Raw genomic sequence first — 225,193 nt, 5'->3', positions numbered from 1 at the left:
AGATCCCACCCACAGGGCAGTCCTAATATCCACAGAGAATATTTCCTGGGGCACTCAATCTCCAGTTGCATTGTGGCGCTGCCCATTTAAAGGGCCCTTACAGGTTTTGTTTTTTATTGCATTAAAAAAAATTTTGTTTTTTTCCCTATCCCTCATTTTCCCTTATCTATTGAGAAAGAAATAGAAACTCTTCCTCAGCCATATTGGGGACAGGATAGGGAAAAAATAGGAAAAGAAAGAAGAAAAAGCTATATTCCTTGGTCTTCATTTTGAAGCCATCAGTTCTGTCTGGAGATAGATAGTATTTTTTGTCATGAATCCTTTGTAACTGCAATGGATCATTGTATTCCTCAATTACTAAGTCTTTCACATTTGATAATCACTATTTCTTTTAGCATGTAAATTGTTCCTCCTGGTTCTGTTGACTACTTTGCATCTTATGTGTCTTCCCAGGTTTATATGAAGCCATTCCCTTCATCATTTCTTTTAACAGAGTAGTGCGCCATTATATTCATATGCTATATCTTGTTTAGCCATTTTTCAGTTGATGGGCATCTTCTCAGTTTGCCAGCACAGAAAGAGCTGCTATATATATTTTTTTGTCCATATGAAATATTTTCCTTTTTCTTTGATCTCTTTGTGGTGATTATACATTATGAACTGAAAGAGTCATTAGATGTGGTTGAACTCAATCTTCTTCTTTTATAGATGAGTAAACTTGAATCCCAGAAAATTTGAACCAACATCACGAAAGTTGTCAGGATTTGAACTCAAGCCCTCTCTTTATGGCTGTTTGTTCTATATCATACTTCTTCAGAGTTAAATATTTCTAGTAAAAGCTAGTCAGAAAAATTTTAAACCATACAAAATGATGGTTTTGAAATACTCCCGTAGGACATGGCTAATTGGCAATAGATTTTTTGTTTTACTAGTGTATAATTACCTTGTTTGTTTCTATGGTTATTGAGCAAAATTTGAGGATCTTAGTTTGAACAATATAACTTCCTGAAAAGTGATACATTTATATAATTCTTGTCAACCATATACATTTGCTTTATATTTGCAAGAATGCTCTATCCCTTTCATTCTTATTCATTAATCTAAAACTTTAGGTTGAAAAAGATACAATACCCTACAGGATACTTCAAATAACTTGTGAGCTGTAAATTGATAGAGTAGGATAGTTCCATATGAGAGAACCCTGGATAGATCTTTTTTGTAAAATTATAATTACTCTCATAATTTATTGGTTTTATAAATTCTTAAAGCACTATCCCTCTATAACAAAGAATAGTAGGATGAAAAGAAGTGCCCTTTTTAAAGGTGGTCAGTAGGTGATTAAAATTTACTCATAGATTCACTTTTTATTTCACTAAATATATCCTCACTGGGAGAGAGACCACATGTGCAAAAACATTTAAGGCAGCCCTTTTTGTAGTGGCAAGAAACTGGAAATTGAGTGGCTGCTTATCAGTTGGAGAATGGCTGAATAAGTTATGGCATATGAATGTTATGGAATATTATTGTTCTGTAAGAAATGATCACCAGGATGATTTCAGAGAGGCCTGGAGAGACTTATATGAACTGATGCTGAGTGAAATGAGCAAAAGTAGGAGATCATGGTACAAAGGCAAGGTTATACGATGATCAATTGTGATAGATGTGGTACTTTTCAACAATGAGACAATTCAGACCAATTCCAGTAGTTTTGTATTGTAAAGAGCCATTCACATACACTCAGAGAGAGAACTGTGGGAACTGAGTGTGGATCACAATAGAGCATTCTACTCATTTTGTTGTTTGCTTGCATTTTATTTTCTTTGTCATTTTTTTCCTTCTTTGATTTTATTTTTCTTGTGTAGCAAGATAATTGTATAAATATGTATGCATATATTGGACTTAACATATATTTTTACCATGTCCCTCCTATTTTTTCATAACTAGTCTTCTAAATCTTTTCATCTTTCTTCAAAACTCCCATGGCCCACTCTCTAAGCTGCAAACCTTGCATCATATTTTACAGAAAAAGAATTTAAACCATTCATTGTGAGCTCTCTTTTTCCCTCATCTTCATTTTACATCATTCAGATACCTTCAGTCCTTATCTTCTTTTTCACCCTGTCTCTCCTTCTACTTGAATAAATAATTCCATTCCATATTGTATCTACCATCAGATGGTCTCCTCTTTCATCATCACTCTCTCCCCCTATCTTCAGACTCTCCCTGCGTCATGGCTCCTTCCCTATTACCTCCAAAAATATCAGGATGTCTGGAAATGGCCTTGGATACAGTGGGGAAGATAAATTTGACCTTTTAAAATTAAAAATTCTTTAAGAGGTCTCAATTTGACTGAGGCCACACCCATTCAATGATTATATCTGACCACTGGACCCAGATGGCTCTGGAGGAGAAAGTGGCCTTGCAAAGTCTTTCCTTCCTTAAATCCAGTTCACTTGCATGTCATAGAATCACCTCCTTATAACATGGTACTTTTTAAAAACAAAGGACAAACAACTACTACCATTTACAAATATGCCTATGTCCCCTCAACTACAAAAAACTTTTACTTGAGAGTCTTCCTTCCCTAACAACAATCATCCTATATCTCTTCTGCTCTTTTGAGGCCAAACTCCTTGAAAGGATTTCTATAAGGGTAAAGATTGTATTTCACCTCTTTTTTTGTATCCCTCACAGTAGCATCTATAGCCCCTTAGAAAGAAGCCCTTTACATAGAGGCTTAACAAATGGTTATTTACTGACTTAAGTATTTGAGTAGCTGTGTAGTATAAGACTGTAAGAGGAGGAGAACATGGGTATATACTGCAAATATCAGACAGACTTTGTCAGATCTTGTTTAATTTTGCCAGCTTGTCCTCCCTTAGAGAGATACATTAGAAATATACAGAACAGGAAAACACACACACACACACACACACACACGTCTGTCTAAAATGTTCACAATAGTTGGCTGTATTAAAAAATAGACTCTGCTCTTATGTCATAGAGTGCCCAATCAAATAGATAGTATCCAGAGTGTATTAAGACTAATTTGCTTGGGGTAGGGGATTGTTGTTGTGAAATATTGCTTACATATTTTGATATATTGGTTGATTTTGTTAATCACTTCTTTTCCTCCTTTTTTGATCTTTGAAACTGAAGTTCATGATTATTAAGTTAATTTATTATCTCCAATTGGATAATAAGTTATCCATTGGAAATATGGCTAACAGTATTGTAAAAAGACCACCTCTGTTTTTTTGAAGATTTATGTCTTATTTTAATTTGGAAAGCCATTCATAAAACCTAAATGAAGATGTTTTAGATAATAACTATGAGAATATATGCTTTCTCAGTTATATTTTTTGAATCAATCTGAAAGGTGGTACTGCTGCCTGTCTCTAACATGTAATGAGCATCAGTCACACTGTGTTCTGTAGATGGAAATTTTTAGTCCCTCTTGAGCAGGACTTTAAGTTTAACTATTACTTTTTGGGAAATGTTATGAATTTCAATCAGAAGCATATTGAAATAAAAGAGTAAAACTTATTTATTATATATAAAAACATTTCAAAGCCAAATGTAAATGGTTTTGAATAAATGGATGTTAACCTATTTTTTCTTTTTACATCCCCTGAAGTTATCAATATTGAGGCCAACAGTTAGTTGGAACAAGTTTAAAAGTTGAGAATCTGTGTTGGTTTGGTATTATGCTAATGATTTGGAATAATTGAAGTCATTGTTTGAAATCTTCCCCCAAAATATGAGCATTAAGCTTTACTTAATAAAAAAAAATATATATATATATATATATATATATATATATATGGTATGGGGAGAGAAGTGATACTTAACTGCCCTTAGATTTTTTTTTTTAATTTTTGCTCACATATATTTGAACATTATGTTTTATAAATCAGTGAAGAGAATTGTTAGTTGTTTAGGTGTGGAGGAGGGGATGCAGTTAATTGAGAACAAAAAGACCATGGTAGCAGTTGTATTTTTTTTTAGTCAAGTTTATATAGAAAAATGTTCACTAAAATGTACTGGTACAATATGATGTACCACTTAGCATAGTTTTAAAATTATTTTCCTGTCTTCTTTTCTCTGAAATATTTATTTTTTTCATTTTTTAGGACCCTTCAAAACTTTACAAGAAAGCAAATGATGTTGCAGCTGTTGAATGCCGCTCTGAAGAAGGCATCCACCTTCATTCACAGGGAGAAAATAATCCTATGTCAAAGAAGCTTTCTCCACTACACTCTGAAATGACAGATTATGTTAAATCAGCACCATCTACTCTTGTTGGTAACCGTGATCCTGACTCGAAGGACAGAGCTCTACTTAATGGAGCAACAAGTGTAACAGAAAAATTGGCACAGCTCATTGCTACTTGTCCACCTTCCAAGTCTTCCAAGACAAAGCCAAAAAAGTTAGGGGCTGGTATTACAGCAGGATTGGTTAGCAAAGACTTGATCAGAAAGCCAGGCATTGGTCCTATGGCAGGAATTATCCACAAGGACTTGATTAAGAAACCAACAATTAGCACAGCAGTTGGGTTGGTAACTAAAGACCCTGGGAAAAAGCCAATCTTTAGTGCTGCAGTAGGATTGGTCAGTAAAGACTCTGGGAAAAAACTGGGAACTGGGACTACAACAGTATTCATAAACAAGGACTTAGGAAAGAAACCAGGGACTATCACTACAGTGGGACTGGTGAGCAGAGATTCAGGGAAGAAATTAGGAATTGGTATTGTCCCAGGTTTGGTGAGTAAAGAATCAGGAAAGAAGTTGGGACTTGGTACTGTAGTTGGACTTGTTAATAAAGATTCAGTAAAGAAGTTTAGCCCTGCCATTGGACTGGTTGCAAAAGACTGTGGGAAGAAGACTATAACAAATTCAGCAGTGGGATTGGTTAATAAGGACCCTGCAAAGAAATTGGTGGCTTGCCCTGTAGCAGGATTGGTCAACAAAGACATTGTGAATTTAAAAGCTGAAGCTTTGCTCCCTGCTCAAGAACCACTTAAGGTTTCTTGCAATACAAATACTAGTAGTCATGAAAGTCAGGAGCTTTCTGAATCCCTGAAAGATAGTGCCACCAGCAAAGCTTTTGAGAAGACTATTATTCGTCAGAATAAAGATAGCTTATTAGAAAAGTTCTCAATTCGAAAAGAAATCATTACTTTGGACAAAGACATTTTTAATGAAGGAACTTGCATACAGCAGGACAGTTTCTTATCCAGTGAAAGGGGGACCTATGTTGAAACTACAAAGCATGAGAAGCAGCCTCCAGTATATTGCACTTCACCAGACTTTCAAATGGGAGGCACTTCTGATGCATCTACAGCTAAGTCTCCCTTTAGTGCAATAGGGGAGAGTAATCTCCCTTCCCCCTCACCAGCCATGTCTGTTACGCCTTTAAACAGAAGTCCCCCTGGAACTTCTTCCCAGTTGGCTACTAATCCATTACATTTAGGTCCTTCCACAGAACTCATAGAAGGAATTGCTGAATCTATTGGAAAAACCCAATTCAGTTCTGAAAATTCCCATATGAACCTTGGTCACAGGTCTCTGGTTCACAGCATGAACACTGATTGCAAAGGAAGTGATAAAGAGTTAAATGATTCAAAAGCTTCTCATACAGATAACTCAAGAATGGGCTCCTCCATAGGAAAAAAGCCAAGTCTGGCTTCAGAATCCAGTATACATGCTACACTTACCCCCTCAGTTGTTAGTTTCACTAGTTTATTTAGCAGTAAACCCTTTCTGAAGATTGGTGCAGTAACTGCATCAGAGAAACACTGCCAAGTTGCTGAAAGCCTGAGCACTAGTTTGCAGTCCAAACCATTAAAAAAAAGAAAAGGAAGGAAACCACGATGGACTAAAGTGGTAGCAAGAAACACATGCCGGCCTTCAAAAGGGCTAGAATTAGAAAGGTCAGAGCTTTTTAAAAATGTTTCATGTAGCTCTCTGTCAAACAGCAATTCCGAGCCAGCCAAGTTTATGAAAAACATTGGGCCATCTTCATTTGTGGAGCATGACTTCCTTAAATGCCGATTGCCAAAGCTGAGTAAATCTAGCACAGCTCCATCTCTTGCTCTGTTAACTGAAACTGACAAGCAGTCTCATAAGTCCTTTGCCAGCCACAAACTTTCCTCTAGTATATGCATGTCTGGTGACCTTTTACCTGACATTTATAAACCTAAAAGAGGAAGACCTAAAAGTAAGGAGATGCCCCAACTAGAAGGTCCACCCAAAAGGACCCTAAAAATCCCAGCCTCTAAAGTTTTTTCATTACAGTCAAAAGAGGAGCAAGAGCCCCCTATTTTACAGCCAGAAATTGAAATCCCTTCCTTCAAGCAGAGCCTATCAGTATCACCCTTTCCCAAAAAAAGAGGAAGGCCAAAAAGACAAATCAGATCACCAGTCAAGATGAAACCACCTGTGCTATCAGTGGCACCCTTTGTGGCCACTGAAAGTCCAAGTAAACTAGAGTCTGAGAGTGATAAGCATAGAAGTAGTAGTGACTTCTTTGAAAGGAAAGATCAACTTCAGGGTCCAGATGACAGTCATAAACCAAGTGTGTGTGGTATGAGTGATCTTGAGATGGAACCTGATAAAAAAGTTAATAAGAGAAACAATGGCCAATTAATGAAAACTATCATTCGCAAAATAAATAAGATGAAGACTTTGAAGAGAAAGAAACTCCTGAATCAGATTCTTTCAAGTTCTGTTGAATCAAGTAACAAAGGGAAAGTACAATCCAAACTCCACAATACAGTATCAACACTTGCTGCCACATTTGGCTCCAAACTGGGCCAACAGATAAATGTCAGCAAGAAGGGAACCATTTATATAGGAAAGAGGCGAGGCCGGAAACCAAAAGCTGTGCTTAATGGCATCTTAACTAGTAGCCCAACTGGTTTGGCTGTCCTAGAGAAAACAGCTCATCAGGTAGCTGGGTCAGCATTAGGGCAGATTCTCCCTCCACTCTTGCCTTCAGCAGCAAGTAGTTCTGAGGTTCTTCCATCCCCCATCTGTTCTCAGTCTTCTGGGACCAGTGGGGGCCAGAGTCCTGTCAGCAGTGATGCAGGATTTGTTGAGCCCAGTTCAGTGCCATATTTACATATACACTCCAGACAGGGCAGTATGATTCAGACACTTGCTATGAAGAAGGCTTCAAAGGGAAGGAGGCGGTTATCTCCTCCTACTTTGTTGCCAAATTCTCCTTCTCACTTGAGTGAACTCACTTCTCTGAAGGAAGCTACTCCTTCCCCAATTAGTGAATCTCATAGTGATGAGACCATTCCTAGTGACAGTGGAATTGGAACAGATAATAATAGCACATCAGACAGGGCAGAAAAGTTTTGTGGGCAGAAAAAAAGGAGGCATTCTTTTGACCATGTTTCTCTCATTCCCCCTGAAACCTCCACAGTCCTAAGTAGTCTCAAAGAGAAACATAAACACAAATGTAAACGCAGGAGTCATGATTACCTCAGTTATGACAAAATGAAAAGACAGAAGCGAAAACGGAAAAAGAAGTATCCCCAGTTACGAAACAGACAGGATCCAGACTTCCTTGCTGAGCTGGAGGAATTAATAAGTCGTTTAAGTGAAATTCGGATCACTCATCGAAGTCATCACTTTATTCCCCGTGATCTCCTACCCACTATTTTTCGAATTAACTTTAACAGTTTCTATACGCACCCTACTTTTCCCTTAGACCCTTTGCACTACATTAGAAAACCTGACTTAAAGAAAAAAAGAGGGAGGCCTCCCAAGATGAGGGAAGCAATGGCTGAAATGCCTTTTATGCATAGCCTTAGTTTCCCTCTCTCTAGTACTGGGTTTTACCCCTCTTATGGCATGCCTTATTCTCCTTCTCCTCTTGCAGCTGCTCCCATAGGATTAGGATACTATGGAAGGTACCCTCCAACTCTTTATCCGCCACCTCCCTCTCCTTCTTTCACCACTCCTTTGCCACCTCCTTCTTACATGCATGCTGGTCATTTGCTTCTCAATCCTGCCAAGTACCACAAGAAGAAACATAAGCTGCTTCGTCAGGAAGCCTTTCTTACAACAAGTAGGACACCCCTTCTCTCCATGAGCACCTACCCCAGTGTCCCTCCTGAGATGGCTTATGGTTGGATGGTGGAGCATAAACACCGGCATCGGCACAAACACAGAGAACACCGTTCTTCTGAGCAACCCCAGGTTTCCATGGACACTTTAGCTACCAATAGCTCTTCCAGAACTGTTCTAGAATCTCTGAAGCGTTATCGATTTGGTAAAGATGCTGTTGGGGAGCGATATAAACACAAAGAGAAGCATCGTTGTCACATGTCCTGTCCTCATCTGTCCCCATCAAAAAGCTTATTAAGCCGAGAGGAGCAATGGGTCCACCGAGAACCTTCAGAATCCACTTCATTGGCCTTGGGATTGCAGACACCTTTACAGATTGACTGTTCTGAAACATCTCCAGGTTTGTCCCTGGGAGGTTTTACACCTAGCTCTGAGCCAGCCAGCAGTGATGAACACACAAACCTTTTCACAAGTGCAATAGGCAGCTGCAGAGTATCAAACTCTACTAATACAAGTGGCCGGAAGAAATTGACTGACAGTCCAGGACTCTTTACCGCACAGGATACTTCATTAAATCGGCCTCTTAGAAAGGAAACTTTGCCTTCCAATGAAAGGGCACTGCAAACTTTGACAGGTAAGAGGGTTCTTTTCACGTGCTATCAGAAGAAATGGGTTGTTCATACAAATTTATTCTTTGCATTTTTTGAATCTTATTTTTAATATTGTATTCATACTTGGAAATAAGAACTTGAATCTACATGGTCACGCTACAGTATTTTTGATAGCAGAGGCAGTAAATCACATGATATTCAAACTATAAAAGAAAGAGAAAGGGATTCTTACTCTTTGTATAGTAATACCAAATGACACTTTCTTTTTAGAGAGAATGTGTTACTATACAAGATGCTTAATAAACATCTTAAATTTGTAATCTGCACTTACTTTTATTAAAACCTCATTGTGGAGCTAACCTTCAATTCTCAAAGGCTATGTCAGCTAAACTTAAGCATTGGTGATAATATCCTACCAAAATATTTGAATACAAGCTCAATGGTGGATCTTATGTTTGAGAACCATCTGAGCTAAACCCACAGAGTTTAATATGGAAGTTTTTCTATCAATCACAATATTTTAATTTTTATACCAGTAAATTAGTTTTTAACAAGTTATTTCTTTTGTTTTTATACCAGTCATTTGCTAATACATTTTCTTGTTTCTCTCCCTAATTCTTCCCTTTAAACAACAACTTATAATTTAAATAAGACCATGTCTGACCACATATTCAATGTTCATTTTATTGTCTCCTAGAACCAAGATTGTGATCATTCAGAAATCTGATGTTTTGAGTACTGAGTTAAATATATCTTTTTTTTTTAAATACTTAAAATGAGCTATTATTGCTTTTCTTGTTTTTGAGAGTAAGCATTCGTTTACTTTGTAGTATTTTGTTTCACTAGAATAAGTTTTGTTCTTCATAAAACTAACAAATTTTTCTGAAGAATCTACTTGTAATGATTGGGAAATTATTACAAATCAAGTAAATGGATAGAAGTTAATTATTTGGGGCAAAAAAGGAAGAAAGCATCACCTGAACAAAAACAAGCTTCAGAACCAAGAAACAATGAGTGAATATCATTGGCATTTCTAGTTTTCATACTTTTTATATACCTGGAAAATAAGAGCTCTTCTAGTGAAAAAGAAAAAAATGATTTTGTGTTATATTTGGTAAATAATGTAACAAAAAAAACAACAACCACACATTCTAATTTATATATAGAATTATCTTTCCTTATTATTGTAAGGACCCATTATTATAACTATTGGAAGTAGTATTATTAGGCTAGGTTGTTTAGTGTGAGCTCACTACATTTAGCCCATTTAATATATCCAGCCACTCTTTCCACCATGCAACACACATGTACTCCTTTCCGTCCCACACTGCTTAACCTCTTGCTATGAGAACTATAAGTAAGTAAATATTGCCCTCGATTCTGCAAAAAGCACATAATTCACTTGTACTATAATTCTCCCTACTATGAATGTTTTCTCTATATCATAATGTAAACTTCTTGGGGGCAGGGAAAAAAACCAATCTTTTTATCTTTTAAGATCCAGCCAACTGACAGATATTTTACAGTGTTATTCTATTTAACTTTTTATGCATGACTTAAATGCATATAGATATAAATGTTATATTTGTTAGGATCCTTACAAGGTGCTAAGTCGGTACTTAACAGTTCTCTACTTCAGAGTTCACACCTTTAAAGGAATTCACTCATTGGTTCCGTAAGGAGTTCCCACAAGCCCATTCTCTGGGAGGAGATCTCTTGGGGAGCTTCTGGAGAGGCAGCCTTAGTTTTAGTTCCAGTATCAGTAATCCCCAAAATGCAGCCAGGAGTTAAAAAGTCCAGATCCTATATTGTGTCCTTCAAAGTCTTGAATCTTTTCCTGTAGAATGTCTCCAACCAGCTTCAGTCTCTAGCTCCCTTTGAATCCAAAGCCTTCAGCTAGCATAAAGGTAGATGTGGGAATGAATCAGACTCTGCCTCCAAGAGTGTGGGATTATGGATTTCCTAGAATTCAATCCTAGATATGAATCTCCCGGAAATCCATGAGCAGGCTTTTCCTTTAGACTTGTGAATTTCCTGGACTTGCAAATCCACTGAATCCTGGCTCTAAATCTCCTTCAGTTTCCCCTGAAGTTCTCCCCTTGACTCCCTTCAGACTGACCTCCCCGCTCAATGTTGGCTCCTTATATCCTTCCAGAGAATGGGCTTGTGGGAACTCCTTACAGAACCAATGAGCAAACTCCTTTAAAGGTGTGAACTCTGAACTAGAGAATTGTTAAGTACCGACTTAGTACCTTGTAAGGATGCTAACATATGTTTATCAAATTGCAGATGACAAAATTTGGAGGAATACCTAATACACTGGATAAACAGAATCAGGATTCAAAATTAGCCTTGATATGCCAGCATACTAGGACATATAAATAAGATTTCATTTTATAGTCATCACTCTACATTCTCAACCTTTATATCCATTATACGTGAGGCATTATGCTAGACAATAGATACAGAGATAAAAATGAAAAGCTGCTTCTCTCATGGAACTTACTTTCTGTTAGAGGAATCCATATATACAACATATACACAGAGATAAGTATATGAAAAATAAATACATAATAGTTTTGAGATGGAAAGACTAGCAGCTAGAAGTGGTAGATTATAATTTGGGGATGGAAAGCACTAGCAGCTAGCTCTGTCTCTGTGGGTGAGACATTGAAAAGAACAGGAAACAAAATCTTCCCATAGAACAGGTTTCTTAACCCATCTTATCTCATGGACCCCTTTGGTATAGTCTATTAAATAAAGCCTATGGACCCTTCTAAGAACATTACTTTTAAATCCATAAAGAACAATACATAGGATTACAAAGAAAATCAATATATTAAAATAGTTATCAAATTATTTTCTAAAGACCAAGTTTATAGATCCCAGGTTAAGAACTCTTGCTGTAAAAGATGGAGCTTAAGCTAAATATCAGAAATTCTGCAAGTTAGAGGGGAAGGACCATATTCCAGGCACTAGCAGTTATGGGTGCCATATGAGAAATAGCAAAAAAAGCCAGCTTGGTTGAGCCATAGGGTACAGGAAGGGGACTGATATATGTACATACATTTTAATATTCATATGTATATATTTGTATATGTATATATAACTAGAAAGATAAGTTGATGTCAAGTCATCAGTAGATAAAAACACCAGAGAAGTTTGCAGACACAAAAGGGAGATGCTGGAGTTTATTGCATGGGAGATTTAAATGGGCAGAACTGAACTTAAGGGAAATCACTTTGGCCACTGGATGGGGACAGAGATGAAGATGAAGAGGGATGAGAAGTAATGAAAAAAGATGCCTGAACTAAGGTGGTGGTTGGGTAAGTTGCAAACAGGATGGATGCAAGAATATGGAGATGAGGGGCTTTGGCAACTGATTGAATATGAGAAGAGGGAGTTAATACTTAAAGAGAAATATTAAGAGAGTACTTCCCTGCTTTTTATGAGTTCAAATATTTGGCCCAAATAGCTTATATTCTTGGCTCTGAAAGAACTGCTAGATAAGCTTTTATGCTACTATATTATCCATTATCATTGATAATTTAAAGATTATGGAAAACAGAGAGGTGTCACAAGAGAAAGGACAAATGTTATGCAGATTTCAAAAAAGAGAAGAGAATAGACTTCAATGTATAGTCTATTCCATTTGACTTAAATTTCTGGGAAATTTTAGATAATTACAGAGTTGGCTAGTAAACATCTAGATAGGTAAATGCAGTACAGTTTCATCAAATGCAGGCCATTCCACTTGTTGGTGGAGTTGTTAAATGATCCAACAATTCTTGGGAACAATCTGGAACTGTGCCCACAGGGCTATTAAACTGTGCATATACTTTTACCCAGCAGAGCCATTATTGGATCTGTATTCCAAAGAAATCGTAAAAGAGGAAAAAGCATCTACATGTGCAAACATGTTTGTAGCAGTTCTTTTTTGTGGTGGCATAGAATTGGAAAAGGATTGTATGCCTATCACTTGGGGAATGGCTGAACAAGCTATTGTATATGAAGGTAATAGGATGTTATTGATATATAAAAAATGATAAATAAGCTGATTATAGGAAGGCCTGAAAAAATTTACATGAAGTGATAGTTGAGTGAAACATGCAGAATCAGGAATACATTGTACAAAATAACAGCAAGAATGTGTGGTGATCAACTATGAAAAGCTTGGTTTTTCTTAGTAGTTCAGTGACCTGAAGTAATCCCAATAGACTTTTGACAGAAAATGCCATCTGCATCCAGAAAAAGAACCAAGGAGACTGAATGTAAATCAGCACATGCTATGTTCATTTCTTTTTTCTGTGTTTTTTTTTCCTATCTCTCCTATGATTTTCCCCTTTTGCTCTGATTTTTCTCTTCCAACATGATTCATAAGGCAAGGTGCATTAATAATAAATAAATGTACTACAAACAAAAAAACCCAGGACATTCTAGACTAACCTCATTTCCCTTTTTAACAAAATTATTAAGCTTTTAGATGACTGAAATGCAGTATAGTTTACCCATGTTTAACAAAACTGTTTTTTAAATAGCTTTTTATTTTCAAAATATATGCAAAGATAGTTTTCAACATTCACTCTTGCAAAATCTTTTTCCAAAATTTTTTTCTTCCCTTCCCCCATCTCTCCCCTAGACAGCAAACAATCCAATATACGTTAAACATGAACAATTCTTTTATACAAATTTCCACATTTATCATGCTGCACAAGTATAGTGTTCTGTTTTTCTAGATTGTAGTCTTTCTCTTGGGGGCAGATTTCTTGAGGAGCTTCAGGAGGTAGCCTTGACTTCATTCAGTTCAATAATCCCAAAATGCAGCCACGAGTTAAAGTCTTTTACTGTCTCTTTCCAAATCTTATCTCCAGATCCTTTATTTTCTCCTTTAAGCCTTGTCTCCTTCACGTGGGACTTGGCTAGCTTTCTTAGAGGCCTCTCTTTCTCTTTGGTTCCTGAGAGCTTTTGTCCGAGTGCCTCTGGCCAGCATGAAAGTTGAAGTTTGAATGAAATCTTGAGTCCTCCTCCCAGAGAGTGGGCTTTTATATGCTCTCTAAAGGTGTGAGTATAATGTGTGGACCAATGAGCGAACTCCTGTAAAGGTGTAAACTCCTTTAAAGGTGTTAACTAAGTGCATAAGTACCTTGTAAGAATCCTAACACACAAGGAAAATCAAATCAAAAAGAAAAAAAAAAATGAAAGTAAACAATGAAAAAGGTAAAAGTGCAATGTTGTGATCTACATTCAGTCCCCACAGTCCTCTGTCTGGATGCAGATGACTTTCTCCATCACAAGTCTATTGGAATTGGCCCGAGTCACCTCAATGTTGAAAAGAGCCATGTCCATCAGAATTGATCATCTCATAATCTTGTTGCCATGTATAATGTTTCCTTGGTTCTATTCTACTCGCTTCACTTAGCATCAGTTCATGTAAGTCTCTCCAGGTCTTTCTGAAATCATCCTGAATAATAATATTCCATAACATTCATATGCCATAGCTTACTGGGCATCCACTCAGTTTCCAATTTCTAGTGACTACAAAGAGGGCTGCCACATTTTTGCACATGTAGGTTCCTTTTCCTCTTTTAAGATCTCTTTGGTGCTGAGTGAAATGAGCAGAATCAGGAGATCATTATACACTTCAACAACAATACTGTATGAGGATGTATTCTGATGGAAGTGGATATCTTCAACATAAAGAAGAGCTAATTCAGTTCCATTTGATGGACAGACTCAGCTACAACCAGAGAAGGAACACAGAAATGAGTGTAAACTGTTTGCACTTTTGTTATTCTTCCCAGGTTATTTTTACCTTCTGAATCCAATTCTTCCTATGCAACAAGAAATTCGGTTCTACACACATATATAGTATATCTAGGATATACTATAACACATTTAACATGTATGAGATTGCCTGCCGTCTAGGAGAGGGGGTGGAGGGAAGGAGGGAAAATTCGGAATAGATGTGAGTGCAAGGGATAATATTGTAAAAAATTACCTATGCATATGTACTGTCAAAAAAAAAAAGTTATAATTATAAAATTAATTAAAAAAAATAAAACAAAAACAAGATCTCTTTGGGATATAATCCCAGTAGAAACACTGCAGGATCAAAGGGTATGCGTGGTTTCATAGTCCTATGAGCATAGTTATAAATTGTTCTCCAGAATGGTTGGATCAGTTCATAATTCTACCAACAAGGTATTAGTATCAAAGTTTTCCCACATTCTCTCCAACATTTATCATTAACTTTTCCTGTCATCTTAGCCAATGTAACAAAGCCCTTAACAAGGTATCTTATACTATTCTTGCAGAGAAATTGAAGGTAAATTGGTCTTAAAGAGTTATTAAGAAGTTAGTGTCAGTAGCAAGAGGACTACATTTAAGTATTCTGAGAATTTTTGTCAGACCCTTTTTTCTTTGATCCTTTTTTTATTGGTGAGTAGGATGAAAACACAGGTGTGGTCAGAAAATTTGCATATGACACAAAGTGGTAAGAATTATTTAATGGTGACTGAGAAAGCTATCATCCAAAAAGGTCTTGAAAAACTAGAACATTGGGATGAATTCCATACAAATAAAGTGTAAGATGGACAAGGCATGGATAAAATGGACAAGGCATGGATAAACAGTACCTTTGAAAATGTGGGGGTTTTAGAAGACTGCAAGCTAAATATAAGTCAGTATGATAGAGCAGCCAAAAAATCTAATGCAATCATGAACTGCATTAAAAGGCATGTAGTTTTTAGGACTAGGGAAGTGATAGTCTGTACCTTGCTTTTGTCAAATCTCATCATGTTCTATTATGAGCATTGTGGCTTGATAAAGGGTATTGATAAACTATACAATAGCCAAAGGAGGCCCACCAGAATGTTGAAGGTCCTTGAAACAATGACAGATGAAAATCAGTTACATTAACTGGAGTAACTACTCTGGAGAAGAGAAAACTAAGAAGGGGGCATGATAGCTATCTTCAAAGATGTGAGAAGAGGGAATTAGATTTATTCTGTTTGGCTCTAGAGAGTGGAACCTAGCATAATGGGAAGAGACTTCAAAGAAAACAGTTAAATATTAGGAAAAACTTTTGTCTACCTTAAAGGAGGTAGACAAAAGCAGAGACTAGAACAGTACTTGTTGAGTGTGTAATAGTAGGAATTATTTTTGAATAATGAGTTAAACTAGAAAACCACTAAGATCCCATTTACTCTGTGTGATTCTGTAATGGAACATGAGCAGTCAAGCAGAATTTATGATGCCTTCAGAAAAGGATTTGGGAGAAGGTGAGTTCTGTTTTGACAGATTGTTTGACATACATTATGAACATCTAGTTTGACATGTCTAGTGGGCAGTTATAGAACAAGATTCATTTGAGAATTTGAGCTAGATAGAAAATTTTAGGTATCATATGCATAGAGATCATTGAAACCATAGAAGTTACCAGCATATATAGAGAAAAGAGAATAATACCCAGGACTTATTACCATTTGGTACACCAGACATAAAGGTTATCTGAAAAGTTGTGGTCAAACAAGTAATAGGAAAACTAAGAGTGAAATCTTGAAAGTTCAAAGAGGTCAAAAAAAAATGGTCAAAAGTATCACATGCTGGAGAGATCAAGAAAGATAAAGGCTAGGTGGCAGAGGGGGACATTCAATTTAGCAATTTAAATGATTGTTCATTTTGGAGAAAACAGTTTCGGTTGAGTATGGAGGTTAGATGTCAGATTTTGAGTTGAGAAGTCATTGAGAAGAGAGAAAATAAAGACAAGGAGTATAGACAAAGTCTTGTAAGAATTTAGTTTGGAAAAAAACAGGAAAAGGATAACTTGAGGGGAGATGGGTGGTAGAATTAAGCTTTGTTGTTTTGTTAATTAAGAAAATTGAACATATTTGTATGAAGTAGGGAATAAGCTTGTAAATAGAAAAAAATTGATGATTCACCTTTGTATATGTAGATGGGCAGAGAATATATACTGATAGAAATGGAAGAAAAGGAGATCCAGAGTACAAGTGGAGGTATTGTCCTTGGAAAATAAAAGGGAACACTTCTTTGGAGATCAGAGTGGAAGAGAATGGAGAAAAGTATTAATGGTTTTTGAGAAAGTAGGAGATAATAGGGAGTCTTAATGTATGACTTTCCTCAGTGAAAGTGTGAAAGGAGGTAATTTGATTAGAGGGTAGGGAACCTTGAAAAGAAAAAAAGGTTTGGAAAAACAAATCTGGTCACTGTGATTAAGAATCAACTCAATAATTGTTCTGTTTCCTTCATGTTTGTTGCAACTGCTGATTCTTATTAGTTGTTCAGTTTCTTCTTATAATTTATTAGATAGATCAGATTCTAAGTTAAGCCTTCCTCGAAGTCTTAAAACTTCTCAACTCAAACATTTATATGCTTCTGGCTTGTTTTCCACTTTTAGTCAGTATATTACTCACCTTTATTTATAAAACCAAGTCCATGTTTTTTATAATGCTACAAAGCATGACTTGATTTTTTTGCACACTAGTTAATGATCCAGTTCCAGTTACTTCCACTTTACCCTGTGTATATCTTTTCTATAATTGTTTGCATGTTGTCTTCCCCCATTAGAATGTGAGTTCCATGAAGGCTCCTTGTTATCTTTCTTTATATTCTCAGTGTTAAGTACAGGGTATGGCACATGAGCACTTAATAAATTGTGGTTTATTAATTCACTCAATGCTCATTTGTGTATTACACATATGTTATATAAAAATATATGAATTGATGTGAATCGTGTTTTATCAATTAGTACAACTAAAGTTAAAGAAATTTAATTTGCAATTTTAATGGTAACAAATTGATTTATCCTAAGTAGAACATTGTAGTAAGGTTAGCATTTGGTAAATTTTGTGCACCAAATATATTCTGGTGATAACAAGAATGTGTGGGCACAAAATAAGCTCTTGCCAGTAGCCTACAGCAATTCTATTTAATTTGGATGTCTCCCTCTTCCCATTTTGCAAATTGGAAAGCAGAATGACACACATCTCTTGGGCATTTTTAAAATATGAAATATAGTAAGGCTCCAGAATCACTTTTAAGTGATTTAAGTAATCACTTTCAATTGAGAGGTAAAATAATCACTTGAATGTCAATATTATAGGGAGTGGTAGTTTTTTTTTTTTTTAATTTCATGCTGATATTAATAAAATCAAATCCTACAAATGAAATCATAACACAGAAGCTATATAAAATTGTTCTATTTTATACAAGGCTAATGAGTGATGTAGGAAAATTTAAACATTTGTTTCATAAATTTATAAAACACTTTGCAAACGTTAAGGTGCTATATAAATTCTAGCTATTGTCAGCGTTATCATTATTGTCATCATCATTATCATTACCACATATTAGATAGACATGGTGGTAATGAGTTTCTGAACAGCAGTGTCAGATGTTCATCTCTTCTTTATAACAATATCAACTTCTGGTAGCAAATAAAACCATGCAAGCCAGGTTTTTAAATTATCTGAAATAACAATAAAAATAATTGAGAAATAAAAACAATACCTATCATCCATTTCTACAAATAGGAGAATAAGCAAAGAATGTATTATTACTGCGGCTAATTTCTTTTATAAATAATGTTTTGTGCTAAACATTATTTGTCGCGAATGAAATTAGGATTGAATTTTCATCTTTATTTGAAAAAATTATGTTCAACAGAAAAGCGTAGTGATATTGCTGAAGAAAAATGTTTTTCTTTTCCTCTGTTTTTATGCCACAGACAAAATAATTGAATAATCTGAACTATTTTAGATTATGTTATTTTTTAGAGCTACATAAGACACAAGGAAACTGGTCATCATAATTGAGCAAGTGCCCTTAGTACCTAGAAGAGTTGTAGAAAATTGATTGTTGGTGGTGAGTGCAGTTCTGGGAATTTCCAAAGGAATTTCATCATAGGGAATGATCCTATTTGAGTTTTATGAGAAAGAACCTAATTAGAGAAAGAGCAAAGACATATAAAAACCACCAGCATAGGCTCTGAATCACTCTTTCTTGTAACTCATTTAATTGGTGAATCAGATGATATGTATTGCTTTCAAAAAGTGTCTTTCCTACAATTGGAAACAGCTGTTTTAATTATGGAATTTGCTTTTATCCCAGCATTCAGCTCATTCACAAGAAGCTTCCAGGTTCACATACCAGCTGTGAACTTAGCAAGGGTTCCAAAACTAAAACCTAGAAGCAAGAAGCATTATAAGAGCTTTCTTTAAAACCATCAACATTTTATTGCTGTCTTTTGCTTTATGTCATGCTCATTTCTGAAACAACTTCTTTCCTTATGCACTGAGACTTCCCTTAGTACCCAAAATTAAGAAAACAAAACAAAAACCAGTTCAGCAATACAGTGTTCTGTACCTAGCTCTTTAAGTGTGAAAGGAAAGAGGGTGTGTGTGTGTGTGTGTGTGTGTGTGTGTGTGTGTGTGTGTGTGTGTGTGTGTGTGTGTGTGTGTGTGTGTGTGTGTGTGTGTTTTCTCCATTTTTTTTCTCTGGAGCCAAACTTGATCATTATAGATACTTAGTGCTGAGTTTTTGTTAATTTTTTTCCTTTTACATTGTTGTCATTGTAGACTACATTATAATCATATTGCCTTCTTGGTTCTATTTATTTCATTTCATCATTACATTTAAGTCTTACATTTCTTTGAATTCTTTGTAATTGTTGTTTTGTATGGTACAGTAATTTGCATGTTGTCTTCCCCCATTTGAATGTGAGTTCCATGAAGGCTCCTTGTTATCTTTCTTAAGTTGTTTAACTATTCTCTTAGTTGACAGGCACATATTTTATTTTCAACTGTTTTATTTCAAAAAAATAGTTGTATTTTGAATATTTTGTTGTATGTTGGACCTTTTTTTTTTTTTTTTTTTCCTCTCACTATAGTATATGACTAGAAATAGAATCTTTAGGTCAAAGGCTATGGCTTTGAATCTTGCCTTGGACACTTAACTGTGTGATCCATGGCAAGTCACTTATTCTCATCTGTAAAACAGAGTACCTATTCCCTAATAAGATTAGTATGCAGCTAAAATGAAATACTGTGTGTAAAGAAAGTCCTTCACAAAGTGCTACATAAATGCTTTTTTTTTTTTTTTTTTCCGGGTAATTTTAAGTTGTTTCCCAAAGTTGAACCAATTCATAATTCCAGATTAGAGGTTTCTAAAGAGATTGGCATTTTACTTTTGTTCTTTTTAATTGTCATAATTATTTTGTACAGCATCATGTCGTAGTAGATAAAGAGCTGGATTCATAGCCAAGAATATAGCAGTTCAAATCCTCCCTCATAGGACTTAACATGTTGTTCTGTGATCCAGGGCAAACATCTTGACTTCTTACTGACAAAAAAAAAAAAAACCAAGTTGCAGAATAGATACTGATCTGCTCTGATACAGAGTTTTCTCACTAAGTAATGCAATCACAGGTGTGTCACTTCTCTGAAGATCTTCACAATATTAAGATGACAGATTAATTTTTTGTATAGCATTCTAAGATATCCTTTGAATTTACATGCATAAAAAATATAGAAACTAATAGAACTTTAATTAGACATCTTAAAAATGTAACCAGTTGAAGCTGAGTCCATTGAAAGAAGAAACTAAACTTTTCTTTCAGCAGACTTTTGTTTTTGGAGCAGCTAGGTGGTGCAGTGGATAAAGCACCAGCCTTGAATTCAGGAGGACCCGAGTTCAAATCTGGTCTCAGACACTTAACACTTCCTAGCTGTGGGACCCTGGGCAAGTCACTTAACTCCAGCCTCAGGGGGGAAAAAATAAACTTTTGTTTTTAAAGAATATATTTAAATATTCTGTATATTTTTAATTTTGTGGTATTCTTTCTAATGAACCACATGGACCTGTTTTTTCCACACATAATTAATAAAGAATATTTGCGAGACTTTAAGTAGAAGATTATGTATTTAAGCTGAAAATTATCTCTTTAGTTTAGTCTTTGATTCTGAACTCTTAATATATTTTAACTGAGCCATATTCCTAAAGTTATAAAAGCATGACAAAAAAACTACGTTAAAGATATGTTTTAAAAGACTTTTTATCCAACCAGCAGTTATTTTCTGCCTCAAGTATTTGGCCCAAGGAAAATTAAATCATTCCCTCCCTCCGCTAGGTTCCTCAGGATAGTGTTACAAGGTTGGGTTTTTATTGATAATTTTTTTTCATGATGCTCTCTATTATAATGTTGAACAGTTATCAGTTCCTTTACATTCTTGCTAGTAACCGTGTTATATCAGTTATATTATCTGGGACACAGGTTATAGTATATAGATGTTTGTAAGGATTTCTTGTACCAAATAATCCACATTTAAGTTAAATATTTTCTATAACTTCTCTGTTTTAGTTTTGTTTCATTTCATCAACTTCTCTTTTATGCATGATTTTCAGCTTATGATTTTAATTTAAAAAGACCCAATTTCTTTGTCTAACTTGAATCAAATCTGTTACTTAGGTTTCTTTTCCTTTCAATTATTTGTAGAATCTCTCATTAATATTGATATTTATTTTATCTATTATCAGCTCTTTTCCTCTTGCTGTTGACTTTCCTTTTATTAATAACCTTTCATTTTTTTTACTATATTAAATACAGTAAATAATCCTTCCAGTTTTTGACAAACCTCATTTTACTTACCTTATTGCAATCTACTTTTTGTTCTTCCTTTACTGAATAGAAATCAGTTCATTTCAGGAACTAATGTCTGTTCCCAGTATGTGTTTACATTTTTATTCATTGGAGAATCTCCACCTTTATCCTGAATTTATATCTGAAAACAGGCCGTAGCCCTATCCTCTATTACATGAAAATAAGTAGGTACTGAAGGATCACTTTGTGATTTTGAATTGTACATATTTCCTAGAAATGTTCTTGGAGGGAATGTTTACATTTTCTGTCTGTACTTCTTCTTCTTCTTTCTTCTTCTTCTTTTTTTTTTTTTTTTTTTTTTTGGATCAAGAAATAGACTTTGCCTTTTGAGCTGTGGACAATATTTACTCAGAAAAGCAGAATCTCCAGCTTATCTATACATTTATCCAGTTAAATATGGATTAATACTTATTAGCACATCCTTTTATTAGAGATCAAGATTACAAGCACCTACTTTCTTGAGGAAAGAAAACATCAGAAGAGTCTTTCAAAGAGCATAGCTTCTTTATCTTTTGACATAGAAATCTACATGACTCTTTGCTAGGGAGCTAAACAGAAAGAAGACCAAGAATTTTCTTGGCATTCCAGCTTCTGGAGATATTTGACTTTATTGCTCTAAGTCAGGATATTACCTACTCTCATTATGGAGAACGTGGGGCAAAGATGCAGTGCTGGAAAACTTCCTGGTCTTTAGAGCCTACCTATCTTGTAAAATACTTAGTATCTTATCATGTTACTCATTTTTGTATTAGGAACCAAAGTTGATATTGATGAAGGGACAACTTATTTTAAGTTGGCATATCAGTCCTTAGAGATAAATTGCCTAATCTGTTTTGTCAGTGAGTCTACCCTACCTTAAATTTTATCTCATTGACCCTAATTCATGTAAGTTGGTGACATGATAAACAGTTGTTGTATTGTGGTTTAAACAAATACATAAAGCCAATCTTCTTATGTTCTGACAAAATTCAAAGAGGTATAAATTTGATATTAATCATTTCCTACTAAATATGTATTATATAGATATCTCTCAGTCCCTATGGTACATCTTATATTTGCTTCTGAAATACAAAATAGAATGTGATTTTGACTTGTATTTGAATGAAAAAACCTTTCCTTGTCTAGAAATATCTCCCACATCTACCTGTCTTTGGTTACCTATTTCTAAATAAAAGTTGAAAAGCGATTACTATGTTTTTGGCAGTGTCGACAGGATTAGGTTTACAGAGTTGATCAAACTTGTCTGGTCTCCTAGATTTCATTATTTTTCATCATTTGCCAACTGGGATAAAAATGCATTCAAATACTTTGTCCTTGAACAACTTGCTTATTGTGTTTCCAGTTCTACATTAATCATAGTTTCACTTACTTGTTTTAAGCTTAGAAAAGTATCTCTTTGTTTTGTTTTCATCACTAAATAATATTTATGAAGCACCCTTACCTTCTTAGGACTGTTCTAAGCAGTATTTTTAAATATGGTAAGAGCTCAGAATTGATGTTTGTCAAGCCCTGAAGATTTGTAACTAAGAGGCACAGCTTTATTTTCCTTAAATACAGAATGTTGCGTTGTTCATCAATGCCCAGATTTGTGACAATTAGAACAAACTTTTTAAAAGGAGAAAAACAAACCCTTCCCAAATTAAAAAACAAAACCACACACCACAAAACTTTCCCCCCATCTCCTTTTAAGTGTCAAGAGTAGGCTGGGGGGCAGGGGAAGGTTAGTAAGGATGGGGAGCCAAAATGACTAAGAGTAGATGGGATTTTGCCTGAGTTGTTCCTGGTTTCCCTCAGAATCAACACTAGATCAAGCCTTTGAATGGATTTTGGAGTGACAGAAACCATACATATTTGGAGTATAATAAATTTCTGCAGTAATCATCTTGGAAGAACTTCAGGAAAGGTTTGTCTCAATAAGGTGAGGCGGGAAAGGAGGAGACAAGATGCAGTGCAGGCATAGCAATGGAAGACCAGGATGGAGAGACCCAGCACAGGGAATATAGCAGGAGACTCGGCCAAAATACAGCAGTGTTTACTAATCTGCCCTGGTTCATAAGCCAGTGCATCAGCAGAGAAACTCTGAGATCTCCAATGCAATTACTTAACAGAAGGCAAATACTTAGCCTTAAACTTCAGCAAAACATATAGAACTTGACCAGGCCCACACAGCATGGGGAGGAAGCCTATAGTACCACTGGTCCCAGGGCAATGTAAGAAGAAGCTTGGAACAATCTCCCTTGTGCCCTAGAAACAGACATCAACTTTTTTAAAAATGAGGAAAAAAGCAAAAAGTGCTCTGATTAGATAGGTATTTTGCAGACAGTGAAGAACAGAGCTCAAACCTCAAAGAAACTAAAGGTAAAATGCCTCTAGATGAAGCCTCAAAGTGGGGAATATGAGTCAAAAAAACTATTGGAAGAATTCAAAAAGGATCTTAAAAGAGAGAAGAAAAATGGGGAAAGGAAATGAAAGCTTTGCAGGAGATTTCAGGGTGAAAAATTGAAGAAAACTATGCCTCAAATATATTAGATGAAATGGGGAAAAAAGATACTGCAGAAAACCACTATTTAAAAAATAGATTTGGGGTTAAATGGAAAAGGAAAACAACTCCTTGAAAAATAGAATGGTGGGGCAGCTATGTGATAGAGCACCATTCCTGAAGTCAGGAGGATCCGAGTTCAAATCTGATCTCAGACACTTTAACACTTCCTAGTTGTGTGACCCTGGGCAAGTCACTTAACCCCAATTGCGGGGGTGGGGTTAAGAATTATTGGACTACCTAAAAGCCATGATGAAAAAAAGAGCCTGGACAATGTCTTTCAAGAAATCATCAAGGAAAAGTGCCTTGATATCCTAGAACCAAAGGGTAAAAATAGCCATTGAAAGACTCTTCTGATCACCTCCTGAAAGAGACCTCCAAAATGAAAACTTCAAGAAATAGTGTAGCTAAATTTCAGTATAATTGGGGAGAAAAGGCAAAAAGTAATCAGGAAGAAATAATTCAAATATCAAGGAGTCACAATCAGAATTATCCAGGACCTAGTGGCTTCCATTTTAAAGGATCGAAAGGCCTGAAATATATTACAGAGGGTAAAGGAGCTTGGACTGCAACCAAGATTTAACTACCCAGCAAAACTAAGTGGTATAGCATCCAAATTCCTAGAAGAAAAGTTAAAACTTACAAGAAGAAAAATAGCAAAACTGATTTTGCTTAATCTCCCTCTATGAGAACTAGATAAGTTGAACCACAGAATAAATAAGAAAGAAATTAAATTGAATTTTAGAAAAGTGAAGTATGATAGATCTTTAGAGAACATTGAATGGGGACAGAAAGGAATATGCTTAGAGTACATGGGCATAAATCCTTCAAAATCAAAGGCAGAAATAGTGAGTGCATCCTTTTCAGATCATGATGCAATAAAAATTGCATGTAATAAAGGACCAGGAGAAAATTGACCAAAAATTAATTGGAAACGAAATAATTCTAAAGAATGAATGGGTGAAACAACAAACCATAGATAACTTTATCGAAGAGAATGACAATAATGAGATAACATAGCAAAATTTATGGAATACAACTAAAGCAATGCTTAGAGGAAATTTTATATCTTTAGATGCTTGCTTGAATAAAATAGAGAAAAGATAAATGAATTGGACATGCAACTAAAATTGCTAGGGGAAAAAAACAAAACAAAAATTAAAACCCCAAATTAAATGCAACAAAACTAAGGGTTGGTTTTATGGGAAAATCAACAAAATAGATAAACATTTAGTTAATTTGATTAGAAAAAGGAAAGGAGAAAATCAAATTGTTATTATCAAAAGTGAAAAGGGTAAACTTACCACCAGTGAGAAAGAAATCAAAGCAGAAATTGGGAGCTATTTTGCCCAACTGTATGCCATACTTACAAAAAATTTAGATTGTCCAGATTAACAGAGAATAAAATAAATTACTTAAACATTCCCATTTTAGACAAAGAAATTGAACAATCCATTAATGAATTCCTTAAAAAAAAAAAAATCTCCAGCGCCAGATGGATTTACAAGGGAATTCTACCAAACATTTAAAGAACAATTAATTTGAATACTATACAGACCACACAGATTAAAAATAAAGGAAGGAGTCCTACCAAATTCCTTTTATGATAGATATGATACTGATAACTAAACCGGTAGAGACAAAACAGAGAAAATTACAGACCAGTTTTCCTAATGAATATTGGTATAAAAATCTTAAAATGTTAGTAAAGAGATTATAGCAATTTATCACTAAGGTAATACACTGTGATCAAATAGGATTTATACCAGGAATACAGGGTTAGTTTAATATTAGGAAAACTATTAGCATAATTGACTATATCAATAACCAGACTTATAGAAATCTGTACTTATATCAATAGATTCAGAAAAAGCATTTGACAAAACAACCATTCCATATATATATATATCTTTTTATTTACAAGATATATGCATAGGTACTTTTTCAGCATTGGCCCTTACAAAACCTTCTGTTCCAACTTTTTCCCTCCTTCCCCCCTCCCCTAGATGGCAGGTAGACCAATACATGTTAAATATGTTAAAGTATATGTTAAATACAATAAATGTATACATATCCATACAGTTATTTTGCTGCACAAGAAAAATTGGACTTATAAATAAGGTAAAAATAACCTGAGAAGGAAATAAAAAATGCAAGCAGACAAAAATAGAGGGAATGGAAACGCTATGTTGTGGTTCATACTCATTTCCCATAGTTCTTTCACTGGGTGTAGCTGGTTCTCTTCATTATTGAACAAATGGAACTGATTTGAACACCCATTCCTATTAACACTAGAGAGCATGGGAAAAAGGAGTTTTCCTTAAAATGCTAAGTACCATCTATCTGAAAACATTACTATTCAATATTGTATTAGAAATACTAACTTTAGCAATAAAAGAAGAAAAGGAAATTGAAGAAATTATAGTACATAATGAAAAAATATATATTATTCTGCAGATGATATGATGGTATAGAGAATCGGCTAAAAAACAATTAGAAACAATTTTAGCAAGGTTGCTGGATACCAAATAAATCCACATAAATCATTAGCATTTCTATGTTACCAACAAAGCTCAGCAGCAAGAGATAAATTCCATTTAAAATGATTGTAGATATGGCAACAACGAGATTATATGATGATCGATTCTGACAGACATGGCTCTCTTCAATAGTGAGATGATTCAAACCAGTTCCATTTGTTCAGTGATGAAGAGAGCCATCTATACCCAGAGAGAGGACTATAGGAACTGAGTATGGTTCACAACATAACATTTTCACTCTTTTTTGTTGTTTGCTTGCATTTTGTTTTGCTTCTCTTTTTTTCTTGTGTGGCATGATAATTGTATAAATATGTATACATATATTGGATTTAATGTATTTCTATCATTTAACATGTATTGGACTACTTGCCATCTAAGGGAGGGCATGGGCAAGGGGGAAAAATTGGAATACAGGGTTTTGCAAGGATAATGTTGAAGAATTGCCTGTGCATATATTTTGAAAAAATTGTAGATAATGTAAAATATCTGAGTTTCTACCTACGATCTGTATGAATGAAATTACAAAACACTTTTCACACAAAGATATAAACAATTGGAAGAATATCATATGTTCATGTATATGGGGTGTGTGAGGTGTAGGTCTTGGCCAGGTTGCTGATTTATTATTTTCCAGCTTTCCCAGCAATTTTGTCAAATAATTCTTATTCCAAACTGGAGTTTGGAAGTTTTCAAATACTAGATTAATATAGGTCTTGATTATTGTGTTTTGTGTATGTAATCTATTTCACTGATCCACCTCCCTATTTCTTAGCTAGTATCAAATGGTGCTGCTTTATAATATAGTTTTAGGTTTGGTACTGCTAACCCACTATCCTTTGTATTTCTTTTCATTAATTCCCTTAATATTCTGATCTTTTGTTCTTCGAGATAAATTTTATTATAAGTTTTTGGCAGTTTGATTGCTTAACATACAGTTCTAATGTCTCACAATTTGTATTATACCTTCTAGTATTTTCAGATTCTGTTTTTTTTCCTTAGTAGTTGACTTGTTTGGTTGTTTTTTTGAGTTGGGGGGAGGAGTCATTATAAAAAGTATAACATTTTATTGTGTTTATTAAAGCTAGACTAGTAAAATTTTTCTTAGTGTTGCTAGTTTGATTTAATAAAGTGTTTGATGATTGAAGAATGACGACCTTGATTTTCCAGCTGGGTTTTTTTTCCTGGTTGTTGTTGTTGTTTAGATTACAGGAAAACTATCAGAATTTTTTTTCCTTCAGGAAAATGAATATGCCTGAAAAATAAACTTTTCTCTTGATTACAAGATAGTTTGTATGTCACGGAGCAGTTAGATAAAAATGCAGAAGGATAATATTTAGGTTTGATGTCTTGAAAAACTTCCTAACAATTAGTGTTCAAAAGTATTGTGAACTGCATCATAGGTTTCCCCCACATTAGAGGCATTCAGGAAGAGACTCCCTAACCACATATTGGGTATGTTTTAGTGGAGGTTTTCTGGTTTGGGTTAGATTAGATTATTGCAGTGATTTGAGCATAACAGCTCTCAAATCCCTTTTGACTTTACCTTTTCAATCTTTTTTATACTTAAACCTATGACTAACAATAATTTTTTAAAATGATTATTATTAAAAATAATTTTTAAGGCTTTTACTGAGACACTATTGGCATGATGTAGAGGAAGCATGATGTAATGACTAGAGCAGTAGGCTATAAGGTAGAAATATCTGTACATAGATTCATCTCTGATACTTATTGACTATTCAGCTCCAGACAAGTCATTTTATCCCTGTGAGCCTCCAACAACTTAAATCCCTAGGATTTATCTGTTAAGACATAGACTATGCTATTGAAAATCACAAGTTCTAGGTAACTTACGGTATGTTAATTGCAAATTGCATTTAGTGTATGGTTTTTAAATGCCTGAAAAATGCTTAAGGTGAAAATGTTTATAGTTACAAGATTCTATCTGAAAAGATAAAAACTTGGTAATTCCTGCTATAGAATGTCAATGAAGTATTATTAAGTTTGAATCTCACATCCTTCCATCTCCATTTTAATTTTAAATTAAAATTTTTAATTCATGGGGTTTACTTGGACCAAACACTAATGTCTTTGAGATTACCACTGGCCATCTTATAAATTAAGCTATTTTATTTATTGTTTTTCCATTTTAGAATACTAATTCTAAGAAGCTGAACCACCATAATTCTACATATTCTGTTTCCCTGAAAATCTTCCCTCTGTTGACTTAAGGCAATTGCTTCTTCAATAAAGAATGCTATTCACAGTAATTGTGATATTCTACTAGTAAAATCCAGTGCCATTCTTCTTTTCTACCTGCTATATTTAAGGCTGCTTACAAGTTATGGTTTTTAAAATAAAGGGAAATAGCAACAACTAAAGATCATGTATTGCCATTCTCTTTTATATATTGAAGTAAATATAAACTGTCTTGTGATCTTTCTCTTCTGTTCTCTAGGCTCCCAGCCAGTCCTAGACAAGCCTTCCCAAAGGCCCTCAGAGAGCACAAACTGTAGCCCTACTCGAAAGAGATCTTCATCAGAGAGCACTTCTTCAACAGGCAAGTAATACTCATTTTTTCAGATGTTTATGGTAACTTCTTATCTCAGTAGTATTAATAACATTTATTTATTCCTGTTAATGCCTAACTTAATTGAATAACAGGCATAATTTGTGTGATAAAAAGATAACCATATTGCAAGAGTATTTAAATATACATATAAATCAGACAGTAATCCTTTCATTCTATCCTAGATTAAATATAATTAGAAATACTCTGACTTTAAAAGGGTGTGAAATTGAACTCAAAAGCAACTAAAGTAAATATATTGGAATGGAGATAAGTAGTAAAAATGGAGGTTTAAAAAATGTAGTCTGTGATCATAAAGAAAAAGGAGTCATTTGCAAAGAGGCTTAATATTTACTTTTATGCATAATGCAGTTTTTCAATAAAGGATGGTATGCCGCAATCTTCTCCCTCTATTGGGGATTAAAGACGAAAATTAATTTCAAATGGCAGCAAGAGGGATTTAGATGAAAGAAGAGCTCAATACTACAAATTACTAAACTCTATAAAGCTACTGCAAAAAGTGGTTGAATTCTATGAACAACTCAGATTGTTAAAGTTAATTGGGATTTCATTATGATCACAATCCCATAGCTACTGTAATCTCCCAAAATCTGTATTCATTATATAATACGAAGGAATCTTGCAAATGCAGGAATTTTTACAAGGGCATTCATAAAAATCATCAAAACTTTGTGAACAGCTATAATCTTTGAAAAGGAATATCTTCTATTGTATAAAGTATAGCAAGATTATTTGGATAGTGTAATTATGTAGCTACTTCCTATCTTTATGGCAAGTCCATCCAAGTCCATGTACCATAGTATGTCTGCTTCCCTTTTTATTTCTGCTTATGTCTCTCTTGGAACCTCTCAGTGTTATATACCTAGATCTCTTGATTTTATTTTTTTTTTCTTGTTTCTACTTTTCTGTGCATTTCTCAGTTTGTTCCTATAACTGTCTCATATGAGTTCTTGCTTATCTGCTTTTCTCATTTCCATATTTCCATCCCTGCTTTGTAATCAGTTTCTTAACTTCTGCATTGGTGCTATTTGCCTTTGGTAAATAGTACTTAATATATGCATCAGATCATTGATTTATATTCTTGCTACATCTGAAACTTCATCAGTACAACATGCCAGAGGCATAGGCAAGCTCAGCTGCTATGACAGTTTTATGTGTCCCAAAACACATTGCTTTTGCAGTACTTTGGGATATCTTTTAACCTCAGCAAGACGAAATGAATCCTTTGTTCAATACCTGGAAGGGTTATTCTTCAAAGCATCCCACAAGATAAAGGAGGTATTGTTAGGAATGATATCCATTAGGATAAAACATCTGTCACTATAGAACATCAAAAAAAAGTCCACAAAGCTCTTTTATAATAATTTTATAAGTAACTATTGGAAGTAAAACTGGCTATAATCTTAAGTTTCCATTACCTCATCCTCTATTATTTTTTTTTTTTACCAGTTGGAAATCTGAACATTCTTGTTTTCATTTGTCTGATTCTGGGTGTTGATGTATTTTGGTTGGAATTTGATGATAATCTTCAGGAAACATTGGCTTGATGATAAAGCTGCTTATTGTTCATAGAAAGACAATAAACTGCTCGAATTGGGGCATGGTTGTATATCATAGGAGTGAGCAGCCAAACATATGTCAGAAATGAAATGTAGTCATTGATATATCTGCTTTTTTGCTCAATGCTCTGAGATTTGTTTCTGCCTACACCTCAGTCTTTATAATCTTAGTCAATATGCTATACTAAATATTCCCATTTCTAATCTAAGCAATGGTACTAAAGTGAATAAGACAGCCTATTGAATATTGAAAAGAAAAAGAACATAATTCTGGAGAACATACTTCTGGAGAGGTAGACATTCTTTCTCCACCCTAATTATTACTGGAGCTGGATAATGATTCATCTTGATTTAAATGGTGTAGTGGATAGAGTGCTGGACTTGGAGTCAGAAAAACATGGGTTCAAATCATCTCTTAGAAATCTACTAATTGTGTGACCCAAGATAAATCACTTATCTCGTCTGCACCTTAGTTTCCTCATTTATAAAAATGGAAGTAATAATAGTACTTACTTGACAGGATTGTTAAGGGTTAAATGAGAATATGTTCAAGCTTTTTGCACATCTTAAGGCCATCATATGTATATTGACTGTTATTGGAGCTTGTATTTTAATACATCAGCTCATTTTATGCCAGAACTTCCCTTTGTGATGGGTAGTAAGGATTATTATTCACATGTAGAAAAATGTTTGATTTCTTATCTATAAAATGGGTCACAATAAATACAGTATAATTGAAAACCCATTCTTGATTGCTACAACATTCTCATATTCATTTAAAGATCTAGAGGAAAAAATTTTGATTATCTGTTACTAGGAATCCTGGAAATCTTATAAAAACAGAAAAATGGATTTGAGAAAACAGTTCAGATCTATAGATCCCAAGTTGGGAGTGTTTGGCAATTTGACCACTGTTGCCTTTGTTGAATGGATTGTGCTACCAAAATACTGTCATAAAAAAAATTGCTTTTGTTACTACAGGCTTTCAATATGCAAGACAATGACTGCAGCTGTCAATGCAATTGTATACTTTATTAGTATATTATCCTTCTGGATCTGTTTCAAAACTAGGACACAAGTTCAAGGGCAGTCTATCAAATATCTTGTCCAAAAAAATGTGTTACCAAAGCTTAATTACTATGGGGCAGCACAGCTGTTTACATATCTCAGTTTACTAAACAGATGGCAAACTCCAAACATGTTCCATTTCCTTTGGATTGAAGTATGGTTCTTAATCATTTATTCTTTAAATTACATTGGACATCAGAAAAGATTCTTCTGATTTTCTTATTGTTAAAAAGTAAATGAGTCAAATAACAATGCACTTATTTGTTAAGATATTCTTTACAAAGACATTTAAGGTATTATCAGATCTTTAAGATTTGATAATTGAAAGAGAGAAGAAATGGAAATTCTTAATTCTTCAGTATAGTTGATTACTGTCTTAGAAGTTTCTTGCTACTTCCATTTGGGGCTTTTAGGAATATCTCAGTATATGTTCTTTTTTTTTCTTTTTTTTTTTTTTTTTAAATCTCTGAAAGATTTAATTTGACCCATGAGATTCTAAAGTTGGCGCCTAAATTAATGTCAATTTGTCATTGCCAGAAGACTATACTTCCACAGTGGGATTTCATGGAATCTCTGCTCACATAGTTGGCAAATATAGTTACTGTAATTTAGAATAAGGTCCTAATGTTAGCTAATTAAAAAGCAATGAATGAGTGCCTACTGGACTCTGGGGCATTGAATCCCAGGCCTTATAAGAGATTACAAGTAGAATTCAGTCTGTACTATTAAAGATATTACAGTTTAGTTGAAATGATGCTAAAAATACTTTTCAACGGATAAAAATATCAAAATATGCATAATTTGCAAAAAAAAAATACAAATTGAATACTTAAATACTAAGTGAAATATGATTTAAAGGAATAATTTATCAAAAATGTTTCCCAGAGGATGTGAACTTTGAAGTTGTTTTGAAAGAAATGACGGACATCCTAAATGGAGGTAATTATTGGGTGCATAGGCTTAGAGGTACAAGTGACAACAAACAGGTTGATTGAAGTAGAAGTTATAGCAGGTAATAGACAACTAGGTAATTATGTAATTAAGTGGATAACATGTTGGATTCAGAGTTAGAAAGACTTGAGTTCAAATGTTCCCTCACACAAACCTGCTATGTAACAGTAGGTATATCTCTCAGTCTCAGTTTCCTCATCTGTAAAATGGTCATCATAATTGTATCTCTTTCCCAGGATGGTTGTGAAAATCAAATGAGATAAATTGTAAAACCCTATGCAAATGAGATACATAGTTTGTACTATGTACAAAGTACATATAAATGTACTTTAAAAAAAATAGATCTGTGCTAAGAAAGGCAGATTTGGGAAATGCCAGCTTATATGTTTTTTTCTTATTCTTTCATTTTCTCAGGGAAAGTCAGATAAGTGTTAGCAGTGAAAGAATGGCCAAATAGTTGAAAAGGTAAATGAAGAATAAAAACATATAATCTTAGCAACCAGGGAAGGAGGAGGATAATCATTGGTATTCTGTACAGTTGAGAATTCAAAAATATATAAAATTTTAAAAGACTATGGAATTTAATTAAGAGATTGGTGAGAACAAAAGGAATAATTTAAGAAGAATTTAGGATTGAAACCAGATCACATAGGGTTAAAGTGGAAGTATCTATAATCTGTATATTTTGATCTATACAGATCAGAAAGGTACAACAACAACCTTTTAACTGAAAATGAAGAAAGTTTAAATCTGTTCTCCAGCATCCTGCTGGACACTTTGAGAGGGAAAAACATTTTAAACATCTTTTGCAGAAGTTTTAGCATAGTAGTTGTAAAAAAAAAAAAAAAAAAAAAGCATGGTTGGATTATAAATAATAACTAGAAAAATAGTTAAATGATGCCTAAAACGAAAGAATTACTAGATAATTAATCACTGAGCTGACTGGGTCTTCTAGAGGTCACTGAGGTTTTCTTCTTTATTTAAATATGTATTACATCTAAATGAGACTATAGAAAGATGGTTATTTATCTTAATTATCTAGGGAAAGAAATTTCATACTTTTTTTTGCCCTCTAGTAATCCTTTCCTCACTCTTACTCTTACTTTACCTCTCACAAATTCCATTAGACAGAACTCTAGGTTGTCATTTAAGTGTCTTGAGCTCTAATTCATCTTCTGCATTATATTTCATGTGTGATAGTAGTAGAGTCATTTTCTCTGCACCTAAATATATGGTTCAGTAAACTGGAAATATCTGCTTCTTTTTTTTACTCTGCTGAATGAGAATTGAATTATTTTTTCATACTCCACATATCTTTGTGGTCTTCTCAGATGTCAGTATCAGAGAAATTCAAATTTTAGTAATTTTGATTATATTGTAAGCCCTAAACATTTATCTGATTCAGGTAAAGTCGACAGTTTGTGAAAGGCAAATGAGTAGGATTAATTCATTTAATTTCATTATTAAGGAATAAAATAATTACATTGCTTCTTTCATAACATACAATTTCTAAATAATTGGCTGAGTTCTGTTTTTGCGTGTATGTGATTCCTTGTCTCTTTCAGTGATTGGAATCCCTTCCCGAGGTACAAGATTAGGAACATCTGTGGATGACTCTGTGGATAGTCTGCTACAGCGTATGGCACAACATGAAAGCCAAGGGACCTTAGAGAAAAACATTGATGCTGTCATTGCCACAGTGTCCATCCCACCTTCCTCCAGCCCAGGCCATACTCACAATAGGGAACGAGGTCTGGGGAAATCAGACAGTCTGCTAGTACCCACAGCACCTAGTGACTCCTGCAGCAACACCACCACCACCATCTCACTCCTTTCTGAGAGGTTGCCAAGCAGCTGTTCCCCCCATCATCTCAAAAGGAGTGTGGTAGAAGCCATGCAACGCCAAGCCCGGAAAATGTGCAATTATAACAAAATCTTGGCCACCAAGAAAAACCTAGACCATGTCAATAAAATCTTAAAAGCCAAAAAGCTTCAAAGACAGGCAAGGACAGGTAACAATTTTGTGAAGCGCAGACCAGGCCGACCCCGGAAATATCCCCTCCAGGCTGTGGTGTCAATGCAGGCATTCCAGGCTGCCCAATTTGCCAGTCCAGAATTAGATGAAGGGGAGGAAGGCGGAGCACTACATCTTGGTCCTGATACAGTTACAGATGTCATTGAGGCTGTTGTTGAGAGTGTGAACCTGAACCCAGAACTTAGAAAAGGATGGAAAAGGAAAAGTTGGCTTCTGGAGGAAGAGGCAAGGAAAAGACAGAAGATACTTCCAGAGGAAGAACAGGAAAATAATAAAAGGTAATTCAATTGTTTTGAAGAGGAGAAACCTCAACTTTACTTTATCTGCACAGTGCAGTTATACAGATAATTTCTTGACCCTCTGCCTTATTTTGAGCTATGTAAGTTATTCTTCTATATTGTATATTTCATTATTGATATTTCCCTGTTAATTTTTTTTATAGCATCATAAAATTTTAAAGTTGTAGAGACTTTAAAGAATATTTGATCCAATTGTCTCTTTATGGTTTAGGCCACTGAAGACCAGAGAAAGGAAATGTCATATAACTAATTAATAGTAAATAGTAGTTAGTAATAGATTTGGGCTAGAATCCAAGTCTTCTAGCTCCCTATCCAACATTCTTTCCACTATATTACATTGTTGTTTTTTCCTTGCTATGCTCATAACTTGTTTTAAGTATAATTCTATTGCTGTTTAGCTTTTAAAAGCCCAGTGTGGTGTATTTATTTACATACTAAATTAATTCCCCTTGCCATGCTCTTGGGTTGCAGAATCTATAGACCAGGCGTTCTCAAACTGCGGCCCACAGGCCAGATGCGGCCTGCTGAGGACATTTATGTGGCCCGCCGGGTTATGGCAAATGATCTGAGAGGCGGAGACAGAGTTGTTTTTACTATAGTCCAGCCCTCCAACAGTCTGAGGGACAGTGAACAGGCCCCCTCTTTAAAAAGTTTGAGGACCACTGCTATAGACTATAGTCTATATATAGTCATGAAAATTATAAAATCTGCTCATTCTTTTTTTCCCTTCGTTCTTCCTCTATTCCCCTCTCCTTTCATGCTCCAAAATAAAAATATAAGACATTATTTAAAGAGATGCACCATCTTTGAGAGGTGAATCTTGATTGACAATACTTAAAAGAAGAGTAAAAAAAGGAAGTCTAGGAAAAAGCGAAGTAAACTCATTTGATTTCTACAATAAGGTTAAGCTCTATCCTCATTTAGGGGCCTATTTTGCTGTCCAAAAATGAGTATGTTTAGATTGAACCTCAGTCTTGTGTATTCTAAGCATGCCACAGACTCTAAAATTTTTATATTTTCTAGTTAGTTATAAATTTCCTCCAAAAGATAATGAATAAAAATAATTATTCAAACTTTTTTTCGAATGTACCAGCTAATTTTCATTAGAATGGTATACATTCAAATAAAGGACATTTTGTTAAAGATTATAGAAGAAAATGGTTCTAGAATCCAGTAAAGGAAGAGGTCTTCTTTCTGTCAACTATAATAATTCTGTTATTCTTTCACTGACTGCAGCTCTCTCCCTTCTCTGGAGATTAGAGGCAAGAAGATGTTAAAGATGATTTTTGCAGCACGTAAGGCAAGATATAAAAGGGGACTGAACTTAAGTGGTGATAGTGTGAATGCATACATGGCAGAAAAAATCATGTGGAAGGGAAATTAACAATATCAATTGACTTGATATGGAAGATGAGGTAGAAATAAGAGTAAAGTATAATAATATAATTTTGTAGTGTCTGAATCAAGGTAGTTAGAAAGATGTTAGTGCCTGTAAGAAAAATAAGCAAATTTGGAAGAGAAGGAATTTTTTTTTATGGAGGGAAGATGAAGTTCCTTTTGGACATACTGAATTTGAGAAGCAGATAGGACAGTGGCTTGATTAAAGGGATTTAATAAGAACATAGTAATAGTATCATGATCAAATATTTGAAAGCCTTTTTCATATGAAAGTTAGATTGGACTGGTTTGCTTGTCCCCATTGGACAAAACTTGAAGCAGTGTATGGACATTTTACTGTGCCAAATTTCATCTTCATTTAAAATTAACCTTAAAATAATCACTATGCCAAAATAGAATTATCTGCCTCCTTAATGAGTTCTCTCTCTCTAGTGATCTTCAAGATTTATGGAGAGAATTCTATTTCAGCTACAGGTGGTCTAATGATCTCTGAATTCCCTTCTAACCCCTAGATTTTATTCCAGGAAGAATTTTATGAGATAAGTCACAGAGGTGCCATTGTGTTTGCTAAATACAAACACAAAATCTTATACTGAAGAGGATAGCAGAAGCAGGTAACGGGAGTCTGGAGCTGGAAGAGACTTCAGAATTTATCTGGCTTACCCTTCATTTTACAGGTAGAGAAACTGAGGCTCAAGGAATTTATATGATTTGCCCAAGATCACAGAGGTACGATTCTTGTTGGTGATAAGCAGGAAATAAGTTAGTTATATAGCTCCAGAATAAAGTTATAGGCAGCCTTGAAAGCTAAGTGAAATTTAGACTTGATATGGTAGACAATAGGGAGTCATTGTAAGTTCTCTTGTAGAAAAATGATGTGATAAGAGCAGTATGTAAGGAAGATTAGTCTGGGAAAAATCCATAGCATAAATTAGAAAGGAAAGAGAGCCTTAGAATTTAAGAGGCACTAAATGATGAAGGCCTAAATTATGAGATGAGGAAAACATGACTAGGCACTATTAATTTGAAAAAGATCCAGTGATAGATTGCAGTTATTATAGGAATCACCATTGTAATAGCAGCCCAAAAAGTGGTCTTAAGGGTGCATTGAGAGGTTTTTGGTATTGTATTAGAACTAGAAAAGTAATGGATAACCTTGCTATACACTGCCCTGGCCAAATCTCATTTCCAAACCTGTTTGTTTTCGGCTTTAAGATCGTGTCTCACAGGAATCACTTTGAAGGAATCTAGAGATGTTTAGCCTAGAGAAAAATTAATTTGGCAGGGACTTGTGATAACTTTGTTGAAGTATTTCAAAAGTTGTCATTCAGAGAGGACTTGTGATAACTTTGTTGAAGTATTTCAAAAGTTGTCATTTAGAGAGGACTTGTGATAACTTTGTTGAAGTATTTCAAAAGTTGTCATTCAGAAGAGGAAATAAAACACATTCTGCTTGCCCTTAGAGAGCAGAAGTAGAAGTAGTGGGTAAAAGTTGTAAAGGTACTATGCTTGATCAAAAAAAAAAAAATCTTCATAACAGTTACAACTACATAGAAGTTCAATATGTTGGCACTGAAGGTTCCTCCTTACTGAAAATTTTTCGGACATAAGCACTTGGCAGTTATATTGTAAAGGGTGATTCTTCTCAAGCTGGAATAGAGTCTGAAGTTCTTTTTAGTCCTTAGGTTTTTCAGCCAGAACAGTGGCAATGGAAATAAAGAGAAATTATCAGACATAAGAATGTTATTTCAAAAAAAAAAAAATCTGTCAGACTTTGTAACCAGAAAGCAGAATGAGTTACAGATAATAAATTCAACAAATATTTATTTCCTGCTATTTGCAAAGTACTTTATCAGGTAATAAAAATTTGGACAATAGAATGTGTATCTTTAGGGTAGCTGTTAATCTCATTACTGGACATAAGGAAGTTGAGAGATAAAGTACAGTTTTGTAGGAAAGATGATTATTTTTATATTTAAAGTGTTCAGTTTGAAACAGAACAGGTCTAAAAGCCATTGAGTGCTAGTTTGCAGGTGAGATTTTTCCTTTTTTTTTTTCTTTATTGCATTGTCTCAAGTAAGGCATTGAATACCATTTTCCTTTTACATGTTGCTATCAGTCCTATCACTATTATAGCCTTCCCATTTTCTTTACCAATTTTCAGAAAATCTTTCTCTTTCTACAATCATGGATTTATTTTCCACATCATACTGAATTGCTAGTGAGATGTATTTTTGGATCATCTTCCATGCCATCACTGCATTTGGTTTTAATTCTTAGCTACCAGCTAAGTCCTTTCCGGGAGGACTAAGCCTGCTATGAGGTACTCTCTCAACCTACTTAGCATTTTCCTTTTAATGTATCTTTCTCCTTATTGTAGCTAACTTTCATTGGTCTGATAAAGTCCACTATGGATTTAACTTGACAGTCAATGATGTACTCAGGCATATTCCTATAATAAATTCTTCCAAACGCCTTTCCTTGCTAATCTTATTGTTTCCCCAAATCTCTTCATATCTGTCACTTCTGGTACATATTTTACTTCTTCGTTTTGTCTGTAAACTCTTCTGAAAAAAATGTCCCTTTTTGGAGAAGAAAAATTCTTAGCTATCTCTTCACTTATATCCATTATTTGTCTTTATATGATTATTAGCAAGTTGTGAAAGCTATTTCTAGTAATATCATTTATCAACTTCAACAAATAAGCTCTTTTCATGAATCGTTCATTTGTTAGTCCCTTTGCATAGAACATAAGCAAACCCCTTGGGGTTACAAAGGTAACTTTTTAATACAAAAATGTATTTCTTTTACAGCTGTCACATTGGCAGCAATCCCTACCTTAATTGCTGTTATCATTATCATAATCATTGAAATTGTTCTTTGTAACGGCATGCTACTTTATTTTCATTTATTAGTTATTATTCACAAAAGCCCGGAGTCCTAAGTTAAGATTAACATTCCTTTATAAACTAGGGACCAAAGAAAGAGAAATTAATAATTTTCCCAGTGTTTAAATTGGAATTTAGGTTGCTGCAAACAATGAGACAGTTCTCTATAACATGTTTTATTGATAACTCTCTGCCACCTGATAAATTGTTATTACCAAACCATGGGTCATTTTAGAAGAACAAGATCAGGTGGCAATTCATCCAGAAAACAGGCTGGGGAAATTGCTTTGATAACAGTTGTTTTACTGTTACTATTCTTTTCTTCCCTTATGTCTCTCCCCTTCTCCAGAAGTGTAGATTACTTCACAGGCCATTCAACAAATATACAGTTAAACACTCCATAATAGTTCATACCTAGAAAATTCTGTAAATAATTTTCAAACCAGCAGAAGTTTCAAGATGCACAAAAAACATAGCCCAGGAAATGTTGAGTAGGAATGGTGGTTAGTATGTCATTGTTCTTAGAAATCTATTTGTAACCAAAGAAGCATATCACCTTTTTTCTCCTCATCACTAATTAATATGTATGACCCATGAAAGTTGCATTAGTCATTCTAAACTAAAAAGAACTCACCAGAGAAAGGGCTCCTCCGCCAAAGATATGAGCTTTAAAGGGTTGTTAAAAATAAAAAAGATAGTTTGTTTTCTCATGTCTTGTTTCTTTTGTGTGTGTGTATGTGTCTTTTTTCTCTTTAGTCAAGGAAACATTTCTAAAAAGAAATTTAGGTTTAAGATAGCCTTAGATGAAGAGACAGATTCAGAAGAAATTTGCTGCAAGATTAGATATGAAAAAAGGCTTAGAGTTATTTTTATATATTCAAATGAACTCTTTGGCCCAAACTGCAACTACAGGGGAAAAAATAGCAATTTAATTTGAATGCAAATGGATGTGATTTTTAATAAATATGTGTGTGTGTGTGCATGCCACACATGCAAATTATTTTAATAGGGTATAGTTTCTCACTAAAAGATTATTTAAACTTTTATTCCCAGCTTTCCTGAGACAGCAGTTGAATCTCCAAGTCCTCCAGAAGCCCCACCAAAGCCACCTGAACCTGAGAATACCCTACAGCCTTTGCCTTCTCTTATCCCTCGAGAAAAGAAGGCCCCACGTCCCCCAAAGAAGAAATATCAGAAAGCAGGGCTCTATTCTGATGTATACAAAACTACAGAGTAAGTAATAGCACTTATCAATATGTTATTGTCTAATTGTCAACTTTCCTCATTGTCTAATTTCCTTGTGGAATCTTATTATTGCATGGTAAGATCTTAAGTCCTTGGTGATTGATTACTTTTGTCCACCTTGAGCTGCTATGTAGGTATTAAATGTCCATTGTACTTCCTTGGTAGTATATAAAGGTTTAAATATATTAACTTTGCCAAAATTCTTAGATTTCAATCTAATAACATTTATATAGTTGGGTAAAATTCCTTCTATATCAAAAATGATGTGACTGACAATTACTGTTTGGAGTAAAATGAAAAGAGAAATATTTCACCATTGTTCTTTCTCATATGATGTAATATAAAAAAAAAATTTAATTGCTATATGAGTCAGAAAGTGCTGGTTTGTTAAGCATAGAAAATGGGAATTTACTGTTAATTGGTGCAGGTCTGGGAAAGGGAAGAAAATTTAATAGGGTGTATTTTTCAAGTTGTCTTAATGTCAGATTTTTCCTACTTGGTAGTGTGGAGTTGAATATTGATAAAATAAAACCTTTAACTAGGACTAAAATGCCCTCTATTACCTTTATCCAAACCATAATTTTAAAGATGTAACTACATTCAGAAAGCAACTTCTTTGACTCCAAAACTGTGTTAAAACTTAATTTTGCCAATAGAATTCTTTCCACAAAACAGGAAGAGCAAGAACTTTTAGATTTTTTTATTAAAGACTTTATATCATTATCTTATTGTGTGATTGCTTATAGGCATACAAACTAGTACACCTTTTGTGGACTGATTAGTTTCTGGAGATTTTTTTGGTTTTATTTTCAGATTTTCTCTATGTTATAGTTGTAAAGTCTAATTCAGTTAATTTGATTGCTCTCATGGAGCCAAAACACTGTCACATTTAGAGAAAGAAGAGGTTTTATAATTTCTGAAAATCGACCCTTATAAAGGAATGAAATGTGATTATTGTGTGAGAATCTTGCAAAAGATTCTTTAAGATAATTAGAGCCATTTTTCAGGTACAAACAAATTGGGTAATAATCCAAGCATAACTATGATCAGATCATTCTCCCCTTTAATGAACTCTGATAGTTACTTATTACTTCTAAGATCAAATACAGATTCCTCTTTCGCATTTAAACCCCTTCACAAACTAGTTCTATCCTCTTGTTCTATGAATTCTGTGACTAGAATCTCATAATAAGTAATTGTAAAAGGTTTGCTTGTGATCTTATTTTTATTTATTTAAATTTTTTTTGCTGAGGCAATTGGGGTTGAGTGGCTTGCCCCAGGGTCACACAGATAGGAAGTGTCTGAGGCCACTCAGTCCCTCCTGACTTCAGGGCTGTTGCTCTATTCACTGCACCACCTAGCTGTCCAAATTGTGATTTTATTTTGAAAATAAAAGTAAAAATTATGAAAATGACTTTTTTCTTTAGCAAATTTCAATTTAGAATTGCAAGTATGCATATTCTTAGATCAAAAAATGAAATCATTGTGTGCATTGGATTTTTTGATCTATGTTTTCTGTCAAAATTCACCAAAGTATGCATCTTGGGACAAAGGGATTAACAGGTTGTTGCAGTAATTCAAGTGTGAGGTGATAATGACCTACATCAGAGTGGTAGCAGTATCAGAGGACAAAAGAGAGCTATGGGAAAGATGTTCTGAAGGTAGACTTGACAGGATTTGGCCAATAATCAGATACAATGAGAGAGAATAAGGAAGTAAGGGTGATGGCTAGCTTGGGACCCCTTAGGTAACTGGATGCATCGTGATATTGTCTACAATAAAAAGGAAGTTAGGAAAAGAGGAGTACTGGGGAAGGGAGGACAGGGACAAAAATGAGTTCAGTTTTGTATGAGTTTGTGGGAAATAAATCGAAGGCAGTTGGAAATGCAAGACTGTAGATTTGCATAGAGGTTCAGAATGGACAAATAGACCTGAAAATCAGTCTGCAAAGAGATAATAATTGAAACCAAAGGAGCTGAGTGTCTCTAGAGAAAAGATTATCAAGTGATAATTAAATCATTTATTTGAAGCCTAGGATACAAATAGAGTGAAATGATACCTACATTTAACTTATATTTACTCTTGTTGCACAGTGGGCAATGAGACAGTCTAGAATCCAAGCAAACTTGGGTTTAGGTCACATTTCTAGCATGTACTGACTGTGTGACCTTGAGGAAGTCACCTAACCACTCAGTTGCCCAGGTAATTTTTATTTTATTTATTTATTTATTTGTTTGTTTGTTTATTTATTTTTAATTTTATAATTATAACATTTTTTGACAGTACATATGCATAGGTAAGTTTTTACAATATTATCCCTTGTACTCCCTTCTGTTACGTATTTTCCCCTCCTTCCTTCCACCCCCTCCCCTATATGGCAGGCATTCCCATACATAGTAAATATGTTATAGTATATCCTAGGTACAATATATATGTGCAGAACCGAATTTTGTTGTTGTTGTTGCAAAGGAAGAATTGGATTCAGAAGGTAAAAATAACCTGGGGAGAAAAACAAAAAATGCTAACAGTTTACACTCATTTCCCAGTGTTTCTTCTCTGGGTGTAGCTGATTCTGTCCATCATTGATCAATTGGAATTGGATTAGCTCTTCTCTATGTTGAAGATATCCACTTCCGTCAGAATACATTCTCATATAGTATTATTGTTGAAGTGTATAATGATCTCCTAGTTCTGTTCATTTCACTCAGCATCAGTTGATGTAAGTCTCCCCAAGCCTCTCTATATTCCTCCTGTTGGTCATTTCTTACAGAACAATAATATTCCAAAACATTCATATAGCCCAGGTAATTTTTAAAGATTATAAATAGCATTAAAGATACATAGAAGATGCTTCCTCAACTATGATTTCCCTGTATCTCAACCAGTAAAGTCACAGTTTCAGTCCCAATCTTTATTGATGAAAATAAGTTTGATGAGATAAAAGTTGATGATGAAGCTAGAGCAGGTCACCCATCCTCTTGAAAAATAGCTCATAGTTTTAAAAGATTTTAAAATAATTATCATACTTATTCTTATGCCCTACTTCCATTCCTCTTGTAATTATTAGCACTTTTTTTTCCTTTTTCTTTTCTACCTACTGCTTCTTCACTCAGAATGCCTGCTCCTTTTTTTTTCTACCCAAGCATTTCTTCCTCCCCAGCCCCCCAGTAATCCCCGCTGAAAACAAATAGGGGTGCTTGTGTGTTGATCAGTAAATGGCATCTAACTGCCAGCAACTGTATCTACAACTTCCTTGTGTTTATGAAGAAGAGCAAATGAGTAAAAAAATAATTGAGGAAATCTTCCCTCTTGCATTCTACTACTAGCATGGAATGGAGTAAGGCATTGTCATTGTGTATATTTCCAGCAATTTGGATGGTAGTTCATAAAAGGCCTAGGCCTAAGAGGCCTCACAAGACACGGGGAAGGTTATGGGTAGAGCTCATCTTTCCATTTGGATTCTTTTTGTATTTTCTATAAGCTTAGCCATGTCCATTTTAAATGGCTAAGAAAAATGTCAGCAGCTGCTTTGGAAATATGATGAGCTATAGCCCCCTCTAGTGTTAGAAGAGTCAAGTAATTCAGTAGAAACCAGTTTCTGTTATTGAGTACTAATAACCTATTTTCTTTTCCTTAAATAATGAATATTATAGATTACAACACTAAATTTACAAGACTTTTTCTCTAGTCTCATGATGTCATAATTCCAACATATAATTCCCATCTCTTATTTATTAAAAGCCTATTTATGTTAGGTTACTTATTCTAGCACTTTGCTTGGTCCTGGGATACAAATAGAAAATGAAGTGATCCCTACTCTTTACCTATATTTTTTCAGGAGATTCTTAGTACACCAATAAGTATGAAGAGAATAAATACAAGATCATTTAAGGGAAGATATTATTAATTGGGGAACTGATTATGCAGAAGAAGGTGGTACTTGAGCTTCATCTTAAAAGGAGAAGGATGTTTTGAGATAGAAGAAGAAGGAATATATTCCAGATACAGAAGATGACTGGTGGAACAGTCCAGGTTAGAAAATGGAGTACTGTGTCTGAGGAATAGAGAGATGGGTTTGTTTAGACTAATATATAGGAAGAGAAGTCAGAAAATACATTATTAGGGCTAGGTGGTCAAGTTTAGCTTAAAAAAGCTGAACAGAGTTCTGAAAGCAACAAAGGAGGTACTGGAGTTCATTGAGCATGGAAGTGACGTCAGATTTTTGCTTAAGGAAAATTACTTTGGCAGCTGTTAGAAGTTGAACTGAAAGGGACTGTGGGATGACTTGAAGCTAAGAGGCCAGCTATTTATCTATTGCTGTAGTCTTGGTTAAAAGTAATGAGGGCCTGAACTGAGATGATGACTGTAAGTGGAAGGGGTCATATGTAAGATATGTTGTGGAGGGAGGAAGAAAGTGGAAGACTTTTGCAGCCAATTGAATATGTGAGATAAGGGAAAATGACAAATCAAGAATAAATTCCAGGGCTCTAATTCTTTTATTATTATTATTATTATTATTATTGTTACAGCTTTTTATTTACAAAACATGCATGGGTAATTTTTCGACATTGACCCTTGCAAAAACCTTCTGTTCCAACTTTTCCCCTCCTTTCCCCAATCCCCTTCTTTAGATGGCAGGTAGTCTCATACATGTTAAATAAGTTAAAGTATATGTTAAATCCAATATATGTATACATATTTATACAGTTATCTTGTTGCACAAGAAAAATTGGATCTAGAAACAAAAGAAAAAAACCTGAGAAGGTAAACAAAAATGCAAGCAAAAAAACAGAAAGAGTGGAAATGCTATGTTGTGATCCACACTCATTTCCCATAGTTCTCTCTCTGGGTGTAGCTGACTATCTTCATTCTTGAACAATTGGAACTGGTTTGAATCATCTCATTGTTGAGACAGGGCTCTAATTTTTGGAAATTGAGGAAGGGGATAGAGAACACAGCAGGGTTATGAACCATATGTTGGCCACATTGTTTGAGTAACATGTGGTTTTAAATGTGCAAGGGAACATTGGTAATATAATACCAGAGCTCAAGAGAGAGAAGAGGGTCTCGGTATATAGATCTAAGAGACATTTGCAACAAGCTGATAATAAAATCAATGAGAACTAATAAAATCATCAAGGCAGAAAGAATAGAGAAAGACAGGAAGAGAGAGGCTCAGAATATAGTGCTTGTAATACACTCATACTTAGTGGATAAAACATAGATGAAAATTGTCTTAAGAAGACTGAGCAAAGATAGAAGCCCCAGGAAGTAATGATTGACAAGAATCCAAAGAAGAAAGAATATTCTGAGTCAATAAGTATGATGTTTGAGTAGAGCCAAGATAGTGGAGAAAAGGCAAGGGACTCACTTGAGCTCTCCTATTCTGAACAACTTTAAATAATGCCCAAAACAAATTTTGTGAAGCAGCAGAACCCACAAAAAAGAGTGAAACAATTTTCCAGACAAAGATAACCTAGAAGGTCTACTGTATTGGATGAAAGTGGAACACAGTTCAGTGCAGGTTGAGCCAGTGTAGACTAGACCTCAGCAAACCAGGCCTTAGAAGCAATTGAATTAGCAGCAGCAATTTCCAGAGATCTCAGTCTACAAATAGTAATTCTCTGATCTGGAAAGAATGAAATTACAGAGGTCTCTTTGTTGGCACTAGGATGAGGACTCTGTTGTTTTTCACACAATTGGGTCTGAGTCATGGTCCTGCGTTCTCAGGCCTAGTATAAGGAGGAGCACTAGCAGAGCTCCCAGCCACCAGGGAACAGGGATCTTCTTCACAGTCTCAGGGCAGAAGAGAATGCTTATGGTTGCTCATAACCCAGTACAGTAGCAGACACATCTTTCCTTAGATCATATCACTTTGGAAAAAACTGTAAACTTAACAGATTTCTAGAAGAATCTCTGAAAACACTGTACCAAATCCGTGAAGCTCTCCACCCTGGAAGGAGAGCCCCATTTTAGCAATAGGCTGAAAAAAAGAAGCAAACAACAGAAAAAAAATTCTTATTACAAGGAAGATCTAAAAACACACTCTGAGGAGGCAACAAAGTCAAAACTCCTAGATCCAAAGGCCTCACATTGGTTTCAGGTCATGGAAAAGCTCAAAAAGGATTTTTAAAATTAACTGAGAGAAGTAGAGGAAAAATTGGGAAGAGAAATGGGAATGATACAGGGAAATCCTGGGGAGGAAAGTCAACAGATTGGTGAAAGGAAGCACCCAAAAAAAAAAAAAAAAAAAAAAGAACTGAAGAAAATAACATCTCAAAAAACAGAATAGGCCAAATGGCAAAAGAGAAAAATTCTTTGAAAAGCAGAATTACCCCAATGGGGAAAATAAGGCTGAATTTAACTAAAGAAAAAAACTCCTTAAAAAGTCAAACTGGCCAAATGGAAAAGGAGGTACAAAAGTTCATTGAAGAAGATAATTTCTTAAAAGAAGTATGAGGGTTGGGGAAAGTCCTTTAGATTTGATAATTAAAAGATCTTTGATAACTGTGGAGAAAGCAGTTTGAATTGAGTGGTGGTCAGAATCCATACTGCAAAAGTTTGAGCTGTAAAAGAAGAAGGGTATAAGTAAAAAATACAGATAACTTTTTCTAGGAGTTTGACTTAGAAATGGAAAGGGAGATATAAAACAATATGAAGGGACAGAATATGAAATAATGAAGGCAAGATAACGTCTAGTAAAGAATTTTTAGGGATAGGATAGACTTGGATACATTAGAAACTAATCAAAAAAGAACTAGTAGATAAGGAATGTGCAGTTTACTGAAGAAGGATACATAAAATGGTTCTCTTGGACAGGTTAGAAGCATCACATTATTGTTAAAGACTGTGTAAAAGGAAGAGAGAATGAGGGATAATGTCTAGGGATTTTGAAATAATGTGAAAACTTGAAAACAGCAAAAAATCAGGCATTTTTGAAATAGTTTGACATTTTAATGTGATAAAATCACTCCCCTGGCAGTGTCTCCTGTCATAACAAAGTTGTAATTGTTCCTTTTGCCTTCCCAAAGGTCATTTTTTTCCCATCTAACTCAGAGGCCAAGCTCTTAAGCTGATTTAGACAAACTCCCTGTGTATTATCTCAGAAACCTGTTCTTAAGAGCAAGATCTAGAAGGAAAAGGAATTAAGCCCTATGCTTTGCACCCAAGTTCAGCTTTAAGTTCAACATAAATTATTGCATTTATATCTATTGATTAGCTAATCCTGAACTCTTCAGTGGGGGGAAAAAAGTGGGGAGGTAAGAGGAGAGGATTCACCTAAAAAGAAATAATCAGTTATGGGACAGGAAGCAGAAAAATAAGTAATGCTTTGTGAACTCTGTCTCTTTCAAAAAGTGAAGCTTTGCTTTATAAACCTTTAATAATAAGATACAAAGAGCATTTATTGTTTAAAGAATGCTAGAAAGTAGACTCATGTTTATGTCATTGTATAAGGTGAACTCTTAGATTATATGATTCAGACGGTAGTTTAAGAATTTAGACAAGGAAAAATTCCCTGTTGGATTGGGTGGCTGGTGTTCTTTATTCTCAAAGAAGTCCAACGTGACATCACTATATTATGAGTCTAGTTAGTATGTCCAGCTATGGATAATCAGACCAATACAAGCTTGGAATGCTCTGCCACAGGTCGAACCAAGATAGTCCATAGGAACATTTGGGATGGATACTCTAACTTTGTGCATCTTGCTTTTCTTTTGGGCTAATTAATTATGGAAGGGTAACATTGGGATAGTGAGAGATTTAGATCAAGAAAGATCAAGAAGATAACATTAAAAGGAAGAAGAAGGCCATGAGCTAAAGCATACACATCAGACTAGATATAAAGTTCAGGCAGAAATTCAGTAGGGACACATGTCTTATGCTGGGATTTGTTTTTTTGTTTTTTTTTTATAATCAGTTTTGGAAGTATAAGGTGATGACATTGATAATATTTATGTGATCTTTAAGAATTACAGTCCTATTTTTTACAAGTAGCATAGCTTGAGGAATTATGGAGAAAAAATATCTTATGTAATCAGGTAGAAGTTTGTACAATTAAGAAAGGAAGGGATTGGGCAGTACGTCATATTTGAACTTCACTGTAATCTGAACAGGTTAAAGGAGAGAATAATATGAAAAGAGAAATACAATTCACTCAATAGGGAAGATAGACAGGAAAGAAAAGATAGGAGATGGGGAGAAATAAATAAGAATGCAGAGTAAGGGAGGGATTTGTTGTTGTTCAGTCATTATCATTTGCCACTCTATGATTCCACAGCAAAAATACCAGAGTAATATGCTGTTTCCTTCTCCAGTGGATGGCCTTTTGTCAGAACTTTTCACACTCTGTAAGTTTTGTGTAACCTGCTAGCATAGCTCATAGTTTCATTGAGTTCCACAAGCCCCTCTGCCAAAACAAGGCAGTGATCCAGGAAGAGATGGAAAAAGATTTTGCTTTTTTTTTTTTTTTTTTTTTCCTACTTTTTCTTAAGCAAAAACATCTAAGTAAAGATGTACCAAAAAAAGGTTTCTAGCAGCTTATCTTGTAGTACTAAAGAATTGAAAACTGAGGGAAGGCCCACCATTTGGGAAATGGCAGAGTAATTGTGGTATATAAATGTTCTTGGAATATTGTTGTGCTGTAAGAAATGAAGTGGATAGTTTCAGAGAAACAAGTTCACATAAAAAGACTCACATGAACTGATAAGGTGAGGTGAACAGTGACAGCTATAAATTCAAAACAATTTAGAAAGCATTAAAAACTTATTAGTTAGGCCGAATAAAGTGAACGAACCAGAAGAACATTGTACATAATAGCAACAAAATTATGTGATGAACAATTGTGATGTACTTGGCTCTTCTCAACAATGCAGTGATTCAAGGCAATTCTGATAGAATTGAGATGGAAAAATGCCATCTGCATCCAGAGAGAGAGAGAACTATGGAGCTTGAATGTGGATTGAAATATAGTATTTTCATCTTTTTTTTTTTCTTAAAGTTTTTTTTCCTTTTGGTTCAATTTTTTTTTTCATATGACAAGTATGGAAATAAATCTAAAAGAATTGCTATGTCAAATTGCTTACTGTCTTAGAAAGGAGGGAGAAAATTTGGAACCCAAAGTCTTACAAAAATGAATTTTGAAAATTGTCTTTACATATATTTGGGAAAATAAGACACAAGTGAGGGGGAAAATACTTATCAGTATAATGATCAACCACAGTTGTAGAGAATTCATGAGAAAATATGCTAATAAAGAGGTGGTAGACTTAAGAGTTAAGAATAAAATATTTGTTTTTAGACATAGCCTGTTTGGGGATTTTCCTTAATATCATATATGTTTGTAGCAGGAGTTTTCTGTCTCATTAATGAAAACTAAGGAAGTGGGAGAGAAAGAAGATAAATTGTTGTTGATTGAAAAAAAAGTAGATTTTTTTTCTTTAAATAACAGTGATAAGCTGGAAAATAACCAAAATTTTACTCCAACCCAGAGGGTGGGGGATATTTATTCTAAAGAAGGGAATAATCCTGATAGCAGAATGTTTTTTCTTTTTTAAAAAAAGTTTTATTATATTTTTATTTGTTAGGATTAAATATTTCCTTTTTTTCCATATTTTTCCATATATATGCATGTGCATATATATAAACACACACACAAAAGCAAGAAAAATAAAGTGGAAAAAATTATGTTTCAATCTATGCTTAAAGTTCATCAGTTCTCTTAGGAAGTAGATAGCATTTTTCATTATGAATCTTTTGGAATTGTACTGCTGTTAGTGTTCTTTTGGTTGTACTTGTTTCATTTTGCATTAGTGCACATGTCTTTCCAGGATTTTTTTTGATCCATCATTCCTGTCATTTCTTACAGCATAGTAATATTCCAATCATGTATTATAACTTGTTCAGGCATATCTTTGCTGATGGATATCCCTTCAATTTCAAATTATTTGCCACCTTAAAAAGAGCTGTTTTAGAAAATTTTGTATATATAAATCCTTTCTCTTTTTCTTTTACCTCTTTAGAATTCGGGAACTAGCAGCAAGTATTGTTCAAGCATAGGGTATGCAGTTTTGTTGCCCTTTGAACATAATTCTGAATTTTTCTCCAGAATTCTAGAACCACAAAGTAAATGTTTTCAATTATTTGAAGGGCTTTCTTAGGGAGGACAGATTAGAATTAGTACATTTGATCCCCGAGGGTGGAACAAGGAGCAATGACTAAAAACAGCAAAAAAGTAAATTTAGGATTCATGTCTGGAAAAAATTTCTAGCAAATGATATCTCTGAAACTGGAAAGACCTGACTTCAGAGTTTGTAGTTTTCCTTATTGTACATAGAAGCAAAGAATGGAAGGCTACTTGTTGAGTATATTATATAGCAGGGATTCCTTTTGTTTATGAATTGGATTAGGTAAGCCTTAAAATCCTTTCTAAATCTCAAATTTTTATATCTCCAATAGTCATTCATCCACCATTTTATTAGTAACCCTGTCAAAAGAGAAAAGTCTTCCCATGACTTGTTCTTCATGATGCCATGCTAACTCTTGTAATCACCTCTGATACTGAGCAATTTGCCTGTTTCCTTCTCTATAAAGTGAAGATAATAGTAATGATACCTATCTCATAAATTTTTATGAGAATTAAATGAATATGCATATAGCACTCTGCAAGCCTTAAAGACTATATAAATGCTAGTTATTTTTATTATTGTTATTACCCTTAGCTATCCCTTTAATGCTCCATTCTAGAATTGTACCAGAAGTTGAAGTCAGAAGGTCACTGAGCATTCATTTACATTCTCTTATCACTGAAACAATACATACTTTTCTCCAATATTTCCCATTTTCATTGATCTTTCAGATATCATTGACTGTGTCTCACCAGTCACATTTTCCCATTCTTGTCAGGCCCATGGGTCTGAGGATATAATTCACTTGAACCATGTGACTTGAATTCATTGAGGGCAACTTAATAACATCAATTCCTCTAGTAGAAAGATTGAATTTGTAGTGGAGAATTTTATCAGCCAGTTACTAAAATCCTCAAGAATGGAAGGAGAATTGGCACCAATAAATAACTGCTACTTGATTCTGGTATTGGATGATAAATCTTAATAGAATGAACTTTCAAAATGAAAAAGGTAATAAAAATGGCTTGTAATTAAAGTTTGCATAAATAGTTCATTCTCTGCTTCAATTTATATTGTTCTGAATGGATTATTTAGTAATATAAAATGAGAAATAAAGACTTTAGAAATACTTAGCAAAAATATAAACTGTTTTTCTTCCCTTTTCTTTAATCTGTCTTCAGCTAAAGAATTCAAATTATATACTGACATTTATTTCTGGCATTTAAAACCCTTTCTGAGAATGTTAGCCTTTTATAAATGGTCACCACTATGTTAATTCAGGTCAGCATGAAATAATTTTTTAGAACTATACACAATTTTCTGTTGTAAAATGAAGCAGCATATTGTTATGGAAAAAGCATGAACCTAAGAGTTAGAAGACCTAATTCCAATCCATGTTTTGCTAATAACCCATTGTGTGATGTTACACAATAGAATCCAGTGTCAAAGTATCAAAGTCAGTAAAGATTTACTAAGTGTCTTTAACATGCCAGGCAAGTGCTAAGCACTAAGGACACAAAGCTAGACAAAATAATCCTTACCATTAGTGAGTTCCTATAAAAAGAAAGTGAAAAACTGTGGAGGTGGAGAGGGAAGAAACAGGAAGGGAGGTTTACCCAGCTAAACTATAGCCAAAGGGGTAAATGATATGAAGAAGTGGAAAGTTTCAATTGTTTTCATTTTGTAGAATGTTGAATTCTATTGATTATGAAGTCAAGGAAATTATCTAGGTAGGAAATGAGAGGCATTCTCAGAGAGCCCTCCTTAAATGATGGATGACTTGGGAGGAATCTTTTAATTTCTATTCTCCATTTTTTCCAGGCAAAGGGAAGGAGGAGCCTCAAATACAGGGAGTATTGAGGAGGAATGAGTTACAAAATGAAATCTAGTAAAGTAGCTAGGTAGAAAGTAATGAAACCTATCCTCATTGGACCTTAATCTTTTGGTCTGCAAAATAAAGAAATTAAACTCAATAACATCAAAGGAATTTTCCTATTCTGAGGTTCCATGATTAATGGTGAGGCCTAAGTATGAAGAGCTTGGTTCTTTTATTTTTGTATTGCTTTGAACAAATCACTTAATTTCTCTGAGTCTTAATTTACTCATCTGTAAGTGGAAAATTAGTTACCAATTTGTCTCAAATAGAATTTTGTTATTTTGATTTGTTAATTAAAGAAGACATTTTGAGTTAGAAATTTAAGCTGCAAAATACATGTGATTAACCCTAATTATGGAGTTGCCTTTAAGCCATTTCTAGGCTAAAGTAAAATTGGAATGAACTAACAAATATCCTAATTTCCTTTTCATAGTACAATGGAAACAGTGATAAATCTGTAGTCCGTGGCTCTGTGTTAGAATTTCAGCACTGCTTGTTTTCTACATATTTGAATTTAGACAAGTTACTTTGGGGGGGGGGGGTGTCTTAATTTCCCTTTCTGTAAAATGAGGAGATTGGATTAAGTAATTCTTCAGTTTTCTGTGATCCTACAGTCTTCTATTCCCCTTTTCTCTTTCGCATTTCTGTCACAGTGAGGAGAGCTAAAAGTAGGAATAATTGTCAGAGCCTAATCATTTATCCAGCATTAAGAAATGAGAGACTAGTATAGACTTGAAATTAGGAATGTTCTAAGAATTTTAATTTCCAAGAATGTTGATTAAAGTTATTATTTTTCTAATTAAGAAGTAAAACACTCCTACCTAGATAGAAGGACAAATTTATAGTTATACTCTAAGATATTGATTTACATTCTTGCTTTCATTAACTAAACAGATAAGTGTTTATTCAAGAAAGGAAACTGCCTCTCTCTGATTTACCTTTTTTCTTATTTTCCTTCTTAGCCCAAAGAGCAGACTGATACAGTTAAAGAAAGAGAAACTGGAGTATACTCCTGGAGAACATGAATATGGATTATTCCCAGCCCCTATTCATGTTGGTAAGTAGTTGATTTTTTTTATTTTGCTGAAAACTACTTGGTATTTCTTGGATATAAGTAAAACTTCTTGCTTTTATCTTCTCCTTACTATTCTTTCTATGTGGTCAAGCTCTTTCTCTGCTGATAGATAACATTTCTCTTAAATGTGTCCAACCTATGCTAGATACTTCAAAGCTCATTTGATCAGATCAGCCACAGTGGGGCACACTACCTTGATCCCAAAACAGTGGTGTCAATTTGGTTCTCTTCAAAAAAGGACAGCAATCAACTCCCAACAACCCTTTATAGATGTTTTTTTTTCCTCTTGAATAGTTTTAAGATGTCAAAGACTATATGCAATGGATGTCAAAAAAATTTTTTTTAAATAAACAATCCATTGAAAGGTCCCCTAGCTTTTAAATCACCAGTTTTCTCATCGAAACTCATGTACATCTATTTAGCCTTTTAAAAAAAATTTTTTTTTTCCAATTCAAAAGGAATACGATAAATTAGATCAAACAAATATTTCTTCCATTGTATCATAGGGATGAGGTTGACATGCTTTGTTTTAATTGCTAAATTATCAAGGATCCTTGACACAGAATACATGTACAAATATAAGGCTAATTAAGTAAAGCTTCAAGGAGATATTACAATAACTGTCAAAAAGAATGAGAAAAATCACATTCAGTTTAGAAAATTGGGCTTCGAGCAGCTAGGTGGTGCAATGGATAGAGCACCAGCCTTGAATTCAGGAGGACCAGAGTTCAAATGTGGTCTCAGACACTTAATACTTCCTAGCTGTCTGACCCTGGGCAAGTCACTTAACCCCAGCCGGGGGGAGGGGAAGAAAATTGGGCTTCATGGAAGACATAGCATCCAAGTTGAGACCAAAATTCTCCATTTCAAAGAAATAGAATGTTATGTGCAAAGGTGAGAAAATGAAAAAGAGTATGGTGAGAATAGGAGATAATGAGTCAATTCAAGTAAAATGCAGAGTACTTGAAAGGAGAAAGAGATACTCAATAAAATGCTTCTGAATTCTTTATATCATTTGGAAGAAAAAGTATCATTTCTTGTCAGACCCTCCTGTATGTTCCATTCTCAATCTCCTTTGCCAGATGATGATCATACCTCTGCCTCTATGGCTTCTTCCATGGTTTTATACTCAACCCTCTTCTCTTATACATTTTCCTTCTCATCTTTTATGGTTTCATTTGTCACCTCTACTCTGATAACTTTCAAATCTATATATTCAACTGAAATCTCAATTCCAGTATTAGGTTTATTGATTACTTGATGGATGCCTCAATGATAACTCAAAACTTACCTTAACTAAGACAAACTTGATTTTCTTTGTCTTTTAACTTTCCTGTCTTTCAAACTTCCTTATCTCTGTTAAGTTTCCTCCTTAACAAACTCTACATAGTTACCCAAAATAAGAATAAAGCATAAGTCTAACCATATCACTCCCTGCTTAGGAACCCTCATTAATTCTCTATTGTCTCCAAGACAAAATGCAAAATTTTACCTTGGTACTTTTGGTGACCTGGCTAATTACTACATCACATAAGTGAACTTAGTATCTTGTTTAATGGAAAAAGCATTTCACTAGGAATCAAAACTCATAGATTGCAGTCACAGGCCTAACACTAAGTCACTTTGACCAAGTCATTTAACTTCTCTGAGTCTGTTTCTTCTTCCTTATAATGAAGAGTAAAAATAATTTATAATACCTACTTTACAAGGTTAGTATTTTAAAACTCTGTATAATACAAATGTGAACTCTATGAATTTATTATGGTAGAAGTACATTTAAACCCTGAATTATTGAACCATATTGAATCTTCACTCAGAAATCCCATGATTTTTCCTGAAAAGCTGTCTGTTTAAAGTCTTCAGGAAAAAGAAAAGGAAAAAACCTTCAGAAAACACTTGAAATATTTTGTGTATGATCACCATAGACATCAAGAGACATAAAAATGGAGAAATAGTAAAAATATCTAAGAGAATGCAAATGTTTGTATGTAGATATTCAAGTATAAGTAATCCATCCTTTCTTTAAAATCCATAATTTATCATTTGTGTGCCTTTAACATGTAGAAACTGAATTTCTGATTTTAAGTAGAAAAGATTTAGTCTAGATTCATTTGAAATTCATTCTGCTTTGGGGCTGCTACGTGGTGCAGTGGACAGAGCAGCCCTGAAGTTAGGAAGACCTGAATTCAAATCTGGTCTCAAGATACTTAACCCTTCCTAACTGTGTAACCCTGGACAAGTCACTTAATCCCAACTGCCTCAGCAAAAAACAAACAAATAGATAGATAGATAGATAGATAGATAGATAGATAGATAGATAGATAGATAGATAGATAGATAAATGAATAAATAAATAAAGATTTATTCTGCTTCTAAGAGAATCTGACTTGACTTTTGTCACTGATTTCCTTAAGCAAATACAATTGGCCCTTTGTTTTTCAGTACCAAAGTTTTCATATATTTCTAATCAAATACTATTTCTTAAGTATCTTCAACATCTCAAGAATTTCTGAAGTATTCTAATTTCTACCTGTATGAAATATTGGAGGAAGATTTCCTCTTCCCCCCAGGTTTACTCATATTTTAGTAAGATAATTCAAAGAATATTGGTATTAAAATAGATTGGATGTTACTGGATTGAGGATTTGTGGTTATTAATAAAAGTCTTAGGCTTAAATTTAAAACATCAACTACAAATGCAAAAAATGGAAAATACCTAACAAGAGTTTATTTGAGTAGGGTTTTTTAAAGTGAAAATTCATGTGCTAATAGTGGCTGACCAAAAAAAGTATTATAATATCAGGATTTATTAATAGGAGTATAATGTCTACAAGTATTGATTCACAAGATATCTTTTTTTTTTTTTTTTTTTCTCTCTGAGATAATTAGGGTTAAGTTACTTGCCTAGGGTCCCACAGCTAGGAAGTGTTAAGTGTCTAAGATCAAATTTGAACTGAGATCCTCCTGACTTCAAGGCTGGTGCTTTATCCACTACGTCACCTAACTGCCTCAGATTCACAAGATATCTTAAAGAGAAGAGGATATTGAATGCTTGCATAATGTCACCATCTTTATTATTACTCAAAGAGGGGAATTCAGAAAATTACAGCAATTCTTGACCAATATTTATTTACCCATCTCCACCCATATTTATACTTTATTAAAATAGTAGTTACATGTACTGAGGGCATTCTTGATGAAAGTTAGAGAAAAGAAAGACTTTCACAAATAATAATAGATACCAAACCATACACTTATAATTAACTGAAAAGCAAGATAACATATATTGTATTTATTGTTTATTTACCATAATAAAGCAATTGATTCAATAGACCAAAATTTGTATAGCATGGTATGAGAGAGTACTGTTAGATTTGTAGTTAGAGGGCCTAATTTTGAGATGTGACTGCTACTTATTCTGTGTGTGAGCAAATCATTTAACTTCTCTTCCCTGGGTCTCATGTTTCCTTTCTCAAAAAATGAGAGTTTTCATTAGATGGTATCCAATATTGACTTCTAGCTCTAGAAATCTTGATACTATGACCACCTTTGAAGACTTTCCTCCCATCATGCACTTCTAGTGCATATATTCAGTCATATACGATTCCTTGAAAATAACCACAAAGATGGCTGTTTCTAACAGAGCAACTTTCAGTATAGTCCAAATAAAAGAAGGATTCCCTATAGATGGTGAGGTTTTATAGATATTTTTTGCATGTATGACAAAGCACTGATGAAATATATCAAGTACCACAGTATTGTAAAACCTTCTAAATGAGATCCTTGATCACAATTAACTACAAAGGAAAAAACAAGTGGATGAGTAGTATCTGTGGTTCAGACTGTAATATGGTTCCTTAGTGTAAATATGTTTTGGACAAGCAGTATGACTAGTGTACTGGGTTCAGAATTGAATTGGAAGAAAGTGCATTTGATTGCATATTTTGAACTTGTACAATGGGACCTTTCTTTGATATAGTAAATTTATAATATCCATGTGAAACCAAGTGGGCCAACATTATATGTTATAGGATAAAAATAGAGGCATTTTCAATAAGATAAAAGATAAAGCACAAATATTATCACTACTGTTGTTTGATACAGTGCTAGAAATGTTAGCTATAATTTCCATGAACTGATGCTGAGTGAAGGGTTTGTGATTATGTGATAATCTACTATGATGGACTTGGCTTTTCTCAGTAAGGCCATGATTTAAGGTAGTTTCAATAGAATAGGGATACTGTTGTGATGGAAAATAATATCCCCTTCCAGAAAGAGAACTATGGAAACTTAAATGTGGATTAAACTTTTAGGGCAATTCCAATTGAATTTTATTGTGATAGAAAATGCCATCCACATCTAGAGAGAGAACTATGGACACTTAAATGCGGAATAAAATATAATATTTACCTTTTTATTGGTTGTCTAGGTTTTCTTTTTCTCTTTTTCATGATTTTTTTTCCCTTTTGGTCTGAGTTTTCTTACACATCATGATAAAAATAAAAATATGTTTAAAAGAAAAAAGGAAATGTTACCTAAAGCAGTGTGGCAAAAAGAAATAAAAAGCACTAGGTGCTCTTTGCAAATGATAATTTGGTTTACTTAGAAAACCCTAGAGAGTGTCAGCTAAAAAATTAATTGAAGGAATAACTTCAGCAAAATTGTAGTATATTAAAAAAAAATCCAGCATTTCTGTATATTTATGAACCAAATCCAATAAGAACAGATAAATTCATTTAAAATAACTACAAATTTTGTAAAATAATCACAGTTGTACTATTAGTATAACTCAAATGCTTTATAGAAATACAGATTTGTAATAAAGGATATAAAGACATTTAGCTTCTCTTTATGTAGGCTTTTCCCTACTCCTTTCTCCTTCTGAAACATGTCTTGTCATAGGTATGATGACTCTGTGGTCTTATGTGACCATCAATTCTGAGAAGCCCAGATTCCATGTGATTAGAACCTTTTATGCCCCTGGATGACTAGGAAGCAGCATCACCACAGTTGAAGCTATTTAAGTCACAGGGTATTTTTGTCTTATTTTAGGTGAACTTTCCCAGTGTTGTAGATTGGATGAAAGAAGTCATTGGAAATAAATGCTAGTTCTATCACAGAGTTAGGAGGGTAAAGGAGATATATATTTGGGAACAAGGGGTCAAGAAATATAAAATGTGGGGAGCAAAAGAAACTAATAGTTTGGTACTGGTTAAAAAATAAAAGTAGCCTAATGTTCAGTAATTCCAAAGACCACATCTTGAACCATATGTGATTAACTCTAAATAGGTACTTGAATTAGATATAAGCGATTACACCATTAAAAAAAAAATTAGAGATAAGGAATAAATTTCCTTTTGGATGCTACAATGAGAAAGAGTTCTTGGCCAAACAAGAGATAGAAAGACTAATTTTGAGATGTGACTGCTACTTATTCTATGTGTGATCCAAGGAAATCATTTAACTTCTCTTCTCAAAATTATCAAAGGGTAATTTTGATTTATAAAACATTAAAAATTTTGCACGTGTGCACACATGCACACATACCTACACATACAACTAATAGAGCCAAAATTAGGAGGAAAACATTTAACTGAGTTGGGGGAACAGGGGGTATTGAATTTTTGCAAAAAGTTTCTCTAGTACAGATATCATTTCTAAGATACATGAAAAAATTATTCCAGTTTATAAGAACAAAAGACATTTCCCAGAAGGTAGTCAGAGATACAAACAATAAAACAAATGGTAGAGATAAGGATAATCAATTTTCAGTTTAGGAAATCCAAGTTTAAAATGTCCCAAATCAGTAATAATTAGAGAAATGAAGATTAAAACCATATACACATTTTGATCCACTCATTGTGAAAAAAAACCTGAAAGAACCCTCCCTCCCTCCAAACCCATCCAGCATATTATATAGGATCTGTAAAAGAACATACTTAAGAAACCAGCTAAATGGTACAGTAGATAGAGCACTGGCCCTGAATCAGAATACCCGAGTTGAAATTCAATCTCAGACACTTATTAGCTATATGACCCTGTTACTTAACCCTAGCTGCCTTGCTAAAAGAGGAAAAACCATAGTCAGATTTTCCAACATAGGCATAGATGGGTTTACTTCTGGAAGAATTGCTCACATTGATGAAATTGTTGGTCTTTTGAAGTAATTTTAAATTCTTGGAATTATCCTGTTTTCAATACTGCTCAAACCACATCTAAAGGGTTATGTTGGGTTCCAGATGTCACATTTTAAGGTAGATATTGCTATATTGAATTATATCCAAAAAAAGACAATGTAGAAGGTTTAAAAAGTAAGCATTTTGTGTGTGCCTAGAAGAGGAGTTAGGAAAGAACATGGTAGCTGTATACAAATGTTTTAAAAGCTATTTCAAAATAAAATATAGCTGAACTTATTACCCATAAGTTTAGGGTTTCCTTGATAAAAAATTAAGTCACAGTAGGCAGGATTTTGCAGATAGTCTACAACAACTAAATGTTCATGATCAAACAGGTGGAAAAAGTAGAATAAGTATGAAATTTGATTTCATATTTGTTGCTTTTTTTTTTTTTTTAATTGATTCAATTAAAGACATGGTATGCTGTTGATTAAGCATTTGTGTGCTAATTGTTCTAAGTGCTGGAGATAACAAATACAATGGGGGGAAAAAGACAATCTTCAAAAGACCTCGATCTTGATATGGGACAATAATACATAAAAAAGGATAGGAGAGACAAGCAGGGAGAATATACCCTTGCAGGATCATGGTATCAAATTCAGGAAATGCAAAAGCAAAGTCAGGATGAATTTACCCTATTCAATTCATCAATACAATCAAAAAAGTAAGGCATTGAGAAGGGGAGTTAAAAAAAAAAAGATAACTAGTTGGCATAGTGGATTTACAGAGCACTGGGCTGGCAATTAGGAAGACTCATCTTCCTGAATTCAAATCTGGCCTCAGATATTTCTTAACTGTGTGACTTTAGGCAAGTCCTTTAACCCTATTTGTCTCAATTTCCACATTTGTAAAATGAGCTGCAGAAAGAAATGATAAGTCACTCTGATATCTTTGCCAAGAAAACCCCAAATGGGGTCTTGAAGATCTAGATACTTCTGAAAAGGCTGAAATAACAATTACCAGCTATGAATAGGATATCCTTTGTGGAATCAGGAAGATTTTGGTTTAAATGTTACCTCATACACATTTACCATAGACTTTTTTTTTATTTTTATTTTTGCCTTTTTAAGAAGGAATTGGGGAGGGAGGTAGGAAAAGGGATCAGCATGGCAGAAGGCTATAGAAGATCACAAACTGATGGATATTCCTGGGTGAGCAGACTCCTGTTACCAAAGCATGCTGGCAAAGTCCATAAAGTCAGGAGCAGTACTGGGAAGAGAATGAAAATTGAATCTGAAAGATTATCCAACTAGATGACTTTTCTATGTAAATTGAGATTATAAAAGATTTCTTACTTGGTAAAGTTATTAAGATGACTTATCTAATGATTTGTGATTATCAAATGAGGCTTAAAACAGAAAGCTTTACACATACCAAAAAATCTGTCAGTATTATTATAGATAAGAATCATACAATTTAGAATTAAAAGGGACTTCAATAACCAAAGTCCAAACCATACTTGAAAGGAATCTCAGCTATAATATGCAACTAGGGTGTAATTTAATGCAAATTTTAATAAGAAAATTGGATTTAGTACATATAAAATATCCCATGTAATAGTTAACGCACATAAACATGATCAAGGGATGTCATCTTTCTGCATTTGCCTCATGTGTGGATTTGTTATGCTGTGGTCTACCATATTACTACCAACAATTTTCATTGAATTTTTTTCAAAAAATAGTCTTCTTTTTTTCTTTTCAGATGGAAACACTGCCAACACACAAAAAAGAAGACACTTGTTATTACATTAAAACAGAACTTTGATATAATTAAATGTTATGGTTCTCGTAAAATTCTAAAATAGGACAAGATATTGGAATGCCTAAATCTATGGCATGTGTTGGAATGCCTGATCTATATTATAAAACATGCAGCCAAAATAAAAGAAAAATGCAGGGCTGTTGTCGTTTGCAAAAACCTACAAGAAAATATAAGTGCTATAGTTACATAAATGGAGCATCTTTTAGTTGTATGGATTGAAGATTGCACTCAAAAACACATTATTCTACACAGAGCTACTATTCAGACAAAAGCTTAATTTTAAGCAAATGAATGATAATGAAAATGGAATGGATAGTGAAGAAAAAAATGCAAACATTTGTTGGTTTGATTGTTGCTTTAAAAATCAAAGTATTGCATAATGTTAAAATTACTGGAAGGTAGCCAGAACAAATGAGGATGTACCAGCTAAGTACTTGAAGAACATAGTCAAAGAAGGTAGATACACAGATCAACACATTTTTGATATAGATGAAACAGGCTTATGGAAGTTGGGGGGGTGGGGAAGGAGAAGGTTGGGAACAATGTCTTCCAGAACTTATATTTCTAAGAAAAACTCATCCTAAACTTAAAGACTTAAGAATCACTAATACTTTTTGTTTATTTTTTTAAAGTAATCTAAAAAGGAATTTAAAATTGAAACCAGTGTTGGGTTTTGTTTTGTTTTTTATAGGAAATCTTAAAATACTTGTGCTATGAGAGCTTATAATAATTTCAAGTTCTTTAGTGGTGACATAACAAAGCATAGAATGGCTAAAGCTGATTTTGATGACTTGTTTTCAAGTTATTTTAGCACAGTGGTTGAGAAATATTGCAAGGATAGTAAAATTATATTTAAAGCATTATCAATTAGTTACTAATACTGCATGTAATCCAGGTTTCATTGTGTGAGAATGTACAAGTCATTTATTTTATGTCCAAATACAAAATCTTTTCCTCAGATTAATGAACCATTGCAATATTTAAGACCTGTTAATTTAAAAACAAAAACTTTTGAATGGTCATTTGCTAAAACTAGAGGAGATAATAAAATAATAAATAGTTTCCTACCTGACTTATCTGCCATCAAAAATATTCACCATGCTATACATCAAATAACATCAACAGCAGATGTTTGGAAAAGCAGAAAAAGGGTAATGTTATAAGTGAAATTCATTCTCAAAGAATTCATATTTACCTTTCAGGCTGTAAAAATAGTGAATCAAAAAATTAGGAATGCTGATGTTGAGCATGCAAATCATCAAGAAAAGGATAAAATTCTGCACCTAAAGAATATATGTAGATCTAAAGAGAAAACAATTCAGTTCACATTGGTAAAAACATTTTAAAACAGTGACAACATTTTGATCATCATCTACATTTTTTGTAGGCTTATCTTTAGGTATAATTTCAGGAATTTTTTAATTTTTAAAATTCTGCAATCTTATATATATATATATAGTTGTACTTGGTAATAAAAAGTTGTATAAGAAAAAGACTTTTCTTATCCTTTGCTGTTATAATGTATTACCTAGATATAAAATAGATATATCTCTATATATGTATTACATATATAATATATTACTGAGGTAAAAATATTTTTTAAAATTCTCATTATTTTCATTGGGCTCAAATCAGTTTTGACATCTTATATATTCAGCCTAAATATTGGACATTTCTATGTAGATATTTGAAGTTATGAATTTTGCTACTGAGTTTTTTTCTATTGGATTTTGTCTTTTTCAAACTTAAGGCAATCTCAGTCAGCATTTTTCTATAAATGAAAGAATTTCCTACAAATGACTAAATTCTGTATGTGTTCCTGTTAAATGATTATTGATTTTAATTGCTAATTGTGTGAAAAATTGTTCAGTACTTTCAGTTGTCACAAATGGCTCTTTGATAGAAAAGCCTGTCATTTCAAACCCAATATTCTCTCTCAGCCACAGAATGCTGTTATCTCAGGAAATCCAGAAAAGTCTACAGTGGGTTTAAGTAAGCTGTAGCATATTAGCAATGTTGACTTATGCACATATAGTTACATAGAAGACATCAATATGAATCAATTCAAGCATGAAACAAGATTGGCCAGTCTTGCAACAGCAAGACACATAACAGCTGAACAACTCAGACATTATGCTTGTATCAATGGAATATTAAAATATCTGGAAGAATGTTTCTTAATACATTGATTAGATATCCTTTAGCAAACTATGAACAAGACATGGACAGAATAAGAAGACTAGGCTAGGATGGCTTATTTTTTTGTACTATTGGAGGAAATAATAATGTTGAAAAGATAACGAAATCGTCAAAATATCTGTCAAATTATTTATTATTTGGAAAAGTGATTTGCGGGGCAGCTAGGTGGCGCAGTGGATAGAGCACCAGCCCTGAATTCAGGAGAGACCCGCGTTCAAATTTGGTCTCAGACACTTAACACTTCCTAGCTGTGTGACCCTGGGAAAGTCACTTAACCCCAGCCGGGGGGGGGGGGGGGGGGGGGAGAGAGGAAAAGTGATTTGCTTTATTCTATATAGCAGAAGGTGAAACTGAGGCCAGGAAATAAAAGTTAACAATGAAGCATACTGTAGCCTAACATAAAGAAAAACTTCCAGCAGAGCTGTTTAAAGTGATCTTTTTTTTTGTAATAGGAAATGATCATATAGAGATTTGATGACCACATGTTAATTGTGCATTAAAACACATTTTTGCAGAGAAGCCTTTATAAGGCCAGAAAGTAGGACAATATACTTACTGAACTCTATAAAAATTAGCAGCAGCAAAAAAACCCAAAAAACTATTTTTCCTGTGATCAGGAGACATGAAACCACACAGGGTTGGGTTTTTGAGGAATTTCGTGGGGAGGGTACTTTGTTAAAAGTTACGTGGAGAACTGGGTCAAATAAAAATAGGAGCCATTCATCAACTGATAAATGATCAAAAGATATGAACAGTTTTCAATAAAGTAACCATACTGTCTTTGGCCATATGAAAAATGCTTTAACTCATTGTAAATTGGAGAAATGCAAATTAAAACTATTCTAAAGTACTAGCACATACCTGTAGATTTGCTAATAGGATAGAGAGGGAGGAGGATATAGGGGAAGTTTATGGGAAAAATTGAGATTTTAATACAATATTAGTGGAGTTGTGAACTGATTCAACCATTCTTTGGAACAGTATGAAATTATGTCAAAGGGCCTGTGGAATCATGTATGTCATTTGACCTAGCGATGCCACTGCTGAGTCTATAGCCCAAAAGATATGGAAAATGGAAGAGAAAGGACCTATGTGTACAAAATATATTTATAGTAACTCTTTTCTGGGGAGAAGGAATTAGAAATTATGGAGATGCCAATTAATTAAGGAATGACTGAATAAATTGTGATATGTAATTGTGAGGGAATGCAATTATGCTATGGGAGGTGATGCATCTAAAGCCAGAGAAAGAACTGATAGTATTTGAGTACAGATGTGTGGGTTGTTTTTTTGTTGTTGTTGTTTTTAACTTTATTTTTCTTGAAGGTTTGGTTGGGTTTGTTTTGTTTTGTTTTTTGGTCTGTTTTCTTTAACAACATGACACTTTTTGAAAATGTTTTGCATGACTACACATCTATAACATTGTCGAATTGGTGTATTCTCAATGACACGACGGGGGGAAGGAAGGAAGAAGATCTGGAACTCAAATGTTAAAAATTTGTTTTTTACATATAGCTGGGGGGGAAATAAAATATAAATTTTTTTTAAGTTAATGTGACCAATTTAAACAAATTATAAATAACTTGAAATATGTTAGGATGGGAATAGGAACTGAACCTGTGATGTCATTAACATAGAAAACTCCTAGGAAAAGATACCTTTTTTGTAACTTAAAATTCTAAGTAGCTGGAGGGTGGGGATGTTAAATATCTTGCTCAGACAACCAGGTTGTGTCATTCAAGAAGTCAGTAAGAACTTAATTAAGAATATACTATGTGCCAAGTACAGTTCAATATTTAGAACTAAATATTGATGGTGCAAGGACAAAGAATGAAAAAGTCCCCAAGTGTGAGGCGCTTATATGCTTTCAGGAGAGAAAACAAATACTTATATAGATGTGAGTAACATTTAAAGTAAATAAATGCAAATATATAAGAATAGCTGAAAATAAAGTAGTTTGGGGGGAATCCAGAAAAGTATCATGTAGAGGGTGATGCTTTGAACTGTATCCTAAAGGAAGAGAAAGGTTGTAAAGGGTGGAGGAAAGGAAAAGAAAGAGATGAACAGATATTTGGAGCAGCTAGTGTGAAGACAGGAAGACAGGAAATGGAATGTAATGATTAAGAAGTAGAAATGGTTAGTTTAGCACTCTGTCTCGGTGTAGGAGAAGAGAGAGTTTTCCATGACACAGGTAAAGTAGATTGGGGTCAGGCTAAAACAAACTTTAAAAGCCAAACAGGAATTTATATTTTACTCTGGAAATATGAGAGCCACTGATGTTGAGTAGGAAAGTCACACAATTAAATCTGCATTTAAGGAAAATTATCTTGGCACATGTATGTGTGTGTGTGTGGGGGGGGATGGACTACAGTGGGGAGACTTGAGTCCAGAAAACATTTTAAGAGACTATAGCAATAATAGTGAGAGATGATAAGCACTTGAAGTAAGGTAGTTGTTATGTGGGTGTAGAGAAGGAGCTGAATGCTGGAAATATTGTAGAAGTAAAAAGAGCAATATTTTGGCAACTTGGTTAGATGTGTTGTATGAGGAAACCTAAAAAATCCAAGATAGTGCTGATATTTTGAACCAGGGAGATAGAAAGTCACCTTCTTATTCACCAAGTAGGGTTGAGAATAGGGACAAGGATTGCAGTAATGGTGGAAAAGTTTAGGTCATAGTGAATCTTAAATATTAGGCAAACAAATTTGAACTTTATTTGGTAGGCAGTTGGAAGCCACTGAAAATTTTGAAACAGAGTTTTGAATTTGAAGCAGAGATTTTTGTATGATAAAAATTAGCATGACAGAGATAGATATATATACACACATGTATATAAGTGTTTATATCATATTAGTAATAGGACAAAAGGAATTAATGAAGTGTGAATACAAGGTAAGTTTACCACTAGGAGACTATAAAATTCCCATGATAGCTGGGCATATTGTACTTCTTATGTGGAATATTTACTTGACTTCTTGTTTCCTCAAGGGTTAAAATACTGTGAAAAAGAACCCAGAAGGTTTGGAGAAAATTCATTGACCTTTGCAGCTGTCCCCATAGTAATAGCTGTGGAAAAAGAGAAAAGGCTCTCTGCCAACCACTGGCTTTCTCCACAGGATTCCTCTTTATCCTTTGGTAATAATGCCTAATAATAATAATGACCTAATGTCCCAGTTAAAGAAATCAAAGAAAGCATACTCAAAATTAAATCTAGGGATTAAAAAAGAAGAAAATAACTTGTTTCCCTACCCTTCCCCAACATTATATTCATTTTCGTGAGATTCTTTCTAGAAGGCATTTATTTAAATGTATTTAATGGGAGTATAAAGCTAGAATTAGAAGGGACCTCATGGGCTACGCTGTCATTTTATAGATGAGGAAACTGAGATAGATTGACTTGCTTTAAGTTATCACATATAAGATTTAAACTCTACATCCTCTGATTCCAGAGTCAGTTCTTTTTGCTATGGAAACAGGAACCAGTGTGGGAACATAGAGATATCTATCATTGATAAGGAATGATTTGGAAATAATAAATATGGTCAAAATAAACATTAATTTTTTAGACCAAGTAAGATTTAAGTAGCTTTATGATTTTTAAATGTTTATTTTCCATAATGGCCTTGTTTATAAATAGGCAGCACCTTCCTCGGAGCTTGTCTTTGCTTTATAAAAGTCTCTAGAACTCTTAATTTTCATCTGACTATATAGGGCTTCAATTTTATGTGCTTTTCAATTATACTGCCTTTTTTCAGTCTCCTGCAAATGCCACACCAGCAGCAGCTTTGAAACATCTGACATAAACAAGTTCTGCAATAAAGATTAGGCTTTTTAAATTGTTCTTTATTAGGTGGCTATAGAGTGGTTTAACTGCAGAATAGAATTACATGGTTTAATTTTCTGCTAGAAAACTTTACTAGTGTCTGCTTTATAAGGGTAAGAGAGTTCTATAATATCTGGGCTTAATGCCAAAGTTCTTCTAAAAGAGCCTTTTGTTTTAAGCTAGTGAGGTCATAGAAGTGAAAGCCGAATCCCAGAAGATTTAGCTATTTCCTGGAACCTACTACTAAGGATAGAGCTTTGAAAATAAGTACTACTTTAAAAGACCAGCTCTAAAGGAAAACATGACTATTTTGATTATTACCAGTTTGATCCAAGATGGCAGTTTGGTTAGCCTAAATCTTAGAATAAAGCCTAAGACTGTTCAAAAAGGATTTGGGGGAACTTACTTAAATCCAAAAAGTTTAGGAATAAGGCAGCAACTCTAACCAAACAGTGGGCAAGATACTCAGAATAAAGATTCTTGCCTTCCAGAATGCTTAAGTCTCATCAAGAATACTTTAAATTATTGAATTAATCCTTAGTTGGCCCATAGGAAAATTTGAGAAGACGTGTTTGTGATTATTGTTTTTGTTTTCTTTTGTCTATCATGCTTGTCTTAAGTTCAGGGAAAACTGTTGTGGGACAAGACTTTTCTGAGGGTTCAGTGGCTTTTGTGGAATGTAAGCTTCTTAAAGACCAAAAAAAGGGGGGCAGCTAGGTGGCTCAGTGTATAGAGCACCAGCTAAGACCAAAAAACAAAACAAAACAAAAAAAAAAACCCTATTGCTTTTTTGCCTCTGAATCCCCTTAATACACATTGTCTGAAAGTTGTAGGGACTTAAATGTTTGTTGAATTTAAATCAGTCTTTTGTAGTTAATGATATTTTTAAGAAATGACTTCTAGAATGTCTTCCATTTTGTGTCTGATCTTAAGCTTTAAAATTCGAGGAGCTTATTTTTTTTTTTTATTAATGTACCTCAGAAGGACTATCCTCTTGAGGAAGGGAGTCATGTTTATGAAAACAATTTGATTTGTAAGCCAGAATAATCTTAATATAGAACAGATAATATGTATTTTTTACCAAATATAATACTTTTCTCTACCATCCAAAGCATCCTTTTTCCCTGTATTATTGCACCTAGAAAACTAATTTCATTTCATTGGTGCTTGGTGACCCTAGTATCAGGTCATAGGAAATCTGTAATCTCATGAGATACTCATAGAAAGTCAGATAATCTCATATCCAAGTAATGATAGACTTTGGACTATTATCACTGCCTCAATATGAAATACCTAGCATCTAGGGGAGGAGATGGGGGAAACAAGGGCATAATTTGGAACAGAAGACTTTGCAAGAGTAAGTGTTGAAAAATTACTCATGTATATGTTTTGCAAATAAAATAAAATAAAAAGCTTTAATAAAAGAAAATTTTTAAAATAACTCAGTTCAAGTTCAGCCTTTTGCTGAACTTTGTCATTCCTTGAAGTTGCTAATATTTCTACTTCTGCAATTATCTTCTGTCTACTTTGAGTGTGCCTTGTATGTACTTAGTTACTTATAAATTGTGCCCCTCATTAGATTATGATCTCCTTAATGGCAGACATATGTTAGTCTTTCTTTGTATCCTCAGCACTTAGCACAGTATATGATAGATAAGGACATAATAAATGCTTATTTACTGATTGAATAAACACTTGACAAATTCTTTACTATCCATCTTTCCTTCTCCCTTTCCCCCAGTATTCTTCATTAGTTACCAGATGGCTTTTATCATGAATGAGTTCATATTGAACATGTTACAATAAAAACGTTTCAATGCAACAAAGATAACATACTCACTATGCTAGCCATTAAACTGTATGAGTAATACTGAATTTCATCAGCCATATTTATAAATCATCTAAGGTTTAGTAACTTTCTCAGAAATTTCCATATTACATATGTTAGCCACATTGTTAAATGATAGCATTCTGACTGTTTTTAAATTCTTCCAGTATACCTCCCCACCATACAATCAGCAAATATTTTATTTTTGCTGTGAATCAAAGACAATAGAGAGCTTGGTACTTGGGAATCATAAAGATTTGAGTTCAGATCCTACTTTAGATAGTAATCAATCAATAAATATTGAGAACTTATAGCTAAGAAGCACTATGCTGAGTGCTGGCTATACATAAAAGGACAGACAAAAATAGAAATGGAAAAATTATATTAAATGGATTGTAGATAGGCCAGACCAGTGTGGCTATATCAGTGTGAATTGACAAGGTAGGAAAATGCCAAGTTCTCTTTTACAGAAAAAAATTATACTTAATCCTGGAAACCACAGGAATTTCAATTCCTTGAGCAGGGAACTGACTTGTGCTTCAGGAAAATCATTTTGGTGTCTTGAGTAGAATGATTGAAGGTGGGAAGAGACTTGGGATGGGGGATACAAAATTAGGTTAGTTGAAGAAGGCCTGAACTAGAGTATTTAAATGAGCAGACAGGCACATGGGAAAGATGTTGTAATGATAGAAACAGGATTTGGTAACAAATTGGATTTGTAGAATAAAATGTCAAGAATGATAAGTTACAAGTCTGATAACTGGGAGGATGATGGTGCCCCTGACACTAATAGGGAAATTTAGATGTTGGGTAGGGATAGGGAAGCTTTTTTTTAAAGTTCTATTTTATTTTAAACATGTTGAGTTTTTCCTAGCTGTGTGACTCTGGGTAAGTCTCAACCCCAATTGCCTCAGCAAGAAGAAGAAAAAAACAAAAACATCATGTTTGATATGTCAAAAAGTGAATTACTGGTATCTTACTTGTAGCTTAGGAGATAAACTAGAGCTAGATAAAAGGAACTATCATTGAACACATGGGAGCTAATAAGATTGAGTTCGATAATATAAATGAAAAGAAAAAGGAACCTTGGAATAATCACATCTAGTGAACTTGATATGAAACACTTATAGTGGACATGATATGGATGAAGAACCAATGGAAACTAAGATGGGAGCAGTCAGCATAAACATTTAAAAGCCTACTGTATGCTAAATGTTGGAGAGAGAATGTCAATAAACTCTATAAAGAAAAATTGGGAAAAGATTGATTGCTGTAGAAAATCAAGAAGCATAAGGATTGAGAAAAGGCCACTAGATTTGGCAGGAGATTGTTGATAACCACAGAAAGGGGAGACTCAGTTAATGATGAGATCTGAAGCTAGATTTTAGTGGATGTGGAAGGAAATGAGAGAAATATAGTCAATACTGAGGGTAGATGATTTTCTCAAGGATTTAAGCCATTAAAAGAAGGACAATGTGAAGGTTGCTTAAGACTGGAAGAGAGTAGGAAATAGCTAAAGAATAAATCATGCAAACCTAAGTTTTATCTCACTTTATATTTCACTCTGAGCCCTCTATTTCCATTCTTCATTTCCTTTTTTTTCCTTTAGTACCTGATTAACAGCAAATGTCTTTTGTAGAGATTTCCCTGATTATTTTTTTCCCTGCCTAGATGGTCATTTTGTTTTCCTTCAGAGTTGTAAAAAGTAATAGAATTTCCTGTACTTCTTTTCTTTTTTTAAATATTAACTTTAAAAACACATTTTCTTAAACAAAGAAGTGAAAAAGAATTGTATACAAAGTTTTGAGTCTCAAATTACAGCTAAGTGGGTTTTTTTTAAACATACATTAAATTTAGCATGATAGTACCAACACTGAACATTTTGTCACTATGCTCTTCTGAATTTCCTTCTGTCCTTTTTATTTTTTAAAAATAATTTTTCATTGGTGCTCTTTTCTTTTTGGCATCACCATCACTCCTTACCCTTTTTTCCTTATAACTATCCTACTTTCCCCCAAAAATAAAAGTTCTCTCATAAGAGAGTCCCTGCACTTCTGCAGAGGAAAGAAAATTAGTTCCAGCTTAAAATGTCACCAAATTGTGTATTCAAAAAATTCAAACTTGCACACAAGCTAAGATTGCCTACATTCCCTTTAGTAGTTTATTTTAATGCTTTCAGTTGGGGTGGAGATAGGATGAGACAGAAAACGAAGGCGTTCTCTACTACTCGCTAAGTAACCACTTTAGTACATTATGTGTATCTCAAAACATATTCCTAATTCCTCTGAAAAATATCAAGACAAGTCATGTGATTTTTTTCATTTCATCCAGTTCTGGAACTGAAAATAAACTTTTATCCCTTTAGACAAGAGCTGTATAAATAAGAGTACTTTTCCTGGACTGTCCTAGAATCTTAAAACAAGACCTGAATGGGATTGTAGAAGCTGGGGGTTTTTTTTGTTTTTGTTTTTTTGTTTTTTTAACCCTCTCATTTTACAGATGAAGAACTAAGGCCCAGTTAGATGTAGTAAATTTGTTCAAGGATACAGAAATAGTGAGTGGAAGACATGAAATTCGAAAGCCCTCATTCTTTCTCCTATTGCAGGAAGGCAGGTGGAGCAAATATTTATTATTAAGTGTCTCCGGTGTGCTAAGTACTTTACAAAGATAATCTTAATTAATCGCCTTAACAATTCTGGGAGGTAGGCGAGGTTATCTCATGATTGAAGAAACTGAAGCAGACAGAGGTTAAGTGATTTGCCCAAAGCTACACAGCTAGTATGTGTGTGAGGCCCTATTTGAACTCAGTCTTTCTGGCTCCAGGTCCTGCACTCTATTCATTGCATTACTGAACCAGGATAATTCTCCAACTATAATCAAGTAGCACACCCCAAATACTTCCAATCTTTTTTAAACAAATCAGTTAACTTCATTTTCACAAACTAAGAGAAGAAGGTAAAGATGAACCCATCATCATCCCTTTCCTGCTCCAGATAGCATCTAGAAGAGGAATGCAAAAGACCATAGGAAATTCATTAACCTGCAGATACAACTATGGCACTTTCCCTCTAATTAAAATTCAGAATGTCAGACTGAGAACTCAGAATAATGGTCTAGTGCTGAACTGGGCATGGATGTTTTTCCCAGAAAAATAGTATTATTTTAAAATATCCAAAGGCTTATCCTCATTTGCTTAAGAGTAAAGTATTTTTTTTTTTTTTACAAATGGGTTATGCATTGGTAATATATGTATATGTATGTATAATTAAAAGCTTTCTCCTTTTCCATCCATTCTAAGTTGAACATTATGGTTATTGTATGACTGTTACCTAAATGTTAAACTTCATGATGCTTATGTTTCAGGAAAGTATCTGAGACAAAAGAGAATTGACTTTCAGCTTCCCTATGACATCCTCTGGCAATGGAAACATAATCAGGTACAAAAAACATGATTCTTTGGATTTTATTCTCATGTAGAAAGAGAAAAATTAAAACCTTTGTCCCTTACCTATTTGTTATGTTGGCATTTTAGCAAGTATTGAGAAAAGTCCCTGTGAAGGTTAGAGACTGAAGGAAATTACACTTTTTTTTTTTATTTGGCCTTGACTTTGACCTGTACTAAAAAATGATATTAAGTCCTAGATTCCCAAATTGACCCTTCTCTTGTACAACTTATAGACTTTTATTTTGGTAGCAAAATGTTCTGCAAAGATCCTCTGTGAGGCAAGTCTCTGGAGAATTCAGATGTACTGCCAACAGGATGAAGAAATTTTAGGTCTTATTTTTGTTGGCTTTCTACCAATAGTGTGGAATTTATTATTCACTTGTAAATTAAGATTATTCTACTAAGGAAAGCAAAGAAATTATTTAGCACTTAGACTGGGGGAGGAGGGGCTTTAAATGAAAACAGGAAGATCTTTTTTCTTTTCTTCCTTCTCTAATTGGAAAGTTTTTATCACTGATTTTGCATTAGGTTTCAGCCCTGGATCCTCTGCCTCACAATGAAAAATAACTATGAGGTAACAGGACTAACCATGCAAATAAGCTGGATATATTCCCAGCCTTTACCAAAATGCCATCAAAGTTTAATCTTAAAAGGGTAAAAGCTGTTGACTTTTCCCTCTGTTACTTAGCAACTTTATTTTTTTGATTCTGGGAAGATAATTACAATCAACTGAAAGGCCATTTAATACTGAAGGAAAATCAGTCCTTTAACATATCCACTGAGAAAAATTGGGCTTATTCTCAGCAAATTAATAAATATTCATTTCTAATTTGAGAGTTGGCATGTTATAGTGGATAGAGAGCTGGTCTCAAAGTCAGGAAGACCAGGATTCAAATTCTGCCTCTGGCATACACTAGTTGTGTGATGCTGGACAAATCGTTTAACTTCTCAGTGTTCTAGACAGCTCTCTTAAGAGTCTTACTTTCAGGAAGTTCCCCATGCAATTGAAATGACAGTTCTAGAAGCTGATCCTACCAGCTTGGGCTAAGAAACTGTTTTATATATATTATCCTCTACAAGCAGAGGTATTGGCAGCAAAACTCCTGAGTGTGTTTGAACCAGACTAAGATATAATTGGAAAATGTTTAAATAAATAAAAAATACTCATATAGATAATATTCATTTGTGGTTTTCTAAGTCAATGAGATGCCCACAGGGATCTGTTTCTATTTGAGTTTGACACCAACTGTTCCACAGCTTAATGTTACCAGACTGCCTCACTTTTAGTACATTCTTGTTTGCATTGATAAATATTTAAATGTGGGAGCTCCCTTTTCAGGCCTTTCATTCACTAATTCATTAATTTAATTGCCTTAATTAGAAAAGGAAAATTACCTTTCTCCCAATTCTGAGCCTGAATACCTATAGTCATCTACTACAATCCTATGCACCCAGACCACCCAACTAATCCAGTAGAAATCTTCTGCATGCCTCTTTCCTCACCCCACCCCACTTCACACCCTGATGGCAAAGAGAATATTGATATCTCTTTATTCTTGAGGTTCTGGTTAAGGCTATCAGACAAAATGCCACTCAGTTCTTTATATAATTCTGGCTTCTCCTAGTAATTCCAATTCTTTGTCCCCCTCTTCTAGAGAAGGTTCCCTCTATCCAAAGTTAAAACTTCAGCAAGAGTTGTCTTCAAGCATATTCTATACAGAAATTCTTTTAAAATATTTTTGTATGAGCAGAGTTTACTGATAATTTCCTGTCTTTGTAGTGATTGTTGCTACTGACTGACATTTGAAGTTAAATGCTGTATCAAGACATTTTTTTTCTTCTTCTTCTAGCTATATAAAAAGCCAGATGTCCCACTATACAAAAAAATCCGTTCAAGTGAGTAACTTGTAACTATCAAAGGACTCTGATGACTTTTGTCTGCATTTGTTCTTAACCTACTTCTGTCCCCTTTTATTTTCTGCTTCCATCTCATCCCACCCTCCTAATTTTTTACATAGCTTTACTGTTGAAAAATTATATTTTATCCTTACTCATAGTCTTTTCTTTCCTCCCTCCTCAAGATGTCTACGTTGATGTCAAACCTCTTTCTGGCTATGAGGCTACCACCTGCAACTGTAAAAAACCAGATGATGGTGATAGGAAGGGTTGTATGGATGACTGCCTCAACAGGTAATATTCATCTCATTTTTAAAATCTCATTTTAACTAGTATTTGTATAGTGCACAAACCTTTGAAAAGTACTTTACATCATCATCTCATTTGAGCCTTCTATCTACCCTAAAGGTAATTACTATCATTATCCCTCAAAACAGGGTTACCAAAGTAAATTACTTGCTTCAGATCTTCCTAACCCAGAAAATCCTCATCTATCATTAGCCATATTGCTACAATCAAATGAGATGCATAATATACTATACCATTAGATAAAGAAAATAAGTTAAATTGGCTTACAAATTTAGCTAGAATAACAAATAGTAAATATACATGATATGTTGAATACAAAATCTTATCAACATGAATACTTTAGGAAAAAAAAAAGATTTTGGAATTCCTATTATCCACAGCCTTTAAAAATTATATTAATTATTGTCTGTCTGAAATGGTTATTCCTGCTTGGAAGCAGTAGTCTTGATAAGTTAATCTTAAATTCTTAATAAGAAAAATCTCATTATACTCTGTGAGGAACTCTTTTCACTAGCCTAGTAATAGTCTTTAGTAACAGTATTTGGTTAATCAGCAAGATATTAAGAATCTTTATGTTCTCTGACTCTGAATTTTCTTCCGATCCTATAATAATGAGAACAGCATAAGGCATAACTAAGAGATATGGTTCAGAGTGAGTTCTATGGAAATAAATTAATCACATTTCTCAAATAGATAAGTAATTGAGCCTAATTTTAATAAAGTAAGAACCATTCTCCATTTGGTAAATAGTCAAAGATATGAACATGCCGTTTTTAGAAGAAGAAATCAAAATTATCAATACTTATATGAAAAAATTACTCCAAATCACTGTTGATTAGAGAAACGCAAATTAAATAACTCTGAGGTATCACTTCATGCCTATCATAAATGACAAATTCTGGAGGGAGTATGTGAAAATTGATAAAGCTAATACACCATTGATACATTTCAGAGAAAAATTTGGAATTATGTCAAAAAGGCCATAAAACTGAATATCCTTTGTCCTAACAATGCCACTACTAGATTTGTATCCCAAAAGGATCAAAGAAAAGAAGATAGGATCTATATATACAAAAATAATTCTGGCAACAATTTTTGTGGTAGCAAAGAATTGGAAATTAAGGAATGACTAAAGTTGTTGCATATGGTTTATGATGGAATACTGTTGTGCTATAAGAAATGATGAAGGGGCTGATTCCAGAAGAATACTTAAACAGTACTTATATGAACTACTGTCAAGTGAGTGGAACCAGGAGAACATTGTAATAGCAATGTTGTAATGATAATCTGCTCTGAAACACTTAACTGCTTTGATCACTTGATCCTGATGAAAAATGCTTTCCACATTCAGAGAGAACTGATGAACTCTGAATGTGGATTGAAGCATACTTTTTTTCACTTTCTTTAATAAATGTTTGTTAAATTAATTTTTTTTAAATGGAGTAACCAAAGGTTGCTTTATGAAATAGGTTGACCTTAAAGAAATAATTTTAGTAGGATTTGAATGAGAACACTTCAAGCAAGAAGAATAAAATGAGAGAAGACATGATGTCTATGGCAAGACTGTGAGCCATACCTAACTAATAGACCAACCTAACTATAGAATAGTAAAGAAGATATTAAAGAATATTGTACTCTGACCTCTAGTACTTTCCTGTCTGTCCATTCCCTAAGTCTGTTCTCTTTGTTCTGGTTTCATTTTCTTACTGTCATAGGAACTCAGAGACCACTATAATAACCTATACTTAAACAAGAATCCCCTTTTCAATATACTTGAGAAATAGTCATCCAAATTTTCAATGATAGGGATACCTAACATCTCCTAAGTGGTCTGTTCTATTTTAAGGTATCCCTATTTACTAGAAAATTTTTCTTTCTATTGAGCCTAAATTTACTTAGTTCTTTTCAACTTTCTTCTGTCCTCTGTGGCCAAAAAGAAATTAATTTTTCAAAATGACAACTCTTCAAATACTTGAAGGTAGTTTTCAAGTCTTCCCCAAATTTTCTCCATGCGAAATCTGCCAGTTCTTTCAACAGTTCTTATGGAGCTTGATCGTTTTTTTTTTTTTGTTTGTTTGTTTGTTTTTTGTTTTTTTGTTTTTTAAGCTTTTTATTTACAAAACATATGCTTTGGTAATTTTTCCAACATTGACTCTTGATGGAGCTTGAACTTAAAGTCCAACCCTTTTTGCCATCTTAGCCACCCTTCTCTGAGCGTCAGCATATGTTCTCTGAAGAAGCGCTTTGTCAGTGCTTTCATTAGAGTTCTTTATCTTTCAAGATTGCTTGCTTTTCTTTACAGTGATATTGTCCCATAAATTGCTCTCCTTTTGTTCATTTCCCTCTTATCAATCTGTAATTGCAAAGATTCTCTAAAATAGTCTCTTGTCATTTCTATCTATACAATAATATTTCATTATATTCATATCCCACAATTTGTTCAACCAGCCCTATGCTGTTCACCCCCTTAAATTTCTAGATCTTTTTTTTTTTTCTTAAAAGATCTTTATTCCACTGAAAGTACATTTTTTTCACCATAGGATTATACTTTTTGATGTTAATTTTGAATACAATTCGGTATCTTTTGCCTTTTGAAATATCTTGTTTAACATGATGGGGGACATTAAGTAATACAAAGCAAGTTAGGGAGCAGAATTTTAAGAATCAGTAAGGATAGGAGAGATGTGTGTGTGTGTGTGTGTGTGTATCTACACATGAATACATAAATATATCTTAACTGTAGCTTGCTTGTGGGTAGGGAGGGTGGTAGGGAGGATGAAAAAGAGAAAAAAGAATAAAGTAAATAAGGTATGCAGCAGAGAACCAAAGAACAGCTTATAAGGAAGTAAAGAAAAAATGGACATTTGTGAATATAATTTCTTCTACTAATATATACGCTTTCATGATCTGGTAATTTGTTGTTATATATTTTGAATTTTCCCTGATGTCCTGATACATTCATAACAATGATCTCTTTTGTATGCCTTTATTTTGTTTTGTATTTCTTTTCTGGTTTTTTTTTCCAAATAAAATAAATTTTAAAAACCAAAAAAAAAGAAAAGAAAAGAAATATCTTGTTTATTTCAAGATCTCCTTTTCTTTATATGAGAAGCTGCCAGATCTTTTGTATTTCTGGCTTTAAATCTTGGTACTTTAATTATTTGATTTTGGCTATTTGAAGTATTTTTTTCTTTGATGTGGAAGCTTTTAATTTTATGATCTATAGGGATTTTTTGTTTTATTTTCAATTGCCTTTTGATTCTAATGTATCTAGGAAATTTTCATTTGTGATTTCTTGAAATATAGAAATTTTTTTCTTTTAAAATATGATTTTTCTAGGCCTAAAGGGCATACATATCCTTTGACTTAACAATACCACTACTAGACATGAATCCCAAAAGAGATTTTTAAAAAAGGAAAAGGATCTATTTGTACAAAAATATTTACAACAGCTTTTTTCTCAGAGCAGTGAATTGAAAATTGAGGGGATGCTTATAGTATGTTATTTTTGATTGAATATTATTTTTCTATGGGAAATGAATAGCAGGATGCTTTCTGGAAAACCTGGAAACTCCTCCATGAAGTCAAGCAAAATGAAATGTACTGTATATAAAGTAATAGTAATGTGAAATAATCAGCTGTGAATAGCTGCTGTTCTCAGCAATAAGGATTTATGATGAAAAATGCTATCCGTACCCATATAAAGAATTGATTGGGATTGAATACAGATTGAAGCATACTTTTTATAGCTTTATTTTTCTTGAAGGTTTTTTTGGGGGGAGTGGAGAGGAATCTTTGTTTTCTTCTGCAACATGACTTTTATGGAAATATTTTGCATTACTTCACATGGGTTTTCTCATTGAGGAAGGATGGAGAGGAAGGAAGAAGAGGATCTGGAACTCAGAGTTTTAAAAACAAATGTAAAAAGTTTCTTTTATTTGTAAATGGGAAAAATAAAAATATTAAATGAATTTTAACATAATTTTCAATAATTGCAGTGATACCTATATTTTATCTCTTTGCCTCTTTTTCTAGTCCATTTATTTTTGATGGCATATAACCTAATATTTTATCCTATTTTTTGTATTTTAGTTTATTTTTTCCCTAATATTTATTGTTTCTTTTTGGTCTTAACTACTTTTCAGGAAATCTTAATTCAGAAAAGGTTTACCTTTTTTTGAGCTATTTATTCTTGCAATTCTTTCCTCTAGAACTTTTATTCCATTTTTTTATTCATTCATTTCTTATAGGTATTTACATAGTTCTTGTTCAAAATCCATTGCTTGCTGTAGTTGTGAGTTTATTATATTCTTTTTAGTTGAAATTTTGGGTTTATTTAAACTTGTCACGATTCCTCATTATATTCAGTCTTTTCTGTTTATTCATCTTTGTCTGTTCTGCTTCTTTTTGCCCTTTTTGTCCTTTTGGATGAAGCAATGATTCCTGTTTAATCTCAACCTAGGTTACGTGGCTTCCATATTGTTGTCTACTTATCTTGGTTAGTCCTCCCTAGGCTTTAAGTTTCCAAGCTCTAGATTTTCAGAGCCTTCTGTGACATCTCACAACTGAGCTAGGAACTTCAGACACTATAGGTCTGGGGTTTCCCTTATCTGAATGCTGCCTTGACTACAGCCACAACATACTGGTTGTTAAAACTCGGTCTTTCCAGCTTTCTTGGGACATCCTACTGAGGAATATAGAGCCTTATAAATTACATCTGTCTTTAGTCAGTCTCTGGTACACTGGGAAGTTACTGACTTGTTTGCCCATGTATAGGCAAAAGGCAAAACTTGTAAGCTTCTGACTAATTTTTCTTTCTTTTTTTGTACAGTTCTGGGGTGGAAAAAGTCACTCACTAAAGTTGCTTATGGCATTTCTTGATGATTTTTGACATGGTACCATTTTTAGATTTTTGCTGGATTTAGATGTATGCCTCTGGGCCTCTGTCCAGATACTCATCTTGGCTAAGAGCCTTATAACAGAATTTCCATACCTCAACAGATCTGGAATCTCATCAGTGTTGAAATTCTTCCCAAAATATAGAATCTGGCTTGTATTTCACCCTCTACGATTCTGGTTATTGCCTTACCATAAATAAATCCTTGATAGAGATTGATCCATTGAATGAGAGACCTTCCAGCAGTTCACAGATACTGATTACTTTTCAGGTTTTCTGTGTATTAAAGTTAATTCTCACTGAATGAACAATTTATCTCATTATTTATCCGTGTTGGATACCCAGTAGATCTTGTAAAAGTTGTGATTTGACCTCTAATTATTTTTCTCCTTAGAATGATCTTTGCTGAGTGTTCCCCCAATACCTGCCCCTGTGGAGAGCAATGCTGCAATCAGAGGATACAAAGACATGAGTGGGTACAATGTCTTGAGCGGTTCCGAGCTGAGGAAAAGGGCTGGGGGATCCGGACCAAAGAACCTTTGAAAGCTGGCCAGTTCATTATTGAATACTTGGGAGAAGTTGTCAGTGAGCAGGAGTTCAGGTACAGTAAATCCAGTCAGAAAAATGTTATATATTAAGACAAAACACTTTTTGCTACATATTGTTACAAATGTTACATATAAAGACAAAACAAAACACTTTTACTTTAACTCTTAGCTAACTTAGTCTTCATACATTCCTCCTCCTATGCAGAAACCGAATGATTGAACAGTATCATAATCACAGTGACCATTACTGCCTAAATCTGGACAGTGGAATGGTGATTGACAGCTACCGCATGGGCAATGAGGCTCGGTTCATCAACCACAGCTGTAACCCAAATTGTGAAATGCAGAAATGGTAAGAGAGGGAAAGTAGACCCAAAAGTACAGGGAATCGAATGGTATCTTTCATCACCAGGAAACTATCTGCGTATCATTAATACTTTAGGGACTCTTGATTTTCCTAGTGTGGAAACTCCATCCACCAACACAAACTGCAAATTGGCAATAATTATATTCTTCTAGATTTAGAAATTAAGGATGGGCAACTCTACACAAAGCAAATTAGGTAGGTTCCCTTGATCTCACTAGTTAAGTAGTCATTTTCCATAGCCTATTCCAAAAAAAGCATTTTCAATTGATGGTTACCTTCAGGGTCTTTGGGTTAAAGAATCTGTTTAGCATTTAATAATTTCATATGTCAAGTATTTATTAAATATATATTATTTGCCTAGTTCTGCATTTGGCACTAAAAAAGATTCAAGAAAAGCATGGAACTCATTCCATGCAGTCGCAAAAATTTATAACCATAGGAATTCAGAGCTATAAGTGGTATTCTTTCTACATTGTACCTGAAGTGGTCGTCTAACATTTTTTTGAATACTTCTAGTGAAAGAGGAGGGGCAGCTGAGTGGCACAGTGGATGTGTTGGGCTTGGAGTCAAAAAGATGTGAGTTCAAATTTGACTTTAAACAAACACTTACTATGTGACCCTGAACTCAGTTTCCTCATCTATAAAATGAGCTGGAGAAGGAAATGACAAACCACTCCAATATCTTTGCCAAGAAGACCTGTAATGAATCACAAAGAGTTGAACATGACTATAAAATGACTAAAATAAGTGAGGAAGGACTTAATTACGTTTCAGAGTTACACATAATACTTCAAGTAGCTCTAATTGTTATGAAATTTCTTCTTATATGAAGCCTAAATTTGATTCTTAAAGTGTTTTAGGAGTTTTCTTATTGTTTGAGGCAATTGGGATTAAGTGACTTACCCAGGGTCACTAAGCTAGTAAGTGTTAAGTGTCTAAGACCAGATCCTCCTGACTTTAGGGCCAGTAATCTAACCACTATGCCATCTAGCTGCCCCCTAAATTTGATTCTTGACATCTTTCCTACATGCCTACTAGTTCCATTCTCTGGCCCTAAACAGAATAAGTTTTACCTCTGCCCCACCTCTCCCACATGACAACCTTTAAAATATTTAGACACTTCTGCCATGTTAAAGTCCTTCCCTATCGTGTTACTACTCCTGTGGATGCTTTTCAGCTTATAAATATATTTACTAAAATTTGGTTCCAGAAACTGAACAAAATATTCCAGAAGTGACTAAAGCAAATGCAATTAGAACTATCATCTGCCTATGCCTGATCACTTTGCCTGTTGATGGCTTTCTGCTTTCTGATCACACTTTAAAAAAAAAAAAAAAAAAAAAAGCTTTTTTTTTTTTTTTTTTACAAAACATAAACATGGGTAATTTTTCAACACTGACCCTTGCAAAACCTTTTGTTCCAAATTTTCTCCTACTTTTCCCCACCCCCTTCCCTAGATGGCAGGTATTCTAATGTATGTTAAATACAATTGTGTGTGTGTGTGTGTGTGTGTGTGTGTGTGTGTGTGTGTGTATCCATACAGTTATCTTGCTGCACAAGAAAAATCAGATCTAGAAAAAAAAATAACTGAGAAGGAAAACAAAAAATGCAAGCAAGCAAGCAACGACAGAATGAGTGAAAATGCTATATTGTGGTCCACACTCAATTCCCAGTCTGCTCCCTGGGTGTAGATGGCTTTCTTCATTACTGAACAATTGGAACTGGTCTGAATCAATTCATTTTTGAAGAGAGCCACGTCCATCAGAATTGCTCATCACATTTTTGACACAGGGAGTTGTCAGGACACTAAAATCTTCAAATTTTTTCATGGTCCTACTTCCCCTATATTGTCCTTCTGATTTTGAATTGCTTTTAACTAAAATATGATTTTTGCCATAAAGATGTTCTGTTTCTGATTTTGGCCAATAATCTAGACTGTTTATATCTTTTCCAACCCTAAGTTTCATCTCATGATTATTCTTTCTAGTTTTATATAATTTACAAATTCATTAAGCATTCCCTCTACTCCTTTAAGTTATTAATTAAATTGTTAAACAATACCAATCCAAACAGACATCCCTGGAGGATTTCCCCAGAGACCTCAAGTGTTGACATTAATCCATCGGTAGCTATTAGTTAGGTCCCCTCCCATTCAATTAGTTCTAAATTTATTTTTCCTCTATTGTACATCTCTTCATCTTTTTCTACAAAATTAGTATAAAGGAAAGAATTCTGGGAAGATGGCAGAGAAGGTCAGAAAATTTCAAGCTTTCCAGATTTCCCCCTACAAATAAGTCAAAATTATGCCTCAGGGCAAGCATAGAGCAATTAAAAAAAAAAAATAGGAGTTGGGGCAAAGCAGTGGTGGTCCTGGAACTATCAGAAAATATCTGAATGAAGGTTTGGCCCCTGTGAAGGGCTATTTCCTCTGAAACAAGTGATGAGTCCTGATGTTATTAGCAGGGTTGAAGTAGCTTCAGCCCCAAGACAGTGTGGGGAGTTGGGTGTCTAAGTCTGGGAAGATTGATGGAACTTCTATTGGTAAGGAGCGCCAGGTCCAGCTGTGTGGTTGAGATGTGACAAGAAAATCAGCACACCCTGTGATTATAGAAGCAGTGAAGCAGGAATGCTGCCAGCTGGAGGCATTTGTAAAAGGCTGGAGTTCTTGGTTTTCCAATTGGTGGGGAATTGAAGGAGAATCTGAGGCTAAAGACACCATCCACTGTACCCCAGACTAGAGGTTATTACCCTAACAAGGGTAATTAGCCCTTATAAGAAAAAAAGAAAGAAAGAAGATTATGAAAGGAACTTCAGCCAGCTAGAAAAGGAGATCTGGAATCTTAAGGAAGAAAATGACTCTTTCAAAATTAGAATTGGGCATGGGGAAGCCACTGAAGAGTCCAAGAAATAACAAAACAAAATATAAGAAGTGAAAAAAATAGAAGAGAATAAGATGTTTCCTGTTTCCTATTCCTAAACAGCAAATTTGGAAACCAAATCAAAAAGAGAAAACAAGAATAATTGGACTATTTGAAAGCTATGACTGAAAAAAGAATCTTAATACAATAATACAAGAAATAATTAAAGAAAATTATCCCAAAGTTTATCAATCACCCCCTAAAGGAGATCCTATGAGGAAAACCTACAGGGAAAACATTGCTAAATTTCAAAACCTCCAGATGAAAGAGAAAATTTACAATCAACAACAACAACAACATATGCTGAAGTCATAATTAGAATTACATAAGACCTCTTAGCAAGTTCACTAAAAGACCATAGGTCTTGGAATACTCTATATCACAGATCAAAAGAATTAGAACTATAGCCAAAAAATACAGCATCCAACAAAATAAAGCTTTATTCTGAATGGGGGGGGGGAAATGGACATTTAATAAATTCCCAGATTTTCAGGATTTTGTTGCCCAAAAAACCTGAACTTAATAGAAAATTTTACATATAAGAGCCAAGAATAATATTAGGTAAAACATCAAAAATTAATTTCAAAGGACTCAATAAAGGCAAACTATTTGTTTTATTTATATATATATAAAACGATGTGTGTGTTTATATTTTTTTAAATTTAAACTATATGTCTGAGATTGTCTTAAGTAGGTAGTTCAAAAGAAAGATTGGAGTACACTTGATTATGATACAATTCTAAAGAGGAAAACTATATATACAGAAGAAATTAGATGAGGAAGAGGATGGGTAGTTCTGAAATCTTACTTAATTACTTACTTAAATCTGAAATCTTACTTAATTACTTACTTAATTACTTAATCTTAATTACTTACTTAATTACTTAATCTTACTTACTTACTTACATACACACACACACACACACACACACACACATCTAGAAGGATATAAAACTAAATTTGTAAAGAAATAAGAGGGAGGAAATAGGATAAATCGGGGTATAGAAAAGTGTGTAGATTAATGGGAATAGGATAAAAAATAGAGGGAGAGGATAAGTAAGAGATCCTTGTTGGGGGTGGTAATTAAGTAATAGCAAGGCAAACTACCTAAGAAGCATGATATCCATCTTCAGCGAAAGAGAGGACAAATAATAGAAGCATAATACAACTTCACATAAATGTATATGTGTATATACATATGTGATTATGAGTGTTTGTGTGTGTGTACATAAATATGTCTGTGTTTAACTCTGTATAACCTGTTAGGGAGAAGGGGAAGAGAGGAAATGGGGGGAAGAAAAAAGTAAAAAGTGCACAGCAGAAAGCAAAAGAACCTACAAGGAGACAAAGAAAAAGGACAATTCTGATTATATTGTGTTCTATTATATATGTTATTTTGAATGAAAAAGTATTGTAACATTTTGAATCCTTTCATGTTCTGTGCACAGGACGATTTTTTTCTTTTTCTATTCTGTATTTTAAATAAATACATTTTTAAAAATAAAGTAAAACAGAATTAAAAGGAAAATGCAAAATAAGCAACAAAAAAGAATATGAGATGAAAAACTTTTCAACTACTTTACTTAAAACATACATAAATTATATACAGTGTTTCTTTGATATAAATTGTCTAATAAGCCTGTCCAAAAGAAAAAGAAATGAGGCTATGGTTTCCTGATCTGCTCTTGATGAAGCCATATCATATTTGGTATCACCATTTGCTTTTTCTAAATATTTCCAAATGATGCTTTCATTTTTTAAATTAGTATAAATTTGTCTTTTTCCTCATGCTCACTTGATTCCTCCTTGAAAACTAAAGAAAAGGGGCAGCTAATTGGTGCAGTGGATAGAGCACCACCCTGAAATTAGGAGGACCTGAGTTCAAATTTGGCTTCAGACACTTAACACTTCCTAGCTGTGTGACCCTGGATAAGTCACTTAACTCCAATTGCCTCAGCCAAAAAAAAAAAGAAAGAAAGAAAAATAAAAAGAAATCTAATTTCAAATTTTTAAGGTCAGTCAAAACTTACCACATTGTTCATGTCTAAAAAAATTTTTGTTTCATTCTGTACTTTTACATTCATGACAGGTCTATGAGTAGATGGGGTAGTATGTTTCATTATTAGGAATTTGCAATTCCGGTTGGTTATTATACTGATTAAAGAGTTCTTAATTATTTCACAGTTGTTCAACATTATTTTGCTGTTATTAAATAATTCTCATTCTATTCAGTTTCCCCATGTTTCTCACATTTATATACCACAAGTTCTTTCATTCCTCAGTTGATGAGATTCTTTGTCACTTCAAAAGTACTATTAATATTTTTGTACATCCTTAATTTGTTTTGCCTAGCACCAATCCTCTTTGCCTACCTTCCCTATAATTCTATTCTCCTTCCGTTTCCCTATTTTCCTAATGAATGAAATGTATTTCTGTATCTAAATGTGTGTATAAATATTATTTAATCAGTTCATCTGAGAGTGTGAATCTGTTTTCATATCTCCTCCTTGTTTATATAGAAAACTACTTGTATGCCCTTGCATAAGTTGATTTTCCCTAACTTTACCCCCCCTTTCCCTACCTTTTTCTGTGCTTTTCTCAAGGTCATTAAGATAAAACAGAATCATTCTTAACTCTTGTCTAATTAGACTCCTTCTGTGACCCCTGAAAATAATTGAGTTAGTGATTTATCTTTGTCTAATCAATTATGCTTGTTCATATGTTTAGCTTTTTTTTTTTTTTTTTTTTTAATTCCTGAGTTTGAACTTCAACTCTGGTCTTTGCATCTGTGCATTATACTCATTTTTGTGAGTAAATTATTTTGTCTGTAAGCCCATATGCTTTGTCCTCTGAAATGTATTTCAAACACTCTACTCATTTATAGTGTTGGTTGCTAAATCATGTATGGTCCTGTCTGTGGCTCCTTGGTATATGAATTCTTTCCGACAGCTTGCATCATTTTTTCTTTGACCTGGTAGCTTTGGATTCTTTCTGGTGCACTCAGTAGTTTTCATTTGGGATTCTCAAAATGTTACCAGTGGATTACTTATTTTTTATATTTTTGTTTTGCCTTCTGGCTCTAAGAGATCTCTTTTATGATTTCTTGAATTATATCTAGTTCTTGGGCTTCCCCTCCCCTACCTTTTTTTTTTTAAGTCATGGTATTTAAGGGCAGCTAGGTGGCACAGTGCAGAGGAGAACCTAAGTTCAAATCTGGCCTCAGACACTTAATCCTAACTGTGTGACCCTGGGCAAGTCACTTAACACTAATTGCCTCAATAACAACAACAAAAAACACATAAAGTCATGGTATTTAGATAATTCATTGATTCTTAAACTTTTTCTCCTTTATTTTCCAAATCAGTTGGTTTTATTATGAGATAACTAAGATTTTCTTATTTTTTCAGTGTTCTGATTATATCATAATTTTTTTGTTATTTCATGCAAGTTATTGATTTTTGTTTAATCCATTCAAATTTTGAGGGAGTTTCTTGCTTGGGCAATATTATGTCTAACTGTTAATTATCTTTCCAGTTCTTTCTTTTATAACTCCTTTTCCAATTTTTCCTCAAATGTTTTCATTTAATTTATAAAAACATTTTTTAACTTTTACTTCATGCCTTCCTGAAATTCTAGCTGAGTTTGTTGAGCCTGTATTTGTCTCTGATTCATTGCTTGAAGATAATTTGGAATCATTTTCTTTGTGTCTTGATTGAATTTACCATTAAAATAGTTTGTTATAGTAGGATTCTTTGTTTGCTCATTCTTTCACCCTGTCTCTTGACCCAAGACTTGATCTTAACTTGTGTTCTTTTGGAAGGAAGATCTAGGTTTGTCTTATTTTTTTCTTGGCTTTGTGAGTAGTTTTATTCCAGTATCTCATCAATAGGCTGGGGACCTGCAAATTTTCAGTGATCCCAGAGTAATCTAATTCAGGGTAAAGTTCGATTTCTACCTCCTGGTCTGAACTCTGCAAGTTCCTAACCTGGATTTCAAGTCAGAACAACAAATTATTCCTTTGCAGGTTAGGCTAGGCGCTAGAATTGAAATCCTCTTTTGCTCTTGCAGTCTTGCTGGTTCTGAACACCCCCTTTTTGCAACAACACAGTCTAGGGCCTCCCTTCTCAGAATTCCAACCTTATGCAAAGGTTTCCCCCTCAATTCCCTCTGGAGCTTTGACTCCAGAATTGTCTTGTTGTTTAATTCTTTTCTGTTACATCTGAACCTTCATTACCTCTTTTAGGATTTTCTTGACAAAGATACTGAACTAGTTTGCCATTTCCTTCTCCAACTCATTTCACAGATGAGAAAGCTAAGGCAAAGCTAAGGTTAAATGCCTCTCCTAGTTAGGGTCACACAATTAGTGTCTAAGACCAGATTTAAACTCAGGTCTTCCTGACTCCAGGCCTGGCACTCTATCCACTGTGCCACCTAACTACCCCCCAGGATTGCATAGTGGGCAACAAAGTTGTCCCTTTGCAGTGACTCTGATAGAGGGCTGGGGATGCTCTGGTATGGATCTAGGGTCTCATCTTGCCTTGAGAACACCTTTCTTTTGGGTGATCCTTAGTCAGAATGCTCCCAACTCCATTTTCAGTGTCTACAAACCTCTTTGTTCTCCCTGTGTTATCTGGACCAGACAAAGGAATTGTGATTTTTTTTTTTTCTGGATTTCTCTGTCAGATTTCGATTTGGTGAATTTTCCAGATCTGTTTAGAGGAGTTTGGGGGTAGTCATTCAGATATATTGCTTCCTGCTATCCCTCCATCTTGGCTGTGCCTAACTATGCCTCAGTTTAAAATTTGGCCCTGAATTGGTCAAGATTCTTGGCCTGTATAGTTTGCAGACTCTACTTTCTTGGAAATTGGGATAAAATTACCTTTTCTAACCCCACAGTACCATTCCTATTTCAGATGTCACTGGCCATGGCTCAGCAGTCAAATGTGCCAGTTTTTTCAATACCCACAGATATAGTTCATCTGGCCCAGCTGTCTTGGATTTGTCAAGAGTGATCAGGTAACTCTTCTTTTAACACTTCCTTACTTGTCTCCAATGTCAGATATTCTTTTTATTTTGTTTTGTTTTGTTTTCCTAAGGCAATTGGGGTTAATTGACTTGTGCAGGGTCCCTCAGCTGAGAAGTCTTTAAGTTTCTGAGAACAGATTTGAACTTAGCTCCTCCTGACTAAAGGACCAACATTCTATCCACTGTGCCATTTAGCTGTAACTATCCTAACTTGTACCCGGTTCTGTGATCTTAGAATTACATAAGGGATCTGAAGAGTCATTTTACTTAACCTTCTCATTTGTAGATGAATAGCTGGGCCCAAGGTTCCTGAGGTGACAGAGGTGAGATTGTTCTTTTTTGGTATAAAGAAAACCATAAAAATAATAGTTGAGCTACTCTTTTGAGTTAAAACCCATAGTTGTCACTTTCTTCATTAATACCTTGATGGTCTCTTTAGCACTATTTTAACACTTGACTGCTAGGTGCAGTGGATAGAATGTCTTAGAATCAGGAAGATTCATTTTTCTGAGTTCTGATCCAACCTTAGTGTGACCTTGGGCAAGTCATTTAATTCTGTTTTCCTCATCTGTAAAAAGATGGAGAAGGATTTGGCAAATTACCCCGCTATCTTTGCCAAGAAACCCAAATAGAGTTATGAAGAGTTAAATATAACTAAATAAGAACGCCTTGACAAGAACATTCGACTTCTTTTTTATTCTCTCATTAAACCCTTTCCTTGTCTTACCAACTTTTCTCTTTGGATCCTTTTTCTCTTTTTTTTTTCCCCAGCACTTTCAACATAGGTCTTCCTTCTCAAGTCTTACACTTTATTTCCTTTATATCCTCCCCAAATCTCACTTTGATCCTTTTTCCTTCAGTTTTTTTCAGTTCTCTCAAATTTCTCCTCTCCAAACATAGCCCACTAAATCATCATCATCAATTTTTCTTCTTCCTTCTGTTATCTTCCATTTTCCCGGTTATTTTTCCACATTAATTTTTCTTTCTTCATCTCACAAAAGTACAGAATTTCCATTTAAAAGCTATCTCAGTGACCAAACCATGCCTGAACAAGAATTTTCAGTATAACTGGCTAGTAACTATCCTGCATCGGCTTGAAATCTCTGATGAGGGAAGATCTGCTACCTCCTAAAGTCATTTGGATAGCCTTTGTTTTTAGTAAGTCTTTACTTCACATTAAGCCTAATTTTGCCCCTTTTCAGCTCTCACCCATTGATTTTAGTCTTACCGTTCATTAAGTTCCAAATACATATAATTGTACTGTAATATGTCCAGATTTCTGTTTTTACCAAAAGAATAGTATAAAATATTTAATTAGTTTTGCTAAAATATAGGTAAATTCAACAGGCAGCATTTTCCTGATGTATATAGGTTTAGTAACAGTATCAAAATAGGAAATGAGTTTAACTTGGCATGCTTGGTTCTTGATGATTATATCCTTTTCTCTGCTAATAAACCTACACATAATCTTTTTAATAGTTCATTCCAGAATTTGTCAGAAATCAGAATCAATACTTTTTAAACATTAGTGTCTTTCCCTTTCTGTAAATCAGGACAGTATTAGCTATTTTTCAACTCTGTGGTAATCATATTTTTTACAGTCATTGATGTATCACTTTCTGTAGCTCAGTGGTCACATATGCCATTTCTTTCATTGCCTATGGATGTAATTCATCTAGGCCAACAATGGAATTTATCAGAAATGGCTATCTTCTTAATTATTTTGGGGATTGACTCTCTTTTAGCAATTTATGTTCTGTTGTTTCTAGTACAAGGGTTAATTATTCCCCTTTGCCTTGGAAAACAAAATTAAGATGAAAACTGAGTCACTCTGCTCTTTTGTTTCATTTATCATCATCCCTTCTACCCTGAGCTTTAGTTTTAACTTTTCTTTGACACTTCTTTTTTTAAAAACAACAAAAATCTACTTTTTCTCCTCCCCAATCTACAACCTCTTCTTTACCCACTGAGAAAGAAAGAAAGGAAAACAAAATCCATTGTAATTGGTCACTGCATTGATCAGATTCTAAGGCTTTCCATATGTTCGTCTTTAAGATGTTGTCACTGCTTACCTCATATTGTGTTAGTTCATTACTAGTTTTCTTCTATGAACTTGTTTTTCTGAAGCCATCCCCTTCATTTCTTGTAGCACAGTAGTATTCCAGCACATTTATATACCACACCTTATGAAGCCATTCCCAAATGATGGACATCCTCTCCATTTCTAGTTCTTTGCCACCACAAGAACAGCTGCTATAATATTTTTGTATATACTATTGTTTATGACCAATCCCTCCCTTAATCTATAATCCTTCTTATTCCCTTGTTCCTGCCTTCCGTTTCTCTCTGGTTGTCTCTGTATTGAGTAAAATGTATCTCCATACTCACCTCTGTGTGTTAGTTGTATATTTTTCCCTCCTTTGACCAGTTCACATGAGGGTGAGTTTTAGATGTCACCCACTGTCCTTACGCTGCTTCCTATTTGCATAGATTTCTAACTTGATGTGAAATAATTTTCCCAATTCTTCCTTTCTCATTACTCCTTGAAATGTCTTACCTTTCCTTTTCATTCTTCTTTTCAAGATACAAAGCTACTTCTAGGTCTCATGTCTAAACTCTCTTTGTGTATACTCTATGATGATGATAATGTTCAGAGTGAACATCCCCCTCTATGAAAATAAAGTTTTATCATCTTTTAGTCCATTATGATTGTTCATATTTGTTGTTGTTTCTTCGTTTTTTTCAGTTCTAACTTTTTATGAGCTCACTTGGGTTTTGTTTTGTTTTGTTTTGGCAAAGATTCTGGAATGGTTTGCCATTTTCCTTCTCCAGCTCATTTTACAAATGAGGAAACTGAGGCAAAGAGAATGAAATGACTTGCTCAGCATCATAAAGATAGTCACAGAATTCCAGATTTGACCTCAGAAAGATACTTCTTCCTGATTTCAGAAAAGTGTCCTATTCACTGCACCATCTAGCTGCTGCTTGCTCATGTTTACCTTCTTAAATTTCACTTATTCTTTGGCATTTGCATTTTAAAATGTCCATGCTGATAATGTTCTTTAAAATCAGGAATGCTTATTTCAATAAAGGGTTATTTTCTACATCTTTTGGACTATACTCATTTTTCCTTGCTGGTCTTTTGCAATTTTATTCCAGATTCTCCACTCCTTTATAGTGGTAGCTATTAAATTAGGTACCCAGATATAAATATCAGGTACAGCTTATTTCTGTGATAGTCTTATCTTATTCTTCCCACATCTTTTCTCCCCTCTACCTTTTTTGATGGAATTATTTTAATTCCCTACAAATTCCCTACAAAACCTCCATAAGAGTATGGTGTAGGAATCATGTTATTTTACTTCTTTCTTTCTTATCCTCTTCATTCCTTTAGAATAGACCACAGAGTAACTTGAACCTGCAGTAATCATCTTCCACAAGACCCAGACTAAGAGTATATGTTGGAGTAGGGGAAAGTGATTAACTTTTTTTTAATCATCTAGATTAGTTTTTTTTAAAAGTATTTATTATAAATTATGTATATACTATACTGTACTATTAATTGTGTTCAATATAAAATTTACATTAAAATGGTAATTAAAAGATGAAATGACATTTGACCCTAGAGTTGATAGCAATTTGAAACAGAGTAGTGACATAGTTAGACCTGCACTTTAGAAATATCAATTCAACTGTTCTGTAGAGGATGGATTGCCATTAGGTGATCTTTGAAGCAGAGATTTTTGTCCTTTGTGCTCAGAGAAGTCCAAAATAACATCACTTTGTGGGGGTCAAGGTACAGTGTGCCCTGATAGGACTGATCAAACTAGTATGAACTTGGAAGCGCCCATAGGTCATGTATTATCATATGAACATTTGGACTAAATATCTTTAAATTTGTTCATCTCATATTCTTTTGGGCTACTACATTTTTCTTTTATGAAGCACATAAAGCACAGTGCTTTCTTTGATATGGGCAAACCATGTTGGGCAGTCCTGTGCCAGTGTCTTCCATGTCTCACAATCAGTTCCAGAGTTCTTCTGAGAGATCTTATATTGCTTCTTCTGATCTCCATGTGAGCACTTGCTTTGTATGAGTTCTCTATAAAATAGTCTTGGGCAAAGGTACATTTGCATTCAAAAAGCAATGTCCAGAACATCAGAATTGCACTCTTTGTGGTAGAATTTGAATGCTTAGCAGTTTAGCTCCAGTTGTCCAGTACTTTATCCTTCCAGTTGTTGTTCAGAATCTTTCTAAGACAAATTCACATTGAAGCAATTGAGTTTCCTAGCATGGTGCTGTTGTGCTGTCCAATTTCACAGGCATAAAACAATGAGATCAGTACAATGGCTATGTAGACCTTGCAGTAATTTGAGCAATAATCCAATAAACATTTATTATGTGCCAGACACTGTGCTAAGCTCTGGGGATACAGTTAATTTAAAAAAAAAAAAAAAGAAAGAAAGAAAGACCCTGACCTAAAATGTCAAATTAATGGGGAGAAAACAACATACAAAAGAAAATTGAAAAGTTGGACTGTATCAGTGCATGGGAAGACACTGCCATGCTGAACAATTCAATAATTAAACCATAGAAGTCCAAAATGAGTGCAGTGGGTTGGAAATGAGATGTCTGTTGATATGTGTGTCCTTCCCTGCCTGCCTCCCTAAAATGGAGGCTAAAAGTTTGTAGCTATACCCTCCCAGGTTCAGAATATACTTATGGAGGTATGAATCCCTAAGGCAAAGATGAGTTTATTTGTATTAGTTTCCAAGGGGACACAGTGGTCAAGATGGAGGAGATGGTGGTTCAGCTTGCTTGGCACATGCTCCTCCTGCCTTTCCTTCAGGCGGCCCAAATACTTCAACTGGGCTGGTCTGCCTGCCTTGTGGGTGGCATTTGGTTTGCAGGAGATAAAAAAAGTTGATTCACCTCTCCACAGGATTTGTGCCAAGCTCTAATTTTTCCAAAGTTTGGGTTCTTTATTTCATTTATTCCTGTTAGAGTTGTCTGTCTAAAATTGGTACATTGAGCTCTCTCTCAGTTAGATACTTTACTTTTTTCCTATAATTTGATTACTTTTTCATTTATTTTATCTTGTTCATTGGGTATATGTATAAAATACTACACATTTATGCATATTATTAGATAATTTTTAAAATATGGCTATTAATTTTCTAAAGTGCCTTTAAAAATAATGTGGTTTCCCAGCTTGTCTCTCTTTGTCATGTCTATTTTTACTAGAGGCTTGTTCAAAATTCTGATCACTATTCTTGCTTTTTTTTTTTTTTTTTTTTTTTTTTAAACTTCATCTTGTTGAGGGCGGTAGCCCCTTTGGTATTCTTTGTTTGATCTCCAACTTCCTTTGGGACTTGGATCTTTGATACAAGATCTGGTCAAACTAGTTTGGGCTATCTGAGATGGCCAGGGTTTTACAGCCCCCATTCTAATCTGCTCAGATAGACCAAATGGCATCAGGAAATTCCTTTTGGGAAGAGACTTCTGTCTGTCCCCAAAAGATAACAAGAGAGTCCTTATCTTAATTTACATCACTCTCAGGAACCTCCTTACATCACTGCATAAAAGAGAGAATGGGAATCTTCTCTTTGCAAATGGCCTTGTACCATGCAGCCATTTTGCCCACTGGCTCTCCGGTGTTTCCATTCTAATCAATAAAGACTATGTTTCCATACAGCATTAAGTAGCAAATTCCTTTGCTGCCGAACCCGCCATTGGTTACTTTGGGGAAGGAAGGACAGAGAGAAAAAGAACAGAACCATCTCGGTTTAAACCACAATTTACTCATCATTTAATACTCATCAATCTAAATCATAATAGATTCTGCTCTGATGTCTAGTTTCCCACCCCTTTAAACAGACAATTAAAGGGAGGAACACCTCCTGTAAGCAGGCTTAGCACTTTTGCTTAGCACTTTTAATCCCTTTAATACCTCCTCCCACTACTGATCCTCATCCTCATTGGCTGAGAGTCTTACATTCTAAACAGGAGATCTACCCACAAAGTTTAACTTGACCAATAAGTACATAGTTGCCCATATTTGACTGAAGTAGGGAGGAAATGATGTCATAGGAGGATAGCAGGAAGGGGACTCAAGTATGCCCTTGACTCAATCCTCAAAAGTTCTTCAGGCCTACTCAAACTCTGAAGTAGATGAAGCCTTACTAGATTTTCACAACTGGCTTGAAAGATCTCACCTCATCTCATTCACCACTGATTATTTTCCTATGGAAGGAAGACATGATGGAGAATTCCAAAGAAGATAAAAGCAGTGCAACTGCTGGGTAATAGGGGCATAACTGAACTGAGCAGCCCCCTCTTTTAAAGTGGCCATGGCATCTATGAGCCAGACTGCAGTCAAAAAATTCAAAGTTACAGAGGACATGGTTGAGATATGAAGAAGATATGAATTTAAATCCTGCCTTAGACACTTGCTAGCTTTGTGAACCCTGGGCAAGATACTTAACTGCTTCCTACCATATATAAGAATAGCGCCTTTCTCGCAGGGTTGTTGTAAGCATAAAATAATATTTTAAAGCACTTCACAAACATTAAAATACTATGTAAATGTTAGCTATTATTATTATTCTCTGGAATCCTTAAAGATACTAGGGTTCTGAGAAGAAACTTATTACTTCTACTCTTAAAGCATGTAAACACTTCATCTTCATATAGTCCTTTGATTATGAACTTTTATTTTTTGTCTTTTACAATATTCCTATTCTAAGCTCTTCTCTCTCTATTGACAGATGCCAGATACTATGTTTTGTTAATGTGGCTTTATGGTACTTGAAACTTTTCTTTTTGGCTGTTGGCAATATTTTTTTCATCTAGAGGTTAAATGGTTATGACATTTTTGGAGACATTTTGTGACTATTAGATTCTTTCTATTTTTCAGTTAGTTCTCCAGTTCTAAGAAATCTTTTAATTCATGATTTCTTGATATGTATATCTGTAGAATTTAGTCCACTTGATTTTTAGGTAATACAGTTATATGCTTTATGTTATCTCTTCTTCCTTTATCTATTTTGTGAATCACTTGTTTGGACACTATTTTCTTGGGCTTTTTTATTTTATTCAATATTTCTTGTCTCAGAATTTTTATCTCATATTAGTTTTCTTTATCTTAATCTCTTTTTTGGAGAGGTTAATTCTTGAATTAGTTTTACCACTCTTTAAGATTCTCTTCATTCTCTTTGCCATGTTCTTTCCTCTAGTTATTGTATTTTATATTTTGTTTGCTTTCTTCTAGGTAGTCTTCTGGTCCTTGTCTTTTCTCTGAAATTCTGCTTGGATTTGTTTTTGATTTATACTTTTTCTGAGTTTATCCCTTGGGCTTCTCTTGGTCCAAGATATTTATTCCTTGTGTTAAACATTTTGTTTCTATTTACTCATATGTTCTGCCTCAGTTTCAGTATTGAGAGTTTGTGTTTGCATTAACTCCACTATTAATTTACTGGATTGTCCTTTTGATCCTGAATCCTATGGCTAAAACTACTTTTTCTTCAAGAATTGTTTAACCTTGCTGTGGCTCATATCTATGTACCTCAGTATGTTAGGTTGTACATTGAATTGGTGCATGGATAAAGTACAGACAGCTTGGAAACTAATCTGACTCCACCTCTTGATCCAGATGTTGATGAGACCTCTGGGTCAGTCCTTACCATGGTGGAAGCTGGTTCAGCCCCATCTCTTACTCTTAATATGGGTGAGACTACCAAGTTGCTCCCATTCCTCTTCTGTCTTAACAAGTTGCTTTATAGTATACCTCTCAACTACCCTATCTTGTCCCTACTGTGTATTTCTACGTGATTCTGAATGGTCCTTTTGTGCAGTCCTAGACATAATGTTCCTTTATCTTTGTTGATTCTGATTCATTTTTAAAGGTATTTTACTCAGGTATTTATGAGTAAACTCTTGGGTCTCACAATGTCTTCACAATCACTCCAAGTTGCTTTACATTCTAATATAAGAATATAAGAGTTAAAATAGAGGCTGGAAAGGTGATATGATGATTTACAGATGCCTAAGAATTGGTATGGTAGCTTGGTTTCTGATAAAATAAGAAAACTTATCTGTTAAAGAGTCTAGGGACCTAGGAGTCCTGGGGCAGGAAGAGGCAGGCCAGAATGTAGGTTTCATGGTCTGGAGATGAATAGAATTAAGTATAGTACTATCATTCTGGACAATATCAAATAAAGAGATAATATGAAAGATATAGTGGAGATAGAAACAAGATTTGGCAATTAATTAGGTCTATGAAGTGAGGGAAATTAAGATCTGAGGATGAAACTAAATTTATAAGCATTAGTGACTAGAAAGATTTTAGTGTCATGGAAATAGGAAAGTTCAGGAGAGAAAAATAGTGTAATGAGATCTGATATATAGTTTACAAGTCATCTGTATTTGAAAATCCTTTTTAACTTACTTTTTCCCCACTGAAAATAAAAGGGAGGAAAGGAAGGAGATTGTCAAAGATTTGTAGAATACAGGTAAACAATACAGCCAACTTTCTCTCACAGTTATTCCAGCAAAAATCTAGTGTGGATTTTTTCCATAATGGAATATTTTTCCTAAGTTAGTATAAGCCATAGTTGGAAGCCTGTGGGTACTTAAAAAATAATCCAGCCAAGTAAATCTGCACAGACTAACTGAAAGATCATGATCAAAAGGAGTCTGAATATCATATTTCAAAAAATCACAAATGGAGACTGCTTAGACCTATCAAGACCAAAATATAAAGTGAAATTATAAAGAATTCACCCTCTGAAAAGGAATGCTAAAATGAAAATTACAGAAACTTCAGAGCAAAAATTCAGAGCTTCTAGGTCAAAGAAAAATGATACAGCAACTGGCTTGGGAAAAAAGGTAGGGGGAAGAGTTCAAGAATCACACAAGATTTGAAATTACTATATTAAAGAAACAGAGCTTAGAAGAAGATATTCAAAAGATAGAAGGTATAAACTTACAACCAGTAGCAACTTTTAAAAATTGGGTGTAATCCTACAGCTGGAGAATGAACCTTCAATGAAATACAAGACTTCTAAGTATTACTGATTAAAAGACAGAAGTAAAAATCTTGAAATAAAAACACAAGAGTCAAGAAAAACATAGACATCAAATACATTTGAGCATTTGGAAGGAGTTATACAAGAATAGTGTATTTACGTTCTAATAGGCAGAAGAGAAATGTGTCAGAATCCTAATGCCATCAGGGACCACAGGAAATTAAATAAGGTCCCTATAAATAGTTTTGTTTTATTTGGATGATTTTAAAAGGAAAAAATAAAGGGAAAGTAGGAAGAGTCAAAAAAAATACTATATTAAATGATTACAGTGAAAAATCAATAAGGATTTTTAACCACCTACTACTGTATGCCAAAAGTTGTGATAAGTTTTAGGAATATAAAAAGAAAAGCTAAAGCAGACTGCATTAAGTGTAGAGATTTGGTTGTTGCTAAGCACATTCTCACGAAGGATTTGAAAGACAAAGAGAAAAGAGTACAAAAAATAAGTTGGAACAAAATAAAATAATTATCATAGCTGTGTGTATACATGCATAAGCATCTGCCTAGTTTTGGAGTGCTTGAGTTATACCTCCTCTACATATGCCTATCAGTACTTTCCCAAAACTGCCAGTACTCATAACTTGCTGTGACTAGAAGGACCTAATAAAAAATGTAGTTATATCAGAGGAGGTATAGCAGGACTGAGGAATATGCTATGCAAGCCCTAGAAAAATAATAACTGACAGAAGTACATAACCTATATTAAAAGAAATTTGAAAAGAAGTACAAATAATAATACCTGGCACTGTGTTATGGAAAAGAACTTTGGTGGCTGTATGATTTAAGAAACTTAAGTGCTTCATCAATTTCTACCTAAGCCAAATTGCTATTCTTCTATTCAGGTCTGATTAGGGCATGAATTATTCTAAATTCCTAGTATTGAACACTGAAAACTTCCAGCTTTGCCAAGGGAACACCTTAATCTTTAGGCCTTTATTATGTTTTTGTTCTACAGGGCATCTCTGCATTGGTTTTTTATGTTTATAAAACTGTTTGCAAAACAGCTTATAAATATATATTATTTTCTGTTCTGTATTCTATCCTTTTGATTGACAAAATCCAGCTTCTCTTTTAAAAATAAACTCTGTTGACGGGGGGAAAAAACCTGAATACTAATGAGAAGGGCTCAGCCTTATATTAGAAGAAGATAACAGAATGCACTAGGAAATAGAATCCAACATATTCTTGGTTGGTTTTCAGGAGGTCTTGGAGCAGCCTTCATTTCAGTTCAGGAATCACCACATGAGTAGCCAGGTGTTAAAGTCCAAATCCTTTATTATCTCCTTCTCAATTTAATTTCCTTGCTTAGGGCCTAGATAGCTTTCTTGAGAGCCTTTCAGACTGGCCTTGGTCTCAGTGCAGGATGCAGGAGGACTGGCCAGCCACCACGAGGCTGATAAAGATGGAATAAATCTGGCTGTTTGTCCAGAATCTTGTAGAATAGGTGTCAGTCTTGTGATGTCAGAATAGATGTCAATCTATATTAAGTACTAAGTACATGTACTGAACTAGAACTATTAATCACCATGCTAAACTAGATAATCATTGTCTTTATCAATTCCACTGAGTTAGCACCTTATAAGAATCCTTGTTTCAATACACCATACATAACACCATACAATATATTTATGCAGAACACTTTGAAATACAAAGTTTGGAATAGTAACTGAGTCAAAAACTATTCTGCTTTTGCTAAACTCAGAAATTCTATCAAGGAATAAAGCAACTCAGACAAGGCTATTGTAAAATTAACGTTCTTTTTATAATAGATTTTTATTTTTCAAAATATATGTAAAGATAGTTTTCAACATTCACCGTTGCAAAACCTTGTGTTCCATATTTTTCTTCCCCCCTTCCCCTCTCCTCTAGATAATAAGTAATTCAATATAAGTTAAGCATGTGCAATTTTTCTAAATATATTACCACATTATCATGCTGCATAAGAAAAATCAGACAAAAAAGTGGGGGAAGATGAGAGGGGAGAAAAGTAAGCAAACAACAACAAAAGAGATGAAAATACTATGTTGTGATCCACATTCAGTTCCCACAGTCTCTCTCTAGATGCAGATGGCTCTCTCCATCACATTGAAATTGGCCTGATCCACCTCATTGTTCAAAAGAGTTCAGTCTATCACAGTTGATCATCACATAATCTTCTTGTTGCTGTGTACAAGTAAATCTAAAGTCTTAAAAGGGATAATCTGGAAAGCTGATCATGTGCACTGCATTTTTACTAATATTGAATATATATATACATCAAATTGCATAATATCTAATTACTGGCAGAAAAGATAAATGAGTTACAGGGAGAAATAGATAGAGATAGATTGAGGTCCTTCCCCTAACTGTTATAATTTAGACCTTGAAAACATAAAGTAAATAACTTAAGGCACCAAATAGAATTTTAAAATGTTTGATATGAAAGATGTTTGGTTATTAATGGGAGTAGAAATAAGATGATAGATTTTTCATCCCATTTATAAAAATTTACATTAAAAAACACCCAAAAAAAAGTTTAAAAAAAAAATTAAACACTTCCTTTAGTGATAATAATGCAATAAAAATTATCTTAAAGATGGTGAAAGGATTAAAATTAATTGGTGAATTAGTAATAATCTTAAAGAACTAGTAGGACAAAGAATAAATTCTAGAAACTAAAATTTTGTTTAAAAAAAAAAATTACAGGGGAACAGCTAGGTGGCACAGTGGATAGAGCACCAGCCTTGAATTCAGGAGGACCTGAGTTCAAATCAGGTCTCAGACACTTAACACTTCCTAGATGTGTGACCTTGGACAAGTCACTTAACCTCAGCTTTGGGGGGTGGGGGGGAATACAAGAGTGTGACAACATAACAAACTTTTTAGGATTCATCCAAAGCAATCTTTAGAAAGAAATTTAAAGGGATGAAACAATGAATTGTGCATACTAGGTAGATAGAACATTTATTATATGTCATTAAATTATATATTATTGTGCTCACCAAGGGATATAAAAAAAGACGGGGCGGATTACGATCCTTACTCTCAGTGAAATCAGACCCTAATAAGGAGAGACAAAACATAAAGGAGAGCTTTATGACATTGAGATCCAAGATTATGTCCAATGAGACAGGCAGTCATTCTAGAGGTAGGTAGAAAGAGGTGGTAGAACAGACTAAAATATGAACTGGAAATGGAGAGTGAGCCACATGATATGGCTTTTTCATGATATGGCGATTCTAATCAGGGATTTAACAATCACTAAATTAGGCTTTCAAAGTAACAAAAAATGAAAAAAATTAAATAATTTTTTATTATAACTTTTTATTTACAAAACATGCGTGGGTAATTTTTCAGCATTGACCCTTGCAAAACCTTCTGTTAAATAATTTTTAAAAACCTGATTAAACATCAAAATAAAAATTCTGAAAATAAAGAAGAGGTTAACAAGTTAAAAGCAAAAAAAAAAAACCTAATAAAACTAAAAACTGCTTTTTAAAAAAAAAGTCTGTTAGCTAATTTGGTATTTCAAAAGAAAATCAAAGTACTAGTATCAAAAATGGAAAAAGAGAAATAAGATGATGGGAAAATGTTTTAGCACTATTTTGCTGAACTATTATGTCAACAGAATTGAAAAGTGAAATGAATGAAAACATAAAATATCCCAATTAACAGAAGAAATCAGATGTTTAACTCAATTTTGGGGTGAAAAAATATCTATATATAGCCATTATCTATCTATATATACATATCTATGTATATATATCCTCCACATCTTCCTCCTCTTCATAGATCCTTTGTCATTCATTTGAATATTTGTAATACTCAAATCAACTCAATAAACTTGTGGCTTGGCTCAATTCACACTATTATTTCATGTAAACCTTCCTATGATAATCTAAAACTCAATGAGCTAATAATTTCAAACATAACTTCCTTTTTTCCTGATCACATAGAATAGGCACATCAAAGTGCTGTTGGTGGAACTCAGAATTGGTCTAACCCTTCTAGAGAGCAATCTGAAACTCTGTCCCCAAAGTCACTAAACTGTGTGTTCTTTTTGACCCAGCAAAATCTTTATTAGACCATAGTTCAAAGAAAAAACAGGTATTTATTTAAGTACCTACTGTTGTGGAAATCTGTATGGAAGAATTACACATGTTTAACATATATTGGATTACTTGCTGTCTGGGAGACTGATGTGGGAGGAAAGAAGGGAGAAAAATTTGAAACACAAGATTTTGCAAGGGTAAATGTTGAAAACTATCTTTGCATGTATTTTGAAAATAAAAAACTCTTATTATTAAAGTACATGCTACCAAGAATTGTGCCAAGGACTGTAGATAAAAAGAAAGGCAAAAACACTGCTTGACGTCAAGAAACTCATACTGCAATGAAGGAGACAACATACAAATAATTATGGGCAAACAAAATATACGAAGGATTAATCAAATGGATCTAAATGTGTAGCAAAGAAATAGAAATTTGGGATTAACTATCAATTAGAAAATGGCTGAGCCTATTATGGTATGTAATTGAAAAGAAATGAGCTTTAGACATATCTGGGAAAACTGCTATCAACTGATGTAGAGTTTGATAAGTAAAACTCAAAAGAAAAATTTATATAAGTCTTTAGAATATTAAGAACTGGAATAAAGATGAAGCCATGCTATACTTCTTGACAAAGAGATAGTGGTCTTAAGATGCAAAATGAAATATTTCATTTTGCACGTGATCAGTGCTGTATAGTTTATTTTGCCTAACTGTGTGTGTATGTATATCCTTAAATATATTTATCAGAAGGATTTTGTTTTTGTGATTTTCTAGTGGGCTTTGGGAAGAATAGAGAGATACATTAGATCCCTATTAACTGAATAAAATATAAAGAATATATATATATATTTTTAAAGTTTTTGGGTTTTTTTTTTTTTAAGAACATAAAGATCAGGACATCTTATTCACTATCCATTGTCCAGAAGTGTGGAGTCCTATCTATTTTATATCCTCACAACCTGGGATTCCTGAAATTCTTAAAAATATATTTTGCTACTTTGGTTATTATTTGTTTGATTATATAATAAGATACCAGACTTCCAGATGTGACCAAAATACACAAAAGTTTTAAGAATTACTTTAAAATCATTCCCTAATCCCCACTTTAGAAAACATTTATATCTGGTTCTTTTTAAAAGATTCTTTATTCAAATTCCTAAAAATTTTTTTTATACAAATCTACCAAAAATAGATTAAATTATTCTAAACATCTTTCCTAACAAAAATTTAAAAGGAATAGCTTCATCCTGCCTTTAAAAATTTCTGCGATCAAAGTGCCCAAAACAAAAGGGAAAATTCCACAATAAGATAAAATATACTTAGAAGATTCAGGTGATTATTTGATTCTTTATTATTATTTTGATTCTTTGGATAGAACAAATCACATTTTTTGGCAGAGTCTGAAGAGTTTTTTTTTCCTAAAACTATTTTACGTTTTTTTAACCACTCTGAAGATTTTTCTTTCAATCTAATTAAAGGTCAACCCTAGAAAGATTTTTTTTAAATTAAAATTTTAATTTAAATTAAATTGTTGAAAAAGGCTCCTTCTCCTAGTCTGATAATTACCCTAATAAGTAAGTATCTAGGTGTCCTTTTTGAGCTGATCAGGCCTCTGCCACAAGAATTATGTAAAAATATTTAAGAGGGGAAATTGTTTAATTGTTAATATTAAAAGCTAGATAAGGGTTTTGATTCTAATTAGACTAAAATGTTGTCATTGTAATATGTAATCTGATTGTCATTCATCCTCAAAGAGGAAATGACATCACTATATTAGAGTCAAGTTAATATATTTCACTGTGATTGATCAGACCAATAAAAGTTTGGAATAATGCTCTCCTACAGTTCAGACACAAATAGTCCCTGTGAGCATTTGGGGTGGATTCTTTAGCTCTGCATCTTGCATTTATTCTGAGCTAATTCAATTCTGCACTTTTAATGAGGGCATTCCATGCTGGGCAATGTCTTTCTTATCAATGTCATACATTCAGTTCTAAAGTTCCTGAGACCTTGAGAGTGTCCTTGTATTCACTTTTTCTGACCACTTTGTAAGTGCTTGCCATATGCGAGTTTTTGTTAACTATACTTAACAAATGTACACATTTGGCATTCAAACAATATGGCCAGCCCAACTGAGTTGTGCTCTCTGCAATAAAGTTGAAATGCATAGCTGATTAGTTCAAGAAAGGATCTCAGTATATATCTTAACCTGCCAGGTGATCTTCAGAATTTTCCTAGGATCTCATTTTATACCTACTAATGTATCAAGTTTCTGGATACATTACTTTGGTTGATTGTAAATATGAATTCTCTGCATTACTGTGACATATCAAGTCCAATAATAGCAGTAATAATAATACCACTTTTATAGCACTTTTACGTTTTCAAAGCACTTTACAGACGTCTAATCTCCATAGTAACTGAGGGAGGTAGACACTATTATTATTCCCCTTTTACAGATGATAAAACTTGAGTTTGAGAAAAGTTAAGTGACTTGCCCAAGGTCAAAAGCAAATTTTTCAAACTGGATTGAAACTCAAGGCTTCTGGTCCAGGTCTAGGCTCTATCTACTGCCTCAGCAGCTAGATGACTTGTAAATAATAAAACAATCCTATATCAAGAACTATTCAAACCTTGGCATTTCAGCAAAATTCAAGGGCCCCTATAGCACAGACTTGAGAGGATAAGGGGCCCCTGGCCAAATAGGATAGCCTTTTTTTATTGTTGTTTAATTATTTGTTTACCCTTATCTTAGATATAATTTAACCTTAGTTGAGTACAATTTTCTTATTGAGTCACACTTATTTGTATTTTATTTTAAGAGTGCTGTTTGATTTGGTTGGCAAATATGCACATCAAAGTCCTTGACTAGTTAGCATGCCCCCCCAAAATTAAATATTCTTACTTCACTAAAGAATTCTTTGCAAATAAGAATATTCTCAGTTTTGCAAGATCATTTTCAGTGTCTTTTACTAGTTAACAAACATTAAGTTCTTACTATGTATGTGCCTAACATTGTTAAGCCCTGGGAATTTGAAGTAAAACAGTTCTTAACTATCTGGAAGTTGTATAGGAGAGACAATATGTAATTGACTAGGTTCCTACAACATATATCCAAAGTAGATAGAAGGTAATTTCTGAAGTGGAAGTACTAGTAGCTGAGGAAGGCCTTCTGCATAAGGTGGGGAATAAGCAGAATTTTGAAGGAAGCCAAGGAACCTGAGAGAGTTAAGAGGAAGAGCATTTTACTTGTTGCTACAGCCAGTGCAAAAGCATGGAGACAGGAGAAAGTATCATTTACAAGGAACAACAAGAAACTGAATTATACCGTCTATGAAGGAAACCAAAGTATAAGGATGGACAGGTAAGGAGGAATCAGGTTTTGAACAGGTTTAAACACCAGAGTACTTTATAATTGTCTCTGCAGGTAAAGCAAAATGAACCACTGCATTTTACTGAGTACCGTGGGGATATGATTACAGTTCCCCTTTAGGAAAATCAATTTTGTAGCTGAGTTGGGAGAGAATTGAGGCAGACCACAACTAAAAGGCTATTGTAATAGTCCACTTGAGAGAAGATGTGCACCTAAATTAATACCATAGGTATGTGAGTAGAGAGAAAGGGACAAGTATGGAAGATTTGAGATTAGAAATGTCAAGATTTAATAGCGCCATTCAATCTTAACTCCTTGCCTTTTTTCAAATTACTACTTTGCCTGGAATGGCCTCTCGTGTGACCTCACTTGCTGACTTCACTTTTTTAAATAACTAACATATAGTGCCTACTATATTCCAGGCACTATGATAAGCACTTTAGAAATACAAAATTCAACCCATCCTCCTTTGTGACTTAGTTTAAAAGCCTCATCTTTTATGAAACATCAGTCATTTCCTTCCCTGTAGTTCTGATAGCATTTTGTATGTATCTATTTGTACTTAGCATGATATATATATTTTTTTAATCATTTTCTCCCTATTCAGTTTTCCACTTAATATGTTTGTGGATTTTGTTGTCTTTATCTTTGACTCTTATTGGGATCATAAGTTTATAAGAAACCATATTAAAATACAAGACAATATTGAATTAAGTTCAAAATTGTGATACTTCAAAGTATACTTAATGTCAATAGTTCCTCCAATAGTGCAGATTATACTACAGGTCTCTTGTCCGTGTCCTTCCAAAAGTCCTTCAAAAAAGATTTCAGCTCACTAAATGGCCTTCATTTATTTAGATTTTTTTGGTTTTTTGGTTTTTTTAAACATTGCATAGTTTTCAAGAAACACTCATTTTTCTTCTTTTTTCCCTCTGACACATCTTTTTTTTAATTATATTTTTTCTAGATAATAATATTTTGTACTATTTCTTGCACACAATTAATATTCTGCATTTGACTCACACACTCAGTATTTCCTTCCTTCCTTTAGTACTTCCTTTAAATCACCATATAAAAGAAACAGATTTCATTGTGTTGTGTTTAAAATCTGTCAGAAACATTTTATTCCTATTCCAATCAATTGTTGAGAAAGGCATCAGTTGACCAGTTTTTCATTTCAACAAAGTGGACTTTACTTAAAGCAAATTTTAACTATGATTTATAAAATGGAAAATGTCTGCACAAAATTGAATAAATGAAAAAAATGCAAAATATAGGGATCTCTGTCATTGTTTTGTATCATTTCTACTGATTATGTGGACATAATCTTGGCAAATATGCTCATCAATTTTTCGCTTATCAGAAAGCCAAGGAGAAATGCCATAGTTCTTAAAATATCTAGAAGGCCTTAGAGTACTTAATTTCCCATAGTGCCCCTTTTTATGCTTTCCTGGCCTAATTGACAGTTAAAAATAACAACAAAAAGCAGAGAAAGGTTTTGTGACAAGAGATAGAGAGCTGACCTCAAATCAGGAGGATCAGGGTCAGGTCCCACCTTTGACACATAATAGCTATGTGCTTTGGGGCAAGTCACTTAATTTCTTTCCACTAAGTTCTGCATCCTAATTGATGCACTTATATAATGTTTCAAGTTACTATTCATTTAGACAGGACCGCATCTACAATTTAAGGGGAGAATGTAATAACCAAGTGAGCTTTCCTGGAGTACTTTGAACTAGTTAAATAATCCAAAATTAACCTTTTTTTTTTTTTTTTTTTTTTAAATGGGTTCTGTATCCTATTTGACTATCTTTGAGTATAATCATTTAAACTTTGATACATACAATAGTTAGAAAGTAATTGGTTTTTCCAGTTTCCACACTGTATCTCTATTGGATTCAGGATTCAATGAAAACATTGCATTTGGACGTCTCTTGGAATGGCCGGAGGAATGGACTATTAGGGCAATGAGGAAATTTTTTTAATAGCTTTAAATTGTATTGTAAAGTCTAGAACTGAAATTCGAAGACTATTTCAATGACATATTTTGATCCTGGTTAAAAGTGAATTTTTGTTTGGTTTAGTTTTAATAGCTAACTCATATCACAACCTAGCAGTTTTCAAGGGCCTGTGAAAAGGAAGGAAGCATTTTTAATGTATTTATTATTTGTTCCAATGTGCTTAGTTCTAGGAGTACAGATACTAACCAAAGTAAAGATGATTTTGCCTTCTTGGCACTTACACTCTAATAGGGGAAAACTACATACAAAAAGTAGCTGAAAAGTTACTGTGGGCTAGGATGGGAATGAAAGTTACCAGGTTTTGAAATCCAGAAAATCTAGAATGGTGCTGAGAGGGGAATAAAGACATGCAGAACAAAGAGCCTTCATTAAATAGAAGCTTCAAGAGGAGCCCACTAATGGGAAATGGAGGCAGGCCTTACAGAGAGATATTTTATAGTTAATAGGCTGGAAGGATTATAGAATATTCCAGGATAAGAAACATCTGGGCACCAAGGAAAGTTTCAGAATTAGGCAGAAGTAAAAATATGATTTTAAAATCTAAAAGATCAGAAATAAATTTAGGAGGGGAGAGGAAAAGATGAAAAAACCCCGTTCAAGAAAGGGGCAGCAAGCCAATGAGGATGTTTTCATAGATCCCATTATTATCGTCAGGATTGTCACCCTCATCTTCCAAATAATGTATAATCACCTTGGAACTGGTTAAAAATTGGAATGTGCTACTCAGCACTCTTAATTAGCAGCAGTTGGTTCCTGTCCCTACCCCATCCCCATGGTGGATTGAAGGTTTGTCTCATAAAACTTAATAGAATTACTATAAAATCACAGGCAATAAATAAGTCAAATATGTAATCTAAAGGACTCACACCTCATAGCAAGTTCTATTATTTCCAATTAAAATAGTACTTAGTTATTTTTAAAATCACATCAGTACTTAGAAAAAAAATTTAAGGTAATTCCAGGAGGCATTGGTATTAATTTACAGTATGACATAATACATGACAGGTATTTTTAAATAGTCATCTTTTGTATTCAACAAAATCATACATAGTCTTTTCTAAAAAGTTCCAGCTTTTCCCCCCACTCTTCTACATCTTTATGTCTGCCTTTAATTCATGTGACAAACTGTATCCCCGTTATTTTAAACCAAGTATCAATGGTACACATTTAAGACTTAGGAAAAGGAACAGTTAATGCTTACTATGTGATGACTTGTGCTTTTATATTTTCCACTTCTGCCTTGTATTTATTATGTTGTTTTCATGGTGCCTGAATTGAATCAACTTCTTCTTTAGCTCTACATGTCTTATACTCTATAAAACTTATGATATAATTTTGTTACTCCCTCTTTAGAGAGGAAACTTCCAGCTTTCCAAATTCACTTTGTTTCTTCATGAATCAGTTTTTAAAGGTTTTATTTTTACCCAAGTGTGAATCTAATTCTTCCTGCCTATTATTAGGTGATACATTCTACATTCCTTTTTTTTCTAATTCCCTTTTTACAAATTTAAATGATTCCAACTAAATCTATAAATACATTGTTTCAGTTTGTTAACCAGCTAGCTCACTTCAACCAAATTCAGAGTGGCCAATGTTGACAAATGTATGAATATTGATAGGAAAAAATACTCATCAGACATAAGATAAACAGCATCTTCTGGTATCTCGTAATGTGTTATATAGATGAATCTTGTGGCACTGAAAATACACTTCTTTTTATGTACTTAGTTATATATTAAGATATACATCTTACTTCTTAACAAATTATAGTCTCTTTGAGGACATTCCTCTACATCTTTTTATCCTTCTTTCTTTTTCTCACTCTCCCCAATAGAAACATAGCTTCTGTAAGAGTGCTTTACACTCTTATATTAAACTCTCAGTGAGTATTTGAAAATCATGGGCAAAGATATGGAAGGTATGGAATAAATAAAGCATTGTAGAGAGGGCAGTAAAAATGCCAGCATAACAAAATTGTTGTTGGAGAATATAAGGAATACACTTGCATTGACATAGGGCAGACCCAAATTATGGAGGGCCTTAAATACTAAATGGAGTTTTAAGTCTAGTGCAAATAAATGGTGTAATACATTAATCATATTTATGAATATTATTTTAGCAGTAATATGCAGAATATTTTAAAGAGACCGCCTGGAGTCAAGGAAATCAATTAGGTTGTATTGTAATTCAGACATGAGGTACTAAGGAAAAGGGATTAGGGTGTCTAAGATATATAGATTTAGGTATTTTAAAGGCTCTAAAGTACTTTGACTAATTGGAAGTCAAAGATTACCTCATTGTTTTATTGCTCCCAGGCACTGTCTTAAATTCTTGCTCTCTTCTCTATTCTTAGGTCTGTCAATGGTGTCTACCGGATTGGGCTCTATGCCCTGAAAGATATGCCAGCTGGTACTGAACTAACCTATGACTACAATTTTCATTCCTTTAATGTTGAGAAACAGGTAATAGATCCCAAACAAGAGCTTACTTTTGGTTTTGTTGTCTAGTGCTTATCCAATAAACTATTAACTAATATTGTCCATAGAACTCTAAAACATTTGGGCAGTATTTGCTTGCCATTTTACCTATTACCTGACATAATTAAGCAATTGGATCTCTCTTCTTCATAAAGAACCCTAAGAAAAAAAAAATGTTGTTTAATCTGCTTTAATTGCTCATTTGTCTTGACAGTCAGAAAGTTTTATACTAAAGTTCAATTTCCCTCATTTTTGCTTTGATCCTAATATTTTTCTTAGAGAGAGAGAGAGAGAGAGAGAGAGAGAGAGATGATTGCTTTCTCTCATTAAAAGTTTTTGTTAACATGAATTAACTGTGGGATGACCATCCCCCAGGAGTTTCTTTGGTAGACTTAAGATACAAGTTAAATATTCTCTGCTTTTCCCTCAAAGCAACTTTGTAAGTGTGGTTTTGACAAATGTCGGGGTATCATTGGAGGCAAGAGCCAACGCATGAATGGACTCACCAGCAAAAGCAGCCAACCTGTGACCACACACAGACGACCAGGAAGGTCAAAAGAGAAGAGAAAATCCAAGCACAAGTTGAAGAAAAGGGTGAATATTGAGCCTAATGGCTTCCCTAAATAGCTGCCTAAAGCCATTGTTGGAATGAGGGGAAGGCACCAATACGAAGCTTAAAAGAAGTTTCTAATTTATTAGAAAATATTTTCCTGTTTCTCATGTTTTCTCCCCAAGTCTTAACTCATGATTTTTTTTTTTAATCCAGAGAGGCCATCTTTCTGAGGAGCCTCATGAAAATGTCAGTACCCCAACCAGAATGACCCCCCAACTACAAATGAAGCCAATGTCCAACCGTGAAAGGTAGTTTGCCATATTTGTTTTTTTACTGAACTTTTTTGTGCTCAAGAGTTTGTTTTCTATAGTTTACATATATATCATTTAGCATTGTTAATAAGCATTATTAATAGGTGCTTATTTCTTTTTGTAGTGATACATGACAACAAAACAAGTATCAAAGTGGTTGGACAGCTGGAGAATTGCGTATTTAAACGTAATTTCCAAGATCATCTATTTTAATTCCTACTTAAAATATGAATTCCCTCCACAACACTCCTTAAAAACTGGATATCTAGGATTCTCTTAAAGGTTCCTTAGTGATAGAGAATACACTCCCTCCTAAGACACCCTATTTCATTTCTGAGCACCTATAATTCTTTCACTAAAATTTTATTAAGTGCTACTTTGTGCTAACCACTGGGAATACAAAAAGGCCAGTCCCAGCCCTCAAGCTCACCGTTTCATGAGAGAGACTCTAAGCAAACAAATATGTCCAGATCAGCTATACAATGGATAAATAGTCATTAATGAAGGGAAGATTCTACTAAGAAATTGGGAAAGGGTTGGGAGAGTCTTCCTGTAGCAGTTGGGATTTTTGTTGGGTCTTGAAAGACAAGAGAGCCAGCAAGCCGAAGTGAGGAGGGTAGCATTCAGGGAATGAAGATAGCCAGAGAAAATTTTGCCCAGGTTCAAGAGATGGACTCTCTTATTTGAAGAACAGCCAGGAGGCCCATCTTACTGTATCTCAGAGTTTGCAGCAAGGAAGTAAGGTATAAGAAGACCAACACTGATAGGAAGTGGAGAATGATAGGTTATAAAGGGCTTTGAAAGCCAGAAAGAGGATTATTTTATTTGTTGTGGAGGCATTGGGAGCCTAGAAGTGACATGTGGCCCTAAACTTTAGGAAAAACATAGTGGCACCTGAGTGAGAAGAGACTTGAGGCAAGTAGACACACTAACAGTGCATTGCAGTAGTCTTAAGCATGAAGTGAAGAGTGTTTAAGAATGGTGGCAGTGTCATAGGAGGGAAACAATCATATTTAAGAGATATTGCAAAAATGAAATCAACAGGCCAAAGCTATTTGGTTTGGGCATGGGAAATGAGAGATAGTGAGGAGTTCAACTTGGCTCCTGGGTTGTGAGCCTGAGAGACTGAAAGGATATACAAGATTGCCAAGATTTCTCTAAGCCAGAGCACAAAGTAGAAATAGAGGGTGTCTACCAATCTTTTGAAAAAAACCTCAAAATGAAAACTACCAAAACATAGCCAAAATTGAAAGCTTCCAGGTCAAAGAAAAAAATATATGAAGGAACATATATTCTGAATTCTGTATTCCGAAGGAACAGAATAAGCAAAGGAAGTCTTGTATATTAAAAAAATATACTTGTGAAGAAACTTGGGAAGCACAAGAGAATACTTGAATAAAGATTAACTAAAGCAGTAGATGTGATATTGTCACTGATGCATAGTGCAGTGGAAGGAATGCTACATTTGTAGGCAGAAGTTTTAAGTTCCCCTCTGCCATTTATCATCTATTCTGGCCAAAACTTCTCTGGGCCTCAGTTTCCTTATCTGAAAAATTAAGGGACAAGGCGGTTGAGAAATAAATAACTATGGTGTAGAGCTAGTGAGAAGGGACTTCATTTATCTTTACTTCCGCTAAAACTTTGCCAAAAGCAGAGCAAGCATTTAAAAAAAAAAAAAAAAAATTAGACTGCCTTAATAATTTCAACCTTCAAAGGTGAAAGAACCAACAAGGGAAATTTTGCGTCTGGTTCAAATTATTACCAACAAGGACTAGCTACTAGGGAGGAAATGATGGGTATCTTTGGAAAAAGTGACCTTTCTATCTTAGAAAGTATGAGATTAAATTGACATGGAGGAGACAGATTTCAAAGAAAGAATAATCAGAATCCTATTGCCAAAAATTCTGCAAAGAAACTGTTCCTAGAGACAAGAAACTTTCAAGATTGAATTAACTTTTGTTTTGTTTAAAACTAACTTTACATGTATTTTGAAAAATAAAATGCTATTATTTAAAAAAAAAAACAATTTCTTAAGATATGAAAAGAATACTACTAAAGAGAAAGGGATGTTCAGTATCCTCATGAGATTTTTTTTAAATTTACTTTTAACATTCATTTTTTTTAAAAATTTGAGTTCCAAATTCTCTAAGGCAGCAAGCAATATAATATTAATTAGACGTGTGCCGTCATGCAAAATATATTTCCACATTGGTCATATTACAAAAAATAAAAAACAAGAAATGTGAAAGAAAGTAAAAAAGTATATTTGAATTTATTCTTGCAATACATCAGTTTTCTTTCTGGAGGTGGATAGCATGTTTCATTATGAGTGAGTCTTTTGAATTATCTTGGCTCTATGAGATTGATGAGCGTTCACAGTTGATCATCTTTACAGTTTACAATGTTTCCTTGATTCTATTTACTTCACTGTATCACTTTATATCAGTTTTCCCAGAATTTTCTGAAACAATACTGCACAATATTTCTTAAAGCACATTAGTGTAATATTTCATCAGTTTTACAACACAACTTGTTCAGCCATTCCCCAGTTAATGGACATCCTTAAATTTCAATTCTTTCACACCACAAAAAAGAACTGTTATAAATATTTTTGTACATAAAGGTCATTTCCCCTTTTCTTGACCTCTTGGGGGTACAAATTGCTAACTCTTAGAAAATGCATAGTTTTATATCCCTTAGGGCATAAATTGTTTTCCACAATGGTTGGATTGATTTACAGCTCTTCCACCAGTTCAGTTTCCTACATTCCCTCCAGCATTTATTTATCTTTTTTCCTTTTTTATCATGTAGCCAATCTAATTGGTATAACCCACTAAAAATTTTTTTTAAAAAATACATACCCAGAAAATGGAAATGAGCAGTTCTTAACAAAGGAGAAATGCAAAAGAAAACAAACAAACAAAAAAAAAAACCCACCTTTTTCCTGCCTCAGATGTGGAGAGCTTCTGGTAGAAAGCAGAGCAATTTCCCTTTGATCTCAGACCTTCCATTTTCTGCTGCAAATATCCCTTAAGAGAAGAGAAAAAATGGTGGGGAATAGAACTTCTTATACTATGCTATCTCCTGCTTAATCTCTCAATGAGTCCCCTTCTCTCCTATGACATTGCTAATACTCTGGTATAGGTTCTCATCTTGGTCAGTTTGATGGCTTTAAAGTGATGCTAATTTTTATTTTGCACTGATTTTATCATAAGTAATATAGAAAAACATTTAATTTCTTATATTTGGTACCTGGATTATTACAGTAGTGTGCTAGTGTCTCTCCCTCCAATTTATCTCCTTCCACACACTAATTCCTAATATGTCCAGGTCACAGTTTCTCTAGGTCTCAGTTTCCTTATCAGAGCTATCACATAGTATGATTTTCCTAAAGCACAGGTCCAATGTCAGCATTCTTCTCAAACTCCAGTATTTCTTTGTCACCTTTAGGATCAAAAAAAAAAAAAAAATTCCTGTTGGGCTTTTAACACCCTTGATAACCTCTTGTACCCCTTCCCCCCATTGTTGTTCCAATCTTATATTTTACTTTCTGCCACCTCCTTTTACATCCAACAACACTGCCTCCTGGTATTCCACATATGAAACACTCCATCTCTTAACTCTCGACAAAATTTTCTCTAGCTGCCTTACATTTTAGAAATGCTCCTTTTTGTCATCTCAGCTTTCTTGACTTCAATTAAGTACTAATTAAAATCTCATCTTCCACAGGAAGCTTTTCTTAATCCATCTTAAAATTCTAATTATTTTTCTCCTTTAGTTATTTCCTATTTATTCTATATATATAGTTTATTTCTACATATTTGTTTAATTATTGGCTCTCCCATTAGATTTGTGAGCTCCAAAGGGCAAAGACTATCTTTTGCCTCTTTTTGTATCCCCAGTGTTAAACACAGAGCCAGGTACATAGTAGGTGCTTAATAGATGTTTATTGATTAACTGGAATGGTTATAGAAGAATAGTATCAGCATGTTTTTTATTATATAATATGAAAAGTTTTTTATGTATAGAATCTTTATATATAGAAGAAAATATTCTTAATATCAAACATCCCCTATAAAATTCTGATATATCAGTTCTGTAGGGAGTTTACATAACTTTATAAGCTCAAATATTTCTCCAGTATATCACTGGTCAGAAAATAAAAACAACTCTCAGAAGAGGGAATGTAAACTATCAACAAATACTAGAAATAAGTGTTTTCCATATTATTATAAAATAGTGTAAAGTAAAACAACATTGGCATCACTTCCAATCCATCAAATTGACCAAGATGATTAAAAAATTGAAATTATGTTGGAAGGGCTTATCAACAAGCTGACTAATAATAATTCACTATTGGTGGAACAGTCCTACCAAATTTATATCCCACGTAATCAGTTAGAGATGTCCCTTATATGTGCCAAATATTCACAGCAGCATTTTTTGCAGTAGCAACATGTAGAAACAAATTGGGAAACATAATAGTATATGGATGTAATGAAATATTATTGTGCCTCAAGATAGGAATACAATGAAACTTGGAGAAACTTGTGTGAACTGATGCAAAGTGAAGAAAGAACAAAAAGAATCATATACCGAAGAGCACAGATTGAGTTGGCTGTGCCCTACACTGACCACTTTGAAACATATGAATCAATACTAAAAGATGACAAAATTCAGCCCAATGACAATGGCCACTGTGGAAGATAATTTACTTTTTTCTTAAGGATATTACTCAGGATTGGGGAGATGGGGATTATTTCTTGAAAAGTTGTGTTTATCAACTGTTTGGACATGTATACATATATTGTATTTAATTTATACTTTAATATATTTAACATGTATTGGTCAACCTGCCATCTGGGGAGGGGGGAAGGAGGGGAAAAATTGGAACAAAAGGTTTGGCAATTGTCAATGTGGTAAAATTAATCATGTATATATCTGATAAATAAAAACTATTAATAAAAAATAAATAAATCATTATCCCCTATAAAAAAAGAAAAGAAAGAAAAGTTGTGTTTTTATGTCACAACAAAATGCATTGAGAATCTTGGGTGCTTTCTTTTCATATCACTGATATTTTTCAAACATAATGAAAAAATAGTTTAGACTGAATGAAACTCAAGTGGTTAAGCCAAAAATTGTAATGTTGTAAAAATAAAATAAAACCACTCAAAAATAGTCATGCCAGAATAACTTCTTTTCCATTATTGACAGGATTCTTAAAGTGCTAAGTCAGAATCATCTTGCAAATGATTTTTCTAGATTTAAAATTTGATATAATCCTTCATACTATGCTTTAGAAAAGATAAAGAGATATGAATTAGATGATAAAGATTAATTCAAAACTGATTGACTGGATCCAAATTATAATCATTAATGTCTTCATGTCAGCTTGGGAGAAAGTGTTCAACCGTATGCTTTGAGGTGCTCTTCTTGAATTTGTGCTGTTCACCATTTTTATCATTAACTTAGAAGAAGGCATAGATGACACACTTACTAGATTTGCACATGATGTAAACCTGGGAGGAGAGCTAACACACTGAATTGCAGAGAATCCAAAAAGATCTTGTAAAGCAGAACATTATACATTAGTAGTAATAACTATATCCTTATACCTGGGTTTAAAAAAAAAAACAACAGGAAAAACTCATGTACAAGAAAGAATAGAGTTTATCTTTAAAAGATTTGGCATTTTTAGTGGAATGCAAGTTCAGTGTAATTCAACAGCATGCCAACTCAAGTAACTGATATATTATCACATTGGATTATATATGGAATGTTATATTCCGTTCTGGAATTCCTGCTTTTAAAAACATATCAATTTCCTGGAATTGGTAATGGGAAAGCAACTAGCCAGTGAAGGACCTGGAGATAATGCCACAGGAATACCAGTTAAAGAAACTAGTAATATATAGCTCAGAGAAGAAAAAACTTATGAGGGGCAAGATAAGCGTCTTCAGTTATTTGAAGGATTGTTATATAGAAGTATCCTCCCTATAATAGAACAAGAAACAATGGATAGAAAACGTGTGAAAAATTAAATTAGTTCTGAGCAAAGATGGAATGTGCCCCTTCAGGAAATAGGAAGTTTCCCCTTCGTTGGAGAATCTCAGACAAAGAATTAATGACTCCTTGTTGAGGGTCAGTTGGCCTTTTTTTAAAGTGTTAGAATTCTGTTTCAAGTGCTGTTGAACTAGGTAGTTAGTACCTGAGATCTTTCTGTGAATAAATGATCTCCTATGTCCTTATCCTGGATTGTTAAAAGCTCAGAATGAAAACAGATTTACGAAATACTTTCTATAGATAATACTGTACAGTTAGGTATGATGAGAGAAGAGAGAAGTAGGTGTGAGAAGTGTATAAATGGTCTTCCAATACTTAACAGAAATGAATAGAATCTCAGAAAATTTCTTTAGAAAATTTGCAAGCAAATTGGATTCTTCTGTGTATTTTATTACAATATCTCCATATAGTTCATATATCCATGATTTTTGTCCATGTGTGTGTATTGTATGCCCTGATCAACCCAATCATCTTTGATGATATTATTCAGTTCTATATTGGTTTAACATCTTTTCATTTGTTTCAGGTTTTTTAAAATGCCTATTCTCTTTCTACTTTGAAAAGCCCCTTCTTGAAGGAGGCATATAATGTATCACATCTCTCCCAGTGATAGCCTAAACTGTCCTCAGTGGGGGTATTAGAGAATAATGTTTAATTGATTTCCTGATTTTAAATGGAGGTATCGAGAAGAAAGAAAGTATAATGTATGTTCTATACAGTATTTACTTATAACACTTAGGAAAAATCCTCACAATTAAAAAATAGATTTCCTATAACCCTATCTATATGCAGACCTCTTTGTAATACCTTTACAATGCACTGATTGCATGATGATGATCTGCTCCCTTTCCCTTCCCAAAGGAACTTTGTGTTAAAACATCATGTATTCCTGGTCCGGAACTGGGAGAAAATCAGACAGAAGCAAGAGGAGGTAAAACACACCAGTGACAATATCCATTCAGCTTCCTTATATACTCGCTGGAATGGTATCTGCCGAGATGATGGAAATATCAAATCTGGTGAGTCATGAGGGGACCCATTTACATCTCAAAGGGCTGACCACAACTTATTTTCTTCAAATAAAGCTTCAAGGGGATAATCAGTACCAGATTCTAGAAAATGGATTGAAAAGTTGATGCCAAGGTTCATTGATTAGTGTGAATAAATGTTTTCTGTCACAATCCTATAGCATACTGGTCTATACGTTATGAATCAGATGGGGCCCCTTCTTGTTATTTTTTCAACTATCACCCTTTAGTCTAAAATATTGCCTGAGGTAGGAGAGACTGAATTTTATAATAGGGATGGCCCTTGTGTAGCAAACGATAGGCAATTTTTTTCATTATAATCAACATACAACTTTTGAGTTTCTTTTTCTGTCTTTTCACATAGAAGATAGTTGGATTGTCATTCTTCAACAAGCTAATATGTTAGACAGCCGAGTTCAAAATTGTTCTTTAGATAAACTAAAAGTAGAATAATTGGCAAATCCAAATAACTATTTGGTTAAAAATGTTCAGGAACACTATTCTTTTCTATTTCCTCTTGGGTTTCCTGAGAATTCTAGTATTAGTTTTAAATTACTAATCAACATACTTAACAGTCATTGGGGGCTTCACTTTTGTTTTTCAGTTAGCTACTCTGCAATATTTCCAAAAAACTGAGGAAAGAGCTTACCTGTACATATTTGTTTTAAAGAGTTTTTTGTTTGTCTTTCTTTTCCAGTGGGGGAAATAGGGGTTAATAGAAGGGAAAGAAGGTGAATTTTCATTAATATGGGGAAAGAAAGGTTTTCTTCCTGATATATAAGAGAATATACTGAGCAAGTCCTAAATAAATTCAGAACTTTGCTCAGATATTTCAGTGGCTTCATTGATTTTTAAAGTGGCAGTGATTTTCTAAACTTTTACATAGTCTGTTTTTCTATTTTTAATAAGTCTCATATCAGTCCAGTGGCTAAAATCACTGTTAACTCTCATCTTTTGCTTTTCCAAGAAACTCTAATATTTCTTGCATTCTGTAAGGAAAGAAAGGGGCCTCCTGAAACTACTGAATTTTTCCAATTGAACCAAGGGAAATATGGAGAGAATTCGGGCTCACACTGAATGAAACTTGTCATCTTTTTGCCTTTCCAGATGTCTTCATGACTCAGTTCTCCGCCTTGCAGACAGCCCGCTCAGTTCGTACAAGGAGATTGGCAGCTGCAGAGGAGAACATTGAAGTGGCCCGGGCAGCACGCCTGGCCCAGATATTCAAAGAGATATGTGACAGTATCATCTCCTACAAAGGTGACTAGATTCCCAAGCAAACTTCCTTTCCCTCTTACCTTCTCATCATATTCCCTTTTCCCCCTCATCTGCCTCAAAACTGAAGTTAATACTCTGCATTTCTGTTGCAGGTTAAAATTTGCAAAGTGCTTTCCCACATATTCTCACTTGATCTTCACAATAGCCCTTTGAGGTTTATAAAACAGATCATTTAATTGAACATGCACATAAAAGACATTATTGTAAAATGATACACTATTTTCAGATACATAATTACCTGATAGCAATAAAATAAGTTAACATAGACTTAATATATATACATATATATGTATGCATATGAATAACAGCTGTTCTAAAAAAAAAAAAAAAGCAAAATATATCATTCCCTATTGAGTATAAACTGCTATCAATTCTCTATTTAAATCATAACAAGTTCTTTTTTCAGCCCTAATGGATTAGAAAGAAATATTCTTCTCTAAATTTCATGTATCCTCTTGCACCAATAAATATGTTGGCTATATTTGTCTCTGCTTTACCTAATAGTGACCCAGACCATCTGTTTTCTCATTAGATTTGATTTTTAAGTCTAACCATTAGACCCTGCTTCAGTAGCTGGATCTCAAACTGGTGACTATATCCTCTGTGTTCTTCCTGAGCCCAGTGCTGGCAAACTATTTCATATTTTTCAACTTCCCCCACTCTGACCATTTGGCAGTCAGAATCGCTTTTCTTGTTGGATATAGTAATGTCAGTGATAGTGTTGATATCGTTATTTTACAGTTGAGACATTTGAAGCTCATGAGAGGTTCAGTGATTTGCTCAATGTCACACATGTAGTAAGTGTGGCAAAGCTGGAAGCTGAATCTAACTCTCCTGACTTAAGGTCTATCCATTGCTTTTCCCACATTCTTCCATTGTAAGAATATGAATTTGGGGTTCATTAAAATTCTTTTTTTGCATATTAGAACCTAGAAGTATCGAGCTGGCAAAGACTGAGCAAAGACTCACTATCTTTGATGTATCTATAATCTATTTACTTCCTAACCTCCAAAAGGATCTCATTATAATAAGTAATCCATCTGCTAGAAATTACATTCTCAGAATGAGAGCCTAGACCAAGTTGATAATGGTCTCATCTTTGTTTTCTGTGGTTTTCCACAGTGGGGCAGCAAATCAATAAATGAAAAGATAGGTTGTAAACCCATTAAAAGAAAACCCCAACGTAAATTGTCATTTTCCTTTTAAGTTCTAGTCATACATCTTCTTTTCTATTATCTTTTTGAATTTTTGGAATATCTAAGGAGTGGGAAGTCCTAAAGATGGTTGTTTTGTGAGCTTAGGTTGAGTTTTTCTGCCAAAGATAATGAATGTTTTGATGTGGAAAAAAAAATTTTTTTGAAAGGTATTTGCTGCTTTCTGCAGTTTATGGTTGACCTTTTTCTTTCTTCTTGCCTCTCTTCCCACATAAAATAAACTGGGAGGAACTTAGGTCTTCTCTTCTTTTTACTCTGGTGTGTCCTTCCTATTTGCAACTTTTATGCCCCATCTCCTAGTGGAGTAAAATAAAAGCAAACAAATAGAAAAAAACAAAACAAACAAACAAACAAAAAAAAAAACCAGCCTGCCTTAAATTGCTTAGCATCCCCATTTCTTCCCTTTACATTTATAACACCATCTTAGCATCAACTCCCTTCATCTGAGACTGGAACAAAGTGACTGAGAACATAAGCTATATTTGGCGATAGAACTGTATACTTCTCTTATTTCTGGAAGAACTTCAGAAATTAAATGAATTAACAAGTAAATTCAGATTATAACAAGCATATCTAATTTTTCAATATTTTACATATAAATGAAGTTCAAAAAATATTTACCATCCTAAATTTTTCATTATGGAGGATTTGATTTTCTCATATCAAACAAGTACTGTTAACTACAGGCCTCCTGTTCAGGACTTGGAAATAATCTTTGTCATAATTTTTATTTTTCTTTATAACAGTACTTTTTGAGGAATTAAGTTGTAATACTTACCTCATTTCAGAAAGTGACATTATTATGCTTTAGAAATTTTATAAAAAGAATTCCAGATTTTTCCTTTGTAATCTATCTCTCACTTTTTAATAAAAAAATTTTTCCTACTGTCAAATTAAAATTCCTGATGCAGCAATTGAAACTTATTTTCTTTCTTAATCTTTACACTAATAGATTATATCAGCATACCTCCTTATCTGCAGTATGTAATTTTGTGTTCCTACATAGATTTGGAGATTTTTGGCCTCAACAATTCATATTTATTATTATACATATACATGTATTCTTTGGAATTTTTTTGATTTGTGTGTAGAACTGTAAAGGAACCTAAATTTCCTTTGCCCTTTAGTTTCTGGCTCTTCCCCTTATTCAAAAGAGAAATGTATTATTTCCACAAAGTCCTTCTAATAATCATTGCCTTCCTTTGCAGATTCCTCCCGACAGACATTGGCAACTCCACTGTTGAACCTTCCCCCAAAGAAAAAGTACGTTCACATTTCTCCTGGGGATTAACCAGGGCATTTGGGGACAGATAGGTGTCCCAAACTGACAGCCCTGGTTTTGTATTCCAGGAATGCTGATTATTATGAGAAGATATCTGACCCTTTAGATCTCATCACCATTGAGAAGCAGATCCTGACAGGGTATTACAAGACAGTGGAAGCATTTGATGCTGACATGCTCAAGGTCTTCCGGAATGCTGAGGTGAGACTGGGTGCAGTCCCTGAAACCTCTATGTTAAAGCTCATGGAAAAGGAATTTGTGGTGCACATAACTATTATAAAACAAGAACACTGGCCCCTTCTCCCTTCAGCTTTCCCTACTGATCTGTAGAGTAGACCCAAAAGTAAATGGATATTGTAGTTCAGCAATATTTGTTAAGCATCTGTACAGAACATAATAATCATAAGGAAATTGCTTTAAATAAAAACCTGTCAATTGCCTGTCATCTAGGGGAAGGAGTAGAGGGAGGAGGGGAAAATTTGGAAAAATAGAATACAAGGGATAATGTTGTAAAAAAGAAAAAAATTACTCATGCATATGTACTGTCAAAAAAATTATAATTATAAAATTAATTTAAAAAAGAAAAAGAAAATATAATCAGAGAGAATAAAAATAAATAAATAAAGTATTTAAAAAGATAAAAATAAAAACCTGTCCTAGTATAACTCATTATAACCCAGTTCTCTGTGAATCACAAGTTATATCATAACCACCCCACCACCCCCCCAGGGGAAAAAAAAACCTGATACATTAAAAAGTCTAGTATATCATGGTTTGTCTTATACACTGATACAACATTATAAAGGAATTCTATAATACCTGAACATGTGTTAAAAGTTAGATATATAGTCTCTGTGCAGTATGTTACAATGACTGAGACAAAGGAAACATAGAAATCTGCAATAATAAATGTATTAGGGAAGTACCTTGAAGAAGAAAAAAGTTAGAGATTGTGTAAATAGTAGTATTAGTGGAACCTTTGGAGAAGGCATAGGTAGTCTAGAGCTGTGATCTAAAGGAATCAAAGAATTGTCATTATATGGCATTAGACAAAAATTTGAAGGTCAAGGAGGAATAATGGGAACAAGATACTTGTTTAGCTTCAGTGGAGGTGTGGATATGGTTCTAAGGGGGAAATAAGAAGTAATAACTGACAAGTAGGGAGAGTATATGAAAGTTTTCAAAACAGTAATCAGAAGTTCATATAGTAGAATTTATTATAACATAGTCCATTATTTAATGGATTTGTGTCTTATTGTGAGTTAAAACTTAACATCACCATTACATGTATTAAAAGCTTCATAAAATTGATGTAATCTTGTCCCTTAATATCAACAATATGAAATGAATTTTTTTTTTTTTTTTTTATCAAATAGGCTTTAGGATTACTGACAGAGATAGAGAATAATAAGATTTACATGGCAATCAAAGTGGGTACACTAAATGGCTTTGAAGATCATATCTGCTTTCAATTCATTGCTTTTCAACTTTGGTAAATCATTATATTATAAAGTTCCTACTAGTGTATTGTGCACTGTTCCAAAAATGTTCCAACCAAAATGGGAAGACAACGCCACTTATTCTTCCACTTCAGGCATACTTGGAAACCAAAACTTAAGGAGACTGAGATTGGCTTGTTTCTTCTCTCTCTCAGAAATACTATGGGCGCAAGTCCCCAATTGGGAGAGATGTATGTCGACTACGCAAAGCATACTACAATGCACGGCATGAGGCATCAGCTCAAATTGATGAGATTGTGGGGGAGACAGCAAGTGAGGCAGACAGCAGCGAAACCTCAGTCTGTGAGAAGGAAAATGGGCACGAGAAGGATGATGATGTTATCCGCTGTATCTGTGGCCTCTACAAGGATGAAGGCCTCATGATTCAGTGTGACAAGTGCATGGTAAGATTCAGGATGGAAAATTTTTTGATCTATAAGGTGTGTTTTCATGCAACAAATCTCTGCCTCTTTATTTGACTTAGATATTCCACAAGTCATCCTATTTTCTCCCTATGTATTATGGCTGTATAAAGGTTTCCAGCATCTTTTGCTATTCATCCTTCTTTCCTATTCAGTTTAGCAAACATTCATTAATGGCCTACATGCAAGGCACTACACATATCTCTATGCTTATAATTTTCTGTACTTCTTTGTGAAGGGAAACTAGTAAATTTGTGTTTAAAGGGAACTTGGAAGAATAAAATCAGAAAACAGAAGGTACAATACTAAGATTTCAACCTGAAAAATATGTAAAAGTAAGTAACAACTTATGTAGACATGAGAAATAATATCGATAATATGCAAGATATATAAATATTATTGGAAGTATCTATTTCATATCCTTAGGAAAATTACAGTGGTAAACACAAAATAGTCATTTGTCTCCTTCCTTTAATCCCTTCGTTTTATTTGCACAGATTTACATCTTACCAGTCTCTTGGCAATGGTAGCATAATATGATTGGGAAATGATTAGAATTAGAATCGAGAAAACTGAATTCAAATCCTAGCTCCAGTACTTATTGACTGATTTTAGATTAGTCACTCAACCTCTTTTGGCTTCAGTAGTCTTTTCGGGGAGGGGGGGGGGCATATTTACAACAGGTATCTAGAAAGATTGTATTGAATAAGTAAGGAAAGCCCTTTGTAAACTTTAAAGTACTCTAGACATGTGACCTCTTCTTTTGCATTTATACCAAATTGTTTTGCTTCTTTATTAAATATTTTCATTCTTTCTTCCCTTTCTACCACTCTGCTTCTGTCTCCCCAATTGAATCCCTTAGCTCCTGCATATATTTTCTTTGACCATCATAATGAATGGTCTTGCTTCTACTAAGCAGGAGGAAGAGATCCAAAGGTTCTAGCCTGATTGGTTTCATTCTCAGCAGAGCTTTCCTCAATAAATCTGAGAACTTCTTTGCTAATTTCAGCTTTTTTCTGCAGGTGTGGCAGCACTGTGATTGCATGGGAGTAAACTCAGATGTAGAACATTACCTCTGTGAACAATGTGATCCAAGGCCTGTGGATAGGGTAAGCAACTTTATGTCAGTATTCTGCGACCTAAAAAGCAAGAGCTATGACATATATGACCTTACCTGTTCTTCACCCCTCCCCCCCACTATGCTTTCAAATTCTTGGGCCTCATTTGTGTAACAAATATGATAATCATACTTCTCTGTTACTTTATCTACAATCCACATATATTAAAGGATTTCTTGTTCTAAAATATCTCCAGGAAAAGAAATGCTATCCTTTCCTTCATTTAAAAACAATACAAAAAGTTCACTTTGTTGCCTCAATACCTCCTGTATTTACCTCATTTTTTCTTGTTTTCTATTAATAAAGCAGAACAAGTCGCTGCCACTCTCTTATATGGCTTTTTGAGACATAGACTATCTTCAATCTCTCTTCCAAACTATATCTGTGTTTTAATCTTTCCTCAGAAGTTTATTTTTTCAAAAGTGAGTTTGAAATTTCTCTTAGTCAATCCTTGGTGGATTAATATAATTGAACTTAATGTTTGGTAGGCATAGAATACAAATCTTAGTTTCTTACCTCTCTTTAGTGAAACTTAGTTGAAAAGTAATTAGAAACCTAGCCTTGACAGTTTGGTTTCCTCCTCTCACCAGGAAGTGCCCATGATACCTCGGCCCCATTATGCCCAACCTGGCTGTGTATACTTCATCTGTCTACTCCGGGATGATTTGCTGCTACGTCAAGGTAGACATGTGGAACTTAGCCCTATCCATTCTTGCTGACATTTTCAAATTCTAAGAAGCTTTTAATTTTTGTAGAGTTGTCCATTTAAACTTTGATAACAGTGTTTATAGTTTTTTTCATCCAGTCCATGTTTCAAGTCACTCTTATCAATGGAAGAAAACAACTTATCTCCCTTTTAAAATGAAGCAAGATCTTAAAATATGAGAGGCAAAGAAAAGTGGGTCTAGGAAAAGGAGATAGCTTACTTCATTCCCATGACATGCAATTGATTTTCACCACTACAAAACTATTATTTAGACCTCTTCAGCTCTTAGCATTCTCAGAACTCTTTCTAGGACTTCCCCTCCTGTCCACTTTAAAGTTTATGTTACATTCTCAGAGTATAAACTCATGTTGAATCCATGGATGCCTGACAAATAGCAGCAAAAATAAGTCAGCCAAAAAGAATTTATTAAGTACTCATTGTGTGTCAAATAATTATGCATTACAATGGTGATACTAGAATTAATTTGGGATTGCTAGATGGCTCCTACCTTAGAATCAGGAAGACCTAAATTTGATTCCAACTCAAATACCTAGTAACTCTGTGACCATAAGGAAGTCATTTAACCCTCCTTCAGATTGTTTTTCTTATTTATAAAATAAAAATAATAGTACTCAGCTCACATGATTATTATGAGAATCAAATGAGATACTTAGGTAAAATTTTGGCAGTGAAGTAGCACAGTGATTAGGAAGTTAGACCTGGAATCAGGACAACGTGAGTTCAAAGCTCACCTCAGACACTTAAAAGTTTCATGACCCCTAGACAAGTCACTGAACCTCTATCTTACCTCAGTTTCCTCATCTTTAAAAATGGGAATAATAATAGCACTTGCTTCTTTGGATTGGTCTGAGACTAAAATGAGATATTTGTAAAACGCTATAATACTTTAAAGCACTATATAAGTATTAAGTGGCCTTTATTCTTACAGTGAGCTTACAATCTATTGGGGGATAAAGTACATATGGAGATAAATACATATATCTATGTGTGTATGTACATATGCAATCTAATTGGGGAGAAAGTATATCTAGATTATATACATCCACATGTATACAATATCAATATAAAGTGTGTGTGTGTGTGTGTGTGTGTGTGTGTGTGTGTGTGTGTGTGCACTGTGCTTAAAGAAAACTATCTGGCAATTTGTATATTAAATGGATTGTAGTGATGTGAGATTTGAGGCAGTAAAACTAAGAATCTGTTGTAATTATCTAGGGGAGGGAGAGGTGATAAAGCCCTGAATTAAAATGACACATATGTGTCATATGTAAGAGATGTTGTTAGAAATGGAAAGATTGGGTAGCTGATTACATTTGCTAAATACAAGATAATGCTAAGGTTGTAAACCTGAGACACTGGAAAAATAATGATATCTTAACCAGAAATAAGACAATTTGGAAGAGGAGAGGATTTAGAGGGAAAGATAATGAATTTGGATTTAGACATGTTGAGTTTAAGATGTCTTCAGGGCATTGAATTTGAAATATCCAATAGACAATGGTGATACAGGTCTGAAGCTCAAAGGAACAATTGGGCCTGGATGTGTAGATCTGGAAATCAGCTGCATAGAGATGATAGCCAAATCCCTGGCATCTATTTAAATTGAGGACTTAGCTCATAACCTTATAGAATATCTACAGTTAGACAGTTTGCATGATGTGAATATATGAACCAGCAAAGGAGACTGAAAAGGAATGATCAGATAGTTACAGTGCCAAATGCAGAATGAGAAGAGAGGAAACAGAGGTAATAAATATAATTTTTTCAAGGAGTTTTGACTGAAAAAGGGAAGAGAGAGAGAGAGTGATTTGAGAGGATCTATTAAAGTTTTTTTCCCACAGCTGAAGTCATATGTATTCTTTATTTTCTTGTCAGGTGACTGTGTGTACCTGATGCGAGATAGTCGGAGAACCCCTGATGGCCACCCAGTCCGTCAGTCTTATCGATTGTTATCCCATATCAACCGGGAAAAACTTGATATCTTTCGCATTGAGAAGCTTTGGAAGAATGAAAAGTATGTTCATAGGTCCAATTCGTGAAACTGTTTCTGCATAATAACAAGGCATAAAACTGATTATTTTTGTTAGGCTTTTTGCTTCAAGCCATCAACCAAATTTCTCTTTCTCTTTCCTCCACATCATTCTCTGCCCTAGAGAGGAACGGTTTGCCTTTGGTCATCATTATTTTCGTCCCCATGAAACCCACCACTCCCCATCACGTCGATTTTATCACAATGAGCTATTCCGAGTGCCACTATATGAAATCATTCCTCTGGAGGCTGTGGTGGGGACCTGTTGCGTATTAGATCTGTATACATATTGTAAAGGTAAGTATTTGAGGTTAGGTTAAGAGCTTTCAGGCTCCACCCCTTTCTTGACTCAGATTCTCCCCAATGTCCCCCATTAATTGCTGTCTTTATGTCTTCTATTAAGGATTCTCCAAAGATTTTTGGAAAGCTAATAAAACCTGCTGCTTACTCTTCTTCCTTACCTACTGTTGCTTCTTAAGTATATCACCCCCAAATAATACTTAAAGAAGCCTGTTCTTTTTGTCTGTTTCTCAGAACATCCTAAAGCTAAAATGAGAATAAGGACATCCCAAGAGGCAGAGAATACTGCCCATTTCATACAATTCCATAGAGTTCTAGAGCACTGACATCCATTAGTTATTTTTTAAAAAGTAAATAAACTTCTCAGATTATACCCCATTTTATTTCTATCATTCCTGTTTTGTAACCCTTTTCCTTCATAGTGGCTCCTTTCTGCCACTTTCCCTATCACTCTTCCTAGTTCCAAAATATTCTTAACCCTTTATCCCTCATTTATTTTTTTGTGTTTTTGGAATCTACCTTCTCCCTAGTCCCTATTGTGACCTTGGGAACTGTGGAACAATAATGGCTACCTACTTAAAGAGACTGACACTGCTACCTATCATCCAGGTGGTGTTTGGGATTAATGAGCAATTTGGAATAAAAGAAGGTGATAGAAATTGAATCTCTGATGTCTTATGATTTCAGGAAGGCCCAAAGGAGTAAAAGAGCAGGATGTATATATCTGTGACTATCGGCTTGATAAATCAGCCCACCTGTTCTACAAGATTCATCGGAACCGCTATCCCGTTTGCACCAAACCCTATGCCTTTGACCACTTCCCCAAGAAGCTCACTCCCAAGAGAGATTTCTCAGTAAGCTTACCTCCTTCCCATTATCCCACTGAGTTTTAGAATAGTAGTTTACACATCAAGTTACAGAGAAATTAGTTTTTGAATCAGTATATTATTTGTCTCCTAATTTTATTTTATTTTATTTTATTTTTTCCCCGCTGAGGCTGGGGTTAAGTGACTTGCCCAGGGTCACACAGCTAGGAAGTGTTAAGTGTCTGAGACCAGATTTGAACTTGGATCCTCCTGAATTCAGGGCTGGTGCTCTATCCACTGCACCACCTAGCTGCCCCCTGTCTCCTAATTTTAGACCAGGATTATACTTATCTCAAGCAAACAAGAAGCTACAAAATTAATTTCCAACAAGGTTTTTTCAAAAACCTCATCAATATATATTAAAGCAAATAATTATAATTATATTTACTTAATATATTTCTGTGTGAACAATGAAATCATTCTTAAATTATGATAAAATTAAATTGTCATTTTTATCTGAATTCTTGCTGTGCCCATCCTTTTTCACTGGCTAAGAAGCCTTTCTATCGGTGAAAATCTGATTCCTTAACCCAGTACTAAAAAGGAGCTGGGGTAATCAGAAGATATAAATGTGCCCAGTTTCAGGAGGGTACAGTAGAGAAGATTAAGAGCAGGTCCCAAAAAGTTCCTGTTTTCCAGTCTTATATTTAGTGCTTTAGACCACATTGACTCTTTCTCACATCTCAAGGGCAAGCTGTAAGATATCTATGGATAGGAACTGAGCCTGTGATTTCATTGTTATAGGCAACTCCTGTCTAAGAAGTTCCTCTTCAATGCAAGTTGGCCTCTTCTCTACAATCTGAATCCTGAGAGCTGCCTAGATAGCTGACAAGTGGGGACTTCAGTGGGGTGACAGAGCCAATAGGCATTAGAGGTAGAAATAAAATCCAGATAGTTCTCCTTTAAAGGTAACTCTCTACTAAATCAGGGGTCAGCAAAGTACTGCTGCCTGTTTTTGTAGTGTAAAAACCATTCTTAATTCATGGATGGTATAAAAATGGTTGCAGAGGGCCAGGTCCATAGTTTACCAACCTCTATACTAGACCATGCTGTCTTTCAGAAAGACATTAACTCATTAGAAAATGGAGAGCCAAGGCTCTAATCTCACCTCGCCTCAACTTGAATTGGGACCAGGTCTTCTCAGTCAGTTTGACACATTTCTACATGCTTCTCATCTCTTTCTTCTCTTTGTTGCAGCCTCATTATGTCCCAGACAACTACAAGAGGAATGGAGGAAGGTAAGTTACTTAGAGAAGGGAAAGATCCAGATAAATAAACTGAGAATTTAAAAGTGGAATAAAAGAGGAACTACCTCATAAGGGATTGGGATCCTTTGTGAAGATAGCCCAGCCAATGCTTTAAAGAAGAACAGAATTTAAAACAAAGGAAATTTCAGAATCAAAATTTTTTTGGAGATGGAAGAAGAAACTGGATTAGAAATCAGAACAAACTTATAATAGTCTCTATATATGCCCATAACCTTCTTCACTGCCCTTAATGTACCATTGTAGATGCCTCTCATATCGGGGGAAAAAAGCAGGTCCCTGAAGGACAGAACTTTTAAGTAGCCAGGGGTAAGATTTTATAATATTATATGTGTACATACATCATCCCTTTTAATAAGTTCCATATTCTTTAAGGCCAAGAACTGTTTCCTATTTCAGTCTTGTATCTAACTATAGTGCCTATTAGAGTTCTTTGTATGTAAATAGTTAATATTTGCTTTTTGGTGAATTGTCCAGAGGGAAAGGGATGAGAATGGAGAGTAATCTATTAGTCAAACTTTGTAATCTTTTTGTGTGTCTTAGTTTTTCTTCAAGTCAAATGGATATGGTAGTATCTACTCTACCTGCCTTACAGGATTGATCAAAATTAAAGTACTTTTGAAAAATTAAAAGCACAATACAAATTATCTTTATTGTTGGGTTGTTGATATGGTTAAATTGTGTTGAATTGACTTAGGATAGTAGAATGAAATGCCCACCATTACTCTAGGTTTTTGTTATTTTCTTTAGTGTCTCTAATTTCCTTATGCCTTCTAGGTATGAATTCTTTCCATTTTACAAAGAGGAAACTAAAGTCCAAAAAAACATCAGTAAATTAATTAACATATCAATCAAGTCTGGAGCAAAATTAGGATCAGTTGAGGGGGAGAGGGAGAGAACCGGGTCTCCAAACTCAATGGAATCTGAGGAACCCAGGCTCCAACTTTGTTTCATTATTCTCCCTTTGTTTTTCTCCACTATGTTGCTAAACTTAACTTAAACTTATGCATCGTCCCCGTAGATCATCCTGGAAGACAGAACGGTCAAAGCCACCCATCAAAGACCTAGGCCAGGAGGATGATGCCCTACCACTCATTGAAGAAGTACTTGCCAGTCAAGAGCAAGCAGCCAATGAGATGCCCACCTTAGAAGAACCTGATCGGGAGGTAGCACCTGGTGAAACAGCTGAGGGTGAAAAGAAAGCAGATGAAGGCAGACAGGAGCCTCAGAGGTCCTGCACACCTGAAGAGAGGAGACACAGCCAACGAGAGCGACTCAACCAGATTCTGCTCAACCTCCTTGAGAAGATCCCTGGGAAAAATGGTAAGAATTATGAAAATTATTCTTTTTAGCTTAAAGTAGAGTAAAAAAAAATTTTAGAAAGGGACCATAAAAGGGCAGAATAGTTCCTTACAGAAATCTGCATTGTTTCTTCAAGAAAAAAGACTGAAAATGGCCATTGTGGGATGGTCACTTAAAGAGTGTGGGGGAGGAAAGGAAGGGGGGAGGGGAGGGGGAGAAGAGGGAGAGAGAAAGAAAGAAAGAAACAAAGAAACAAAGACTAACATACTACCACCAGCAGAATGTCACAGTGAAGTGAACAGTGATACAGTAAAGACTTTTTACTACTAGGAAAGATCTAGTCCTTTAAGAATAAAAGGTGGGGCAGCTGCTTGGTGCAGTTGGTAGAGTACCAGCCATGAAATCAGGAGGACCTGAGTTCAAATTTGGTCTCAGACAATTAACACTTCCTAGCTTTGTGACCCTGGGCAAGTCACTTTACCCCAATTGCTTCAGCAAAAAAATAAAATAAAAAAGAATAAAAGATATTTGGGATAAAAAGGTGGTAAATTAAGGGAATATAGTTTTTTACTAAAATCGGGAAATACCAAAAACAACATTTATATCATACCTCTGTTTCCTTCTTCAACTCATGGAATGATGGTTATAACTTAAGTGCCCTATATAAGCCATTGTTAAAAACTAGTTGTCATTTTGTGGTTATAATTTGGAGGTAAAACCATACTTACATTCCCCAAGACTTTATAGGAGAAAGGCCAGTCTGTCTAGGCTTGGAGAAGTGAGCCATTTCACGGGTACATGGAGGGAGGTGAAAAAAGCTGAGAAGTTTGGAGGAAGAAAGATCTTTGGAAATAATGTCAGCACCTGACTGAGTTCCATGGCTCTCTTTTTAGCCATCGATGTGACATACTTGCTGGAGGAAGGATCAGGAAGAAAGCTTCGAAGACGTACTCTGCTTATCCCAGAGAGCAGTTTCCGAAAGTGATCATTGGAAGCCAGACCTCAAGCTGCTGGGACCCATTGCCAGTCAACCCAACTTTCTGACCCAGCTTCCACTTGAGTGTATTCAGGGATAAGAAGAGGACCCTCCAGGCAGGGGATTAGGGCCATGAAGCTGACATTAGGTACTGAATGGAGAAGATGAAAAGGGAGAGCTGTCCAAGACAGTCTAGTGTAATTTATTTTCCTCTCCACATCCCCATCCAGAGGAGGACTAATGGAGGGTTAGAACAAGGGAATGGTTGCACATTTGAGCCTATTGGCACTTTTGCAGTACCTTCCCTTAGACTTATATTTTCTTATAACTTTCTCTAACCTTATGGGCACTGCCAGGGGGTATCCCTGACTCAAAATCCAGCCGTCCTTATACTCCTAGAGCTCCCACAGAAAAGACATAGCAGCCAGGGTTTCCTCCTAGCTACAAAAAAAAAGTTTCTCTCCCCTCTAACCCCAGCTAGTTCAAAATAAAATATAAGTTGACAGTCTAAGCACTTGTAACTACCAACCACCTCCCTACCCCTTACTCTTGACTTGTAATAAATACCCTACCCACCCATGGGGTCTTGGTATAAAGAGAGAGCCACCAAGGGATCAAGGAAGAGGTGGCTCCATCAAGTGTAATTATAATTGTTTTGCCCTTTATTCCTACAGACTATTTTTTTTCCTAAAGGGAAGGCCAGGTCCCGCCAGCACACGTACTGTTTGTTTTGATGCGCTGTGGTTCTTGTGTGTCTGCTGTGCTGTGCGAATGGATATCCGTTTAAAAAAAAGGAAAAAAAAATGAAAAAAACTCTAATCCTCCCCCATGTCACTACATGAAATGTCAAGCAGTATTCACCTTCCAGAGTATTTGTTGTGAGCTGTAGATTATCAACTGAAAACACTACTCTTGTGTTCTTAACTGTACAGTCAAATTATCCATCTCTTAAAGAGACAGTGTATTTCTCTGCTCTCATTCACATTTCTATTTCCCTTTATCATCCTGATTGTCTAAGATGAAGTTGGTTTAGGGGTTCACCACCCACGCACCTCTCTTTCTTCCCATTTTCCTTCTGGCCAAGGGTTACTAGAATACACTTGTCTCTTTAAAAAAAAAAAATTTTTTTTTTAAGCTTTGCTTTGTTGTCCTCTCAAGACGTACATATTCATATACGTTTTAGATGTTCTTATAAGAAAAAAAAAGACCGTTTTTAAATGTGCCAAGTTGTATATATACATATATATATATACATATATATATATATATCTGCTGCGTGATTGGTAAGCAATACAATAGTTAACTTGTCCCTATTCCTTTTTTTAAATATTGGACCAATGCAGTCCTAATTGTATATTTCCCCCTTATAATGATGATTCTCTCTCTCTCTCTCTCTCTCTCTCTCTCTCTCTCTCTCTCTCTCTCTCTCTCTCTCTCTCTCTCTCTCTCTCTTCTCTCTCTCTGTCTGTCTGTCTCTTCTTCTTCTTCTTCTTTCTTTTTCTCTCTAATTCCTTTAGGTAGACCATTGACTTTCCTCTCCTCCCCATTCCATTGAATCCTTTTTTCTCCTTTCCATGTCAATCTTGAAGAAAAAAATAAAACAAAAGATACAGGGGGATACAGAAATCCCCCTCAAGCAGAGAAAAAGCAGAATAAATATTTTATTAAAAAAAAAAAAAGAGAGAAATAAGAAAATAGTTTGGAGTATTTTCTTACTGTAGAGAAGCACTGTACATTACTAAGAGACCTGGGTATAAAATACTCACGTGTGGAGTTGGAAAAATCGCATGTCCAAGCCCATTTGGGTGGTTTCTTTTGGTTTTCGTTGTTGGGGGTGGGGGGATGTTGGGGAGGGATAGTAGGGGAATTTCGGGGGTCTCCTTTTAGTCAAAAGCAGGAAAGTGACAAGAAAGAGAAAATAAAATTAATTGTCTCCTTTATGGTGTTAAACACTTAAAAAAAAAAAAAACACAAAAGAAAAAAAAAAAACTTTGTAAAATGCAAAACAGAAGCAAAAGACACTACGCTCTGTCATTTTATCTTTCTTTTGTTGAAAGACTAAAAACCGAAACGTTTTTTAGACAATCAAATGTTAGGTAAGTGCAAAAACTTGTTTTTTCTTACTGGTGTAGAAATTAATGCCTTTTTTTATTTTTCGGTTATTTTATAATAACGGAAATAAAAAGAACCCCCAACTGTTGGGTGGGTTTTGGTGTTTGAAACACGGGGCGAAGCACTACATTACTGCAAATAGATACGGATTTAGTCTGCATGTTTGTAGGCTGTGTGATTGCTGAAAATATAAATGCTGCTAATATATTTCCTTTTTACAAAAGCATATCTAAATAGATGATTGTTTTGATGTTAATCTTTGTAAATTATGTATTACCAATTTTAACATTGGATGTAATTGCATAAAAAGCTTGCATCTCAATCCTTGAAAGTCTAGTATTAAATGGAAAACTTTTCCTAACTGTGGAGTGGTGAGCTTTCCATTTTTTTTTCTCTTTTCCCTTCTGTCTGTCACCAAAGAAGGTGGGAAGGGATTTCTAATTTCTAATCCAGCTCAGAACCTGTGTACCTCTTACCTTCCCCCCAACTTGGGGGGAGGAGAACCTGTCAATGTAAAAGACCAGAAATATGAAAATTTTCTAGATTCCCCCCATGCACACTTCTACTTCTGCTACTATGAGAAAATGTTCATATGAATGACAACTTTTGGAATAGATATGGGATAACAGCCCAGAAAAGACCTCTGAAGCCATAAAAAACTTGACCTCTAGAGACTTTTGTTAAGTAAGATTACAATTATGCCCAGGCTAGTCATAGAACTGGTGCTTAAATAATATATGTTTCTCTTTATTTCATTGATTCATCTCAATGAATGTTTTCCTCCGAAGATCTATATAAATGTGGCTGCTGTTAAAGTCTAGTCATAAGAATGCTGAATCCAAAAGGTTCAAATCTTACTACTTTTTGTTAGAATTTAAGCAAGTTATAGAGTTCCCTGATTTTCACACCACTAAGAGAACTTTAGATCTTTAGCTTGACACAATCAGGATTTTCTTAGCAGTAGAGGAAACAAGGCAAATTACTTCAGATCATCAAGGAAAAAGGACTGGTAGGAGAAGAGAAAGTGATAGGCACCCTGAGAGAAAAACAGTGAATTCTTAAAATTTGGTAGTTGAGGAAAAAACAGCTTGCCATCATTGAATGTTAGCTTTGGGAGGGGCTTCAGAGACTATCTAATCCACTAGTTACCTAAATAGGAATCTTCCCCATTATAATTATTCCTTCAATGGTGGCCCATTCCATTTTTAGATCATTAGATCTGAATTTCAAACCAACTTCTTTGCTACTCCCATATAGAGAATAATTGTAATATATAAGTCCCATTCCAGTTTAGAAAGAAGTATTAGAAAAATATTCATTTAGACTTTAGATAAGAGAAATAAATTTGCTGATACAGTCAAATATGGGGAAGAGGGTCTGATTTTAGAAGAATAAAAGCACCAAATCCCAATAACTGATTTTATACCCTGGACTTTTATGAAAGCAGTCTTTTAGAAGTCCAGCAAAATTATGTATGATGCCATGGCTTTTAGTCCCTAAAAAGAAAGCAGTAATAGAGATAGGAGGCTATCAAAAATCTGCTGATAAATAATTCAACTTCTTTTCATTGAGTTCAGATTTATATATATTTTATATACACACATATATATGTGTGTGTGTGTCTGTGTATATATATATATAATTTTTTTTAATCTGTCAACAAGCATTTATTGAATGTACCAGGCACAGAGAGGCAGAAACATATATTTAAAAAGGAGCTAGATCCTGTAAAAATGGCATCTGAAGGGCTAAACTCCAGAATGGACTTAGTAAAAAATGTTAACAAAAGGAGAACATTATTTTAAGTCAACTTGGAATAAGAAGATAATAGGGAGAGAAATGCCTTGCTTGGAATAGACAGTTTAACATTAACAGATGTTTGCTTCCACCCTTTTTATCAAAGATCTTCAAACCAGAAAATATAAAACAAATATGGTTGAAGGAATTGAAGAGGGAGGCTTATTAGCTGCCTTTCAAGCCTCCTGCTCTAGATGAACTAACTAGACAAAAGTTCATGAACTGCAAATGTGATCATTATGTTAATAGCAGCTAATGATCTTTGAGGAACAGTGGATGCTGAAAAACAGCTAATAAGTAAATGCCCCATTGGAAAATATTTCAAATGAGGAAAGAGGGAACAGATCCCAGAAACAAATAAGTAAAGTTGATGTCAATCCCCCGCAAAATTATAGATTTATAAACAGAAAACTGACTTATGGGAGCCAGATTTCATTCACTTGAAAACAAATTATACAGACAAAATCCATTAACTTTTTTTAAGGCTATAAATTTCATACTTTTTCCAGTGCAGTGCCATCAGGGCAAAATATTTTTAAATGCTATTTTCCCATATGACAAAAGGCTGATTTCAATTATCTTTTACATTGTGAGAACTTAATACATATTTGTTGCACTTAAATGTATATGACTCTAAATGAATGTTCCCTCCAAATGTTAGATTAATCCATCCATGCCTTTCCATCCTTTGGAATTGACTAATCTCCCCATTAAAGTTCATCCTTGGGGGTAGTGCTAGAGGTCTTCCTCATTTCCTCTTGACATTAGAATAACACTAGTGGGAAACTGTCATTATCTGTCATCCCACTTTGTCACATGGCCAGCTTAACTCTTACTATCATACATTTGTTTCCTGGTGATGAGTTGGTTATGTGGTACAGCTTGTTCAGCACTAGCTGTATGATGAGTGAAACTCTATTCTTTGGAGACCATTGTGTTTTCTCTGTGTAGCTGTTTAAAGATTCATATATAATATGTAACTCAGAAGAGATCTTAAGAGATTATCTAATCCTAAACTCCTAATTTCCAGATGCATAAACAGAGAAAAGTAACTTGCCCAAAGTAACTAACTCAGTAAGTGGTGGGGCTACAGCTTGATCCGTGATCTCTTCATCACCATAAATTATCTTTTTTTTTTTAATTCATAAAAATCTATTTTTTCTCTTCAACTACCATCCCCCACCCCCCAAAAGAAAAGGAAAACCTTTGTTAACATGCATAGAAAAGCAAAATAAATGGACATATTGATTACATCCGAAAAAAGTCTCATTCTACTATTATCCTGAAGTCACACCACTCTGACCCAGGTGGAAAGGGACTCCAAGTCTCTTGGAAATCAGAGGGTTATGTCCAGTTTCAGGCCAGAGATGAGGTCACAGCTCTGATCTGAGTTTTGATTGTCCCATGTACTAGAAGTCCTGGCCAGCTGGACAAGAGCTCTAACTCAAGCCCTGGAACCACCAAGTAGCAGCAGCTGGCCAGCTGACAACACCTGATCTCTCCAGATTCCAAGCAGGCTTGTGCCTTCACATTCCTGGAGATGTGGGAACCATAGTTGTGGAAACACTGCTTCAGACAATATCCAGCTTGTACCTTCAGCAGTCTCCAGTGGACCAGAGCTGATGGGAAATTATTGCCAAGAAGTAACTTCATGCAGAGCCAAGCACCAGGGTTCAGACAGAGCTTCAGTTCTGCCCTCACGCTCCTCTTCCCTCAGTTGTCTTTTTTTAAGGCTGTTAATCTCATACTTTTTCCAGTGCAGATGAGTTGTCTTAAAAATGGAAACCATTTCTCAGTTGTCTTCCAGGTTACTGCTGGATTGGCATCATTTCACTTATATTGTAAGTTGGAAGTTCTAGTAAAGGTTTAGAAATAAGTCTCTTTCCTCCCCTACCCTACAATGATTCCCTTAGCAAACGCCTTTGAAAATTCCAGAGTAAGTTGCCCACCCAGACTGTTGAGACCCCAGGAGACTGATCCTTCCTTGGATTCTCCTTGAAGATTTCCCTCTGCATACATTCATATTCTCTAGCACCTGTCAAGACAGACCAACAAGGGTGCCAAGTATGGGAATGGCATCAGTATGTGGCCAAAAGTGTTGGAAAAAGCCTTAAAAGGAAAGGTGAAGCATAAAATAAAATAAATGGAAGTGATGGATAGGTGGAAAGGCCTAGCACAGAAGAGATGAAGTAGAAAAAATGAACAATTTCCAATACATAAAATGTTAAAGCTTGCACCTGCATAAAAAATAAGTGGTACAATGATGCTAGGAGTGCTGGGCTTGTAGTTAGGGAGATCCTGAGTTCAATTTTTTTTAGTTTATTTGTTTTCAACATTTATTTTTATAAGATCTTGGTTTCCACTTTTTATAATGCCCTCCTCTCAAGATAGAGAGCAATCTGATGTGGGTTATACATGTACAATTAATATTAAACATTTCCATATTTTACATATTGTAAAAGACAACAAAAGCAAAAACACATGAAAAAGAAATAACAAAAGGGAAAATAGTATGCTCCAATCTGTATTCAGATTCATAGTTTAGTGGATGTAGATAGCATTTTCAATCATGAGTCTTTTGGAATTGTCTTAGATCACTATATGGCTGTGAAGAACAAAGTCTTATCAGAGTTGATCATCTGTATAATGTCCCTATTGCTATGTATAATGTTCTGGTTCTGCTCACTTTGCTCAGCATCAGTTCTTGTCTCTCCAGATTTTTCTGAAATCCACCTGCTCATCATATAACACAACAGTTTTCCATAGTCATCTACCACAATTTGTCTAGCCATTCCCCAATTGGGGAATTTCCAATTCTTTGCCACCTCAAAGAGAGCTGCTACAAATTTTTTTTGTATATATGGGTCCCTTTCCAGTTTTTATGTTCTTTCTAGGATTGAGACCTAGTAGTGGTATTGCTAGATCAAAGGGCATGCAGAGTTTTATAGCCCTTTGGACAGAGTTCCAAATTATTCTCCAGCAACTCTACTAATAGTACATCAATGTTCCAATTTTTCCACGTCCTCTCTTAACATTTATCGTTTTTCCCTTTTCTCCCATATTAGTCAATCTCATAGATCTGAGGTGGTATCTCAGAATTGTTTAATTTACATTTCTCTAGTCAATAGTAATTTAAAGCATTTTTTCATATGATTAAATGGCTTAAATTTCTTCATCTAAAAACTGCCTCTTCATATCCTTTGACTATTTATCAATTAAGGAATGACTTGCATTCTTAAAAATCAAAAGTCAAAAATTAAAAGTCAGTTCTCTATATATTTGAAAAATGAGACCATCAGAAATACTGTAAAAATTGTTTCTCAGCTCTCTGCTTTCCTTCTAATCTTGGTCGTATTGGCTTTGTGCAAAAACTTTTAAATTTAATGTAATCAAGATTATCTATCTTGCATTTCATAATGTTCACTATTTCATTTGGTCATAATAAGTTTTTCCTTTCTCTACAGATATGACAGATATTCCTTGCTCTCCTAACTTGCTTTATGGTATTCTTTATGTATACATCATGTACCCATTTTGGTCTTAACTTAGTATTCAATGTGAGATGTCAGTCAGTACTAGTTTCTTGCTTATTATTTTCCAATTTCCCCAGAAGCTGAAGTCTTTGGTTTATCAAACACTTGATTCCTATAGTTATTATCTACTGTGTCTTATGTACCTAACCTATTTCACTGATCCCCCACTCTTATTTCTTTAATGATTACCACTTTATAATATAGTTTTAGATTTGGTATGACTAAGCCCTCTTCCTTTGCATTTTTTTCATTACTTCTTTTTATTCTTGAACTTTTGTTCTTCCAGATTGTTATAGCAACAATTATTTTTCTAGCTCTACAAAATAATTTTTCACAGTTTGATTGACATGGCACTGAATAAGTAGCTTAATTTAGATGGAATTGTCATGTTTATTATATTAGCTCAGCCTACCATGAGCAATTGATATTTTTCCAGTTATTTAAATCTGACTTGTGTAAAAAGTGTTTTGTAATTGTGCTCATGTAGTCTCTGGGTTTGTCTTGACAGGTTGACTCCCAAATACTTTATATTGCCTACAATTATTTTAAATGAAATTCTCTGTTCATATCCTTTGACCATTTATCAATTGGAGAATTGTTTGATTTCTTATAAATTAGGGTCAGTTCTCTATATATTTTGGAAATGAGACCTTTATCAGAACCTTTAACTGTAAAAATATTTTCCCAATTTGTTACTTCCCTTCTAATCTTATTTGCATTAGTATTGTTTTAGAAACGTTTTAGTTTGATGTAATCAAAATTTTCTATTTTGTGATCAATAATGATCTCTAGTTCTCCTTTGGTCATAAATTCCTTCCTCCTCTACAGGTCTGAGAGATAGACTATCCTCTGTTCCTCTAATCTATTTATGATCTCATTAAAAGGTTCCTTTTTTGCCACTTTTTTCCACTTTGCCAGACATCTAATTTTTTGGCTCTAAGCCTTTATCTTTGACCTTTTGGAATATTCTATCCCAAGTTCAACTCTTCCTTAGATACATAGAAGCCAAACCTTATGTGATTCTGCCTGTCTCTTTGGTACTTGAAGTCTTTTTTTTTTTTTTTTTCTGGTTATTTATATTATTTTTCTTTAATCTAGACATTATGGATTTGAGGAATGATGTTTGTAAGAGTTTTCATTTTGGGGTTTTATTTCCTATCATGACTATTGGATTCTTTCTATTTTCACTTTGTGTACCAATTCTCAGAGATCTAACCAGTTTTTATTCTTATTTTCATCAAATACGATTTGTAGGCTTTTGATGGTGGTCAAGGTTTTGAGTTAATCCAGTGATTCTTGAGCAGTGGATAGAGTATATGGCCTAGACTCAGGAAAATTTATCTTACCAAGTTCAAATCTGGCCTCAGACACTTACTGTGTGACTCTGGACAAGTTCTTTAACCCTGATTGCCTTAGTTTCCTTATCTATAAAATGAAGTAGAGAAGGAATTGGCAAATAATTCCAGTACCTTTGCTACTTTTGCAAGTGGAGTCACAGAGTCAGACACAGCTGGAAAACTACAACAAAATGATTTTTACATTATCCCTCATTGGCATATGTTTTAGGCTAGTTGTTCTTAATTCGAGATACTTTATATTTTCTTCTTTTTTTCACTTTTTTACTTTTGTTCCATTGCTTCTTGTTGACTTGTGCAATTATTTCTTTTCTGACTCATTCTAATTTTCAAGAAATATTTTTACTTGAGTAAGATCTTAAAACTTTTTCTCTTGAAATTATTTTTACTTTGTCCTCTGTTTCTAAGAAACCTGGACAGTTATCATGTTTTTTGAAATACAATGTTTTGGAATATGATATCCAGGTTGAGGGAGAAGGGAGCAATGCTGCCTATGATTGTCAGATAGTCCACTATTTCTAAGATTATCTCTCCTTTACCTGTTTTCCAAGTCAGTTATTTTTGAGAATGTGCATCTCATATTTTCTTGTTTTTTAAATTTTGCTTTAATATTTTTTGTTGTCTCAGAGTTGTTTTGTCTCATTCTTTGTATCAAGAGTTCTATTCTTGTATAAGCTTTATCCCATCTATTCTAAACTATTAATTCTTCTTGCCATAATTTCCCCCCAATTGTTGTTTCCTTTAATTGTTGTTTTATATCTTTTGTTTCATTCAGTACTCTCCTGTTTTTGTGTCCAGTCTTTATTTTTCTCTGAAGTTCCATTTGAATTGTCCCCTAGAGTGGCTTGGATGAAAGCTGCCCTTGTCTGGCTCTGTGTCATATCGAATCTGGGTCTCCATGGCCAACCTATTTTGGGCAATACTCTGGCCCTATCTCCTGCTTTGAAATATTTACATGCCCTTCCACCTGCCTAGGCTTGTCTGTGCTCAGAATTTACACAGGAATCTAGCCTTTTCTTTGCCATCCAGGAATGGATGTAGGAATTTGTAACACATTGCCTTTAGTGTTCTTTATGATTGTTTCTTCTGTCATGTTTTTCTTTACTAGGATATCTCTGATGGAACTAAGCTCTAGTCCTAGTAGGCCTAGTAGTTTAATTCCTTTGCATACTGCCTTTATGTTTAAATCCAGTTCCTACTTGCTGGTACCTTGCCTATGTAACCTCCGTTCCAGCGGACACTGATGAATTCATAGTAGCTAAATTCCAAGTTTTTATCTTTTAGGTTCCTATATAATATCCCTCCCACATTTTCAGCTTTCCCTCCTCGAAATCAGAATAAATGGGATTAGCTTGTTAGAGAAAGTCATGACCCCTAATATTCAGAATGAGTCCATTTATATTTGGATGTTGCTTGTAACGTGCTCTCCTGGCAGTTACAATTACTAGTCTGTCCTAGACCCACCAGAGTACCTTTGACCACTGTCCTTTGCAGTGTGAACTCTACCCGGCTCGCCTCCTCTGAGGCCTTCAAAGGTCTCTGGTCACAATCTCTTGAATCTATAGCTTAATAACCGGTAGCGCACTCAAGAACAACCACGTGTAATCTTAAAAGCCTTTATTATACCTACTCACATAATGCCCTGACTGATGCCCTGACTTGTTGGTTCCCGAGTGAACACCTGGTCAGAAGACCCACGTGTTCACTACCAAAATCCTTACCTCTTTTGGCTACCCATCTCGGCTTGGCCACCCAGGCTAGGGAGCCAGGCTGAAGAACGCCAGGTTAAAGAGAGTGACTGCTGCCTGCAGTGGGCTTACATAGGGCCTGTGAGGTCACACACACAGCCAATCAGCAAGAGAGTCGCCCATTACGAAGCTATCTCAAAATGGACAGGATCCCACCTACAAGGCAGTCCTAATATCCACAGAAATTACTTCCGGGCCTCAATGATGCGCTGTGGCGCAGCCCATTTAAAGGGCCCTTACAGTTGCTGATATGGAAATTTGTTTTGCCTGACTGTATTTATTATAAGGATTTTGTTTTAAATTTTTTCCCCCCACAATAGTGAGGATGGGAAAGAAGAGAAACTAAATGTTTATTAATAGAGAAAATATTTCTTTTAAAGACATGTCTGTGAGTCACAGGGTCAGGCAAAACTCCTTAGTATTTAAAGAGGGGAATGCTAGGCTAGGAGATTTTTGTCCAAACAGCAGGCATCTCTATTATATTAGTTATCTTCAACTTGGCCTTCATGTGCAAAGTAATATTCTTTCTTCCCCTCTCCCCCCCTTCCCTCCTTCCCCCCTTCCCCCCTTCCCCCTTTTGAGGGTCACACAGCTAGGAAATGTTAAGTGTCTGAAGTCAGATTTGAACTTGGGTCCTCCTGACTTCAGGATAGGTGCCCAACCACTGCGCCACCTAGCTGCCTCTACATGTACTTTTGATCCCATCTCTTCCCATCTTTTCCAGTAGATTACCCCTGCTCTTATACATATCAAATATATCTATTTCTGTCTCTTTCTGCATGCCTCTATTTGTCCTCATACTCTCCTCCTTCTCTCTTGCCTCTCTCTGTCTCTCTCCCCCCTCCCTATTCTGTCTTTTTCTCATTTTCATTCTCTCGCTATCTACTTATTTTTACCCTGCTGCACACAAATATGCCCATCATGAAAATACCCTTACTCAACTCATTCATCCCCTTAAGCTGTCATTCTGTATCTTTTCTCTCCTTTCAAGTCAAACTCCCTAGATAAAGCTTCCTAGAATCATTGCCTTCACTTCTCAGTCTTTTATTGCAGCTTCCTACTTTATCACTCAAGCAAAACCATCCTCTCCAAAGTTAGCAATATTTCTCAATTGCCAGATATGATGACCTTTTTTCAAATTTCAAACATCCATCTCTGTCTGCAACATTTGATTCTGTTAGCCACCTTCCAGTTCTTTTACTTTCTCACCTCAGTTTTTGTGACACTACTCTCTTGGTTCTCCTAGACTATCTGATAGATAGTTCCAGTCTCCTTTACAAAATAATTACCCAAATCCTAGTCTCCTAACATTGGTCATCTCACAAGATGTCATTATAGGCCCAACACACTTCTCTTTCTACATTCTTTCACTTGGTGATCTCATTAACCCATTTGGGTTTAATTATCATCTCAATGCAGATGGACTTCCAGATCTATATATCCAGCTTTACTCAATTTCATAATGTTCAATCCCATATCACCAATTAGTTATGTATTTTTAATTAAAGCTTTTTATTTTCAAAACATAGGCAAAGATAATTTTCAACATTTAACCTTTCAAAACTAATCCAATATGTGTTAAACATGTGCAATTCTTCCATATATATTTCCACAATTATCTTGCTGCACAAGAAAAATCATCAAAAAGGAAAAAATGAGGGGAAAAAAAGACGAAAACAAGCAAACAATAAAAGAAATAAAAATACTATGTTGCAATCCCATTTCAGTGCCCACAGTTCTCTCTCGGGATATAGATGGCTCTGTCTATCACAAGTCTATTGGACTTGGCCTGAATTACCTCATTCTTAAAAAGAACCTAGTCCTGATCATCTATAATCTCTGCTCATTTCATTCAGCATCAGTTCATATAAATCTCTTTAGGCCTCTCTGAAATCATCCTGCTGATTGTTTCTTATAGAACAATAATATTCCATAACATTCATAGACCATAACTTATTCAGCCATTCCCTAACTGTTGGGCATCCACTCAGTTTCCAGTTCCTTACTACTACAAAAAGGTCTGTCACAAACATTTTTACACATGTGGGTCCTTTTCCCTTTTTTATGATCTCTCTGGGATACAGGCCCAATAGAAACACTACTGATGTTTTAAAGAATGTTCCCTTTGAGCATTGCTCTCCAGAATGGTTGGATCCATTCACAATTCCACCAGCAATATATCAGTGTCCCAGTTTTCCCACATCCCTTCCACCATTCATCTTTATCTTTTTCTGTCACTTAACTACAATTGCCTCACACACACAAAAAAAGAATATCACATTAACATGTCCAAAATAGAAGTTCAGTATGAATCAGAAGTTTGATATGATAGCCAATATGATCTAGAGCTACATTAAAAGAGCTATAGCTTCCTAAGATAAGATTCCCAATATTTTTGGTCAGACATCTAGACTTTTGTTTTCAGCTCTGGGCACCAATTTTATGGAGAATATTGATAAACTGAAGAACATACAAAGGAGGATAATCAGAATAGTGAAGGGCCTCAAGTCTGTGCCATATGATGAGGAAAGAAATGAACTGGATATTTTTCGCTTAGAGAAAACTCAATAGGAACACAACAGTTGTCTTCAAGGCTTGAAAGGCTTTCATCTGGAAGAAAAATAGACTTATTGTTTGGCTCCAAAGGGCAAAGTTGTAAAAAGTCAAGTTTCAGTATGATATAAAGCTTCATAATTAGAAGACCTCTCTGAAAATGGAAACAGTAGCCTCTAAAAGTTGTGGCATTCTTCCGCTTTAGTGGTCCTACTGATTAATTATATCTATTATATTCTAATAGAAAAAAAATACATTCCTATGTAAATTATGTACAATTATTTTATGTATGGGTTACTATGGGGACAAGAAAGATCAAAACACATACTCAGAAGAAGTCAAAACTTCTACATCCAAAGCCTCCAAGAAAAATAAGAATTGGTCTGAAGCCATAGAGGAATTCAAAAGGGATTTTTGAAAAAAATCTTTTGAAAGAAAGTTGAGAGTGGTGCAGAAGGATATACAAAAAGCTAATGAGAATACCTTAAAAAGCAAAATTGGTCAAATGGGAGAGGTACAAAAACTTACTGGGGAAAATAAATCCTTGAAAATTTGAATTGAACAAATGGAAGCAAATAACTTTATGAGACATTAAACAATAAAACCAAAAGAAAAAAAGGACAACTGTGAAATATATCATTGGGGAAAGAAAAAAAACTGACCTAGAAAATAGATCCAGAAGAGGTAATTTAAAAATTATTGATCTACCTGAAAACCATGATCAATATAAGAGCTAGACATCTTTCAAGAGATTATCAAGGAAAATTGTCCTAATATTCTAGAAACAGAAGGTAGAATAGAAATTGAAAGAATCTATCAATCACCTCCCAAAATGAAAACTCTTAAGAATATTATAGCCAAATTCCAGAACACCCAGATCAGGGAGAAACTATCACAAGCATCTAGAAAGAAACAAGGAGTATAGTGGAGCCACAGATAGGCTAATACAAGATTTATCAGCTTCTACATTAAAAGATTGATGGGTTTGGAATATAATATTCTGGACCGCATTAGAGCTAGAATTACAACCAAATAATCACCTAACTAGCAAAACTGAGTGAATTAGGGAATTCAGTGAAACAGAGTACTGAAGGTTCATGATGAAAAGACAAAAGCTGATTGGAAAATCTTATTTTTAAATACAGAATTCAGAAGAAGCATAAGGAGGTAATCAGGAAAGGGATATTATAAGGGACTAAGTAAGGTTTATCTGTTTACATTCCTACATAGAAGGATGATACTCATCAGAACTTTCTCATTATTATGGCAATTAAAAGGAGTACATATAGGCAGAGGGCCCAGTTTGAGGTGAATATGAAGAGATAATATCTAAAAAAATAAAATTAAGGGATGAGAGAGCAATGAATTGGGAAAATGGGAAAGGAAGAGGTTGAATGATATAAATTACCTGCCATAAAAGGGGTAGGAAAAAACTTTTACAACGAAGGGAAAGGGGAGTGAGTGAACCTTATCTTGGCAGAATTGACCAGAAGAGGAAATAACATTCACATTCAATATGGGTATAGAAATCTATCCTGCCTGAGAAGAGAATAGGGGAAGGAAGCAGAGTGACAGAAGAGAGGGCATTTGGGGGAGAGGAAGGTCAGTAACAAAACACTTTTGAGAAGGGTTAGAGTGAAAGGAGAAAGAAAAGAAACAGGACAAAGATCTAGTTAACAATAGTAATTGGGAAAAGAATTTTGAAGCAGTCTCTCTGAAGGCCTCATTTCTCAAATGTATAGGGAACAGAGTCAATTTTTTTTTAAAGCCATATCCCAATTGATAAAAGATCAAAAGATATGCACTATGCTCAAAAGACTATATATATTTTTTTTTTTTTTCTGAGACTGGGGTTAAGAGACTTGCCCAGGGTCACACAGCTAGATAGTGTTAAGTGTCTGAGACCACAGTTGAACTCGGGTCCTCCTGAATTCAGGGCTGGTGCTCTATCCACTGCGCCACCTAGCTGTGCACAACCTTGGACCTAACAATATCACTACTAGGGATAAATCCAAAAAAAAAAAAGAAAATTTAAAGCATCTATATGTATCAAAATGTAGCTTTCAGATAAAGAATTGGAAATTGAGAGGATGGCCATCAATTAGAGAATGACTGACTAAATTGTAGTCTATGATTATGATGGAATTTTAGTGTTCTGTGGAAAATGATGAGCAGGATGCTCTCAGAAGAAACCTAGAAAATCCTCCATGAATTCAAGCAAAGTAAAATGTGCTGTGTACAAAGTAATAGCAATAGCAGTGGGATGATCAGATGTGAAGGACTCTGCTACTCTCAGCAATACCGTGATCCAAGACTACTCTGAAGAACTAATGATGAAAAATGCCATTCATGCCCAGAGAAAGAACTGATTGTGTCCGAATACAGATTAAGGCATGCACTTTTTTTAAACTTTATTTTTCTTTACGTTTTTTGAGGGGAAGGAGGGATCTATGTTTTCTTTCACAACATAACTAATGGAAAGATTTTTCATAACTTCATATTGTCTTCTTAATGGGGTTGGAGCCAAGGAGGAAAGGAGAGAATCTGGAACTTTAAAATAAATGCAAAAAATTTACATGTAATGGGAAAAATGTTTAAATATATTTTTAAAATTTTATGAAAAAAAAAAAGAATATGCTTCAATCTACATTCAGTCTCCCTAGTTCTCTGTCCAGATAAAGATGGCATTTCCCATCCCAAGTCTGTTAGAATACAATTAAGAAGCCCTGTAGACCGCATGGCTGTGAGGGAATGGATTACTTCCCCGGCACTGTCATCTACACCAGGGACTTAATCTCAGGGACGACGTCACTACCCCTAACACTAAAATATTTGCTTAAGGCAAAAACCATGTGTCGGTACTCCGTGTAGAGCTGCAGAGATAAGGTATCAGAAACACTATCATCACCCTAAATCTGGATCCCCTCTGCCTCCGGCTCGTAGCGACAGAGGACTAACGGGAGGAGGACGGCCCACGCAGGCGACTCTCACCTTCACGCTGCAGGCCTTCCCGCTCCCGCTCCCATCGCGAACAGGTGCATTATGGGACACCGTTCCTCGGCCAATAGCGCCCTCCCTGATCCTTACTACTCTAAACTGCTGGAGCAGGGAGAAACGCAGACTCCTTCGCGGGACGCGTCCCCATCTCCCAGAGAAACGGCTCCCTCGTCCGGACCGTCACCGAGCTGCTCTAGCTGGCTTTCTGGGCAATGCGGACCAGCTCCGCCCCCACCTGGCCAGGAGTGGCTCCGCAGCCTCTGCATGGAGAGTTCGAAGCTGACCGCGCGGGACGGTCCCGCAAGTCACTTAGCCCCAGGGGCAGAATGCTGGAGAGGGAAATGGCTGACCGCCAGCGCGGTTTTCTCCCTAGAACCAGAGGGGGGCAGCAGAGGGCGGCAGGCATTTCTAAGAGGTTGCCTTTCTCTCAAGCTAACCAGTTGCAGCAAGACAAAGGTCGGCCACGGTCCGGAGCCTCGGCCTGCCTTTGGGCCACCAGCAGCCTCCCAAACACGAGAGCTAGAGCATGCTCTAACCCACCTCCTGGGGCCTCTGCTGCTGGGGGAACTCGGGGTTCTTTTCCCACGTCATCGCAATCCAGTCAGTGGCGCACATGTGTCAGTAAAACTCCGGACGTTTTCTGCTGGTCAGGAAGTGGAGTACTTTTTCTAGTCATCCACGTTCCCGGGTTTTGTGGTCCGTGTGTCTCTTTCACAACATGACCGTTATGGGGATGCTTTGCGTGACCACCTGAGTACGATCTATGCTGAAGTGCTTCCATTGTCAGTGAGGTGCGGTGGGGAGGGAGGAAAAAACGGCTCTAGAACTCAGAGAAAACGTTTAAGTGTGACAAATCGTGTGTGCATGTAACCGGGGGAATTAAATAGGACATTTTAAAAATGACTTCAAAAATCAACGGAGTAGTCAAGGTCTAAGTAGCAATATCAGGAATGCCAAAGTCCAGAAAGAGGGGACATTTGCAATGAGTGTTAGGAATAACAAAAAGTGGTCTTTTAAGTGATAGTGAAAGGCCAAGAATAGATCAAACAGGGGCAGCGAGTAGCAATATCAGGAATGCTAGCTGTGTGACCCTGGGCAAGTCACTTAACCCTAATTGCCTCAGAAAAAAAAACAAAAAACAAAAAAAACGAGAAAGAGAACATCAAACAATGAAACCACTACTTGAAATAAATTTCTGAAGGTTGAACCACTCGATTTTACTTTTGTAATTTTTTTCTAATTCATATATATATATATATATATATATATATATATATATATATATATATATATATTTTTTTTTTTTTTTTTTTTTTTTTTTTTGCTGAGGCAATTGGGTTTAAGTAACTTGCCCAGGGAGACACAGCTAGGAAGTTCTCTAACCACTGCGCCACCTAGCTACCCCTAATTGATATACTTTTATAATTGTTCCTGGAACAGCTTTCTTTGTTTTCCATACCCAGTGCTTACTGTATCACAAAACCTGGCTTAATAGATGTTTATTGATTGATTGAGCTTTTGTTCCTCCAGATGAATGTTTTCCCCTAGATTTTTAAAATAAACCTTTGACAGTTTGTTTGGTATAATGGAAGTCTGGCGATATGCGGTGCTTCAGATGACATCTCCATCTGGAGCACAAAAAATGCCACAGAGAAGGTGCAGAGAGCTGCTTCCCAGCAGGTCCCGACGGTGTGCACAGGAAGGGTTTTGGAGAGACGAACTGGAACATGGAGACGTGCTGTCTTTGACTCTGGATGGCTAACCACATGCTGAAGGGGAGGCTTTTTGAGTGGCTGCAGCTTCATTTAAAAAGATCTGCCAGCTCCATTCTCCTTCCCTTGATTTGTGGGAATGTGGTGACCTGAGAAGGCAGGCAGTGGAACCTCTGATCTCGTGAGTTTACCATCCCCCCAATGCCATATCGAAGCACCTGACACATAAAGGACATGCAGCATCTCTCAACATTCCAGTGTTCCCAAATTCAGGTGCAGTTAACAAAGCATTAATGCCTCAAAGAGCAAACCTTGGACCCAAGTCCAGAAATGCCATTTTGGGACAAGGACACGGTGGGACCAGTGCTGTAGAATTGAGCTAATCTTCAAGGCTACCCACCTTGTGTAAGGAAGAATGTGCCCCAAAGTATGTGAGGATGAAAAGTTTGGATGAGCTTTGTAAATACTAAAACAATGTTAAAAGGTTAAATGGAACGGGGAGTTCTGGTCACTAGCCACCAAACAAAAGATGGGAACACAGCTGGGTTGTCAGAGCTTTCCAGTGAGAAAGCTCCTTCACTGTTTGGCAAGTATTCTCACTTGTCTGCTTTCTCTGACCTCTATTGTTACTTACTTTGGATAAATGGATTTACTGGCTAAGTGTTCATCATGGAACTGGTAGGAAAGAGGCCAAACTTTGGATATAAACCTGGGGCTCCTTCTTCCCCTCAATAATGAAACAGTTATCAGGAGTTAGATGAAAGCTGAAAACCTCCTTTCCTAAGACTAAGACTATTTAAGGAAGCAGAAATAATTCTAGCCTAGTACATTCCTTTTCCTGAGGACAGAGTAGCCTCCAGTCCCAACCATCTGCTTTCCCTTTTATCAAGAATCAAAATCTCTTTAAAGAAGGGAGGAGGGAGAGAAGTGGCTACATATATCTCTTCTGCCTCTTTCACAATAACACCTCCATGCTACATGTGGACAATAGCTCTTCCAACATGAATTGATAATCTTTATACTTTTATCCCAATCTAGGTGAGGCAAGATACAATCTAGTCTGATTTCTAAGTCATTAAAAGAATGGAAACAATAGAGGTCTTAAACAAATCCATTTGCTTGTCTCTGAGAGGGGAGCTATAATTTATAGCAGACATACTACTCGGGCCCTGTAGCATGGGCTAATTCTGGCCCACCCAACTACCCTTCAGTCTGCCTTTGATACCATAAATTTTGCTTGTTTTCTCTATCACAAAGAATTATTTTGGTATGGAGTAGGATACAGGGATGCAGGGAGCAAAAGCTCAAGATGAATGAGAAGGTCCTTAGATAGGGGCAAGAAGAGGGCCCTGGACCTCAAAAAACTTAAACTTTGGAAGATACCACTCATCAAAAGCACAAAAAATGTATAAAAATGAAATATACAGAAAAAATGAAATGGTTATAAATAATCTGCAAAATCAAGCATTTATTACCAGTTTTTTTTTTTAAAAAAACTATATATTGGAAGGGATCTGGAATCACCTGAATTCCATTAAGTGAATATACCTAAATTAATCCAGTCAATTGTCCTGATTTATGTGGGGGGGGTTTTGACATTGGCAGAAGTGCAGTTTAATAGACAGGCCTATTCCCCCAAAATACTCCCCAGGACAGTCTAGACCAGACTTAGGCCTCCAAGTCTGTCTCCCAAGAGGGGTAGTAACTGAATCTAAGAATTCATTGGTACATCACTTCAAAGTTATGAAATCCCTCCTAATGACGCAGCATACCTGAAAATTCATGCCTGAATTTTCTTAACAATTAAATACATATATGATTATTCCTTCCACATTATAAGGACTAAGGGTATGGAAAATCATCCCCCCCCTCCCATGATAGAAAATCCACATAAAATTTTTTGGCCCTTCATACCAGAAAAGAAGTATCAATTATGGTATTAAGAGATAAAATAAATTAAGAGTATATAATGTACTATACATATAGTTTATGCATCTCTGAATTTCTCAACTTTTCCTTGCTGGCCTTCATGTGTTATACACTGCTTCTGCAAAACTCCCCAAAAAATTCCCATTTAATTTCTTATGCCAAACCAAGATATATTGAAACCACAGTGGGAAAAGTCATGATATGAAAAATTTGGAAGGAATAACTGTAGTTACCTAGAGCAAAGACATCAAACAACGTAGGGGAGGGAGGTGAGGAGGACTGACTGCAAGTGACACAGTGTGGCCCAAACCTGATTAAGACATTATTCCTATATGATTTTACTGTGTTAACCTATTAATGTAGAGAGAGCCCTTGGTTCTGCTCATTTCTTTTTTCATCGTTTCATGTAAATCTTTCCATGCCTTTCTAAAATCATTGAGCTCATCATTTCTTTCAGCACAAAAATATTCCATTACAAATATATACCACAATTTATTGAGCCATTCCCCAATTTTGGGGGATCCCTGAAATTTCTGGTTCTTTGACACTACAAAGATTTAACTGTTTGTAAATTTATTTCTATCTTATTTTTGCTATTTTCTTTCTCAGATTCTCTTTTTATCTTATCCCTGGAATCTTATACTTACTCTCTTACTCTCCATCCCACCCATCCATCCAAAAGTCCCTTTTCCATCATCACCTTCTACTTCCCCATATCCCAATCTTTATATCATTCTCCCTTCCCCATGTATTACCTCAGTTTTCTCATTCCTCTACTTGTTCAGAAGACTTTTATACCCTTCCAAATGTACATGTTGTTTCCTCTTCAATCCAAATAAAATTTCCAACATTACCAGCCCTTCAATCTGTATTACTTCTTCCTTTCATGCCCTATTTTTATAATATAATTGCTCCCTTTTACCTTTTCCTACAATTTCATTTTTTATTTTCATACACAACTTAGCCCTAACCTCTTTTCAAACTACTTTAGTAATGATGACTGTTTTAAGAATACTGATAACATTTATCTATATATGATTGACCTAAATAAGTGCCTTGATGAGTCTTTGGTGTTTTCTTTATATTTCTTCTGGATCTTTTATATTCAATTTTCCTTTGAGCCCTGTTCTTTTTGATACAAATACCCAGAAGTCTTTCAGTTTATCAAATGTACATTTTTTTCCATTCAGGATTATATTCAACTTTGCTGGCTAAGTTATTTTTGGATACAACCCCAGCTCTTTTGCTCTTTGGAATATGCTCCAAGATCTGTTGTCATTTAGATAGAAGCTGCTAGATCTTGTGAAATCCTGAGTGTATTTCCACAGTATTTAAATTGGTTTTTTTTTCTTTTTGCTTACAATATTTTCTCCTTAAGCTGATAGTTTTCAAAGTTGGCATTGACTTTCTTGTAAGTTTTCCTCTTAATGTCTCTTTCAGGTGGTGAACTGGAGATTTTTTTTCTATTTCTACTTGTATTCAAAACTTCAGAACAATTTTCCTTAATAATTTCTTGTAATATTGTATCCAGATTCTTTTTTTTAATCATAATCTTCAGGTAGTCTGACTATTCTTATATTGCCTCTCCTCAATCTCTTCTGATTAGTCATTTTTTTAATGAGATATTTCAGATTCACTTATATTTTTTCTAGCTTTATTATTTCTTGGTGTTTTATAATATCATTCAATTCTTCTTGCCCAATTCTAATTTTCAAGGAGTTATTTTCTTCCTTCAGATTTTGTATCACTTCTTCCAATGGGTTAACTTTCTTTTCATAATTTTCTTGGATTGGTTTTATTTTTTCTCTAATTTTCCTTAATCTCTCTTATTTGATTTTCAAATTCCTTTTTAAGTTCTTCTAAAAAGCTCTTTTAAGGCTTGTGATCATTTGATGTTACTCTTTGGGATAGGAGTGACATATTATCTGCCTTTGAATATTAACCCAGATCTTCTTTGATACCAAAGTACCTATTTATGGTTAAGGTCTTCTTCTGCTGCTTACTCGCCTTTATTTTTATTTTGTTTTCCTTTATTTTTAACAGCTTATTATTATAATTGCTCCCTATAGCACCACACTTTTGGGGCAGGTGTTTGCTCTTCCTTGCCCACAGTCACAGCATGCCCTCCAGAAACAGCAAGTGTCCTTCAGGCTTCCTCCACTCAGTCATCTACTACTGCTCCTTAGATGAAAGTTCATGAGGTAAAAATTCTTAAAATTTCATGGGGCTGTCTGCTTCTTTTTTTTTATTTTTTTATTTTTTTTATAATATTATCCCTTGTATTCATTTTTCCAAATTATCTCCCCCCTCCCTCTACTCCCTCCCCCCCATGACAGGCAATCCCATACATTTTACATGTGTTACAGTATAACCTAGATACAATACATGTGTGTAAATACCATTTTCTTGTTGCACAATAAGCATTAGATTCCGAAGGTACATGTAACCTGGGCAGACAGATATTAGTGCTAACAATTTACATTCACTTCTCAGTGTTTCTTCTCTGGGTGTAGCTACCTCTATCCATCATTGATCAACTGGAAGTGAGTTGGCTCTTCTTTATGTTGAAGATTTATACTTCCATCAGAATATATCCTCATACAGTGTTGTTGTTGAAGTATACAGTGATCTTCTGGTTCTGCTCATTTCACTCAGCATCAGTTGATGTAAGTCTCTCCAAGCCTCTCTGTATTCCTCCTGCTGGTCATTTCTTACAGAGCAATAATAACCTTCATATACCATAATTTACCCAACCATTCTCCAACTGATGGATATCCATTCATCTTCCAGTTTCTAGCTACAACAAAAAGAGCTGCCACAAACATTTTGGCACATATAGGACTCTTTCCGCTCTTTAGTATTTCTTTGGGATATAGGGCTGTCTGCTTCTTGACAAAGCTGCCTTAAGATAAACCTCAATTCAGTGGAGGCAGCCTGAAGGTGTCTGTCTTCCCTCAGACCAAACCTGAGTCCCTGGAGATCTGTCCTTTCCGAGGTCCCCCCCAGTTAACTTAGGAGGACAACTGCTCTACTGCTTCATTTTTGCCTCTCTACATTCACTTGGTGATGATTTGCTGTCTGTTTGTGGAGGAAATCTGGAGAGCTCGGAAATTTCTGATCTACTCTGCCATTGTCCCAGAATGCAAAAACCAGTTCCATAATGAACAATTATAATGTTTAATAAATAGCAAAGAAATCCGTGTATACAAATCAAAAAACCTCAGAAATTAGAGAAGTTACACAAAGGAAATACATACCAGACAAAACAGACTAAAAGAATTCTTCCATGGGAAAGAGGTAGCTCAACTCAACTGAGAGTTCCAGATCTCATCCAGTGGGAAACACCCCAAACTCTCTAGTGCAGCAAGCTGGGAATAGGAACATGATGGAGATTGTCAGCCCCTCTTGTATCTTCTCAGAGTCTTTTCCTTTGCCATCCTGAAGCAGAGTTGGTCTCTTCCATTTTCTTAACCATCTGAAGTAATTTGAAAAATGAAGGTCTCAAAGAATACTCAAAGAAGACTTAAGAGACTGACAGTCTTTCCCATTCTTGCCAAGTTCACCCTACCCTCATGTAGAGCAGGACATTCATTTCCAACAATGAAGAAAGAATCCTATACCAGTGGGCTTGGGGATTGGAGTTATATTTTTAAAAAGAAATACATAAACAGGCAATATGCAGCCTACAGTCCCTGTAGATATTTGAGGCTGACATCACTGATCTAGAACACTGAGTGCTTTTTATATATCTAGGGTCACTCACCCTGTCAAGCTGCGGGTCTTGAAACCCAAGTCTTCCTGGCTCCAAAACCAACTCTAGGCCACACTGTTGTTTCTCCTCATTTTTCCTGCTATTTATATGGATTCTTTGGCTTTTCATTACATACTTAATCTGAAATTATATATTAACATTTAATTAAAACATTTTCTTGCATAATTAGCTTTACCCATTCCAGCCCAGCAGAATTAAGAGCTATTCTTCAAATTCTACCTGTTATCTCCTGTGCATCTGTGCATCTCAAACCTGGAATGCTCCAAACTTATTAAAAGCCTACTTTTCTCTCAAATTTCTATTTAGGTCTTAGGTCTTCCCTGGTCCTGCTAGCTGTAAGTTTTCTTCCACCTTTATTTCTCTCTCTTTTTTTGACAAAAGGTTTATTTATTTAGGGGAGAGGATTTCAGATAAAATGAAGGGATACCAAAGCACCAGGAATGGTAAGTATAAAATAGAGTTGGGAGAACATATCGTTAGAAAAGGAAAAAGACAAGTTCCCTCAGTAGAACTCACAATTAACCAGGAGAAAGAAATACTCCATATCACCTCTATTTCTCTTGAGTTATTTATGTTTTGACTTTGAACTTGCTACAAACTACTCTGTATTATGCCTATTTGTGGGTGTGTCAAAACTTGTAAATTCCACAAGGCCAGAAATCATATGTATCTTTATCTTTGTCATACAATGTCTAATCAATAAGCATATATCAAGATCTTACTGTGCTAGATGCTGGAGATACTAATAAATATAAAGATGAGATAATCCTGGTTCTCAAAGAGCTTATATTTTTTCTTTTTTTAATTAAAGCCTTTCATTTTCAAAACATATGCATGGATAATTTTTCAACACTAACCCTTGCAAAATCTTGTGTTCCAATTCCCTCTTTCCCCCACCCCCTTCCCTAGAAGGTAAGTAATCTATGTTAAAGATAATAAAAATATATGCTAAATCCAATATAAATATATATATACATACTTATACAATTATCTTGCTGCACAAGAAAAATCAGATAAAAAAGGAAAAAAATGAGAAAGAAAACAAAATATAAGTGAACAACAACAAAAATAATGAGATGTTGTGATCCACCCTCAGTCCCATAGTCCTTTCTCTGGGTATAGATGGCTCTCTATCACAAGATCATTGGAACTGACCTGGATCATCTCATTGTTTTTGTTGTTATTGTTATTGTTTTGTGTTGGTTTTTTAATTATGTTGACAGTACATATGCATGGATAATTTTTCAACATTGTCCCTTGCAATCACTTCTGTTCCAACTTTTCCCTTCCCTCCCTTTACCCCCTCCCCTAGATGGCAGGCAATCTCATACATGTTAAACATGTTAAAGTATATCTTAAGTACAATATATATGTACAGTTCTCTTGTTGCAAAAAAAAAAAAAAAAAAAAAAAATCAGATTCAGAAAGGTGAAAATAGCCTGGGGAAAAAAAATGCAAGCAGTCTACATTCATTTCCCAGTATTCTTTCTCTGGGTGTAGCTGGTTCTGTTCATTACAGATCAATTGGAACTGAATTGGATCTTCTCATTGTTGAAGATATCCACTTCCATCAGAATACATCCTCATACAATATTGTTGTTGAAGTGTATAATGATCTCCTAATTCTGCTCATTTCACTCAGCATCAGTTCATGTAAGTCTCTCCAAGCCTCTCTGTATTCCTCTTGTTGGTCATTTCTTACAGAACAATAATATTCCATAATATCCATATACCATAATTTACCCAACCATTCTCAATTGATGGGCATCCATTCAGTTTCCAGTTTCTAGCCACTACAAAAAGGGCTGCCATAAACATTTTGGCACATAGAGGTCCCTTCCCCTTCCCCAGGCTTCTCTGAAATCATCCTGCTGGTCATTTCTTACAGAACAATAGTATTCCATAACATTCATATATTGTAACTTATTCAGCCGTTCTCCAACTGATGATTCAGTTTCCAGTTTCTTGCCACTACAAAAAGGCCTGCCACAAATATTTTTGCACATGTAGGTCCCTTTTCTAAAAAGCTTATATTCTACCTGGGAGCAGAGTGTAAAAGTTATTGCAGATAAATAAATACAGGCTATATACAAAATAAATTGTCTAAGAGGGATAAACAGGCCCAGATTGGAGACAGAGTAGATCAAAGCACCCCGGCTGATCAGTAATTGCTCAGAAATTTTTAGTCACATAAAGTTAAAATAGGGCTGTGTCTAACTTCTAACCTTTACACCCATTTCTGTTCTCTGGCACCAAGAAAAATGATTTGTAGTGGGGCTTGCAAATGAGGGAATCAGGAAAGACCTCTTGAAGGAGATGGCCCTTAAGCTGAATCTTGAAGGGGCCTAAGGCTCAAGAAGTGGAGGTCAGGATGGAGAGAATACCAGCCATGAGCCCCCCAGCTATGCAGTTATGGAGAAAGGAAAGGGAATGCTACGAATGGAGAATATCATTCAGGGCTGGAGCATTTAGTGCACAGGGAAAGGGAAGGTGGGAACCCATCTTGATAGAGAGATTGGAATCAGATTCTTAATTACCCCAAATGGTTTCATGCTGCTCACCTTGCATGTGCTGCATCCAGGATCACCAAAAGAACCAGAAGTATTGATCTCTGAAAGAATAAGAGGAGGAATGGAGGAACTATAAAAGGGCAAATGTGATCTACAATTTCAAAGAAAGGGAGAAGGTACCACCTGCAAACTATAGGTGGTGAGACTCCTTGTCTTAGTAAAATTCTCTACTAGAAGCTTGACTAGTCTCCAAAAATGGCACTGGCTGGGCCTGTCATGCAGAGCATTCCGTTCACCTCTATCAGTAAGGAAATAGTCCCATCCAGGTGGCCTTGGGATAGAAGTTAAAGGATAATTTGTTAGTTACCTGGAAAGAGTGTGATAGCAATTGCTACCAGTCAGTGTAACTTCCTCAAAAAGTCAAGCCAGACTGACCTCATTTGTTTTTCTGACAGGGTAGCTATGTTTGAACATCAAAGGGAGTGCAATTTGTTTCAATACATTGTATTTTAGCAAAGCATTTAATGAGGTCCCTCCTATTGTTCTTTTAGATAAGATGAAAAGATATGAGCCACTGTTATTTGGTGATTTTTTAACTGATTGAATGCTAATTCCCAAATATTCCTCATTAATGGTTCCATCCCAGCTTTTATTGCACTATCTAGGACGGGCGTGGCTTTGTGATGTTCAACATTTTTAAAAATGACTTGAATGAAGGCACACATAGTATACCTGTCTGTTATGTTCAATGATAAGCTCGGCATGGCAGCCAATTACCCCTGTAATCCTAGCTCTTGGGGAAGCTGAGGCTGGTAGATCTCTTGAGCTAAGAGTTCTGAGGGGCAGGGGGTCTATATCAAAAGGATTTAAAACTTATTAATGTTAAATTCAGTGATGGAGAGTCCCTGGATATGGGGAAGGGGTATTAAATTATCTAAGAGGAACAAACAGACCCAGATTGGTGACAGAGCAGATCAAAAGCACCCTGGTTGATCAGTAATTGTTCAGAAGTTTTTCATCACATAAAGAGAATAGAGTTATCTCTGACTTCTAGCCTTTACACCCATTTCTGCTCTTTGGCAGCAAGAAAAAACAGACCCGACCTCTTATTCATATGACAAACCTTTGAACAATTGAAGACAAGATATCATGTCTTCTGTTAACCTTCTCTAAAATAAATATCCTTAATCCCACATGTGCTCTAGTTTATTTTATTTATTTTTTTTTAATGCAGCGAGTGCAACTAGGTGGTGTGATGGATAGAAGGCCAGGTCTAAAGTAGCCTCAGACACTTCCTAGCTGTGTGACCTGGACAACTTTGTCTACCTCGGTTTCCTCATCTGTAAAATGAGCTGGAGAACGAAATGGCAAATGGCTCCAGTATCTGCCAGGAAACCCCAAATGAGGTCACAAAGATTCAGACATGATTGAAAAACTGAACAATAAATCTTCCAGACACTGTGCTAAGTGCCAGGGACATAAAGACAAAGACAGTATTGCTATCCTCAAGAAGCTCTAACATTTAAACAAATTTATACATATAAGATTTAGAATAACTGAAGTATAGAAAGTAAATGGACTGGAGAACTATCTGAAGTATACCCAAAAAGCCTTTAAATTGTGCATATCCTCTAACCCAGGAATATTGCTACTAACGAGTTCTATATACCAAGGAAATTAAAAAAAAAAAAAAAAAAAAAAAAGAGGAAAGAAGGAAGGAAGGAAAAGGATCTGCCTAGAGAAAAATATTTATAGCAATTCTTCTTGTGATATCAAAGAATTGAAAACTGAGGGGATAACCATTAATTGGAGGATGACTGGAAAAGTTATGGTATATGAATGTAGTAGAATGCTACTGTGTTATAAGAAATGATGTCGGTGGTTGGTTTCAGAAAAACCTGGGAAGATTTGTGTGAACTGAGGCAAAGTAAAGAGAGCAGAGCCAGGAGAACAGTGCACAGTAACAGAAATATTCTAGTAATGTTTAACTGTGAAAAGCTTAGCAACTTTAATAATCAGCACAAAGATTCATGACAAATCTAAAGGACTCCAAAGAAAAATGATACCCACCTCTAGAGAGAACTGGTGGATTCTGAGTACAGATTGAAGTCTGTTTTTTATCTCTTTTTTTCCTTGCTTTTTTTTGGCAACATGACTAAGGTGGAAATGTTTTGAATGATTTCAATATGTATAAAGGATATGGTATTTCTTGCCTTCTCAGTGGGTGGTGAATGGGAAAGAGAAAGAACATTGGAACTGAAAATAAAAATGAAAAGTGAAAAAATACCAAAAAATGAAACAAAGAAAATAGATAGTAGGCAGAGTGGGTGTGTGGGAAAAGAAACCCCAGGGACCAGGAAAAGCCTCCAGGAAAAGGAAGTCCTCTCACTGAGGAAAGATGTGATGATGGTGAAGGTGCTGTGATTCTGAGACAATGAAATGCTTACTAAAAATGCTTTTTGGTGTGTCTGTGTGGGGGGAAGGTTTGAAAATAGGCCTTAGGGACAATAAAACAGCCCTGCTTGAGGATTTGAAAAGCTTCCTCTTTTAATTTTGCTTCAGTAAATACAAATTTTTTTATTAAAGCTTTTTATTTTCAAAACATATGCATAGATAATTTTCAGCATTCACCCTTGAAAAACCTTGTGTTCCAACTTTTTTCCTTCCCTAGACAGCAAGTACTCCATAATATGATAAATATGTGCAATTCTTCTATACATATTTCTACAATTATGTACAAGAAAAATCATATCCAAAAGGAAAAAATGAGAAAGAAAACAGAATGCAAGCAAGTAACAACAAAAGAAGTGAAAATACTGTATATTGGGGTCCACACAGTTCCCACGGTCCTCTCCCTGGATGCAGACAGCTCTCTCCATCACAAGACCATTGGAAGTGGCCTAAATTTCTCATTGTTGAAAAAAAAATTGTCCATCAGAATTGATCATTGCATAATCTTGCTGTTGCTGTGTATACTGGTGTTGCTCATTTCACTCAACATCAGTTCATATAAGTCTTTCCAGACCTCTCTGAAATCATCCCCCTAATCATTTCTTACAAAACAATAATATTCCATAACATTCATATACCCTAACTTAATCAGCTATTTTCCACCTGATGGGCATCTATTCAGCTTCCAGTTTCTTAATACAATTTAATTTAAATGCTCATTGAATAGAATTCTTCTGTGGAGTCATATTAAGAAAAATAAGGAAATCAAGAAACTAGCCAGGAATAGAAATATAAAGAACCAATTAAATTATGTTATTATACACTTAGAAATGGAGGTTATTCAACTCAACAAGCATGTGTGTTTACTCTGTGACAGGCACTAAGTCAAGCACCAGGAAGATGAATAGAAGCAGACAGTCCCTGACTCCAAGGAGCTTATATTCTACCTTTAAAGGAGGGAATGAGGATGGAGAGAAAGAGATAAAATATCTGGAATAGGGATATGTTACGTGCTCTCCTGGCAGTTACAATTACTAGTCTGTCCTAGACCCACCAGAGTACCTTTGTCCACTGTCCTCTGCAGTGTGAACTCTACCCGGCTCTCCTCCTCTGAGGCCTTCAAAGGTCTCTGGTCACAATCTCTTGAATCTATAGCTTAATAACCGGTAGCGCACTCAAGAACAACCACGTGTAATCTTAAAAGCCTTTATTATACCTACTCACATAATGCCCTGACTGATGCCCTGACTTGTTGGTTCCCGAGTGAACACCTGGTCTGAAGACCCACGTGTTCACTACCAAAACCCTTACCTCTTTTGGCTATCCATCTTGGCTTGGCCACCCAGACTAGGGAGCCAGGATGAAGAGTGCGAGGTTAAAGAGGACCGCCCGCTGCCTGCAGTGGGCTTACATAGGGCCTGTGAAGTCACACACACAGCCAATCAGCGAGAGAGTCACCCATTACGAAGCTATCTCAATATGGCCAGGATCCCGCCCAAGGGCAGTCCTAATATCCACAGAAATTACTTCCGGGCCTCAATCTCCCGATGCGCTGTGGCACCCATTTAAAGGCCCCTTACAATTCCCTTTCTCTTGTTTTGCGGGAACCGCACATCTCACCAAGCTAAACTTTTAGCACCAGCTATAGTTCACTTGATCCATGAGATGACAGAGTGTTATGCCCAGGGAGGTACAAAGCAGCAGATCAGTAAACAGAAGTATGACAATGAGAACCAGGCTCAACAGTGGCCCAAGTGTTCAACCCATTCATCAAAGTCATACTCAAGATAATAAGCCAAAGAGGTTGGATGCCAATGAGGTAGGATGTCAACACTGAGGTGGGAAGTCAACAAGGTAAAACATCACAATTCTAGTTAACAAATATCAGTAGGTAGGTTGTCACAATTCTAGTTACATTTATCATTCTAGACCAATTCTAGTTTCTTACAATTTTCTGTTGCACTTATCACAATCCTAGAACAATTCTAGCTTATCACAATTCTCAATTGCACTTTTCACAATCCTAGAACAATTCTAGCTTAATACAATTCTCAATTGCACTTTTCACAATCCTAGAGCAATTCTAGTTTCACAGGTGCACATAAGCAAAGTCATGTCCAATAACATTGTCTCAATAACAACGGCAGGTGGGTGTGTTGGTTTTTCACCCACTAATTTAAAAGCATAGTCCTTCAATAGAAAGCATAGGGCAAAGCCTCTCCCCAGGCCACCATATGGCAAGTAGCCGCGGGAGAAGCAAGCAGGCCCATTGTCCATTTACAGTCTTTATATTGCGTATCACCCAAAACAGTCCATTTCAGCTGCAACACTGGAACTGTGTCTAGTGTCTGTGGTGTCACGGTCAGGAGGGACGTTGCTGTCATCAGGGCTGTCTGAAGGGCTGCGGACATCTGGCTGGTCTCTCTGGACTGTTGTCTGGTCCTTCTCTTGGATCCCCAGGTTACAAATGTCTCTGGTGGGGATGAACTCTGCTGCTGGATCTGCACCTAGGAAGGAATGTCCCCGGGGCCCAACTTGGGCCTTTCCAAATGCCATCCAGGCCTTTCCACATCACAGTGGAAACAAAGTTGTTGTCAAAAAGATTAACAAAAGTCAGACAAAAGTTAGTCAGTTTGTCACTTAGCTGCACTTTCTGTGTATGCCCGAAGTGCATTGCTAAGGTAAAAGGCAAAGAATTTAAAAATGTAAAACCAAAATAACTTTAAAATGTAAAATCAAAATACTTTGAAGATGTAAAATCAAAAATGTTTAAAAATGTAAAATCAAAATTTAAAAATTGTAAGCAATCACACATCCCAAAATTCCCTTCTCTTGTTTAGAAGAGAAGATCTTGGGGATAGTCTGTGCAGTAATGACTTTACTAATAGGATTATAAAATGCCAATGGAATGTGCAAAATCAAATTCAATGCAAAAACACCTAAAGGCAAAGTATTTGTAAGCCAATCCATAAACTGTCTTAAATGCATGTGAAATTTCTACAATAGAAAAATGGTTGATCACATGTCTAGCTGCTTCTCCAGATTGGAATGAGGCCATAATGTCCATTGGTCTTAAAACATCCACTCATACAGTTAATGAAAAAAGAACACTCGGCTATATCCCTGAATTCTTTTGCCTAAAAATCAAAGTTTGAGTTTCTGATACCGAATTGTACTCCAGGAGTGTGAATCAATAAATCTGATATTACTTTTCCTCCTGGGTCAAAGATCACACACTGTCTATTTATTCTAGTGATTAAAACAGCAATTTTCCAACCCATTCTAGGCATAAACACTGTTTTATAAATACTCGTAGGGGGTTGGGAAATCAAGTCCACCTGTGGAAGTGAAAAATCCACGAGGTAAGAAAAGAGGAGTTCCAACTCTCCAAAGACTATCCTAGCAGTTTTACAAGTATAAAACTCCACTCTCTCTAACTGCAAGGTCTAGTCCCTGTAAGGTGTCTTAGAAATTAACTGAACTGTATTTTTAAAACTTTTCTGATTATACATAATACCCCACAATTCCTTTTTGCCTTGGGGCATAAAGCCTACTCCAGTCCTTTGAAATGAAGACAAAGGAGTTTTGAATGGATTAATGGGCAGTGCTGATGGTATTATCTCCCTTCCTTTTCCTCCTCCCCCTTCTCCCTTGGCCCAAGAAGGTGAGGCAGAGGGAAGAAGAATTGGAAAATTCCCCAAAGGCTGATTTAAAATCAAACCTGAGCTTTGCACATAAAAAGAACTAAACTTCTTCTCAATGAAAGAGTAATCAATAAATTCCTTAAACAACAATGCACAAGGTAAACAAACAAAACGCTAAGAAGAATTTCTACAACTGAAGTCCATGTGGTTCGTTTATTTCCTTCTTTAGTTTCAGCCACTGGTTTGAACTCTTCCTGTTCTATCTGTAGTAACCTAGCTTTTTCTTCTTTTTCTATCTCCACCTGTAGTTTAACCTGCAATTCCAGCAACTCTTGCTGTGGCATTTTATACTCTATACTGTCATACATACGCATTAGCTCTAGGTTGCTCCCTCTCCAAACTATATTTAATGGGTGTGGGGATAGCCTTCTCGGAGCTTGATTACAAGCTTCCTGCTGTTCTTCAGTGGTGATCTTTGTTAAAAGATCTTCCATCTGGCTCTTTAACCTCTTGATATAAGCATTATGTTCAGCTGTGTCCTTGAGTCTGATCCCAGATTTACCTGGGTCCATATTGCTTCTCTGTCTTCCCTCCTAGGCAGCGCTTCTGCCGGATCTTTCAGAATCTTAATTCTGAATATTAAATATTTTCAAAACCTGATAATTTCTGATGCGTCCACGTTGAGCGCCATTTTAACGTGCTCACCTGGCAGTTACAATTACTAGTCTGTCCTAGACCCACCAGAATACCTTTGACCACTGTCCTCTGCAGTGTGAGCTCTACCCGGCTCGCCTCCTCTGAGGCCTTCTAAGGTCTCTGGCCACAATCTCTTGAATCTATAGTTTAATAACCGGTAGCGCACTCAAGAACAACCACGTGTAATCTTAAAAGCCTTTATTATACCTACTCACATAATGCCCTGACTGATGCCCTGACTTGTTGGTTCCCGAGTGAACACCTGGTCAGAAGACCCAAGTGTTCACTACCAAACTCCTTACTTCTTTTGGCTACCCATCTTGGCTTGGCCACCCAGGCTAGGGAGCCAGAGTGAAGAGCACCAGGTTAAAGAGACCGCCTGCTGCCTGCAGTGGGCTTACATAGGGCCTGTGAGGTCACACACACAGCCAATCAGCGAGAGAGTCACCCATTACGAAGCTATCTCAATATGGCCAGGATCCCGCCCAAGGGCAGTCCTAATATCCACAGAGATTACTTCCGGGCCACTCAATCTCCTGATGCGCTGTGGCACCCATTTAAAGGCCCCTTACAGGGATATGGTAGAAAGTCCATAGAATCAGGAGTGCATCTTATAATGGAATTAAGAGGCAACTTATTGTTCAGTTGTATCCAACTCTTTGTGACCCCACTGAGACTTCCTTGGAAGATATTGAGGTGCTTTCCCATTTCCTTCTGCAGCTCATTTTACAGGTGAGGAAACTGAAGCAGAGTTAAGTGACTTGTCCAGTCATATAGTTAGCAAGTTTTTGAGGCAGGATTTGAATTCAGGTCCTCCCCAATTCCAGAGACAGCACTCTAATCACTGCACCACCTCTTTGCCTTAAAGACAACTGGGGAAATATAAAGATCTGGAAAAGCCCAAGAGGGTTTGCTTTTGTTGATACTGCAGTTGGTGACTTAAAGCTTAGGGCTGCTCAGCCCTACCTAGGCATTTCTGGTGGCTGGAGCCGGTAGTTCATACTCAGCCTACCATCTGGGGGCTCCCCCAGAGATAGCAGCCCAAAGAGCTATTCTAACCATACACCCTTTAGTGCCATAGGAACTGATGCCTCCGGGAGAGGAGAACAAATCAAAACTTGGGCATGGGCGAGAGATAGAGCAGAGGTGAATAGATAGAACAGATTCCAGGGTGCTACAAGAGGAGGTTTTGCCCAGGTAATCTAGGTGACTAAATCAGAGGGATTAGGAGAGGAGCAGCTAGGAGTTTGATAGACATAAGAACATGATGGGGAGGAATAAGTATTTATATAGAGTTATGAGTCAGGCACTGTGCTAAGCACTTTATAATCCAGAACAACAGTACTTGTCTCTGGCTTCCACCCTCCAATACTGAGGAACCTCTGCTTCTTTGATTCAATCCATATCTACCACTGAATCAAAATTCCCGTAGTTATTGTTGATCACTTTCCAATATATTCCCCCTTTCTTTCTTCAACAAGTTCAGTGCCCGGCTTGCTAGAGGACTTCAAACACCCTACCCTCAGTTTCTCAGCTTACTCATTTCACATTGCCTACTTCTCCTTCCTGCCTAGTTTTACAAAAAGATCATACCTTTATTCTTGACCTCACCTACAAATATGTCACTTCTATGTTCGTGAACTCTAAATTTCCCTTCTCTGATCACAATCTTTTATTATTCCACTTCTGCCTTCCAACCCCAAACCCTAGTCTTCACATACCATGATCCCTCAAGCCCTCAAGTCTCTCCCAGAATATCACCCTTGCATTAGCTATATTCTCCTTCCTTACACATTACCATGACTCACTCCTTGGTGAACCAACTCTACTCTTGAATCACTCCCCTTTTTATCAAATCATGGCTCTTGCCCTGCCAAGTCTCAACCTTGGATCACTCCCACCATCCTTTGCCTTCAATCCTTAAAATATACTACTGAATGAAGCTAGAGAAAGCTAGACTAGGTCTACTACAAATTTATGTAACATGTCCTCAACTGGGCCATCACTGCTGCAAAACAATCCTTTCACATCTCTCTAACTCATTATCCCACCCACCACAGGAGCTCTTCCAAACTTTTTCCTCCCTCCCCAGAGTTCCCACGACTCCTCCTCCCCCTATCATCTCAGTTCTGAACTGTGCCTCATATTTTACTGGGAAAAAAAAGTGAGATTATTCACTGAGTTTCCTGCCTTCCTTCTTGTCTTACCTCAGATTCCTTTTGCTATTATCTCCTTCTTCAGCTGTCCACATAAGGAGGTGGTCCTTATGCTTGCCAAGGTAAATACCTCTACATGTACAAGTAATCCTCTTCTATCCCATCTTCTTCAGCAGATTGCTTTCTTTTATCCCCACTCACTTTTTTTTTTTTTTCCTAAGGTAATTGGGGTTGTGACTTGCTACAGCTAGGAAGTGTTAAGGGTCTGAAGTCAGATTGAACTCAGGTCCTCTTGACTTCAGGGCTGGTGCTCTATCCACTGCACCATCTAGCTGCCCCTCTCACACTAATCTTTAGTCTATCCCTGTCTACTGGCTATTTCCATAGTTTGCACAAACATACCCAGTATCCTTCATCTTCAGAAAACTTGATTCATTTGATTCATCTATCCCCTCTAAGTATCATCCTATCTCTCTCCTTCCTGCTTTGGCTGTCTATAATAAATGACTCCCTTCCAAGCTCTCTATATTCTGGCTTCTGGCCTCATCATTCAACTGAAACTGTTCTCTCCAATTACTAATGATCTCTGAATTGACAGATCTAAGGACCTTTCCTTCATCCTCATCCTCCTTGATTTCTCTGCAGCCACTGACATTGTCCATCACCCTCCTCTCCTGGTTTCTCTGATCTCTCTTCGGGTTACTGTGACACTCTCCTCTCCTGGTTCTCCATCATTTCTGCTAAGTATCCTTTTACTGATCTTCATCCAGGTCATCCCCACTAACCAGGGCTCTGCTCTGGACCCTTTCTACCTTCCTCTATGCTGCCTCACTTGCGGTTTTTTTTTTTTTTTGGGGGGGGGAGTGACTTGCCCGGGGTCACACAGCTAGTGTCACTTAGCTGCCCCTAAAATGATAATTCTCAAATCTACCTATCCTTCCCTAATCTCTGTTCACCTTTAATCTTGCATCTCCAACTCTATTAAATCTCTTCTACAGGACGTCCCATTAGATATCGTAAACTCACCAAGCCCATAAGTGAACTCTTCTCTCCCCACACTCTCCTCTTCCTAACACTTCTTTATTACTGTTGAGAGGGCTGCCATCCTCCCAGGTTCAAAACCCAAGTGTCTTCCCAGATTCCTCACTCCCTCACCCTCCATGTCCAAAACCCAAGTGTCTTCCCAGATTCCTCACTCCCTCACCCTCCATGTCCAATATGCCCAGAGATTAGCACAGTGCCTGATGTAGTAATGTTCATTTACCTTCACGATGCCTCTCCTAGACCCACGTCTCTCTCCTGTGGTACTGTCTCTGCCCACATCCCCTAAGACTACTGGAATAACTTCTGTGCCTCAAGTCCATTCAGGCACCAGGGTCTAACCAGGTAATCCCGCTATTCTAGTGGTTCCCTGTCGATCACCTCCAGGTTTGACACTTTCATGATCTTTTGCCCCAATACTTTTTCATTCTTCCTATACCTCATGTCTTTCACCCTTCTCCCTGCCCCACATATTAAATAATCCGGTTCCATCCTGGCCTCTTTTGCTCTTCTTTTCACAAGACCCTGCATCTCTCAACTCTGAGAATCAGTCATTTTCCCTGCTGGAGACTCCCTCCTCATCTCTGCCTCCTGGCTTCCCTCAAAGCCCAGCTGAAGTCTCACCTTCTACAGGAGACATTTCCTGATCCCCTTAAGTCTAGTGTTTTCCATCTGTGGCATATTTCCAGGTTTCCCTTTACACAGCTCAGAACTAATTGTCTGCACAATGTCTTCTTAAGACTTGAAGGCTTGACAGCAAGGACTGTTCTTTACCTTTTCTTGAATCCCCAATATATTGTGTCTGGCACAGTGCCTAATTGACTAATAGTAAAAGGAAAGGGAGAAGACACAAAGGCAAAAGCCATGGTCTTAATGGAGGCCCCCGGCTGCCTAAATGCTTGGTGGGAAATGGGAGGTTTGTGACAATCAAGGGGAGAGTAGGTGCTACTTTTTTTTTTAATAGCTTTTTATTTTTTCAAATACATGCAAACATATTTTTCAACATTCACTTTTGCAAAACCTTGTGATCCAAATTTTCTCCCTCCTCCTCCCCTAGACAGCAAGCAATCCAATATAGGTTAAACGTGTGCAATTTTGCTAAACATATTTCCATATTCATCATGCTGCACAAGAACAATCAGATCAAAAGGTAAAAAAAAAAAAAAATAGAACACAAGAAAAAAAGAAAAAAGCAAACAACAAAAAGGGGGGTTCACATTCAGTCCCCATATTTCTCTTTCTGGATGCAGATGGCTCTATCACAAGTCTATTGGAATTGTCCTGAATGACCTCATTGTTGAAGTCCATCACAGTTGATCATCATATATTTTGTTGCTGTGTACAATGTTTTCTTAATTCTGCTAACTTCACTCAGTATCAGTTCATGTAAGTCTCTCCAGAGCTTTCTAAAATCAACCTGTTCATCATTTCTTTCCTTTTTTTTTATAATAGCTTTTTATTTTCAAAACACATGCAAAGATAGTTTTCAACATTCACTTGCAAAACCTGTGTTCCAAATTTTTCCCATTCCCTCCCCTAGATAGCAAGTAATCCAATATACATTAAACAGGTGCAATTCTTCTAAACACATTTCCACATTTATCATGCTAGACAAGGAAAATCACATCAAAAAGGAAAAAAAAAAAAAAAAAGGCAAGCAAACCACAACAAAATAGGTGAAAATATTATGTTGTGATCCATATTCCTCCCAGTCCTCCTTCTGCATGCAGATGGTTCTCTTCATCACAATCTATTGGAATCTGCTCATCATTTCTTATACAACAATATTCCATAACATCCATAATTTATTCAGCCATTCTCCAATTGATGTTCATCCACTCAGTTTCCAGTCTCTTGCCACTACAAAAAGGGCTGCCATAAACATTTTTGCACATGTGGGTTCTCTTTTTTTTTTTAATCTCTGGGATACAGGTAGATGCTACTTTTAATCAAGCCAGTAAGTCCAGAGCAGTCAATCCAGGCTTCATAAGTCCCACCCTTCTGAGCTCAGTGATACAGTCTAGGTAGGAGCAGAGGGTGGAGCACAGGCGCCCATGCACCTGGCTGTTCAGTGAGAGCAGAAGGCAAGGTCCTATTACAGTGTCTCAGGGACAAGCAGCAGGAATGCCTTGGGCACTGGGATCCTGTGGGGGAAAAGCCTTTCCCAAACCCAGTCCTTACATGAGGGCAGCAAACATTAGTGACTGAATTTCAGACGGAAGCCTGAGACACATCCTAGCTGTGTCACCCTGGACAATCACGTAACCCTGTTTGCCTCAGTTCCTCATCTGTAAAATGCAATGGAGAAGGAAATGGCAAACCACACCAATATCTTTGACAAGAAAACCTCAAATGAGGCTCAGAGATTTAAATATGGCTACTAAACAACTGGAAAACTTGACATAATACCACTTTGAAAAATGTTTCCTTCCCTTCCACCCTTTTGTCCCCAACTTTCCTGTTTCTCTTTATGTGCTGTATTCCCTCATGAGTAATTAAGTTCCTAGGTATTGCCACTGCTTACTTTTATAAATATCCCACGTCCTCAGTACAATGTGGTTTAAGAAATGCTTCATCTAGCTATCAATCTATCAATCATTTACCTACCTACCTATCTAATAATCTATCTTTACAATTCTTTTTGCAGTGGCAAGGACTTGGAAAATGAGCACTGCACTAGGGAGTGGCTCAATATATCATGTTACATGAACATGACAGAATCCTATTGTGCTATAAAAAAGGATGAAAGGAGTAGTTTGGAGAAACCTGGTAATCATTTATACAAAGGCAAAAATATTTGTAAACACAAACAACTCTGAGAGAGCCCAGAACTCTGACCAATGCAATGAGCAACCATGATTCCAAAGGACCAGTGAAGCAGTGTGCTACAGCCGCCTCCTGACAGAGAGGGATGTGTTCAAGATGCATGATGGGATCTACGTTTTTGGACTTGGCAAATTGGCTGAATGTGTTTAGCTCAACTTCATTATAAGTTAATATATGTATATCTCTATCTGTGTTTTAAATAGGGAGGAAGCAAGTAAAAAGACAATGCTTAATTTAAAAAAATAATAAAGCTCTTCATAATATAGCTCCTCTCTACTTTTTCAGACTTCCATCAACAGCAGCCTACTTATCAATTCCTCAAACCTGACACTCCATTTCTTACTTCCAGAGAGCCTTGGTAGGCTATGCCCTTTGCCTCTGCCTTAGGTGGCTTCCTTCAAGACAGTTCAAATCCAGGAAACTTCATTTTTACTGTGCTAAAAAATCCAAATCTAAGCCTTTCTCCAGGTCACATTAATAATGCCTCCTTTTCCCTCCAAGGCCAGGAACAAGTCTGTGGTGTCCCTCTCTATGTGGAAGCAGCCAGAAAACAAGAGTAGTGCTGAGGAGAGCAGGGCTGGAGTTCAAATGCCAGCTCTGATGGTCTGTGACCTTAGGCAAACACCTTCAGCTCATTTGGCCTTTAGTGTCCTCCTCTGCAAATCGAAGGAGAGAGGGGAACAGGGAAAAGGGGGACTTTTTGACCAGATAACTTACAAGGTCCCTTTCAGCCCTATTTTTATCATCATTCCACAAATCTGGGTTCCAATACCATTTCTGCAGTTTCCTAGCTACTGGCCACATATTGAGGCTGGAGAGATGTGGAAGTGCCAGGGGATACCTCAAAACCACCAAAATGGGGTGGCTTTTTCCCCTTGACCGAAGCAGCATTTTGCAAGGCAGACAACAGAAAACTCAGCTCCCCCACTTTATTGGGACTGTGACTTAGGTTGGGCAGCCTCCAAGGGCCCCCCTGAATGAGGTCAGCATGTAAGTTCACCATGATTGCTCAATAAATACAGACCAATGGAAGGGGTGGATACAGATTTAAGATTCTATCCACTTGGTTAGGGAGGAAATGGGGTGGGGGCGATTACATTGGTAGCGCTTACCCATAGATGGGGCAACATAATAATTTCCACTTTACAAGGGGAAGAGTACAGCTCCATATTACTTTTGGGAGGGATTGGGCAAAAGAGCAAGTTCCACTTTACAGATTAGGGATGGATGGAAATTTACAGATGGGGCATGAGGAAGGAACATTTTCCATATTAAATACGAGTGAGGCAAGGAGGATAGTTCCATTTTACAGATGGGGAAAATATTTCTGGTAAGCTTCATTTTATGTGAGGGGAAGGATGCTCCCGGGTGGCACATACATAGGGAGGGAAGAGAGAAAGGGTCCTGAGGCTAGAGAATGAGGGAAGTGTACCCCACAGGCACAAGACCCTCAACCCCGTCCCGCCCACAGCGGAGCCAGTCTTCATCCACAGTGGAGACTACACGCAGTACCTCCCCCCGCCGGAAGCTCAGCTGATCGGGTCCAGCCGCAGTGTGATCACAAAGGGCCCGCACCGCCCTGTGAGGATACACAGAGATAAGGGTGAGCGAGACCACCTGAAGCCTCTATTATTGTTATCCTTTCCCTTTTCCTCCTCACCTCTGCACAGGGAGTTCACTGGGGGCTGGGACCTCGAGTTCTTCTGGAGGGGAGGCTGGCTCAGGGGGGCCACCCTTTCTCACCAGGGCCAGCACGCTCACAGCAGGAGGCAGCCAGCTGGATGGTCTCCTGGAGGGGGGGGGGCAGGTTTAAGGGACTGGACTCATCTCCCACACCATGCCCCCTTCTAGGAAAAACTGGCAGGTTGGCGTGAGAGGAGAGGTTGAAGGGCCATCAAAAGGCCGAATGCTCACTGTGACAGGATCAGAAAGGTTTCAGGATAACTAGGGTGCTGTTCCTGGGATCCCAGGAACTACAAGGGCTAGGAAGGCCATCAGAGCTCTCACCATGGGACCATAATTAGAAGCACAAACAGCATGCTCTGCATTCTAACTCATGACTAAATCCCATCTTAGGGAACAAAATCCAATGTGACATCTTTCTCTAAACAACCTTTTTTATGACATTGATCCTCTGAACTTTTTTTTCTGCGTGAGGTGGTGTTTTTGCAGACCAAACACCCACCTGCACACAGAAATGGTGGAAGAGAAGAGTTATGGGTCACCAAGTGGTCTTCAAGCGGAATGGTTGGAGGTAAAAGGGTGCAAGGGGGATTGTTAGGAACCTGTGGAGAGCCTCAGTTACCTGGACTTTAGTGGACCACAGTCTGTGTCTGCTGGCCCTGCCGGAACCCCAAACAGTCTCCCCAGCCACATGCGTCTGGCCTGCACTGGCTCATCTCCAGATGGTGGACTCTCCTTGGTGCTCTCCATTGGAACACCCTGCTTCCGGGAACCCCAGCGAGGAAGAGGGAAACCCTCTGCCCCACCCGAGGCATAGACCCGGGAAGCCTGGGTCAGCTGTTCCCACCAGCCACTAGTTGGAGAGGGACCTTGGGGGGCCTCGCCTGTACCTCCCCGAAGGCTCTGAGCCAGCCGCTCCCCCCAGCCCAACACAGCCTGTACTGTCTGCTGCAGTGCAGGCGGAGGGCCCGGGGGAATCGGAGGAGGGGGAGGTCCCAGGGGAAGGTGATGGTGGTGCTCGAAAAGGAGATCCAGGTGGAAGGTGAGGACAGACAGGGGCTGGAGCAGAAGCAACAGCTCAGTGGAAAGGGAGGGGCAGCCTCCTTGGGCCAGTGAAAAGAAGGCTGTAGGCAGGTACAATAGGGACAGGAGGCCTAGAGATGACAAAGAAGGGGAGTGTCACATACTAGCCACGTGCTAACACAGATCCAAACCCCTGAGTTTTTTTCCACCCCTCATGGTTACTGTCCTCACATATATTTATTTTTAAAAAATACACACTGAGCTCTACTGGCCTAATTCAGGGACCGGGGGGGGGGGGGGGGGGGGAGGGGGAACAAACTCATAAAGTCCAACTATGTGGTCCCCACCCAGCAGTTCACATGCTTTCTTTTCCCCTTACATTCATCTTTCCCACACCATTCTCAGGAAGTACTCTCCCTCTTTTTAAATACCTGCTCCCCAAACCATCCCAAGGCCTCTGACCTGTATCTTCTTGGAGGTTGGAAAACCATATCTCCAGTTGTTTTGTGCTATAAGGGGAGAGAGATGACAAAAGAAATTAGAACTGGGGACATGAAAGACATAAGCTCACAGAACTACAAGCAAATCTGGAAGGGACGTCAGAGACCACCTAGTTCCACTCTCTCCTTTTACAGATGAGGGAATTCAGGTAAAGATCACATAGGGAATAAGTATGAGATCTTCAAGGTCTTTAACCCAAGTCCTCTGACCCAAATCCGGGGATCTTTACCACTTCCGTCTTTTGTGTAAGATACAACAGACTGGGAGAAGGGGTGGGAGGTCAGGGATGGGAAAGATCTCCTAGGGCCTGCTTGGGACACCCTATACAAGGTACTCAGGAGAGCCTCACAGCAGCAGGAGTCCCAGGGGACAGGTGTTGGGGTCTCACTTGAGGAGGCCGAGGATGAAGGCATGAAACCGGCTTCGGCTGCTGCTGAGAGGGGTCAGTCGGCTGACCTGATTATACAGGTTTCCCAGGGGGTGGGTACAGGAACCTGGGGACAAGAGCTAACAATTACTGTGGAGACAATATGAAACACACTCACACACACACATTCTCTCTCTCTCTCCCTTCCTCCCTCCCTCGATCTTTCTGCCTCTCTGACACTACTCCTATTTCCTATCTTCCCTCAGGATGCCCTCAGCCCCGGGGCCAGCCTCTGCCCCACCTCACCAGGTTTCACAGATGCTTCCACGACACTCCAAGGATTGCTTCTCCGCTGCCCTGTGATGAGATCCTTTCTAAATGGTTTTAGTCCATCAGCCACCAAGGCATGGAGGGCAGGGCACAACGTGGTCAGCACCAGATGTCCCACATCGGGGCTCAGTCGGCTGTCCCCCAGCTGGGCCTAGGCGATGAGGAGCAGACCCACCATCCAATCACTCTCCTCAGTCCCAGAGTTTCCCGAATCCTGGCATGGCTCCAGCACCCTCGCCCACCCCCACTCCTTATCTCTGTGTCCAGAGGCCCTGCAGCCCAGCCTCCCACCACACACAATCCCTTCCCCTACAAGCCGTTCCCATCTTCAGACTCCCACTGACCTTCTGCACCAGGTTCCTGGCTGCCCCAAAGTGGGAGATGATTTTGTCCACTGAGGCGCTAACTGCGATCAGGAGGCCTTCAGGAAAAAGAAGGTAAGAAAAAGAAAATTTGCTCAACCTTAAGATTCCATATAGAGCCGAGCCTGTGCTTTCCACGCTGAAAGAGCAGCCCTCCCTCGGGCAGCATGGGTACGGGCAGAATGGGTACCGGCAGAGAGGTGACCGGAGTGGAAAGGGCTGGCAGAGGGTCCTTAAAAGGGCCAGCAGACGGAAGTCAAGGTCACTACCTTTCTTCTCCTCGTGCAGCTGGCCAGGTCCCTGCTTGGCTTCTGCCATCCACAGGCACTGGGGCCCAGGTACACCGGCGAAAGACCACGAACTCCGGACTGGGGGAGATTGCAGGGCACGTAGAAAAAAGATTTAATTCAAGGAACAGTTATTAAGCAATTGCCGTGTCCGTGGCCTTAACTAGACCCTGCTCGCAGGTAGGTAAAAGCAGAAGGTTTCTTCACATGAATTAAACTCCCCCCCAGGAAACAATTCCTAGCGCCCTTCGGGGGAACGGGGGAGGGCAGACGCTGCAGGACGGGGGCCTGAGGGGTGGCCCCAGAGCTCGGGCTCAACCCTCACCCTCCAATCCCAGTAAACCCCAAGAGGGATTCCAAGGTCCTTCCTAGTTCCCGGTCTGGCCTCCCACGTCCTTTATTTCCGGAAGTCCAGCGCCAGAATTACCTCCCGTAGGGAGGCGGGAGGAGGGAGGGGGAGGAGGAGAGGGAGGGGCCCAGGCCTCCAAGGGCCTGGGGAAGGGTGGTTCCGCGCCCCGCCCACGCCCCGACCAGGGCCGTGGGGAGCACGTGAGGGACCACGGCCAATAAAAGGACAGACAGACAGACAGAAGCAGGGGTAAGGGAAGACGGGGCAAGGGGAGGGGGAAGGGCTGGAAAGGGGAAGACCGAGGACCCAAACCCGCCTTTTCTCCTCGTCCGTCCTCGCTTCCTACAGTACTGGCCCACATTGGGGAGGGGACGGCAGGGAAAAAGGCCACCGGGAGGACAGACAAGTTCTTGGCATAAACCAATGGGCTCGCGTGGGTTCTCCCCGCCCAGTCCTTCCCCCTGCAGCGAGGTGGGGGCGAGGCCCGAACTCTAAGGACCAATGAATTCCTAGGGGCGGGACTAGAACCCCGGCGGGGACAAAGAGTTTGGAGTGGACCGGGACAAGTAAAGTGTTCTCGGGCATCTCGTGGGAAAGCGCCCTTTCCCGGGCCCGGGGAGGTCCAGAGCCCCAGCCGTAAGCCCAGAGGTTACCCGGATGGGGAAGGACCGCACGCCAGGGCCAAGAGCATCCCAGACCCCGCGAAGGGCGGGGCGCGGGGGGTGCGGTCCAGGTGCGCGGGGCGTGGCCAGGTGGGGGCACGGTCCATCTTACGTTGCCTGGGTGGCGGTGGCGGGCTCCTGGGTCTGCGCGGGACCTTCCACTGTGGCGGTGGCGGCAGGGGGGCGGCTACCTGGCGGGATGGGGGAGCCGCGGAGGGAAAGGTGCTGCTTCTGGGGAAGAGCGGGGACAGCAGCAGCGCCAGCTCGGGGCTAGCCAGGCAGGGCAAGGCCCCCCGGGCCGGGGGCGAATAAGCCCCTACGGGTGACAGGCGGACCGGCAACAGCTGCTCCTCCGTGGGGCTCGGCCCCCCGAGCAGTCGCAGACCCGGGCCAGGCCACCCAGCCAGTGGGGCCAAGAGCAGGGAGCGGGCTCCCCCCCCTCCCGCGCCCTCCAAGACGGGACGACCATCGGCCGAGAACCGAAAAACCAAGGGCCGAGGGAGGAGGAGGGGGCCAGCTACAGGCGGTGGGGACAGAGCAGGTGCGGGATGGGATGAGGACAGCGGGACGGGCAGCCAGGCGAGGAGGGGCAAGGAGAAAGAGGGGAGCAGAAAATTAGTCCCACTCTCCTTACAACACCACCCCTACTCCCCTTTCCCAGAGCTCTCCCCAGGCCCCGGTAAAGGAGAGGGAGGGGATAGAACAGGATGGGAAAAGTTGGGGAGGGGAGGAGACAATGGGGCAGCACATGAAGGAGAGGTTCCAGAAGTTCCGAGAAAGGAAGGGCTCAGGTCAGATCTGTCCCCCACATCCAGGCCCTTCCCAGCCAGTCTCATCCCACTCACTTCCCCCCAAGCTGGGAACCCCCTTACCCTCTATGTCAGGGGGCTCTCTTGGCTGGGCTGCTTCCTTCCCTACAGGAACATCATCAGCGGCCACTGGGCTGCTAGGCCTGACATCCCCAGGCTTCCCTTCAGCAATGGGCTGCAATCCCAAGCGAGTCTTCTTCCTTCGGGGTGGGACTGGTGGAGGTGGAGGTCTCGGTGGGACCAAGGCCCAGCCAGCTGGGGGATCCCTGGGTGGCACTGGGGGAGGTGGGGCCCGGCTTCGGGAGCGAAGCTCCTTGAAGGTGGTGACCTCCCGGGGAGGGGCAGGGGAGCCATTCAGAGCCCCACTGGGGGGAAGTTCTGTGTCTGGGGAGAAGATGATTAACCAATCACTCCTGTCCTTCTTGGCCTGTGGGGGGAGAAGAAGTCCTGAGCCTCGCTTCCGCTTCTGGGCCAGCTCATGAAAGGATGTGATTGTCCGGTGGGGCACAGGTTCCCCACTGACGTCACCTTCAATTTTCCCAGCATTGACTTTCCGGCTAGAGTCGGTATTCTCAGTGTTAGTTTTCCAAGAGGAGTCAGTGTATGCAGGGCCAGTTTTCCAGCTAGAATCCGTATTCTCAGTGAGTTTCCGAGTGGGATCAGTATTCTCAGTATTAGTTTTCCAGATAGAGTCAGTATTCCCATTAAGTTGCCACCCCAGATCATTATTTTCAGAGTCAGTTTTCCAGCCAGAGTCAGTGTTAACAGGATCAATTTTACAACTGGAAATGATTTTCCAACTGGATCCAGTTTTCCCACCAGCATCAATTTTCCCATTGTCAGTTTCCAAGGTCTGTTCAAGGAACTCAGTGGTAGGAGGATCCTGTTCTCTTCCTTCTCCCTCTTTACCTGATACTGGGGACTGATGGTCCTGGAAGGTAGGCAAAGCATTGCAGTTAGAGTCTAGGCCAGTGACAGAAGGGGAGGAGGCTCCAGAGCAAGAGTCTGGAGAGCAGCAGAAACTGTCTGGGCTACAGTCAGGATCTCCTGTGGCCTGGGGAGAGCCTTCATCCAAAGGAATAATGCTAGGCTGCGGATGGGCTTCCTCCTCTGGAGGGAAATCCCGAGAATAGACAGAGACAGGAGATTCGTCAGGAGTGAGGTCTGAACAGGTGCTGAGAGAAGATGAGCAGCCAGGATCTGAGGGGGATACCACCCCATCTTCTTCCTCCTCTGTTTCCCCTTGACGATTTTCCAGTTCTAGACCATGCTCCCGGCAGCAGCGGCAAGGAACTGCAGGGCTATTGGAGTTGGCATCCACCAAGGTCCCACTACAGGGGACTCCAGTCTCCTTGCCTCCTGTATCTCCAGGAGGTGGTGGAGTGCTCAGGGGCCCTTCCCTGAGCTCTGGACGGCGAGACAGGTGCAGGCCTAGGGAGACATGCTGAAGATGGATGTGATTAAGGTTACAGAGCAAGGCCCGTTGTGGGGAAAGCATGGTGCTAAGGGGAGGTTGGGGAAACCTTTAGCCGAGAAAACAAAGGGCTCCCAGCCCTTCAGATTGACCTGACTGCGGCTCTGGAGACCTGAAAGAGTGAAGAAAAAAAAAAAGAGAGAGACACAGGAAGTTCAGTAAAGGAAGAACCAGCATTTTCTTGGGTCTTGGGCATGAGCTGGAAAGACACTGGGGTGAACCTTGGTCATCTGGAGGTTGAGAAGCGGCTATCCCAGTGAAAGGAGAGATCGTAGACATAAAATTAGCATCGAGTAGCCGTTAATTAGAACTGCAGTGTTTACTAGGTGGAGACTGGTCCCACCGGACATTTACCTTCCTCCTATTTTCTTTCTCCCCCTTCTCTTCCCCCTCCCTCCCAGTCCTTTTAATTCTTAAGGAGAATGCGGCTGCGCCCTGGATACCCTACCCGCCCGCCTCTCGGCCCTCCCCTCTTCCCCCCACCCAACGCGCCTGCTTTTATCTCCTGCTCTCTGGGGAGGGAGGTGTGCGTAGCCTTAGAGAGAATGGGTCTGGGGGAGACAGCTACTGGGCGGTGCCGGGCTCTGCAGCACCCGGGGCCCTAGTCCAAGCCTGGCCCCGCCCCGCCCTCCTCCGAGCCCAAGGCTACGCTAAAGGGGGAGGGAGGCAGCCCCGCCCCAGGATGCTACTGCCGCTAGCAGCACTCAGAGGGTTAACGGAGAAAGGGAAATGGGGGTAGCCTGAAGTCCATCCGCACCCTGCCTAACCCTCCTCAATGTCCTTCCAAGGCCGTGCACTGGACTCCCACGGACCCGTTTTGTTTGTTCACCCGCAGCAGCCCCCTCTTCAATCTCCGTTAGTCTGTTCTTCCAGGTCCCTCCATCTCTAGCTAGCTCGTCCCACCTTGGGTTCAGTCTTGCTCGCAGATCGGTGGTTCTGTCCATTCATCCGTACCCCACCCTCAAACCAGGGGTCTGCTTGCCGGTCCATCCCCATCTTCACCCCATCTCTTCATTCATTTTTGTTTCCATCCCAGTCAGTGATGTGCCCTCGTCCATACGCCCCTCTTCTCCATCCTTCCCCTCCTCCAGCTCACCGGTCCCCTCCTCACCTGTGTCCTCCAGCAGCCGCCTCCTCCCCCTCCCCACCCGGCTGCCTCCCCGGTTCGGGCTCCGGCCCCCGCCCCGCAGTACCGGGTGGGGAGAGGGCGGAGCCCTAGCTTAGTCCTCGCGGCGCCTCTGCGCACCTACGCACAGGGGTGGGATTTCCCTTAGGCCACGCCCCGGAGGCCAGAGCCGTAGCGGTTCCCCAAATCCTGACCTGCCTAAAAAGCTTTTGATGCTGCCTTCGTATGAGTCTCTTGCAGGGAGATGGAGGTCAGGCAATCCTAGTAAGTCGGTCCACCCTCAATTCTAGAGATTTCCTGAGACTGCAGAAACCAGAGATTCGGAGATGAAGCAAGGGGAGGAAGGCATCCCCTTGAATACCAAGGTCTTCCCCAACCAGTAGGGCAGGCTTCCCAGACAGCCGAAGGGCATTTTCTCTTTTTTTTGGGGGGGGTGAGGGTGGGACATTTCAACTGCAAGAGATCTACATTCCTTTTTTCTCCAAGTTCGTAAATTGGGGAGGGTGGAGAGAATCGCGCCTTGAGAATTTAAGATTACACACCTTGGCTTATTAGTTTGGAGGCAGATCTCGCTGTGTTGTGTAGGAGTGGGGAAGGTTGACAAATAAAGAAACGCTGGAGTCAAAAAGCCATTAATTTATTGAGAGTACATTCTGTCCCGACCACATGGTTCCCTGCCCTCCCAGCCTATGTCCAACTCCTTGGTCATTTCTGTCGTTTGTAGATCTTCTTCGCCATTTCCAAAAAGATAGAGGGGGGAAGAGGGGATGAATGCCTTTCAATGAGCCCCATCAATCTACTGTAACTTTCTTCCTCAAACTTGGTGAAAAAAGCAGGCAATTCAAGTTTCTCATACAGTTCCTTTACTTTGGCAACTTTCTCTGGGTCTTTCTGTCCATAACTCTCCTGCAGTTGGGGAAAGGGTAAGGGAAGAAGAGTTAAAGAGAAGTGTGGTCCTCAACGGCCCTATCCCTTTGCTGAATTTCTACCCAACACCCTCTAATAGTCTACTCATTTCTTCTAGTCCCCTCCCCTCTAGAACTATTCCAGTACCTACATTTCAAGATCCCCTCCCAAAGAGCATCTCTATTACACATAATACCCCCTCAATTCAACTCAACAAGCCTGTACTAAGTCCATCCGTTGCTAAGCTCACATTCCAAGGGCTACACAAAGTTTAGAAAAGACATATTTCCCTATTTTCATTCTGTTTACTCTCTGGTAGGGGGTAAGACATCCAAAGTGTCTTGTGTTTCTGACTTTTACAAAGTCATTATTCCACCTAATCACAGCCCTACACGGGCAGGACCTCTCAATTCTAGATGTGCTTTCAATACTCAATGATGAACTTCCAAATCCAGACAGTTTTCTCCTGCCCTTCAACTTGTGGGGGTCTTCTCAGAATCCCAGAAGAGGATGGATTAGAATGCTTCCCTCCACCCTAGCCCCTACCCCCAGACACCTCCAGCATCTTTCTTTGCTCTGAAGATGCCAGCTGAAGGCACTTCACCACCAGCCAGCTGCATTTGTTGTCCTGGATGTCAGTGCCAATCTTGCCAGTCACACTGGGGTCACCAAAAAGGTCAAGATAATCATCCTGAGTGGGAAGATGAGGACACAAAATGAAGGATGCACCCGGGGAAGGCAAAGGAGGTCATTGTTTTGCATCAGAGCCTGAAGCTTTTATACCTGAATTTGAAAAAATTCCCCCATCTCCAGAAGGATGGTCTTGGCATTGGCGTGTTCTTTCTCCCCATCTATACCTGCCTGTGGAGAGAATAAAAACTGGACTGAAAAATGCTTCAATTGGCCATAGTGCAAAGGTTCTCCCTCCTAACTCTGCATCCAGCAATTGTGGGTTCTGGTCTTCACAACAGTTCAGGTATTGTTTACAACTCCCAATCCCCACCTATTGGATCAAAAATTCCTTAAGGACAACTACTGTTAAATTTTTGCCTATCCCTTATCCTTCTTACTTTCCTGCCTTTTGAAAGTATCCTAAGTCACGACCTCTTAAAAAAGCAGGCACAATAGCTTACTACTAGATTCTGAGCTCTTTGCTTGCTTCTCAGGGCCATTTCATTGTAGGATCTCTGATTCCAGCATAGTGTACTGCACCAAGAGGGAGGTTAATAAGTGCTTGTTCATTTTCCTATGAAGGAAAGCTGATCCCATTCTCCCCAGGCCCTCCTTAATGTCAATAAGATACACACTAGTGTCGATACCAATGATAGCACTCATTGTTACTCACCATGAACATAGCGGCAGCAAATGGTAAATAGAAGGAGTAGAAAGCTGTCTTGTATTTGACAATGGTCTTATATCTAGGCAAAGGGAAGAAAGTGGAGGAATAGGGAGAAAGGAACTTTCAGAAGGGCAGAAGTCATTCCCTGGCTGTCCCCAGCCCAGCCCCAGTGGTCACTACCCCTCACCTCTGCTCACTGAATCTGTTAAGATCCACCTTATCCTGAGGGGCTGTGATGAGATCCAGCGTCTGACCAATCTCAGTCTGGTAAGTGGTCTAGAGGGAAGAGACAGAGAGAAATCAATCAAAGCATTCACAGTGAATGGTGGACTGGAGCCCCATTACCGGCGCAGGAGTGGGCAGATGAGGGGGTGAAGTGGAGGAAAGGCTGAGAGGTAGTGAGAATGGAGAAGAGGTAATGGTTCTTCCAGCTGGTACATGAAAGATCCTTGGGCTTCTAATAGCTTGTATCTCTACGTACTCTAGAAAATATGAGAAAGCTTGTGTACAAAAATTATCCTTTCCTATTTTACTGAAAAGGAAAAGGTAACTCGGGGGCACACACATATTTGGTGCTTAGTATCAGATTCAAACCCTGGTCTCCGGGCTTTTAAGTCCAGGGGTCTCTCCATTCTGTTCCATCACACTATGTCTGAATGAATCCTATCATCCCAAATTATAGGATGGATGGAATGAGATTAACCAGATCCTCCAAAAAGCCCCATTATCACCAATTCAGGGAACTGAAATAGGGTACTATTTCCTAACTCTCTTCCATACATCATTCTATCCTTCTGTGATTTCTTTTCATCTTCAAGGCTAGCCTGGAATTCATTTTTAAAATGATCTGCCCAGAACCAAGCATCTAAGCCTTAAAGATGACCATGCTCATGCCATCGTGGGGGCATTAGAATTACATAAAAGGGTTTGAAAGGAGTCTTTAGTCCACTCGTGATCTGGATGTGGAAGAATCCTTGGAGATCATTTCACTTCATCTTGTACAAGAGAAAATGGAGTCCTAGAAAGAAGAATTCACTAAGGCCAGCCCCAGAATACTCCACTTCTGACTAAAGTCTATGCAGTCTGACCCTCACCACCTGACTTACCTGAAGGAAAAGTTCAATGAGATTCAAGTAATAGGGCTGCCCACGGCAGTAATGCTTCAGCAGGCGGTAGATACAGGCTTCCAATAACATGGCATCATTGATGGCATCCAAGCCAATGCCAGGCTACATCAAGGGAGAGAGCAAAGGGGTTGGTCTCTGATAAAACAGATCCTGAAGACCTTGGTACCCAAGGCACGAAACCAGAGGTTGCAATTACAAGATGATACGAAGCATCTTAACCATTTCTCTATCTATACATTAGCAAACTTAATCTCTACCGGCCCAGTTCTGACTCCCTGGCTCCTGCTACTTTCTCCCAGGGGCATCTTCAGGACATATTTACCTTCTTATACCAGCATGGCTGTCCCCGGCGGGTAAGGGAAGAATCCATGATGTCATCTGCTACTAAGAAGAAAGCCTGGAGCTAGAGAAGAGAAGCAGAGAATATAAGGCTCCTCCTCCCCACCAGCTTTCCCCAAAGTGCTATGTCAAGCAGGCCTAAAGTTTCCAGTCTGCACATGGGTCTCAAAAAAATTCCTTCCTGCTCACTGTAAAATTTCTGGACTACTGTCAGTGTAGTGGGACTGTTATTAAGCAACCTTATACACTGTTGCAAGAAGGTCAAATGATCATTTGGCACTTGGGAAATCAAATAGAAAACCTGAGATAGATAACATGTATTTAAGCCTTTTGCCAGTGTTGCAGAATTTTCGACAAAGCATAAAATTCTAGAACTACTAATTTTTAAGAAAAATTATCTAATAGGGATACTTACTCCTAATAAGAGGACTTCTATTGCTAAAATGGAAACACAGCCTTTGTCATTCTGAAAATCTAAAAATGAAAAGTTTTCTAATTTGGGAATTATTGGAAGAGAAATTTTTCACAAGGCCTGTATTTCCCAACTTTCCTCTGTAACAAATTTTAATCATATTTTTCTGATAGAATGTTTATACTACACATGTCTCTCAAACTACATATTCTATACATGCAGAAACATCAAATGTATCCCAAACTAAACTTTTAGACACAGATTTAAATCTTCCAATATACTCATCTATTCAAAAGACATCTCACTCTGGAGTCTCAGGATTATTTCTCAATCTTTCCCCCAATTCCTCCCCTGAGATGCTTCACTGCCCTCTGAATCTCACCAACTCCACACACCAGCCCACTGCTAGTGCTCTTTGTAGACTGTCAGCATCCTGTTTTTGGGGTTCCACCAGCTCCCGGAAGACCATGAGCACTGACAAGCCTCGGTTGTATTTTCCCCCAAGAGCGTTGTACTCTAGGACCTGCAAGGGCAAAAGGTTGGGGGAGGCAAACTTAGGAGAAAAGAACATTGAGCATTATGGCCCATCTTCTAGCCCCCCAAGATTTCTATTTGTCACTTAACAAGGTTACAGATGAAGTTCGGATCTATCTATTGTGCCTAGTGTCTGGTGCACAGTAAATAAAGCAGTAGACCTGGAGTCAGGAAGACCCAAGTTCAAATCCAGCCTCGGGCACATGCTAATTGTGTGACCTTGGACAAGGACCTGCTTGCCTCAGTTTCCTCAACTGTAAAATAAGGAATAATAAAAGCATCTATCTTGGGAGGGTTAGTTAACCAATAGATAGATCCCCAAGTTAGTTATGAGGATTAAATGAGATACTAGCAAAATATTTAGCACTGCCTGCTACAGAGCTATACAAATGCCAGAGCTATTACTGCCTCCTAACCTTTGAAACAGATTTTCCATGGACTTCAAACTCAACACATGCAAAACAGAGCTTATGTTTTCCCCAAAACTTTGCCTCTTCCATCCTCCCTATCACTGTGGAGGGTACTACTGTCCTTCTAATTGCCTAAGTATGAAACCATAGTATTTTATTACTGGTTAGTTTCATGACTGGAACAATCTCCTTTCCTCACAATCATCAGAATTCCTGCTTCCCTTCAAATTCAAGTGTCATTTATTGTAGAAAGCCTTGTCTCCTGAGCTGTTAATAACTTCCCTTCTAAAGTTATCTTCCATTTACTCTGTATATAGGTTTGTGTGTATGTAAATACACATAGCCTCTCCATTACAATATATGCTCCTTGAGAACGGTACTGGTTTTCTTTTTTTCCCCCTTTATATCCTCAATGTTTAGCATGGTACCTAGAACCTAGTAATTGCTTAATGATGCTTGCTTGCTTTTCAGTTCCAGTCCATGAGGGGGAGGGAAAGAAGGAGAGACAATCCATTTTCTATTCCCTAAATTTCTTAACATTGCATCTGGGAGAAGTCTTCCTTTTGTTACGTTTGAAAATTAAAGTAAATAGGCACAAAGCTCTGAGCACATTAATTTATTAATAAAGTGTGAGTTTTTCAATAAATAGGTTCCTAGTTTCCTCAGCAAAGTTAAGACCCAGTTATGGGATTAGGAACATGTTTTAGGGAAACACAGAACAAAGAACACAGTTGGATACACGGGAAAGACAACATGACTGGCTACAGGGTAGACAGCATCATGAGCAAAAGGATAACATGATAGCTCCATCAAGGCAAGTGGGCTAATACCCACATGGGACTAGTGACAACTTCCCTTGGTCATAAAGGAATGTTGACTGATTTATGGAATTCACATGCATATTGCAAACCTTGTTAGTGAATCTGAGGTAGTAGATCTGGTGCCTGAAAAGGTTTGTTAGGAATAACTTTAATGGTACAAGGACAGTTCAGGGACAGTATCTCTTAAGAGCTAATTTCAGGACTTAAAGATAATACCAAGTATCTTGGTATTTACCCTAAGAACTACTAGTAAAGAAGGTGACTTAATTACAGAGATTTATGATCAAGCTAGGTAGTGCAGTGGACAAAATGCAGTGCACCTGGCTTCAGACACTTACTGGCTGTTGTGACCCTGGGGAGTTTCTGTAAAATGAGCTATAGAAGGAAACAGCAAACCACTTCAATATCTTTGCCAAGAAAACCCCAAACACGACTGAACAATAAAAATGGTCAGAGAGGAAAACTTAATTCCCTAATTTAACTAGAAGGCATAGAAATGGGATTTAGCAAGATACAGAATCAATTACATTATGAAATCAATTCAATTACTAAGTAGAATTGATTTGAATTTCTCACCATGGACCACTGCCCAGTCACTAAGAACTTTAACCTTGGAGCCATCCTAAATTCTTTTCCCTAAACCCTATTATATATGCTCAGTAGTCAAATTCTGCCTTATCTTAATATTTTTGGAGCTACCTTCCCCAACATGGCTAACACTCATATTTCAGTCCTTATTGTCCTTTGACCTAATTTCTTCAAGAGACTTTTCTAATTTGTTTCTTTTACCCTACTCTCTCCCCTTTTCAGTTTATTATACAGTTTATCAGTTTATACAGTTACCAACAATTTTCCTTAAGCAGAAGTCTTACCATGCTATTCACCCTTCACTGGTGTCCTACTATCCCTACAGTGAAATACAAATTCTTCAGCCTGGCATTTAAAATTTTCCACAATCTAGCCTTAGATTCCTTCACACACTATATGTGCTAAAACTATAAGTGCTAGATAATCAGATCTCTCATCTCTTAGGTCTGTGAATCTTCCCTAGTCATTCCCCAAGATTCCTCATGTCTGATTTTTAAGGCTCAACTCAGGTATCATCTCCACCCTGAAACCTTTCCTGAGCTCTCTAATCAAACTGCTTTGCATATATGCTATTTCTCCAATACAATGAAAGTTTTTAGAGACCTTGGATCTGGAGTTGGGATTTTTTAGTTGTTTCTCTGTATAAATTTGCATTATCTAAATATGAGTTAATAGTGCCCAGAGCACCTTCTTCCTCCAAATTTCCATTCCCAGCAGCCAAGGAAGGGCTATGAACACAAGAAATTTTAATGAGTGACTTACATCCCTTCCTCCCCAACTTTTCTTCCAAATTTCCTGAGGTTCATTTCAGATTCTATCATCAAAGTTATGCCCAATGTCTCACCTCCTTGAGCCTGGCTACGGCATCTCCCACTTCAGGATGCTCCATGCCATCTTCTGTCAGGATCTTTACTATCTGGGAGAAATGCTGGACAAAATCTTGCTTCTCCTGGGCAAAAACTGATTTCTGATCTCCATTCATTCTGTGGGGGAGAGGGATCAGGGTTGGGGAAATAAAGAGTTATAAACCTAAATGATAATTCATTAGACCCACCCCTTGTCCCCTAAGTCAAAAATAGCCCCACACATACACTTACCGAGGTTCCTCTCTCCGACATTGGCACCAGTGGCGAGCACTGTGCTGGGCCCCCAGGGCTGGACCCCCATTTGCCTGAGAGGGTTGCCATGGGGGACCCAGATGCCTCTCCCAGGGCAGCCAGCGGGGGGCTGGCAGCAGGAGGGCCCCTGCCGATCTCAGCCAGCGGGCTGGGGGCATCGAAGGGGTAGCAGGGGAAGGGGGGGCACCAGGTACTCCCTGCAGAGGGGCAAGGACTGGAGGCAGATGCACAGTGGTAACTCCCCCAGCCCATTTCCCACCCTGCTTTCTTCACGAATTTGTGCAATTAGGCAGACAATATTGCTTTGTCCCCCTTGGTAGGGAAGGGGTAGAGACAGGGGAGGCAAGAAAGCACATAGGTAATATTTAGAAAGAAAAACAATCTATCCTTGAGAAGTTACTTAGACTAGCTGAAGAAATGATTCATGACTATAAGGAATGACCAAGTCATGTTGTAGTGGATCCATAAGTTGTAAATGTGTGCGGTAAAGGGGAGTGGGTGGTACAAAATAGAGAATTAGATTCTTAGAACTGGAAGATCATCTCATCTAATCTCATGCCTATGGATGCAAGTAAAGCCTGGAAAGGACATGTGTGGAGCCCATGTCAGAGCTAGAACGACAATCAAGCCTCTGACCAGGGGTCTTTCCATGGCAAAACCAGATGATGTCCATTGGGAAAGGTTTGCCAGGACAGATTCCTGTTAAAGTGGCCTCTGTCTGAAAGGTGGAGAAAGATAGGGGTGGATGGTGGGAAGTCACTGTGTGGTATTGGGGAAAGGAACTGGGCCCTAAGCAAGGGAGAGGGTGGAAAGGACTGTAAATGTGGGCTAGGATGGAATACGGGGAGGCACCTCTGGGGCGGGAAAAGTAGAGATGGGGAAAGCCTTGGAAGGGAGGTGGCTCTCCAAGTGCAAGGGGAGATACCACAGGGGGCCTGGACAGGAAGGGCTGGAGTCCTAAGGATGGCAGAGGACTGACTCTAGAGGATACCAGCAGACACAGGGAGGCTCTTTGGAGGCAAGGTGGCGGTCAGCGGGGGAAGTCCTGGGGATAGCTCCCGGCCCACGGGACACAGTGCCGGCCCTCTGGGGAAGTGCAGAACAAAGCCCGCTGGCAGCTGCCATGGGGCAGAGCCAAGGTTCTAGAAGCAGGAGGGCGCAAGCCCTGGCAGAGAGAGACCAATGAAGATAAAGGTGGGCACCACAAAGATGAGTGACAGCTGGGCACACAGGGGGAGGGTCACATGACACAAACGAAAGGGTGGTCCGGCTTTACATGGGGTACCACAGGGCGCACACATAACACAGGTGAGGCACCCACGTTACAGGTGGGAGGTCACACGCTTTACAAGTGGGCACATCACGGAAGGGCGCCGCGGGGGCAAGCACAGACCCTTTAAACGGGAGCTGCCCGGGACAAGTCTGCCCATAGAGGGGGCGGCCCCGAAGGGGCGCGCACGGACCCCATAGTGGGGGGCACCTGGGTTTGTGCTAACTAAGGCTGCCGCGGGAGCCGAGGATCCCGGCTGCCCCTGGCCGGGCGGGGGCGCGGCACCAGATACGGAGCCACCGCCCCCTCCAGACCCCACAGTCCCGGCTTCACTCACCTGGCAACGGGATGCAGCCACAGCCTTCTCTCAAGGGTTGGGAGAAGGGAGGAGGAGCGCAGCTTCTAAAAAGCAAGTTGGAAGCCACGCACAGCTCCCTGGGGCGAGTAGTTTCCGCTCCCTTCAGCTACGCACCACGGATGCAGCTGTGGACCACAGCTCCCAGAGTTCCAGAGGCTCGGGGGGGCGGGGCCCCAGGACCACTCGATTTGGGTCAGAGCCCGGCGTCCGCAGGATCTTTCCTTTGATTGGCTGCTCCATCTCGTATGAGGATGGGGCCCTAGGACAAACAGCCAATGAGTGCGGCGCACTTCGGCGAGCCAGCAAGCTAGGGGCTGGCCTTAGACAGGTGGTTGGACTAAGGCGGAGTGGGGGGGGAAGTATTCGGTGTCTTAATCTTAGGTCCGCCTTTTTGGCAAGTCCGCTCTTGACCTTCGATAAAGGCTTTCATCAGGTGGGTTGAAAGTCTCCCACTTCGTATCGGCCCGAGAGACCTTAGAGGATGTGTGATCTTTGCAGCTCATCTCACAGACGCAGAAATGGAGGCTGAGAAAGGGGGCCCAGCGGCCACGTGGCCCAGGAGAGCCCCAGTTCTGTGACTCAGTTTCCCCGTTAAACCCAGTCATCATCCCCCCCAAACGCGCCTTTATGTACGCATGCGCACCTCCCACCTCCCTGACTCCTGCCACTCATCCCGCCACCCCACTCCCAACTCTTGAAGTCCTACAAAATACTACTTATAGGGACTCAGGCATTTCGTGAGCTTTTAAGAGTTCCATCTATGGTGGCCCCGTTTCACTCACCTTTCCATCTCTTTGGATGAGGTCCAGAGTTGGGAAGGACCGCGGAGATTGTTCAGCCCAATCTCTACATGGCAGAATCTAAGAGTCATCCAGCTGTGACAGAGAACCACGATCTTGCTTCTGAACTGCTCTAATTATAAAGGAATCTTTTTAGTAAATCAAGATGAAATCTTGCCTCTATTGCTCCTAGTTTTCTCCCCTATTGAAAAGAATTAGTGTAACATTTCTGATGAATCAGCCCTTATATCAATCAATCAATAAACATTTATTAAGCACTAAGCACAGTGCTAAACCCCGGGGAAACAAAGAAAAAAAAAATAAAATCTCTCAAGAAATTTACAGTGTAAGAAACTTTACAATGTAAAGAAGACAACATTAACAATTCAGTATATATATTTAAGACACACACATACCACCTCCCTACTCCACCTCACCCATTACAGGCACGCATACACACACATGTATATGTATGTGAGTATGTATATATAATTCTTCAAGATAAACATTACTGATTTCTTTGCACAATCTTCAGATTTTCTTTATTATTCTCATTGACTTCATCTGTGTATTCTAAAATTCTTCCTTGGTGACAACCCAGAAATTCTATTCTGAATCTGATTCTCATAGGAGCTAAGTGCAGAGTGAAAACGATGGGAACATTAGGGGGAAATTACCACTCCCTAACTCTTGTTATTAAAAAGCAAATGTCAAAAATTTATGAGGAAGGCTGGTTAGTTTCTCAAGAACTGATAATCTAAAGGAGAAGTCAGTCCAGGAAGGATGGAAAGTTTTCAAGAATGAAATTCTAAAGACACAAAAACATTTCAATGAGGAGGAAAAGTCAAATCAACAAGCATGCTAAGCTCTAATGATACTGAAAAAGGCAAGAATAATTCTTGCCCTCAAGAACCTTACTAAGTACAAATACATGCAAGATGCACACAGAGTAAATAAGTAGTGATCTCAGAAGGCATTTGGCAGGGTGGCTGTGGGACCAGCAAAGGCCTCTTTCAGAAGGTGGGAACTGAGTTAAATTTGGAGGAGAGAGAAAAAATAACATCCCGGTCATGTAGGACAGCCAATGAAAAAGGACAAAGTAGCGAAGTGGAGTATTTGTCACATTAAGAAACCGCAAACCCATTGTTGATGAATAACAGAGCAGCACTTGGAGAATAGTGAAGTATAAGAAGACTGGAAAGGTAGGAAGGGGCCAAGATTGTGAAAGGTTTTAAAAGTCAAACATTTTAAAGGTGAAAGGGGACTGAGGGCCTCTGAGTAGAGGATTGACATGATCAGATCTGAACTTTAAGAAGATCTTTTTGCCAGCTAGATTGACATGGGGAAAAATTAGTAAATGTCCAAAGAGACCTTCTTAAAAGCTCATTGAATTTACCAATTTAGATTTTTAAAGCTACATAACAAGTGTCAAGATATTAGGAGATACCCTGTTTTCCAGAGCTAAGATCCAACAAGCAAGCAATGCTCTGAGCTTGGCATAACAACAATCCTTTGCACTCATCCTCTGGATGATCTTATTCTCTGGCAAAATCTCACATAATTATTGTATGGCTTTGACCAGTATCAAGTGTTCTCCCTGAGCTCAGACAAGCTAGTACAAGTACCCATGTTCTGGTTACAAAACTCTACTGTGAATCAATCTTGTCTCATTGTTGCTATTACATTTCATTGTCAGGATTACAGCTCACTGCAAGTCATTGATGTAAGTATTAAAATCTCCCCTCTCTGCTTCAGGTCTCCCCACTGGGATTACCTGGCACAAGTGTCTAATTCTCCTCTTTGCTTACAAGTCTTCCCTCAAATTGAAATTAAACATTTAATTCCTGACTCTCCTGTCTCCTGCTGTGTTCCACTCCAGCTATCCTCAGGTTACAGACTAGTTCAGTTCCACAGACACAAGTAACAAGGTCTTCAGTGATCTGCGTCTGTGTCAGTTCAGAGCATGTAGGAAGTTGTGCAATAAGGTCATGATGAAATCTTGTGAGTGGATACCATGCACCACTCTTCCTCTTTTTACTGGGTCAGGGAATTATTTCCACTGAGCAGAATAGGATTTGTTGGGAAAGTAGAGGTTCCAATGACTGTGGGTCAAAAATAGGAAACTAAATTTGTTGGGGTGCAGGAGATCCCAAAAATATATTGGAGTTTTGGACCAGTGTTATGGGTATCCCCAAAACAACTGGAAGCTTAGAGAATTTCTAAGTCAAGAAACAAATTTTTATTATAATTTCATTGACAATTAAAGTGGACAAAATTCCAAGAGAGAAAGTTAGCAAAGAACAAGTAACAAACAGGTAAATTTATAAGGGTTAGGGAGTATAGAACAAAGAACCAGAGCAGAGTAAATGACATCATGGGATTGGGGTTCACATGATTGGTGGAAGTTTGGTAAAAGGGGCTAACAAGGATCTTCTTTTTTCTTTCAGGAAACTAAGAAATACTTATTGTTTGAGTAAGATTGCAACCCAGACTTTTGGATGACAATCCAGACATCCTTGAAACATAGTTTAGTGGAATAAAGATATCAGACCCAACTTTCTCTTTTTCACACACATTCTCCAAGACTGTGTCACATCACTCCTAATAACTACATTTCTAAGGTGAATACTCCATCCTCAAGTCCTGGTGACAGGGGTTTCTTAAAAAGTATTGGGGTCAAAGGACTATAAAACTGTACCTACCCTTTGATCCAGCAGTACCCCTACTAGATCTGTATTCCAAAGAAATATGTACAAAAAAATTTTGTAGCAGCTCTTTTTATAGTGGCAAGTAACTAGAAACTGAGTGGATGTTCATCTTTTGGGGAATGGCTGAGCAAGTTGTGAATGTAATGAATGAAATGGAATATTATTGTTTTATAAGAAATGATGAGCAGGCTGATTTCAGAAAAACCTGGAAAGACTTATATGAATTGATGCTGAGTGAAGTGAGCAAATACAGGAGAACATTGTACTCAGTAAAGTCAGGATTGAGAGATAAGGAAAGGTAACAAAATACTTTACAATTATGAAATTGGATAAAACTGAAAGATTGAGGTAACAATTTAGACTACTCTGCAGATGTCTCATCCAAGCATAAAAAGTAGTTATTGCAGGAATCGTTTAAATCATATACTTTTATTATGTTCTTGATAGGACTAGTTTTAGCCCTTGCCGTATACTTTGCCTGCAGTGGGAGAGCACCTTTGATAGGAGAGAATTACCTGGACACTGGACTGGTTTCTCAAAGAAAAGGCAGGACAGGACCAAGCAGCATCAGGGAACTACTTGCTCTAAGAGGATATTCCAGAATGGATATTTTATCAGAAAAAGTGGGCAAGAAGACGGAGTAAAGAGAGTGAAAAGTTTATTCTTTGCTCATTGGTTAGATCCTCTCCAGGGAGAGGTTTACTTCTTAACAATGATCAAATTTTGAGAAAAACAAGGAATAGAAACATATAGCAAGACCTAAGCTCCTTGTACCTAGGATGTGTGATTAACCATGTTTTATTTATTACAATCCACCCCTGCCCCTGCACCTGTTCTGGTGGGCAAGAACAACTTGCTTATTTTTTCCTGCTCCTAACTACAAAGGGACTACAAGCAGAAGCCCTGCTGGGGCCTATTCTGCTGCACTTGTTGCCCAACAACAATGGAATCTAGCAAAAGTGACAAAGCCTACTTTTTAGAACTCAGAGCATATATGACTAACCTTGTTTGACAACTCTAGAGCTTTGAAAGTAGCATTGCCTAACCAGCAGGATGAATAAAGAGAGGCTTGGAGAGACTTACATGAACTGATGCTAAGTGAAATGGGCAGAATTAGGAGATCATTATACACTTCAACAATGATACTATATGAGGATCAGTTCTGATGGAAGTAGCTATCTTCCACAATGAGAGGATCCAAGTCAGTTCCAATTGATTAGTAAGGAACAAAACCAGCAGCGAAAGAACACTGGGAAATGAGTGTGGACTGTTTGCATTTTTGTTTTTCTTCCTAGGTTATTTTTACCTTTCTAAATCCAATTTTTCTTGTTCAAGAAGAGAACTGTATAATTATGTACACATATATTGTATTTAATATACAATTTAATATGTACCTGCCATCTAGGGGAGGGGGTGGAGAAAAGGAAGGGAAAAGTCAGAACAGAAGTGATTGCAAGGGTCTGTCAATAAAAAGCTATAATAAAAATAAAATAAAATAACTGTAAACAAAAAAAAAAATAAAAGATTGAGTGAAAAAAAAAAAGAAGAAAGTAGCATTGCCAAGCCCCTTGCACATGGCTATTTGTCTATTTCTCGTGGTTAACTATACATATAAAAACCTACTCCACCCATAACAACTAGCATCATTATGGAACATTTTGTCTAGATTACTGATAGTCTCTTAAAGATTAAGCCTGTCTTCCTTGCCAATCACAGAATCTCTCTTGAATGAGAACTGACTTGCTCCCTGAACTTCTTTTCCCAAGACTCCGATTGATCCTGACCAATCCTCATCATACTTGCATATTTTATTTTATTAAGTTTCTTCTTCAAAGTTGGTTGGGAGTATTCTTTTGTCAGGCCACCAGGTGGTTTAGAAGAAGGGGACAGATCATTATATATATATATATATATATATATATATATATATATATATATATATATATATATATATATATATGTTGCAAAATGTTTGTTGTTCCTATTTCCCCTCCACAGTTGTTTCTCAGGTTTATCCTGAGAGAACAGGATGCCACTCTATGCAATTGAGAGCAGAAAAGACTCATCTGAAAGCTGTTACTGCTATTGTTACTGCTAATATAGTATCTTGAGATGTTTTCTGCCATGATTACAGCAAGCCAAAACTGAAAACAAAGCCTAGATCAATGATTCAAGTGGATAGTTTCTGGGAGTGTCAGGACATACCCAGATCTATCAAAAAAAACAATAGGAGCTCTCTCTCCTGCCTGACATCACCACCATCCTGTATGGACCTTCATTACATTATACCATATCCAAGACGGTAAAGTGAAGCCATTTATCCTGAGTTTCAAAAAAGGGAAGAGAGGATAAAATCAATAGACTATCAGCCAGTAAGAGCTTGGCTTTGATTCCTGGAAAAATTCCAGAAAAAAATTATTAAAGAGATAGAGAATATGTTTATGATTATAGGATCATAGGATCCAGTAGCCCAAGGAAAACTTTTCGACTTTTTTTTCCCCCCCTGAGGCTGGGGTTAAGTGACTTGCCCAGGGTCACACAGCTAGGAAGTGTTAAGTGTCTGAGTCCACATTTGAACTCTGGTCCTCCTGAATTCAAGGTTGGTGCTTTATCCACTTTACCACATAGCTGCCCCCAAACTTGTCGATTTTAAATCATAAGGTTTCATGTTTGAATCACTTTAGGGTGGCAACATCTCTTCCTTTGAAAGGCCCTTTTTTGAGCTTATATCCCAAAGAAATACTAAAGAAGAAAAAGGGACCTGTATGTGCCAAAATGTTTGTGGCAACTCTTTTTGTAGTGGCTAGAAACTGGAAAATGAATGGATGCCAATCAATTGGAGAATGGTTGGGTAAATTATAGTATATGAAAGGCCCTTTTCTTGGAATGCTTTCCCTCTTGCTCTCTTTCTCTCCTGCCTTTCCTCAAGTCCCAACTAAAATCTTATCTTTTACAAAAAGCCTTTCTTGATCTCTTTTAATTCTAATGTCTTCTATCTGTTGATTATTTCCAATTATTTACCTTGTATTTAGCTTGTTTGTACATATTTCTTTGCTTGTTGTGTCCCCATTAGATTGTAAGCTCCTTGAGGATAGGGTCTATCTTTTACATCCCTAGCATTTAACACAGTGCCTCACCCATACTAAATGCGTAATAGATGCTTATTAACTATATGATTGTATGTAGTGCAGAAGTTACCAACAGTTTTGGTTCTGCTAACCCCTTTCAACAAAAGAAATATGTGATGAACCTTCAATATACTATTTCAATTCACTATTTATAATTTTTTATATTTATTCATTAAGTATTTGTAATAGCAACAATGATACTTTTGCCCCCAAAAGTTACAAATTAAGATGTATATTTATAATTATAATTACAAAGTATAAAATTTTATTTACCTATAGTTTTGAATATAAAATTATAGAATTTTAATTTTAAAACAATTACAAATATTTTATGTGGGATAGTCTATGAGAATTAGTAATCCAGCAAGACTTCATATGATCTCTATTACCTGCAAGATGTCATATCAAATTTCTTTATTTAAAATTTTTTGTTGGACATAAGTAAAATTTTAAGGAAATCAGTTGCAACTTAATAAATGTTTAACATAACATAATAACCATATGCAAACTTAATTTCCATGTTGAAAATTTTATTTCAAAAAATTACAATATTTGTCTTAAATCTGGTTCTGCTATGCACAAAGGCCTATCAAACTGTGCATCCAGTAGTATTTCTACTGAGCTTATATTCCAAAGAGATCTTAAAGGAGGGAAAGGGACCCACATGTGCAAAATGTTTGTGGCAGCCCTTTTTGTAGTGGCAAAAAACTGGAAACTGAATGGATGCCCTCAATTGGAGAATGGCTGACTAAGTTATGGTATATGAATGTTACAGAATATTATTGTTGTGTAAGAAACAACCAGCAGGATGATTTCAGAGAAGGTTGGAGAGACTTATATGAACTGATGCTGAGTGAAATGAGCAGAACCAGGAGATCATTATACAAGGCAACAGCAAGATTATATGATGATCAATTCTGATGGACATGGCTCTCTTCAACAATGAAATGACTCAGACCAGTACAATAATCTTGTGATAAAGACAGGCATCTGCACTCAGAGAGAGGATTGTGGAAAACTGAGTGTGTATCACAACATAGCATTCTCCCTCTTTGTTGTTTGCTTGCATTTTATTTTTTCTCACTTTTTTCTCTTTTTGATTTGATTTTTTAAGTGCAGAAAGATAAGTGTATAAATATGTATGCATATATTGGATTTAACATATATTTTACCATGTTTAACATATATTGAATTACTTGCTATCTATGGAAGGGGAAGGGGGAAAGAGGGGAAAAAATTAGAACACAAGGTTTTGTAAGGGTTAATGTTGAAAAATTATCCATGCATATCTTTTGAAAATTAAAAGCCTTTAATAAAAAAAAAAAAGAATTGTATGTTTAAAAAGAAAACTTGGTTCTGAAATACATTTATTTCCATATTTTGATTTAAAATAAGAATAAAATAAAATACATAAATATATGGTAGAAAAAGGTAGGAGAATTTTATAAGTTTTCTTATTAAGAAATGGAAATTCTTTTTTACTTTTATCCAAAAATTTATAAGGCAGTCATTTTAAAATTATGTTTGTAGTCCACAGATCTGTCGATTAAATTTTTTCTTTCATTTTTATCAATTCATCAGCCAGAGATAAAACAAACAAACAAAAAACATGTCATACATCGATGGTATCTTTCTTGACAGCATTATTCACCAATATTTTATTTATTTATTTATTTGTTTGTTTTTTGCTGAGGCAATTGGGATTAAGTGACTTGCCCAGGATCACACAGCAAGAAAGTGTTAAGTGTCTGAAATCACATTTGAATTCAGGTCCTCCTGACTTCAGGGCTGGGTGTTCTATCCACTGCGCCATCTGGCCCCCTTGATAATTTACTTTTTAATAAGAAATTATATAATGTCACAAAACACTCAATTACTGTTCTCAATTGCATGACTCTAAAATTTTATTTTTTTTACATTATCTTGAACATTGAATATATTTATATTCATACTCTATAATGTGAGTTTGTTAATTTTTAAAAAGAGTCTATCAAGTATACTACTTTTTATAGTTTTGACACATCAGTTGTATACTCACTCAGGTGAAAAGAATAGTTAGTGAAGAAAAAACTAATTTTTCTCTTAATTCACATAGAGAAGTAACAACTTTGCTGTAGGAAAGTCATCTAAGATCTATATATGTTAGAAATATAAGCTCACTGTTCATCTAACTGTATAACATGGTAAACAATTGAGAATTCGTGGGCCTTGAGTTTATAAAATTAATTATTTTGGCAGTATTATTTAACATGCTCTGTTTACTTTGTGGCATTCTCTGTGGGGCAAAAATTTGTGTATGCAACATTGTATCCATAATCTTTTTTCATTGATTTTTTTAAAAATATGCAAACAATGCCCTTAAATTTTCTGGTATCCTTTACTCCATTTGAGCAAAATTCCATCAGAGAACCAATTGATTTGTTTTCCTTTTGAAATATAAATTAATTAGATTAGAAATGTCTTTTCCAATTGTATGCTCATTAACTGATGACAAAGTAGCACATTCTATTTATTTTACCATCATGTAGCTATATTATAAATCTAATTAAAAATTTTAGGTTACAAACATCAACTATCATCTAATTACAAATAGCAAATGTCACATTTTTGACTCTTTCAATAAGTGATTCAACATAATAGGATATACTATGTATCCTATTAGACACTATATTATAAGAAAATGGTATCTCGAATTTCTTCTGTGTTTTTGAACTTAGCCTACCTGATTTTAAAAATTAATTTTAAATTGAATTTTATTTTATTTTCTGTTGCAAATTCTCTTTCTCCCCTTTCCCTCCTAATGAGAAGGTAAGAAAAGCAAAGTCAATTACAAATATTATTGTTTGTCCTTTATTTTAGAAAAGGGCCTGTGACATCATGGATGCTGTCTTGGCTTGTAAGTAAAGGATTTAAGTGAGGCAAAGTTATACAATGTTGTCAACCTCACTCTCTCTTCCTGAGTCATCAAAATTCAGGGGCAAAACAAGAATCAAGATTGACCATGGCCTGGGATGCAGTAGATGAACTTGGCATGAAGTACCTGCTTCAGTCACTTTAATGGCCTTTGGAACAAATTGTTCTCATCTATCTATTCAAATCATCAGGGAAAGTCTTCACATGCTTGGGGTATACATCATCTAATTTACAGACAGGTTTGAATCCTATAGGTTACCCTCAACCTGGTCAAGCCTATTTGTCAGAAGAGTTTATCAGGGAATAATCCCTGTGCATGCTACATTTTCTTGGAGCCATAGATGAGAGTTGTGTAAATCAGGTGAACACCAAAGATGGATGAGCAGTCCTGAAAAGGACTCAGCAAATCCTCACACCATACAGAATAAATTCCCACATTACTTATGTAAAAAAAATATATATGTGTGTGTGTGTGTGTGTGTGTGTGTGTGTGTGTATACTTAAATCTGCACTGAGGCCATTAGCTATCTATTGATGGATAACATGTAGAGCTACATATAGATATATACATATATGCATCAAAGAAGTGATGATAGAATAGATGCAGAGGAAAGACTTGTATGAACTGATAATGAGTGAAATGAGCAGAACCCAAAGAATGATCACAACTATAATCACGTGAAGGGAAACAAATTTGAAAGACATCAAAACTCTGACCAAAATATTAATCGATCATGACTCTAAAAGACTGATGGTGTAACTTTCTAACATTCTTAGATTACCTCACTTTACACATACACATACATAGCTATATATACATGCATATATGCATATATAAATGTGGGGGTTTTGTATATATAGTTTATATACACATATAAAATATTGTTTATGGAAGAAAAAAATACATAAGGAAACACAAACGGAAAAATTTTACTCTTTAAATATAGGTATGTGTTTTTTCTATATGTATTTTATAATAAGAGATTACTTTGTTTATTTTTAGCAACACATTTATTATCTATTTCTCGTTTTTATTTTCAAAACATATGTATGGATAATTTTTCAACACTGACCCTTTCAAAACCTTGAGTTCCAAAATTTTCCCTCATTTCCCCCACCTCCTCACCTAGACAGCCAGTAATTGAATATATGTTAAATATGTTAAAATATATGTTAAATCCAATATATGTTATATACATATTTTTAAATGACTGTATTGAACAAAACTCATAATTTCTTACACAGCCAAAATACTCTCCAGACATCTCACCAGTTGCCTTCCTTCCCATCCCTTACTAGAGACCATACCATACTTAAACCATTTCATCACCAGCACTCCCACCTGAAGGCCCAAATGTCCTGACTGCTGAGGTTCTCACATGATCCACCACTTCAGCCCAATTCTAAACATCCCTCAGTTTACTATGTACTCTTAAAACAAGGACTATTGTTACTTTCTTAAGAGAACATATTTACTTATTTTTTGGTTACATTTTGAGTTTCAAGTTTTCTCCCTCCCTTCCTCTAAATCCCACTTTAGAGATGGTCAACATTTGATATAAGTATATATGTGGAAATATAAAATACATATTTCCATATACTAGATAGATCTCTGGATCCATCTCTGGAGATGCATAGAATTTTCCTTTTTTTTTTTTAATTTTATTAAGCTTTTTATTTACAAAACATATTCATGGGTAATTTTTCAGTACTGACCCTTGTAAAACATTCTGTTCCAAATTTTTTCCCTCCTTCTCCTCACCCCTTCCCCTAGATGGCAGATAGTCTAATACATGTTAAATATGTTAAAAATACATGTTAAATCCAATATCTCTATATACATATTTATACAGTTATCTTGCTGCACAAGAAAAAAAATGGTAAAGAAGGGAAAAAAATCTGAGAAAGAAAACAAAATGCAAGCAAACATTAACAGAAAAAGTGAAAATGCTATATTGTGCTACACGCTCAGTTCCCACAGGCCTCTCTGGGGTGTAGATGGCTCTCTTTATCACTGAACAATTGGAACTGATTTAGATCATCTCATTGTAGAAGAAAGCCCTGTCCATAAGAATTGATCATTGCATAATCTTGTTGCCATGTATAATGATCTCCTGGTCCTGCTCATTTCACTCAGCATCAGTTTCGTGTAAGTCTCTCCAGGCCTCTGTGAAATTTTCCTGCTGGTCATTTCTTACAGAAAATAATATTCCATAACATTCATATACCATAATTTATTCAGCCATTCTCCAGTTGATGGGCATCCATTCAGTTTTCAGTTTCTTACCACTACAAAAAGGACTGTCACAAACATTTTATGCATATAATTTTCCTTCTTGAATCTTTTGTAGTTGATTTGAATGTTTATGTTACTCAGAAGAGCTTACTTAGTCATTCACAGTTATTCTTTGAACACTGTTGCTGTTACTGTATACAGTGTTTTCTTTATTCTGCTTATTTCACTCAATGTTATTTTATACAAGTCTTTTCATGTTTTTCTAAAATCAGCCTGCTAGTCATTTCTTACAGCATAATAGTATTCCATCACAGTTATATACCACAACTTATTCAGCATTTCCCTAATTAATGGATATACCCTCGATGTCCAATTCTTTGTCATCACAGAGAGAGTTGCTATAACTATTTTAGAACATATAGGTTCTTTTCCTTTTAACCTGATCACCTTGGGAAATAGACTTATGAGAGTTATTGCTGAGTTAACAGTTTTTTAATTTGTTGGACATAATTCCTGTCATTCCTTTTATCCAAGTATTCCTAGTGCATGTACATCAAAATGCTTGTCACATAGTAATTATGGCTTAAAATGCTTTCTTATCCACTCATTCATACATATACACATATATTTTTATTTGTATTTTGAAATGTTTGTTTAGATGATTGTTAAATTCATAATAATAAAAATAAAAACCCAAACAGTCCACACTGGGCTAAATTTATTTCCTTTTTTTTTTTTTTTTTTTTTTTTTTTAACTTACAGAAACTGGTAGGTAGAGAGGAAAGAAGCATTTACTGTATAGCAGATACTTTACAAACTTTATCATATTTGATCCTCACAACAATCCTACAATTACTAGGTTTGTTTTACAGTTGAGTATACTATAGTATACTACAATTGAGTGAGTTCAGTGACTGGCCTAGAACCAGGGTCACATAGTTATCAAGTTCTTGGCTTTTCGACTTCAGGTCTGGTGCTCTGTGCACTATGGCACCACCTTAAGGCCTCAAGAGATCTGGAGAATGATACAGGTATAGAGTCTAGTAAAATATTTAGTAAAGTATTTCATATTATTCTTGTGGAAAAGATGCAGAAATGCGGATTACATAATAATAGATTTAGATGATTCTAGAAAATGGCCAGCCTCAAAGAAAAGTCTCTATTAATTTAAGGTCAATTTGACTATTGCTAACTAGTAAAATGGCCCAGAGATATGCCTTTGGATGTATGCCATTTAACAGTTTTGTCAATAACTTGGCTAAAAACTGAGCAGTCAACTGGCAAGCATTTTTTAAGCACTTACTGTGTGTCAGCTTCAGGATTAGCCACTGTGGATAGAAAGATAAAAAAGAAATCTCCCTCTTTAAGAAGTTTATATTCTAATTTATATTCAACATACATAGTTGACTAGCCACTGAAAGCAGAAAAGATTACCTAGAGATAATGTGTTAACAAGGTATTAATATTCATATCGATCCCTTTATTAAGTATGAATACCCTTATTTGAATGATATGACAGGAGATGGCTTTAAATAATTAAATTCTGCAAAGCAGAGGTGTGAAAAACCTGGTCTGCAACATTCTTAGATGCTCCAATTAGATTTAAATGTAATTGGTTATAATGAATGACTTATCTCTTCTCAGCAATAAAATGATCTAAGACAATTTCAAAAGACTCAAGATGGAAAATGCAATCCACATTCAGAGAAAGAAAAGCCTGATTACCTTGGAGCAGGCTGGGACCCCACCCTGTGGCAGAGACATTAAAAAATGTACATAAATTTCTGAAAAGTTGATTACACTCATTATTGGTACATGGAATATGTGCACACTTATAAACAACACAAAATCCAGTATATCTGAAAGAAGAACAGATCTTATTGAGAGATAACTCATCAGGTTTCATATCCAAATAGCAGCCCTGAATGAAGGGCAAGTTTACTGAAGTAAGAGCTGGATACATATTTTTCTAGAATGGCCATACTGAAAGGGAGCACCACGAAGACAGTGCAATTGCCACTTCCAGGAAAACACCAGCATCATCATTAGTGCCTATGCTCCACCATGATGAACCATGATGAGGTCAAAGAAAAATTTTATGAAGATCTGGAAATCCTTATAATCAATATGCCAAAAGAGGATAAGTTTATAATTCTGAGTGATTTTTAATGCTAGAGTAGGCTCAGACCACCACATATGGCAGGGAATCCTTGGGGAAAATGGATTTGGAAACAACAGCAATGGTCATTTACTATTGAAGACTTGTGTGTCTCATGACTTTCTCATCATTAATGCTGTATTCTATTTACCTTAATGTGATAAAATTTCCTGGATGCATACTTGTAGCAAACCTTGACATTTAATAGAGTGTGTGATTGTAAGGAAAAGAGACAGACAAGATGTGGAAATGACTAAGGCAATGTGTGGTGCAGAGCCCTGGACTGATTATAAATTTATCCTCTCTAAGCTGAATATTCATAGTCCACAAAAGTGGCTGCCCCGAGGCAAAAAGACTGCTAAAAGAATTAAAGTCAAGAGATTAGCATGCTTCTCTAAAAGGGAACAGTTTGTTGCCAACATGGAGGGTAAGTTGAGCAAGCACACAGTTGGTAATGATGGAGCAGAAAAGGAATGAGCTGTTTTCAGAGATTTGGTGTACAATGCTGTATTTTCTCATCTGGGTCAGGACACTTACAAACATCAAGACTGGTTTAATAAAAATGAAGGGGAAATTCAGAAGCTGCTAAATGAAAAACAAGAACTTCACACAGTGTATCAGCAGGATATTTCATCCATCTCTAAAAAGGTAGCATTCAATTCTACTAAAAGTAAAATACAATCATCAAAGCTGAGAGAGATGACGGATTCTTGGTTCAATAAGAAAGCAGATGAAATTCAGTTTTATGCTTATAGTAACAATCCAAAACATTTTTATGATACACTGAAGGATATTTATTTGTCTGCACAACGGGGAATATCGAAGGGGCAGCTAGGTGGTGCAGTGGATAGAGCACCAGCCCTGAAGTCAGAAGAACCTGAGTTCAAATCTGGTCTCAGACACTTAACACTTCCTAGCTGTGTTACCCTGGGCAAGTCACTTAACCCCAATTGCCTCAGCCAAAAAAAAAAAGAATGTTGACAACTATTTTTGCATGTGTTTTGAAAAATAATTAACTATTATTAACAAATTTTTAAAATTTTGAGTTCCAAATTCTCTCTCTTCCTACAGCCCCTCCTCCACCTTCTGAAAAAGTAAACAATATGATACCCATTATATATATGAAATCATGCAAAACATATTTCCATACTAGCCACATGGTTCTTTTAAGTGAAAAAATATTTATAAATCTGTACTCAGAGTTCATCAGTTCTTTCTCTCAATGTATGTATCAATTTTCATAATGAGACTTTTGGACTCTTTTTGGATCTGTATATTGATCAAAGCAGCTATGTCTTTCACAATTGATCATCTTTATATATCACTGTACTCCTAGTGTTGCTCACTTCACTTTGCCTCATTTCCTATAAATCTTCCCAAGGCTTCCCATATGTCCTTAATAGGCTGATCCTACAACTAGAAAAATGTCATGTACCTGAGAGCCAGTGTGGCTTCAGAAGGGACTGAAGAACAGTTGATATGTTGTGGTACTGCCTGATAACTCCAGGAAAAAATCCAGGAGCAGAGCAGAGAATCTGACTAAGGACTTTGATACTGTCAATCAGGAGAGCTTATGGAAAATTATGTCAAAATTTGGTTGCCCAGAGAAGGTCATCAGAATAGTACATCAATTTTATGATGGTGTGCTTGCCTGGGTTCTGGACAATGGGGAATGTTGAGAGGGCAGCTAGATGGTGAAGTGGATAAAGCACCAGCCCTGAAGTCAAGAGGATCTGAGTTCAAATTTTGCCTCATTCATTTAACACTTCCTAACTGTGTGACCCTGGGCAAGTCACTTAACCCCAATTGCCTCAGCCAAAAAAAAAAAAAAAAAAAAGAGTGTTCACAACTCTACTTAAGTACATGTGTGTCTATTTTTCCATATCTCCTCTTTCACCTAATCAAAAAGAACAAGAACAAGAAAGAAGAACAACAACTAGCTAAATAAATAAATAAATCTGGCAGGGAAAGACCCTCAAGGTTTCTGGCCAAAGCAGAAATGATTGCTGTTTATATTAAAGAAATAAAGGTGACATAAAAACAAAAGTACCAATAAAAAATTAAAACCCCACAATCCATTACAAGGAAGTTTACTTGTTACAAGGAAAGAGAGGTATGTGCACAAATACACATTATAAAGATATGTTATAATATGGGAGGGGGGAGACAATGAGAAGCAGTCTGTGAAACTGGAAATAAGCACTGAATTTGGAATCAGATTGGAATTAATTCTGGTTCAGATTCTGGCATAGTCACTTCTCCAAATCACTTAACACCTTGAATCTCAGACTCTTTATTTGCCAAATAACAGGAATTGGATTAGCTGTTCTCTAAATTCATTCCTGTTCCAATCTTATGGTACCATTCCAAAAGACTGATGATGGAAAAATGCTCTCCACATCCAGAAAAAAAGGGTGAAGCTAAGATGGTGGAGTAAAGACAGGAAGCTGGTCAAGCTCTCCTAGTTTCCCTCGAAAACCACATGAAACCAAGCCTCTGAACAGAGTCTAATGGAATGAAACCACTTTCCAGTTCAAGATAGACTGAAAAAGCTTCCAGAAAGGTCAGTCCCACTGAAATGAAAAGAGTGTTCAAAGTCAGATAGACTCTGGGAAAACTGGTGAGAGGGCCTTAATCACAGCAAATCAGCAATTAAGACCCTCAAGCCTGGCTCAATAGAGAAGCAAATCAGTGGAGCAGCTTCCAGTCCCAGCTCAGAAGGCAAACTCTGGAAAACCAGGCTGCTTCCTGAACAGAGTAGGCAAAGCTACCTCCTACAAACACAAGAGGCCCCTGTGCTCCAAGGCAAGGCTCAGAACTGCATAGGAAGCTTGGGACAACACTACCTTTATCTCAGGAGTAGTGCTCCACCCAAAAGTTTAAAAAAAAAGGAAATACCAAAAGAAAATGAGCAAGAAACAGAAAAGAACATTGACGATAGAAAGCTATTATGATGACAGGGCAGATGAAAACATAAACTCAGATCATTACAGAAATCTCAAAGAGTGAGATAAATTAGTCTCAAGCCCAAAAAGTCTTCTTGGAAATGTTCATAAAAGACTTCAAAGGGCAAATAAGAGAAGTAGGAAGAAAAAAAAATAGAAAAGAAATGAGAGCATCAACAGTTTGGAAAAGGAAGGGGGGAAAATGTCTGAAGAAAATTCCTTAAACAGTAAAATAACCAAATAGAAAAAGAGATACAAAAGCTAACTGAAGAAAATCACACATTAAAAACTTACAACAGGCTGAATGGAAGTTATCACTTTATGAGAAAGCAAGAATCAGTCAAACAAACTAAAAAGAATGAAAAAACAGAAGAAAATGTGAAATACCTTATCTACAAAACAGCCACTCTGGAAAAATAGATACACAAGAGACAATTTAAGGCCAAGATCAAAAAAGGAACCTAGAAACCATTTTACAAGAGATCATTAAGGAAAACTGCCCTAATATTCTAAAAACACAGGGGGAAATACTCATTTAAAGAATCCACTGATCAACTCTGGAAAGAGATCCCACAAGGAAAACCTCAAGGAACATTATTGCAAAACTCCAAAACTATAATCTCAAGTTAAAAAATACTGCAAACTGCCAGACCAAAACAATTCAAATATCAAGGAACAACCATCAGGATTACCCAGGGTCTGGCAGCTTTTACAATAAAGGATTGGAGGGCCTGGAATATCATATTCCAAAATGCAAAGGACCTGAGGTTACAACCAAGAATTAACTATCCAGCGAGATTCAAAAATCATCTTTCAGGGGAGGAGATGAAGTTTCCATGAAGAGACTTCCAATCATTTCTACTGAAAAAAAATAGAAAATTTAATCTACAAACACAGGACTCAAGAGAACCATAGAAAGGTAAACAGGGGGAATATATATATATATATATATATATGTTAAAATATGTTCTGTATTGGAAAAAGAGAAAAGGGAAGGAATAATGGCAGAATTGGTTCACACCAAGAAGCTCAAAGACCTATTACAATTGAGGGGGGAAAGGGAGGGGGATGAGCATTGTCTGAAGCTTGATTTCATCAGTTTGGGCTCTAAGAGGGAATAACACATTCAGAAAAAAAGAATTATAGAGTCTGAATGCAGATTGAAGCATGCCATTTTCACTTTGGTTTTGCTTTGTCACTTTCCCCTTTTGTTCAGTTTCTTCTTTCAAACATGATTAATGTGGAAATACGTTTACATGATTGCAAATGTATCCTATATCAGACTGCTTGCCATCTTGAGGAGGGTTGGGAAGAAGAGAGGGAAGAAAAAAATTGGAACTCAAAATTTTATTTAAAAAAAAAAAAGAATATTGAAAGCTATTTTTACATGTAATTGGGAAAAATAAAATGCTATTTACAAAAAATAAAAAAATTTGAGAAATTTAAAAATATATCTCATGATCCTAAGAGAGCCCAGAGAGAGAACTGATGAAATTTCAGAGTCAATGAAAGCATGTTGTTTTTCACTTTATTTTTCTGCCTTTTTTGGGAAACGCAGCTAATATAGAAATATATTTTGCATGACCTCATACATATAATGGGTATCATATTGCTTGCTTTCTTAATTGGTGAGGAAAGGACTGGAAGGAGAGAGAGAACTTGGAATTCAAACTTTTTTTTAAAGTATGTTGAACATATTTTAACATGTATAACATGTATTGGATTACTTGCCATCTAGGGGAGGGGCTGGGGGGAAGGAGGAGAAAATTTGGAACACAAGGCTATGCAAGGATTAATGTTGAAAAATTATCCGTGCATATGTTTTAAAAATAAAAAGTTTTGATAATAAATAAAAAATAAAAGTATGTTGAAAATAATTTTTTAAATTATATGGGTGTAATATGCATGTGTATTTCCCATACAAGTTAAAGGAATATCTGAAATTATTGCATAAATTCCAAGTTAAGAACCCCCGCTCTAAGAATAAGTCAAGACAGGAAGCTCTGTTAGTTGAGAAAAATATTCATCCCTGGCAGTCTTTTCTATGGAAGAAAAACCAAGCATGCAAGAAAGAATCGCTCTACATCTCTTTAATGGAGAGGGGATTTCTCACTACTCCCTACCCCTTCCCCCATTGTCTATACAATCTTGTCTAGATCTTCCCCAATTATCATTTATGCTAGTACCCCCTGAATGATGGTGGGGAAAGGGAGAGAAGACTCGAAGACATTGCTGAGGATCACCCCCTTTCCCCGGAGCGGGAACCTGGTCTCCGTCACCATTTTTGTGCTTCTTAAGGAGGCAGGGAGCATGCCTTTGCTTTGGGAAAGTGGCCCTGCCTGTGGACAAAGAAGGGATTGAGCATAGATGCATCAGGTCGGATACGTGCCTCCTCTGCCAATTTACCCTTGAAATTTCCTTGCCCTGGTGGAGCGCGGGTGCGAGGCTGCCGCCGGGCGGAGGCTGGGGGGCGGGGAGGAACGCTGACTGTTGGAATCCGGGCTGCAGTGCTTCAGCCATCCCTAACCCCAGATAGACATGTGGTCTCGGTCAAACCAGAATCTCCCAACCCACTGAGGGGCCGCTAGGACCCGCATCCTGATCTGAAGGGCAGGGATGCGAGGAGGAGAGTTGGATTTAATCTGAAGCCGGAGCAGCCCGCTGGGAACCATCATGTGGAGGGCTGAGCCGCGACTAGGGAGAGCAGTTTGGAAAAACCTCCCGGATTTAGGCTGCCTGGAGACCTCCGGTCCTCCATTCTGAGCTTCCAGTCTTAACACTCCGCAACTCCGGCTGCGTCTGAGGCAGACGCTTTGAAGGATAACTGGGTCTCTTGGAAAATATCTCCCCCGCGCCCCTTAGGCCCGCAATAAATGTGGGGAGTGGTGCAGGGGTGGAGGAGGAGGGGGAGGGTAACTACTTTTCCCAAAAAGCCTGTAGTTCAGAACATTAACTCTGGGAGGTCTCCAGACTTGGGGGAGCCTTCGCCTTCAGTATGATTTTTGCCTTCAAGATTAATACGTGTGCACACTACCCCAGGAGCCCCCCTTCTCCCCTCGCCCCACACAGCCCATTTCCTATTCCTGCCAATGGTTTAGATGGTATAGAACCTTTCTCAGATAACCCAAAGGAGTGGGAGGAAGTTCAAAGACGGCTGGGCGAAACTTTCCAGACTATGGTTTGCTCCAGTCTCAAATTTACTTTTCCCACGAGAGGCAGGGTGGTGTCTCCTCAGTTAGGATGACCTGGATTCAAGACCCACTTCCTACATATACTGGTTGTGTGACTATAGATGAGCCATCTAATTTCTTAGCGACTCTCTAAATTGGGGGTAACTAAGTGACTCAATGCCTGGTCGGGACTCATTTTCATGAGTTCAAATGTGACCTCATTTATTAGCTGTGTGACTCTGGAAAATTATCTCACCCTTTGTACCTGAAGAAAGGGCACTGGAGAAATAAATGCCAAACCACTTCAGTATCTTTGCCAACAAAACCCTAAATGGAGTCATGGATTATTGGAAACGACTGAACAACAAAAAGAATATAAATAGCAGAACAGTAGATGTGCCTTAGTGAAGGAAGTTTCCTCAGCAGAGGTTACCCTTTGCAATGAAATCATAGTTCTGGATTCAATCTAGATGAGCCTAGGGGTTTCTTTTTGCTCTTTCTTGGAAGCCTCAAGGCGTGGCTAAAAAACAAAAATCTTGTTTATGCTTAGAAGAGATCTTTTCCACATGTTCCAAGGCAAATAGGACCCACAGGGCTGGTGGCTGGAGTAAAGTACCACCTCGTGGATATAATTATGAACTACATTTCCTTGATAAAATTTGTAGGCTTACCTAAATCAGAGCAGGCTACTTGCACAAGCGCGGTGCCCCAAATGTAACCTGGGATGTCCACATCAAGAAAACCTGACTCCAAATCAAATCTCAGACACTGTGAGATGTGTGATCTTGAGCAATTTACTCATCCTTTGGCTGCTTCATTTGTTGCTGTTCAGTCGCATTTGACTGTAATCCCATTTGGGGTTTTCTTGGCAGAAATACTAGAGTAGTTTGCCATTTCCTCCTCGTTTCAGGAAACTGAAGCAAACACGTCAGAGTGACTTGTGCAGGGTGACAGAGCTAGTAAGTGTTTAAGGCAAGATGTGAATTCAGTTCTTCCTGACCCCAGGAACTTTGCCACTTAGCTGCCCCCTCTCTGTTTACTCCCATGTGAAATGGGATAATAATAGGAAGGTAGCACTTACCTCCAGGGAGTTCTAGGAATCAAAGAGGCTAATATTTGTAAAGCACTTGGCACATAATAGCTACTACATAAATACTAAATATTATCATTGCTATTATTATTACATGCAATACACATCACTGTCTCGTTGTTATGTTTTAAACCAGATCTGTTTTTTCATCTTTGAATGAGAACCTTTCCTCCACCAAGGAATCTGTTCTTCCACTTAAATTGCTTGAGACACTGAGAGGTTAAGTTATCACAGCCAGGATGTAATTTGAATTTAGGTCTTCTTGAATCCTATTCCAGCTCTCAAGTTATGCAATAAGTACAATACCCAATGCTATGTTACATCTGAGGAGGGAGGTTGTCACTAACCTTGGGGAATTAAGATTTGCTAAAGGAGGTAGCACTTGGGTTGGCATTTAAAGGAAGGTAAGGATACTCAGGAGAGGGGGCAACTAGATGGCACAGTGGATAGAGTGAGAACTCCTTTAGTCAGCAGGATCTGAGTTCAAATTAAGCCTCAGACACTTAACACTTATTAGCTGTATGACCCTGGGCAAGTCACTTAACCCAATTGTCTCCCCCGAAGGGGGGGAAAAAAAAGAATACTCAGGAGAGCTCATCTGCAATGGCCCAGTGCTCAGGAGAGAAAGTGGGATCAAGGTCAGAGGAGGTCACTCATGTGGAGTTCTGAAGTAATTCAATGAACAGGGAGGGAAACTATATCTATTACAAATAGTCTTCATTATACTCTCATGTAGCTAGGTACTGGTTTGGTGACTGGAGGGTAGCATCACCTGATAGCCAAATTAAATATCACACTGTCCCCAAGCTGGTTAATCATATGACAGCCTAATTTAGACTTCGGAAAGCAAGGGAATGAGTCAGGCATGAGTGGGTATAGCTCAGGGAGTAACACTATCTCTGTACCTAGCACCCTTTGCCCAGAGTACCTGGGGCGAGGGAGACTGGGTATGTGAGGAGGAGTGCTATAAGACTGGAAAGTCAAGCTAGTACAAAACTGTAGAGAGTTGTGAAAGATAAAGAAAGGAATTTGGTTCCCCAACTTTCTCAAGAAGAAGTTAATTCTCATTTCCTTAAAGATTAGAGATTATGTTGAGAAAGTGGAATCTCAAGCAAGGAGGTGGAGGTGGAGTTGGGTTGGGTGGGACAGGAATTCAAGTGTGGAAAGGAAGAGCAGCAGTTGGATGCCTTTCAGATAATTTATAAAATTATAAATAAATTACAATTTCATCTCTTGATGCAGTTCAATTCCAATAGACTTGGGAAGGAAAATACCATTTATATGCAAAGAAAAAACTATGAAGACTGAATGTGGATTGACACATACCAATTTTTTTTTTATTTCTTGTGATTTTTCTCTTTTGTTCTAATTTTTCTTTCACAACATGACTAATGTGGAAATATGTTAAAATGAGTATACATATAACCTTTTTCAGATTGTTTGCTGTCTTGGAGAAGAGGAGGAAAAAAACCAAATGTTCAAAACTATCTTTACATGTAATTGGAAAACTAAAATACTATTAAGTAAAAACCAATTTCATCTCTTGTCTTTGTATTTCCTGTATGTTTGTTTCTGTATTTTAAGTAAATCAGGCCTGTTCTGTTGCTCTTCCCTCCTACCCACCCCAAAATGGGTGCTGAGGCACATACTGTTAATTTGAATGAACAAACCAGCTCTACTAAATTCTTACCCAAGTTCACAGAACTATAACATATCTAAGGGGCAAGTTGAATTCAAGTCTTTCTAACTCCAGACCCAATCCTTTATATACTGTACCACTTAAAAACATAAGAGATTATGATAATTTGAAAAAGATAGAAAATTCTAAAAATTAATGTATTTGGAAAAGTCTTCACAAAGCTGATAGAATTTTAACTAATCTTTGCAGGAAAATATTGTAAAAAGCAGAGATTAAAAAAAAAGATAAGTGGATAATGGCATATGCAGGGTTCAATTTACCCATGTGGAAGCTGGAAAACCAGCCTCTAGGAGAGTCATGATGCCATATAATGGTAGAGAGGCTTTGGAGCATGTGTACACATTTATAATTGGTTTGGGTCTGCTAAACATGAGAAAAAGACTTTTAGATGAGGATCAGTCTGTCAACTAGTACTTATTAAGCACCTACTATGTGCCAGGGTATTACTCACAAAGAGGTAAGAGTTCATAGATTTTCCAAAAGGTCCATCTGAGTATTTGTTAAATAATTACTTTATATGAGACACTGAATATACAAAGAAAAACAAAAACACAGTTCCTGCTTTTAAGATACTTACATTTTAATTGGAGAGACAGCTTGCAACATACCAGATAACCACAGTGGAAATAATAGGTGATCTTAGAAGGTGGGATTTGAGCTGAATGTTGAAGGAAACCAATTAAGCTTGAAAAAAGAGGTAAGAATGGTATGGGAGCCAGTCAATGAAAAAAAAAGTAAAGACTAGGAGAAAATCAAATGCTAGATTATGGTTTGTAGCAGAGAGTAGATTGTAAGAAAACTGAAAAGGGAAGAAGAGGGCAGGTTGTTAAAGCTCTTTAAATGCTCATTGACTCTAGACTGACATATCAAAAGGGGAAGCTTGACATATTATAAAAAAAAATCCAGATTTAAAACCAGGAAGACCCAAGTTTGAATCTCATTTTTGAAAAGCAATACAACCTAGTACAGCAGTGTTAAAACTCAGATAGAAAGGAGGATCCCTTCCAGTTTCATATTGATTTAGAAAAATACATGTTAACATTATCTATGTTCCATTGTTAAACATCGTCCCATTAAATTTTAATCTAATTTGGACTACACCCCAAGCAGAAATGTGGTTATATCTGATGCCTCTGCTCTAAGTAACTCTCTAAAATTTTAAGTCCTAGATGTTGCAAAGGGGTAAATTCAGGCAAAATTCCATTCTAATAACATTTATTAGCAGGGATATGCTGCCTGTCAATAAATGGGTCAATGGATTGCCTCCATCCGGTCCCAAAGACACTAAACACAAGAACAGTTTCGCTTTTATAAGGTTTGAAGAATGCAAAGCAAAGGACAGGGTAGATGACATCATGGGATTCAGGACACCATAACTGATTATAAAGCTGAGACACAGAGAACATCATGATTGATTGGAAGTTTTGTGATGGAGACTAGCATTGAAATTCCCTCATGAGATTAAGAAATGCTCCTTGTTTGAGTTCTGGTGAGATAACAGCTTGGACTTTTGGATAGCAAATCAGACATTTTTGGAAGAGAGCTTGGTGATAACACTTTCCAAGGTCAGTTAAATTCCTTGAGGCAGGAGATGTGGATTTCTGAAACTAACTCATTGTAGGCCAACTGCATCCTGAGCTAAGCTCAGAGACAAAGAACCATGACTCAAGAAATTATGGACAGTTACAGGACAAAATCAATTAATTGTAAATAGGATCAATAAAAAATGATAAAAGAATCCTGTTGAGTCCCTTTTAGGAGAGACAACTAGGTAGATAAAAACTATAGATAGACTTTATTTAAGAATTGTTTTTGATTGGGTAAATTGTGGTATATGAAAGCTATGGAATATTATTGCTCTGTAAGAAATGACCAGCAGGATGAATACAGAGAGGTTTGGAGAGACTTACATCAACTGATGCTGAGTGAAATGAGCAAAACCAGAAGATCACTGTACACTTCAATGCTGTATGAAGATGTATTCTGATGGAAGTGGATATCTTCAGCATAAAGAAGATCCAACTCACTTCCAGTTGATCAATGATGGACAGAAACAACTACACCCAGAGAAGGAACACTGGGAAGTGAATGTAAATTGTTAGCACTACTGTCTATCTACCCAGGTTACTTATACCTTCGGAATCCAATACTTAATGTGCAACAAGAAAATTGGATTTACACACATATATTGTATCTAGGTTATACTGTAACACATGTAAAATGTATGAAATTGCCTGTCATCTAGGGGAGGGAGTAGAGGGAGGGAGGAGAAAATCTGGAAAAATGAATACAAGGGATAATGTTATAAAAAAAAAATTACTCACACATATATACTGTCAAAAATGTATAATTATAAAATTAATTTTAAAAAAGAATTGTTTTTAATAATAGCTTTTTATTTTCAAAATACATACAAAGATGGTTTTCAACATTCATTCTTTTTTTTTTTCATTTAGACCAACTTTATTATGTAAGAGGATAACAAATCAAGGTACAAAAGAATGAAATAAGCTGAAGGGCAAAAACCTCTCTTAGTGCCATTATTGGGCTTCATGGTATTCGTGGGGTTTTGTACCTAAAATTCTCTGCCTTTTTACAACATTCATTCTTGCAAAACCTGGTGTTCCAAATTTTTCTCCTTCCCTTCCCCTAGATAGCAAGTAATCCAACATATGTTAATCATATGCAATTCTTCTATACATATTTTCACATTTATTATGCTGCACAAGAAAAAATTAGGTCAAAAATGGGAAAAATGAGAAAGAAAAAAAAGTAAGCAGATAACAAAAAAGGTGAAAATACTATATTGTGATCCACATTCAGTCCCCATGATCCTCTTTCAGGATTTAAAAAAATTTTAAGAAAATTTTCCTGGAATTTTTGGTGGATGCAATATAAATAGAGGTGAAGAAAAGCACGATTTCTTTACTTTGGGTTCAAACCACCCTGGGTGCTTTTTAAACCTAGTATCCACTACTATCACCCCCATGGACCTCAGACTAGAGGTAGCATTTAGCTGCCAAATCTAATGATCTCTTTTCTCAGTATTCAGTTTTCTTCATCCCTCCGTAACATTGGACTCTGTTGATACCTCTCCATTCTGCAATTTCATAATATTGCTGTCTCTAGGTTCTACTATTGACTGCTACTTCTAATTCTCTTTAGCTGAATAATCTTCTATGTCATTCCACTTAACTGTGGATATGAGCCAAGGTTCTGTCTTGGGCCCTCTCTTCTTTTCTCATACTTGGAGTCTTTATTAGCTATCATGGATTAAATGTAGATAACTCCAACATTTATAGTATATCCAGCCCAAATTTTTCCCCTATGATCCAGAATTACAATATCAATTCCCCTCTAAATATTTCCAAATGGGTATTATGAAGACATTTCAAATTCAACATGCCTAAAATATAATTTGTTTTTTTTTCTCCTAAACCTCTCTATCCTCTAAACTGTCCCAGTTTTGTCGAGAGTACCACCAACCTTCTAATCACACAAGTTCCCAATTTTAGTGTCATCCCTGACTTCTCGCTTTGATTAATTCCATCTCTCTCTCTCTTTTTTTTTTTTTTTTTTGAGGCTGGGGTTAAGTGACTTGCCCAGGGTCACACAGCTAGGAAGTGTTAAGTGTCTGAGATCAGATTTGAACTCAGGTCCTCCAGAATTCAGGGCTGGTACTCTATCCACTGTGCCACCTAGCTGCCCCTATTCCATATATCTCAACCACATACAAAATCTTGTCATTTTTACCTCTGTAACATGTCTTGCATAAGTTCCCTTCTCTTTACTCTCCAGGTTGTACATCTGGCACAGTGCAGCTCAAAAACAGACAAATAACTCAGTCCTTCTGCTAAAAATGTATTTAAATACAATCAAAGAAACACAGTTTCCATGGTGTTTTTTTGTTTTGTTTTGTTTTTTTTAAAGATAGTTCAGGAAGAAAAAAAAAAAAAAAACAGATAAAAGCCCAAAGTCCCACAAGTTTCCTTTTATACTCTTCTTAGCCAAAAGTCACACAACTGGGTCCTAGATCAATCAATCCATCTGTGGCAAAGTTAATCCAAAGTAACCTCATGTCTGCCACAAAATTTCTTTGCTCAGTTGGAATACCAAAAGATTAGGATCAGATAAGGGAATTTCAGAGATCATTAACATGGAGACAAGAGTATTGGAGGGTGATATAAGATCAAAGGAATGGCCATCTCCTCTGATTGAGGAGTAAGTCTAGGAAAAAATCAAGTTAAGGAACTTAGAAGTTAGGGTGTTTGAGAGTATGTTGAAATGAATGTCAAAGGTGCCTAGTACGATGAGTTCAGGAGCTGAGGAGGAGAGAAAGGCAGAAGGGAATTGTAAGGGTGGGGTCAACACAAGACCCAGTTACACTCATTTATATGTGTGATGTCTCACCTCTTAGAATATTATCTCCTTGAAAGAAATGACTATTTGTTGTTTCCCTTTTTGTTCTTCAATGCTTGGCACAATTCCTGGCATATAGTAAAATTTATATATATATATATATATATATATATATATATATAAAGCTTTTTATTTTCAAAACACATGCATAGTTTTCAACATTCACCCTTTCAAAAACCTTGTGTTCCAAAATTTTTTTCTCTCTCCCTTCCCCTTACCTCCCCCCAGACAATAAGTAATCCAATAGATGTTTAACATGTACAATATGTGCAATTCTTCTATACATATTTCCACAATTATCATGTTGCACAGAAAAAAAATCAGATCAAAAAGGAAAAAAATGAAAAAGAAAACAAAATGCAAGTAAATAACAACAACAAAAAAAGTGGAAATACAATGTTGTGATCTCCACACTTCTCTCTCTGAGTGCAGATGGCTCTCTTCATCACAAGACCCATATGGTAAATTCTTAATAAATGTTTGTTTATTGAAAAAAAAATTCCTTGTTCAACAGAGTCCCAACATGTAGTTGTGAGCTCACGCATGTTTCCTCAGTTTCCTCAGTATCTTGGCCCATAATGACACTCTTTACAATCTTGCCACTTTGACCTTCTTGCTGTTTCTCACATGTGACATTCTCATCGCCTATCTTTGTACTACTCCCCAAGCCTGGAAAACTTATCTCTGTCTTTTGGAATCCCTGCTTATCTCCAAAACTCAGTTCAAATCCTACCAACTATAGGAAGCTTTTCCCTATCCTCTCAGCTATTAGTACCTCCCCTCTACTTCAAAATATATCTATATCCATATCTATCTATCTACGAGTGCTTGGTGTTTTTCTCATTATAATGTAAGCTTCTTTTGGTCCGGCTCTGTATTCTCAGCATAGCTCAGTAGCCCCTAGCACAGTGCTAGCTTGACTGAGGAATGTTAATGATTGGTTGATTGAGGACCTTTATCTTTTTCTTGACATCCTTAGGATAAATGTCTGTGGTGTCTCTAGATGTAGTTTCATGTGATTTTATATTGCCAATTCACAGCTGCATTTACACTATATTAGTATGCCTATTTTTCCATAGTTTCATCATTAGTTCTATCTTTAATAATCCTTGCCAATTTATTGGACATATGGTAAAACTCAGAGTACTTTGCTTATCTATTAGAAGTATCTCTAATTTCCTTGGCTCCTGATTGCCTCATATAAAGTTCACATTCCTTAATCAGTCTTTAAAGATCTATGACATCACCCAATTCTTTTTTCCAAGTTTGTGTCTCACAATTATAACCTTTCATACACCCAACTCTTCAGCCAACCTGTTTTAAAACATGCATTTGGACATTCCCCAAATATAACCATCCATTCTTGTCTCTGCACCTTCATCATATTGTTTTCTCAATTCAACTGAGGAAACATTTAAGGGCCTATCTGTCCAGCCCTATCTTCTGACCTCCAGTCTCAAATTTCCAATAGCATACTGGGCATCTTGAACCAGATGTTTAATAGACTTCTTAAACTCAACACGTCCAAAATGAACCCCCTGTTTTTCCCTTCAAACACTCCCCTTTTTCCAACTTCACTACTCCTTCTTACTTTCTCATCTCCTATATCCAATCAGTTATCTAGTCCTGTGATTTCTGTTGTTGTTACATCTCTTGAATATGCCCTCTTTCTCTACTGAGAACCATCCACCAGGATCATTGCTATAATCTGGTAGTTGGTTTCTCAATCTCAGGTCTCTCCTCATTCTACTCTCTTCTCCCCTCAGCTCTCAAATTGATCTTCCAATCTCACTCCTCTATTCTATCAACTCCAGGGGATACCTATTACCTCAAGATCACAGGTAAAACCCTCTGGTTCACTTTTAAAGCCCCCATCATGTGACTCTTACCTTTCTAGTTCCCTTTCTCTTTTTTTTCCTGAGGCAATGGGGGGGGGGCAATTGCCCATGGTCACACAACTAGGAAGTGTTAAGTACATTGAACTCAGGTCCTCCGGACTTCAGGGCTGGTGCTTTATCTACTGTGTCACCTAGCTTCCCCCAAAGAAACAGAGGCAATTAGAATTAAGTACTTTATCCAGTCACACAGCTAGTAAATGTTAAGTGTAGGAGGCTGATTTTGAACTCATCTGCCTGCAGGGCAGGTGATCAAATCACTGCACCATTTAGCTGCCCCCTTTTCAATCTTCTTTTGCTTTATACCACACATACTCAACAATCTAGTAACACTGACCTTGTTATGGCTTGCACAAGAAACTCTATCTTCTGACTTCAATCATTTTCACAGACTATTGTCCATTCCTGGAACATTCTTCTTCCTTAACATCATTTCCTGCCTTCTCTGAATTTCTTCAAATTTCAGCTAAAGTCTTACTTTCTACAGGATGTCTTATTCTTAGCACTTTCCCTCTGAGAGCATTTCCAGTCTATCTTAATTGTATATAGCTGTTTTCATCTTTTATCCACTTACCATTTAGATTACAAACTTCATGAATGTAGGGATTCTCTTGCTTTTCTTTGTTGTGCTAGTACAATGCCTAGCAAATAGAAGGCACTTAACTCACTCAGACATTATATTAAGTGCTATGGTTGCAGAAATAAAAATTCAGTAGTCCAGCCTTTAAAGAGCTTCCATTCTACTGGGATAATAGAGAGTCAGGCAGGACTATGTATACACAGATAAGTAAATGCAAGATAGTTTGAAATTGTAAGTATTAATAACTGGCATTAGTAACTATGTTCTTAGCCCTGAATTCTATGTACAATTCCTTGGAACCCTATTTAAAATGCCACTTCTTCCATACAAATTGATAAATTATATCCATATTTTACTTTAAAGTTTGCAAAACTTACAAAAACCTATGAGGTTTGTATCATGAATATAATTATTCCCATTTTATATGGTGTATATATAAGGAGGTAAAGGAAATGGTTTCTCCTTATGATGAAAGAAATCAAACCAGAAGAAACTATATCTTCATTCTAGAGGAGAGCTCAAGTGGCATAAGACTTGGAAGTGAGCTATAAGTGTACCCTTTTCTACAGGGATAAAGCTCTGGTCTTTATTCTTTAAATGAATTTTAATAAATCTATTCAATACTCCATGCTTTACTAGATTAATCTTCTAAGGGCAACTGAATACACTTAAGGGAAAACTAGAGATTAGCCAAATTTAGTCATTACTTACTGTGTGGCAGATTTAGTGTAGGGTCATAAGTCAAAGATTATCATCACCAAGAAGTCCTCAATACTGAACCTGATCTACATCACAGAATTACAGAATTGCAACATGGTTAACTGACCAACCCATAGCTGAAAAAAAATATCCTTGATGCAACACACTCACCCTGTAAATGGTATTCCAATCTGTATTTGAACATTTCCAATGAGAGGGAAGCAATGTTATGCTGGAACCAGTTTATAATAGCACCTAAGAGCCATTGGTTACATTTTCATTAATAACTCAGAAATTAGCAAAGGGCTACAAATCAGATAATTTGTTATTTTGTTGATATGAGGAAATGCTAATACTAAAAATGTAGCTTTAAAAACATAGCTTTTGCTGTGCATACCCTTTGATCCAGCAGAGTTACTACTGGGCTTATATCCCAAAGAGATACTAAAGATGGGAAAGGGCCCTGTATGTGCCAAAATGTTTGTGGCAGCTCTTTTGTAGTGGCTAGAAACTGGGAAATGAGTGGATGCTCATCAATTGGAGAATGGTTGGATAAATTATGGTATATGAATGTTATGGAATATTATTGTTCTGTAAGAAATGACCAGCAGGATGATTTCAGAAAGACCTGGAGAGACTTATATGAACTGATGCTGAGTGAAATAAGCAGGACCAGGAGATCATTATATACTTCAACAACAATACTACGTGATGATCAATTCTGATGGACGTGGCCCTCTCCAACAATGAGATGAGCCAAATCAGTTCCAAGAGAGCAGTAATGAACTGAACCAGTTATGCCCAGTGAAAGAACTCTGGGATTTCCCTCACAGGTAAAGTCTACATTATTTCAAAGTCTGATTCTTCTTATGCACCAAATAACTGTATGGACAGGTATACATATATTATATTTAACATATACTTTAACATATTTAACATATATGGGTCTACCTGCCATTTGGGGGAGAAGGGGAAAAGGAGGGGAAAAGTTGGAACAGAAGATTTTGCAGGGGTCAATGCTGAAAAATTACCCATGCATATATCTTGTAAATAAAAAGCTATAATAATAATAATAAAAATTATAGCCTTTGCACTTAAGATTGCAATATAAAGTCATTTGATACTCACTTCAATAATTCAAAAAATGGATTTTCCTATAGAGCCTTCCCAAGCCATTTTGAAATCTGGTTTCAATATTGATCATCATAGAAGCTTCAACTTTTTTATTAGTTTTGCTTTCTGACCTGAGTCAGTTCCATACAGCTTGAGCAGCCTGATGACCTTCATTTACAGTACAAAAAGGGAAAACCATGAGAAATAAAAAGCAAACAAGTAAAAAAGGTGAAAATAACATATTTCAATCCACATTCAGTCTCCATAGTTCTCTTTCTGGATTTGGATGGCATTTTCCATCCCAGGTTTATTGGAATTGTCTTGGATCACTGTACTGCTGAGAAGAGCTAGGGCTATCACAGTTAATCATTATATAACTTTGTTGTTACTGTATATAACGTTCACTTGTCTCTGGTCACTCATTCAGCATTAATTCACGTGAGTCTTTTCAGGCTTTTCTGAAATCAGTCTGCTCATCATTCCTATTTAAACAATAATATTCCATTACATTCACATACCCTAACTTATTGAGCCATAATGCAATTGATGTGGGTATCCTCTCAATTTCCAGTTCCTTGTCATCAGAATAAAAAAAAACAAAACTGTTCAAGCATTTATGCACATATTGCCCTCTTTTATTACTTCTTAACACCCAATAGTGACAATGCTGGATTAAAGGATATGCACTGTTGATGATAATCCTTTAAGCATAGTTCTAAATTGCTCTCCACAATGGCTGGAACAATCCATAACTTCACCAACAATGTATTAATATTCTAGTTTTCTCACATTCCCTCCAACACTTATCATTATCTTTTCCTGTTATCCTAACCAATCTGATATGTGTAAGGACTACTTCAGAGTTGTTTTGATTTGCATTTCTCTAATCAATAAGTGATTCACAGCATTTCTTCATATAAGAACAAACAGCTTTAATTTCTTCATCTGAAAATATATGTTCATATTCCTTGACCATATTTATCAACTAGGGAATGACTTGTATTCTTTTAAATTTGAATCAGTTTTTCATATATTTTAGAAATGAGGCCATAAAGGACTCTAAAATTGGCTAAGATGACAGGAAAAGACAATGATGAATGTTGGAGGGGATGTGGGAAAACTGGGATACTAACGCATTGTTGGTGCAGCTGTGAACAGATAGAGCCATTCTAGAGAGCAATTTGGAACTATGATCAAAAAGTTATCAAACTGTGCATACCCTTTGACCCAGCAATGTTTCTACTGAGATTATATGCCAAAAAGATCTTTTTGTTTGTTTGTTTTAAGCTATTTATTTATTTATTTTTGATTTTATAATTGTAACTTTTTTTTGACAGTACATATGCATGGGTAATTTTTTACATTATCCCTTGCACTCCCTTCTGTTCCGAATTTTCCCCTCCTTCCCTCCACCCCCTCCCCTAGATGGCAGGCAGTCCCATATATGTTAAATGTGTTATAGTATATCCTAGATACAATATATGTGTACAGTACCGAATTTTTTGTTGTTGTTGTTGCAAAGGAAGAATTGGATTCAGAAGGTAAAAAATAACCTGGAAAGAAAAACAAAAATGTAAACAGTTTACACTCATTTCCCAGTGTTCCTTCTCTGGACATAGCTGATTCTGTCCATCATTGATCAATTGGATCTGAGTTAGATCTTCTCTTCATTGAAGATCAGAATACATCCTCATACAGTATTGTTGTTGAAATGTATAATGATTTCCTGGTTCTGCTCATTTCACTCAGCATCAGTTGATGTAAATCTCTCCAAGGCTCTTTGTATTCATCCTCCTGGTCATTTCTTACAGAACAATAATATTTTATAACCTTCATATACCATAATTTACCCAACCATTCTCCAATTGATGGGCACCCATTCATTTTCTAGTTTCTAGTCACTACAAAAAGAGAGCCACAAACATTTTGGCACATACAGGTCCCTTTCCTTTCTTTAGTATTTCTTTGGGATATAAGCCCAGTAGCAGCACTGCTGGGTCAAAGGGTATGCACAGTTGGATAACTTTTGGGGCATAATTCCAGATTGCTCTCCAGAATGGTTGGATTCTTTCACACCTACACCAACAATGCATCAGTGTCCCCGTTTTCCCACAGCCCCTCCAACATTCATCATTTAGCCAATCTGACAGGTGTGTAGTGTTATCTCAGAGTTGTCTTAATTTGCATTTCTCTGATCAATAGTGATTTGGAACACTTTCATATGAGTGGAAATAGTTTCAATTTCATCATCTGAAAATTGTCTTCATATCCTTTGACCATTTATCAGTTGGAGAATAGCTTGATTTCTTATAAATTAGAGTCAATTCTCTGTATATTTTGGAGATGAGGCCTTTATCAGAACCTTTAATTGTAAAAATGTTTTCCCAATTTGTTACTTCCCTTCTAATCTTGTTTGCATTAGTTTTGTTTGTACAAAAGCTTTTTTTAATTTGATGTAATCAAAATTTTCTATTTTGTGATCAATAATGATCTCTAGTTCTCCTTTGGTCAGTCATAAATTCCTTCCTCCTCCACAAGTCTGAGAAGTAAACTGTCCTATGTTCTTCTAATTTATTTATTATCTCATTCTTTATGCCTAAATCATGGACCCATTTTGATCTTATCTTAGTATGTGGTGTTAAGTGTGGGTCCATGCCTAGTTTCTGCCATACTAATTTCCAGTTTTCCCAGCAGCTTTTGTCAAACAATTAATTCTTATCCCAAAAGTTGGGAGCCCAAAGAGATCTTAAAGAAAGGAAAGGGACTCACATGTGCAAAATTGTTTTTCGTAGTGGCAAGAAACTGGAAACTTAGTGGATGCCCATCAGTTAGAGAATGGCTAAATAAGTTATAGTATATGAATGTTATGGAATATTATTGTTCTATAAGAAATGATCAGGAGGTGATTCCAGAGAGGCCTGGAGAGACTTATATGAACTGATGCTAAGTGAAATGAGCAGAACCAGAAGATGTACACAGCGACATCAATATTATATGATGATTAATTCTGATGAATGTGACTTTCCAACAGTGAGATGATTGATGTCAGTTTCAATGATCTTGTGATGAAGAAAGCCATCTATATCCAGAGAAAGGATTGTAGGAACTGAATGTGGATTACAACATAACATTCTCACTCTTTTGGTTGTTGTTTGCTTGCATTTTATTTTCTTACTCATTTACTTTCTTTCTTTCTTTCATTTTTTTTTTGATCTGATTTTTCTTGTGTAGCAAGAGAGTTGTATAATTTGTTTATACATATTGGAGTTAGCATATATTTTAATATGTTTAACATATATTGGATTGCTTTTCATCTGGGGAGGAGGTAAGGGGAAAGAGGAGAAAATTGGAAACACAAGACTATGCAAAGGTCAATATTGTCAAATTATTTGTGCATATGTTTTAAAAATAAAAAGCCTTAAAACACTTATATTTAAAACATACATGTTCCCATTTCTTTCAGAGTGCTTTAGTGTTGAAAAGTACCTCCAACATCATATACTTATATTCCTGTGTGATACAGGAAGGAAGGAGTTTCTGCTATCATATCCTTCACAAGAGGTTAGTTATCCAGGTTATACTAAAACATCTTTTGGATGGGGAGCCAGAAACTGGGAACTTAGAGCCCTTAGTCCCTGACCTAGACAGTTCACTCTTTCCAGAAATCCCTTTCTGCTATTTAACCTCCAATCTCTTTAGTGTAATATTTGCTCCTCTCCAACCACCTCCTTTACAACTTCTTCCACTACTGCCTTTCCCCAATCAGTAGAGCCCCAATCCTAGAGCACTTTGGAACATATCCTCAAGATAAATGACAGTCTCGCCACTACAATCTCCTTCTTAACCTCCTCACAACTGAAAGCATAACCCTTGACCTGACAAATTTTAATTCTAGAACCATAGTTCTAGAACTATAAACCAATCAGCTTGGCCATTATTCCTGAAAGTGTCAATATATACTTTTCATTTCAATAACTTTTGGACCAAAGTTCCCCTCCCTAGCCACCATTTCCCCTCTGTGTGTAGTTTCTCCCATTGATATATAAGTTTCTTTTAGGCAAATATTATTTTTGTTCTTGTATTTGTAGCCACAGTGCTTAACACATAGTAATTGCTTAATAAATATTCTTTTAACAGTATACACAACAACATCAAGATTGTGATGATCAGATATAATCAATTTGGTCCTCAGCAATTCAGTGATACAAGGCAATTCCAGTAAACTTTGGAAAATGCCATCTACATCCAGAGAGAGACCTATATAAACACATACTATTTTCACCTTATTTTATTTTTCTGTTTTTTTTTCTCATGGTTTTCTCTTTTGTTCTGATTTTTCTCTCTCTCTACATGATTGATATGGAAATAGAAAAAAAATGAATGTACATATATAACCTAAAAACAAATACTTCAGTAACTTTTCAAAGAAAACCTCATAAGACTGGATAAAAACAACCATCAATTCAGTATGCCATTCACCACATCTGTTTTTCCAAACCTTTTCATCACACTTCACACCTTTCACATCCTCCCCCTCCACCCACCCTCTTAGCTGAGAGAGAACCTTGCTTCATATTTCAATGACAAAAATGAGATCCATTATCTCAGATGCCTTTTGATACTCTCATCTTCTTTACCCCTGTTTCACATGAAGGAGTGGA

The 225,193-nt window shown here is 36.6% G+C and overlaps 3 protein-coding genes and 1 long non-coding RNA gene across 7 annotated transcripts; 1 reads left to right on the top strand and 3 right to left on the bottom strand.

The window, feature by feature from the left end:
* Nucleotides 1-4,116: 4,116 nt before the first annotated feature.
* ASH1L (ASH1 like histone lysine methyltransferase) lies at nt 4,117-132,638 on the top strand. The gene is made up of 26 exons (XM_074262220.1): nt 4,117-8,712; nt 28,903-29,004; nt 34,178-34,925; nt 40,286-40,465; nt 53,440-53,534; nt 72,706-72,779; nt 74,638-74,683; nt 74,869-74,977; nt 80,284-80,490; nt 80,643-80,789; nt 109,614-109,722; nt 110,170-110,331; nt 110,504-110,598; nt 117,529-117,686; nt 118,803-118,955; nt 121,396-121,450; nt 121,538-121,670; nt 123,124-123,372; nt 124,413-124,499; nt 125,099-125,189; nt 127,111-127,249; nt 127,389-127,561; nt 128,252-128,418; nt 129,628-129,668; nt 130,717-131,018; nt 131,891-132,638. Exons 1-26 carry the CDS (start codon nt 4,233-4,235, stop codon nt 131,980-131,982), a joined length of 8,394 nt encoding a protein of 2,797 aa, XP_074118321.1. The 5' UTR covers nt 4,117-4,232; the 3' UTR covers nt 131,983-132,638.
* A 22,157-nt stretch (nt 132,639-154,795) lies between these two features.
* On the bottom strand, nt 154,796-158,251 carry LOC141541367 (uncharacterized). The gene is made up of 3 exons (XR_012481763.1): nt 158,043-158,251; nt 155,473-155,601; nt 154,796-155,184 (listed from the first exon to the last, which is right to left on the bottom strand). It is a non-coding gene; the product is annotated as an uncharacterized LOC141541367 (long non-coding RNA).
* A 10,677-nt stretch (nt 158,252-168,928) lies between these two features.
* Nucleotides 168,929-179,885, bottom strand: RUSC1 (RUN and SH3 domain containing 1). Of its 3 annotated transcripts, XM_074262214.1 has the most exons (10): nt 179,764-179,885; nt 177,242-178,764; nt 175,341-175,439; nt 175,054-175,130; nt 174,686-174,860; nt 174,401-174,506; nt 173,974-174,020; nt 173,111-173,642; nt 172,466-172,594; nt 168,929-172,384 (listed from the first exon to the last, which is right to left on the bottom strand). In XM_074262214.1, exons 2-10 carry the CDS (start codon nt 178,674-178,676, stop codon nt 172,216-172,218), a joined length of 2,769 nt encoding a protein of 922 aa, XP_074118315.1. In that variant the 5' UTR covers nt 178,677-178,764; nt 179,764-179,885; the 3' UTR covers nt 168,929-172,215. The 3 variants fall into 3 exon arrangements, with proteins under 3 accessions (XP_074118315.1, XP_074118317.1, XP_074118318.1); XM_074262216.1 differs by lacking the exon at nt 179,764-179,885 and having other exon boundaries at nt 177,242-179,027; XM_074262217.1 differs by lacking the exons at nt 177,242-178,764; nt 179,764-179,885 and adding an exon at nt 176,024-176,160.
* Nucleotides 179,886-180,399: 514 nt separating this feature from the next.
* FDPS (farnesyl diphosphate synthase) lies at nt 180,400-189,120 on the bottom strand. 2 transcript variants are annotated; one of them, XM_074262218.1, is made up of 11 exons: nt 188,980-189,120; nt 187,352-187,569; nt 187,099-187,237; nt 184,284-184,424; nt 183,473-183,553; nt 183,130-183,252; nt 182,211-182,299; nt 182,030-182,102; nt 181,468-181,545; nt 181,241-181,375; nt 180,400-180,684 (listed from the first exon to the last, which is right to left on the bottom strand). In XM_074262218.1, exons 2-11 carry the CDS (start codon nt 187,528-187,530, stop codon nt 180,484-180,486), a joined length of 1,239 nt encoding a protein of 412 aa, XP_074118319.1. In that variant the 5' UTR covers nt 187,531-187,569; nt 188,980-189,120; the 3' UTR covers nt 180,400-180,483. The 2 variants fall into 2 exon arrangements, with proteins under 2 accessions (XP_074118319.1, XP_074118320.1); XM_074262219.1 differs by lacking the exon at nt 187,352-187,569 and having other exon boundaries at nt 188,980-189,088.
* Between the last annotated feature and the right edge of the window lie 36,073 nt (nt 189,121-225,193).

Source organism: Sminthopsis crassicaudata, chromosome 4, assembly GCF_048593235.1.
Source record: "Sminthopsis crassicaudata isolate SCR6 chromosome 4, ASM4859323v1, whole genome shotgun sequence".
NCBI lineage: Eukaryota > Metazoa > Chordata > Mammalia > Dasyuromorphia > Dasyuridae > Sminthopsis > Sminthopsis crassicaudata.
This window is presented reverse-complemented; position numbering and strand designations above follow the sequence as displayed.

Excerpts from the sequence above, each read along its gene's own strand:
- ASH1L (XM_074262220.1), top strand. The coding sequence starts at position 4,233 with ATGTCAAAGAAGCTTTCTCCACTACACTCTGAAATGACAGATTATGTT. Across the intron at positions 53,535-72,705 it reads CCCAGCCCCTATTCATGTTG|GAAAGTATCTGAGACAAAAG; the intron begins GTAAGTAGTTGA and ends CTTATGTTTCAG. Across the intron at positions 117,687-118,802 it reads TGATGGAAATATCAAATCTG|ATGTCTTCATGACTCAGTTC; the intron begins GTGAGTCATGAG and ends TTGCCTTTCCAG.
- RUSC1 (XM_074262214.1), bottom strand. The coding sequence starts at position 178,676 with ATGCTTTCCCCACAACGGGCCTTGCTCTGTAACCTTAATCACATCCAT. Across the intron at positions 172,595-173,110 it reads TGTGGTCCACTAAAGTCCAG|GAGACCATCCAGCTGGCTGC; the intron begins GTAACTGAGGCT and ends CCCCCCCTCCAG. Across the intron at positions 172,385-172,465 it reads AGTGAACTCCCTGTGCAGAG|GGCGGTGCGGGCCCTTTGTG; the intron begins GTGAGGAGGAAA and ends GTATCCTCACAG.
- FDPS (XM_074262218.1), bottom strand. The coding sequence starts at position 187,530 with ATGCCCCCAGCCCGCTGGCTGAGATCGGCAGGGGCCCTCCTGCTGCCA. Across the intron at positions 181,546-182,029 it reads TTGCTGCCGCTATGTTCATG|GCAGGTATAGATGGGGAGAA; the intron begins GTGAGTAACAAT and ends TTCTCTCCACAG. Across the intron at positions 181,376-181,467 it reads GGGAATTTTTTCAAATTCAG|GATGATTATCTTGACCTTTT; the intron begins GTATAAAAGCTT and ends CTTCCCACTCAG.